The sequence below is a fragment of the Acipenser ruthenus genome, chromosome 13, assembly GCF_902713425.1.
Source record: "Acipenser ruthenus chromosome 13, fAciRut3.2 maternal haplotype, whole genome shotgun sequence".
Lineage (NCBI taxonomy): Eukaryota > Metazoa > Chordata > Actinopteri > Acipenseriformes > Acipenseridae > Acipenser > Acipenser ruthenus.
In genome coordinates this window covers 24,750,335-25,037,612 of record NC_081201.1, presented here as the reverse complement: position 1 = coordinate 25,037,612, position 287,278 = coordinate 24,750,335, and the positions used below count along the sequence as shown (strand labels likewise).

The window sequence follows — 287,278 nt, the reverse complement described above, 5'->3', positions numbered from 1 at the left end:
AGACCACCTTAAATGGCAATCACCCAGCACTACTGCATGTTATTGATTCCTTGAATATAATGAACATGCTAATAAAATCAGGATTTTGTATGTGTCCACAAGCAGCTGCCATTGCCTGGGTAATACAAAGACACAATAAAGATATAATCCAGAAAAAACTAAATGAAATACAAAACAACCAACATAAAACATGAACAAAACATCAAGATTTATAAATGACCCTGCTGTTTAGGAACAGTAACCTAACCAAAGCAACATTTTTTTTTTTTCAGAAATGTACATGAAAACCTAAATTCTTCATCATTACAGAAGCATATAGTCTACTACAGTATGCCTCTAAAAAGGACAAATCCCGAATCTGTAAAGGTCTTACAATAATACCACTTTATTCAAAAGCCAGAGCAAAAAGGTTTGCCAGCTACAGTAACCACCATTCCAGCTATCATTACTGGAATTAAACTAATTTGGTTTTGAGAGTGCTGATCAGGGTTTCCTTCTACCCATGATGACTATCTTGGCTCAAAGATCATCAGCCTAAATATAAATTGGAACTGCCTCTAGGCTACAACCCCATCTGTTAATACCAGCTGAAGAATTTGACCTGGGCTTCACCCCTATTTTCTAAAACAATGGAGTCAACAGGGTACTGTTTACTAATCTTTCACGTTCAACTACTCCCTGACTTATCTTCAGTCATTGTTCAGAGTCGGACAGCACAATTTTAAAACAGAAAGAACCTCACTTTTATTGCAATACAGTGGCAGCAGCAAACCAGGCAAGAGCAATTTACAGCATGTTACTGTTTTGTTTTTGTTTCCCCCCACCCCCCCCCAAATCTAGCATAAAAAAAGCAAGATTTAAATTAAGCAGCTTCCATTTTTTTCAGAAACGTCCACCAATTTATATGAAACAAGCAGGCTTACATATAGACTTTAAAACAAAACAAAATACAAAGCATGGTAACCAGAGGATTAGCAACAGAACCGACTATATTTACTGTAATACAAGTCATAGTGCTCTGGTAAATCTCCTGGAACAGCCATAATTTGCTCATGCATGGTTAATATTCACACATACCAGATCATGTACTGCAGATGTGTTCTATATAGGGCTTCTGATTCGGTTTTAACCGATAAAACACCCACGATACATAAAAAAAAAAAGAAAGAAATCGGTCGATAGCCAATAAACACCGGAAAAACTGTGGAAATGGTTTATCAATTCACATTGACTTTACCCTTTTCCCATTATAAAATAATAATAAATACATTTCCCAGTGCTGTTAGGCAATGTCCCGCCTTCCTGACTTGTATCTACCATTGATTTGTTCTGAATATTTTAAACCCGCCCCAACTACTGTGTGTGACAGCACATTCCTATTGGAAACTCCGCTTGCAAGATTTAAAACGAGACTACAAATCGGGAATGGTGGCTTGTTAGCGGGATTTAAAGCTGTATTACGGTTAAGATACGGAGGATTTAAAACAGAATTGTGGTGAAATGTAAAAAAAATGCCTACACACAAAAACCTCAGAAGAATGTGCCCGTGACCATAGGGATTTCATTGTGGAGTTACTACTATACATATTTTGACAGAAAAAAATGCTCAAGCATTTTGGAAAGTAACCAAAAACACTAATTTCATACAGTATATAAAAAAAGAAAGCCCTGAAAAAAAAAATTACATAAAAACTAGAAAATAGCTACAAATAAGCACCGAAAAATACAATTAATAAATACCAAAAAACAGAAGCCCTAGTTATATAACTTCGTTCAGGAGACAGGTCATGGCAGAGCACGAACATGACCATGATAAAATTAGATACAGGAGTGTTACTCACTGTGATCACAAAGTGAAATATTTATGGAAAAATGTTGAGTGAAAACAGAAGTTAATAACTATTAATCTACATTTAGTGCTTATATTCCTGTAGGCAGCAATACAAAGGTTAATATCTTAGTGGATTAAAAACCAAATATAAACCTATAAAACTGTATTCAGTATTTTCTACAGGGGAAAAAAAAAAAAAAAAACAGTAGTCAGCAAAATCAATCTAAATGTAAAAATATGCATTATACCTGTACATTGTTAAACTCTCAGAACTGTAGAATACAGTACATTGCTCAAATAGAAAATATTTAAGTTAGCTAAAAGAACATAATCTAACCCAATCACAGTCTCTTTTCTGTGATACCTTGACATCAATGTCCACTTCAATGATTTCAAAGAAAATATACAAATGGCTTAAGTTTAGGCATTAATGTCCTTAAAACAAAAAAACCTGACTAAATGCAAGTAAATAAACATTTACTGTTAAGCCTTGTTGTGAACCTCAGGTGATTACACCCACTGTGTGTGCAATGCTCTTCTGCCCTGTTATAGTAAAAATGCACTCAACTACCTACTATCTCTAGTATTGCCTCATTGTAAAAGTGTTATTTTATGAGACCCCATCAATCCTCAGACAGGGGTATATCACACTAAAGTTTTACATAAATCTAATGAACCGCTTAATCCAATTCCAGTATTCTCAAATCTAAATCTTGGTATAAATGGATAAACCTGAATGCCACACTTACATTTTTACTGTACATGATACATACAAATGAACAGTACATACACATAATTTCTTATTTTACACCCTTGGCAGTTTGTTACTAACATCATTATGTAGTTATATTAACCCACTGGTCCCCATTAGTCTGCCTAATAGTTATCCATTTAAACATGTGTTCTTGTTTTTAAGTTTGGCTTGGTAAGGGTTAAAGAATCCCTTGCACAAAATCAAGAGCACATGTGGAATGAATGCATTAATGGATTTAGATCAGGAAAAAAAAAAACATGCTGCAACTCGGTTGCTATGTTACCAGCAGTATTGTCAGTTTTCAAAACTGTACTGTATGTCTCCACAACAGATGTCTGCAAGAAAACATCTTGATTTTGAAAATACGTTGGAAACAGCAGTCACACCAAGAGAAGTTGTCAGGAGTGCCATTTGCATGGTGAAAATCATGAATTGCAGATGCAGCTGCTGTTGTCAATTACAGTTAAACAGACTCCCAAGTGTTTGAAGAAATAACTTCTCCTCGTCATGTTGTTATTGCATCTTCTTTACGTGGAAACTGATGCATTGTCCTTAATGAAACCCAAATCATTTTAACAAAATTACATGCTGAACACCTACCCAACAGTACCTCAGATTTGTATTTTCATTTGCACTGAACATTCTGAATCCTTTGACACAAAGATCAAATAATGCTTTTCCCCCCAGCTCGATTGGCGAGTAGGATTTTGTCAGATTGTAGTCCAGGGGGCTTTAAAATGAGAGACGAAATTGCTAATTGCTTATCTGGTTGAACGCTGATCAATCTCCCATATTTTTAACACATCCTCTGATTTAATAATGTGCAGCCACAAATGAGGCTCTTTGTAGATATTAATGATGTTGTAAAATGATCAACTTTCTCTGTGGTTTTCATGATACTGCATCCAATTTTCTTTTATACAGCATTTCACAAATCTAAGTTTCACTTTCTGTGTCCCTTTGTAAAAAGGGGGAGAAACAGAAAATGCTTTTAAAAGCAGACTGTTTCACTTTCTGTGTCCCTTTGTAAAAAGGGGGAGAAACAGAAAATGCTTTTAAAAGCAGACTATTTGTACACTGGACAACGGGCTAACATGACACAGACTGCTGTCACTAAATTCTTTCTACAGCACTGTGAGGGATGTGGCAGATTAGTCGATATAGGTCGAACCAGTCAGCCAGGATTAATCCCCTTAAGTTAATTTGCACAGTAGCCCTGTTACTCAGGTCTGACAAACAGTCGGATGCATTTCCAGATATATACATTTTGGAATTCAACCTTTCCCCAACTTGATTTTAACACTATTTGTCCCCTGGTTGTACCAGATCTACTCCTGTCAATGACCAATTTATAGCCTCAGGGGATACAGGCCAAGTCTCCAGCAAATCGGGTTTGTATTTAAAAGTAACTGCAAAATCTGCCCATCACTAAGGAAAGCAGAGCTTATTTCACTGGCTACCCAGAGTGAAGTGCTGTCCAATCACAGAGAATTCCTGACAGGCAGCTTCTCAAAATCTGCCTTTTAAATCCCTCAGCAGTTAGAGAGTGATGTTGTTTTGTTTTTGTTCAGATTAACTGGTATTAGTTTATTTTGATAAAAGTAAAATGTATATAAAATGTTTAACATTGTCTATTAATATAGCACCAAACCTCAAGATTTGGAGCCTGATCTACATTTTCTGTTGGACCAATATTGAGAGATTTAGATACCCTTCTACAACATACACAAAAACTACTGTGTCCCTATTTTCCCTCTCGATGCTGACGACATCAACAATTCTGGCTTTTGAAGCCGACAGTTTCTGTATGATTTGTACTAGGTTCCCCCCGATAACTGCAATGAAGTCTGGATTAGCATGTGTCGCACTATAAAAACTGCATTTTGCATAATAACCCAGCCTTACAGTAACATTTTCTTACCTCAAGTTAGCATTCCATAAATCACAAGTGTCCTATTGTTTTTCTATACTGGTTTTTCAGGCACATTTCTGTATTACGGACCTCACCTGAGCCTTAAGCACAGGTGTTTTATGATGCATATAGGAAACTACTTCTCCATCACATAACTAAAACAAATTCAGGCAAAACTCTTTCAAAAATGGGCAAAAGCAGAATAAGATTGCTACTGTACCAAAGAATAGAACAGATGTCTGTGCTGCAGAGAATTGCGGTAAACTGGCATTTATGATTTTATAACCATAGCAATCCAACATGAGGGAACTATACAGGTACCCATCTTGTCCATTACCCCACATACTTCAAAAGTAGTTTAATGTATTTTGTGGCTGTTCTCACAAAACATTTAATTACCAAGGTCATGTGAAGCTTTTATACAGATTCTAAAAGATATCACTTCATGCAGTTTAACACAGCATAACAAAATATGTACCCCCATTATCACAGGTGGCTTACTCTAAACAAGTGTTAAAGTAACTGAAAATTAGACTTCAATGGTTAATTTTTTTTTTTTTTTTTTTTTTAGAAATAGGATTTGAGAAAACAAGACGGCAAACTGCCATGACCAGTGGAAACATCTGTTTCTGCATTTAATTACTTAATCTGCCACAAGATTAGAACAACCTCTTTGTTTACCAGGGCTCAAATGGAGTCCCGCCTATTATTACAATCTCTGACCAGTCAGCTTGCTACCAGAGTACAGCACTCAACTTGGATAAGGACACAGAGTAACATGAGGTTATACTTTAAAAAAAGAGACACCATTTTGTGTCCAAAGTGTAAATCCAGCTGGGGGAGGGGGGCATAATTTAATAGATTTTCATTAAACCTGTAATGCTACTGTAGGAATTGCTCTGCAACCTTCTCTCAAATAATGCAGTCTAATTGAATCAATGCCTCTTGCCATCCTTAGAAAACCAGTCAATGTCAATGAGAAACCACAGGTTTAAAACCTTGTATAGATATAAAATGGAAATGAACACCAGCACCTCATACTGTAACAGCAGTCTGTTTTTAAATATCTATGCATTAATACTGGTAAATAATACCAAAGACTATTGTAAACAAATATGAATTATGAAACAAATTATAATCTCACCATCAAAGGTTAAAGAAAAGAACAGACATTCCCTAACTTTAAGCATTGACCAAAGGCAGAAATGGTTCAGGAAGTTTCTCTTTGCATGCTTTGAACATCTTGTATAAACACAGCTGCATCTTAGAAAATTGAACAAGGTTTGTTATTACTTGACATAAGCAGCATAACATTTTGCCAATTTTAATTCTAGATTTAAAACTTTAGAAAAAAAAAAAAAAAATCGGTCACACAGCTAATAATCAGAAAGCAGGTGTGATGACTCAAGCCGTGCGAAGCAGTCTCCTACAATGCGTTTCCTGTGAGCCTCGTATAAAACCTCCTTCCTAATCAAACTCACATGTCTGCAGGCAGAAGTGGCAATCTCAGAAGCAAGATTCATGAGACCCATTAAAATAAAAGGAGGATAGTTTCCAAGATGAAAGAACCCTAATAAAGCTATCAATATGCTGGTTGCAAAGATTGAATAAATGGATTGAAGCTCTAGCATTGGATTAAATAAAAAAAATGTGGCACACTCTGAGAAGGCTGTCTTGCCATTCAACGGCAATACAAAGGCTGGACAAAGTGCTTTGTCTTCCGGTAATACTACAGTACAGCTGAACCCAATGTGAAGTCTTTGAAGGACACACACGCACACTGATGGCCAAGAATGCTGCTTGCCAATTAAACACTTCAGAGCTAGACAACACAAATGTTAATTTTGATTAAATGCAACACCTGGGTGGGAAACGTCAAGATTCTAAGTTCAGGAGCCCCAGTTCTGAGTCCCACTGAGCATTGCTAGCTCAAGTTCAGAGTGGGTTGGTAAAAAGTAGTAATGAGAAAAACACATCCCCTGATAAAAATAATTTAAATGCAGACTAGTACAGAAAATAAGTAGTGCATATACTAGAATATAGAGAAAATATTACAACAAATTCAGATCTGCTAGTCACAGCACAGCAGATTGAGGTGCACTATACAGAACTGCACTGTACTGCACCTGACCTTGAAAGCCCTGTAGGATATATAAATCCAATGAACTAAAAATGAACCAGCTCCCTGCTGACAAATGATTCCTGTCCTCAACAATGTATCAACTACTGTACAGTATTTCATAACCGAATCTGACACATAAATTGACTTTTATTATTATTTTTATTCTTTTATAGCAACAATAATTTTGATATGCAGTTTCAAGAGTGACAGACATTTTTGTTTTCTCTCAACAAACTGCCATTCACCTTGGTCTTAAAATGAAATAATACATTTTGTCCAGTAAAATCAAGAACTATTTTTTATTCTTTACAATATAGATTTACTTAAGTATGGCTAACATGTTATTAGTGTTACTGTAGTAGGTTTACCGAGCCACTTTGCAAGTTAATTAAATTTGCAATGTTAGTCCCCACAGAATAATATCCCTAAAATGGCTAAACCATTGCAGCAGCTTACATTTTTAAACTTCTTGGAGCGGCCGTGTGGTTCTCTGTACACCTGTGTTGCTCAGATAAGCTTACTCGCACTGCAGAAGGAATTAACTCACTAAGCCAAGTCAGCAAGTTAAGAAAACATCAAACGCAATCAATCAGTTAGTCCTCTCCGTTCCCCTTCTAATGAGGAGAGGGGGGTGGAACTGGCAATGGAAATGAAATGCTGCTCTTCTGCTAAAGGGTTACTGGGAGACTGCTTCTTTTCTATTTTTCAGAGTTCAGTCACTGTGCTTTCACTTCATTCATGAGATAAGTGCAGTTATTAAACTACTGTACATCACCTAAATACACAGGAATGCTGACAAACATCTTTTAAGTATTAGCATTGACTCACATGAGAAATGGAAAAAGAAACTCATCAGAAAAAGAAAAAAAATGCTCTAGCTGGAAAAAAGTAACTGGCACAATCCAGCCTCTGTCTAACTTGCCATGAAGACATTTTTCAGAGTTCAAAAATACCTGTGCCCCAGATTGCAATTCATAATTGCTTCAGATGTTGTCTTGACTGGTGTGGAAATGTGTATCTTCCACTGTAGAATATTTTAAAAAAATTATGTTATAATTATTATATATATATAGTAGGGGTGAGACGATTAATCGTGTATCGATGCATCGCAATACTTTACAACACGATACACTATTTGTGTATCGCGATACAAGCTTGAAATGAGTAGCTAATATGCCACATTTATTAAACTGTAAATCATGAAAGAAAAGGTCTTAGTTGTTTGAACGTAAACTCCACTTGATCCTAGACATATTCCATTGTGCAATGAGAGGGCCAGACGCTTCTAGAATTTAAGTGGGAGTAGAGGAAAGAATGTTTTTTTCTGTATTCCACTGCTAGCAAACAGGGAATACTGACACTGTACTAAAAGCTTCAGAACAGGCTGCTGAAACGCTGCCTGACCAATGGGAGTTGAAACAGCTGTGATTCTGGCCAATGGGAGTGTAGAGGAGGCGGAGACAACCTGCCTTGTTTGTGGTGGACAGAGAGGAACAAGGAAGCGAGCAGTGTTTAAAAACTCACCGCTATGGCTCATTTTACTAAAGTTACTAGTTTTTGTATTCAGATGCTATATATTTGTCTCCTTTTGTGAGAGAGCATTTTATTTCATCTAAATATATAGTTGTATGTTTTTTCTTTTTTGTTTTACCAGCTTTAATGTATTGATCTCATTTTAATGTTTCCTTTACATTTCTTACTAGTTTTATTTTATATTTGTTCACCTTTCAGTGCGCCCTAATGTTTTTATTTGGTTGAATGATCCTTAAACTTTGATTTGGTTGAATATGTTCCTTTCTTTAAAGAAATGTGTTAATGCTGATGAAAATTATTATTTAATACTATTTTTATCATTGACTTAAATCTAATCAACTTAAACTATTTCTAACCACATTTTAAAACAGCACAGTATAGAATTGTATATAAAATAAAATTATATACCTCAACCTAAGTTGAAAAATACAAATACTTGGTGATAAAATGTATGGTACAATAATAATAATAATAATAATAATAATAATAATAATAATAATAATAATGTTTATTAAATAATAAAATCTATTGAGTTAGTTAAGTATGATGCAATCAAAAACACTGACATACACTTAAAAAAAAAAAAAAAAAAAACCACCATCACAACTTAATGCTGAAAGACTCGATATTTAGATTCTTTCTAAAGAAACATATGAACAAACTTTGTACTTTAATAGTTATCAAACACCTTGCTGAGTATTTTTTTCCCCTCACTCAGAAATGTGGTAAGGAGATTTGGTTAATTAAGTTAAATCTGATATCCCAGAAACTCTAGCTGACATACTGCTTTGTCTTTAAACTCAAAAAAGTGCTATACTACTATCGTGATACAAATCTTATCATGGCTTGTGTAATCGTGATATGTATCGTATCGTGACCTTGGTGTATCGTCTCATCCCTAATTTTATTTATATACACACATACATATATACATACACACATATATACATATATATATACATATATATATATATATATATACACACACACACACACACATTATATATATATATATATATATATATATATATATATATATATATATATATATATATATATAGACACAGAGTGATTAGAAAGTAAGTTTATAACATCAACGCACAATATCTCATGTGGTAAACTTTCTAATCACATTGTATATATTAATTAAACAAATTAAGTTAGCACAATTGAAAATACTTTAAAATAACTGTCTCCAGATTCTCAGAATGTTCTGGAAATATTAAGATAATATGAACCACTACTTATACAAAGGACTGTCATTTATTTTTTAAAAGCATATTTGTGTATCTTGATACACTAGATGCATGCATGTATGCTTAGAAAGCTGATCACAGAGACTCAACACCAAATGCTAATTAGATAGTGAATTCTGATACTGTAAGGTTAGATGAATACAGCACATCACAGATAACTAAAAATCACAGTGTCTAGTACTTAACTTTCTAAATATAGCAGTGAAAGTGGATACTGTTCATGAATTTCTGCCACACCACTCGAAAGGATGAATATTAAACAGCTGTTACAGTGTTTAAATCATCAGTTCCTGTGTTTATTTTCCAGCTGGAACAGGCTTGGCTATACTTTTTCTAATGTTTACTCTATATTTTGTTTTGTTCCATTAAAGCTAGCAATAAATGCTGATTGTTTTCAATATAATATTTCAGATTCAAAATCACCCCTGAATAGGGGATTTCCCTTGTTAATTCCTTTTTCAAAAAGTCAACAGACCTTGCATTAGTGTAGTTCCAGGTGACTACTAACATCATTGATTTCTGCTTTGCCCAAGGATTTAGCCGCGGGGACAAATACATGGATATTTTTTCTAAAATCTCGCAACAACTTTCATGATGATTTACAAATAGCCTATAATGTGTCACTTTCAAACCATAGATTCCTCTGCTATATCTGCCAGTCAGATTCCCTGTTTCTTACATTTATTTTCAATTTGAAAGAGAATAAAAAAACACAGATGTGTACCAAATAACAACCCAATATCTCAGTCAAAGTGAAGGGCGCCAGTATATCTGATCTCACATAGTGTACAGTATTTCAATAGAAGCGAAGAAAAAAACATTTTGCCAATCATCATTCATGACAGAAATATGTTCAAAACTTTCTTAATTGATTTCATGTAAATACATTAAACAAAATAAAAACTTGAGTGTTTTGGTTATTTAAATATATAACTAAATTCCTGTACAAAGGATATTTGTAACCCCTTTCAACAAACTGACTAATGACACATTAAAATGGAGATAGCCCGTCTAAAATATTTAAAAAGTAAGATACGGTTCCTATTGTTTATGCAATGCATAAGTAACATTTGTTTACATATAATATTAACTCAGTTTTCCCATGGGGCTATCCACACAAACCAAATGGTCAAAAGGTAATCTAAAAATCACCTGTCATGATTTTGACAGATAGGTCGAACACATGTGTTACATTTCCTGATGGACCCAAAAGGTTGCATGATGACTAAAAACAGCTGGTTCAGTAAAACCTGTTTTACATTGTTTGACAGATTGATATGATCACAATAAAAAAATTCAGATTCCACTATGCAATAAAAATAGTCAGCAGTTGCTCATAAAAACATCAGAACCATTATTGCTCTGTGTGTGTATATATATATATATATATATATATATATATATATATATATATATATATATATTATATATATATATACAGTACTGTGCAAAAGTTTTAGGCAAGTGTGAAAAAATGCTGTAAAGTAAGAATGCTTTCAAAAATAGACATGTTAATAGTTCATATTTATCAATTAACAAAATGCAAAGTGAGTGAACAGAAGAAAAATCTACATCAAATCAATATTTGGTGTGACCACCCTTTGCCTTGAAAACAGCATCAATTCTTCTAGGTACACTTGCACACAGTCTTTGAAGGAACTCGGCAGGTAGGTTGGCCCAAACATCTTGGAGAACTAACCACAGTTCTTCTGTGGATTTAGGCAGCCTCAGTTGCTTCTCTCTCTTCATGTAATCCCAGACAGACTCGATGATGTTGAGATCAGGGCTCTGTGGGGGCCATACCATCACTTCCAGGACTCCTTGTTCTCCTTTAAGCTGAAGATAGTTCTTAATGTCTTTCGCTGTATGTTTGGGGTCGTCGTCATGCTGCAGAATACATTTGGGGCCAATCAGATGCCTCCCTGATGGTATTGCATGATGGATAAGTATCTGCCTGTACTTCTCAGCATTGAGGAGACCATTAATTCTGACCAAATCCCCAACTCCATTTGCAGAAATGTAGCCCCAAACATGCAAGGAACCTCCACCATGCTTCACTGTTGCCTGCAGACACTCATTCGTGTACCGCTCTCCAGCCCTTCGGCGAACAAACTGCCTTCTGCTACAGCCAAATATTTCACATTTTGACTCATCAGTCCAGAGCACCTGCTGCCATTTTTCCGCACCCCAGTTCCTGTGTTTTCGTGCATAGTTGAGTCGCTTGGCCTTGTTTCCACGTCGGAGGTATGGCTTTTTGGCCGCAAGTCTTCCATGAAGGCCACTTCTGACCAGACTTCTCCGGACAGTAGATGGGTGTACCAGGGTCCCACTGTTTTCTGCCAATTCTGAGCTGATGGCACTGCTTGACATCTTCCGATTGCGAAGGGAAGTAAGCATGATGCGTCTTTCATCTGCTGCAGTAAGTTTCCTTAGCCGACCACTGCGTCTACGGTCCTCAACGTTGCCCGTTTCTTTGTGCTTCTTCAAAAGAGCTTGGACAGCACATCTGGAAACCCCTGTCTGCCTTGAAATTTCTGCCTGGGAGAGATCTTGCTGATGCAGTATAACTACCTTGTGTCTTGTTGCTGTGCTCAGTCTTGCCATGGTGTATGACTTTTGACAGTAAACTGTCTTCAGCAACCTCACCTTGTTAGCTGAGTTTGGCTGTTCCTCACCCAGTTTTATTCCTCCTACACAGCTGTTTCTGTTTCAGTTAATGATTGTGTTTCAACCTACATATTGAATTGATGATCATTAGCACCTGTTTGGTGTAATTGTTTAATCATACACCTGACTTTATGCCTACAAAATCCCTGACTTTGTGCAAGTGTACCTAGAAGAATTGATGCTGTTTTGAAGGCAAAGGGTGGTCACCAAATATGGATTTGATTTAGATTTTTCTTCTGTTCACTCACTTTGCATTTAGTTAATTGATAAATATAATCTATTAACATGTCTATTTTTGAAAGCATTCTTACTTTACAGCATTTTTTCACACCTGTCTCTCTCTCTCTCGGCTTTGCGGTGAACATTATATTCTGATTTTTGTTTTTTCTGTCTTTGCAGTGGCAGTGCAGAGCTAAAAACACTGCAATTAGTGCGAAAAGCCATTTAATGTTGTCATAAAAAACAATTTAGAAGAAGTTAAAGTCACAGCACAACAACAGTTGCTATACCAAAAAGCTAACCATTTTTTCAGAGATCAATCAAACAATAACATGTGCTGAAAAGAATGCAGGCAAGCTTAAATAATGTTAACTGACGGCTTCAAGAAGCCTCTATTTCCCCATCAAGGACAGGCTCATCCACCCATCTTGAAGCGTTATTTAAGAAGCAGAGCACTGGTAAACAGCCATCAGCTTCCCCGATGTGTTACAGCTTCAAAAGTTCAAAACCCAACGTGAGACAGAGAGGTTGCAAGCCCTAGGGGAAATGTATCCAAAAATAACAGTGTTTTTTTAAAGCTTTCCACTCAAGCAGGAGATCAAATCAAAGCTTCAGTTGTAATGACATCTCTGTGGAGTTCCTGTATGAATTTAATTATTTACAAAGCTTTAGATTAATTGTAATTTTATAAATACTTTTCTAGTTGCATCTGTAAGTAAAAAAGAAAGTTAAAAGTACTGTTTATATTTGTTTTACCAAATTAAAAAAAAAAGTTTGTGTCAATGTTTTCTATTGATGCATTGTAAATGTGAAACCTTACTATCAGTCTCTATATCTAGGTGAGAAACATGTCTAAAACCAAAAGGACAAAATACAGTGCAAATACAAAAGGACAAAACAGTTCTTCAAAAAAACAAGGGCAAAGATTGTATTGGTTTTTTTTTTAATGATGTGATCTTGACCGGAGGGTTGTGGGTTCAATCCCTGGTGGGGGACACTGTTGCTGTACCCTTGAGCAAGGTAGTTTACCTAGACTGCTCCAGTAAAACCCCAACTGTATAAATGGGTAATTGTATGTAAAATAATAATGTGATATCTGTATAATGTGAAATAATGTATAATGTGTATAATGTGAAATAATGTGATATCTTTTAAGAATTGTAAGTCGCCCTGGATAAGGGCGTCTGCTAAGAAATAAATAATAAGAATAACAATGTATAACAGAAGAGCAGTGCAGCATCAGAAATGTTTATTGGAAGTATGAACTGTACCTGCATTTGGTTGGTTAATTCAGCAAGATAATAAACTTTTTTTCCAAATGTAAATGGATGCTGGGATTTTCAATTATAATTAAATTGACCCTTGGACCTATAATGCATGCTTCCACAGAATAAACATCCCAGGTCCCATCCCCCAAAACCTATGCAAATTGAATTATAATACCATAAACATCAATGTAAAAAAATAAAACTCAACAAGCACATCTACTACATACAGTATTAACCAAAGAAACACATCATCTATTAATTGTTTTTTTTCTTATTTCCCTTTTTTTCTTATAGCCAAATTAGTAAATACAAAATGAGGTTTTTCTTTTTTCTAAGCACCATAAATAATTTAAATGTAAAAACACTAAAGCTATACCTCGTTACACATGTGAAGTAAAGCCTTGGTCTCTTACGGTCTTGGCTATTGTATTATTCATAATCTCCATACATCTGGCTGTCCATATGGGTATTCAAGGCTTTATTATTGTGCACACTAATGGAATTTACAACAAGCATTACAATGTGAATTGCTGGAATTATTAACAAGGAAAGATACACTATTATCTTCTGAATTACTATATATATATATATATATATATATATATATATATATATATATATATATATATATATATATATATATATATATATATAAAAAATTATATATATATATATATATATAAATAATTATATATATATATATATATATATATATTTTACACACAACTGTCTATTACAGACAGTATCGATGTGTCAATTGAACCAAGGATTTTAGCTGATCTTTTAAGAATTATAATAGACTTTATCCCAATATGAAATCAACTATGACAAAATGGGGCTTCTTGGGGAGGCTGGAAATCACCATTTTTAGGGCTCCTGATTTTCCATCCTGAGAATGGCAATTCCGTTTTGCAAAATGACCAATTCCGTTTTGTTCCAGTTTTTCAAAATTACCAGTTCTGTTTTTACCTATTTATTAAGAATTATAACAACGTAATTTGAATATAAATAACATTTTTATATTGAAAATCTACTGAATTCATTATTTTTAATATTTAAGTCCCTGAGACATCGTAGTTTTCCGGACCAATCTTTCTTAAAGCAGTCCACTAGTAACAATCTACTGTAGGTCAGTCAACAAATAAAGGTGTTTTGAAAAAATTACAAATTAAATACAATGTTCAGGACACTTATCTCTCCCATTTGTAGATTCATCGGCAACAACACAGACTGGTTTATGCTGTACTTGCTGTAAAACTGCTTGCATGTGTTTCTCGTATAACCTGGACAGATAGAGTTGCCTTTTCATATTCTATTCCTTAACTACTGACACACATTCATTGCACAATAAACACACTGGCGTTGCGTTCGGTACCGTTGGTAAAATAAATAAGTATTTATTGGTCCACTCGTTGAAGCTACAATTTTCACAATGTTCTGTTCTTACTAGCTAGAGCAGAGAGAGCCATGTTATAGCAACAGAAGTAAAAAAAAACTAAAAATCACTCTGATTACGTATTATTAAGGAGTTAATGATAAATTAGAAATAATAAGTTATAAAACTAAAGGTTTCACCTCAACCATCGTGTCGTTTCCTTGTGTGAGTGGGTGACAGAGTAACAGATTTGCGATAATAACTAGGGCCTAAATAAATTAATACATAAATTCAAGTGGTTCTTTTTGTTTTTGTTTTTTTTAATTGGGGGGGTTGACTTTTCACTCACAAAACAGCTAGTTGCTTTTTTAAACAACTCGCTCACACAGCACTGCAAAAGAGACAGACAATCCATCAGCGCAATGCCCACAAAACCACCTGTTTTCTTGTTGTCTAATGATCCAAATAAACATACAAAAACGTTTTATACAAGCGTCATCGCTAGGCTTCTGGGTAGTGTTGTTTTCAAGGCAATCTATTGTTTTTTATAGGAGAATAACGGGTAAAAGATGATTTGTGTAGGCTTTTTTTTTTTTTTTTTTTTTTTTTTTATATATATATAAAAAAGGTGTAGTTGCAAAGCAGAATTCCATTCCCAAAATGCCAATTCCGTTCCCAATGCCTAATTCCACAATTCCATCCGTGATTCCGCGATCGTGGAAAATCAGTATCCCTAAATTTTATAATACTTGGACTGAATTGTAATAAAAAATAAAAAAATCGACTGATAGGAACATAAACAATGCTTTAACTTAATGTACATGTGTAAGGCTGTATTTTTTGTTCATGGATTTTCACGATTTCCGTGAAATGTACCCACTGTCGTGTAATATATAGTTCCATGTGAAAATTCCCATTTCTGAAAGAATAGTGTAAATATACATATTTTTTAGCAGTTACAAATAAATACAGCAAACGATTGCCGTATTGGACACACTACATTTAGGAACCAAAATCCATAGAAATGCTTAGAATGACAAAAAAAGAAAGAAAAGAAGAAGTTGCTCAACCTCCACACACAATTGATTGTATTTGTATTTCAGAAATTGACATTGAGATATCAAAAGACATTTTGGAGCAGTATTGTTTTCCTATTCTGAGATTTAGTTTTTTGTAAGCTGCCGAAAAAAAAACCTACAAAATGCATTTTGCACAATTCAGCTACATTAAGTAAAGAAAAAAGAAAATAAATTTAATTATTTAAGACAAATGTACTGCAATATCTAGAATCCTAATTAACTAACCTTACACACTGAACTTGGCTTAAGTAAAGTGGGTGCCCGAGGGCAGTATAGATACGATGTCCTATTGTTGCAGCGCCACCTCTGGTGAAAAATGATATGCCCGTCATTCTTAGCCCACTGCATACAAATCCATTAAAACATTTAATGTCTCCATAACTTAATGCCAGTCCTCCTTGACTGTAATACTTTTTTACATACTGCAAATTGAAGGGCTGTAATCTTTGTTTTTCACCAAATAATCATTATTTTTAGCAGTATTTTAACACCAACACAAGAACAGATGTACTATTTCCAGCTTGCCAAATGTTTAAATAAGTGTCAAAATCTGCATTTCCATTTTTGGCACACATTTGTAATTGGAAACCTCCACAAGAACGGCTTTATCGGCATCCTTCTTGAATCAATCATGACTTGAACCAGTGACAGATGTAAACCAAGTATAGGATTACCATACCATGAACAGAAGTATTCAGTAGCTCAGCTCCTACTTTGCCCCATTTTCTACAAGAAACTACTTGCTAAGAGACACAGAAGAAACAGATTCATCTTAAAAATGTCTTTAAAATAACATTCACTACTCAGTAATCAGCATTGAGTAATTTTATAAAATGTATAGCATAGTGACACATTTCCTAAAAATGTTATTAAGCAAGCTAGTTGCCTATTACTACTTCCCTCGCCACTACTGTAAGGAAGATTTCGCAACATCCACATCTGAGAATACAGATTAAAAAGGAGCGAAGTTGTAGCTCTACAAATGAACACTACAGACACATTTCTTAGTCAGCCTTAGTTCCTGTAAACCACCACAACAAATAAATAAGACATTTAACAGCCACGATATCTTGTAATATTTGGAAACAAAAAAAATAAAAACATGCTGTAGTTTTGTATTGCTAGGGAATTTGTTTGGATCAACATGGAATAATATCCTAAGAATGAGGACATGTGCCATTGTTAAAACAACAGATGTGTATTAATACTCCCAGAGTCACATGGTTGTTTTTAAACAGCATTTAAAAGGTTAATGTTCCAGTAAACATCAACTGAACTGAAGTATTAAAGGACATTTTAAATAACATCCTCCACTTAAAACAAGATCAAAACAGTGTTTTTTTTTTTACTGTAATTTAACTATTCAGACTAGAACTAAAATCACCTTAATTAAAAGGTAAAAAGACCTTTGTGAAATCTAGTTTTCAATAAACTACCTGAAGCTCAAAGATTAAACCCAAGATGATGTGTCCTCAGGGGATACACAACTGATATCATTTGAGTTTTCATTGCAGTGGAGTATGTCTCTGATGTACCATGTGATTTAGGGAGCAGCTATTAATCAAGTGCTGGCAGCCTGAATTGGATTCTGTTTACAACATCCACTCACTGTTAACTTGACTGCATCAGCCGTTGCCTAACTGCACGACCTTGACCCAGCAATGGTTACCCAGGGAACTTACTACAGTGCAGGTTATCATGCAGAGCACTGCACAACAATGTTTCCAGAGCCATTTCTAAAACAGAATTAACCTGATCATGCATGAAAACAGTGTGAACTGAGGACTGCTGCGTGGCTGGCATGGATTATTTGTTTTAATTTTACCCAGAATTCTAAACCATGTAACTATACAAAGCAGGAAAAACAAATGATGGAAGCATATACACCACAGCTGGCTGTGCTGTAATGCAATTGACCAATTTGTAGATCTGGTCAACCTAAAATGAAGTAATGTCAGCAACAGCAAAACTGTCAGGAACACATTTATTCTATAATAGCAGTGCTCAAAGTAAGCTTTTTATTTGTGGAGCCTGCAGCTCCAGTTCTTTTCTATATGGTTGCCTATTATTGCACTTAATTAAAACAGCTACATACAAATGTATTTATTGTTCAAATTAACCATATAAATGTATACCTAATAAACCTTGATACTTAAATAACAAACAGAAATGTGCAACTCCAAGCATGTTGTTTTCTTAGTACACACAATACTTGGCATCTAAAAGCAGAATTTTTCCAGACATGAAAAAAACTATTATTTTTAAAGGAAGGCAGTACCAAAACAAACACTTATTTTTATGGACCCACTCTGTGGCATAGAAGTAACACTTCAGTATATTATAGTTTGGCAAACTTTTGCATTGCTTTATTGGGCCTTAAAAAAAGAAAACTATGTTTAACAGTCTAAAGTATTACAAGTATATGTCAGTGTCAGTAACACCAATGCCCCCCCAGCATATTTTGTTACACTAACTGCCACTACAGCAGTAATAAATAACATATCAGAAAGTTAAACAGAATTTATTACTAAATAAAATGAAAACAGAAAGTGTGAAATGTATCATTTGCATGAGCATGTTGAACAGCTTGGAGTCCAACAAGATGGTTTCTTGGCTTTCCCTCCTGGATAAGTCGCACGCAGACCACCTCATATTTTGAACCAGAGACTTCGGTGGATCCATCCACCAAAAATGAAAAATAATTACTCTTTAAAAGTTGTGTTTTGAGTACATTTTGCATTTGTGTTTTTCATTTTTATGCACATATCATTTCTGTGCTATGTTTCGGTGGATTCCTTTTGACGAAAACACATGGAGATTCTACACTCTGTAGGTTGCATTTGATTTCCTAAAATATACTACTGAGCCTTTGCATGCCTTGCATTGCAGTTGTTTAATGAGTGATTCTTTCTTAAAAGGAGGAACAGCCTGCTATAAAATCAATAGTCCCAGCAATTTGTGACCCTGCTTGCCTACAATAACAACAGTGCATTAGCCCGGATTGCTGAACTAACCAGCTGAACTGTTGGTACCATGATGGCTGAAATTTATTTTTCAGAGCTTTTCGTTTCACAGGCTGAGAAAACAAAGACTCCGATGTTGACAGCGCTTCCCATTTAAAAGTTGACTCGTTCTTTATTTGTGCTGCTGCTAGTTTCAACTTCCGATGGGATGTTAGTTGGCTTTGTAATGCATTTGAGTATTTTCTTCTGTCCGCTCGCTACCACTGGTCTGCATGTTCATTATTATTGTTATTATTATTAGTAGTAGTAGTATTGTTGTTGGTTTTTTAGTTAAAGTAAATGTATGCCAAGTGCAGTACACCCCTTTGATGCCTTCAATAAAGCATAGTTCTACTGCAAAATTAGTAAAAAAAAAAAAACAAAAACAAAAAAAAGTGGTCTTCTTGAAAAACAAATCTCGAACTATAGCCACCTATACAGCGTGGGTCTGGATAGATGGATAGATAGATAGACAGATAGACAGATTAGATAGATAGATATAAAAAACACTCCTACAGCATGTCCCCCAATTCCCTATACTACTGATTCATGCAATATTTCTACAGTAAAACACAGTACCGGTTTTCAAACTGTAAACAACTTCTCAGTCTAACTTCTGTTTGTCTCTCCCTTTTAATACAGTATCTGAACTGAGGATCTTACTCAGCATTCACGTCATAACTAAATAAATATTAGGCCTATTACGTGGTTATCTTTCCTAATGCATTTACTTTTTTGCTACGAGAGGAGCTGCAGCTTTCTCTGACAGCCAAACCTGGGACGAGCCCATTCCCTCTTCCCCCTCGCCCGACCCACTCTCCTTCTCGCACTTGGTTTGCTGTCTGTCGCTTCGAACTGAACTCCTGACCTCCGTTTAGCCAGGCTACTTATAATTTAAAAACTGCTCATTAAAATGATCCACTAGTGGGAATGTTACCTTTTTTATTTTATTGTTTATAAAAAATATAGCGTTGATTACATGGTGCTTTATGCATGGTTAACTCATGGAAAGTTACATTTTTGCTTCACTATACACGCATTATAGAGAGGGAGTTATTTTATTTTGTATTTTAGTCAGATGTGTGTTGTGTTGTGTAATATAAAAAATAAATAAATAAAAATGTCCAGCTGAAAGGTAGTCGTCTGAAGGCACCTAAATTAATATTTATGGTCGTCTACAGAGAAAAATGGTCGCTACTTTGAGCATTGAATAGTCACAGTTTGCAGAAAATCCAAAACAAACATGTACTGTATACTCCACTACAGGCACTCAAATGCCAAAGTTAACAGTAGTTAAATCAATATTCTTCCTCAGTAAATAACTTGAAATGATAAGGGCTCTTTTTGCCATATTACAGTAGCACACAATACATGACGAATTTTAAATGCACCATGTTGATTTTCAATGTAATATATTGTTTACAAAAAAACTAAGCATGAGTAATAATAATAATAATAATAGTAATTAGTGACAAGCATGTATGTATGTACGTACGTACGTATGTATGTATATTAGGCTTGTAACGATAATAAATTGAATTATCTATCGATTGGGACTCCACGATAACAAATCAATAATATTTTAATGACACTGAATATTCCATTAAATTAAAAACGTCTTGTATTAACTTACTGTCAAGAACGTAATCTGTGTTGTTGCTTCTAAAAGTCAACTGAGAATATGCAGCTATGAACAAACACAGGATGATGATGCAGAGATCAAGAGTAACCTGCTTTGTTAATGTATTTTATACATATTGTTTTAAATCAGTCCAAACTGTAGCCGCCTGTCTTGAGCAAAACTAATATTTAACATTACTACATTGTCACTGTTTCATATTTTGTTGTTGTTTTGTTTTTTTACCTTTTCATTTTGAAGCACTATCCGCAACCTTTTTCGTTTTTGATTGTCTAAATGCCACTGGATCGTAGCTCGATGTATGTGATCTAATGAAATATTGCAGACTGTACAAAATAGTTTGCCACCAGTAGAATGCAAAATGATTGTACACGATCTGCTGCAGTAATTATTGTAGATTTTTTTAAAATTAATTTTGGACTTGCTTAACAATACAAGTTGAGATCTCCTAAGATACTAAACCTGCCCCGGATGCCCATATCTACCAATCAGTGAGGAGAGCCCAGAGTGGTTATTGGCTGCTGTTAAGTGTCAATCAATAAATCCTGTCCAGTTTTCTTTTTGAAATTGAAACAAGCTTAGAAATCACATCAGGAACCTGGACCAGTACACATAACTTCATTGGATTCATTTTTTTCAGTTTTTAAGCATTAACTCGATAATGATCGACAATTGTCATTAGAATTTGCACGATAATCAATGTCAATGTCAGGGTTCGATTTACAACACTAATGTGTATCATACATGTTAGGCAATTTCAAAAAACATTACCTGGGATAATTTAGACCGGAACATGAAATGAAAACCCCTTTGTTAACTATACTCAATATGTCAAATAATAAATAAAATGCTTAAGTTTCTGCCTAAGAGGTATTGTTGTGTTCCTTTAATTCAATATAAAATACCAATGGTTCTGTGTAGACATGATAGCCTGACAACTGATCTGTATATGATAGAACAAGCTGGTACAGGTACTAGGAGTGGTTCTCTTCCACACCCTGTCCTCCGAGTGGGTTAGCCACTCCACGTTTATAAAAACCACATACTGTACACACTCACTTCTCAACCCTAGAATCATGTCAGCAGAGCTTCACTTCAAAGCAGTTTCAAAGACTTAATGACTTACCATACTTTATTTGTTTAAGCATAAATATCCTGTTTTGCTTGCAAGGCTCTAGTTAACGTGGCATTAATTGTTTAAAAAAAAAAAAAAAAAAAAATGAGGAGCGCCAAGCCTCCTTACATGCAGACTTCAACCTTTAACTGCAAACCTTCCTCTGCAGGAAAGAAATAAACAAGCCTAAACTCACAGAACTAAGCACAACTTGTTCACCAACTGTGCAAGTTCCTGGCATAAGAACCAACAGTCCTGCCGACATTTAAAAACGTCTGTCATAATGACATTTGTATTGTGCATTACCTGAAACCAGCAACAATGTAATTTTTAAAAGGGACAGGTCAGGGTGGGAGGGAGCCAAAAAAAATACATGTGTACAACAAAAGTGTGTTGCCAAACATTAAACAAAAGTACACATTCAACATTCATTGCTTTTCTAATAAAAAAAGAGAGACAAAAAAGACCTTGCAGTCAAGAATAATTTCAAAGCCAGCTGTCCCTCAGGCTCAGTGTTCTCCTCCAGTACTGTTCATTTAGAGATGTCTGTGTATGCTTGTCCAGTCTTGCCTTTACCTCACTTGACCTGCTTCTGAAACTCGGCTCTCAAAACTGTGAGCTAAGAGCACAACAAATAACTAGTAACCCCAAGACATGCTGACGATCACACTACTGAGAATAGAATAAAACCACAAAAAATATTGGGCTTGCCACCAAGGCCAGTATACACTCGGACTGGCTACTTTTGTTGAGCAACATTCTGCAACAAAAGTTGCCAGTTTATACTAGAAAGTTGCTTAACAAGATGCTGAAAATCGAAAACTACTCTATTTCTGACTGCCCACTAGACAAAGAGCCTTTAATTGTCATGTTGCTGAAAACATAAAAGTGTGTTTTAATGTAAGTTTGCATATTATTATCATCATGTTTACTACAATGCACAGTATCCTTACAATGTAAAATGCCTTGGAAGTGCACTATGATTACTGAGATACAACTTATAAAAACCAGATTTTAAATGAATACATTTTAACAGATGTATTGACTGATTTCAAAATATCAGAGCAATAAAAAGACAGGTAAATAATACACAGCCGATGTTATACTTTAACAAGATTGAGCCAAAAAAATAAAAACAAATGAAAGCCTACACTACAGTATGCCTGTAATCAGAATGTTTAATTACGTTTTTTATGAACCCACCCAGCTATGCTCAAGGGAAATCATAATTGAGTTGTTAATGTTACCAGTATCAGAAAAAAGGGATCATACACTATTCATTTATCTTCAAAATATGTTAAGGTTTGTGGCCTCCCTTAACCTACTCCTGACAGAATAGCTTCTTGCCTGGGGCCAATGAGTAAGTGTTTATTTAGACAAGTGATGACCTTTCATAGTCTCTGGGGCTTAGTGTTATCATCCATTGAACTTTTAACAGTCAAGCAATTCAGTGTTGGAACGATTTAGTAGTTAAAATATATAGCTAATCTCTCACTGGATGTGTACCGAAAAAGACACAAAACAAGGCTAACAATAAATATATAATTTTTAATTCAACAGAATAACTTTTTTTTATTTCAATATGGCCTAATCGTTTTCAGACAAGAGACATGTTTTAAGAAAGAAATCCTGAAAAAGCAGTCTAGGGACTAGACAGATAAGCAGGAAAATAATGAACTCACTGCACTCTTTGCACAGGATGAGTCTGGTTTAGCAGGTTTATCACAATCTAAGCTCCAATGTGTCATATTGTGTGTATATTATATGTATTGTCTGCACTATTCCGAGTAATGCAATGACAGAATAATGCAGACTTGAGAGTGTAAACAATCCCTCTTCAGTGCCATTGATAATGATGAGCTACACGCCTTCAATTACATACAGAATATCCTGAAACATTCAATTTGCTGCTTATACTATTCCAAAGCCAGGGGATAGATATTTAAGTGTGTCTTTCATGTGGTGTGATGGATATAACCATTTTAAGTGATGCTCCATACATGTCAAATGAGACTGCAATGCATAAACTAAATGGACAATATTCTGACCATGATATCTGAAATAAAATTTTTTAAAAATTTAAAGAAATAGGACAGCAATCTGACTACTTTCCTAACGTCTCTATTGCATCTAAGTCTCTCTGCATGAAGCACAGGATTGACATTTGGCCTACTGTATCAAATTATATAAGTGCATTTTTAAACAAACAAAAAAAAAGAGAGACCCTTGATACAAGTGTGTTTTTATACTGTCTGTATCCAAGGCTACATTATATAAACCAAATTAATTTTCAGTGTTGGAGTCCTTGGAGAATCTATCTGGGGAGGAAATAAGCTAGCTGTACAGTAAAATGTACAACATGTACCACGGGCAGCAGTGTGGAGTAGTGGTTAGGGCTCTGGACTCTTGACCGGAGGGTTGTGGGTTCAATCCCCAGTGGGGAACACTGCTGTTGTACCCTTGAGCAAGGTACTTTACCTAGATTGCTCCAGTAAAAACCCAACTGTATAAATGGGTAATTGTATGTAAAAATAATGTGATATCTGTATAATGTGAAATAATGTATAATGTGATATCTTGTAACAATTGTAAGTCGCCCTGGATAAGGGCGTCTGCTAAGAAATAAATAATAATAATAATAATAACAATAACAGTCTACCTCAAATGTACACTGCTTTGAATCCACCCCCAATTTAAAATGTTATCATTACAACAAAATTAAGCCACTTGCCAAACTGGAAGTTTATCTTTCACACGGCTGTGTTTATGAAGTCTCCCTATTTTTGGCTCAGAAGCAAAACATGAGACAGCCTGAGTTAAACATCCATCCAACCACGGGTCTGGCGTAAGCCTTTGGGAGAGCTACAGTATAGTTTGATATAGATAAAAAGCTACAGTAGCTTGGTTTAAAGAACGTCACAACTGCTCCCTTTCACAGTACAGCACAACCCAACCTGCACCTGGATCTCTCATTCCATTCTGAGTTTCACTCATAGCAGAAGCAGCACACAATTGACTTTTTATTAATCCTGGAAATTACTTGCACTGTATAACTAGAGGACGCAAAGCTTTTTTATCCACTCGGAACTTCTCCTTGTACACTATGTGCCATCTATAGTAATCACTTACTGTACAGGTATCAGTAAAATAAAAACTGTACAGGATGTAGAACAGTATGCCATAATCTCATTTTAAAAAGTACTGTATTAAACATTTAGAATTAAACCACTAATTTAAATAGGCAACAGCATCTTACATTTGTTATATTAAAAAAGGACAGAAACCCTCGAAAAGGTTACTCAATTCTGTACTGCCAGCGAACAACAATATATAAACCTCTTCTAAATGAATGAAGGAAGCATGTTATTTTAATGAAAAATATCAATAGTTTTAGATTAGAAAGACAAGAGAGTTGTGCTGCCACTGAAACACAGCAACCAGATCAATGAGGCTACAGTTACTGTACTACAGGATGGATTTACTTATACTGCATGCAAAAATGGTATGGTATTTTACAGCAGCATGTAATACTCTGTAATCCACATTTCTTTCTCTTTTACACAGATTGTACCTGAAATCAAATATGCAAATGTGTTGTACAAGTACAGTACCTGGCTGGCACTGTTTTCATTTCCATACAATGATACTGTAGCCCTCAAACTATTTGACAACTAACAGGTTGGTGTCTGTATGATTATTGCATAACAAGTCTCAGTTATTTCAACATATCCTATTAGTTTATGACACAATGCCAAGTATAAAATCCAGCAAGATTTTTAAAGCTGTTAATAAGATACAGATCTCTCCCAAGTGTCCACCAACCTACAACAAAAACAAACAACTGCCCTAGGAATGGAAAGTTCTACTTTTGAAATAAACAAAAGTTGATGAGCGGGTTTGAGTTACCCCAAATTTATCATAATTAAAATAAATAAATAAATAACAATAAAAGGGTAAATCATCCAAACTAGCTTTGCCATGCTACAAAGGATTTAACTGTGGGTCTCTATTTAAGAATATGTCAGGACTTTTTTACTTTCAGATAATAATAATAATACTAATAATAATAATAATAATAATAAAGCAAAAAATATCAGTACATTGTAACTACGCAACCACACTCCACTGCAATCAGTTTGTTAGCCGACCGAACAAATCGCGAGACTACAGCAATATCATAGAATCCTAGCGCCCAACACCTATAAAACATGCACTTGCAAAATTAAAACAATTGTAGACTGACTTGTGTATTAATTATGATGTTTTGTTTTAACGCTATGTTAAAAAAAAAAAAAAAAGTGCAGGACCAGTTTACTTTTCTGCTGTGCCCAGTGGAGATTTTTTTTCTCTAGCCGGCAGCAGCAGTCTGCCGTTTGAGTGGATTTATTTTTCTAGAGTAGAAAGAGCTTAACAGAACAAATAATCTAAAACTCCCACTACAAAATGTAATTCTGGGCCCCATTGTTTACGGAGTCAGTTTAAAAGGCTGCTGCTTTGGAATAGGGTTAAAAGAAGACTAGTTACAGCAGAATGCTTTACGACTACCTTCCATTAGGTAAAAATTGTTTAAAAAGTATAAAACTCTAAATCTGCAAGTTAAAAAAAAATTTGCAAAGTAGGATTACCTTTATTACATATTTAAAGGAGTAACAGTACAAACAATTATTAATTTTATTAATTCAAGGTACACGAGGGAATACAATTTTTGTTTTAACTATGCATGCAGCAAGGGGGGTAAAGAGTTTTATTCACTGATTTTCTCAATTATTGACCATCTGAAAGTGCCAAGGACCCATTAAAAGATTCCAAAACTACCGCAAGCGTTTAGCTTTGCAAGCTGGCTTTAAAATGACAACTCTGCCAATCATGAGCCTTTGGCAGAACCTAAATGTAGACCAAACACACAAACACATTTCAGGGGAAAAAATTTAACATGAAAAACCCATGTTTGTTCCAGGGCTAATTAGAATCAACAACATAATTCTAAACAGAAAAAAAATATTTAAAAAAAAAAAACGTCTTCATCAGCATATCATCATCATAAAAATGAATCCTTGTGGACCACCACAGCGTGGTCACAATTCTACGGTAGATGCCCCCTGAGGCCTCTTTATAATCTTGACACTCAACTCTTGCAACTGGCACTACAGTTTAATGCATCAAAATACAATACAGTACAAATGCCTCAAAGAAATGCCTTCAGCTCAGGACACTTAAATGTTCCCATGGTCCATTTTCTCAGACAGTCTGCTACTATACATCGTATAACAATGATTTAAATAAGGATAATTATATGCGACAATGAGCTGTATTGCTAAATATTACTATACATTTTACAAATACAATGGAATATGCTTTCCTTTACCAGGAATTTTGGAGTTTTACCCCTTCCTGTGACCAATCATACTTGATACTTGTTTTATTTTTCACTTTCCTAATACTTTTAAAACCTACAAGCATCCCTTGAACCAACCAACACAGAAACATCTTCATGTGCAGCAAAGCAACTGCTTGTATTGTCAATTAAACAGAGAACTCTATGCTCTGTCCCTTCCTGCAGTCTCACGAGCAAGCTCTGAGAAAACAGTGCTTGCAGTGTTCATTCCAAAATCCTACAACTGGGCAACCAAGCTAGATCCATCCCTTTAAGCTGGTCTTCTGGGACCAGAAATGAACAACATCCTGCACTAAAGCTTAAAACGCCAGCTGTGATGGTTTCAAAATTAACGTTTTGTTTTTAAAATGTTTAAATGTAACTCTTTCAGTACAAAGTAACTTTTCAATAAAGAAATAACTAATTTAACTGTAACGTTATCTTTCCTATACCGCAGTAGCACTCGTCTGCAAGGAGTTATCTTCTACTACAGTAGGCCTATACGTGTACTGTTGGTCTGCAGTGCTGAAAGTGTTAATGCCATGAAGTAAAGGATAAAGATATTTTTATTTTGTTATGGAAGAAGCTGAACATACAGATTAAGCAATTTCTCACTATACTTCTGGATAAGACATTAAATACAGCATAATAGAAGCTTCAGTCTAGAAGGCATGAAACAAAAATAAACTTTCCAGTTCGCATTTCTAAGCGTGGAATTGAGTTTTGTAAAACTGTGTAAAATATCTAGTTAACCTTGTTACTTCATTGCTATATTTCATTATAGGATTTAATTGGTCCATCAAACACCTGACTTTCTTTTAAACAGCCCAGAAATTGCTTAATTATAATCACCAATGGTTCACAGAGAATAAATATAAAGAAATAAATGTAAACAAGCTTTTTTCAATCAATACAGTGCGTGCATTGTGTTCTCAAATGAGACCAGAAGCATTTTCTTCCCCAGAGAAACCCAGACGGGCATTTTAACCTTCCGACATTTCCTAGAACCATAAATTAAAGCACATTGTCATACAAACCCTGCTGTGATGCTTTAAGATCATTTAAGCGTTAGATAAGTGATATTTGCATGTTCTCTAACAACGATGTTTATCTCTTGATTACTGCCTCCAAGAAGAAAATGAATAAGCATTTGTCATTTAAATACGTCAAGGTTTAAATTTTTGGCATCTTGTTTCAGATATTCAGCTCTTCAAATCGACATTACAAGGAAAAAGCTGTCTCGTCTGCTGATCACGCTGTGTGTTGGCAGCGCCTCAAACATCTGCTAAAGGTCAAGTTTCCACTGTATGGAACCAATCAATGGAGCCATACAACACTCCCAGTGCCACAAGAAGTTCTAAACAAAGAATACTGTTTCACATAAGAAAGGAATCTTGCCCTAAATTTGAACGAAAACTCATGTTACAGATCGCCTTACCCTCAGGCAGATAACCTTCAGCACATTGCATGTTAAGCCTACAGAAATGCTTGTGAAAAATCAATTTACATAAATTTCAACATGAATGCAATTCCGTATTAAAGTCTGTTCCACTATGAATACATTTTTGTGCTTCTGAATGGCTTACAATATCTGTGACATTCGTGGGTTAGACACTCTTTACATTTTATTTTTGAACGGATTTGAGAAATTTCTATTTAAGAAAAGTATACTGAAAACCTCAATACATATAATGGAAAAATCTAGAAAAAATGAATTACATTACCTTCTTTAAACACATGTAGCCTAATTATTTTAAATAACTTGTCTTAGCCTGGGACCATCAACAAAAATTAAAACAAAGCAATCTAAGGTTTTTATTTATTAACATGAATGTTAAATGTATTGATAAAAAGCACCACTGATGTCCTAGAATACTTCACAGTAGTGTCAAATGTAACTAAGTGATTATCAAGTCCAAGACTGTAAACTAGTTACATTTTAGGTTCTTTTAAGAATTACATTTGTTGAAAGCAAATTAGATCACTAAGCCAAATACAGTAGGCATGCTCCTGCTGTTATTTGCAGGAGTAGGAGGTTATTATGGCATCATCAAGCTCTGTTTAGTCCAGAAAAAATTAACAAAAAAGGGGGATTTTGAATTGTTTTGTTCCTTAAATTAAATGTTTTGTTTATTGATAGGACTTTACTGTTAACTCCCATGCAATATATTTTCAACAAGCCTATAAATCTGTTTTAAAACATTTCTTATGTTCATGGTTGTGAAATTAAATGTACTAAGAAAATAACATTGCAAAGCAACAGTTTCTTTCTATTCTACTGTTTATGTTTCACACTCCTATATACACTTTCTGCTAAGCAGGTCTAAAATGTCGTTTATTTATAAAGTTACAGTATCTTTTCTGAAATCACTCTTAAGAACTAGTTTGGCCTCCCAAGCATGTACACATCCCCCCTGGAGTCCAGGCTTTTGAGGTGTGGTGTAGCGACAACACGTTTTCCCACTCAGCGGTGTTGCTATCTTCGCCTCAGGCATAACAACACAGATCTTTAAGATCCTGCCAAATTACTTGCAAGCCATGACAACCAATACAAAAGACAAAACAAACCTCACATTCATTTGCTTTCCAGATGTGTACAAACTAATTTTACCAAAAGCTTTGAAAATAAGAACATTCATACAACAAAAATATCTGAAACAGTTATATGGTCAAATTCCTTAAATGAAATCTTTTATTTTTTCTTTTAAAGAAAAACATGATTGAAGTCATGATTTAAGTTACAATTCTGTATTGTAGGCTGTTGTTTTAAATTAAAGGCAGTATTAACATTTACTAAAATGCAAATCCTACAAAACAGTATTTGTGTTTCTACGGGTTACTACAACAATTCAGTATATATTTTTAATCAATGGAACTATTTAGTAGTAGTTGATTGGATTTGCAAAACTATGCACTGAAATTAAGATACAGTGAAGTCTAAATAAAATCCATCTGGTATTATTTGAAGCCATATGTATCAAAAGCAATGTATAATGAGTACAAAGACTTGGAGGTCTGGATTATTTTAAATGTCGGTTCCACCTCCAGCACAGTTAATAATGCAATGTATCTTCTGTCTAACCAATTGCTAAATTTAGTTTAAGAACAGAAAGCATGTCATTGATTTACAAAAGATTAGGCTTTAAGAATAAAAAAAAAACTAAATCACAGAAAAACGCTACTAACTGTAAACTATTTGAAACCAGATACGTACAATTTATTTATTTATTCATTTATTTTAAATAAGAGGACATGACATTTACAGAAAAAGGCAATTAAAACAGCAATTTATAAATGTAACCTTCAAAAGGTATGAACTTGTCAAAATGTACTTTTCAAATATATTGAACCGTTTCAAAATATAAATTCTGCAAATACTGACTGGGAATTATAATAGAAATCTGTACTGCACATCTTCTAAAACATTTGCATTGATATTGCATACAAGACTGGAGAATACAGTAGGCCTACTCCCTCGTTATTTTACAAACTTGGTTAGTTCCCTGTTAGACCATGTTAACAGAAAATTGGATAGACTTACTCAGTTTTCAAAGTCTTTTTTTTTTTTTTTTTTTTTTAAGCGCAAGTCACAGTAAAATTACAAGAAACCACTGTACACTTTACGGTACACTTTACTGTACCTGAGATATAACACAAAAAAAAATTATGTAAAAGAAGCAACCTTAAAACGAGTGACCCATGTTGACCCTTATCAGGGTCCAATGTTAGTTTTACTTGACTTTACAGGACAACATTGAGCTACTGATGTCAGTGAGTGTAAAAAAAATACTAAACATAATAGGAAGTGTTGATTCAGCAAAAAGTCACAGAAACATGCCATGCAATAACCTTTCACAAAAGAGTAACTAAGGTATTCTCTTAAATGCAACATACTGCACAAGCTCTCATTTAGATCGTAAAACTGCTTTTAATATATATTCATGTCCAAAGATGTACAATCAAACCCAAATGCAGCAGTAAAGGAAGTGATTTTAGTTTTTATTTGAAATGTTAAAAAACATGTTATAATAATGTATCAGTTGAAGGCATTAGGTTTGGGAATTATGAAAAATAATTTGTCCAGATAGTACAACCCAATTCACTATGCCACCATTTCCATCAGTAGGGTAGACTTGTAGCAGTCTGATCAGTTTATCATGGTCCACATTCAGGATTACTTTCAACAAATAAACACTTTTAAACCGGTCCCACTGGAAGATGAAAATGAAACATTAGTATAAAGTACCAACCTAATACTTTGAGTTTGATATATAGTTGAAGTGCATTTTAGGAAAAATCCTAAAGGTCAACATAATGAATTAACTGCCTCTTTAGTAATGTTAATTCTTTACTGATGGTCCATGATTAAAATTGTGAATCCCCGAGAGTCAAAGACAACTGATTAACCTCTTTCCGAAATATAATACAGTATATTAATTTATAATTTGTGCATTAATTGAAAGAAATCTGCAACTTAAATATGTATACCCTAATTGATATGTCATATTAGATCTCTTTTTCTACACTATCCACAACATAAAGCATGAAGTAAAAGCAAAAATGTTTCTTTACTGCAGGTTTGTTCGCTAGCCAGGAATTCGAAGATTGTTTTAAACCTTAGAAGGTTCGTCAGACGCCATTCACGCACTGTATGTTTTTATTTTTTTATCTGTTAACAGAAATCGTTTGACAATGTGTGAATACTATAAATCACACATTAAATGTCACTCCCATGGAAAATTCGACCTTTTGATTTGTACAATGCATATTACTTAAACAAAAGTTGTTGTATTAAAATCCACTACCAAATCGTTATACATAGCAACTCCATATGGCGCCGCTGTCATGTATGAAGCAGGGTATATGGGGGGGTGGGGGTGGTATCTATAGCAGTTGTAGTGCTTCAGTAGAATATATACTGAATACCTAGTGTACAGGACAGTGTAAGAGAAGTGCTATGGTAGAATTTTTTTTTTTTTTTAAATCATACAAAATATACGCTAACACTAATCATTTTAGAAAAAACTGAGCACCTTCCATCCCTCCCCCCTCCAGCTTGTGTTAACTGGAGGCAAATTTCCCCAGACGACCAAAAAAAAAAAAAAAACTTGAATGCAAACTGTGCAAGCATTTGATGATGTACAGGTGATGTAAAGGAATCATTTCAATTTTCAAACCAGAAAATTACTCAAGGATACCCTGGCCCGCAAGCAAAAAAAAATGGTGAATGGGACTGCAATTTTTTTATTCGTTGCAATAAAAGGTTAACTACTAAGCTGATTAGAAAATCAAAACGAATTTACCCAATCTGATTGTTGTTCATTGTAGCATTAGCTAAATGAGCTATAATGTTTTTTGTTTTTGTTTTTCTATTCTACTGTATGGTGTACTTTAATACTTAAGAACTGATTTAACAATATATGGTTTGGGGGAGAGCCTTACAAACAATTTGGCAAACATATAGCTTTGTTTTTGTAATGAGGTCAAGGATTTCTGCCCTGTGGTAAGAGAAACCAAGAACCTCAAGTATGCATTATTTACCCAGGACCTTGTTTACTCTTTTTCTTAAGACTCGTAAACAAGTTAATGTATGTGCTATATAAACTGGTGTTTGAATCTGCAAATATTTTACCAGTGTATTTTACTGGTCTTAAAAGCATGTCTCAAGATTTCTTATACTCCTTAGTTTTAGAATTGCCAACAACTGTTAATAGCTTAAATTCAGTATCTAGTCTTATGATATGGCTAATACATTACATAACACTGACATCATTCAGTCAGCAGGCAATACAACATTCTGTTTATTCCACATACAGTAATAAGTGTAACACTAGCTAGACTATGTTACAGAGCAGGAGGGGGAAGGGAAGGGAAACTGGAATGAACATCTGAGTTTCATGTTACATGCTGTTTTGCTAAGCCACAAATCAGTTCTTTTTACTGCAGTTTTTTTTTTTGTTTTTTTTTCTTATTTTATTACACTGCACTTAAAGCCCTTGTTACCCTGAAAATGTACAAATTATTCAAAAATGATATGTTCTTTTAAAAATACTTGTATGAACAAAACCAGTTAAAACACCATTTTCTGACCACAACACTCTTTATAAGACCAAACAGACACTCTGAAAACCTAGACAGACTATTTTCACCACTGTTAGAATCCAATAACTGAAATACTGAAAATGAACTGCAATGGGATCCATTTATTAAACTGAGGCACACATGTAGACTACTTATTTTGTATTATTCTTCTTGGGCAAAAAACCAAATAGTAAACCCTACCAGCACAGCCCACAAACACTGTGATGAGAATAAATTAGGCTATGTCTTGCTACATTATATGAAAAGGCAGCTATAAAACAGTAATCCCAAAAGTGAGAATACAAATAAATGTGTGGCAATAACAAGCCAGATGTCATGTCATTTCCCCCTCAGTCTGTCAAAGTCAAACAACCCATCAAACATTTTATCTTGAAAATATTCAGCGCTCAGAATTTTTACAATTCCTTTTTCCAATACAGACAAGCCAATGACACAGTCCAAGTACATGATGCACATACTGCATGTTTCTGAGGCAAAAATCAATATTTTCTCAGCATTTCTACAAAGCATACTTTGCAAAGGGTACAGAGGAATGTCAAAACGATATTGCGATTAAATTAATGTATTTCAAATGGGTTACAAAGCTTTCCTTATGTGTCTTAAGCATAATAGGAGAAAGTGTTTTATTATAACATTTGACTAGGAAAATGTACTATGTGCTAAATGTCTTGAAAGGGATTTGAGTGCTGAAAACAATTTAAATAATACAACAAAGTAAATAAATAACTCTCTTTGTTCTAGACCCCAAACAGCTTCTTACAGTACAGAGCATATATGGGTTATATGTCAAACAGCAAGTATGCAATTTCTGCATGTACAATTAGTCCATTCATCTTTTTAGCATTACTACTGATGCCCTGAAGCCACCTCCCTAAAAACAAACGAACACACACCTAAACTGTAAACTAAATACAACTCCATCTATTCAATAGGAACGAAGGGGCTGGAGTGCCAGCTACCAGCAAATATTCTATAATGAGTAACTTATCTACGTTTTTATTGACTTTTTTAATGAACAGCTAAACAATGTTACAACTGAAGAAAACGTGTCATTAAAGTATTTATTCTGAAAAAGTGAGTATTATTTAATTAAATATATATTTTTTCATAATATTGTTCAGTCTTTTTGTTTTGTTTTTTCCAGTAGCAATTTAAAACAAACACATAGCAGGATTCGCGTTCTTATCAACAGCAAATAATGATCTAAGCAAACATTCTACCCATACAAGACAATGTGAAAACAGGCTGGATTCTTTAAATGTATTTTAAAGGCCAAATTATTATTACCAATTTAAAAACAGTATATGTAATACGTAATTGCTATATATTTTCATTTGTCTTTCAAGTCACATGACAAGAAAAAAATACATGTACTACAGTAATGAATGCATACATAACAAAATGCATACATAAAAAAAACATTGCCTCCAATTGCATTTGAGGGGGTACATTTAGAACAATTAACAACAGCTATTACGTATGCTCGTGTTTATTAATAATAAGTATACCCAGCCTCTATAGTCCCAGTGACATTGTTTACAGCTGGAATGCCCTCCGTCGATCGCCAGTTCATATCACACTATCTCCAGGTAGTGATTCACAGAGATCTGCATAATTGGAATGAATTATTACAACCTGGTTATAAAGAATCAATGAACGTGATTTCCCCTTCAACAAGCAGGTCGCGTTTAGGAATTCATGTTTCGATGTCTTGTGTAAAAAAAAAAAGATTCAGTAAAAAGTAATTTAATGCTCTATTCATCTACTGTTTAAAAAAAATAAAAATAAAAGAAAAAAAACGCTCCAGCCAAAACTTGCCTGCCTGATTGACACCCACGTACGATCAACGTTTTTTTACCCCCCAACACATGCCAATGAAGCATTACACTACAACAGTTAAATTGATACTATGTTGTTTTTTTATTTGCTTACTTGTACAGATAAACTAATTGAAATGTAAATAAACGTATGAGTTCGTACAAGCACCAGGCGTGCTGTAACGTACAGCTTATAACTGAAATATGTATTTGAATTAACATATTTTACATGGTGAAGAGCATTGCTTCAGCAGCACGATTTGATATGTTTTAGAATTTAATAATGTCAGGTTTGGCTGCGGTGAATATGAAGCTTGTGTACGAATCACAAATAAAACAAATTAGCAACCGAGAACTGTCAAAAGCGAGGAAAATACCATCTACTCTTTACTATATCGGCAACTAACCAGGAAAAAAAGCAACGACCATGCATACACATGACGAGAGTAACCCTTGAAATGTGCAGCATATAACAACACAGCCTTGAGACAGTATCTTGCGATGTTTTCCAAGCTTTTCCATAAAGTCTGAAAATAAAGCAGTGTGTGAGATACAACCCAGCGCTTACCGTCAACTCTGGGTTGTCGTTGTCCCGGTGGGTCACAGCCCGGATAACCCCGGCTCTCCATCCCCAGCGCCCGATCTCCCCGAGCTCCGGCAGCTCCTCTCCGCTTACACACAGGAACCGCTTCCCGACCACCTCCGGTCGTGCTTCCACAGCCATAGCCCACAAGAGAGAAAAAGACCCTTGGAAAACTTCAGCAGCAACGCCCTACCGGTCGGACATTTTCTAACTGAAACGGGTTTGAAATAAGAAACACAAAGATAACTGTTATTTAATCTTTTTTTGCGTGTCGAGCACAACCCGGGGGATTTAAATTTCTTTCAGTCTCGTCCCACAGACAGTCAACTCTTAGCTCCGTGAAACTGAACACAGGAGCCGATCACTGCTAGCGTACAACTGGTATCCCTCCGCCCCTGCTGAGGCACACGACCGCACAACACCGCAGCGAGCAGACTTGTCCATCCGCCAGACACGCATTCATTCTCACGGAGAGAAAAGCTCCTACTACTATTTCTTTTACAATTGACTGTTAAAAATAGTGCCCTGTCATTAATGGCTTGTAGAAAAAAAAAAAAAAAAGAAAAGAAAAAAGAGCCCTAAAGACATGTGAAGAAAAACCTGCCCGTCTTGTTGCACGGAGACATTCAACTAATAATAGTGTCTTTGTTATTTCTAAACAACCTTTCCCTTTGTTACATAATAGAATCTTATTTTTTTAAAAAATGTGTAATTTTTTTTTAAATACCTGAATATACATTTTTTACCAAACATATTTTTTTAAGATGCCGCAATTTTAAATATATAGCCTTTTTCATATTATTATTATTATTATTATTATTATTATTATTATTATTATTATTATTATTATTATTATAACAACCCAAATCCATCCCTACTGTTTTATTTCAGAAAGGGTTTATGGGTGAATAAAGAGCTGCCTGGTTCACGGCTTGTACTGTACCGCGTCTCCTGACCTGACTGTGCTGCTGAAATTTTTTTGGATGAATTCCATGTATGTCATCGAAGACAGATTTTTTTTTTCTTTAGGCATGGACATTTATTTCTTATTTCTTAGCAGACATCATATAGGAAGTGTGTAACAATATGCAGTTTCACCTGGGTCTATTGCAATTATAAATACAACGGTTGTTCTTAATACCGCTATCGTAAAACCTGTAAATGTACGGTAACGTGGGTCTTGTATTTATCCTGTTAATAACAGTCAACAAACCGCACATTGTGGAAAACAGCTGCAGAGTTAAGTGCCACGATTTGGGTTCTTAAAATAGGCCACAATAGGCATAACATAATAAAAGCATCAACCGGCATGACCAGCTTAGCGATAGTCATGTCCAAGATCAGTGCTGACTGGAGTCTGTGCAACCAGCCACATGTGTTGTAATTAATGAATAAACAAATAAACTAATGACCACATTCTATTTACACAGTAGTACCAGTTTCTCGTTTTAAATGGCAACTTCACTGAGCTACAGTATGTTATCGCTAAAGGTAATGAAAGAAATATATCATGCCACGTACTAGACATTTGTAAAAGGCAGCGTTTTTGTTGTCACGACAACCAAGCAACAGTAGGAATCAGAAGTTAATTCCTTTTTCAACCTGAAAGAAGGGAATATAAATTAAATTCAGTGCGAAATCCTTAGAACGTTTGGATATATCTTTTTCTTCTTTTGTTCTTTTTTTTTGTTCAAATTGGAAGCTAGTGTGTTCTGTTTGTACTGCTGATCTGATCCCAGGTTTTCAGAAATTCTCTGCAGGCGGCTCCCAGTCTCTGACAATGCACCAAATTTAGAATGTGATATTGAAAGAGCAATGGGCAGTTCTTATACATAACTAAGTACCAAAGAAAATAGGAGCTTGTGTTACAAAACATTTGAACCATTCGTGGCAGCGAGCAATTCCTGCCTCACATCAATATCGCAATGAACCGTGAGAAACTGTAAGATTCTGTAATGAACTGTATTATAAATGCTCAGAGAATGATGGGGAATATTAATGGTATGGAATTATATACATTTCACAATGAATCTGTTTAAATAAATAGTGCCTTGTTAATTAGATGTAGCATTAACATATGTGATTAGATTTCAACACAACAGCTTAATAAATGTATTTAAAAATACATGATCATATAATGTTGATTATTTGCCAAGTTGCAATTAAAGAACTGTAAATATCTTTAAATTGAATCATAAAATCATAGATCTAATCACAATCATAGATTAACGATTGCAATACCAATTCATGAATGTTCATTTACAATTATAGATCATTATGTTTAATAATAAACTCTTATGGACATGTCTTAGTTTTTCGTTTTTTGCTGGAAGGTCATGAAAGTGTTTGATTGCTCCTTGTTACAATGTAATATTGAACCGGTTATCAGAAGACAGTGGCTCCCATATTCAATATAATTTCACTTGAACTTCTCATTATAAGGCAGAACACATACTGTATAGTGTGGTTTCTTTACTCTCAACTACAGGGCTATAATGAGAGAGCACTGTATATAGCTTGCCTCTGGAGGTGAAAGATATGCATAGAATATATCATACATAAGGAGCAAGGTTATAGGCTTCTTTCACACTGAAAATCTGGAACAAATATATATGTTAGAGGACCAAATCAGAAGATTGAGCATGATCAGGTGTAGACAATCACACATAGAAGTGTTTTTATATTGGTCCTTTTTGCAGTGAGTCTATGGGGGCATAATAATAATAATAATAATAATAATAATAATAATAATAATAATAATAATAATAATAGTAGTAGTAGTAGTAGGCTGAGTCATTAAAAAAAATATTAAGCACCCTCTTCAAGAACCTGCAATAATAATGTGCATGGTTAGCACTAGCTAATATAATCTATACACCCAGGTGAGTGTTTTTAACTTGTTATATATGTATTCTTTCTGCAGTGGTTCGTTGAATCGATATATTCTGGTTCTCTGCTGTTGCTCCTGCTGCTGCTGTATTGTGCTCTCTGCAAGTGTGGCCAGGGAACTTGAAGGGAATTTCCCTTAGCTGCAGACATGCTCATGAATAACAACAAGATTAGAGAGGGGGAGAGAGACAGAGAGAGAGAGAGAGAGAGACAGAGAGAGAGACAGAGAGAGAGACCTCAATTCACCAACGTCATCTGTTGCCAAGCACATTCCACCACATGTGGGAAATGTGTCTACACACCTTTACTCAACACCAAAATCACCACGTTGTTTTATTTTAGGTCTATGGATGAATCTAAATACTGAATCATTAAAAGAAAGAACCTTTGTGAAATTCCAGAATTGGTCTATTTTTATTCTGCAAACCGTGCCTGTGTTTATGTCCACCACTATTTAGATCAATTAAATTTACCTTGCTGTTTTTATGGAGGTTGTTACCCTGCAGGCCCATGTTGAATATTTCAGTTATTTTTATAGAGATTCTGCAATATGTTATCAGTGTAACAAAAACCCCATTTGAAAAGGTGAACCCCCCAACCCCTCCCATTGTAATTCTTTTCTTGCTTACTGAGCTGTAACAGAGCTTGAATATGTCATTTAAAACTCGTTACTGCTGCAGAAAAAAAGGGTAGCCAAATGTGTCCTTCAGGTACTGTCAAAACCACTTGCTGTCTTATAAAGCAGTGGGCACAGATAGCTACACTCTGAAATGATCTAGTGAACAGATACCAAGGATTTCTATGAGTGTAAAACTGATCATGAGACTACAGCTTCATAAATAAGAAATATTGAAATAAATCAGCATGCATTTCCATCAAAAACTAGTAAGAAGGTCAATACATCATCTTTGAGGGAAAACACCATGCAGGTGGCAGCATTTTGATTTGCTGCAGTTTGAATGTTAAATTGACCTCCGTGTCCTAGTACTACTCATGCGGTATTCTATATATTAAAGACATTAAGACAGAGGCTCCTGGTCAAATGGGTTAAAGGTGTAATTGTAGCTATAAAAATAATCAAAGAAAAATAAATGAACAGTACAGCATATCATTACTTTGTTTTCATATTACAAGAGATCGTAAAGTGTTTGGACGATTTCAAACAGTCACTTTAGAAGTTTCTATTTAATAATTCAAAAGACATTTTTTGGTCGCCAAGTGATTTAATTAAGTTGGAAAGTAACTACTGGTATGCTAAAAATGTATAAATGAAAAACTGTTGTGCGTCAACCAAACAACAAATCTTCTGATATTTGAAATTGCCCTTTTAATTTAATTAGAAGTTAGTTGTAAATACTGTACACATAACAGGAATCTTTTTGTAGTCATGTCCTTTTCTACACAGAATACTATGTTTTAAATATTAATCATTGAGCAAAATACATCTGAAAAATGCAGCTTGCCGTGGTTGTACAATCTTATCCTCATGTATGGTTTCCATGGCTACCTCAGTAAGTTGACCAATCACAGCAGTTGTTACCCCTGTATTAATTTCAATGTAAATGTCTCAGAGCCAATGAAAGATGGGCAAGGCACAGACATAAAAACTGACTGATTAACCAGCTGGAGAACTCTACTGGGGTTAATTATTGTGTTCAAGATACTTCTTTTTCATCACAAAATACGACTTACTTTTACAGTCTGTGGTGGTATTGGATACATCATTTTGCTATAGTAACCTGTCCAAAGTCTAAAAAATATATAGTTTAAGGTAGCTTGTTTCAGTTTATGATTTCCATGGAAATGTCTTGCATTATTGTCTATGGAAAAAACAAGAACATGCCCATTCTTGGTAAACACAGAAAATGCCCACATGCTACATAGAAAACAATAGGGAAAATGGTATCCATTATAATTTTGCAGATTAATGTCATTTTAGGTATGCACTTTAGGATGATGGGTTAAACAGATGCACAGAAACAACTGTAGCAAACCCCCTTGAATGCCATTTATTTATTTGTTGTCTGGACTTTCAATAATGGCCCCACCTGCTATGGTTAAGAATATAAAAGCAGGCTGTTCTCCAAGCAAGCTCAAAGCCAGGTAGAGAAATCTGTAGAGAACAATGTGCTTTTTCATAATCTTAGCACACAAGTGGTTGTCTTTAAAAAATGTAAGCAGCAATGGTATTTACACCCACCACTGTTTAGACTATCATTATTATAGACACAGTATGATAATATTAAATCAAATTGCAATATTATATATTAGGATTTACTATAATAATAATAATAATAATAATAATAATAATAATAATAATAATAATAATAATAATAATAATAATAATGTATATTTTAGATGACAAACAATAAATGTAAGTACTGCAGTAGCTAAACATAAGGTTTATGTTTCTAAAGTAAGTCATCCATTATGGAAAATGAAACAATAAAAGTTGAATAGTCTCCTAGTGATTGTGAACAGGTCTGTTCTGGTTGTAATGAATTTCCTGAACTGTACAGCTTGATGCAGCTAGCAGTCTCTCAGTGGGAGCTCAAAGTGCTATCATATGATCTCATCTCATGACAATAGACCTCCCACTGCAAATTTTTATGTGTGCGTTAGATTAACCACTTGAAACTTGTACCAAGACTAGCCACACAACATTGTTACAAAAGCACAAAATATTGATTCTCCAACAGGAGAAATACATATTGAAGATGAATAGTAAAAGATAAGTCAGTAATTTAATGATCAGCAGTTACAGCACTATGTTTACTGAAGCATATATTCATTTGACATTTGTTCCTAAACTCCTTTAAATAAAGCTATTTCCGTTCAAGAGAATGTCATCAAAAACTACTGGTCTTATCAGGAAGTGGCTTAAACAGTATTCACAGAACTTTTGTTTCATGGTTTAAATGATCAAACTCACTCTGAGTAGTATTGTGGAACCTTGTCTGAGCAAGAACCTACTATTATAATCCTTATAATCGTGAAAATAATTTGGATATATCTTGGTATGGGGATACCTTAGCACAAGTCTTTTATTTTATCATATACTTAATAAGCCTTTGCATTAGTACTTGGTTGTGTTATTGAACGGTATTCAGAATTGTTTGATTATTTGATTATACTTTGAATGGACATTTATTACATACAGTAGGTGATATGTGAGGGTTTATGTTTGTCATAAAAAATAATCAGAGAGTGATGTAGTCATCAAGGGAACTTACTCACAAATTGATTGGTTTTGCGTCCTCATAGAACTGTCATGATTCCTGTTTAATCCTACTTTAAAATGGTTACTTTTTAACTATTTTTTAAATTGAACTTTATTGCTTAAACGTCAGCTGAAGATACTAGCTGACCATCTGTAACACAACTCAGCTTGCTAGCATTTGTCATGTGTCTTTTACTTCCCACGAGCTAGACAAGGATTTATAATATGATTTTGTTTTGGAACACCCACATGCATAGAATAAAAGAATGAAGGTGACATACTTTTTGTTATCCAGTTTTAAATAAACTATGCTTGGCATTTGTTATGATATGCTATTCTAGTGATATGCTATTGTGAAGTACGTTTTCATGTTGTCATGTACAGCACCGATATCTGTATTATATACACACACACACACACACACACACACACACACACACACACACACACACATATATATATATATATATATATATATATATATATATATATATATATATATATATATATATATGGCTCACATCAAATAAATAGTTTAAGTCCTTTCCAAATTCCTCAAGAGCAATTAGTAAAGAACAAAACAGATCTTTGGTGAAATCACTGCACTGAATCGTTTACTTTTAGCCTTCATTGATGTGGAAAACAATTAACTAAGCTGGGTGAAAACCCTGCTGAAAGTGTAGATTTGCTGCCAAATAATATCTAATTGTTTTCAGCTGGGAGAAAAGAAATAAAAAGGAACTTGACCTTAAAATCTTTAATGTAGATCTAAAAAAAAATATGAACATATGGAATTTGTTTGGGCTTAGTAAAAACATTTTAAGGAGGTCAAGCAACATCGGGCCCTTTTCACTTAACTTAAAGGAAAGTACCAGGATGCTGCATTGTGATTGAAATTAATGCCAAAAAAATACAGATTACAAGCACAACCAAGAAGCATAAAGCTAACAGAGGCATGCAAATGGAGTCAAAAGCATTGGTTAGCATTCCTTTAAAGTGGTTGTAGATAACACAATATTTCCATAAACCTTATTTCATATAAACTTCAGTTCGCAATATAGGTGTTAAATGTGCAGTTTTTAAACTTAAGGAACAAATATTATAGCACATATGTATTTCCATTATAAAACATGATGTCTCAAACTACATAAGATTAAATAAAGTTCTCAGGTTGCCATTTTGAGGATATTGTTTGTCTTCCCATTTAATTTCACCTCAGCCACGTCTTCGGGGTGAGGATTGCTAAGCATGTCAGTCGATAAGCAAATTATTGGTATTAGTAATTAGGAAAGAGAGTGTGGAGACAATTGTACTCCCCTGGATCACAGTTAGACAGCTGTAGTATTTATATCGGCCACTGTTTAGAATCAGATCAATGAAACAGACCCCCCCCCCAAAAAAAAAAATAAAAATAAAAATAAAAAAATATATATATATATATATATATATATATATTGTGTTAAATGAAAATACGTTTACTGGCAAAACCTTCACTTGAGACTTACATAGCAAATGGAAGTGTGCAAACAGTGAATAAGTATTATTATTTTGCTAGTGACAACCACTTTAAGTAAATATATAGAATAAATTAAAGATGGAAAAAAAAAACAGTACTGTATTTGGAAAATAAAGGAGACGTTGTCAATTATTTGTTTACATTTTTTATTTGCTTCCCTGAGCTACAGCAGACCTTCCCAGTGACATTCAAATCAATACCCCATACGGGTCGTTCAGCAGTAACTTAGCTCGTTATTATAATTTACACAGAAAAGAAACTGATTATATTTATTATTATTTATTTCTTAGCAGACGCCCTTATCCAGGGCGACTTACAATTGTTACAAGATATCACATTATTTTTACATACAATTACCCATTTATACAGTTGGGTTTTTACTGGAGCAATCTAGGTAAAGTACCTTGCTCAAGGGTACAGCAGCAGTGTCCCCCACTGGGGATTGAACCCACAACCCTCCAGTCAAGAGTCCAGAGCCCTAACCACTACTCCACACTGCTGCCTATTTTAACCATTTCACATGGTATTCCTTGTATCACCATTGTACTTTCTGGGCGTCTTTATATGGACTGTAGTCATACAGCTTATTTCATTTGTCACGTGATGTGACCATAAACAATGGAACAAATGATCCTCTGCCTGTTGCTGAGCCTCTCATGTTGTTGATCGGGTGAAGTAAACGCTCGCAGCAAATGCAAACAAACTGTGACAGACGTCCTGAGGAACCAATACTGTCACCCAGCTAATGAATCTCTCCGAAAACATTGTGTAAATGGTCCAATCACGATGAAGTTCTGGGGCGGTACTTCCAGATCTCAAAACGTTTGAATTGCCTCTGACGTCACCAGCACCAGAAAAAACCAAAGGGACTGAGAGGAGGTAGAACAGGGGAGAGAGAAAGAGTGATTGGGAGAAAAAAAAAAAATCTGGAGGAGTTGAGTACTTTAAAGGACAAATGTAAGTCGTGGACGGCTGTAGAGTTATACGTTTTTTTTTCTTTTTTAACCTTTTAGTTTATTTAGAAGTTTGTAGCAGCAACCGCCTCGTTGGCCTCCTAACCACCCCGAAGCACTCACTCCAGCACCCGAGAGAGATAAAAGAACAGAAGAAAAGATGGTGTCGTGGATGATCTCCAGAGCAATAGTGTAAGTTATTGAACAGTTTCTGATAGTTTTTAATGCCTCATTTCGGGAACGTAATAACGGCGCTTCTGATTCAGTATGAATGGCGGTTTGTTGAGGGTGAAAATAAGTTACGTAACCCAGCCCATGTGAGGTAGTCTTGAATGATGCCATGGCTTCACCTAACCAGAGGTATTTATTAACTTCGCAAAGCTTCATCTTAGACTAGTTTCTGACAATATGAACGAACCCTCCTCTATTTAAAACACATTTAGAACAAATCACCGTTTTTATTAACAACAAATTAATTAATTGTTGACTTGCGGCTTTGAAACTAAATCCTACATATTTTTACCTGTACTTTGTGATTTCCACATGTATATGCATTTTATGTTTTTATTTGATCTTGAAGAATTAAATAAGTAATTCTTATTTCTTTTTTTTCTTTTACTTCCGATTGCATTTTTTTTATTCCGTGGTAGTCCGCAAATTTGAATGAAACCATAACAGGCCTCAGATGTGTATATCATATGGTTTTTAAATCGTCCCACATGACACATGAATGTAGTTCTGAAGATGTGGGCCTAGTAGGTACGTAAAATCAAATGCCTGTACACATAAATTGGGTTGCGCAGATGGAAATGACGCGCTTACGTTTTTTTTTTGTTTTGTTTTTTTAAAGTAGTAGATTTAATCAAGTTAAATTAAGCAAGTGTCCCTGTTTTTTGGTTGAGGACAAGCGTTTTTAAAACCATGAGACTTAAAATTAAACTGTGGTCTCCTTATAGACAGTAAACCTCCTTAAGTAACATCTTCAGATTTTCTCCAGATTGGAAATTACTGACACAGCAGGAATGTACAGTATGTATTTAATTTAATGGTGGAAGGCGCCAGCTCTTTGGTTAAATACTGTACAACTCAGAATGATGGGAGGAATTGTTATTTGGGAGACGTGTTACTTGCCTCAAATGAGATGTTTTCAGAATTATATCTCTTTACCATTTGTGGCTATATGTTTAAGTGGAGTCACATTTTATTCTGTCAACCCAACCTCAACACTACTACATTTTCCAATAGGGAAACATCAACATGAATATTTGCATTCAAATTTGAATCCTAAAGGAGATCAGGGGCCCAATGGCTAGAGCTCATCTGCAATACATGACTGGGATAGAATTTGGCACATCTATTGCAAGTTCTCTGAAAGGTTCCTGAGCATGACACTGAACATAATTAATTGCCCAATTGGACAGCTGAGCTTTGGTGTTGAATTTAGGGTTTCATCGGCTTTCACAATTGCCTAAATCAATAGATGTTTGTTCTTGTTATGATAGTCAGAAAAAACCCAGTGCGAAAGCATATTGATGTTTGAGAGTTCGAATTGCTACTATAGTCCGTGCAAATGCACACAATTTGCTTGTCTGCTGGTTTTTGGATTGGCGATTTACATTTTTGTGGGTCTTAACTATACAAATATAAATGTTCGTAATCGTTCATCTAACAGAGTAAATGACTATCAAATATATAATGCAGAGACCAAAGCATAAATGATATGTGAAATAAAAAACATGTGCTCCACATACAAGTGTCCTCCTTTATGTTCTGATGAGTACCCAAGTTGTCTAACCCTTCATATATAACATCTAGAACCTATGTTCCTCCCAGTACTAAATAAATACTAAATTTGTCATGAGATGGACCCAGCCTGACAAATAAAATGTATAGGATTTGAAGGTTATATTTTTATACTGCTTCTGACTTGTGCTTGAATTATAGGTCCTCTTCAAGAAAGGAATAATGTATCCTTCATTAAACATGCCTATGCCTGTGTAACAGGGCGGGTGCTAGATGTAATTGGCACAGTAGTGCCATTCCTGTTTCTTTAAGTAGAGATTAGACTGAAGTCTGTATGGTTTTCAAGTGCTTATTAAGGGAACTAAATGTTCACCTGCCTTTAAAGGTGTGTTGAATTACTCTGGAGGGGTAAACCTTTTGTTGTGTACCACATCATACCCAGTGTTTTCCCTGTCGCTCATCACTCTCGTCAATTACAAATGTTTTTTGAAAGGTTACAAAGAAGAAATCAGTCCAGTCACTAGTGACGACTGCATCTGTTTGTATGTTAGTTGGTTATATATAATTTGAAATTAATTTTATCAATGGAAATCTCATTTCTTGATTTTATTTTACAAGTATTTTGTCAATAAGTACATGTGTGGCTACATTAGAAATGAATGGAATGTTGTTCTATACCACACACATTTTAAATAAGATTTTAGTTAATGCCTTTTAACAACTGTAATATATTGCACTATAACGTTTATTTAGAGAAGGAAAACCTGAAATGAATAGGATTTATTTTTTTATGGGAAAAGCACTTGGTAGGATTTAAATTATACTGGAATCTGTCTGTTTTAGTGCAATGTTATGTGTTTATTGGCATGTTATATTGCAAAATAAACAAGGAAACAAAATAATTTATTACACAAGTGTATATACAATATATCTATCTATATTATAGTAATTTAAGGTACAGGTGGAATAAAAATGGGATTTGTAACACCCCTTGAGGACTGTGGAGTTTTGTACCAGTAGTGACTACTGAATTTCTTCAGTGACTAAATGATTAGTCACTAGTGACTACAAAAATATAAAAGCCAGGGAAAACCCTGATCATACCCAGATATGATGAAATACGTTATTCATAACTGCAGTATAGCTGCACAATAGTCTGGTCGATGGCCATTATTTTGGTAGAACAAATATGCATCTAAGTGGTAGTAGGTTTTCTGTTTGTGAAAAAATTGGAAAGCCATTTAAAAAACAGATGTATTTGTTTATTACTTTTACAAGAATCTCGAATGTGAACACAACTATCTAAATGAAGATATTTTTGTGTTGCACGCAAGTCCTGTATAGATTAACTTGTTTTGGCAAGTGTGTGCTGCACTATGGCTTTGTGCCTATTTTTTTTTTCTGTAGCTGACATAGACCGGGGTAGTGATGGAAACCTTGCCTTTTAAAAACAATCCCTGTTTATTGGGTGTGTACGCATGAAATTCCATGGGCACAAACACAGTAAGTTCATAGCTGCCAAATATCTTAAAGCTTACTGTAGTCCTGCTGGTTTCTCCTGAGCATTGCTGCTAAAGAACATTCTTGTTTAAGATGACACTTAAACAGAGCAGGATGTTTAGCTGTAAATATATAGTTTGTAGTGTTGTTCTATAGCTGTTGGATTAAAATAATTCCCACTCATTTTTTTTTTTTTTAAATAAACCAAGTTAAATTAATCTGGGGCTGTATGTCTACTGTACACACTGACAGCAGATCCCATTATTTTCTGCAGCCACAGTTTTCTTTTGACTTTACTGGCGTTTAATGTAACCTTGTCTGGAAATCTGTTCTGGTGTCTGGGGAATTTTAAGTGAGTGTGGAAAATAGCTTATTTTTCTGGCTGATCTGCCAGAAAGGGATTGAGAAACTTCAGACAAATAGTCTGAGAACAATTTAAATGTCTGTTTTATTCTAGTTATAAATGATAGTCAATTTGCACTGTCTGCAGATAGTAAAAACAGTTATTGTTATGTAAATACAACATGTTAATATTGATTTAATGCTTGATCATGTCATGTGTTGTAGTTAAAACTCACTCAATGGTCATGCTGCAATCAGACCATTTATCCTAAAGCAAAGGTACCAGGAGGCAGCAGTTCATTAAATGTTTTTTGAATTAGTTACATATTCTGATTCAATGTTAATAGCTTAAATAAAAAATATTCAATGAAAGGACAGACCAGTAATAATGTTAAAGCTTTAAATGAATAAGTATAATTAATTATTTTAAATACAGGTAATTGGTAAGCACTGTGAACATTCAAATGTGTCCATTGGTTCATGTCCTACTTACTGTAGTTAATTACTAAATTCTAAAGTTTTAGTTTCAAATTTTAAGTTGTTTAAGTCTCCTCACATTTTGGCTTTCCTGGGGCCAAACAAATGCCTCTTCTTAGAGTGTCACTGTATCTTAACAGGAAACCCTAAGCTGACCTAAAACAAAGTCAAGGCCTGCCTGAAACGTTTATTGTTTCAGCTGCTCAGACAGAAAGTGAGCCCCAGTTAACCAAAATGTTTAAAGAGAACTCACTAGGCACTGTATAGTCCCATGTTTTTGACAGAATATTCTTACCTGTTGCTAACTGTTGGCAGAGTCAGTTGTGCAGTATATGTTTTGTTTTTTGCTGACTGACTGGTTTTGTGTTTTTTTTTAGTATTCCTTTGGATTTAGATACTGTATGACAAGGTTTTGTAACTAATATCACACAGACGAGTTAATGACGGCTCAGAACCGGCACTGATGCAGCATTTTGTTCTGTGAATCACAAGGTGGTTCAGGGTCGGCATTGACCGTCATAACTCCTGTGTGAAATGCTATGCCGATACTGAAGCGCTAAAGTTGTGTCGATTTGAAAGTCAACATCCCACGTGACTTGTACATGGACGTGTTTTTGTCGTTGGTGTTACGCGCTTTCACTTTTTTCAAATACAATGGCTGATCAAGAACGAGGTAGTAATTGGAGTCTGGAATAAGTTAAGGAATTGTTAACTTTACGGGCTGACTAGGAGGTGAATTCACAAATAGAAGGGATGGTGCGTGATGCTGTAATTTTATGGGTGAATCGCCGTTGCCATGAAAACAATCTGTTGACTGACAGGTTTGAAAGTTGTACTTGCATGATCCCTTTGGCTGTGTGAGGGTTATGACGGTATTGTACTGCTATGGTGTAATTTGGGTAGCTGTGTGAATGAGTATTTTAAAGAATTTTTTAAATGTCTGAGACGTCTTAGTAGCCTTTGTGTGTGAAAGGGGCTTTAGACGGTTTACTTTTCTCTTTTCTTGCTTCTCGGCCTGCTTGATCTAAATGTAGCAGTACAAATATAATAAGACCAGATTATTATTATTTTTTTTAAATGTCACATGCCTGAGAAGTCTATTATTATTATTATTATTATTATTATTATTATTATTATTATTATTATTATTATTATTATTATTATTTAGCAGACACCTTTATCCAAAGCGACTTACAGAGACTAGGGTGTGTGAACTTTGCATCAGCTGCAGAGTCATTTACAACTACGTCTCACCCGAAAGACGGAGCACAAGGAGGTTAAGTGACTTGCTCAGGGTCACACAATGAGTCAGTGGCTGAGGTGGGATTTGAACCGGGGACCTCCTGGTTCCAAGCCATTTTCTTTAACCACTGGACCACACAGCCTAGATGAACTTCAGTTTTAACATACAGTACCAATAGTGTCTTTAGATGACTACATATTTAGTTTTTTTAGGTGGGAAACATGCTGTTTAATATTGATGTTTGGTGTAGGTATTCCCTTGTAGTACGGGTTATTGCCTTCTCAGGTACTGGAAAGCAGTTTTACCTTTGAGTGTGGGACAGCTGTTTAAGCATTTGGTTTTTCCCTTAAGGGGAAAGAACAACTGGAGAGAGAGAGTAATTGTTTCTGGATCTGTTAACATGTTCAGGGTGAAAACCCGTCCCATTCTTTTTTCAAAAAGATCAAAAGCAAATAGCGAATGCCTAATGACTGGCTCTGAGAGACCTATTTTTCCAGCTTCCTTCTAAAACCATGTTCATTTCTGCCACTTGCTGTACCTGAAACATTTTTCTCCTGAAGAAAAAAAAACAAAACCTTGTATGAGTATATTGTTCCTTGAAAGTCATCAGCTGTTGATTGGTAAACAGCCCTTTGTCTTAGGAATAAAGTAGCACTTACTGTACTGCCCAGAACAGATTCGTGACTACTTGTAAAACCCGAGGAAAGAATTTTTTTTTTACATCTTCTGCAATATGTGTATTTATTTGAGTTTAGTTTTGAGTTTAGTTTGGATTAAAACAATTACCCTGTTACATATATGGCATCATTACTAGGATATTCAGCTTGGTTTATGCAGCATGTCTATATTTTGGTAATCAATAAAAGTTTAATTGAATGATGGTACTGCACATTACATCTGGATTACTACTTCTCATTTTCCTTTCCTTTTACATACATCCACTTGGTATGCAACCACTTACATTAAATAGTCTCTCAAGTATGACTAAGGTGTACAGTAAAGCCCAGAGTTCCCAGTGCTGATACCAACTCAAAGCTTTCTCCTGACTGCTATACAGTTTCTTCATGTGCATGCTCAGTCAGCTGCCATTCCACAGGACTGGGTTGTAAACAATACTTGATATTCAAATGCCTATAAAAATAACATGATCAGATAAATATTGTTTGACACCTAGGAAAATGGCTTCAATATTAATATACCCTGACTCAAAAAAAACTATATTTGTATTTAATACCGCTGATGTCTAAAGTCTGCCAATGCATGGACTTTCAGCATATTGCAAAATAAAGAAAAAAATGCCAGATGTTATCATAATGCAATTTAAAGTAGAATTTCACTAAATATTCCTGTGTTTTGTATAAGATGTATTCTGTACTTTACAATGAGTATAATGTTATCTGAAGGTGCAGTAGCTGTAGGGACAAAAGCTTCTTTGCCCCTTAAAACCTGCTTCATTATAGAAGCCAGGAAGACATTTTCTACTGCAGCACTACTGTGCTATAACATTTTTTACAAATATATTGAAGGCAATACCTAAAGCTTTTCTTATATTTTCACCATTGGCTTACAGCATGATGGAATACTGGGAAACAATTTAAGAACAGTTTGGGGTGCTGAACTTAAGTGCTATAGCAATGTCCTTTTTTATTTATGAGTCTGAAAGGGGCATAAAATGATGTGCTCATAAAAGTAATCTTTCCCATCTGTATCTTGAGTAATTGTGATATTTATCACCTTTTGCAGCATGAAACTAAGGTTAAACTAGGAACAGCAGTCAGACATTTATCTATTTCTCTTTTTTTTTTGTTTGTTTTTGTTTGTGTTCTTAAACTGAACTGCAGAACATTCAGGAGGCACTCCAGATCTGCTATGTGACTGATTGTCACTATATGGAAGCCATTTGATTTTTGTGACTTGGTGTTACCATTGTAAAAATTCATTCAAAATTGATACTTTAAAGAATAAAACATGTGATTCATGTGGTGCTGGAGTTTTAGTTTATGTACCCCTAATTTGTTGTTCTTAGAAGTAGAATAGTGGACTGCTCATGCAAGTCTTGCAGTATTTACTAATTCAGGCGGCAATTACATTTTACTTGTGCTAATTTTAAATAAGTGTAAAATTAAATTGCAATCGTTTAAAAACAAATTGGCAATAAATAATTCTCCTTTTTATCAGTTTTATTTGTTGTAATATTTTAAAGTCCTTTCCTTTGACATCCTGACATTTTCTGGTGCTGGCACAAGATTAGATATTGAGTAGCAGCCATTGGAGTTGGCTGTTCCTGATCTCTTCGGATACTGACATTGCACCTTTCTTTTACTAAGTTACAATGCATTCAGTAATCATTTAATTAAGGTACATTGGGTACAAATAATGTATTGCTGATTTTAAAGGGTCTTTTGACTACCAATGTTCCAAGTTTATTTTTTCTTTGCAAGTGAATTTCAGTTAACCAGCAGCATCATTCATCTACTAAAAAGACCTGGAGCTAGAATAAAGTGTGTTTCCAAAATCCCTTGAACGAAGTGAGCGGATAAATAAGAACATAATAAAGTTTACAAACGAGAGGAGGACATTCAGCCCATCTTGCTCGTTTGGTTGTTAGTAGCTTATTGATCCCAGAATCTCATCAAGCAGCTTCTTGAAGGATCCCAGGGTGTCAGGTTCAACAGCATTACTGGGGAGTTGGTTCCAGACCCTCACAATTCTCTGTGTAAAAAAGTGCCTCCTATTTTCTGTTCTGAATGCCCCTTTATCTAATCTCCATTTGTGACCCCTGGTCCTTGTTTCTTTTTTCAGGTCAAAGAAGTCCCCTGGGTCGACATTGTCTATACCTTTTAGGATTTTGAATGTTTGAATCAGATCGCCGCGTAGTCTTCTTTGTTCAAGACTGAATAGATTCAATTCTTTTAGCCTGTCTGCATACGACATGCCTTTTAACCCCGGGATAATTCTGGTTGCTCTTTGCACTCTTTCTAGAGCAGCAATATCCTTTTTGTAACAAGGTGACCAGAACTGAACACAATATTCTAGGCGAGGTCTTACTAATGCATTGTAAAGTTTTAACATTACTTCCCTTGATTTAAATTCAACACTTCTCACAATATATCTGACCATCTTGTTGGCCTTTTTTATAGCTTCCCCACATTGTCTAGATGAAGACATTTCTGAGTCAACATAAACTCCTAGGTCTTTTTCATAGTTCCCTTCTTCAATTTCAGTATCTCCCATATGATATTTATAATGCACATTTTTATTTCCTGCATGCAATACTTTACACTTTTCTCTATTAAATTTCATTTGCCATGTGTCTGCCCAGTTCTGAATGCTGTCTAGATAATTTTGAATGATCTTTGCTGCTGCAAGTGTTTGCCATTCCTTCTATTTTTGTGTTGTCTGCAAATTTAACGAGTTTGCTTACTATACCAGAATCTAAATCATTAATGTAGATTAGGAATAGCAGAAGACCTAATACTGATCCCTGTGGTACACCACTGATTACCTCGCTCCATTTTGAGGTTTCTCCTCTAATCAGTACTTTCTGTTTTCTACCTGTTAACCACTGCCTAATCCATGTGCATGCATTTCCTTGAATCCCTACTGCAGATCCAATAAGATCCAATTGGTTATCCTTACAGAAAACACATTTCTCTTCTGTGATGACCCCATACTATGCACATGGAGAATTAGATTTGCATGCCAGATCAATAATGGCCTTTATTGCCCAAGGTTCATTCTGGGGTGTTGATTCACAGCAAACTGGTCTCAATACTTGTTGGATTTGTCTAGGGAGAGACCTTTATTTATTTTTCACAGACGCTACCTTTCTGTAATACTTCCTTTAGACTAACTCCTGAACAAAATAATTAGAATGTATTGCACTGCACTGCACTGTTCCATGTGGGTAGAGCGTTTGGTGTTCTAGAGCCCTATAGGTTCGGAGGAAAGGTCAGGAGCACAGTACATGACCGCATGACTGAAACAGGGCAGAAAATCGGAAGTTCAATTTGAGGGGTGGAAATTGTGTTGTGCACAGCTTGGTATTTTTGCTTGGCTATATCTATATCTATATATATATATATATATATATATATATATATATATATATATATATATATATATATATATATATATATATATATATATATATATATATATAAAATAAAAAAATTACACACCCTTGGCACGAAAATAATTCCATCTAGGGTTTCTGTGACATCATAAATTACTCGCCCTTCAGTCTCGTTATTTATGAACTGTCACAGAAACCCGAAATGGAATTGTTTTCCTGTAACTGACTGAAGAGGCCCATCTGTTATTTTTTATAATACATGGACACCCTTGTGATGCTAATAAAGAAGATGAGGTTCAGCAGTACAGTTTTTTTTTTTAAACATTAGTATTTCAGTGCTGTACAGAGCTTTACATCATTTTTTTTTTTTTTTTAACGTGTTCTCATTTTGTTGATCAGTAATTAACATTTCTGTACTGTGGGTGTTGTCGAGTGATTGAAAATGAGACATTTTGTGTTTGAATTGAAAGTGATGGTCTCGTGGAGTCGAATGGGTCAAAGTTCAAGTATATTTTCCTCTAGAAGAGTTCATTTTTTGACATTACTACTGTGGCATTATGCCTTTTTTTCGAATGGCTCAGGATGCAAATATCTCTATGTATTCTGTTTGATGCCAAAGAAATGCTCTATTGTAATGGAAGCTGTCGCCAACAAGCACACCAGGTCAGACCCAGGACTGTGAAGTCACTGACTACAACAGCTATGCAGCTGAATGTCTGTCTAATCCTGCAAGCACATAAATGAAAAGCAGCATAACTCCTTCTGTGAGCTACTCGCTTAGATCCTTCCAAAGAAACGTGTGTGTGTTGCTTAAATAATTGCAATGGCTTTAAAAAGCCTGCTGACAGATAACAAAACACAATGGCTGATTTTGAAATATCAAAGAACAGCTCTTAAAAGGCACTGAAGACCCCAAGTAAAACCCCCTATCAACACTGTTTACATTTTGCATTTGTGTGTGAAACGTTTTAATGGATTCTTCCTGAACATTATGATTTATATTTAGCTTTTACAGTGTGGTAGTTAATATGGGTTTTCAGATTCATGTAACCACTATTGTGTTGATTTGATTGCAGACCTATTTTTTGCTAGCTTGGGGGATACACGAGTAACTGTTGTCGCAAGCGTTTTGAAACGGTAGTATGCTGTCTGTGTTTCTGCAACGTAGGATTTGAGTGAGGTTAGTATACAGCCAAGGCTGATAGCGCGCTTTGAAAGGAGTTGTCTTACTAATTAATTAGTGCAGACTTCCAATAATGAGTTCTTATTAAGACATGAATTTTTTTTTTAAATGCATTTTTAAAATGTGGCGATTTTATTTATTTTTTGTTTCTTGGGCTAGGAAATGAAGACTATAGTTGGAACAGTTGCTATGGCAACTAGAAAAGAAACCATAGCAAAGGTGGATCCTTGTATATAATCCAGTTAAAAATTATACTGAATGAAGGTTGCATTTTATAATAATAATAAACTAGCCATAGTTTGTTTTGAATACAAATATGGAACTTGATTGTGAAAACTTTAAAAGTGCAAAACTGGTGGCTCTCACAGAGCTTCTGAAAAAATAAATCTGTTTGGCTTTGAAACCCATAAATCCAGTAATTCACCTCTGCACTGCCAGTGTATCTTGAGACACAGACCCTTGTAGCTTAGTGGTAGGGGGTAAGGGGCCTTGTGGGGCAACACTGGATTGCAGGAACCAGGAGAGCTTCTGTACAGATGTTGTTCATACAGCAATTTAAACCTTAACAAGCCCTTTTCAATGGGCATCAAACTATTTGCCATGATTACACACAACTCCAGTGCTGATATGTACATGACATGTGCAACATGAGCTAGGCTGCAAATGCAAGTCTCTCGAATGTTCGGTTCAGGACATTTTATTACTGTATGTAAGTTGAAACAGATCTGAATGAAAAGGCTTAATGCTGGGGATCCGAGTGGTGGCTGCAGCTTTTCAATATTCGACTCTGGTGCAGTAGATGTACAGTGTTTATTTTTTTTGATTGGTTGCAAGTAATAATACTTAATATGCAAGTGGATTTCTCTGGTTGCATTCTGTAGTGCAGTGATCAAAATGCAAAAAAAAAAAAGAAATGATGGTCATTTGTATATCTACTCAACAATACAGGTGAAGCAGTAGTTTTGTTTTGTTTTTTTCTCATAGGATTGTAATCCATACAGAACAGCTGCAGTTTATACTCCAGGGTGTTTAACGGTACAGCAATTACTGACAGACTTCATTGATCCTAATTCGGGAAGTAAACCTGCCAAGGGCAATGGAGAGATGACCCGGGGATGTATATTAGGGTTATTTTCCAATATATGCAGAATTTAAATTTAGCTCTGCAGCAAAATGTTCTTTGTCACTGCTGCAGGGGTGGTCAGAGATGATTTTATTTGTTGTTGGCTCAGGGCAAACTGAGGTGATCACTTAGGTTTTCTGTAACATCAAACCATCACTATGGGCTCATTATTGGTGAAATATTTTCCTTGGTCATTCAAGCTTGTAGGATGGAGTTTTGTATCTTTTGGGTTATGTAGGCCTATTCGTACACTTGTTCCATGAGTGTTGAATGTAGTCTTTTCTTTTCCACTTCTAAATAAATATCTCGCAGCTGAATATTTGATGTGTTATTACTGTACAGTTCAGAGACAACCAAAGCTGTCCATCAAAAATCTTTTGTCTCCTGACGTTTATATATAAACATGTTTCTCATTGTTAAAGGTGTGTGCAAGCACAGTGCAATCTTTTGATCGGCTACTTTACCACCTGCACATGGTTGGTTGAAGCTGCAGTGATTTCCTGTCTGTTTCCAGTCCCAGAGGGAGCAGTTACAAACCCTGTAGCTGTGAAAATCACATCCACTGGCAACTTCCGGTTGATCTGAAAGGGCCCTGGCTGCAGTGAGGCACCATGAGTGCTGAGTTGGTTCACCTTAATCCTAACTCGAACATCTGCTTACCCATGGGTTTAAAAAAAAAAAAGCTTCCTCCATGGGACAATCCAAGAACACTTGAAATACCTTATGAAAGTCTGGCTCGTTATTAGCAAGCTGTCATTTTTATGAGCTGGAAATGGATTTTGATGCAGAAAAGCACCGATTACCACCCAACAAACACAAAGGCCAATCCTTTAGAACTGTTTATTGAATTTCCAGCTAAACCAGTTTTTAAAAAAAAAAAAAAACAGGTTTAATGTTAAGATTGTTTAGCAGGGGATCAAATAGGAATAACTGCATTATTCCAGTGATTATATATAAATAAAAATAAAATTAGGCAATTCCGCAGCGTTATTATTTTAATATCACTGCAGTTAAGTAAAAGCTTGTGCACAACAATTGAATGTGAGGGGTGATTACGCCTTGATAGTGTCAGGAGAAAAAAAAAAAACACAACATTTGCAGCAAGCTTAAAGCAAGTTTAACATGCTACAGGGTTGTTACTAAAATATTTATTCCAAACAGATTACAATACTTTGGAATGTAATCTATGTAAACTAGACATTTATGAAAACTGTATAATTCAGTGACAGCTGCAGCATCACGCATTGCATCTTGTTAATACTGTACCACCTAACCTTCACTATCTGTGAACCACACAATGCGGAAATCCATGCTTAAAACATTATTATTATTATTATTATTATTATTATTATTATTATTATTATTAATACATTGATTTACTTGCCACATGCATACCCGCTAGCTGATCATTACTCCAAAATTGCATTTAACATCACTGTTGTTTGTTTGATAATGTTATTAACTGTGCTCGTTACAAAAATTATTGAATCGATTATCCAGTATTTATATCGAGAGAGATTATATATATATATATATATATCTATATATATATATCTATATATATATATCTATATATATATATCTATATATATATATCTATATATATATATCTATATATATATATATATATCTATATCTATATATATATATATATATATATATATAATATATCAAAAATAAATACATAAAATGAGTAATGGAATTGTTCGATTTAATTGTAGCAGCCCTAATAGATAGCTAGATAGATAGATTTATTTTATTTATTTATTTATTTATTTATTTATTGCTACTTTTATCAGTCTCTCAACATACTGTAGACAGTAACATGAAGTAGCCTACTGTAGCATTATAGATGTGTTATGTGGTAGCTTTGATGTATTTGGGAGTTTACTTACAATGAACAATACTGCATTCTGGAGACCCTCTTGCTGTGGTGCTATTTTAAAATTATTATTTATCATTTCTTTTACTTCACTGTTTGACCATGTATGCTTAACTGCAGGTTGTAAGGCGAGCACAATTCTAAAATGATATTAGACATCCTGCCAAGTTTGTCCAATTCGCGAGGTGCTACAGAATAAGAACTATGTACTAATTGCTGAATGCAGCTGGAAAGCTGAAACAGTGGGGCCCCTCCGCTACCAGTTCCTGCATGGTTAAACGGGATTACCCATAAATCTAGCAGAGTGGAACATAATAAATTAGATTCAGCTGAAACCAGCTTCCACATGAAAGGCTGGCTTTGTTCCCATCTGGTATATTATGGCAGGTCATCTACACACAGGATGTGCTGCGTTTTCTTCTCTCAGCAGGCTTAGACATTCGTTTCCAAAAAGGCAGCTTAAAAAAAAAAAAAAAAAAAAGGAAAAAAAAAAACAACAACTTAAAACATGTTTAAATGTGTTCTACAATAACTGTACATTATAATCCTTTCATTTTTGGTTTTTATTTCATATACAATTTCCAAGGTAAACTTTTGGTGTAAATTTTCTGGGTAAATATTATGGGATGGTTGTGAAATCAGAATACCTGGTTATATTTGCTGTGAATGCCACCACCTGCCTGAATCACCATGTAATGTTAGTGAAGTTAAGTTGTATAGGTGCTGCAATGCAGTAAACAGCCTTGTAAGCACTAACACTACTGTAGCTATTGTAAAACCCAGGAGTTTCTTAATATAAATCGGGAGAAAAACAGAGTGAGAACCTTCTTATAGAGTTCTGTGCAAAGTGAGTGTGTGTGTGTGTTTTTGTTCTAATTGTCTGTTGTAAAGAGCAGTCTTTTTCCCACCCACACAGTAAAGCTGGACTGTTTACAAGGTCTTTTTATAAGATAATGTCCTGAAGCTCTCCAAGGCGGATGCTGTCAGCATTGATTTCCAGATTTCTTTCCTGCCATGTCAGGACACGAATGTAGAAAGTATTCACTCAAGTTTCCAGATGTTGGAGTTTTACCAACTGGAACCTAAAGTCATGCATTTTGGTCACGCAACAGAGCTGTATTTTTGTGATTTTGTTTTTATTAATTTTGGAAAACTAAATGTATGTGTTTTACACAGCTATTGGACATGCCGATGCCTCCAATAAACCCTACTGGTCAACACCCTGACTGTACCAGTAAACATTTGTTTTGTTTTTCTCAACAGGCTACTTTTTGGAACCTTATACCCTGCATACTCTTCCTACAAAGCTGTGAAAACAAAGAATGTTAAAGAATATGTAAGTGTTGAGTTAATCCTCTTTTAGTAGTTTATATATGCTTGTAAAACAGTGATATTACACAAAATAAATACAAAATGAATTCAGTACGTGTGTGTTGGTCATGTTTTAGTTGAACTATTAAAGGTTTGGTTTGTTAATAAGATAGTAAGAATTGTATTTCTCTGCTTTACAATCGAAGAACCTTGTTTTGCACAGAACAGACTGTCTGCCACGTGATAAAAATGCAGTATGTGCAGAGATTAGATTTGTAAGTCAATGATTTAACTGGAATGTAGTCCTGAGTTTAATAGAGACCTTTGAACTTGACATGGGGGAAATGTGCTTCAGGCACATTTGAGGCACAGTGAAATTTTAATGTATGCAGCCTTTTTTTTCTCTGTTAAGAATTTGTTACCATAGATGGCTGGGTTTATTTTCTTTTGGAGATTAACTGTTTACCAGTCATATACAGCAGCATACTGTAAAGAGCAGTGCAGTTTCCTGATGAACAAGAATCCAATGAACATGCATCAAATATTGCTTTTGTTAATTGTCATTTTAGGCTTCTAAAACAGTCATTTTGTTTACTTTTAACCATCTAAATAGTAAGCTGCTAACTTGTCGGTGTTAAAGATGTATTTTATATTGTACAGTACTATATATTCTGTGTTGCCAATATCAGGATCAGTAGTTTTGTATATTAAACGGCAATCTTGTTAACAGGGCAATCATTGGCTTGGAATTCTAACCGTATCTGCTGTAGGTTTTGAATGTTTGTACAGTAGTATGACGGTGGATATGTTCTGTCCATTTTATTGTTAGTGAGCGCTGAAAGAAGCGAAATAAAACCCCAAATCTATAGTATTCTTGATGCATCAAAGACTGAAAAAAAATGTTGCACAGCTCTTGCTAGCACAACATTTTCCCTTTGAAGGAATCCAATTTCATTCTCAATTTTTTGTAATGTTCCTTGTGTTTTTTTTAGGTTTTTTCAGCACTTCTCCCCTGATGTACTGTAGTACATGCATTTAAACTGCATAAGAGATCCCCATATTTTACTTGGTTTCTTCTCCATAGTGACAAACCAGTATTAGGAGAGGTTAACATAAGCTGTACTGTATAACCGGGTTAGTTTTTAAAGCTAAAAATAGAATAAACGCAGATTGCTTTCTGCACATGTTGGGGCAGGTTTACATGGCTAAACTGAGTTGCTGGCCCCGTTTCAAATGAATGTTTTGTGTAGCAGCTTTCAATTGAAGCATCTGTGGCAGTGGGAGAGTGATAAAAACAGCTGATTGTTTAGAGGGTTGACTATCAAGGAACACATCTATTAATTTCCCATCCAAGTACTTATTGTTGAACCAGAATTTTTAGTGCTGTACAGTAAGCCTCTAAATGTGACAACACTGACATTTTGACAGTAATTAAAACACCAGTTTTTCCCCAAAAATTTGTAAACAACTTGCTTTTGAAAAATCTGGTAACATTAACTGCATCAAAGGGTGAAGGCCACGTGTTTTTTTCTATTGCCTGTTTGTTCCCATGTTTCCTGTCTGAACAAAGCCGAGATCATGCACGAGATTATCTCCAAGTACTGTAATGGGGGAACACTTCAAAACTAGGACATTATTTTTGTATAATTTACGGTTTGCTTTGGAGAAACTCAATGCTGCTGTAACTCCCATACGTATTGTCCAGGACCTGTGCATTTTATAACTTGTATGCTTAAAACAGTACATGAGCTACATTGCTAGAAAGTAATGTCCAGTATACAGTAGTATTTTACCTGAAAATATATATCTTCATGTTTTGCACACGAAAGTACCCAATACTGTGGCTCCTCAGATGGTATCCATTTACCAGTACAACAGCCCTTGTGATAGCTGTCATTTCTTTGCATATAAACTCTTTTACAGTATAAATGGCAGCACATTGAATACACATGCTACAGGGTGTGATACAGAGCTAAAGTCATTAAAGCTTGTGTCTGAGGCAAGGCTGAATTTAATACATCACTGTACCCTTAAGGCCCAGTTTATTCACAAAGAGGGTGGTATAGTAGGCGACACACTGTTGTCTCCTTGGCTTGATTTGCATGTCAGCAACTCTGCCCCACTCTGAAATTAACCCTGCATGGAGTCTACAGTACAGTGTTTCTAGTACTGTTGAATGGTATCATTCATTGCAGCCTCTGAGATCAAGTCTGGAGGTTATTACACAGTGATACAGTCCTCGATTGAGCATTGCCTCTTCACAATTGTGCACAACCAAGCTGATTTATTTTGCCTGTCATTGAGTTAACTCTTTCAACAGGGCAGCAGTGTGGAGTGGTGGTTAGGGCTCTGGACTCTTGACCAGAGGGTCGTGGGTTCAATCCCTGGTCGGGGACCCTGCTGTTGTACCCTTGGGCAAGGTACTTTACCTAGATTGCTCCAGTAAAAACCCAACTGTATAAATGGGTAATTGTATGTAAAAATAATGTGATATCTTGTAACAATTGTAAGTCACCCTGGATAAGGGCGTCTGCTAAGAAATAAATAATAATAATTATTATTATTTTCTGTTCAACAACATCTACTGTATATGGACATTAATTTAATTTGACTGAAAATATTAAAATCTAATCAAATTGCAAACATACGTCACACTGCCTACTTTGTAAATACAAATACTCATCTACTGTAATAGTATAGCGTTCAGTAAGCTGTGCAAAAAATACAGCTAGATGTGTGCAGAACACAGTTGGCTTGGAGCCACTCCAGCGGGACTTGCTTTGATCTTTGTCTATTAAACCTTTAGGACTACAGTTACAGTATTTATATAATCTACTTTAGCCCAAAAAAATAGTACATGCTATATTGCTAAATTGCTTTGCTTTTGTACACATGCAGGTAGTAAATTACATTTTATGTCCTTTACAAGAGCTGTCGGGTTTCTTTCTTTTTTTTTTGTTTTTTTTGTTTCCTTGCCTAAAAATATAATGTGAGACCTTTGGGAAGTGTGCTCAGAAGTGTTCTGCCTTTTTGTGTGTGTTTGAAGAACTATACTCCTGGGGGTGGGGGACATGTATTATTTTCTTTAAAATTCTGCTGAGAATATTGCTGTCCTGAAGAAGAGGTAGAGTAAGCAATCTGTTTTCACATCTGTTTTTCTTCACTGTGTAGAGAAACTATTGCACTCTGAAATTATAAACCCATAATTTCTGCTAAATTACAAACAAGTCACTTTGAATATCTGGTTTGTTTTTCCTAATCTTTTTTTCGTACCCTTTTTTGTGTGTATGCAGGCAAACATGGGGATATTTATATATTCAGCATTTTATTGAACAATACCATTTATTTTTGTCTACAGCTTTGTTAAGATACAGTAGTTGACTTGGAATAGATGCATTGGGTTCGGGGAGACCATTTATAAAATGACCGTACTTTTGAATCTCCAGAGCTGAATAACCTCCAACCACAACTTGAAAGAATTATTTAACAGTTCAAAAATATGTTTTCTAATACAGGGAAAGATCTTCTGTCAGTGCATTCATATTGAAGTGAGAGGTTCCCTTAGTGGGAATTCTGATTCAGTTGCGTTGAAAATTAATTTAGTTTGTGGGTTTAAAGAAAAGAAAAAAAATAATAAATTGGTTTTTAAACTGGTATTTTTTATTTTTATTGTTTTCTAATTTTAACTGACCTATCATAACTGGTCAAGGGAGATTCATAGTACAGCTTGATCGAGTAATCCACAGTAGTTGACAAGCCTTAGACATTTTTGCACTCTGCCTTGATTAATGGAAATTCTTATTTTAAATTGTCAGGCGTTTAGAAACCCCACACCCCCACCCTTCTGGCAATGATCTGTATCCTCTGTCTCACAATACTGCAAAGCCTCCAGTCATTACTAAAAACAGACACTCATTATTTTCTTTTAGTGACTCAAGCACACTCTAAATGTAGTGTTAGCTTTTTGCTGCCAGTGCATATAAAATAAAATTGCACCTTTTTACTTGTGCTGCATTACTGTAGTGGCATTTACAATACAAATCTTGCCACTTCCCATAATTGTAAATGCTTTCTGCTCAAACAGACCAAGCTGCATTGTGCTGACCAAATCACTTTCATCTTCTGATTATCAAATGTACAGTTCTCCTAGAATACTGAACATACAGTATTGCATCATTTTGCTGAATAAAGTTTTGCAATTGATGCTTGCATGTTTGGCTCAACCTATCCACCAGCTTGTTTAAATGCTGGTCTCCTTGTAAGAAATAAATAAATACTCAAGCTTGTCAATAAACTAAATAAAAATCAGATTCTACTGGATGTTCTGTTGATTTTAAGCATTTTATAGCCTGTGGAAGGAATACCATTCCTTTAAAGAAATGCAGTTCTTTTTACTGTACACAGTTTATTTAGTGAGGAATTCCCAACTGTATTTAGTAAATGAACCCTCATTTAGCAATTTGCTTTCTGTAGAAGTCATTATGTAATTGCAGTAGAAGCACTTTTCTTTCCTTTCCATGTCTTAAACATTTAGCATGTTACAGCATCTCATTGAGGAGAAATGTTATTATTCTGCCTGCAGCAATTTCATTTATTCTGTGAACTGTTGGTAGATGAAAATCCACTCAAAACTGTTTTGAATGGGAGACCTTTATCTCCTTTACCTCCACTGTGGTTTGTTGGGTAAGGTGCAGGATTCTAGTTATTACTGATGGATCATTTGTGATGAGAGGGAGAGAAGAGGTTTAATTTGCAAGTCGCGAGTAACGTGTTTACTGTACTGCGTAATGATTTGATTTCCTTCTTTGTAAGCCAAAGGTCACGGTTTCTTTGTTGCCGATTTCTGCAAAATGTGTCAACAACCAGCAAAATACTAGGATTAGTGTTTTTGCAAGGTGGGTCATTGCTGATCAATTTTAACTAATTAGTTTACACTACAAAGATTACATAATAGCAGTGTTGTCTAATCAATCTCGTGTAGCTACTTGTGCAGTGTTGCTTAGTCTCTGTAATCTGTCTATTAAAGGTTTATCCCCTTCCAGTAATATAGCTACAGTATCTTGTATAAAATTGTTTTAATTCATTTGGAGGGTAGGTTTATCTAAATTTAGTGTTTTATGCGGTTTAAAGATTAGAACAGGTTTACATACTTAAATAGACCTGGTTTGTAATCTAAAGTGCGCTTCACACTGATATAATGCATTGATCACTTGCGGACAAAACCAGGCTGTGGAAGTTCACAGGGAGGTCGCCAATTAAATCTGAAGTTGCCTGTCAGTGTATTAATTCCAGGGCTGTGTACATTCATTTTACTTTGTTCAGTGAGGCTTAAAATATCCTCTAATACCTCAGAGCCTGAACAGAGGAGTGTTATCACATGACTGTCTGGGTTGCCTTTTGAAATTGAAATGCTAAGAAGTCTCTCTGAAAGCCTGATGGATTTCAGCTAATATTACAGCAAGTGCAAGCATACTAAACAGCTAGGCCGGGCTGGAACCTTACAAATTTAAAGTCATAGTTCCATTACATAATCTTTTAAATGTGCACATCTGATCCTGGGTGAAAACTAGGTTTGATTTTAATGTTACTGCAAGTATTGCAATTGTTACATGTAGTAGGGCAGTGTATCTTCTGGGTTCACAACAGGATACATACCTTAATACATTGGTTATGATACATATCATTATACAATTAATAAAACGTGAATTGTCTGTTCTGAACTTGCAAAATTGTTTTATTTGCTTTTTTATGTAGTAATGGAAACATGTACACAAACATTTAATACAAAATTAGCCTTTATCAACTGCTCAAATATTTCAGCTTGCTTCAATATGTCCATATGAAACAATTCCATTGTAAAGTCCAGTAATGAGATCAGCATTGTTTTGTTATGCAAAAGTTGCTAACATGTGAATTGTTACACCCCTAAAATGTAGGCTACTAATCCATTGGGTATGGTACTGGTATATTGTCATCTTAGTGGCTATAGTACCTTCACAGTTGATCAGTCATGAACAACATTCCTGCTGCACTAAAAAGAGCACCTGCAGTGTTCTTGATACTATGAACATTGAAAAATCTGAGTTGGTGAGAATAGCTTTGAAATGAATTAATAAAATGGGAAGGGCTGACAATTTGGCAATCAAGGATAGAAATACAGTAACTGTCAAACTTTTATCCTAGTCAGTTGTCCAGAACTAATTGCATCTGATAGGATGGTAGTGGATATCTGTTAGTTTGTAAGATAAATAGCTGTAGATTATGAATGTGTATTAAACATTTTTTTAAAAGCATAAAGACATGGTCTGCAGTGGCTGAAACACCTCTCTACTGTATTGGTAGTATGTAGCAGTAAAAAGCTGTGGTTTGTTTCTGCACCTTCATTACAGAATTTTCCCTCAAGCACTGCTTTGAATCCTTTTTTTATATCCCCCCAGGTTCGCTGGATGATGTATTGGATTGTCTTCGCTCTCTACACCGTACTTGAAACAATCACAGACCTCACAGTATCTTGGTAAGATCACAAGTATAATAGAAATGCATATTGTAATCATTTTTTATGTAAGAATCTCATTAACTGGTTGCTATTGATTTTGATTAAAGCTGCATCGCATTCTGATTTCAGACTATGTAGGCAGGATGACCGATCAGACTGTATTCCAGTAAATCATTTGAGCCTCACTGAGGTTAGAAACTCTTTAGTTAATGGAGGGGGAGTGGGGGATTAAATGCTGCTACTTACTGTTAACATCTGGTTTTCAATGTCAGTGACCATCAAATAAAAACGTACTATATACAAAATACTGTAGCAGAGACTTATTTTACATATTTTTCAGTACATCTACTGGGTTGGCAGAAGAAAATTTGAAACTTGCTGTAACTGTCGAGTTTTTAGAGGCTTTTTTTTTTTTTTTTTTTTAAATAGGGTGGCGTGATGGTGCTCTTCAGAATTGCAGTAATTGTATCTTTTGATTTGTAACACTTAGTGATATGCGAGATCTCTCTCTTCCTCCCCAACCCCCTTAGGTTTCCACTCTACTACGAGCTGAAGATTGCATTTGTAATTTGGCTGTTGTCTCCGTACACCAGAGGAGCCAGCCTTCTCTATAGGAAATTCCTGCATCCTCTTCTTTCTTCCAGAGAAAGGGTAAGAGAATACACATTCACTTCAGCCTTGTATGAACTACCTAATATCCATCTTCCTTGCCTGAAACTCCATTTTAAGCATCATGATAACCTATTTATTTCTAGAATAAATATTTATAGTGGCAGTGTCCATTCATTTACATTATCCACAATACTAATGGGAATATTATTTGCAGCAGTTCTTCTGTACATGAGATTCATGTAAAATAAAAAGGCTTAACCATTACAACGGCAAATATGTGTCCAAACCCAGCTAAGGGATTTTGAAGGACATTTTCATCTGTTAATTTGGAATGCCAAGAACACTGGACAACAAAACAATTTAATACAGAAAGAAATGCCTACAGTATGAGGAGGATCTCTGTGAGTTTATATATATTTAAAAATGTTATCGGCTTTACCCAATTAAATGACGTAAAGCGACGCAGGGTTAATCGCTTTAAAATATCATTTTCCAAGAAGCTGAATGCTGCTGTGTTCTTCTTCTGTGTTTTGAAAGAATCCTTCAATTCAAGTTTAGTAATTACTTTGAGCTGAACACTGGGTGGCTCCAGAAAAAAAGGAAACTGGCCCTCGTCCATATGACTGAAAAAATAATGTTCAACAATGAATAGGCGTTGGTGCGCAGTGATGAACTAGGGCATGGCGGAACCATGTCTACCTGAAAAGGAAAATAAATTAATCTGGAACATACTTTGACAAATACATTGAAGTTTCCTTTTTCCAAGGCCACCCATTACATAATGAATACAGTGAAAACATCTTTCCATTATGTTTGAAGCATTAATCCTTCAACCTGTTACCTTTTTTTTTTTTTTTTTCCTTTAGGAGATTGATGACTACATTGTTCAGGCCAGAGAACGTAGTTATGAGACCATGGTAAAGTTCGGCAAGCAGGGATTAAATATAGCAGCAACAGCAGCTGTTACTGCAGCTGTTAAGGCAAGTTGAATTCTACTTTCCTTTTGGTTGTGTAAAAGGGAGTTGATTTTAAAGCTGTCTAAAGAGTTTATTTATAGTGTATCCTTTTAAAATGAAGATATCTCTTGTATTCACATAAATTGGCATGCCTTAAGGCCAGACTGACATCATTTTGTGCTATAACAATATAGATTTTAGTTTTATGGAGTGTTTGTCATTCTTACCAGGAACATAAGTGTTATTTTTAATGTAGTTGTAAAGCAATTCCTATATATTTCAATATTTTTATTGCATTTGCATTAACACATGCTCTTATATTTAATATCGTAATACTACTTTTCATTTAGGTGACTCAAGTAGTGTTCCATGTTTGCGGTTTATTCTGAATTTTACTGAAAAATGACAGGATTTTTTTTTTTTTAACTGGACGTCGGTTTTTACTGATTTATACCCGATTTTTTTTCTCCAATATATTCCCGGTACTATTTTCTAGGAAATACACAATATTTTGATTAAAATGCTGTTTTATTTTGACTCTGTAATAAGCAGGCTTACACTGTATCCTAGGATACAGCAGACGTTTAGACGTCGGAGGATCAAATAAGGTTCAAACGTGCTTCTCTGTCACTTAAACACATTAGCACCTGATTATGTTGGCCAGTCAAAGTCTGATTTATTGTGGCAATTGCTGGAAGTAGTAACTACTAGCTTGATCAAAAGCTAAATTGAAATACTTGCTCAAATATAATTTTAGTGGATGAGGAATGATGAGAACGTAAATCAGTTTATGAATATTCAAAAGAAAACAAATGTTTCAAAGTATACAAAAGGCAAAAATAGCAGAAGTGGGTCAGATGAGGCAGAGGATGCATAGCGCTGAAAATACTGCTGCATTGAGGTACATGTTCACACTGACAATAAAAGAACATACTGAAAAATAAGCGACACATTAAACTAAAACAATAAAGTGAACTGAACGCAATCTATTTATTAGTCTTTTACACACACTAATAAAACAGAGCGCAGAATGACTGTTAATGAGTTTGTCAGAGTGGTGTGCATTGCTGGAGAGCCACTGTTTATTGCAGAGAGGTATGTATTGGTGACTTCGTGCGACAGTACTGTCTGTCCATCAGCTAAAACACTAACGCCAACAATCTTAATTGTAAATATTTGACAGAAAATGGTGATGCTTTAGTTGGTAAACCTATATGGAATGCATTGATATAAATGTCCAATGTGATTTGACGCATCTCCTGATGATGGCTTGCACCACCCAGTTCTGTCATTTCTTTTCTTTTTATGATTTCAAGGCATATAACCCTGACTTGTTTTGCGCTGATGTCATGTTCATACCTTCTGTACTATTTCCGTCAGCACAGCGATTGCCCAAACGTTTGTAAAGTACCAGCTAACTTGGGGGGGAAGTGGCTTCGACTTGCACAGATTCTGCTTCATCATACATGTCGGCGACATTATTAATCAGAAACAAGACCTTGCTACGCATTATATTCCACATGTAAAGTGTGTGTACCGATGTTTCAATTATTATTATTTTTTTTTTAGTCCCTGTTTTAATAGATGTACAATAAATGCCAAAAAATTCCTGGCTTTAAGATAAAAACCGAAAATGCGGAACACTACTCATAAGACTGGCAGTTTAGAAATTTGTATCCATTTTAAATTCTGGTGCTGTACATTGTTCCTATTATTACTTGTCAATGTGCAATGAATTCATCCCGTTCTCTCAAGATACAACCGTGGAGGAATTCTGGCTGTATTGCCTAAAAAAGCTCCTTCAATGCTTGTAAATGGGCTGCCTAACAAAACCTGTTTTAAAAGTATCAACTTTTTTATTTTACTATCTCCACAATCTTTTGCTGCTGTGTTATTTCATGTCTCCCTTCTCTTTCTAACTCTGCTGTCGCTCTCTTCTTTTTACCCTTACTGATGCACACCATCTTGTAGGAATACTGCACTTTCGTCTGCTCTCATCCACTTGTGTTGAGGTAATTGCAAAAAGGAAAATAAAGCATGGGACCCCCCCCCCCCCCCAAATTGATTTAGTTGGTTACATTAAAGGTAGTGTAAGGAATTCCCCACTAGCATTAAATACGTTTGAGAAATATTGATTACTAACTGTCTGTTCTAAAGTTTTGAATAAGGGAGATCGCTGGCATTCTTTGGTCTTCTAATTCTTTTTTTTTTTTTAAATGTGGCTTTTAGTTCATAAATGAATGTACAGTAAATTGATCAATCTATTGCATGCAAAATGAAACAAATGTACATTTTATTTTTTTACCCCCATCCTCTCCTAGATCAAAATCCTTGTTCTCACCATTATAAAAATCATGCAAGCTCTTCTGTGTTTTCTTGGCTTGCTTTCTCAAAATAAAGAGAGATTGCTTAACCAGATTATAAAGTCCTTTTTATTTCAGTGTGATGACTGAAAAAGCAAACCCTTGAGCTTGGTGTTTTTCAGTCCCTGATGCATGTTATTGTGGTGGATAACACTCTGTTTTCCACAGGGCCAGGGTGCTCTTACAGATCGCCTGCGAAGCTTCAGTATGCATGATTTGACAGCCATACAGGGGGATGAACCAATGCAGCGGCCTTTCCCAGGCTTACCTGAACCCAGAAAGAAAACCAAAATCTCAAACTTCGAGGCTTCTGGTATGGATCTCTTTCTATTTTCAAAACCATTCAGGTTTGTTTATGGTATCCAATGGTTGTGTTGAAAACATTAAGCAGATTGTTCACAATTTATATAGACCACAAATAGACTGTTAGACCTCTCTTTTTTTTTTTTTTTTTTATTAAACTGCTTTTAATTGTATCCTGCGTATTTAGCAGACTATAAACATGAAATGGTTTCTGGGAAGGAATGTTAGGAACCATCCCTTGCAGTTTAAACCCTGACCAGAATACATAATGCCTTCAAACAGGGTATGCTAATGTGCTATATTTGACATTCCACTGGCATGTAGCTCATTTTAATCTTCACTGCAGTAAAACTGTCATTTTTATAAGCACTAGAGATACAAACATTTTTGACACATAAAAATGTTATCAACTACCAAGATTAATACAGTGTAGTAGTTTTGTTCTGTACCAAAGATTACAATTGCTCCTGGTATGCCTGTGTAAACTCAAGTGATTTGGGTTTACACAGGCAGTTCAATCAGCAGTGCAAAACATTTCTATTCTGCTCTCTGCTTACTAGCTTTACCTTGGACTTTCTTCATATTCATTTGGCCTTTTATTGACTCTGTGCTTGAAGAGACAATGTTGGTATTTGGAGACATGCAGTTATTTACGGCCTTCAAATTGAACTGAAGAGAAGACCTCCTATCTGCTGGAGCAAAATGATTTATTTTTCATTAATATTCAGCACCGTGCCTGTTCCTGACAAATGTTAGTTGAGGTCACTGTAGCTGTTCAAGTACGCTAGGGACTAGACAGAGATGAATAAACTAAAAGGTGCCAGATTAAATTGTTTTCTATTTCTCTGTTGTCGTCCCCCCTACTGTTTGTGTAAGCCATCTTTTTATTACTATTTGGGAGCAGAGAATAGATTGTTTTGTAGCATGCGAAGTGGCTGATTATGATTGTGTCAAAACCGTCTGTACTTCCTTTTTTTTTTTTTTTTTAAATCTCCATCAAATTCCTATATAAATGAATTGTCAGTGAGAAATGGAGTAATGTTCAAATTTTTGCTTAGTTTACAGAATACTTACAAAAGGAAAATAAGCAAAACATATCCTCCTAGAATTCATTGTATGTTTCTTGATCCCAGGAAGGTTGTTCTAATCAAAACCACATTTTGCTTGCATGGTTTGACCTCTTGCGCCCTCCTGAGGAATTCTGGAATAGAACAAGATGTACTGTGTGTTCAGTTGACACACAGCTCCTGGCAGCTTGAGTAATTAGTTTAGTGGCTCAACACAAGTATTTTTTAACTAGCATGTTGAACTCTGTCCCACTGGTTCAAACATCAGTTATTTGTTAACTTGAATGTGGCAAGGTTTGTAATGCATCCTTGGAATCAGACTTCTACATAGATGTCAGGAAACCTAAATGCTCTGGAGATCTTAAACTGCTGAGCCTTTGAACGCTGCTGTACAAGGAGCTTGCAGGCAGCGGGAATTTTCAGTTTCTAAAGTAAAAATAGTCGACATTATGCAGTCATGTTTTATAAATTAATACAAAAAGAACAAGCTGGTTTAGCCATAATACCAAATGCATTACAACATGTTTGAAATGCACATCTTTTGTTTATTTGAGTACATTTAAAATGCATCATCAGAATGATCTACCTTTTACTTGGTTTCTTTTGGTATAATGGAAACTTCTCCACAGCTTTCACATCAAACACTAGATGGATACCACAGTCAAATGTGTACCTTGTTCAGTGCTCCAGATCTTCCTGTATTAAAAAAAATAAGGTATGGATGTAATGTGTACAGGTTATGCACACACATTGTCATACATTTTTCCTATGTGCTCTTATGCACCAATCTGATCACGGTTTGACAGGTGAGGGAATTCCTTGCCAGTTCTGAAATGTCTGTAGCTTGTATGCTGTTTTTTTAAGGGTTTGTTTGATCCAGCAGGACATGAAAGTACATGTACTGCTGTTTTAAAGTAAAAACATTGTGTGATTTAAATTTTATATCTATTCTTGCAGACTATGACTACAGGTTCAACCAGGACACTGGAGAGGAAATAAGTGATGAAGAGATTGAAGGGGCTTGCTCGGAGGATGAAGCATTGGCACAGAGAGGTGTCCGGAGATCCCAGAGTGTAAAAATGACAAGATTAAGAGCTCGCAAAGATGTATGTTCCTTTTTAATTTGAGAAACCCCTGTAACATGTAAAAGAAACACATTACTATACGTTTTGCTGTATTGTGTTTTCTACAGCATATATCAAAGTGGCATTTTGTCACAATCCCTTATGTTGAGGTTTCTAATCGCACATCAGGATCCTAAATCAGCTGGGGAATAAAAACAAACTTATCAACTTTTCATTCAGGAGTGTATGACATGAAAGAGGAGATGTCTGGTCATTCAGCCATTTAATGTTTCACAAGTTCTTTTGTGACTTTATTCACAAATGTATAAATAACCAATAAGCCTCTAGTCTTGCCAGCTGTCATCTATTAGAAATAGCTCAAAGCTGAAGGCAGATATGTGGTGGTTTGCAGTTTTAATTCCTGCATTATTTATAGCACTGCAGGTACAATTTAATCTTATTATGATGTTTTGTGATGTTTTCTTTTTTGTAGATACGGTATGGATCTCTGAAGATAAAAAAAGGAAAAAGACCCGTCTTGAATTCAGTGAATTATGAACAATAAAATTTGCTCTACCTTTTCCTGGACCTCACTACTGATTTAAGCACACATTTGTTTGGAGAAGTCCTTTTTTAAATTTTTTTTTTTTTTTGGTGGAGGGTCAGTTGCTGCACTAATTGCTTTTTAGTTTAAAGAATTAAATGTTTCAAAGTGTATCATGACATTTTCTCAGAGTATGCAAGTGAAATGCTGAATCATGATATCATGTAGGTACTGTGTTTTTATTTTATTTTTATTTTGTAAGCTACACTGTTAATCTGTGTGTGTTTGTACTTGGTATGAATTTTGTTTACAGATAATTTGTTTAACTTTATGGCCTTTGTTTTATATATTTGTACAGGACTGCCTTGTTTTCCAGTATTTGCATTTTAAACAATACATTCTTTTGTATATACACAGTCTCCTTCATTGCTGCCTACAGAGAGCCTTCTTGGAACTTTGTAGTGTCTTGCAGTATTGTCAGGGGAATGTTTTTATGCATATTTAACAATTATTTTGGGATCTTACAAAGCCATTCAGATTGTGTGACGCAAGGCAGGTCATTGGCTTGGCTCCGCACAGCAAGCACCCTCAATATTGACCCTCGGCTTGCTAGTGAATCTGTTCATTTCAAAGCTTCTGCATACCAAATCCAAGCCTGGTTTTCCACTATGAATATGTATGTATGTTTGCCCTAGGAGGGAGACTGGATTGTGAAGTTACTGTTCAGTTCAGTTGCATGATTCATTCTAGGTTGAGGCAAGGCCTTGCTTTTCTCCCCACTCTTATACCTAATCATGTTGCAAGTGTCATCTCAATGTGGAATGTATAAAGGATGTGTAAAACTATACATGCTCCTTGCAGTACTGTGCCCACCCCAAGATGTTTTGAGGTAACTTAATTGTAATTGTAATACAGCTAATTGTAAAACAAAATTGTAATACAGCTAATTGTAAAACAAAATCTGCTGGCTTTCCTACAAAATGTGTATTTGAGTACCAGTGTGATATTTTTTTTTTAAATAATAAAGTTAGTAAATTGTATTGCACAAATTATAACTTTAATATAAGGCAATAGGCTTTAAGTTATGATTTTATTTTAAAAAGCTTAATTAGAACTGCATACTGATGGTTGTATTTTATAATCTTAACCATTAGACAGAGCAAATCTTGGCACCTTGCAGTATGGAACAGGCAGTGAATACTAATATACCATTAACAGGTTTATTCTGGTTTCAATCTAGAATTAAAACTTGCACCTAGAAAGTCTAAATAACTAGCCAATCCCTGTAATGTACTCTTCTCCTCTGAGAACAATTTTAAAAAAAACTGCTTGGGTGACCAAAGTTTACTTTATTTGTGCACCAAAGCTTTTACTTTTATGGGGGAATTAAAAGGATGAATCTCATTTCATTGTTGCAATACATTTAAATGTTCAACTAGAATTTCAATTCATGGAGTGTGTATTTTGCAAGATATCTGTAAAAATGATGGGTAAAATGTATAGGTATTAATGTAGTTGAAGTTGTTTGTCTTTTTGTTTGTGTGTTTTTAATTATTGGATGGTTTTAAATAAAATAATAAATAAATCTATTGGTGCTTAAATCAGATATTCTTAAATGTAAACCTGACCTTTTAATTTTACCAAATACATAGTGTACTTTTTAGTTTGCTTTTTTTTTTTTTTTTTTTTTTACTTATTTATTAAAACTAAAACAGGCCTCTACACAATTTGGTAAAGAGGTGGATTCAAACAAACTTTCACTGAGGCGCCCTATACCACATGATTTGTCAGACACTCAGTTTACGTACAATAAGTAAGAAATGCAAGTATCTTATGTTTTAAGGTTCTCATTAAAACTGTGGACCCTTATGTACAGATACAGTGACACTGTGCTCCGCTGCCTTAAATTCTTTACATTTATTCATCATACATTCATAGCATCTAATAGATTTTGGGAACAAACTAGTAAACGTATTGCACATTTAAACACTTATTACACTACTTCTGCTAAATTGAAAGATTCGTTGCTTTGCGAGTATGATCCCCTGTGCTGTATATCTACTAATCAAGTGCAAAGAAAAGAAGACCAGCTAATATGGCTGCCCTCAAAGTTAATAGTCGGGTCTGCATGGTGTAAAAGAACATGGACTGGTCACTGCAGCAGGAGCGGTGGTCTGTGTTGGTGGTTTACTCTCATGTTATGGATGGATCAATTTATGGAGTCAGCAGTTAGAATTTCAGAGTGCAGGTGTGTTCCATGGCGAGAGTGGATGATTTCTCCATGATGATTGGAGGCTGTTTTACATGGGAAGGACATTGTCCATCGATTGCACTTAAAGGTCAATATACATCAATAGATCTACACATCTGTCTTGGATTATTAGGTTCCCCCCCACAATGCAGTGACCGAGTATTTTTTAGATGATAATTGGTGTATTAAGCTAATAGTGGTGGTTCTCAATATCCATGCACTTTTAAATGTCCAGCAGGCATTATGGAGTTATTGACACCCACCTCCACCAAATACAATAAAAAATAGTGGTCCGCAATAGAGCAGGATCATAGTTTTGGTTGGTGGTATTCAATTTAAAATGCTGAGTTATCATTTTAAATGCTGAGTTTTATCATTTTAAATGCATCAATATCAAAGACATATACTCAATTATTTTAAGCATTTATAAAATGGTGATTATTGAATATGTACATTAAGTTACTTTGCCAAAAAAAGGAAGAAAACATTTATGGCCTTTTGCAGCTTGTATTAAAAATAAAGCAATCTAGCCCGTAACCATGCAATTCATAATTGGCATTATTGAACAACCCTCTGGTGGCCAAGTGGTGTGTCGGTCGTATACATTTTTCCTTTGCATATCACCCTTCGGTTAACCTGCAGGTTTTTATGATGTTCCGACAGCATTGTGAGAATTGTGATGAATCAAAATCTAAAATGCCCCATATATACTTTGCAGTGCAGCATAACTAAATAAGCCCACCAATATCAAACAGAAATGACTCCCAAACCATTCTCTCCCCACCTCATGAAAAAATCTAACATGAATTTAATAATCAACTCAAAATAGCTTTGCACATACTGAAAGATAAAAATGTAATTGTTTATTTTCATTTGGGACTGATTGAATGGTTTACCAGCCTAAGCCTTTAAATGAAAGCTACTGTTGATGCTTTCAAACAAGAACAAAGGAGATCTATCCAAAGGCAACCATGATTTTGATAAAGGATGTGTGGAGTTGTACCTTCAGAGCTCCTGAATCCTGCGGAGGATTAACATCTACGCTGACAGAGACAGAACAGTGGATACATTCCAGTCTGAAAAATGAAAAGCACTCTTGGGAAGGTGCTCTTTGTGTGGCATTAATCTGTGTATCCAACTAGCACTTACACGGTTCTGCAGAAAACAAAATTACTATGGCAGAGTCATATCCCCCCATGTGTACTGAATCCTACGTCGACCTCCTTGTGTAGTTGAGCGCCGTGTTTAAACACTGATCTTTTAAGCCCATTTTGTAATGCTAACATACTGTTAACACTAAAAAATGGATGCACAGTAGCAACATTTCACAAGTGGGCCTACATAGAATTTGACATATGGAACAAATAGGAATGTATCACTAGACAAGTTCATTTCTGCAAATATACCCTATGGTAGTTCTATTAAAGTTGTAAGTATTTCATTTTTGCCTGTCACTTGTAGGCAAATTTCCTTACCCTCTAGAAATACAAAAAAAAAAGACATTGAACAGCAAGAGTCCAGTAAAAGAAACTTCCGAAAAGCAACGATAAACATGTCAACTATGTTTTTCAATTAGTTCGCTTTATTTATTTATTTTAATTGGACTCATGCTATGTCTATTTTTTAAATCCCATCCAGTTTTCCAGAACAGCAACAACCACTTTATCCAGCCTACAAATCTACAGTACTGCATTGTAGCGCCCAATGATTTTTATAGTCATTGATGTGGCCACTGGGCTAGATTAATAGGAGGAACTGCAACCGCCTGTGTTGGTGTATTGAAATCCCCTGTGAAGAGCATATAATAGACACAGTCGTATGTACATGTAATCGGCCAGTGTTTTGTGGTATACTGCCGTTACAGATTCTGTGCAGACCCGTGTCAGCGGGATGAGATGAGGTTAAATGCTCTAAAACCACGGATGCGCAGGGTCGCCGAGCCTCCGCCCTGTTACATACATACTCACCGGATATAGCTGATGTCACATCTGGAGAACCTCTTATCCAATTGTCATGAAACTTGGCAGGAACACTATTTAGCAATAGTTATTCAGTTCAAATGGATTATCATACGGGCTGCAATTTTCATGTTGTCGGTGCTGTTTGATTCTGTTTGAATTGAACGTAACAAAAATATATGTAATCCTCTGGTCTGCCTGTCAAATTAATTAAAAAAAAGATACATCTTTCCAAAATCTGTTTCTGTAGCCTTTTCACAAGTCTAGTGAATGCAGTGCTTATGGAACTGGGTTTATTGCAGTAGCAACCATTGCCCACTGTGTATTATATACAGAAGATCTTTCAAACATTAAGAGTAAGGCCACTTAAACTGATCCAGTCTAAGACTTCAATAGAGTCTCATTTACTTTGAAGTGAGCGGTTATATAAAACTAGACTGAAGGAACTACCTGGAAAGACATTCGCAGAGAATCCAAGATGTTAAACGCAGGTTATGAAATACTAGGCTATATTCATAAAGCATTAGTGTCCCAGTAAATGTATTGATGCCCTGTGCAATTACTGGCATGTTAATTTATAAACATTACCCATTATACTGTGAAACTAACGATTTAGAAATTATAAAAGAAGCTTGACACTGACAAACATTTCAACTAGGAGTGAAAAATAAACAAACAAATGAGTATATGTCTTCAGAAAACAGCCAATAATGTGGTTGTACAACACTAACAGATTGTCAAATAGTTTTCATTTGCATTATTATTATTTCTTAGCAGATGCCCTTATCCAGGGCGACTTGCAATTGTTACAAGATATCACATTATACAGGTATCACTATTTTTAACATACAATTACCCATTTATACAGTTGGGTTATTACTGGAGCAATCTAGGTAAATTACCTTGCTCAAGGGTACAGCAGCATTTTTTACCATTACTGCTGGAATTGTATCTCGCAGTCGCTGTGATGAGACATGCATTTCAGAAGCATGTTAGCACATTAATACCAAGGGAGTTAAATTGATTTTTGGAATCGTTTTCTTACCCCAGCAAAAACACCAGGGATTTAGAAGGTGTACATTTCCTGCAAAACCTATTCTTGTGTGGGTAGGAGATGTACCCGCGGCGTATATACATATAGATGATTCACAGCATACTGGGGTCTATTTTAATGGTCTATAGTACACCCACTGAGCCCCATGACATCAATGCTTTCCTTTGTGCATTTGAGAATGAAAGTAACAACTCTGGAATATTACTCTTCTGAAGCATCACAATGCTTTTTCTCCAGAATGGTTCCTTCCCTTGTAGATGCTTTCACAACCATGACCTTTCAAATGCTGTGACATCAGAGAATTTCATTCCACTGTGCCATGGCCTGAGGAAGAAGACCTACCTACTGTGACATGGAGAGTCCAGCCTATTATCTGTTGACATACAACACATGGTTAATTCCCATCTTCAAATGCATGCAAAATATTTTAATGAGTAATTAGTCCCACAAGTACCAGTGCAGAAAGACTAGGTTTACCCCAAAATAGGTTTCTACAATGATACTGTGTTGTAAAGCAGTTTCCACAGCTGATCACTAGGCGGCACCAGTGTCTTTCTGGGTAGAAAAATAAGCGCTGCAAACACCAGCTCCTACGTCATAGAAATAGCAACATCCACGTACACCACTCAATCAAGTCGCAACTGTACTGAGCGCTTCAATGCTGCAGTTATATCCCACGGTGGTGCAAAATTAACTGGGAATGGATATAGAAGAAGCGTTTCAGGCTGTAGGAGAATTCGGAAGATATCAGAAACGACTTACCGCTCCGATAATTTTGCTACAGGTTTCGTATTTCTTTTGATGTTCTTCATACAAGTTAAAACGCAGCATGCAATTCGAAGTTTAATATTTTAAACAGCGAAACTAAAGGCCCGATTCAGAAGTATTTTTATTATGCATATAATAGTTATGAGCGATTTGCTTCTGCAAGTGGCATTTGAATAAACACCGTATTGTTTGTTTTTAATATTTAAAACATGGTGCAACATATGGTATAGAAACTTTGAAGACAGGCATGAGTTTTTAGTTGACGTGTCGAGCTGTAAATATTGAAGACTTTGTTTTTACGTAGTTACTGTACGTGTGCTTGGATTAAGTAAGATTTGCTGTACTTGAGAACGTATTATGATTTGTTTGAGTAAGCTAGTCGGTACTAGTATTGGTCATTAAAGTTAATGCGTTTAGGTAACAGATTGTAAACTCTAAGGGGTGGGTTCGAAAAACAAATCGAAGCGTCGTGAAGTTCACGATAAACTCTTTTTAAAATTAAAGTTTCAAATAAATGTTTTGGGTGTTTCGATAATTGCCATTACACTTTGCATGTCAAATGTATACACGCCTTGCACACTTATTTATGAACTAATGCCAATGGGCAATGTTTACGTCTCCGTTAATGAGCTCTCGCGTGTATGGGCACTGTATGCGACTTGCATTCTGCTAACTTAGAGGACTTTATTGTTGTTATGTGCATGCTTTGTATGTAGCAGTACACAGACAATTCTCCAATATATTGCGACATATTAATTGATTGAAACCCACACATGTAAAAGTTAGTACTCTACATACCTTTGTACTTCATGGTAAGACGGTTCATGGTTTATATAAGATGGTGAGAACCACCTGTATTGTAGGGTAGCATGGCGGTATACCACATGCATGAACCACGGATTTGGGAGATGCAATTAAGCGTTGGTGAAAGGAGGGCAAAAATAACAAAAGATACTGGCCCTTTAAGGCAGTCAAGATTTGCCGGAGCAGCTTGCTTGAACCCTGACCAGATCACACAAGTTCCAGGTAGAACTGATTTTAGCAGCCAGTTCTGTGTTTAAGTAGCCTACATGGGGGTTAAATTGGCAGTCAATATAACAATTTACCTCGCCACATTCTGTGCATGTTTTTTCTTTCCTCTCTAATTAAATTAGGGTTCCCATTCAAACACCCACATTTTCACATGTTTGCTTGACCAGCCCAGTTGAAATAGGCCTGGAGCTGTTAAGATTAATTATTTGTTCTGAGTGCTTTTGAAGTACCATCTCAAACATGCTGCAGATACTATTATTATTTTAAATGTGGTTTCTACAGCTGCTCTTCATTATGATGCTTGTTTGGATTATTGGCCAATTCAGACTACCAGGGTGCAGATTAGCAATAGAACACTGCTTTCAAAGGACCATTTGGATCCCTGCAGTATTTGTGTTCATCACTTGTTTCAGGTGCCCTTAGATAATATTAGTATTATTTATTTCTTAGCAGATGCCCTTATCCAGGGTGACTTACAATTGTTACAAGATATCACATTATTTTTGCATACAATTACATTATTTTTTTTACATACAATTACCCATTTATACAGTTGGGTTTTTACTGGAGCAATCTAGGTAAAGTACCTTGCTTAAGGGTGCAGTAGCAGTGTCCCCCACCTGGGATTGAACCCAACACCCTCCGGTCAAGAGTCCAGAGCCCTAACCACTACTCCACACTGCTGTTTAGAAGAACAAGGATGAAAATATGAAAATTTGCAGCAATAAAAGTAACTCCCTGTGTTTTGCGTGACACATGGCCTATTCTGTATGGTATTTCTGCTCTGCATTTCACACTTTTTGGACAAATAACTAGTCCATGAATTCTTTTGTATCAGATACCGCTATCTTCCAGTGTAAATTTCACGCATCTGTTGTATTGTTACAGTACTTGTTTGAGTGTAGTGTATTAGAAGATGCACTGTATTTCTGTACAATGGTTATTCATTTTCTGATATTTTAGATTTACATGGCCTCCCAGTCCATGCTGATTGTCCTCGTGGGAGCAGAGCCAGAGTATCGCATAGACAAGGAAGAAACTTGGAGCTCCCCTGAAGACCTCATTAAACATGTGACTTTTACAGAGGACCTCCATTCCATTGTAACTGAGGCAAGTAGTAGCCAAGGCCTGTTATTCTTAGGTTTTTACTGTTTATTTATTTATTTTTACAAAAAATTCATTACTAAAAAGTGATTTGTTGCAGGGTCTGTATATTATTCAGTAGTTTTGCTTTCTGTGTGCTAAAAGAGTAAGTAGCGGGGTTCTGAAAAGTATAGCGTTATGCATCAAAATGTCCACTCTAGTGCACTGGGGTTTGAGATCTGTCCTCTAAATCACTGCAGGAAAAGCGATAGAAAAAGAGGCATAACAACAAATGCTCTGGCTTTTCTGTTCCGTACCACATATTGGATCATTATTGCTGTGTTACCTGTTTGACAATGTGGGCAATAGTCTTTACACTATCAGTGCACTAGAGCAGACATTTTGAAAAGATCTTTGAAACAGACTTTAAAGTTATAAGTGTAAAAAGCTGTCAGGATGTTAACAATGAAAAGAAAAATTACAGGTATATTATTTAAACAGTTGTAGCAACACGTGGGGACGTGTAACGCCATATTTTTCAGAACCCCGCTACTTTAATCGGCAAGCAAAACTTGTTTACACTCTAGTTTGTTTACATTACCTGCAGTGAAACAAGCATCCTCCTCTTGGATGCATTTTGCTTATTCAAGAAGCCAAAGCGTTAGTCAAGAGGATCAGTAATTTAGATTGGGGGACACGCACCCGTTGCTAAGTATTGTTGGGATCGGTTGATCAATGGGCAAACTGCATTCTTTCTGGATTGCTTTGCGAATGTGAATGAGAGTTCATAGTGTGAATAGCGTTTCTTAGGTACCTCAAGATCATGTGTATATACAGTATTGACTACTGTCATTCTAAATTATAATTACACATGTTAAACATGTTTGTGTTTCTGTGGAAAGTCCACTGACAATGCTTTTTGTTCTGTTTATCACAGTGGTTTCTCATCAAGCACCAAGCCTATAAAGTGAGCCTTGTTGGATCTCTGTTTTTCGCTGGAGTTCTCATTGGTAATGTTGTGTTTGGACCTCTTTCTGACAAGATTGGAAGGAAACCAGTTTTTCTTACATGTAAGCAATTGCATGCAACATGATTTCAACACATAAGAAAATGGCACTGAAATATTGACACAGAGCACAAAGAGAAAAGAAAAAAATTTAACTACTTTTAGCCAGCAGAAAAGCATGTAAAAAAATTATTGCAATAATACCCTCACATCAGGGAACTGTCAGAATCCTGGGCTTTAAAAAACTGCCGAACCGTGCCTTTATTGCTGTTTAAGCATTTCAATATTTTATGTTAAATATTTAATTACTATTTAAATGTTAATGTGCTTTTCTTCTGTATAATTTTTTTTTGTGTTCATGCCCTTATAACATACACGCTAGGGGGGTAGAACAACTACTTTTGCCAGAGTCGAATAGCTGCCACTATTGATCATGTATTTTATAATGTCTGAGTCTCTTAGTGTATGCACAGTTTTGTAACACTTTGTGCTCTTTGTGCACTATACTTTGAAAATGCTTGGATTTTTTAAAAAGCAATTCATGTTCTAAAATGTAATATTTAAAATATAATGGATTGTAGCCGCAACTGCGCTTCCCTCCATCTGAAACGGCACGCTTCACTGTTACTTTCCAGTTCAAACGACTGAATACAATTAAAATATCGACATTGCTAGTTTGCTGCTATTATGCCCTATAAACACACAACACAGTATGTTGCTGCTTTGAAATTGAAGTGTGCGATTAGCCGACTGTCACTTTTCTCATCGACTGTTTGGTGCCGCCCCTAATACACACACACATTTACACTACAAGCTACACTTAAAATGAACAACGTCACGTTTCTTTAGTCCTACAGTGCTGAATATCTATTGATTGTGTGTTTAAAGTGAAGGATGACATTCTAATTGTAGTATGTGGTTACATTTCCATAGTGATAACCTCTGTTCTGTGGTTTGCACCTCAGGTTTGTCAGCTGGATTTGTACCATCATAAATGATCATAACACAACCTTGACCACCAGCCCAGTATAAATGGGGATCTTGTTTTATTGCTGTTTAACCTCTGTGTTACCTCTATCAGTACATTATTAGTTATTTATGTGTATTCTTTCATTGGCAGGTTTGCTGCTTGAGGTCATTTTCGGATATGCAACAGCATTTGCCACGAACTATGAAGTTTTTGCTGCTTCCCGTCTCTTCGCGGGTATTATGAATGGTGGAATGGCGTTGGTTTCTTTTGTACTTACCCAGGAGTACGTAGGCAAATCATACTGGGCATTAACTGGTAAGCTGCATCTTACTGACCTCACAGCTTTTAAAAAAATATATGTTTTTTGTCTGGTAGTAAGACTTGTTCAGTCCCTGGCATGTCACCTATTGCTTAGTCCACTAGAGGCTTAAAGCTTCCTTCTAGTGAGCCATCATTTAAAGAGAATTAAGAAAACATAGTTGTGCCCAACAGACACTAAATGATTAATATACTGCAGATTGTACTGGACCTAAAACAACAAACTGTGTTTATTAGGTATTTATTATGAGGTTGCTTGATCTAATTGTAAAATTGTTAGAGTAGTAAAGAATCATGGTTTAATGCTCTATGTGAGCAAAAAACATTATTTAGAATAATTGAAACAAGCTGTTTTATTGAGCAATAACCAGTTTGCTCACATTGGAACCACAGCCTTTAGAGGGAAGTATTTCCACAACTATTGGTTACTTTATATACACAATAATACCAGCTTGTATCTTATGACACACTATTCTGTATTTTTATAATACAGTAGAGTCAATTATCCAAACTAATTGGGACCGATACTAATTCGCATAATCGATTTGTATGGATAATCAAACAGATATTAATAACAATTACTGTACCTTTAATAATGTATAGAATAAAGTTAACATACACAATAACCTAGTGCACAAGTACCTACTGATGTTATATAGCTAGTAACCTATTCTGTCACATTAAGCATACCAAATTACAAAGTTTTACAAATCATTAAATGAATGCAATTCAGTAAAACTTTTAACACCTACAGTTAAGGTAACGAAATACTGTAAATAAATATACCGTATACCAAAGTTTGAAAATCAAAGAATACAATTCAGTACAACTTTGACACATTACAGAACTTTAGGAATCATTAAACTTTTTCAAAGTATATAAACATTAATGTTTATATACTTTGATACTTGCTGTTAAGGCATTGTAATAACGTGCAATTGAAATGAATAAAATAAAAGTTCTTAGCTGCTCAATAACATAGACATGATCCCTAGCTTTTACTGACATAGAATAAAAATCAAGAATGAGGTGACTGTTTTAATTTGCTTAACTGCAACAATTGAAAGCACACAATGATCCATCTAAGGTTTTGGTGGTCTGAATAATTCTGTAATTTTCATTTTGGCAGCTAAATTTTATAACCGTTTTGGCAGCAGAAGTTGTGTGCGTAATACACCACTCGTAATTCATCACGTGATTACAGGTGCGTTCGGTTTATTAGACAGTACGGCTGATCAAAGATCGGATAATTGACGCTCTACTGTGTATGATTAAACAGTATAGCTAGTAAATCGTGATGTCTGATACAAAGAACTTTCAGAAAGCTGTATCGAGTCAGTATCACTGTGTATTATGAATATAGAAAATAATTTAATAAGGCTACATCATTTTCAGGGCTTTTATTTGTTGTTACCAGGCACCTTGACCAATATGATGTTTGCAGTTGGAATCGCTGTGTACGCAGCCATGGGTTACCACATCCGGCAATGGCGCACCCTGGCAATGGCTGCCAATACCCCTGGGGTCCTGTTGTTTTTTCTCTGTTTGTAAGTTATTTGGACATTTTATAGTATATAATAATTATCTTATGTAAAAACTGAACAGCAAATGAATAATATACTGAATTAGCGGATTTTGTTTAAACGTTTGGTGTAGTAGTGGAGAACCAAACCAAAGCATACACACGTTTACTTGACGTGCCTACCCAATGTGATCAATCAGTTGACCAAGTTAATCCCAATTGCGTATGCAAAAATAAAAGTATAAAAAACAAGCAAATAACCCAAAGATCTTTTCACAGGGATAATGTTGCTAGTGCCAATAAGAGCCTTGAACAGAACTCCTTTTAAAGTCACAGTTCAGCTTTACTCTGTATAGTACAAATTGGTACCAAAATATCCATACTAAATCACAAAAGGTTTACTATGGTTTGCCATTTGTACAACCAAGAAAATAAATTGTGTTACTGTTTAAAAAGTAAACGGCCCGTACATTTTGGATTGTGTCGGCAGTTGCTAAGCACGTTTTTCAACATGGAATACATTTTGTGTGTAATATCTGATTGCACTTCAATTCGTCAAGCATAGATCGCTGCCAGAGTCTCCTAGGTGGCTCTACTCACATGGACTCACGGATAAAGCTGAGGAAGTGATGCAGGAGATGGCGATTAGAAATGGAAACAGAGTGACAATCAAACTGAAAATGTGTGCAGGGACGGCAAAGACAGGGGGATCGAGCCCCAGCCTCCTGGACCTGGTGAAGCACCCCATCCTGCGCTGGCGCACTGTCATCTTGATGTATGTGTGGTAAGTGGTAGCAAAGAAGGGAAGTGCTGATATCACACAAACAGCTCAGGCATGAAAAGTGATTAAGAGCTTGGCTCCAGCCTTACTGCGTCAAGATTCAACATGGAGTGCTATCAGTTTTTCATGCAATTTGTTCTGAATGAACATGCATGCCTGCTCTGCGCTGTCAATGGTTTTATATGCTAGGCTATTTTTTTTCTTTGCAATAACATATTAACTTTATAGATAGTGTAGTATGTAGTATTTACATAGTAATCTCTTTTAAATTAAATTTCCCTGACAGGTGTGTTTTAAATTCCATTAATAAGTGCATAATGTTAACTAGAATTAGGAATGGTTTATGGATAGTCATACACACACACACGCACACACATACAGCTTATTGTAAATTACTTCTTACAATACAAATTCTCTTTACACGAATTTCCTGTTTGTGCAAATTATTTTAAAGGCCCCCCCAGGGAAGAAAAATGTGAATAAGCAAATCACCTTAGTTTTAACAGCTTAGTGCAAAGACTATTGGGAACTGCATCAGCTTGCATTAGATTAGCACCTCTGTTCTGTATTTTCGTGCTGTGTGGGACTACTGATCCTGTGATGCCTTTCGAGTTGCCATAGTGTTCACGCATCAATGCCATTTCCATGAAGCAGTGCAAAAACTTGCACTATCTTCGCAGATAAAAGTGGAGGTGTTGAAAGCAGTGGATAATGCACCCCCATGCAAGAAAAAGAAAGATGTTGCTGCATTCTGAAAAATCGGGGTACAATAATACAGGCCTATGAACAGCATGTGGATGGAGGCATCTGTGTTTCCGATTTGCTCAATACCCTGATGTTGAGGACGTCTTGCTTTTGTGGTTTAAAAATCCCTGTGATCAGAAAGGGACATGTATGTTTCAAATGCAGTTCATTTGCAATGTATACTGTTTAAAAGTACATTTACAACTGGATTTTACAATAAAATGCACAGTACTTTTAAATGTATAATAGTTTTAATTGTTCTGTCATTTTAAATTTGATTTAAAAAACAGACTGCATTTGGCTTAGACTTCTGATAATACGAGTTGCTGATACACATTTAATGGGAATTGACTGTGTGTGTGCATATGCATATGTATGTTTGCATAGACATACATACATACATACATACATACATACATACATACAGGCTAACTTCACTATATCGAACCCCCATGGGACCTGGAGAAATGTTTGTTATATCAGGGTGTTCACTATAATAAGGTTTGGCATTTTTCTGTATCAGAATAATGACAAAACGGCAAATTGAACATCAATATATAGTACTTTTATGAAGATTCCTTCACATTGATCAATATTTAAACGGTATTGTGACAAGGTACTCGTGTCACACGTGTGGGTAACCGCATTGCAAGACAGAGACATGGGAGTTGGAGTTGAAATGCCGGCACAGGCCAGCAGGATTTATTAAACACGAAACAGAAAGTAAAGAAACGGGTCATGTGACGCTACCAACGATGGTAACGCACAGTGGACACATACAGAAGACTGTACAAAAGGCAAAATAAAACACAGTACAAAAACTACAAATAAAATATGACACACAGGGCGAGCGCTAGCCTTACTGAACGAGGCGTCCTGCTCCAGGAACCTGCTACACTACGTAACCCTCGCTGTATATTACTTGGATATCGGTATCCCCTAAACTAACCTACTTATGAGCCGGTATTCTTACAACAACTCCTGCTTCTTCATACGGCCTTGGCTGGGATTGCCTTCACAAGTACCGTGTTGCAGTTTCTGGGTTGCGTAGCTGTCGTTCCTGCAGAGTGTACGCAGCGCCCCTCTGTGTAGCATGGCGTTGCAGTCTCCCAGAACGATCCCCATCTGATGTTTTTATGCTGACGGACACTCAGTCGAGACCCGCCCACCTGATGATTGAGGACCGGCACAGCCAATCACTTGCTGCCCTTCCTCTTAACCAAACCTAGCAGGCAGCAAGTCTCAATCGAGCGCCCGTCTGTAAACAATCATTTGATCAAACATAACAACTCCTAAAAGCACACAAAACAAACCCGTTTCCACATTTAAATTGCACCAACTCTAATTTCCTCCTGTGCAGGGCAATCACCCTGCTACAGGTATGTTTAAAAGAAATGACAAAGGAAAGAATGTACACTTACATGCCGAATACAGTAATTACATGTACTTTCTCTTGAAAAAACTATGCAGCCTACAAAAGGTCATCTTTGAATTAGCATTATCTTTGAATTAGTCAACCATGGTCTTTGTTTTCGCTGAGAGAATAACACACTTGACACTGGAGAAAGTTAATTGAAAGAAATACCTCTTATTCACATTTTTGTGTACCTACATTACCTTTTTTTCTGGTACACAGCAGTTTTCCTTTTTAAAATTGTATATGTGTGTGTGTGTGTGTGTATGTATATGTATATGTATATATATATATATATATATATATATATATATATATATAATTTTGTATGTATTTAAAGGATAATGTAATTTTACCCGTTGTTTTTGTGCTTTTCAAGGTATGTCTGCAGTCTGGTCTATTATGGATTAACAATGAGCGCAAGTGAACTGAAAGGAAACCGTTACTTGAGTGTTGCAATGTATGGGCTTGTGGAGCTGCCAGCTTACCCACTCTGCATGTACTTCATTAACAAGCCCTGGTAGGTTTTTGACAGCTGACTATGTGACTATGTGAAGTGCAAGTGGCTTTGGCTTTAGTAGGCATAATACAGCATATTGGGCTGACAAAAGAGAATGACCTTTCCTAAAGAACTATTGTGAGGAGTCGTTGGACCCATAGGGACACATGGTACAAGAGACAAGTTCTGCGTGGATGATAATGAGGTCAGATTTTCTAAACAGACACTGTGTTAAAGTGTTACAGAACACACTGCAAAGTTTACAAGAAATGCATTACGTTACCTTTGCTGTGTCCCGTGTTGTTCGTATCACAGCATTATATTTTTAAACATGTTGCTGACTATTTTGAAATTCATTAATTACACATCGTGAGTCATAAATGGGCAATACATTTCTCAGCATTTACTCGGGAGCAGTGGCCAGGAGAAATACCTCTTCTAAGGATGGCAGTGTATCCAGATCACGATCACACCAGCCACCACTCATTTCAATCAGAGCACCAGCATTGTTGCAGAAGGGAGCATGAACACTGCGATATAGAAAACTTTTTTTCCTAGTGGACATTCCCAGGTAAAAGATGAAAAAGGTCATTCCCTAGTTTACCTATGATATATGAATAAAAAATAAATTAAAAAAAGGTAAAAACTGCTGTGATACGGACAACATGGGAAACAGCAAAGGTAAAGTATTGTGTTTCTTGTAAGGGTTCTGGAACGTTTAAAATAATCTTCATTGACGTGGTTGTCTTGGAACCCTACAGGTTTTTGCCTGGAATACTACTTAACAGCATTAACTGAGGTTGTATTTTATTTTACAGAAGAACAGTTGCCTATTTAGAAACATTTGACACTTTGTATGTAGTGTGCTGACGTGTAGCCCATTACATGAGTCAAAGTTAAGGCTATTTATGTATTCACCTGCCCTGGTCATGCGTTCTGTGTATAACACTAGCACTAATCAGCATTAGTCATCCACTGACCTTGAGGCTTATGGCATCAATACAGATTAGATACAAAGAAACGCCTGCGGCACACATCTGTAGCACACATTACACTCTCTTGACTAATTAAATTGTTATGCTGCGTCCCTGATGCAGATTCTGCAATAAATATATGGGCTGTGCAACAATTCTTTAGTGATTTACCGCATCTCAACATTGAAGTATGTTCTCCAGAGTCATATCTTTTGCGACAGTTCTTCAAAGTAAAGATGCCCCTGATTATATATGAATCTGCTTGCCTCTATTACTGTAGATCTTAACGGGGTGATAAAATGGAGGCAGGCAGGTATCAGAATCTGAGGGTATATGGAAGCTTGAATGTCAGTATGTAAAGTTTACATGTGCCTACAGTGCATTGAGGTCTGTACTGTCTTACATATGGAGCTCCCTTCCAACTGCCTACAACCAGCCCTCTGTGCAGCGGTGTAAGATCATTGTCCATTGTAAGGGGAATGGAGAGATGCAGCTTTTATATATTACTGAATATATGGGAGACATTTGCAGAGGATCAGTAATGTTAGAGATAATTTGGTTATTGTGCTCTACACTTGGCTATGAGTGACTTTTGTTTTTGTTTTATTTTTACAGGGCAGGGAGACGAAAAACTACATCTGGATTTTTGGTGTTTGCAGGATTTTCCTGTATGATTACAATATTTTTACCAGAACATTCTGGTAAGGGATTCAGTGCTATTTGAGAAATGATTGTTGGCAATACATTTAGTAATCTGAGCTCCAGAGTTTCTTGGGGTTTTCATAGAAACATTAAGATTTATTGTAGACTGGCATTAAGAAGCACTTGCAGTCCATGTTAGTGCTGTCAAGTATCATGTCTGATGCTGTTTGTTCTGTTTCTTTCTTAGGTTCATGGTTAAATACAACTACCTTGGCATTGCTAGGCAAACTAACTGTCAGTGCAGCCTTCAACATTGTGTATATCTACACGTCAGAACTTTACCCAACAGTAGTGAGGTAATCAACATCATTCAGTACGTTTACATGAGATCAAGTTTTCAGAAAACCAATGTATTCGGAAAACTGAATCAGAAAATTGTATTCAACAGATTATTGTCCTGTACATCTCTCTTGTTCTAATTCCCCAGCATGTGCAAACTGTCCACTCCTTGCAACAGCTCATCCATTTCTTCATATAAGCTATTGTGCTTTACATAAGATACTGTAAATTCTTAATGCATTTTACCAAGCTAGAATTCATTTGCTGCACCAACAGTATAGGCAATTTCTGTGTGAACAACTATAGTTGTAATAATGGAGTTTTCTTTTGATCAAATACTATTACTTTATTTAAATGAATAATATAACTTTATCCGTAACTAAACAAATGGACCAGTGTAAAGTGATCGGTGACTGAAATCTAACATCCATTTATAATTATTGTATTTTTGTTTCAGACAAATAAGCATCTCTTGGACTACATATTATATAATCCAAAATTATTAAGCGGTTATGTGCCACTGGCCTGCTTTTTATTTCCACCCTTACACAAGACGTCGTTCTATAACTTGCCAAGCAAAACTGATAAAAAATAGTTCTCATACTTTCCTTTCTCTTCGTCTTCATCTTGTTTTGTTGATTTTTTTTTTTACGATCAAAATATGTCGTTGTTGGGCTGTAATATTTAGAAAAAGTACCACTGTCCCCAACATTTTGATCTATGGACATTGAAATAGGAATGCAACAAAACTTGTTCTCTCAACTCCCGCTGTTCAAGTACTAAGTCTCGTCTCTGTGTGTCCAAAAAGCTATTGCCGCTGTGTTTTTTCTTTTCTTTTTTCTGCTAGAAATATAGATAGAATTGCTTTAATACTCACGTGCATGGAAATTATGTAAAAGTTTGCACAGAATAAGTTTTCTGAAGACTGTGTTTACATGACATAAATGATCTTAGTTTTCGGAATACTATTGAAATATATAATAGGTCATGTTTTCGGAAAACTCACTTTCGGAATTTTCCGATACGTTTTCGGAAAACTGTGTTTACATGACTTTTGATATAGGAATTACTTTTCGGAAAACGATACCTTCTGAAAAATATAGGCGTTCTTATGTTCATGTAAACGCACCGAGTGAAACACACATCTTGTAAAATATTATTACTGTACACATGACCTATGTAACACTTTAAACAGTGTTTAATTATACTTGGGAAGTATTTAATGAATGAATGCAGGTCACCTTGCGGCATTTAATTGCTCATTTGTTTTGATGATTTCCTTACGCAATACTGCTTGGTACAGTTCTATACAGTACACGGTTTAAAGTTTGTGCACCCTCTAGTGGAAAGGTGATTTAGCGGTCAGGACAGGCAAGTGGCAGGAATAGCAAACACAGGAACCACAAACTCAGACACATGAGATTAAGCATGAGGGAACACTTTTATTTACACAAATACACCAAATACAAAGCAAAATATAATTTTCCTTAAAGCGGGGTCAGCAGACCACTATCACAGTGACCAGGCCAGAGAGCCCCGTCACCCACTCCTGAACCGAGAACCTGTCTCCCAGACCCTCCTTTTTACATGTGGCCAGGCTAAAATGGCAATCAATTGTCCACTTTAGCCTGACCACATTCTCACTTTCCACATTCAGGTTTTTTACCCAAGGAATGTTAACTGTATTCTTGCTAAATAAAACAAAAACTAAAATATGTACATGTACAGGGCATCTGCCCTGCTACAGATGGCTTTTTGTTTAGCACTGGATTTTCAAGCATTGTATATTTGAATATTCAAATGTTTGACTACTAATTTAGTTCCTTATTCAGAATCTTAATCACTGTTCATCTTGTGTTTTCTTTCTGTAGGAATGCTGGGCTTGGGGTTTGCTCTATGTCTTGCCGTATCGGAGGAATTTTAGCTCCTTTTGTGCCTTCAATGGTTTGTTTAAAGTTTTATAGTTTTAAGTATGTATTCAGAGCTAAAAAGTATGTTGTATTGCCTACATTTCCACATATGAGAGAAGAAAATGTGTGTTTTTTATGAAAAGAGGAAAGTGCAACTTTGTATGCCACATTTACATTAATGTGTACATCTAGAGAAGCAAAAATGTAATTGTGGTACAACTTGGTTTGGGCATTCTTTAACACAAGTTATCCAAATCTGGTATTATATCTGTATGTAAAAACATTTTTACATGTGCATACTGTCATTATTCTGACAGTTCTAACTTTAAATTTTAAACATGTGGCTGTTTTTAAACCTGTGTAACATTTTAATTGTGTTTTATATTTTACACATAGAAAACTCTCAACCAGTCTATGCCTTACATGGTGTTTGGTCTAAGTGGAATATCTGCTGGTTGCCTTGAACTTCTCCTGCCAGAAACACTCAACAAACCCATCCCTGAGACCATAGATGAGCTTCAGACTGCAACATACCAACGGCTAGAAGAGAAAATGGTAAATTTAAACCTACAAATCCTAAAGCTACTGATTTAAAAAAAAAAAAAAAAAAAAAAAGTTAGTCCTTAACATTAACGTAATATAAACATAAGCATACATTTCCATGAATCCTCTGTCAGTATTTCCCTGGCCAATTTTTGTCCCTAGCTGGGGCTTTATATCAAAGCCTGTCAGATCTGTGACTGAAGCTGATTTACAGGGAGATCCAGCTTTTATATATTTAATACAGAATGCCTGGCATTTCATTTGGATTTCAGTTATTCAGTCATTAGAGGGGCAGCCTGTTTACACAGTGGTGTGTGCTGCAGGGATTCCCCAGTGTCATTCAGTACAGTACAGTGCTGGAGTACAGGGTGAGCTGGAGCTTGCTGGTTTGAATTCCTGGTTGTGCCAAGTTGCTGATCTGGGCTGGGGGTCCACTGGAAGTGCTGCACTGGCCTTACACTCCCAGGGACAACGCCCTTCAATCACCCCTAATAGTTTATCAGTGATTTCCCAGACTGGGCCCTTTGCCTCCACAGTTTAAAAGTTGGTAACATCCATTGTTTCAGTTTGCTGGGTGAAAAGAGGCGATTGACTTGACAGTAGGAACCATGGTTGCCCATTGATCTGTGTTTTAAATTTACCTGCAGCGGATTCATATCCCCTTACATATGTCACCTAACAATTTCTAAAGAACTGCTTTGTTAGCACATGTTGTTGTTATTATTATTATTATTATTATTATTATTATTATTATTATTATTATTATTTATTTCTTAGCAGACGCCCTTATCCAGGGCGACTTACAGTCGTAAACAAATATATTTCAAGAGTCACAGTGCAAGTAATAATACAATTAAGAGCAAGATAAATACAATGACTTAGGTTCAAGCAAGTACAAGTGTGACAAAATACGATTCAATAATACAGCAGATAACAGTGTCAGTGATAGTTACATCAGGATATAATTAAATACCAAATACTACAGATTAAACACTTGGCAGATTACAGTACTCTGAAGTACAGGATTAAATGCAGTAAAATAGGGGGCAGATAAGAGCAAGTAAAGCGCATTTAAGGAAGGGTGATAAGTGTCCCAGGGGAAAAACAGAGGAGTTCTACAGGTGCTTTCTGCAGAGGTGAGTCTTGAGGAGGCACTGGAATGTGTTCAGAGACTGGGCAGTCCTGACATCTGTAGGAAGGTCATTCCACCACTGCGGGGCGAGGGTGGAGAAGGAGCGGGCTCTGGAGGCAGGGGAGCGTAGAGGAGGTAGAGCCAGTCTTCTAGTGCAGGCGGAGCGGAGAGGTCGAGTGGGGGTGTAGGGAGAGATGAGGGAGAGATGTTATAGAGTATCTAGACTTGTTTATCTGATTGTGATAAAAATTCCTATGAACATTCTTTAGGTTTTGAGAGTATCTTAATCAAGGCATCTGTGTGTACTTGATTAAATATCTGAAACCTTTTTTTACTTGTAGGTACTGTGGAGGTCACAGTAATCTGTTTTTTACTTTTATGTTACTGGCATGCTTTGTATTTTTCTGACAGGTTTACCCTCGAGATGAAAACTGTTCACCTACCAAAAAGTGAACTGCAGTGGAGTCAATGGTGGCTTTCCCATTGGACCGTGGAGCTGTGAGGAGAGGATGGGGGGACGGGGGGTGGGGAACGATGACATTCCAAGAGAGCTGATTCCAGCCAGGGGTGTCCAATCACAGTGCAGGAGGGCCATTCCACTCCAGGTTTAATAGGTAAAATGACATCATTAACTGCTTCAGTGTCTGGATGGTTTAATTTAGTTTAATTTAAAACAATTTAGAACAGGTTTGGACCAAAGACCAGGAGTGGAAGGGCCAACTTCGGCCACCCCTGCTTTACTTTATTTGCCAGATTTTTAACTTGCTGAAGAGAAATGTACAACAGTTTTCTATTTTTTTAAACTCTGAAAATAATTTGATAATGTTTTTGTATTTAAAAACTTTGATTGGATTTACTAATATATATTTACAAGGGGCATTGTGTATAATTGTATCTTATTTTTATTCAGACATTGTGTGTGGTGGTGGGGGGGGGGGGGGTCTATTAAGTTGATCAGAACAGCTAAATCTGAATACCACCCGTTTTAATTTATCGACCTTTGCGTATCAAGTTTAAAATTCAAACTTGCATGCATGTAAGTCTCTGTTTTTAGTTTTTAGTTTTCGATCTATTGTAAAATATTTAAAATGCCAGGGAAAATTTGTATGATTATAACTATGTAGTATTTAGACCTTTTGGCATTAAGATCAATTGAATTGACCCCCATGGGATACAAATCAGGACCTCTATTTAACTTGTTATATTGTATACAGGGGGTAAAGTAAGTGGTTTCCATCAGGACTTTCAAAAGTGACAATTTCGCTACTGGAGTACTGTACCTGCATTGCTTTGAACAGAACCATTTCAACAGAAAAGGGTAGTTTTTTTTTTTTGGTCTACTTAATTTATTCAGCCTATTCATTTTTTTCATAGTACCTTTTTTCTTGTTTAAGATGTAATGTCTTATAATATGTTTGTGTTAAGTGGCTTCCTCTAATGGTATTGTAGTGGTTTATTTTGCACCGTTAGTATGACAGACCCAGGACAACACTATAAGCCACTATATATTAGAGTAAGCCACAGAACACTTAGAAGCTTAAAAGAGGACAATAGGTATTAAAAAATGAGTGCTGATCGGGTTGATGTAGACCAGTGTTAAATGATATTGGCATATTGGTCCAGTGAGTGTTATCAAAATCTATATTTGCCCTGTATTTACAGCTTGAGTTTTATTGTCCTTAACAATATATATATATATGATTTTTACTTCCGGTTTTTCAAATATTCCTATATAATCAATGGGCTCTTTCTTAACACTTCATGTAATTATGCATTTTCTGCAATACACTCATCTTAAAAATGTAATTTTGTTTTTTGTTGTATGAATACAGAATAGCCCTTCGGTAATGTACCTGAATAAGCCCAATTATCCTGCCTGTCAAAACACTACATTCCCCTCCTGTATAAAAGGCATTGGTCTGACCCACAGTGCTGAATGTTGCTGCAGTATTTGAGCCCATACTAATGTGAGATACAGCTGTGGTTTACTTCTGTGGTAATTCTGTGCACAGCTGTTTTTATAAGTTTTCTTGTTTGCTTGTTTCTGTGAAAGCTTGTGAGGCTTATGAACACCTTGATAGATAGATCTGAAAAGCTGTATACGGCTTCATAATGGTGGGGGAACAAAAGGCACAGTTACAGATTGTTTAAATAAAACGTTTCACCTCAGAAACCTACATGTATGATTTTTGAGCACGCAGACACACTTCTAGTTATCATTTTAATGCTCTAATTCAGGTATTCGTTTCTTATTGACCTTGAAATATGATAATCTGTTGGGCACTCGTGACAAGCTATGATAAAAAAAATTATTAAAAAAAAAAAAGACTTCTGACATTCCGTTATGTACCAGTATCTGTTGATTTTAAGTGTTAAAAATGTGTGTTTGCTGTTTTTATTGTTCATTTGGGAGGCAAATAGGACATATTTAATAAGGCATGTGCAAAGATTTAACATTATTTTTGAGTAAAAGGTAAGTACTGTACAGTATATTTACATATTTCACTGGGTGACTGGAACAACCCCCTCAGCTACTCACTGGACATTTATTTTGTATGCAGTATTTTCCTTATTTTAAAGATGTATTTATTATAATATGTATGTGTACATACAATTACGTCTTAAATGAATTATGTTTCTGAATGCATAGCAGTAAATGTATATCAGTGTATCAAACAACAGCAAAGTATTCAGAGAGGAATACAATCCTTGTTGAGGCCTATACCAGTAAGAAATGACTCACCACTCCCCTTCCAGACACACTTTCTGTTGTCTCCTGCTATTCCTTGATGAACGTCACCATGGATGAAGTACAAGATCCCTGCATCCAATCACCACTGATTCAACTGAGGTGGTCCAGCCCCTGCTCCTGCACTCCGCATATGGGAATTTCCTCTGCTCACATGACCACATCATTGCATATCTAAATGGACTGAGAAGGTTACTGCAGCCTCTTGTCCACTCTGTCCTTGTTTCTGCCCTGTTGTCACTCAAAATGCTCCAACAAACCCTTTATCTCAGTACTGTACTACTATGTACATATAAATATTGAGGTAAAGGGTTTGCATTGTAATTATTTTGGTGGTTTCTTCATTTCAATGTAATATTAACAGGTTTACAGATTAATTTAATTACCTCAGCAATCGATTGTACCATAACTGGCTTTTTTTGGAATTGTATGCAGCGTTATCAATTTATAGTTGAACACAATTATCATAGTTTTGTCAATTTCGACTAGGTGCTGTACCTTTAGAAGCTGTTATCGGATAGAGTCCCAATAATCAAAAATAAATCCTAAAGACAGACAAATGTTACTGCAATAGGGTGCTGAATGCAAGCTGATATTCGCTTTGTTCGCTGGCCTGACAGCACAGAATGTCTGAGAAATGGACTTTCATCTTGATTAGAGGTAGCCACCGAACGCTTATAAATATACATTACAATGTCTCACGTTCGGTTTATCCCCTCGGGTTTTCCTCAGTAATATTTATTTCAATGCAATATGTCGATACCACCACACGGTGGCATCACAACACAAAAGTTCTCACTGCAACTAGTTCTGAGTGGAGAAGCGGAGGTCTATTTCCTTTAAAACAGGTACGTGTGTCTGTCCTTAAGTGAATTTAAATTATTATTAAAAAGCTATGTTCATGTGTATCCTTTGGGAAGATTGCATAAAACACTATATGCGTAGGTTTGGTCAAATACTTGTCTCTGGTGTCGCCGGTAGTTGCATTTCTTTGACTACTTCATTACGTTTGTAAGTTTGTCCATTGTTTTAAAAACAAACAAACAAACTGAATCATAACAGGTTGTTCCACGTGATAGATTTCAATTAGGTAATTTAGTTTCGGCTTTCTGTTGTAAAATGTCATATTTAATGACATTTGGTACGCTTTGTTTTTTTTTAACAACAAAAAATACAGGGCTTTGCTGTTGTGATAGTTCGAGAAATTAAATATAATGTTAAACATAATGGGTGTTCCGCGGTGAATAGTTTCCACGGACACTAACTTTACCATGTGTGTATGTATGATAAATAATAAAAACAATAACTATTTATCTTATTTAAAGAGATAAAATAATAAATAAACACTTTAATGTGGGGACAATATTGATACCTACCTATTCAGCCAATAGAAGGTTGCCTAGATCCAGCGAATCTTAGTATTGAACTCAAACCTCAAATACATTTTTTATTGTCTTAATATCAGTTTATCCCCACCGTTATCCAGATTGTTATTTCCCTAATCTATACATTGTTGGTTGTCTGTTTTTACTTCTAATAACCATTTCAATTTTTTTTTTTTTTTCTATTTTATGATTGCCACGAGTTGGTAGTACTGCCCTATTTTGTATATACTGTTAATATATAGAGTATATACAACTGAATTGGAGCATCCTAATCTCTGTGTGTAAATGTCATGTCAGTTACATGAAAACGCCTTCAGCAAGACACCGTAAAGCAAGCCATCGTATAGTTATACATTCATTTAAAAGTTAGGGATTTGCAAGAAAACAATCCAGGGTCACTTTAAAAAGCAGGTAACAGATACCTGGTAGAATTGACTGCACAGAAAATAAGGTGTATAAGGCATCTAGGATTAGTGTTAATATTCAAACAGTTTGGAAGGAGTTTGCACGCTGCAGGGTTAAGATTGTCACTGTTAGCTAGGCTCAGGACAGCTAGACTGTCCATATACTCTGTGTGTGTGGGCAGAGATGTGTTGTATGGAAGACAAGTGCTCTGTTGAAGTTATTTGCATTATGATTGTCACAGGTATATGTAGGAATAACCTATAGTTCGGTTGGAAATAAGATTTGCACTCAATAGCAGTTTCAGGCACTAATAGTCTAAAACTCAGGAGTCACTTAGTTGGCTCATCTTGTAAAACCTGCAATGGCTCATGCTGGTATGCAATGGGAGTCTTATTCCCATCCTTGTACCTGTCCAGTTCAAAGATGTGTGAATGACAGCTTGCATCTTTACCAAATTATACATCCCAACTTTAGATAAGGCATTAACAACTAAAAGTTTAAAAATGAAGCAATACTATTCCTTAAGTGGAGGATTTATTTAGGTTATACATCCATGAATATTATAAAACATGGTATGTGCTTTTCATTTTACCTTTATTAAAATTATTTTGCTGGAGGAAATACCATAGTTTCTTTATATATCTATAGATACCTATCTTTAAAGACACAGCTCCATACCCCCTGCCAATCAGTCCTTGGTGTCTCAAACAGAGACAGACATTTGTTCTGAATTCCAAAGTGCAAGATATGGTATATTACCAGATGTGTTTAATAATAGTGTCAGCTACCATGGTGAAAGTTGTGAAATACCATCCATATTGATGATTTGGATTTGCAAAGCAGTATAGGATATCAATTGAAAATAATTCACAGCCAGACCACAGTAATTGCCTGCAAGTATGTATGGTTGACAATTCAATGAAAGGCACATTCCCAGATTGATGTTGCCAAAATACTTCTGAAATCCAGCTCTTGACATAGCTCCGTTGACATCCAGTGTACTTCCTTTAAGCTCCGAGGCAGAAAAGGACATTTTGAACAAGATTCTAGCTGGGAAACCAAATATCTTCATGTCTTCTTTGCAATGTCATTTGTTCTCTGTGTCAGTCTGATATTTCCATAACTAAACCTTGCACTTTACTCTTGCAGGTGTATGACTCTGAGCGAAAATGTGATCTCAAGTTCATAGAGGCCCAGTGTTTATGGGAACATCGGGGGAGCAGCTGAACAGAATCTATCACTGAGAGGTACGCAAGTAAAAAGATAAGGGTCTTGTGTTGTGATGAATTTTTATCTCCTGTATCGGGCCATATTTTTCACTTATCTTTCACTTAGTTATTAAATCTAACCTTGTACACTCTTGCCTTAAGAAATCTTTTTTGTAGCCTATGTTTAGCATTTATTTGTGATGCATTGTTGTATGTATAAGTTTATTTTGATCCAGGGGGCATCTTCTGCCAACATATGTAACATGAATAGATCATTTTCCTGAGCAATGACTGCCAAGACTGGTACAATATTCAATGTAGTGTTGTCCTTAAACACAAACCAGTTTTTGAGGGTTAATTGAAGAGTACATATCATATCCACTCATTCTGCATTGGTTGTAAGAGACTGTTATCTATTCAGGAATACCAAAGTATTTAGTATGTAAGGGGTCTGAGCGAGGGTTCCAGTTCTGAAGTCTTTCTCATATCTGCATTGAAACCTCAATTAAACAATCACCAAAGGGACATTTGCAGCAGAAAAAAAAGATACTCTCTTCTGGGCTCTACTGGTTAGCAAGAGCAGATGACCACTGTGTACAGGTGGCTGTAAATATGCATTTTACTTTACTACCTGAGTCATATACTGCATAATTCAATATTAATTTAGTACTTAAAAATGCTATATAGCTACAAAGTCTTTGTTTTCCTTTCTGGAGCAAGAACGTAAAAAAATGACCTGTTCGTTATTCTCCGAGAATAACGTTCCAGCTTTCACGGACATGAACAGGTGAGAAACATTCCTTGGAAACATGGGATTTTCCATCTGAATAACCATTCATTGAGCACAGTGCTCCAATGTATCCTTTCAGTTAACCCAATGGCACATTCTGAGCAATGAGTGAATAAGCAGAAGCACCCAGGGTAACACAGTGATCTAAAACCCCATTTGTTAATGCCTACTGTAGACTCATCCTGGTCTCACGTGAACTGAGTAAGGGTTCATACACGTACGTACCCACACACTTACTGTTACCCGTATAGCAAAACACAACCCTTGCTGTAACCCATCCCGTTTGGCAAAACTGGCTGTAAAAAGACATTTAGTTGAATGACCTGATGAGTGAACTTCCTTACTTTCAGCTAGCCATGTCATTTCAGGGTTGAGGTATATTCGCCAAAGGGGTGTTGAAATTCCATACAGTGTTCCTGAGTTATACTTAGTAAATAAGGCAAGCTTTATTCTCCAGTGCTATAAATCTCTTATCTTTTATAAGCATTCTGAATTAGTGTCTTAAAACAAACAGGTCTGAAACAATATACCAGAGAAAGAAGACCAGGCAGGATAAATGCTTTTCCCTTCAATTCAATTCTAAGTCATTTTTTTGAAAAATCAAATCTCAATAAACGTATAAGAAAAATGGTGTAGGGTTTTAAGAGCTAGCAGAATCTAGTGTAGAAGCCACTGTATTTTTACCAGCAAGGAAAAAATGTATTGAAGAATACTGGATGCACAGAAGCCATGTAATGCAATGCAAGTGACCCATTTTTATCTGCAGAAACGGATGTGCCTCTATGCACTTACACAGATATTAAATGAGTTTGTGTTGGTTTGCAACATTCTTCCCTGGTTCAGCCCAGGGGTGCACATAACCGGTCCGGCGAGGTTCTGAGTCCTCCAGGTTTTATAGGTACCATTAATTAAGTCCTGGAAGTTGGTTTAATTGGTTCAGTAGGATCATTGGGTACAGGTGGAACAAAGACCAGGCCTCCGGATCCCGAGGACCGGGTTACTTAAGGGCACCTTTAATTAAAGCTGATTACAGGTTTCCATGCAATTGACTAGGGTAGTATTCGAGTGAATATGGTGCATTGCATTACACTAGGCACAAGAAAATGCTTGGTAGAATTGCATGTTACTTATTTCACCAGTTGGCCAGCAGAGGGTGCCATATCAACAGTGTTTGATTCCACAAACAGCTTCCGAAAGTTGTATGCTGTATTACTGTTAATGAAAAAAACAAGATGTCATTTGACTCATCAGGGCTTGTTATTTTTTAAAGTGCTTAAAGTTGTAACTTAAGTTGTCATTGGAATACAATTAACACACAAAGCCTAAAGACTCGCTTGACAGTCATACAATCATCTAATATGATAATTCTATAAAATACATAATTATTCAATAAATATTTGTAAACTTCTCTGCCCTTCTTGAGTTCAGCAGTTGCTGTATAATAGTATATGAATATTTTTTCTAAAGTTGTGATTGGAACTCGATCACAATATTTTAAGATGATGTCTTACCAGAGAGTTGTATGCTGTCATGACATATTTACTTCATTTGAACAGTTATGTGGATGGTAAATTTAAATGTTCTTTCTTGACACATGTTTTCCTTCTGTGAAGGGGATTAAAGCAATATGTTTGTCACAGTCACCTATGATGCTGAGAATTGTATCATGTGAACAGCTGGGCTTGTGTATAGGATTTAAAAAATTGCAGACACCTGCTAAACCGAGCTGCAGACCCCGTTCAGAATCGTGTGCTAGTCTTAGTGTAATCTGTACCATGATAAAAACACCTTGTCTCATGTGCTTGACATTTAGATTTAATAAAATAAGTAATAAATCTATATATATATATATATATATATATATATATATATATATATATACATACACATAAATAATATTCAGAGGTAATTGTAAGTGCTTTGTACACTTCTCATAGAATCATGATTTTGCAATTTGATGTCTACAGCAGCTGTCGGCCTGTATAGCATTATAAAGGTCCGGATTATAAATCAGTTTGGATTATCGAGATTTTACTGTAATTAATGGCCGTTTAAACTAAAGAATCTTGAAATTACATTTCTTGGATAATGCATGCATTATATTAATAGGGTCAAGGTTTTTAGTTATTAAATACAAAATGTGTTCACTAATGTGCACGTATAATAATAAGAAGAACTTTAGAAGCGAGTCATCAGGGCACTGGAAATATGAGCAGATTTTTGCCCTTTGCGGCACACAGACTACGAATTTAACCTTTTCTCAGCAGCATGTTTACATGAAGCATTATAGCGTCATAGAGCCCACACAAGATTATTGGCATTTCATTGTTTATTGTGTAAAGCAGATAGAATTGTACCAGTGTCTCCTCGGTTCACACAATTTATTTGCAACTTTCACATTCATAGTTTATCAATTGCAGGCAAAGAATGGTAGGCTCCCCATTAAACTGAATGTAAAGTATAATTCAAATCTCAACAGATGTAAAGGAAAGGTCAGATCATCAAAAGGGTCTGTAGAGCTGAGAGAACCAGCAGAGTGTATCTAAATTGAACTTTGAGATTTTTGGACTTAACATAACTGTAAAGTATGAAGTTTAAAATAATTTGATTTGCGTTTTAATGGAAATATAGTAATTTGTGAATCTCTAATGTTTAAGTTTAGTGATAGAATTGTGCACTTTACCTGAAAAAAGCCATGTTTCATTGTAAAAACTGAATTTCACAACAAGCTCTTTCTACTGTCTGTTTGTTAGGTTCAGTGCACAAATATGCTACTGTTTTCTCGTGGGGATTCCTGTGCTTTCTTCTGATTTACAATTGATATTTGCTTTGTGCTATCTGTTACTATGTATGTTATGCTTCTACAAAGGACCTATTTCACTACTGCTTTTCAAACCACATGGGCTTGATCAGTGTTTGTTTGCCCATCATTTATCAGGCTGTTAATGGATGGGCAAACGTCAATTAAGCATTAATGTTGATAAAAGAGATGAGTAGACAGATAAGTTAAATAGAGCAAATAACATTTGGTTCTAAAATCTAGTTCAGGTAGATTGAAAGGATTGGCTGTTAGTGTGTCACCTCTCTCCTTAGTCTTAAATCTTTAAACCCTGCAAACCTGTATACAGCCTAGGAAAGATCTACTCAAAATGCAGCCCGCTCCCATATAGGAAAGATCATTCCATTCAAAACTATAAATATATGTGCATTTTTAGATGTATAATAATTGCTTGGCATTGTTGTTTTATTGAGTGTGGTCTGTTTAAGTCTCTCTTTGTATTTGTGCTTGCACTATTGAGATGTACCTGTGCTGGCCCTGCAGGCACAAAGTCGTTTTTGTGAGGGTGATCATCTTAGTTCTGTATTCAGATAGCTTACTGCTGTTAATAGATTTGTATATTGGTATTAACATGTGCAAATCACGCCTGGGTGCTAGACTGTGAAAATGTAGCCTCTTCTGCAGATCATACCTGTGTGGGAAACACTGTGCAACAAATCTCAATGGCCTAGCATGCCAGGTGTGTAGAGCATGCAGTTTGATAATCTCCATTAACATAGTCAAACAAAGGGTAACTTTCACATCCTAACAAGTTTTAATTTTGTATTGTAGTAAAGCCCCTCTGTATTTTTTCCATCAGACCTCAAGGCATGCAGCTCTATTGTTTTTTTTTTTTCTTTTTTAAGTTTAGTGTGGCCAATTATTTGACCCCAGATCTTCTTCCCGATTTGGAATGTTCAGTCATCACCGCAGCAATTCCCCACACAGCTCAGGAGAACTTCAGTGGCCGTCTTCCGATCTCACGACCAAGCCAGCTTCCTCTTTTACACTCAGGAACTTGAATGGATGTCCGCGACCTACCAGCCTCTGGAGGACAAATGCCAGCCCTGCAGGTGTCCGCTTTTAAGCTCACTGGGCGCTTGGCCAGCAGGGTTCACTGTAGCTCGATGAGGAGAAACAGTCCCTGCTGGTTTTGTCTCCCGAACCCATGGGAGTGCCAGAGCCAATCCCCAGCGAGCACTGAAGTATTATTGTGATGACAATCTAATAAAACCATACATCTTTTAATTTGGACAGTGGGCGAAGCTGACTTTATTTTAAGTTTAGAGAGCATGTTGAAGTTATTTTGAGCAGAAAGCAATTACTATAAATTATGTTTTCTTTGGTACACTGTATGTAACAGTGGTGAGAGATGTTAGTTTGCCATATTCTGTGGGACAAAATCCCATATTTCAGGCTTAGCCGGTGCCAGATTCTTCTGTAATAAGTGATGTGTGGTCTTTTTTTTAATTTGCTCAGCAAGAGAAATGACTGGGAAATAATGTATCCATTTGTAAGGATTGCATTTACATGTTGGCTGTTCGTTTGCAAAGTGTGCTGCTGAACACCGTCATGAAAGGTTTAAACTGATCATTTCATAGATGTAGCATCTACTGATATTTTTTGGTAAAATACTTTGATAATCAATTATTTAACATTTTTAGAATGCATATATCTCACTGTGATTGACCTTGTCTAATTTAAGGGATTTGTGCTTGTTTTTAATGACAGGCTGAAATCGTGATAAATGAACTTTGATCCCCCGATAGCCTGCTAGTAAAGTAACCACAAGTGAGTAGTTTTAATAGGAGTTTACAATCCTGGGTATAAAAGGTCTTGGGTCTAGCTTGCAAGATTTTCCCACTGCATGAGCGCTGGTATGGTTCAGTTTTGCTCTCTACAGCATAGATAGGGACTAAGCAAACAGTGTTCCCTTTTTTAAGTGAGACAGCATGTCATAATTCAACTTTTCGACAGCAGGCAGTACTTTGAGTTGAGGCTCCTTGCAGTTGCTGCTCCTCCTTGTGTTTTCTAATTTGGATTACCTCAGGGGGTTAGCAAACAAACAACGCAGATAGCACATCACAAGGGGAGGGATGAAATATGCATTTTATTGCAAACCATTCATAGAAAATGGAAATAAAAGAAAGGGTAGTAAAAAGCAACGACACTCTGTGTCCTTCTTTTAAAAAAGGAACTTGATGATGGAGACGAGAGGGTTTATGGGAGGGTGACCTGGGGAATGCATTGTTTGTTACACTTTATACTTAAAAATAGAAAGCTATAATATAAAATTGAATTGTTTCCTAAAGTAAATTTTAAGCCGACATTTAAATCTACATGTGCATATTTAGATATTTAACCTTTTTTAAAGAAAGTGATGTGAAACAAGAAAAAAGCAGAAATTACTTTACTTGTTAATTTTATTAATATGTATTGTAAGCCAGTAATAGATCGTACACTTAAACCATATCAACTCTAATCAATTTCCTGTGATATTTATGCATCTGTTTTTTTCTGTTCATCTATATTTTGAACAATTTATTTTAAAAACTTTACATTTTTTAAATAGGGATTCCCACAAAGGATTTAAAAGTATGCATGTATATTTTTACTAAAAAACATTGGATCTAACTTAAGATACAAGAAAGGTGTAACCTGTTGAGCACTACAAATGTAAATCAAAGTCTGACTGACTTCTGTTTAAGTAGGAACGGGTCCAAAACCTTTCAAATCCCATGTCAAGGCAGCTGTTATTCACCACTCACAGCACGATGACCGCCAATAAAAAAAAAAAAAAAAAAAAGTTCACATTCCCAAAGGCAAAGGGTCACGACCTATAGATAAAACAGTAAAATCTAATTGTAGAATCTTCGTTTATCAAGGAGCTGGTCTCAAGTGAATAGTGAAGGCTGCTTATGTTTCTAAAAAACATCCGGTGTCCTCCTTTATTGCCCCTTCGCTCTTGAGCTGATGGGTAAGCAACGGCTTGTTTTGAGCAACAGGCTGAATCACCTGTGTTTGTTTGCTCAGAGGGCTGAGTATCATTATCACAGGTGGTTCATGCCACCAATACCAACAGGACCAAGCAAATTAGCTTTCAGGTTTCAGTAGCAGGCACGCACCAGTGACCGGGGTGTGTGAAAACACATGAAAAGGATGTAGGGCGAAGGCAATAAAAACATGTCAGAGAACTCTAATTTACCCTGCTGCTCTCGGTGAACTCCTGTACGCTGTGTGACCTGATGTTATCTGTTGCTTTCACACTCGCTGCGGCTTCTGGTTGTAATTACACCATGTAAGGAGTATCCTGTTAATGCATGTTAAACGTCAAGCTTCTTTTCTTTGTGTGGCTGAATGGCAGCCAAGCCCGAGCTATCTCCCAGTGAGGAATATTAAGAGTGACAGCAACGTAAAACTGATCAACTGGAAAAAGAGTCTCAGACGCGATGCTGTGTCTGTGTCTTTTTTTTGTCTTCTTTTCTTCGTGCAGGTGTAGTAACAAAGAATGTAATAGATCAAATAAGCAGCATACGATAGCAGTAGTGGAGTGTGTAAATGGTTTTGGATTGGATCCAGATTAGCTGGCTGATGAAATGCTGCTCTGTCTGTACATGCGCTTTAACACACTCGGTCGAGGGGTTTGCTTGACTCTCTCATTCAATATCTATAGTGTCTTTGTATTCTTTTTACGTGTGTGTGTGGGTTTTTTTTTTTTTTTTTAACCGTTTTACAAATATGAAACTAGTAGATTTTAGAAAACTGGGTTCTTTACTTTTATTAGCGGGGGAAAAAAAAAAAGACATAGCAACTTCATTACACAGTCAGTCTTATTTGGAATGGAATTTACCAACCAAACCAAGTGATACACACTCCAAAACATATTGGGACAGATGGGGAATTGCATAACCCTGCACAGACCTCTTTCTCACTAAATGTCTTGGTATACTTTAATAGATACTCTTAAAATACATTTAAAATATTATTCATTTACTAACACAGAAAATCAATAGTGAAATTCTGCTTTGTTGACTGCCAGCAATGACCTATCAGAGTATATACAGTGGAAAACACTTTATCCACACATTAGGTGCTTTTTTAGACATTGGCAGTGATGAACCTGGGTTGTCTGAAATACAGATTCATGCTCTGAATCTGGGAGCTTAAAATGCACAAACCACATTGTACAGCTGCATCAGATAATGTTGTTTGATGTACGGATATTATTATTATTATTACTATTAATTAGTTATTTAGCAGATACTTTTATCTAAAGCGACTTAGAGACAAGGGGGTGAACTATGCATCAACAACTGCTGCAGAGTCCCTTACAATCGGACCTGGGTTTTACGTCTCATCCGAAGGACAGAGTACAAGGAGGTTAAGTGACTTGCTCAGGGTCACACAGTGAGTCAGTGGCTGAGCTGGGATCAAGCCCTTTTCTTTAACCACTGGACCACCAAGCCTCCTGTTAAGCAGCTTTGCATGTGTACTCAGGTCTGTTAATCTAGTGTTGATGCTAACACAGTTGGAATGTAAAGCTCTGAATCTCAATTCCTCTGATTTTTCACAGTCATTTACTGAAAAAATAAAATTAGACTGTACAAGCATGATTGACAGGAGTACACAAAGCATAAATATTTGAGCAGCGTGCAAGAATGTTGTTTCTTTAGCACAAATTAGTTCATTTGGGTTCTGCATATAGCATTTGGGCATTCAAGAGTGGAAGAGAACTGTGAATTACTGGAAGAGAATTCAAATGACACTGTAAGGTGAACTTAAGAAAAGTTCATAAATAATTTTGTAGGTAGTAGGTACTATATTATTCTATACCTTTTTTTTAATAATTCAGTTCTTTGTGAGACACCAGCCCATATGAATTTATTTAGTGCCCCCAAAGGTCCAGCAAAATACCTGGCGAGCATAGTGGACCACATGAGACAAAACAGGGAGCATGCTTTCCTGCATTGTGCTCCTCTGGTTCAGTTACGTCACTGCATTTGTTTCTCATAGAATGTATTGTTTACCCTTGGACCTTTCGTGACTCTTACAACCTGTTCTGGTTCCTTCACACTTTCACATGAGGAGCGGGCAAGTCTTTATGGAAACTCCCTGTGGTCCTTTTACAAGGAGGTCCTGGGAAGACGATAGCAGCGTTCACACCAAAGTCTAACCAAACTAAAGCAGGTATCTGGCATTACAAGTCGTGGGATGGTAGGAAGCCACACAGTGATACAGACTAGTTTATTGGATACCTTGCATCTATTATGCTGTCATTTAGTTTGTTGTTACAGCACTGGTACAGAAGGCCGTCTACCCTATGACCTGGGAAGAAACCTCCAATATGTCAAATGGTGTGGGAGTGGGCTGAAATACCTAACACCTGTACTATCAGAATTGTTTCATTTGTATATTTTATATAAACAAAAAAAAAATGGACACTGCACTAGATGGCAGTTTAGTCAGAAGAACACTTATGCGATCAGCACCGACTATATATGAGTAAGCCTGTCCTGAGAAACTTCCACAGAAATAAGTATCTCTCAGTGCAGGTAGATTGTTGGGCAATGGGAAGCTGGCTGGAATCTGCTCAATGTGTCCAAATAAATGGGAGTTCCCCTCTCAATGGTCAATCATGAAGGCTACCCATTATAAAGAAGTGGAAAAACAAGTATGACCACACGTCCAGGGATATCAGATCCCATAAGTCAACGTCTCAAAAAGCTTGGATAACAGGGGAAGGAAACCCAAGACTAGCTGCTGTAGCTCAGGCAGAAACTGCTATGTTAATGTCTTCAGCCAGAAGGCATCTCTGTCATTTAAGCTGTCATAGAGCAGCGAAATCTCAAGAATGAAGAGCTACTAAAGTCCAGGATGAGCCACAAGTTAACGAGTAGCAGGACTTTGCTTTATGTTCTGTTTACCAAAAAATATGCTGTCCCTGACAGGACTAGTGCTGATCTGTTCTTTCTGTTTTATAATCTTGAGAACCGCTGATCCAATTGTAATGAAACCCGGTATGGACAATCAAAGTGATCTTCAGTTAATATGTGGGCGCCTGTCCCCCGTGACAGGGGTAAGTACAGTATGTTAGTTTAGAGTGTAACATATATAGAGAGAACCACATAGCCAATTGTTCAGATTGAACTCATTATTTTAGGGTATCTCAATGGGGAGATATATCCATCCTTCTGTACACATGTCACCTTTGCACTATTACAGGTACATTGTGTGGCTAGCAGTCATGGCGATAATCTACTGATACTGATGGATCTTGTTTCTGGGGATGTGTGTTACTAACATATTTGTTTGTTTAGATCATGATGAACTACTTGTGGATAAGTTCTGGTTTTGGAAAGGGGAGTTCTTAGAATGCAATAGTCTATATATTTCCCAATCACAGGCAAATTGCCCCCATCTTTGTAAATGTATCACAGGGGCAGTTTCCCCATAATGATATATCAGGCCCTATGTCTCCAGAACCACCAGCTACAATTGCATAAAACTTGTTCCAGGAAGCTATTCACTATACTGTGGTACTGACACCAGGCTGAGCTATTGAGGGCTATAATAATGTGTTTATTTTACCGACTTTGGTTTTCAATTAATACTTACCACAGATAATCTATTCGATTTGGCGAGTAACAAATCATATCCCTAATTGTTTTTAAGCAGTTTGTCTGAAGTATATTAACAGAATGTTTAACGTACTCACTAACATAGCTGGAGGCTCATTTGCACTTGTGATTTATTAGATTTGCATTAGTCAGCAGGGCTTCTATCTAATTTGTCCACAAGTTCATCCATAAATAAATCAGTCTACACCCTGCACGGACACACACACACACACATACACCCTGCAAACTAAAAGTAGATGTCACTGCTGTTTTATGTTTTAGTTTTTAGTTACCAAAAAAAAAAAAAAAAAAAAAAAAGCTTATACTTTTATTCAGTTATAACCGTAATTGAACAGACCTGCTTACTGAATCCTGAATATACCTTTCAGCAGCTGTCATGCTAGTTTAAAGATCTGACACTCCTAAATTTGTTGATTTTAAGTCACTGAACCTAGTGGACTGAACCAGCAATAGATTCTGAGGGAAGACTCTTCTAGAAGGGAAACCTCTTATACTCCCTGGGAGTGACAGTTCAAGTGAAGCTGTTCTCTTGTAAACCGCATTGGCAGATCAGTGCGTCAAACACAGAAAAAAATAAAAAACACTTCAGTCAAGCCGTTTTGTGTGAAGTGAAGCTAGTCCAAATGTTATATAATCACTGAAAAGGTCCAGAGTTGAGAGTCGTAAATAATACTGTATTTTATTACAGCGTATATAATTTAATGTGAAGAAAGTTGTATTGAATTTGAACTGGTACACTGCATCTGACCTAGGTATTGCGCTTTGAACATGCAAAATTTATGATAGTTAATGCTTTTATAGTGAAATGCTTAAGAAGTCATTACAATCAGCCTTTTGTTTGCTACAAAGTTGGCAACACTGGCTTACTGCTTATTGTACAAGGGAACATTTTAGGGTCAGTTCACATTGTATCACTCTCGGCGATACAAACACTGCAATAATTCTGCCAAAGTGGTTCACTAGGTTTTTGCTCTGCCTCTTGGTCCTGATTTCGATTATTGTTTAACTTCAGTGCATTTCTGAATAGTTGTACTACAAGAGAGGAAGTTTTGCTCCTTAATTCGAGGTCAACTTGTAATGAACCATAGTTTCAATTGCATGAACAGCTGCTTCTTTTATAAGCAAGCCGGGTTCATTTGCAGTTCAGGGTAACGCAATGATAATTTTGGGAACAGGGAAGCCTCTATTCATTTCTTTATTTTGATATGCTTTCGAATAGCTTTGACATTTAGGCACATGTTGGCTGACTTCCCTGACTTCAGTTTAACTCAGTTCAGCTTGTTGCAGAGCTGCTGAGATAAGTGAAGTGTAATGAAGCAAAAAAGAAAAATGCATTAAGGGGAATAAAAATGGTTTGCATTGGTACAGAAATGCAATTCCCTAATAGGGCATGCATTGAAAACATTAATTAGAGGCATAGTAAAAGTAGTAATTAATACAAACATTTTAAAATAGCTTCTCAAAATTGCTAGTGGAACAACTTATTTTAGGCCTGTCATTTTTGGGACGATAGATGTCTGAGGCAAATGTGGTTTAATGTGAGTTGTCTAGAGATATTTATCTGGACGTCTATAATTCTGTAAATGAAATAATACAATTTAAAGTAATTTTCTTAAATTTACATTACCTCAAATGGGTGTTATTTTTTGTACAAGTTCAAGATCTTATTGTTAGTAAATGGTGGTGATTTCTTTTTTTTAATTGGGGCCCCCCATAGTTCAATCTGTTTTGGTAGTTATGTAAAAATGGAAAGGTAATTTTCTGTGTAAAATAAGTTACTAATTTTAATAATATACAATTTTGTGTTTTGTTTGGTAAATTGATGATGCAAAATCTGCTAAACCGCACAAGTGAATGAATGACTTACTGCCCTGCAAAATAAGAAAGGGTGACTTTTGCAATAGTTGGCTATTTGTTTCAAATTGGGACTAAGGATCCACATGCCAAGAGAGCTCCATAATAGACAGATTTCATTGTTGGATTAAACATACCTTATTTATATAAATGTAATTAAACCAGAATCGTGAAACATGAAGTCTATGATCAAGAATCAATAATGTCTCCTTCCCAGCAACTCGTATATTAAAAACACTCCTGTGTGCAAGGTGAGCATGCAAATCAAACCTCCTTTGCACTGAGTGCCGGGCTTGACTTGGGGCTCACAAGGAGATTTGTATCATCCTTAGCTCTCCTGAGGATTTGGAAGGAGAATTATCTGGGGATACTTGGCCTGACTGAGCCACAGTGACCCCTACTGGTGAGGTGTCCCAAGCTTCCCAAGCTTTAGCAGCTTACATGTAGTAACATTTGCAGTTTGGTGTAGAGATCATTGGCTTGACAGCAGAGATAAAGGTTGATCTTTAGTCAGTGAGTTGATTTCAAACTGGGGCGTAAAACGGGTACAATTAGTCTAAATGTATAATACAGAAAGAAGAAAAAAATGGATGGTGTCATTTTGTAAACCATTGCACCAATCAACTTTATTAATATTTGAATATGGGTATCTTTTATTCATTCTTCTTTTTTTTAAACATTGAAAATCTAGATTCGTTTGATAAGGCATTCTCATGTGTGAACATAACTGCTGCCTATTTATAATGGGGGTTAATGTCTTATTGAAAAGCTGTTTAGACTGCTTTTCACAGATGAGCAGTGTAATAAAGTAGGGCAAACATGTCGTACAGTGTTAATGCTGAAGACCTGTCACAGGCTTGCCACTACATGACCCTACATGAGGTTAAACACTCATGTTTTTTTTTTTTTTTTTTTTAAGCAGGATTCATATCCACCTAACAGACATGCAAAATTTGACTTGGATGCATCTGACAAATGGAGAATGAGGACAGTTTTAAGTTCAAGTGAAGGTCAGATGATTGATAATGTAGCTTTGAAAAAAAATGGCCAATTTAGGCAAGTTGTGTATCTTGCTGTTGCGTAGCCTGCTAGCAGTGCTGCTTTTTCTCTTTTACAAGAAGACAAGATATTCCTTTGATGGTGACAATGAAAGATGGGCAATGCTAGGACTAACACTTTTGCTATGATTGATCATTTAAAATGTGAAAATGAAGGATGAATGCAGTTACAAATTATGTTTGTGGGAGGTCTCTCAAAACAAGAGAATGGAGATAGCCATAACTTGCTGAACCTTGTCTGAATCTCGCCTGTACTTTGGCATTGTATATTTAGGATTCAAATTGTTTAGAAATCCAGTAAATAAACCAAAGCTTTCAATGTATACAGGACAGTGCTAGTCTAGTCATAATCATGATAATGGAATGTTATGAATACCTCCAGGGACAGGGATCTTGTGGAGATGCCACAATATACATGTGCAGGTAGGTCTTTGTCTCATTGGTATAATCTCAAAGACACAAAGCACCAGCAATAACATTCCAATTTGCTTTACTTACATACATACTCTTTTTAAAATAAAGTAAATGTGACAGTACCAAGGTAATTATGCCTAGATAAGCTTCATCTAATAAATTGCGAAGCCCCCCCCCCCCATTTTTAAATGGCATCATATATTAAAAGAGCAATCAAACAAACAAAAAACATAACTTTATCCTTGTTAATGTTTGTCAACATTTGTGAAAGTTTCATTTAAATGTAACTTATTTGTATTGCATTTTTATTCAGTTACATTGATAATATATACCTATCATGACTGTATATGTTTACTCACAGTATTTGTTTTTTGGCAAACCCCCATGCACAAAAATAATATTGTGTACATTAATCAAGTATCACAAAGGAAGCAGTAAATGTGCTCTCTATTGTACAACATTTTGATTAATATTATTAAATAAACATACATTTGCACATGTGAGTCAAATCACTGATAAGCCTGAGTCAGCGGAAAAACCCTTCACTGCCCTGAGGTGTTTTATGGATTGATTCGTCCCAGCTGAGCAGGCAGAATCAATCCATACGAATGTATTTGACGCCTTAAATAGCTAGTTGAGGCACCTTTAGCAATAATAACCTCTTTTAAATGATTAGGATAGTTGTCAAGCTTTTGGCATGATTCTTTAGTGACTTTTGACCATTCTTCAATGCAAAATTGTTCCAGTTCATTCAAATTCTGAGGACTTGTCACAGCCTTCTTCAACTCATACCAAAGATTCTCAGATCGGGACTTTGACTAGGCGATTCCAGAACCTTGATTTTATTCTTCTTTAACCATTCTGAAGTAGATTTTGATTTGTGCTTTGGATTGTTGTTGTGTTGGAATGTCCAGTTGTGCTTTAAACCAAGTTTTATAGAGGAGGGTTTCAGATGATTGGCCAATATCTATTTGTATGCTGTGGAATCCATTTTACTATGCATTGGAACTAAATTCCCTGTGCCATTAGAGGAAAAACAGCACCATGGAAGGATATTACCACCTCTATGCTTGACAGTAGGTATGGTGTTTTTTTCTTTATACACCTCAACAGACTTTCTCCAAATGTAATGACTATCAGTTTGACCAAATAGCCTCGATTTTTGTTTCATCACTCCACAAAACCTTTGACCAGAACTCCTATCCATCATTCAAATGCAGTTTTGCAAACTTGAAACGATTGTCCTTGTGACATTTTCCTAAGAATGGCTTTTTCCTTGGACTGCAACCATTGAGACCTTCACCATGCAATACTCAACCTATGGTTGAAATGGAAACCCCAGTCCCACTTGCAGCCAATTCACTTTGAATATCTTTGGCAGTCAATCTCAGATTGTTATTAACCTTCCTCACAATTCTTCTACTTGTTCTTGGTGAAAGAACCTTCTTTCTTCCAGACCGAGGGAGCATTGAGAAAGTACCATGAGTCTTGTACTTCTTATATAATAGAAAAAATTGTTGAAATTGGGATACTCAAATGCTTGGAAATCTTCTTGTATCCTTCTACATCTTTGCCAATAAATAATTTTCTGCCTGTCTTCAGATAGCTCTTTACTTTTTCCCATATTGACTTGCTGGTAATGACAGCAATCATCCTATGCCTAACCCTTTTATACTCTCTAAGAATATTCATCTACAAGCCAGCATTTTCTAGACTTTCCTAGAATTTGGTTCTGCATTATCCAATTTCTAGCACCTTGTAGACAATACTATCATAGCATCAGACGGTATGAATACTTTTCAATTAGCATTTTTAGAAATTAAATTTTGCTCAAAAAAATTGCTTAAATAAATAATTGTAGACATCTATTTCTTGTAACTTTTTTCTTTTTTTTCCTCATCCACAAAAGCAAAACTTGCTACAAAAGATTTTTCCTAAAATTCTTTGTTTTTGAGAAATGTGTAGAAATTATAAATTTCCATTGGGGTATGTAAACTTTGGACTACAACTATATATATAATTTATTTCAGTAGGACAGCCCTGTGCTACAGAATTAAATAGTTTCATAAAATGTTAGTTGATGTGATTCATATCTGTCACCAGAAACTTTTCAACACAAAATAGTTGGCACCTCATTTGATTGCCTCTTTGGTCCCCCTGCACACACCTCCTTAGTTGGCCAGGGGTGGCTGGACAATTTGCATCTCAACAACCCACAGGAAGCGACAGCCTGAGTTCACAAAGCTTTTACCTAGACACTTTGACTCCCAGTTAATAATGGTTGTTAACAGTTGCACCAGAAGCTATCCTCCTCTAGGCGACCAGAGCAGATGTCAGAAGTTTAAAGTGTCTAATGTCTAGGAACAGGCTGTATACCAAGGAACCTAAGGCAGTCAGCCAGCTCCTGTTTTTAAGACATTTTAAAACCTAGCATAGTATTATTTACTTATTATTTACAGTTCTTAGGAAAGGTGAGATTATGGCATCTAGTTTTCGATGGGTGTCATGGAGACAAGAGATACACAACCAATATACTGTTATGACAAGCATCTCCATCGGACTGTCCAGTCATTTTGTTCTATTAAATTCCTGTGGCTTCAAATAGTATTTCCCCTTTGTTTCTATCAGGTTACCAACTATTTATCAGAGTTATTGTGCTGATTTTATTTTTATATTGGCTGTTGTTTGCAGATTGTGTTATGTGCGCATTTTAGATGAATCTCCAACCTTTTTATGCATATTATTATTATTATTATTATTATTATTATTATTATTATTATTATTATTATTATTCCACCACATGTTTGTTTTTAATCATTTGAGGTTTACCTTTTCTGAACTCATGCCCCCCCACCCCCCAACTCCTCCTCACTTTTTAAATTAGTGCACATTTTTCATGTTTTGTTGCAACTTACTGCCATTTGCTTCAGACGACGTGCTGTATGTAGCTGCATCTAATATTTCATATCACAAAACATGGAGAAAAGGCCAAGAAATTATTGATTGCTTTTAAATGTAATGTTCCGTCTTCACAACAGACCGCGTACTGCACGTAATGGGAGTACAGTGCTCATGTCACAGCATTTTAAAGCTTCAGGGCTGTACTTGTGAGGTAGCTAGCAGGGCATGCTCATCTCATCTCCTCTCCTCTCCTCTCCTCTCCTGAAAGGCTGTCTGCAGGAGATCTTTACATCTCTCCACTGTGGTTGCCTCAAGCTTCTGAAGCGCGGAGAGACAGGTCTGGAACAGAGAGTCTCCTCTTTGATCAGCAGACCAGTGTCCACTCCTGATTAGCAACCAGCCAAGTGATTGACAGCCAAGCTTCTGTTCATTTCTCAATGTTCCTTCTCACTGGAGGGTAACCAATAACCCGCCCAGAGATGATAAGGAATCCCCCCTGTTGTGTTCAATCACAATGCAGAAACACGGCCCTATCTGTATCCCAGGCTGATTCACAGAGTGGGTATTCAGACTCGCAAGGATGGTGGTGACTTTTTAGTCCCAGAAAAACACCCTTCAGGTAAAGAATAAGCCTGCATTTTACTATTTGTAAAAATCAGAAATGTTTAAAGTTTCTTCTTGATATCTGAAGCTGAGAATTGAAAGTGGAAAATGGTCAAATCCTCACCTGGTGAATCTGAAACAGAGTTCATGTGTCTTTGTTTGCTTGTGGCTGCATGTGGAAGAGTCCAGTCTGCTTTTGTAATCAGAGCTTTGGCTGTTTCAACAACATAACGCTGAATTTAGATAGTATAAACAGAATCAGGCTTTGCAGGCTAATCAAAATAGCCAGTGAACTATGAAATCAATTAGTGTTTAAAGTTTCAGTTATTGTTGCCCAAGCTTACACCACTGTTACCAGTCCAAAAAGACAATTAGAAACTAGAGTGGAGGATAACCATCACTCTCTGATAATTGTATTTTAGAGCGAAACGGTTGAAGAGTCTAAATAACGTAACTAGTCACCCTTGGTGTGGGGTGTTGGTGCAGAAGCAGTTGTGCATTCCTGCAGTCGGTGCTGGACAGTCTTAATAGCTTCACAGACAGCCCTTGCATCTGTGTTGCAAAAGTTACAGTTGATAACAATCTTTTTTATTTTTTTCCCCCCAAATTTCCTACTACTATGATCCTAGGTGCTAGACATGCACGCAGTAAACACAGTACAGTACTGTACAGCTGATTCGTGGTTCCTATTTGCTTATGTAGCTTACAGTTGTTGTTTTTTTTGATTGTCAGTGTGCTTATTATAGGTACTCATACAATCCTAATTCCTATTTATATTTCTCAGTGTAGTTCAGATTCCTGTTTTCTCGGCCACCCAGTATGGTGTTCAGTAATGTCCTCTAAGAGGAAATGGAAATATGCATAAAAATTAGTTATGGTTGTTGACTTTATGAAAACGGGTGCTTTTTGATCTTGTGACCTCTTTAACATGACTCGAAAACAGTTTTTATTTTATATTTCCTGTTTTTATTTCATTTTTTTTTCAGTGTCAAACAATCACGGCAGTTTGTACTGCGTGTTTAGGTGCTTTTGGGAATGCAGTAAGTGAAGGAAGGAGTAGTTAAGGGGGCCAACAAGGGGAAAGTGCCATTAAAGTGCTAGGCTTCTGAAGTCAAAGTACCAAAGGTCAAAACCTACCTTTATTGCACATCTATAATTTAACTTCTTTACCTTTTGGTACTCTGCACCTGGATATTATTATCTCAGTGGCATTTTACAAACTATGTTCTTATTATGATTTTTTAATTACCTGTCACAATTTCGCAGGCATGTTTTTCCATGGGTCACATTTTTTTTCTTTTTCTTATGGGTCACAGTTTTCTTTTTTTGACCCTGTAACTTAAGAAATTCCAAAGACTGTTAAAAAGCCTAAAGAGCATGCATTAGTTTAATCTTTCCAACAGAGCGAAACAGTGTTTTCTATTAGTAATGATAGACTGACCCGATAAATGAACCTGCCTAGTAGTTTGCTTGACTTGGGAATGAACCCAGGGAGTATGAAAGGTACAGATAATGGGTGCTAAAATAAGAGTGAAATGTTGCTGAGTGTTTCTTCTCATTGAGGTAATGGGAGATTTGTGGCAGGCCAGCCAGGGGTAACTCTTTCAGCATATGTGTGTGCAGGACTTGCTACACTATATCGCTACTGCCCTCTCTGTGAACTGGGCAGTTTCCTTTCACCACTTTATTTTAACTCGGACCACGGCAGCTGTCTGAAGGCTGTAGACGTTATGCTTAACTAAATTTGTACATGCTGTACATCTGCCAGCAAAAAGCAAATTAACCCTTGTTCCATCATTCATACATTATTTCACATATTGCAATTCTTATTTTCTCAACTTGTTGTCCACCATTGTACATTGTTACATGGTTGATGGCATATTTATGGGAATTGAAGCAAAACAGTTCTGCAGCTGTAGTAATGGGTTATCTGTATGAAACGGTCATGACTCCAGCTGTACAATAGGAGTTACCTTGCTGATATAGTACCGATATCAGAGACAATGAAGATAAATCTTCTTTTTGTTGGTGTATAAATAATGTTTTCCTTTTTGCAGGCTCCATAGCTTCCATGACAGTTATTGCTAAGTTGTCATTTACACAAAAGGTTATGTTTATTTAGGAGACACTGAGCTCTCAGACATTTTAAAACAATATGGGTGCATATGGCATGTCTTGCTAAGTGTTTACAGGCTTTTAAAGCAAGTACAATGTTGTGAACCATGTTTCCCAGCTGATACGTCTTTGCTTTGTGATAAAAAAAAGAAGAGAAAGTAGAGTGGAGTTCATGTGCAGGCAATTTGAGACTCCAGAGAAGGGTCTGTATTCTAAAGACTAGTTTGACAAATGGCTGCATGAAATACCTATAGATACTAGATTCAGAAATCCTTAAGATTCTGTCTACAAAATGACTAGCTGCCAGTGCAGGTAAACGTATGCACATAACAGGTAATGGCATTGCATACTGCAAACATTTGGATTCACATTCCCTGAAAATATAACAAGCTGCAAATCTGTCACCACGTAAGCTGTATAGACGCCTTGAGTGATTAGCTGTATGTTCCAAATGAAATTCCTTTCAATTTAGTCAGGATCAAACTGCTTAACATTTCATAATTTGCATGTATCTCTTGCTTGTAGAAACCATTCCTCACAATGACAACCGATCAGATAGGCTGATGATTAATCTTCTTTATCATGTGAAATTATGTAAATCTGTTTCGCTCAATTTCGACTTGACACGACTGATTGGCACAAGAACAAAATATTTGATTGCTCAGGAAATAATTCTTCTGCCCTCCTTTCATCCATAGGATCTTAATGCAGGCCTTTCTAAAATTCTCTTAATAGTCTCTGAATGTACAACCCTATAGAATATCTCTCGTCCCTATTAAACACCCTCCAAAGCTTCCACAGCTGAACAGAGAGAATCCCTTTCCGTGTTGTTTTAAGTAACACTACTTAACACATCCTTTGCCATCCTGCTTTTATAGAGTTAAATAAACCCTCTGAAAGGGCACTAGGGAGGACTCTGATACCTGCTGATCAGCTGGGACTAGAGGAATGCTCTTGGTGTCCAGAGAAAACTCTTTGTTCTTTGTTACTGTACCTTCAAGTTCATTTTATCTTACTTGCCATGTATCTTGGCAATAGTGCTTAGCAAGTTTTGATTGGGTTCATAGCACAGTAAATACAACTAATTCTAATACTTTTCTGGAGACCAGAATTTGAACATATGAGTGGAATATGGAAAGTAAATGCAAAATAACCCATATTCCCTCAGCCAAGGGAGGTACCCATTCACTTGTGTTATTAGGCAAGAAGCTTTAAAGCTTGGTGTGCGATTAAGGACAGCTCTCACATGGAGGAGTTATTCAACGTAAAGGCCCAAGCTGGTGATGAGATGGAAACATTGGTGATATACAGTTTTAATGTGCAGTCTAATCAATAATGAGAAGAGACCAGTGGACTGAGAATCGTCTAATGGAGCAACTTTTTTAGTCTGTTTGACATGTTCTGAAGTTGTGTACTTTTAAGGAACAGCTCAGTAGATTATTTGTCAAAACTGGATGTTTGGAAGGAAAAGGATGTTGCTACATTTCCTAATTGAAGGGGGGGGGGGGGGGGCAGCAGCGTCCTGTCAGGGCAATTAATTTGTTGTTGCAAAGGAAGGACAATGGTCTTCAAAGGGCAGGTCTCACTTTTATGTGTGAAGGATGTGTCACGTTGTGTCCAGAAGTTGTTCCCTACTGGGTTGAATAAGGTGGAGTATCTTCCTTTCCTCCATTTACGATAGAGGTGATTTTGCTTGACAAGGGAGCCCCTCAAAAGACGCGTTACCAGCATTATTTATTCAAATTCTGTTGTAGTGTATATGCTGTGAATTTAGGTTGAAAGTATACACTTTGCTAGAATTAACGCGTATCACCTAGGTTAGGGTTCAACTCAAGTTCATATGCATTTAAGGTGGAGAAACTCGAGGTGTAATATTTTTGAGCAGTGCGACAGTGTTTGAAATCCTCTCAATCGCATCTGATTAAGTTGACCAAATTCTAGTAGCTCAAACTTGGCGCAGTCAAAAGCATAAAAAATGTAACTTTAAAAACATATAATAGATTTAGTACATTATTGAGGAATTCATGGCATATAGAGTTAAAAATTATTTTGTTTTTATAAATGATTCTTTCAAAACATTTTCAAATTAGGCTGTAATAACAACACATCCTTGTTTTCATTCCTAAACTATTTATGCTTAGTGCTGGTTTGTATAGCCCAGTCATGGCTTCATCGGGAGAGAACACGCATCCCAGCTTTAAACAAATACAGAAAAGTCATGACCCCTTTGTTTTGATATTTCCCCTCTGTTCCAGACAGGGAGGAAAGCCACTACTATTACCAAGAGACACAAGTATGAACACAAAACCTCCACCACAATTTATTAAATAGCGTAGATAAATTTATCTTTCACACAGTAGTGATCTGTCCTGGAACACGTCTTAGTCAGACTGCCTAAAGAACATACAGCCAGTCAATATCACAGATCAAACAATTTGATTTTCATTTGCTGTGACTTTCTTTTTGCTCCTAATGAGAAGAGGGTTATCAACTTAATGGAGAAAGAATGCTTTACCTGTCACAGTGTAAATCTATAGGTTCACCTTTGGGGTTTTTATGTATGTCCCTTTTTTGGTTGTATTTGTGGAACTGCCTGCTGTGTGTGACAAAGTTCATGGTTCAACTGAAATGTTGAACTTGTTACGGTATGTGACAGCGCAGTAGTACAGTCTAAATCAACCTCGTACAAAGTTTTCATAATCTAAATCTTGCTTTAAGATGCTGTCTGGGTCATTTTGGATGGGAAGATACTTTATACATTTTTTTAAAGGTTTTTTTGTAATGCTATTGACTACTGCGGACTGAGAAATGAAAAACAGCACCTTTTTAAACACTGATTTAGTGTTGTTAGTTTAACAGTTCAATGAACTCTACCTGACCTCCATATTGAAGGCTTCCCTGGGACAAGTCATAGCAGCATTGGTGATAGGACTGAAGCTTCCTATCTTATTTCACATGCTTCGGGGCTGTGAGTTCACAGAAACAGTCTGCATCAGATTGAACAGCTTACCAAGGAGTTTATATGTTTTATTTTTTCCTAAAAATATGTTTTTGGAGAAGGAAAAGAAATAGAACAGCTTCTTCCCCTCATTAAAAAAATATTGAGAAATACTATATGCTGATAAAAAAAAATACAAATCCCTATACTGTATGTAGATTATCTTTAACAAACAAACAAAACCACAAAAACCAATGAACCCTTAACTTCAGTGTGGACAGTGTGCAAAACTGGTAAACCAAAGCATTTGAATAAAATACTGTACGTATTGTAATAGTGTGGTTTATATATAATGTATAGTGTTCAGTTATTTAACACTGGCTTTTTAAAAAGAAAATATTTTACACATTAAAGACTGCCAAAACATCACTAATAATTTAAACCACTGGAGTGAATGTTGTGTGGGCAAGTGTATTGGAATTCAGTGCCATCAGCCAATCAGCTTCCAACTAGTGGTCTTCTGTCTGAAGGTAGATGCCTGTTGTGATATCAGCGGATCAGGTGTGATTTTTCTGTTTTCATTTTCCTGCTTCGTATGCTTATCAGTGCCCACTATAGGTAAAAACCTTATTTTCTGCGCTATTATAGGCTCAGAATTTGCTTCAAAAATAAGAAGCAGCTCGCACTCCACGGACAGCTTGCTGTGTGTGTGTGTGTGTGTGTGTGTGTGTGTGTATGTATGTATGTATGTATGTACAGACGTGCTCAAATTTGTTGGTACCCTTACAGCTCATTGAAATAATGCTTTATTCCTCCTGAAAAGTGATGAAATTAAAAGCTATTTTATCATGTATACTTGCATGCCTTTGGTATGTCATAGAATAAAGCAAAGAAGCTGTGAAAACAGATGAATTATTGCTTATTCTACAAAGATATTCTAAAATGGCCTGGACACATTTGTTGGTACCCCTTAGAAAAGATAATAAATAATTGGATTATAGTGATATTTCAAACTAATTAGTTTCTTTAATTAGTATCACACATGTCTCCAATATTGTAATCAGTCATTCAGCCTATTTAAATGGAGAAAAGTAGTCACTGTGCTGTTTGGTATCATTGTGTGCACCACACTGAACATGGACCAGAGAAAGCAAAGGAGAGAGTTGTCTGAGGAGATCAGAAAGAAAATAATAGACAAGCATGATAAAGGTAAAGGCTACAAGACCATCTCCAAGCAGCTTGATGTTCCTGTGACAACAGTTGCAAATATTATTAAGAAGTTTAAGGTCCATGGAACTGTAGCCAACCTCCCTGGGCGTGGCCGCAAGAGGAAAATCAACCCCAGATTGAACAGAAGGATAGTGTGAATGGTAGAAAAAGAACCAAGGATAACTGCCAAAGAGATACAAGCTGAACTCCGGGGTGAAGGTACGTCAGTTTCTGATCGCACCATCCGTCGCTTTTTGAGCGAAAGTGGGCTCCATGGAAGAAGACCCAGGAGGACTCCACTTTTGAAAGAAAAACATAAAAAAGCCAGACTGGAATTTGCTAAAATGCATATTGACAAGCCACAATCCTTCTGGGAGAATGTCCTTTGGACAGATGAGTCAAAACTGGAGCTTTTTGGCAAGTCACATCAGCTCTATGTTCACAGACGAAAAAATGAAGCTTTCAAAGAAAAGAACACCATACCTACAGTGAAACATGGAGGAGGCTCGGTTATGTTTTGGGGCTGCTTTGCTGCGCCTGGCACAGGGTGCCTTGAATCTGTGCAGGGCACAATGAAATCTCAAGACTATCAAGGCATTCTGGCGCGAAACGTACTGCCCAGTGTCAGAAAGCTCTGTCTCAGTCGCAGGTCATGGGTCCTCCAACAGGATAATGACCCAAAACACACAGCTAAAAGCACCCAAGAATGGATAAGAATAAAACATTGGACTATTCTGAAGTGGCCTTCTATGAGTCCTGATCTGAATCCTATCGAACATCTATGGAAAGAGCTGAAACTTGCAGTCTGGAGAAGGCACCCATCAAACCTGAGACAGCTGGAGCAGTTTGCTCAGGAAGAGTGGGTCAAACTACCTGTTAACAGGTGCAGAAGTCTCACTGAGAGCTACAGAAAACGTTTGATTGCCTCTAAAGGTTGTGCAACAAAATATTAGGTTAGCGGTCCCATCATTTTTGTCCATGCCATTTTCATTTGTTTTATTATTTACAATATTATGTTGAATAAAAAATCAAAAGCAAAGTCTGATTTCTATTAAATATGGAATAAACAATGGTGGATGCCAATTACTTTTGTCAGTTTCAAGTTATTTCAGAGAAAATTGTGCATTCTTCGTTTTTTGTGGAGGGGTACCAACAAATTTGAGCACGTCTGTATGTATATGTGTATATAGATAGATAGATAATACATTTTTTAAACGTTTTTGTAGGGACCATTAAAATATTTGTTGGATTTTGTACGGTACAAAAGGGGATCTAACTCATATAAGGTTAGGTCTGCCACAGGCCATTGCCACACATGAACTTCAAGTTGATGCATGTCTCCAGGTGAACTGACTCAAGGAATGCTAACAACAGGTGTTGTCCGAGACAGCTAATTATCCAGCACCTTGATGGACTGCTTGAATCTGTTTCTTTCTTGGACATCAGCAAACCTTTTCTGTGAAAGTGTCAGATGAGCACATGGGATCTGTGGTATGTTGTATGTGCCATGCAGAATTCATGTCATAGTTTCTGGTGGATAACTTTCTTTTTTTTTAATCACACATGCATTATTGATGGACTCCTCAGTGAGAATCTCCATTTTAGTCTCCTATTGTTGACTGCGCTTATACAGTGCTGTACGGGTGTCTGCAGGGACGGTATGAAGACTTTCTCTATTAAGGTGGGAATGTAGGATATCCCTTGCTGTCAAGCCCCTGTTAGCTGTTATTAATGAGTCCCTTTTGTTCTGAGACACTCATGAGAATCCAGGATAGAGGAGCATTTGTAGGTAAAGGAAAAGCGTTTTGCTTGAGCTGAAGAGAAAATGATTTAGTATCGACTTTTGAGATCCCATTCTTTACAGGGCCATCTCAAATTGAACCTTGCACATAAACACAACTCTTTGCATAAGCACAAATGTAATAATCGGGTTCAGTGTCTTGATAACGAATTCTGATGCAACTGGGTCATTCCATGCCAACTCAGCCAGTGCCGTTGCCTGTCCGTCTCAGATTTTCCTAGAAAAATTCACCTGGGTTTTTCAGACACACTGAGTTCAGAAATGATAGCCATTTTTTTTTTTTTTATTTCCCCTTCCACCTGTGACCTTGCAAAGGTAAACCTAAAATGAGACCAGAAAAATCACCCTAGGTGCAATTTAGATGCTACCAACATGTGTAGCACCTTGTTCTTCTCATATTGAATAGGGCTTTTCAGAAAGAAATACAATGAGCAACCTTCTCACTGCTGGCAAATTGCCAGATGATGGGTAACTGACGAGTTTTACTCGAATTTCAGCCTAACCCTTTACCCTGTAGGAGATATGGGTCCTACAATATAATGTTCTAGAAAGGCACATTTTGGCATTCCTGCCCTTTACAGTAAAAGCATATTCTACACAATGCATTTCACCACAGTAATGTTGAGTGCCAACTGTATATATAGACAATGTGTACAAAGACTTTTCATGAATGAATAGAGTGTGTATACAAAAAAACAAAACAATATTGTGCTGGTAAAAAGAAAGGTGAGGCAGTAACACAGCATGGCTCCAGCTGTTTACTTGTGTAAAGCAGTCATGCTTGCTGTGGATTATAGTAGGTCTGTGTTCTTGAAGGGTGGTGTTCCACTCCTCCATGACGGCAGTCTCAAGTTCAACAGCATCCAGGCTTTGGGGATTGTCTTCTCAAGTTCATGTCTATAATGTTCCCGTCTTTTTTTTATTTTATGATTTGGAGGTGCTCGCACAAAGCCAGGGATTCTGCACATCTGTTTCCATTGAGGGTGTTTGAGTGAAGGAATCCTGTGTGGCACACTGTATGGTGAAGGAATCCTGTGTGGCACGCTGTGTGGTGAAGGAATCCTGTGTGGCACGCTGTGGCTGTATGTGTGTGTGTGCTCTACTGTTCTCTGGGTGTGTACATATCCTGCCAAAACAAATATACCCCCCCAGGGATGCATAGCCTGTCAGTGATATATATTGGAGCCGTACCCAAGGTGTCACGTACTAGAGTTTACATATATCCAGAGAACCACCTGTGCAATTGAGATGAACAAATTATTGAGTGTATCAGACTCTGAGAATTTGTTTGTCCTATTGTGTGTCTATGTAATACTTATGTATACGTGGAGAACTGCTATTCCAACTGTGATGAAACTTGGCATTCTTTAGCACATAATCTGTAGCTATATTGAGGCATCTGTCATCCCTCTGTTTATCAGCCATTTTTTCCGGTTCATATTGGCATAAATATTCTCTGCAGCGGGCATTAGTATTAAAAAAAGATCTTATCTGACTCGGGACATTTAACTGCTGCCACAGTTATTTATCTAGCAGGATTGCTTGCTGTTTTAGAAAATAATAAATAATTCATGGTTCTAGTCAGGTTGGACCACCTCCAGCAGCTTGAATAGCTTGGGCCTGTGTGGACATGGAATCTACAAGATATTTGAAGGTCATTTGTGGGGCTTCTACTTTATCCTTGCAATTAAGTCAACTTTAGAAACAAAATGCTCCAAAATGCACCAGAGACGCTATAGGTGGATTGTGGTGTGCTTTCTTATGGAGTGCGCAATTACACACTGCCGACTGCATCATATTTTTTTTTTAACACTGTCAGTTAAGCTGGGGGCTGACAGTAAAGTGTAACCACAGTATTAATAACAATGCTGCTTAGTACTTGGAAATTCCTGTAGTGGTGTCTTTGTGTTTTACGAAGTCGTTGTCATTTTGCCGCCTCATAACTGCATAACAAGTTGGTACAACTTTTCTACTTTGAGCATGCTGATTTGTCATTTTTATAAAGTTTCCGTCTTCAATATTTTTACGTCCAGTTTTGTAACCAAGTTAACCGTCGTCCTTTCTGAAATGCTGCTGTGAGAAATCTTGCCACATTGAACTTTCTCATGATACATTAATCTAGTGGGTCACGGACTTCTGCAATATTGAAACAGAATATAACGGAAGACTCTGAACATGTTCTATATGTTAACAGATAAAAGTACTCACATGAGTAAGAAACATCATAAAGAAAGTATGGAATCTTATATTTCCTTCTTGAAGTCAAATTCCTTAACAGCTATTTTTCTATTGTATGATGTAAGCTTTATATATGAGATTGTATTGCTGATTACATCTCAATAGCCTTATCCTTTATTTAAAATTGTAAAATAAATAAATAATGCATAAACAATACCTAGGACAGTGCCTTCTAGCCATGCAATATATCAATTGTGAAGGGTATAGCTTCTGTTAGTTAGCATCAACATGTTTTTTTAGACAGTGCTTGTCCAGGCTGGTTAATTTTTTTCTAAGGACCGCTTCTTTACCTCTTTATATCATTCATTGACCTGAAACAGCTATTTAAAGAAGTAGTTATTGATGTGAATCTTTTGTGCCGTGCTATAATACAACTGACATGATTTCAATGTGAGGTTAACAAAAGGTCATATCATTTACATTTCCTTTTCACTGAAAAGGTGCATCGCCTTACCTAAAGCTTTTGTTTCTTTATTTTGAACATATTTCAGCTTCCATGATATTGAACGATGAGCAAGTGGGTGCATGTTTTTTTGTTATGGGATATGTTTCAGTAAAAGTGTTTTATTTTTATAACCCAACATTCATTGTATTTTGTTATACTCTTTCTTATATTTCAGAAAACATATCTGTAGTTATCAACTGGCAAAAAAAATCAACTCTCTTAAAACCTATGCATTTGCTAGATGTTACACTATAACTTTAACAGGGCTTGTGGTCATGGAAAGGGTACTAGGTGACTTTCATATTGCTGTTATGAAACATTTTTGAAGCTATATCCCTTTTATTTTTTCAGAAATGCTAAAACAATCATAAGAAGTGGCTTAAATAAACCAGAAAGCATGGTATTCTGAGTGAGTGAAAAATGGTCGGGAAGATTAGTATTTTTTGTTCTTTATAGCATGTGAAAGTGCACTGTTAGCTTTGCAGGTAAAACAAGAACTCAATTTAATCAGAAGTAGATAAAACGATGTGACTATGATGACTTGCTGCTTTTATCACTGAACTTTGTCTGACCTGGTGAACCTCCGAAAAGCCTGCGTTGATTAAAATAGCAAATGGGTTGTATAATAGGTAATCTGATTGTGAGTTTTAAGACTTGATATGGTTCAGTAAGAGGGCAAGAGTGCAGCAGACATGCAAATGATGTAAGGAGTATTTTCATTGGCTTTTTCATTTTCACTAACATTTCTGTATTCGTGTTTCCACAATCATTCGCTACTCTTGAGCTGTATTTTCTTTGTCTGCTATGTGTCTCAACAATAGCTCTGCCAAAGCTGCATACGTTCTTATGAAAAGAGAAAGCCTTGCTGCTTTTAATATGGGGTTTAAAAATAGTCTGGTGTCATTTTGAACTTTGAAGCAAACAATCACATTCCGGTACATTATGCTTTTGAAAAAAAAAAAAAAACTTGTTTGTAGGGTTCTTCTGAGGTCAACGTTGTTCATTTTATTTCATTCATACCTTCAATACTCTGAATCAAATTCAGTAGCAGGAAGACAAATGTTTTAGGGAATGGCTTTGTCTGTGTACTATGCACTGAAGAAGGCACGAGCCAAAGCGTTTGTCTGCAAGACTTAGTTTTACCTGACTTAAATGCATCATACGTGAAACCGTGAGAATCAATATCACCTGTTTGAAAGGCCAGTTGTTCTTTCCCTAGATGGATTGGGGTTTGAACTGATGTCTTTAAAATGGACGGATGGCTGAGGGCACCACAGGCCCCCACATACAGTCTCTGGCTCGGAGGAAATCTCCCGATGTTACTTTGTAACTGTCACTGTGTGTTACCATCTCGATGTGTTTACATTGCACATGGCTGCAACTTTCTTTAAGGTGATTTAATGAGCCATTCAGCGACAATAAAGATCCATACTGTCTGCAGCCGTACATCAAAAGATAGTTTTACCATCGTTAAAAGGACATTTCTGTCGCTAAACTAACTTTATACTGATGTTTTTTGTTTTGCCCCAGATTTGTGTGGAATCACTGTTTTATACACAAAGCTTGGCCTCCATTTCTGTAGGGAATACTGCAGCATATAGTCTCACATTGGTAAGTTTATAAATAGTTAAGCAGATACTTTTTCACCCCAAAAATATATACAAAACGTAGAGGTGGAATTGGCAACCAATTTCTTAATTGAATATCAGACAAGTAATAATCTGCAACAATCAATGAATTAGTATTTTTTTTTTAAACTGACTTTCCACACCTGTGAACATGCATGTGGATATAATATACATGTGCTATATATGCATTCCTGTATTAGTAAAAAGGAAGAAGGCACCCAATTTCGATTCTGCCATTTCTCAAGTCTAGTCTAGAAAGGCACAAAGAAAGTTTGTGTTTCTGCATAGCTAGTTATGTAAGGCTCCAAAGAGAGCACTAGGGGGATTTAATCGACGGTTAAAGTTACAGTAATGTGCAAAATATAAACAGTAGCACCCCCAGGGTTCCAGGAGACTCCAGTAATAAAATGAACCAAACACTTGTTTTCTGCTTAATTCAAATTAAGCAGAAGGCATTCACAAAGCCTTATTGGCTAAAATGTTCCTAGAACCACTCTAAAAGAGCTGTGCCTTTTAAAACAAAGTGATAAAATAGAGTACAGTGAAATATTCAACTGCCGCCATTGACGTAGATATATTAATTTCTATAATAGGATTGATAGATGAAATGGTAGCCATATTAGTCCAGAGCTGATAGACAAAGAGAAGGAGATGTGATACCTTTTATTAGACTAACTAAATAATAATTAATCACAAGCTTTCAAGACCTCAAAGGTCTCTTCTTCAGGTAGGTAAGAGAGATTGATGTTTACATTCAAAGGTGGCATCAGAACTTTAACAAAAATAACCCATTTTGAATCGGTACAGTTTTAATGTGAACATCAATCTGTCTTTCCTACTTTCTCCTGAATAAGAGACCTTTGAGGTCTTGAAAGCTTATAATAATAGGACAAAGTTTTAGTTGATATGCATTTTTTAAAACGATGTTAAGAATGTTTATTTAAAGTGCTAACTTGTGAGTAATCAAAGAAGGTCTTAACCTTATTTGCTACAATGGGCATGTGGATTACATTTCTACTACTGTTTTCAACATGTAATTTACTGGTGTGCAAACTGGAATGTAATCAAAGCCTGCCTTCTGGTGAGTGAACAGAATTATAAACTATGAAGGCATTCATATTCAAGGTGTCAAACAGGACTGAACGATTGTGGGATAATGTAGCTTCAATGCACTCCATATTTCCAAATGTCTGTTTTGGAACCTTTTCGCTATTTTGAAAGAGTCCTGTGTTTTCTATTACATATGCATACAGCACCAAAAGTTTAGAGGTTAACTGTAGCTCTAATCCCTTTAGCTTGGGATTTTCAGTTAAATGTGCTAAATAACTGATGGCACAGTGTGTAAAGCAGTCCTTCAACAATGTAAGTCCAGCAGCAATTACATTGATTTACTCTGGACCATGTTCAGTTCAGTGGGTAGAATAAAGGGAACCGAGTGTAAAACTGCTTTCACACTGGTGCAATAAATTCTGTATATCCCAACAAAGTTCGAGCAAAATGGCTGGTAATTGAAAGTAAAAAAAAAAAAAAAAAAAAGAGAACGTTCTTTAAAAGGTGATAGGAGGAAAAGTTCAGCAGCATCTATCATGGTCTCTGGACCTGCTGCGATAGGAGGGAGGGACATAAAGGTGTCAACGCGGGAGCTGGGAGAGTAGTAAATCAGGGTTAGTGGAGCTAGCGTAGGAATGGTAAAGCAATGCATCTGCCAACAACGCAATGCCAATTAATTTTTTTCTCTCAGTGTCGAACAAGGACCTGTCCCTTTTCATGACCCTACTCTCTGGATGAACCCGAATCTGATGAAGCAATCCTAACCAGTACATACATACACCTGATTGGCTGAGCCACTGGGAGCTGTGCAGTATATTGTGAACCTCTGGTGCGGTTTTGATAGAAACTGTGTGGAAGTGTTTGCTACGGGCTGTTTAATATGTTGTGCATGTAGGTCACTGTGGCACATGTTTGCCTGAGGTAATGAAGGCTATATCTTGGGAACCACTTGTCTGCTTTTGAACCTGTGCATGGGCATTGTTAAGAGATACTATTCCGTGTTCTGTGTATGTGGGTCACAGTCCTTGTATGGTCCTGACACCTGTAATCGTGTTTATGTGTGTTCTTTATATACAGTACCTTGCCATGATTAGACTTTAGAGCCTCTATTATATGCTTAAAATGCATTGACCTAAGGGCTCATCCAGTTTATCAGCGTAAATTGTTATCCTTGTAACTGTATGGGTGGCGTCTTATTATTATTATTATTATTATTATTATTATTATTATTATTATTATTTCCCTGTCAGGAAGTTTCATATTGGGTGTAAGCATTACTTTACCCTAAAACAGATAAAACCCTGTTTGCTCTCCATGAGACTTCCTAATGAAGTGATCTAAGAAGATGACTTATGAAGAGGCGCTGTCATTTGAATAGAAAATGATGTGACTACTTACAATTGGCGTGTAATTCAATGTGTTCCTTCCAGCTGTCTCAAAATGAACAGGCTGCAGATGGAACCAATATTGTAATCTTGAACATTTGTTTTAATAATTCCTTAAGATTTGCTTCAGAGACTTTAACCTTTCAATACTGTTCATCTGTGCTCTGCTCGTCGCCAGCATCAGCGCTGTGCAGATACTGTTATTACAGTACTGACACCAGTTGATATGTAGAGAGATAGAAACCTAGATATACGACCAAGCTGCTGCTTTGGTTCCAGTTATAATGTAAAAAAAAGACATGCACTAAAAAACAAGACCAGAATAGGTGCACTTTATCATCTGTTTATTCTATTTCTGTGTGTGTGTGTATCTATATATATATATAGGGCTATTATAAATGGAGTCCTGGCTCCAGCTGACTTCAGACAGAACCTATCGTGACTAAGCAGACCAGCATCCTGAAATCTCGAGAGTACAGTACCAGCAGGGACGCAGGGAGTGAGCAGCTCCGTGAGCTCTGAATGTCTGAGGTCAGACAGTGGCTTGTGCTGTAGTTTCATGTTGATGTGCACTGCAAGTAGATGCAACCACAACTTCCACTTGTGCATTCCTGCTGTTTTTTAAACATTTGCCAGTTATTCAGTTATTTTAAAATGAACCCCAATGAGCTTGACAATTTACATAAAGGGATATTTGTACATGAATATATTTTTTAAAAGGGGTTATATTTTGTGTGAGTGAAGTAAGAGTGTTATTTTTGTTTGTATATTATTACAGGTCATATTCCAATATCTGCAGAAGCCACCTAGTGTCCAGATGACCACAGGATAAGCGATTGAAGAATACGCATTGGAGTTTAGTTTTGTGGCAATTGTCTTCCAATCTTTTACACACCATGTCAAAATCACTAATAGAATGCTTTAAATGTTAAAATAAAAACAATTCTGTGGGTAATTAACGTTTTTATTTTCCACTGCTGAACTGAAGGATATACTTTAGAGGGTATATGCTTACTTAATAACATAAAAATCATTAAGCTATTAGTGATTGCAAACTGTGGCGAGACTAATACTTGCACACATTGTTCAATGTTAAACATCCTTTTGTTAAAGATTTTTTCTGAAGTTGTGCTAGCACAGTAACAATGCTGAGCTTTCTCCAGTACTTTAGATCATGTGCTACAATTCACAATGTAACTAGAGGTGGCAAATAAAAAACGATTTTTGTCTGGCACGTAATTAAACGATAATGAATGTGTGATGGGTCAGAATTGTAATAAACATCAAGGAATGCTGAAGCTTTGATATCGTAGTTCACTTGGAGTACACTAGCAATAAAAGATAATTACTATTCCAAACTATGACCTTATCCTCCTCTGACCTGGTAATGATTTAAATAGAGGTCTGAAGTTTTGGAGCAGTGAGCTACATTGCATTTTAGGGTCCTGCACCAAACCACCCTTCACAGGGATTTGAGACATCAACAAATTACCTTAAACTTTACTCATTTCCACATTTTTTTTCCTAATGTTTAGTTTTCAGAGTTGATGTAGTGATGGGATGTTTGTTTGTTTTTTAATTACATAATATACGAACACTATAAATAATGATGTAATGATATATAATTTATTTTAAGTGTAGAATACTGCATGAACATTCTTAAAGACCTGTGTCAGTGTTGCTGGAGAGAATGTTGGTGAATAAACTACAGAGTGCATTGAATTTTACAATATTAAAAGTTAATGTAACGCCCTTTTACGATAAATACAGTACAGTATAGACACAGCAGCCAGCATATACTAAATGAAGGAAACTGAAAAATTGTAGCCATTACATTTAAATTATTATTTTGTTTGTGTTGTTTTTTCAGTTCATGCAAAGTTAGATTTGGCACAAACCTTTAATCCATTGTATGAAAAGGGAAACAAATTGAGGTTAGGAAAGCACAACAACACTTGACATTTCAACAAGGTTAGCGAAGGTTCACAGGGTCATGACTGGGCCAGTTTATCAGTAACACCATGTTAATATGCAGCTGTCTCTGATAACCTCACATTATCAAAACAATATTGTGTCTCCCGTCCGTGCTTTATGTGACTATGCTGTTACAATGCCACTGAGACTTTTATTATGTCTTGTAGGAGGGATTGTCTTTACTGTCTATAGATCACACATCCAGTACATTTCCTGTGCACCAGTTTAGTTGATCATATGTACAGTGTGCTACAATACTAACCACAAGATGTATGGGATGCACACTGTTAAAATGCATATGCAGAGAACTGTTTTGAGGTTCTGTGTTTCATTACAGTCAGTTTCTGGACCTGTAGATGGTCTGTGCATATGTCACTGACTGAGGAGAAGAACTACCAAAATCAATATTTTGTGATATTACAGTGAGACACTTGTAATCATTTACTATTTGGAAAATATTGTAGTTGTGATTTTCTTGTGGCACAATGACATGTGGCATTATAAAACAAGGTATGGTATGTGGTTCTTCTTCATTCTGCCTCCTGTGGGTGTTTGCAAAAGGACTGACATCAATAAATATTATTTTCTAGGGTGAAGGTAATCTGATTCTGGACACGATAGAAATGTTCTATAATTCAATGCATCATTCATGGATCACTATAAATGTAATCTGACTTCACATTCTGGTGTGGTGGTTCCTGAGTTCACGGTAGGATAAAGAAAACATTTTCTAATGTTGTGTTGCAATGCAAATCCAATGCAGTTTACCCAGGTGCCCAAATTTGAATGGCTGTTCATGCAAAAAGTCTTGGGATTCAATAACCATTTATGTTTCTGTGGGGAGTGCTCATGCAGAACAGATGTATCAAATGCACCGCATAATGTGTGATTGCAATATGAACAAGACTTTGTATTTATGTTCAAAAATATTTATTTCAATAATTTCCATACAAACAACTTGTATAGCTTAAATAAGTTGTAGTGAAATACAAAAACGACTAAACAGTAGATTTCTAATGTATATTTGTTGTCTCAGCTTAAATAGAATAGTTAATTTATAAAGAAATGCATTTATGAATCACAAGGATCCACACTTATAGTGCTTAAATGAATAGTACAGAGGTTGTGCACAACATGTAAAACTTTTTTTTACAAAAATAAGAAAAGGGCTTATATATATATATATCTATTGTATTACAAATATACAAGTTAAATATAAAATATTCAAGATAACATATCAATTCTGTCTAAAATTATTTAAGAAGGCACTATTTACAATTTTATTACTACCATAATAGTTAACATTCTTTTCATTAGTTTTTATGCCGATTTAGTTAAAATTGTCAATAAAACTGCTGAATTTGGTGGGGAGATTGTCCACTGGATAAACGGTTGGGCCTGTTTTCATTGTCGGGGGTCCGTTCAGGAGTGTCCAGTTACATTTCTTTGTTAGCTCTACTAAGAATATCTTGAGGAGGATCTTGGCAAACTCCTTGCCCACACAGCTCCTGGAGCCCCCACCGAATGGGATGTAATTAAACCGGGAAGAATCTTCAGGAGAGCTGGTCATGAAGCGCTCTGGGTTAAAATCCTCCTTGTCAGGGAAAATATCGGCTACGTCATGCGTGTCACAAATACTATAAATGACATTCCATCCTTTGGGGATTTGATAGCCCTGTTGACAAAAACAACAGACACACAAGTTAGAGATTTTCAAATATGATTCAGCTCTTTACGGGTGCTGTATGGGCTTATTGTGTAACGTTGCTGCACAAGTCAGTTGGTTGTAGTGTTCACTTAAGGAATTAAGCTTTACAGTATACATTAAATGTAAGAAAACAGAGCAGACAGTTGCTTTACAGAAGTGTGAAGGGATGTTGGCTCCCGGTTTAAGACCAAATGCTAAATTACTAAATGACAAGCATGAAATTGCCTGCAAATTGTCAGAGGTTATTGACTGCTGTTGTGAGTGACCCTGTGGACCTTTTTTTTTTTTTTTTTTAGTGTGCATAAATGTTTCTAGTCGTTCAGACAGGAGCTTACTGCATTGATGGAGTTTAATATGGCCTGGGTTTCATGACAATATTATAACATGTTCTAGGTCTTGTGCCCTAGAACACTGTGTAGTGAGCAAGTACTAAAGCTATGAGTGAAGCTAATTGACAGGAAGCTTATTTTTCCTTAGAGTGTGGCTTGCATTAGCTTCCTCAATGCCAAATAAAGCAAGCACAAAATGACCCTTGAAGGTGTCCAAGCCAAATCAGCCACCTCATGTACCTGTCTGGAAGTCAAACAGTTATGTTAAAAGGTCTGTGCTTCTGTATTCAGTTAGACACTTTTTAAAAAAATTGTGTAAAACTATTTTTCACCATAGACCTCCATCAGTTTGAATACTTGCAAAGCTGTGTTTATTCTGACATGCAATTACATCAAATGCAAGCTATGGGTGTGTTTTTTTTTTTTTTTTTTTGGTAACAATGAACACACAAGCAAAATTACTTTTAAGAAAAGTTTCAACTTACGTTTAACTCAAAAGTCTTAAGAGCCACCCGGAAAGCTCCTGGGACAGGGGGGCTTATCCGTAGAGTCTCTTTGATGACACATCCTATGTACTTAAGCTGTCCCAGCATTTCAATGTCCATTTGTTTATCTTGAGAGTTGCTCCCTAAAATTCCCTGGAAGAAAAAGCATAAAAGATTGTTTTAACCAGAACACATTTATATTACTATTTCAGTATACACTAGAGCAATAACGATACCGTGTACATTAATACCATTTTAATGTTACCTTTGTGTGAAGCTCTTTTCTCACATTTTCAACCACCTCCTGGTGCAGACCAAGGAACATCACCAGGGATGTGGCAGCGCTGGCTGTAGTTTCGTGACCCCCAAAAAGCAATTCAGTTGCAGACTCCTTCAGCTCCTGTTAAAAGAAAACGTTACAATGTTAACAAAGGTCATTGTTGGTAAAGACCAGATCTGCTTGCACAGATAGTTGTGGCTAGGAGAAACTGCTAAATTATATCGAGAAAGTGGTCTCGCGTTTACCTGCATGCTGAGCGGCTCTCCGTTTTTCTGACAGTTCTCAATTAACAGCTGAAGCGCATCTTTGTACTGGCTTTCTTCGTGAGGCTTAGAAATCTTTGCTCGGATGTTTTCTTCGATTTTGGAATGGATAAAATTGCGAGCCTTCAGACCCTGTGGGATAAAATATTGATACAATGTTTTACATCACAGCCTTCCATTTTAATACTCTGGGAACTAATGTAAGCGCACCTTAAACGTGTGGAGACTAGAAGCCGACACCACTATAAATTAATTGTACAGCAGCAACCGATTTATTGATCAAAATGAATTACCCTATATAAACCGCTGAAAGGGACATCAATAGGAAGAGAGAACAGGTTCCTGATCATTTCCTCAAACGCATCCACCAACTCATGCTCGTCTCTCTTGGTCTGTTCTGGCTCAAAGCCGAGGAGGATCCTCATAGCGATGCGGAACATTAGGCGCTTCACCTCGGGGTAGACCAGCACGCAGGAGCCGTTCTCCAGCCACTCCGACACCGCGCTTCTCACTTCTTCCTCGATCACTGGGATGTAATGTTGAAGGGAATCCGTGGAAAAAGCCTTCATTATCACCTACGGAAAAAAGTAGCAAAAACTGTTAATTTATCCGAATTAAACAATGGAGCGATGAGTGGACTGCAAACCTCTCCTCTTTCGATACCCTGTGTATTGAACAGAAGGTTTTCTACTTGGAGAAGATAATGTGAAAAAAAATATATTTTGTCATACACTGCATAGGATTTTATTTATGTTCTTGTAAAAAAAAAAATCACAACTAACTTGTGTTTTACGCACTGGGTTAAGAGAAAATACATTTGTCAGTTTTTCCCCCGTTTACAGTAATGCTCGTTGGAAAGCAGGATGATGCATTACCTAATGTTACAGCATTTACCGCAGGTTTGAATAATTCATATAATAAAGTCGTTGAAAAAGCTTGTTGGTCTTACCTTTTTCCTGTTTTTGTGCTGGGAGTCATGCAGATTGGAGAGAGAGCCTGAGCCCAAAATGGTCCTTACAGAAGCTGGCCACTGAACAGCAACAAGTTTATGTTCACCCATTAAAATCTGCCTGACATTTTCAGCTCCCATAACCCGCACAGTGGGGCTACCGAAGAGATGGGTTTTGTAGATGAAACCGTATTTCTGGCGTTTCATCTGTAAGAATTTTCGTCTCTGAAAAAAAAAAAGTAGTTTATTAGCTTGTATTTTACGCACTGAATGTTTATATATATATATATATATATATATATATATATATATATATATATATTCCCAACTAACTACTGGTTAACAATGTAGCTGTTAAAACAAAACAAAAAACATCCACAACGTTTCTGTTTTCGATACAGAACTGCCTGAAAGCAACACTGTAAACATAATCTGTTCAATTTTGTGGCGCTACTGTACTACTTTAAAAATACACTCAAACATTCTATAGGTAAGCCTTTGCAGATAATTATTTACAGATAGACGTGTACATTTTATTTAAATAAATAAATAAATAAATAAATAAATAAATAGATAGATGCCTTTACCTGTAAGACCATTTGGAGGGTCTCGCCAAGGAATGGTAACCCCATAGTACCTGGCGGAAGGGGTCTCTGGCATTTAGGGTCCCGTCCACTCACGATATACATTTCCCATAGCTTAACAGCTGCTAGAAACAGCAAAATTGGAAGCACAAGTGTGCAAAGAAAAGTTGCAAACAATGTGTACCAAACCATTTTTTTAAATCGGCGTAAGCGACTGCTGCAAGATTGGTAATGCCTTCTCACTCCCCTTGGCAAAAGAAAGATGCTCAAAGTATGTGCTCTCGGCGAGTGTGTTAGACTCCAAGGTTTATACCTCCTTTTATACCCGTTTCCAGGTCTCAGCCCTTCTGTTACCTTGGTCAGATAAATTAGTTCACACAAAGTTCATCTTTAATTGCAGATTGTGCCATTCTACTTGCTCCGCCCACTGGAGCGACGCTGCCCAAAATCCTTACCATTTGTTATAAACGCATTCTAATACCACCTCCCGTTGAACCAGACAATCCTTAGATTTAACTCTGAAAAGGTGTTAATTTCCAAACACAATAGGAAGCATCTAGGGTTCTTTGTAGCAAATATTTCTGCAGTTTGCACTCAGTTCTTAGGCTTAAGTGTTAGTTCTAATGCCTGGGGCGGGCTTAATTTGATCCTCGTTTTAATTATTTTTTAAGTGCTCTAGGGATTTTTACACTTAAACGCAGATTTGTTGGCAATTTTTTAACTTAATTTTAAAGGTTGGTTTAATTAGCCTACTTTAGTGATTGCCGTGGGGATCGATAGGTACATTTTACATGCGTCAATCCAATAATTTAGTTTAATTATTATTTTTTTTTGTCTGTTAGGGGGGTGGGCGGTCATTTTATTATTATTTATTTATTTATTTTTACCTGATTTAACTACAGTACTTATAATTCAGTTTTGGAGACCTGCATCAAACCAACCTCTGATTACGGCGCGCCCTTACATTTTTGCTATACTGTACTGTAAAAAGTATACCTGAAAAAAGTTAAGTCGAGAGCTTTTAAACATGGGACGTGGCACGAGGAAGATTGTCAGTAGCTCTAAAATTAGAGTTTGTCCTGGCGGTAACCCCGGATTACAACGAATCCCAAATCCCGCAGAAACCACCAAAACGTCAGGCAGAAGTGAATTCCTAAAATTATGATATCGTCCTTCCTGCAGGTTCAAACTAGGGTCAGTTTGTAAAGTAAGGGAACATAGCGCAAGGTTATAGCAGAAAAAGTAAGCAATCCTTCACTGCAACTAATGTGGGGAACGCATGCAATGTTGACCAAAAACATTGAGAACAAGATGAGCAGAGGGAACACCGATCCGGTCCCACTTCACAGCAGCTTCACCTTTGTTTTTTTTTCTCTTTGTTAATCCGTCAGGCGATACTTTTCAGCGATGTGCATGACGTTTTGCCCTGCAGTTTACCTTTGATTCTTCTGCGCCCAGTCTGCGACACACAACTATTGTATTGCTATTCAAAACATATGTTGTCTATAGTATTAAGTGACCTTTATACATTTTTACGACTATCGTTAATCATTCTTTTTGTCGTGTTGATCAGCATTGATAGTGATACCGAGCGTAGACCCTCTGTAGGCTTCTGGTTTATTTAAAGCTACTAATTCAGCTCTGAGGAGAGAACCTAGATGGAATCTGCTGTTGTTAATTTGATATTATATGTCGTGTTTTTCTTTTCTCCGTTGCTTATATATATATATATATATATATATATATATATATATATATATATATATATATATATATATATAATTATAACACTCACTGTATAAAAGCATTCTGGCGAAGCTTCGCCAGGATTTAAACAGTTAAAAAACAATAGTCGGCGCTATGTATCTCCACCCTTTTCAAGACTGGTGCTACCTGAAGTTCAAGTCTATTTAACTACACCGTACGTATAAAGAAGGTAATTTTTTAGTAATATATATATTATAAAATTCAACGCTTTACCTATAGACATTTTAGTCTAGCTGTGTGTGTGTTCGTGTTCAATGCAAGGGTATTTAAAGTATTTTAATAGGATCATCCGTGTAAAAAAAACAAAACTGAACTGGTCAGAAGATGTTTGCTTCTATGACCCATAAGCTACTCTGGAGGTTAGGTGTGTAAACACTCAGTCCATAACGTTTTAAATGCAGTGTGTGTGTGTGTGTGTGTGTGTGTGTGTGTGTGTGTGTGTGTGTGTGCGCTCTTCAGAGTGTGATGACGTCTGCCCCTGAGTATTGTCAGCGATTAGCGTTGGAAAGCGCCGCGATGCCCTGAGGGTTGTTCCCATTCCCGAGCGCTGACCTTCTTGTAACCTAACACGGACCGTGACATCTGGGTGAACTCTGGAGGAAACCTCGCCAAGTTCAGTGTCCATCAAATAACGAGATACGGGAGCCTGAGCACCAATAATTACATGGAGACCTTTATTATCTCCACAGCAATCTGTTCTACTCCTGTCAGTCACAGAAATCAAATAAAGAGCATGATTAAACCCACTTACAGTAATCTTGTAATTGGGTCAGGAGATAAACAGCCTTTTCACTGGTTTGCAAATACAACTTAATTGACTGTAGAAGCCATGGAACAGGCTGTTTCACACTTATAGACCAATTTAAAATTATGTTGCACAAAAACGATAGAATAAGAACGTTAATTTTAACTCACCATTGGACTCTTTAGACATTTATAAAATACATGCATACTCTTGTGACTTGTACCTATGCCCTGTACTATACCAGTAGCCATAACTACATTTACGTAGAATCAGGACCCATTTGGAAACAAGATGAATACACCGTGGTGCACCTTTCCTGTGCTGTATTTCAAACACAAATAAAGTATTAATTTAGTTCTACTGTGGAGCCGTCGCTTAGTTGTATACATAAAGGTCTGGATTATTTTGAAGCGGCTTTGGGGATGCACTAATTAAAGTTAGTCATTGACACTTACACCCGCCGCCTACTGATTTACCCAATGTTGACAATAAAGATTCACCTTAAAGGCAAGGTCAGGAGGGCGTAGTCTTATGGTTCACAAAAGGGTCATCCTGCCAACAGAAGTCGGATCACACTATAGGTGTAACCCTTTAATGTTTCCCTTTGGGAGAATCATATTATTACTTTCTTTCTTTTTTTAATGTTTGGCGCACATTTTTATATTTAAGTTTGATAAACAGACTCAGAAATGTAGGTAACAGATAGTCAGGTTACTTGAAACAAGCGCCTTCACTCGTAATTGGATGTTGATACATGCCTATAATTTAAACAATATGCATGAAAACACACACACACAAAGCACTTTTTGTTTGCCCATAAGTAAACGATCAGTTAACGTGTTATACATTTTACCATTAAACTATAGTTGAAGAATTATTGCAGAATCATTTTCATTTTTTGAATACCTGTTCCCTGCAAAAAAAATAAATGAACGACTGCATGATCTGTGTTAAATTTAGCACAAAACGTGCCGCATTTAAGCCCATATTGAACAAACTATTTTACTAATTTACAGTGTGTTGCATTAATAACAATTTTTTTTTATAAATAACAACACTGAGCCATTTTGTTTGTTTTTTTTCGGTTTCTTTTCATTTTTAATACTCACAAATATATCACAAAAACGGTGTTGACAATATAAAGCATTTTGACACAAACACCGTTGAAAAGACAATACAAGACTGAACATTATACATGCGAACATTATACATGCTGCAAGATTAATGCACAGATTATTTTTTATCCATGTAAATACTGTAACTATTTTGCATTAAAGTCATGCAGATTTCACAATAAACTCCACAAGGAGGTATAGTTCAAAGTGCTATATAAGGTTTATGTTTCTCCTTCCCTTTATTTCACTCGCTCAAGATTATGTATATCATACTAATAGTACAAGTCTAGCGACTGGAGACGCTTTATTTTCAAAGGCCTATAGTAACTATAATTTTAGACTATTCTTTGTTTCTGTCATAACAATTGTTCTAATAAAAAGCTTATACGGCAGTATTCTACTTCATATTTCTTGTATACATTACCACAAATGGCATCCCACATTTCTCTTATTTAATACATATTTATATAAAATAATTTAAATGCTAAATAATAACAAGTTAATTCTAATGCCTTGCGTTTAATATTTACAAACGACATATTCTCGTTATAGTTTCTGAGACACATTGCTTTCCTCGTGCGAGTTCAAGTAATTGAAACAAACATGGAGACCATTCACCGGGTGCACAATGGGGACCGTTTGCATTTTGGGGTAAGTAGGTGTGGCGAGCTCCCATCTCGCTGTATTGAGTAATTCGACAACTATAATTTTCAATATGATCTGTGCCAGTTTTCTGCCTATACAGCTTCTGATTCCCCCACCGAATGGGATGAAATTGAATCGACCGGCCTTGCCCTCTTCCCTCTCGGTTCCAAAGCGATCCGGGTCAAACAGTTCTGGGCTCTGGTAAACGGCAGCTGTTTCGTGGGTATCTCGGATGCTGTACATGACACTCCAACCTTTTGGAATCTGATATCCCTGTAAATCACACACACACACACACACAAAATCGTTAGCTTCTCATTTTCAGTAATTGCATTTTTTTAAATGCAATACATCTTGTAATTTTGCATAGTGGGGTTGGGTATTTATAAGGTGAGATCCCTGTGCTTGTAAAATGCAAATATTTATATTAACTATGCATTTAAGTGTTTTTCCTGTACATTGTCAATAGGGGGCGACATCAGTCACATATCTTTATTGCCATAAAATAGTTTTGATTTTAACTTCATAAAGAACAAGTACAGTGTAAATACCTCCAGACAGAGATGTCTAATACTTGACACTGGCTAAAGTATGTACAGTGTAAAACGGATCACAAATAACAAAGGTATATATTTGAAATATCTAATAATTGTTAAAAAAAAAAAAAAAAAAAGATAAAGCTGCCGCATCAGTAACTGTATCTCCTACATTGGGTATTTTTTCCTTTTTCATAACGTTAATCTAATTGAACCATTTACCAGTTGCTACTATGAGTAACAATCGATAATGCAAACAGTTTTGTTAAAAAGTAGCCTACATCTGAAGTAAGCAAAGTTAATAAACTTTATAAGCTGAATCCAACTTGGATACTTTTGTGGAGTTTTGCATTTTTAAGTTTTAAGAATATTGCAAACACATTGTTAACTTAACCATGTCCAAATTAATCATTATATTGTCACCCAGAATTAAAGAGGCCGCCTCTTTCTAGCCACACAGTGATCGCTTGTTAATTTAGACAATATATCTAACAAGGTATCTTTGTGCACAAGCGAAACGGCTTCTAATGGTTTTAAGTGATATTTAAAGAGTTCTGAAAGCGGTGTCGTGTTTAACCGTGGCGCTGCAAACACATTATGCCACTATACATCAGCAATTGCTTTTGAATATCGCGCCTCTGTCTTCCCCTATTCATTTAATGCATTTCTCCACAAACCTTTATACGCACGTTGTCCTAGAATTCTTTCTTTGAAAAGCAAGATTTGTCAAGGTCCATTGGAAGCACCTGGTGTTTATTGTGTGTTACCTTATGCAGTAAACGCGTTAACAAGGTTGGCAATAACATCCATCAGGTCACGATCAGACAATACTTACGTCTAGCTCAAAGGTTTGCAGGGCCGTCCGGTAACCTCCAGACACCGGCGGGAGAGTCCTAAGCACTTCTTTAACTACGCAGTCCAGGTAATGCAATTGACTCAGTTTCTCCAAACTTAAATACGGTTGATGACATGAATAGTGTCCCTCTTCCACGGTAGCTGGCATGGTACAGGGTGGCCCGCTGGTGGTGTGGTGGGTTAACTCAAACCCTTTCTGAGGTTTAGTTTTCGTTGTTGAATTACTTTCTTCGTGTGTACCCCGTTTTTCTGCTGACGCTTCGGGGAAGATCGGCAGTGAGTTTCCGTCTTTGCAACTCTTAAAGTGGGCACGGTGCCCGTTAAGTCCTTGTGAGACCAGCTCCTGCTTGGCTTTTTCAGCGACAGAGGGGTGCCTAGTGAGCTGCAGGATCAGAGAGGTGCTAGCGCTGGCGGTGGTAGAGTAGGCTGCAAAGATAAGTTCAACAGCAGACTCCTGGGGATAAACAGGCACAGTCAGTCTCTTGCAAAATGTAGAGGTTGCGAACCACAACTTCAATAAGGTATTAATTATGTTCTTTGAGTCATCCATGTCAGTTTAAGCGCCACAGTTTACTGCACATTAAAAACACGGTTAAAGTTTGTTCATAAAACATGATGAAGATGTATGCATTTAATTGACATTATCACCATCATCTAAACCCGCGTCTACACATCTTTAACTGAAAAGCCTTGTAAATTGACCCCTTTTTTTTACCTTCAACTCCTTTATGTTTAATTCGTTGCCATTTTCCTTGGCACTGCTCAGCATGTAATCAAGCGCGTCACTGTATTCCTTTGATTGGCTCTGCTTTAGTTTTTCCGCAATGGTTTTCTCCATACATTCGTGGAGTATATCTCGAGCTTTGATACCCTTCAAAGAAGCACAAACACATGGAATTTAGCAACAAAAAGGGAACTTTGTGGAAAGACATATTGTAATATTTATTTTAAAAATATGTAGCTGGAGGCTAACTAATATTCCCACACATGTACAGCATTTTTACAGATCACTAACTAATGGATGTACTTTTATTTATTAAAACGATTTTGAGACACCTTTTTCATTGAGAGGTCTGCAACAAATTAACTAACATTTTACAGGCGAACTTGGACGCAGTTCAGTTGTATGTGTCATTTTTTATCAATACTGACTGCAGATGGCAGATGGACTCTGTGACATATCATTTTTTAACCCAACGAACACAAGTCGTGTGTTGAATGTGATATTCCTTAAACATGCAATGTTACACACAAGCACCCTTTGTTAAATCAAATGTGGGCAACACAATTGGTGGGGTGGTTTGGGGACAAAACGGTTTAGTGCGTTATTTATTTATTTATTTATAGCGTCAAGTATAATCTAAAACAATAAAATAGATTAAAATACGTTTATAATCTGTTCCGTAAGATGTGTTTTTTTTGTTTTGCTAACAGTTGGCTTTACAGAATTGTATTACATTTAACTGTAAACATGCTTCATATTTTGTAAAGGTACAAACAGTGGATTTTGTACACACAAGAATGCATTTGCTGCGTTATTTTAAAGATACAATGTATTTGTAACAATGCAGTGCAGTAAGATAGCGGAGGAAACAACGTTTGCACTTACTTTGCGAAGCCCACTAAATGGCACGTCAAGAGGAAGAGAGAACAGGTTCTCCATAAGCTGCTCGAAAGTCTTGGAAAGGTAGTCCAGATAATCGTCTTCCACACTGAGCCCCAACAGGACGCGGACTGCGATGCGAAAAGTGAGGGCTTTGGCAGAAGGATATACATTGATGGAGCCCTGATTTACACACCAGCTTTCAACCTCTGTCCTGACAACACTCTGAATGCGGGGGATATACGTCTCCAGAGCCGCGTGGCTAAACACTTTGGCTAAAATCTAGAAACAGACATGATTGATTTGCAGTTTAGTAGATATTTATCAGACAAACAACATCCATCTAACTAATATACAACCGAGGAAAAACAGCTGCTCATACCTGTAGCCTAGTTAATTTGAGCGTTTTTTTTTTTTTAATTATTAATGCTTTCCACCATGTGACTTTACTATAAAAGTTTACCTCACATTTTATATAAATGTTACTGTATTTAGAAATAAGTAGCAGCCTTCAGTTAAAAATGGACATTATATATATATATATATATATATATATATATATATATATATATATATATATATATATAATGTGTAATTACTCTAGGTTTGATCATTAGCATTACGTTAAGATGCAATACATGCCATGTTATTGTAGCTCCAGGGTTACCATCAAATTACTTTTTAATAAGGGGAACTACAGTATCAGGAGCACGTGTGCACAGAATGTTTGTCAGAGCAATTAACTACACTACCCGGTAACCTCCCAGTCGTGTTCTGCAGTTAACTCTTGCGATTTTTCCTTCAGGATCTTTTACGCATTCACTTGAAGTAAGACCATTTCGTTCTGGCGATTCTTGAAAGAAAGTATGTATAAACAACTAAATGCACAACAAAAAAACGAAAATGTAAATGCATCCTCACCTTTCTTTTCTGTTTGTGGAGGTCCCCAATAGAGTTAACCAAAGTGTTAGCGCCAAGGATGATCCGAGTACTTTGGGGCCATTGTGTGCTCACTAAATTGTGTTCTCCCAGTAATATTTTACGGATGTTCTCGGCTCCTGTCACTCGGATAACAGGTTTGCCTAAGACATGGGTCCTAAAGACGTTTCCGTACTTTTCTCTCCTGGAGATGTGAAAACTGGAACCCTGCCATAAAAAATACAATACGGTGAAAGAGGTGTTAAATTCACGCATACGCTGCTAATGACGCTCAGCTACAATCCACTGCATCCTGAAAGAGCCTTGTCTGGAAATAGAACCCAGCCAAGCCGGGCAAGACCGGTCTGGTATTCAATAAACCCCACTTTGTAAGGGTTACCGTAATGCTCGTTCATTATGCATTCTTATTGACACCCAATACTTTAAAAACAAATCTGTAGTCTGCTTACTATTAAAACTGGGAGAACAAAACATTATACACGGGAGAAGTGCATTATATTCATTTGTACATCTGGTGTTCAGTGGTATATATTAGAATATGATCGTAATGTTTTAGTAATACTTAAAATACAACTGTTATAATTTAAATGGCATATATGTGCTAGTAACAGCACCAACACAATAATAGTGAGGTGTCAGAAGTTGACTAGACAGCATTACTCTCGCAAACGTCACATTACCTGCAGCAGCCAGTGAAAGGTTTCTCCGAACAGTGGCCATCCCATGGAACCATTCGGAAGAGGCAGTTTACACGTCCTGTCCTTTGTCATGCGCCAGCGAAAAGACCAGAGTTGACGGGATACGGCAAGGAGCAGCAGCACTGAGATTATAGACGTGAAGGCAGTGCTCAGCACCATGAAATAACTGACCTCAAGCAGGAACATTTTCGGCATCAAATTGGGTTTTCCAAACACAGACTGACTTTAATCATGAATAATACAATTTGAAAGCTTCAGATAAAAAGTTTTAACAAATGTATTCGAGAGTTGGGTTGTGATGGGCGTGTGTCCACTCTTTTTCTTCCTGAATCATTCTAAATCCCATGGAAGTCTAGAAATTAAATATAAAATGGTGTTAAAGAGAACATGCAAATGGCATGTTTTTAATTTCGAAAGGATTGTGCCGCTCTCTGTGTTTATTCTCAATCTCAAAATAATTCAATTGAAATGCATTCCCTGTGTGGGTATATAAGAAACATTTCAGAACCAATACTCAAAAATGTTTAAGGTTCGCTATTGCGATCGTGCTGTTTGTATTGGATATGCACAGTTAATAGCGGTTCAGTATTACATAAAATACAAATAATAAAAAATTATCGGCAAGGTTAACCGCATGGTTTAATTCAGTTCTACAGAAAGGATATACTTTCTATGATATGGGTTTAAGCAGTTCATGGAATTCAAAGTGGAACCGCCTACACATTATCTTGCATGCTGATTTATTATTTAAAGAATGGTAATGCATATTAAAATATAACAAGACTATACGATTAGAATCAGTGATTCGACTTCACATAGCTTAAAACTTGTTAGGAACTGATATTATTATCTTATTTAATAATTATATGCTTGTAAGGTAAATATTATGTACTTATATTTAATCAACGAGTTAAAAATAAACATCAAATTCTTAAAAATGAATGCAAAAAACTTGAGACTTACTCTGCCTTGGGTGTAGAGCCATATCACTTATGACAGCCAGTACTGCAGTGAGTGTCTCGTTCCAAAAATCTCATCTTTTACTGCTTTCTGTCTTCTAGAGTGAGCGTTATATATGATCCACCTTCACAAATGACGTGGTTTTTGAATATGTAAATAGGTTGATGGTTTGTGAGGATTCGAGCCAAGTTTGGTGATCATATATACTGTGATTGGGAGCGCGGGATGGCAGAGGTTTTTGAGAAAGATCACAAGAGCGCGGATCAAATGGCAGCTCATTGAGAATACAGGTAAGTAACCAGCCAATAGCAGGAAATCCACGCATTGCCATTCACTCAGCCTATAATCCGACCGCAGTGATTCTTCTAAACTGATCACTGGTCAAATATGTACACAATATAAACGTCACAAGCATATTTCAGAGTAATGGAAGTCTATCCATGTTTAAGTGTGATTTAAGTGTGATTTTGTCTTGGTTACATTTCTTTCCGAAAAAAAACCCGTAATGTTAACAAAAACATAACATAGGCTATTCAAATTATGTATTTATACTTAAAAACCATTTGGATATTATTATTATTATTATTATTATTATTATTATTATTAGTAGTAGTAGTAGTAGTAGTAGTAGTAGTAGTAGTAGTAGTAGTAGTAGTAGTAGTAGTAGCCTAATAATTCACAAATACTACATACTTATTGTATACAAACGAGGGGGATATTAAACACATTTAATGTGCAGTATGAATGAAAAATCTAATATATACATTTTTTAAAATAATAATAAAAGAACATTTAATGTATACCTTTTTCAAGAATTAGAACATTACTATACACATTCAATATTATTATTATTATTATTATTATTATTAAATATTCAGTTAAGTACTTCGAGTATGTAGACAAAATGTTAAAAAATAATTTCAAATCTGTGTTAACTGTTACAATATACCAGCGTGTGCAATTTATATACAGCTATGGCCAAAAGTTTTCCATCACCTAGAATTTTAGGATTGAGACATCATTTATATAAATAAATAAATACATAAAATATGAACATAATTTCGATATTGTTTTTAAGTAAACTTAATCAAAGAAACTACAATATGATATCGAAAAAGTCTACCGGAAGCCATAATAGTAGTACAGTATTTCTTGTTTGATTTCTAAATGTGAAATGTCGCATTTTTTCAAACTACACCCAGGTATATGTAATGCAATATGTTAACGTAACATTATTCAGCAGGTTTCATTAGATTATGAAGCAAAATGAGTTAATTATTTTGGTTAATTTAAAACTTTTGGCCATAGCTGTATATTGAAAAAAATATATAGGCTAACGTTTTATTTACCTACATTTATACCTTACGAATACCAAATCTTTAAAAACAAAGATCATAATTGCGTATCACATAAGATTAGGCAAAGCCATGCTTCCAATAATTTTTCAGTGTTTCTGTCCACCCCCTGTAATCCAGGTGTTATGTGTCCATTTACATTTAAATCGCAGGGCACACCTGTCAAAGTTGTTTTTTTTTTAATCCCAGTATTTGGATGTGTCACTTCAATAAAACCCGTCGAGACTCCCCAGAGGATTGCCACTCTCGAGTCGGCTCCGTTTTCATTCAAACTTCTGGAAGCTAGGCAATTTAATTATTGTATCTACTTAGCTTAAACGCGCCTTGGGATTCTGTGCTGGGTAGGCAAAGAAAATGCGTTTGGTTTGCTTGATTCACGTTAGTACATGTTTTAAAATGATCTGGAAATGGGTATCTTTAATATAGAACATACAACCGTAACTTCAGACAGTTTGTGATGTTCGTTTTTGCTACATCTCTGTATTGGTAGATAGATGGTCGTTGTTGCTTTCACGAAGGAAGGGCTGCTGTAATGTAGGTCAAAACAAAGAAATAAACTGAGTGACGTTACACCAACAAGGTTCTGGGCATCTGCTTCATTTTCGTTTCTATTTCCTCTGTCCCTTTACCCATCATTTAGATGCTGAGTTTTGTCCTGGGGCGCGGCACCGTGAGGCCTCAGTTTTGGTATTCTGTTATCCAACATACAAAACCTACACTTTGTAAGAAAACATATATATTAAATACAGTTTGAATTCAAAAGTGTAATGCAACTCCCAACACACATTTAAATATAGGGGATGATGCGGTTATGCCAGGCGTTAACTGACAGCGTAAACATTGTATTTTTATTCCCCCCAGAACAATGCGTTTCAGACATGTTTATACTTCGCGCTATACATACAAGGACGATAAGAATTGTGAAATCAATATATTATTAACATTTAATCTGTATTATTTATTTATTTTTTATTTTAAGAAAATAGCCCGATTCTTCAAACTGGTATATATTACATATTCATATCAAATCCAGCCTACTAAGGTGTTGATTTGTGACGTTTATGTAACTATAGAATACAAATATATTCGGAAGTTTCTATTGTTAACTGCTGAAATATTGCTTTTTATCACGTTTAGCATATAAGGGGGCATACATTGTCTTTTTTATTTGTTGATTCATTTTTAAATTGAGACATTGTACATGAAACTCTGATAGAGAGGATCAACAGGGAAACAACTTTCTTAAACGTGACAAACGTAATTTTAATTTAACACTTCTACCTTTGTTCAGACTGTGTAGCAGTGGTGATTGACAGTTGTCCAAAACGAACAGCAGCTCGGTTCAAAATAAATCGAATACCATGCAGTGTGATTGAATATTTAGGTGTTAAGAACGTCAGCGCACTGTATTATCTGGACCCGATTTTATACATGCAAACACAAATTCACTTAGAAAAGAGATTTTATGAGCTGTTGTTTTGGATTTTGTTTGCATTTTACTAAACTCAAACATCCCCGTGGAGACGTCTGTATTGCCTGAAATGAAGGTTCTGTTTAACGTATAACCACTCTTCGTTTTAAATATGCTTATTTCTGAAACGACATTTTCATTTAAAACGACACCCACCTTTTTCACTTTCTCCGTCTTCCCCAGTGAAGGTGCATATGTTGTCGGTTTGCTATTATTAACATTTACACAATTTTAAATATGATTTATTTGAATAAATTAACAAATACACAAACGAACAAATACATACATACAAAAAAAAAAAAAAAAAAGCTTTTAGTTTTGTTAAAGAACAGGAAGTACTCCGACACAGCTGGTCACTCTATACCCATGGAAGAAATGCACCTTGTGGTAATGACAAGGAGTTCTTGGAAAACCAGACTCAGGTTCTTAAGGGACGCGGCATCTTTCAGCTGCTTGCAGATGTGTGTTTACTGCTTATATAAACACCTATGCGTTGGGCATACTGTTCTTTTGTTCACCTGTGGCACCTAGGTTTAAAAGGAATGTTTATTTTTTAAAGTATAGAATACAGGGGTGAAAAATGTGAAAGTTTGTACTGCATTAGCTTAAACCCCAATTCTTTAACATTGCTTATTTATCTTTTGGGGAGTGTGTGGGTTAACTGTCCTCCAAAGTCGCTTATGCGCATCAAACGTTATGTACTCGGTTAGGATTTAACCTCTCCAGACCAGTCGAGTCGAAGTATAAAGTTTACACAGACTGCATGGTGAGTATAAAACTATTATAGCTGAAGCTGCAGCTTAACACTGTGAAATAATAGCCACAGACCCTGTTGAATTAAAGTGCAATTAATGTTGTTCCTATTCTGTTCCATTGGAATTTATTATGAATATTTGATCATTAAAAAAAAGTTTATAACTACACTATTTTAGAACAGAATTAGACTCCTACATTAAACTATTTTGTCAGTACGTGCTGCGTTTTTAAATGCTACCTCACTTCTCATTGACTTGTTTGTCTCATACTGGGGCAGCAGTGTGGAGTAGTGGTTAGGGCCCTGGACTCTTGACCGGAGGGTCGTGGGTTCAATCCGCGGTGGGGGACACTGCTGCTGTACCCTTGAGCAAGATACTTTACCTAGATTGCTCCAGTAAAAACCGAACTGTATAAATGGGTAATTATATGTAAAAATGTAAAAAATCTTGTAAGTCGCCCTGGATAAGGGTGTCTGCTAAGAAATACATAATAATAATACTATTACCAAGTTTATTTTAGTACTGCTTAAATAAACTCATTTTTGAGTGTTTACTGATACTTTTTTGTTTTTATCATAGTTGACACAACTCAACTATGACCCAATTTAAGACCAAATTTAAATCTACATTTTCAGGTACTTAAAAAAAAAAAAAAAAAAACTTTTACATTATACAGGAAACTGATAGAGGGGTTCCATTTAAATAGGGAAACAACCTTCTTATATATATTTAAAAGGGTATGGGATGCAAAACGGTATACATATGTAGATAGCTCATAGTAAAACTATCCTACAGTCAAACTACTCTTCAAACTGAAATAACAATTTCCAATAAGCGCATCTGTCCCTGAAAACTCTCTCAGAAATCAAAAACGTATTGATTATGAAGAAATTGGTCAATACATTTATTTTCATAACTGGATTCATCAATTTTTTTTATAACATTTTATTTATTTTCCAGTATAAAGTACTGGATAACTTATTAACAGTTAAAACAGAAAAATCAACATTTCATGTAAAAGTTGAAACAGCTTTATGGTGCTATAAATTACAACTTTCCATTGCTGATAAGTCTATACAAATGAGCTGAACCATTACTTGAACTGTAATTTGCCTTTTATGTTGAAGTTCTGTGCTGAAAATTCAAACATTTTTACTGTACTATGAAAACATAAGGTCTTATAATACTTTTATCTAACCATGTTCAATGTTACTGTGTGATCATAACAGATGGAATTCAATATGAAACATTTTTCATTTACTGGTATAGTAATACTCTTTTATTACATGGGGGTTTTGAAAGCAATGACAGCGATGTGCAATATGTCTTTCGGGTGCATTTTGGTGCACCATTCGTCGATTTACGTAACCACTACTACAACAACAACAACTCGGTTGAATATTGTAGGTAATAAGCTAACTATCATTATATCCACGATTTTTTAATAAGTACATATACTAGAATTTACCTACTTTTTTTTCTGCCCTGTGTTACCAGACCCAGCCCTGTCAAAACCCTCCCAGGTCCATAAAATTGGGACAAGAAGGGGACTCTGACAAAAGAGAATGTGAAATTCACATAATAATGGGGTACGTCCATGACATCCTCTTTGTAGCTTTGGCACCATAAAGACCAATTTGTAGCTTTACATGAACTTATACCGAATAGATCATTAGAATTGTACATCATTTGTTATGCACGTAACAGATTTATTTTTCACAAACTGTTCTATAACTCTTGTGCAAAATGGCAGTTCGTTTCAGAAACAATAAATAACTTTATATTATACCTTCTGTATTTTCCTTCTAAGGGCTGCGTATACTATTACTAGGCTGCTGGGCTTTTAAACTGTTACTGCTTTTTAAAATCAGAATGAGAAAACCTAAAACACATGCACCCCAAATCTGTTAAATTGAAATGTAAAGGCCATTGCACAGACAATCTGTTTCTTTATATGAATTTAACATACAACAATTATTTTACAAACATTACTTTTTTTTTTTTTTAAATATACCTTGCATACCAAGTCTGTAATTAATGTATGAAAGCGATGCTTTGATTTTGGAACTAAAATCATTTTGATTTGATCTGCATTAAAAATGACATGCAATAGATCAGGAGTGCGATGGCCTTTAGCCCGGAATAAAACTTAGCATACTCAGATTAATATATATATATATATATATATATATATATATATATATATATATATATATATATATATATATATATATATATAAATTTTATAAATAAATCGTAACTTAAATTCCCAAACATAATATCTAATTCTTATTAAAATATATAAACTGACAAAACTATAAAACAGCAGAATTAAAAAGAAATGTCAAACTTTTTTTTTTCAGTAGAGTCTACTCCTGCAAGCAAATCATTTGCCAATGAAATGTTTGCTGAACAAAAGCAATGTTGCCCTCAAACTAGAGCTGCATGTTTATAAGTGTTTATATATACAGAAACAAATCCAGGCGTATTCTGTAGTTAAACCCTGAATGGAGTGTTTTTATAAATATTTATTGAGATATCCGTCTCCTTTGTGACGTCATTATCCACTGCCAGTCTTTCCAAAGTTACATTCCCAGTTTGCTTTAAAAACACCCTTTTCACGGTGATTACAATCATTGCACATTCACAATATACAAAACATATTTCTCATCCATTAAAAATACATAAAAAACATTTTACTGCTGACATGTTTGTCTTCATTAAATGTTCTTTGTTGTAATATTTACAATATATCCAATAGTATTTTAACAAAAAAATGTATTTACTGGTTGAAATGCTGGAATATAATTGGACTATAAATATTAGAGAGCTCGTCAGCCTAGGTGTGTTGGGACATCCCATTCACTAAACTCCTCAGCTGCTTCACCACTGTCTCTATTAACTTCTGCTTGTCACGGTCATTTTTTCTGAACTGGGAAAAAATGTTGTTCTTTTTACTAGTGTCCTTCATTCTGCAAGAAACAAATAATGATGAGTCAGAGTTCAAGTAATGTGATTCTGTTTAAGGCACAGCTTGGTTGAGCTTGACACAAGCTGAACCAAGACACACTGGACAATGCTGCATTAAGGTTTGTCCACTTTGATTGTTAAACCTTTGATTCACAAATTATAAAAAAAAGTTGTGAGGAAAACCAAAAAAGGATATGATGGAGGTTTGTATGTGATATTGCAATTAGAACAGAAATGCACAGAAGATTATCTTATTGTTTTAATTTATTTTACCATTGCTTGTTCAGGAACAACTGAAGACCATTTTTTTTTTTTTTTTTTTTAGAATCCCAAAATAGGAAAACCAATTGGCAATGTGAACAAAGTAATTTTGTTAATTTATCCAAATGCTGCTGTTCAGGAACCACGCTAAGAATCAAAAGGGTTAAAGATGTTTTTTTACCTGCTATACACATTACACAGTTTGGTCTAAGCACAAGGCACAATGCCAACATTATCATGTATAAAGCTCTCTCAATAGGAACCTGAAAAACTGATTTGGTCAAGTCGCATCAAACACAAGTTTCTGTGCAAATCAGTATTTGTGCCGAGGTGTTTTAAAACAGCATGTTGCCATTTAAATGAATTTAGATTCAGTCTGAAATAGTCTATATACTGTGGTATCTTTTTGCAAATATACTATTGAGAGCACAACATCTTTCTTTCTTTTTCAGACTACATGGAATACATGCATGTTTATCATCAGGACACAGGGTGGACTGTCCTGGTTAAAATACCTAAATAAATAAATCTACTAGAGACACATACACAGATTTTAAGGGAGTGGGTCTGTAGATTTCTCGCATATAAACATGTTAAAAAGGGTAATTATGCATCTTTATGTGTGTTTCTTCTGCTATGTTATGACTGAAAGCTGTTTTTTTTTCTACTTACATTTTCATCAAGTAAATTAAGTTAAAAAGAAAAAAAAGTAGTTCACCAACAGCAGTTCTGAATAGGTAGGCAATGCAGTTCTTTAGTGTTTTATATACTGGAGCAGGCATTATATGTCTTATGTAGCATATATGGATGCGTCTTTTGTAATGGTAATTTTGTATTAGTTTTTTTTTATAAATACAGGTCAACACACATGCTGTTTTAGCTAGACACCCTTTGAAGTGATTCAAGCACACATGTTCTGCAGAGTCCTGATGGGTGTTGTATATGGTATTAGTGTTTGCACTGCACTTTTTGACTTGAAAACACTGTATTATGAATACAATTAAACAATGTTACTATGATGAAGCTATATAACTAGTCGTATGAATTCAAGCATTACATTTTGAAGCATGAAGTCTTGAAAGTACATTCTAAATTAAATGGCAACACCCATTAAAAAAAACAAAATATGAAATACATACCCCCTGTGGACTCTGTAGGAGTTTGCATGAGTTTGACAAAGGGCAAGAAAAAAGGAAACTAAGTGATTTGCAAATAGATGTTTTTAAGAGAATTCATCGCAGACGATAAACTCCATAGTGAAGTACGGTTATAAAAATAACATTAAAAGTACTTTATTCAGTGCTCCCCCTTTATTCTGGCGAAAGGGATAATAATGGGGTACGGACATGGCTCCCCTTTGCACCATAAAGCCACTGTACTAGCACTAGTATTCTCGTTATAAGGTGGAACACAAATAATACGGTCTCATAACTATCGCTCCTGATTACAGCGTTATAAAGGGGAAACACTGCAAATGTATATAAATAACACAGAAACCAACATAATCTAGATTCATTACATATTACCTCGCAATTCTCACTTTCACTGTTTGAAAAGTTGACCTATAGATTACTAAATGTATGCATTTAAAACACTCACTTTTCCAGCAGTGCTAGAGCTGTGGAAGGATTCACTCTGAGGTATTTGGAAGTGGGCTGTCCGTAGTCTGCCAGGTATGTTGACCAATCCCAAACCATAAACAGATCAAGAAGCTGTAGGGGAAAATGTTACACATTTTAACACTTAAGCAAACATAAAATTAACAAAAAGGTTATATTCAAAAGGAAAAGCTCAATATGTGCACATTTGTTCCCCCCTTTTCATTAGGACGATGTGATTTCTCTGGAAATGTACTAATCTAGAATGTAAAAAACTGGACACCATCCTCCCATTGTTTGAAATTCAATGCACCCCAAAAAATAAAGTAATGATACTTTATTAACTTGGTATAACCACATTTTCAAAACAGTTCCTTATTATTTTGCTAAAATGACACATTTTTTCAAAAGCAATTAACGTTATCATGGGATGTTTAAAACAAACTTTGCAGATACAATACATTTTCTCTTACAGAGAGAGAGAGAGAGAGAGAGAGAGAGATCAAGTAAAACATTTGTCAGATGGTAAGGAGCTTTTGAATCCTCCCTCCTACCCAATCACTGCTGTGGTTGTCCAACACTCATGAAAAAAATCTCACCACTACAGCACTGGTTGGATGTCCAGGGCCGAGTTGAGAGAGGAGGGGGAGGGGGGTAGTCTTTTCAAGCCCTGTGGCCACAAATATGATCATAAAGTTTGCTAGTATCAGCTTCATTTGTAAACAAACCACCGCACTTATTCCATATACATTAAACAATAAAAAATAAAAATAAAAACCTGAGGAACATAATACATGTTATTCATAAATGAGTAAGAAAAACATGACAAAAAACAGGAAGTTACAGAAACAGGAACCAATCTGTACAATGTGACAGGATCCCAGTTCCCAATTCAAGAACATCAAGGACCTATTTGTATTTAAATCTCAAAAAAAAAAAAAAAAAAAAAAGGATTCCCTTACTACTAATCCTTAAAAAGCAGGGTAAATTCCCAGGGACAATCCACGTCTTTCTCAGCCCATCTTAAGTATTTTGATCTGAAGCAGCAAAAACAAAATTTCTGCAGCAACTACCACTGAGTAAACTCTCTCACACTCCTCCTCTCGCTCAATTTAGGGTTCTTTTTACTAATCTGAAAAGCAATTTCCGTCAAAGGTGAGTATTGTAGTAGAAAGTAATTCTTGAATGTCAGTGTAAACAATTCATAATCCTCAAACTCCACAATTTGTTAGAAGTCTCAAAATGTCACTTCTTTTTGATGCCATCCAGTTACAAAATTGTTTCTCTCACCTGAGTTTTATGAAACATTGCATGAAGTTACCCCAACACTTAATTGGCTAGGCAGTTAAAGCAGTTAAAAGCATTATATTAGGAACCAACTTGTCTGGTTTTCGTTAAGATACTGAGAAAGACTTCCAGTCAAAACCTTTATCAATTAATTTCTTTTAGCATAACTACATGTTCTACCAATGAGTGGTTTATAGTAGACATTTGGAACAGGTTTCCTGTCCATGTGCAATTTATAAAGAACTAAATGCTGTTTGTTGCATTATCAAACCTGGAAATGATAAAAGTATTATTGTATACCCAAAACACTTGTTGCATAATAACTACAACTTCTACACAAACAACAACTTGGATGACAGTAATCTCCTCACGCTTGCATAGTCATCTAAAAGCATATTTATTAGAGGGCACAGCGTGAAATATTGTATGGTTTATTTTTTTTTAGACTAGGTCATAAGTGAGAAACTGGTCTAACTCATGTCTTTATGATGAACAAAAAATATCTGTTGTCCAAAAGAAACAATGCTATGCTTCCCATCACATCTGGGGTAGGGTTGGGCATGGCTAACAAAAAGAATGGGAGAAGACAAGAGAATCAGTCATAAAGTATTATTAATAAGCTGTAACAACAAAAAAAACATGACAGGCGTAACAATGCAGTTTAGTCGTTTGATTGCAGCTGCGATGGGTTAAATCATTGAAAAAATTCTTTTTTTTTTTTTTTTTTTTTAGTTTCCAACATCAACTTGAATGACAGCAAATACATTTTTACATGACTTACATGACTAATCCTTTGTTAGTCTGAGGATTTGGAGACATACAGGTGAATAGGATATCTTCAAGAATCTATGCAGTAAAGCAAGCATTTTTATTTTGTCAAAAAGGTCATAAGTGCAATTCAAATTTCAGCTCTCAAATGCCACAGTTCAAAGTAATTGGCACTTCGCCATATATATCTTTTTGATGTTGTTGTTTAAAGATCATTAAGATAAATAAATAAATAAATAAATAAATAAAAGAACAGAACAGAAGTCCGGTGTCCTTGATATTCTTATGGTGATGGTAAAGTTTCTAAATATCTTGAAAACAAGCTATCCATTCATATAGAAAAGAACATTGTCTGTGTTTTACCTGGCAGGTATGAGGCTGGACCCTTTCACTAAAGTGAGTTTAGGGGAAAAAAATAAATAAAAATACAACAGAACTTGTACAGCCTTTCCTCTATTAGATTCAAGTCCACAACTCCTGCCTTCAGAAATACATTTCAAACAATTAATTAACCCTTAATCTCTCAGTCACTCCTAAACCTAATTGTATGTGTCATTACCTTTCTGTTGGGTTCAATTTGCCTGATAAACGTGTCAAGACACTTGCTTCTTTAGACTGTTTCAACAGTTAAATGCTGTTTTTTCCACTGCCTGCAGGCATAATTAACTGAAAAGGCTTTTATTAAAACTCATAGGATCTGGTCCACTAAGGGGAGGGAAAGAAAAGAAATCCCTAACTGACCTCTGGATAACCCAAGTAGAAGATTAGCCCATTTCCAAGCATGCAGACAATCACACTGCTAAGCCAATTGCTCTCTCCTCTGCTATGCAGAAAGATCTTACAAAGGGTTAAACACACTGTCATTGCCACTTCTCTACCTTTACGGCTAAGCCTGGCATTTCAAATAGATTTTCAATTGGGCAAACAGAAACAAGAGACGACTGAAAGCTTCAACCGGCAAGTGCCAAAAGTTAAAATGTAAACCCCTTGTGCAAATAGACAAGGTAAAAAAATACTTCATTACAAGACAGGTACAATGCCAAATCCAATTATTCAATTTAAACCCTTAAAAGAAGGAAAGTAATACAGAAATAGGAAAATAACTTCATGTTTGTTTTTAAAGAAAACTGTAGTACATTTCTGATCCTTTTCTTTTTTTGGTTTCTGAAAACAACAGTTTACATCATAAAGCAGAAAACAGAATAATGTTCACACTTGGACCTTCCATTTGGGCACATCAGGATAATTCTTTATCAGGAGTGGAGTTGGGTTATTTGCTGGTCCCTGTTAGTCGTGCCCTTCCCCTATTGTCCCCTATTGAGAGCAGCAGTTATCTCTGAAATCAATGTATACAAACTCTTCAAAATGGAATACAACTAACACATCTAACTGAGATGTTACACATTTATAACAGCTAAATAGATGAGCAACAAAAAATAAATGTACTTTCCTGTGTCAAATACTAGAAATCCAACAACATCTTTTTACCCTTTTCCTTTAGCCATGCCTTTGCTTTGATCATAGGTGCAAACATTTACAGGATATGAAAGCCACCTGCTGAGGATGGCAGGCCAGGGACTAATTGGTAAATTCTTAAGACTTTGGATAATACATCTTTGCTTTTGTAAGTGAAAAACAAAATAATGAAAACAAAGCTAGAATCCAATGAATCCATAAAAATAATAAAACCAAAATGAATATCCGAATATAAACTTTTTTTTTTTAATGTATTCTCTGCTTTCAAAACCTTTTAACAGAAGCTACTTAGTCAGTAATGCTGTAAATCCAAAGACTGGCACTTTTTATTATCTTGTTTGTAGTACGTACAATGTAAGTTTCAAAAAGCTTTTTTGACATGAGCAAATAAAGTGGTAATGCTAATTTACAGAAAATAAATGTACTCTTTCACTGCATATCCTTTCTACATGAAAGATATTTTGCAAATTATAGTTGCATAAGAATTGAACAATTTGTTTGCTGAATTACTGCCCTGCAATCAAATACCAGCTGCTAATGCTCAACCAACTAAAAGTTCACCAACTCACACACACATTTGTATATTAAAAAGCACAGAGAAGAACATGTCTGTTTTTCTCACTTGGTTACTACTCTGTATTCAGACACAGACACACATTGTCTGTGTGTGTATATACTATATATGTATGATATACCTGTACGTGCAGATGAGCACCTCCACAATGGGGAAAATAACAAAAGAAAACAGGGTAGATCACATTTTCTGTCATCATGCTGTGTTGGTTAGATTAAATGCAACACAAATCTGATATTCATCCTCCTTTATGGAAACAATACAGCACTCCATGAATGATCAGGGTCAGGTCGTAATTCCCTTTCTAGTTGTGTGTATAATGTAAAAACTATAAGAGGCGGTGAGGAGCCAACTCCCGAAGAATATGCAACGGAACCACAGACTTGCTCTGCCAGAAGTTATTTGGGTTCAGACTAATCCTTTTTAAACCTTAATTCTCCCACAGGGCAGCATACTTCCCTGAAACCAAGTCCTCAAGTTTAAACAGTCTGTCATGCCCTGTACTCAACCCAAACACATCCCCTTAATTCCCTGGCACTCTTGTCACATTTCGACTTTGAAGTGGAGAAAAAGCACTTCTCAGGGACTGTTTACAGGCTTTTTACAGTGATGGTAGAAATATTCTAGTCTGAGATGTTTAGCAAATCCCATTATTAATTTTAACAGCCAAGGACACAGAATACCTAAGGAAACGCTAGAAGCAACAGACACTGGCAAGCACAGGCTTGCAAGATATTTACAGAGCACAAAAACGCAATACACAGAAGAAATGTAGAAGTACAATTGAAAATGTCTGTACAAAGTTAAAACCCAAACAGCTGCATTGCATGTGCCATTTAAAATCACTGAACTGTAACATTAAAAGATACTATATATATATATAGTCTACTTGCTAAAGACACATATACAGATAGAAGTGTTTGTGTTAATTCCAGTTAACCACTGAAAAGATTCTCAGTATAATGCATTTGAGGAAACACATTTGTTTAACTATATTATAATTTTGTTATAGCAGTGTTTTGTGATCCATGCATGGGTGGTTTTTTCAATCAATCCATGCTTACTTGCTGTAACCAATATAACGATAAAGATGAGCTGATCCTTCAATCTGCAAATCTACTGAATGTGTCATGCAGTATCAAATTAAATGTTGCAGATGCTTTGTCATGTGTACAGGAGTTATATTTTAAATGAGGCTTTACTAACAGCCCTATAATTATAGCTGTTAAAAGCTACAGTATTATTGCTAGTATGGCACTGCCAAACTTTTACAAGGGGAAATGTATATATATAAAAAAAAATGTAACCAGGTTACAAGAGATTCCTAGACAATTCAGGAATTTAATTTGATGGTTTTTAGGTTATTCTTAATTTTTTTATTTATTTTTTTATTTCTGGTGTTGTAACATTAAAAGTCAGAGAAATAATGAAAGTTCCCTCTGATCTTCAAAAGGAATTGATTAAATTCTAGAATTCAAACACAACCTTGCCCCAGACTGTCTTATACTACTCAAATGAATCACATCTAATGTTGCCAAGACAAATTGTGTGTTATTGTCTCCGTCTGCTTGCCTGTGTTTTTACAAGCAGGCCGGCCTACGTGATGGATGCTGCCACACATGTGTGTCTGGAAACATAATGTATCCGATTGGTTGTTATTACGAGGCATGAACCTCTGATTGGCTACCTGGCCATTATCTCTCCTTCCAGATTTACGTTATCCATGTGCATGCAAGTCCAGCCGGCTTTCTGACTCCTACGCTGTGATCTCACTGTACGCAGTCAATTTATTAAAGAAATTAAATTAAATTGAGAAGGACTATGCCTGAATCAAGAACCTACGTCAAACAGCACTCTCTTCATGCACAGCACTGGATATTTTTTTTTAAATGCCACAACATTTTTAAGGACTGCCACATTAGCAGATAATGTCAATGTCATTATGACTGCACAAAATTAGTACAAAAGTACATTCTAGAAAAGAGAGGTGTACTGACTGGATGAAAAAAAGTTGTAGAATGGGCTCCCTGGCACATTATTCCAGTGGAACTGTTTGTCCAGAGTTGAAGGTTTCAATGATTTGGGCCACTGTAGAAAGTCTTCCTGCTTGTCACTGTATGCTGCAAATATCTATCGGCTTGATCTCTCGCGGTCCGCTTGCGACCAGAGTTGTGCTTTCTGGCAACGGTTTTCTGCAAGTGTTTCCATTCTAGGAATACCCGGGTCAGTGCAGCCACTGCTTGGAGTGACAAACTGGTTGCACAGATACCCACGATCATGCCCTTTGTGAAGTTGAAAATGTATTCAGGTCTATGAGCTTGCGAGTAGAGTTAGAACAAAAATCAATCGCTGTAAAATTACTGACCGTTGTTAAGGTCTGCCGTTGAAAATAAGCTACTGTCTTAACATCTGGTTGCCCGTTTATATCAATAATTTACTAAAAAACTTTTTTTTAAAATGTTTTTACCCATAGAATCTCATAACCATTTCATATGCATAGTTTAATCAAGAAAGTGGTTCTCCACAATTCAGCCAAATATGACTGTCACTGTGACCTACACTTCCAGCACATGATAACACCAGTGTAAGCGCTTAACCTTAACCACTTTAATTCCAAAACCATAAAGAAATTGTTCAAAGCAATGCCCATACAATGAGCCTCGTTTTATGTGTTATTGCTAATTCATTAAAAACGTAATTTAAACCACAGATCATTATTCATTCTTCTCATACCCAGTAAAAGAATATACTTTAGGTATATTACAAACTTTGTCAGTCTCTTTTTTAAATATAAACTGATCTTTTAAAAATGTTCTGTATTCATCACTGCACATCAATTTATTTTAAACTCTTTGCATGTCATGTCAAAAAAATCCCCTAAACACCACAGATTATATATTTTATATAGATTATTTTTTGTCTGATTACTACATATTAATTCAAAAGGTGTATTTACAGTGCCTTGCAAAAGTATTCAGACCCCTGACCAATTCTCTCATATTACTGAATTACAAATGGTACATTGCAATTTCGTTCTGTTTGATATTTTGTTTTAAAACACTGAAACTCAAAATCAATTATTGTAACGTGACATTGGTTTTATGTTGGGAAATATTTTTAAGAAAAATAAAAAACTGAAATATCTTGCTTGCATAAGTATTCAACCCCTGTGCTGTGGAAGCTCCCAGTTTACACCGATGAAAGAAATTGCCCCAACGAGGACACGATTACCTTACCATTGGCCTCCACCTGTGAACCATAAAAGTTGCTGTCACATTTTCTGGATAAAAACCCCACTGTTGAAGGATCATTGGTCAGGCTGTGAATCTGAAGGAAAATGAAGACCAAAGAGCATTCTACAGAAGTTAGAGATAAAGTAATACAAATGCATAGATTAGGGAAAGGGTACAAAACAATATCCAAGTGTTTGGATATCCAAGAGAGCACAGTTGGATCAATAATCAGGAAGTGGAAGCTGCATCACACCACCCAGGCACTGCCAAGAAAAGGCCGTCCCTCAAAACTCAGCGCTCAAACAAGAAGGAGACTTGTGAGAGAAGCCACAGAGAGGCCAACAATCACTTTGAAGGAGCTACAGAGTTCAGTGGCTGGGAGTGGAGTAATGGTGCACCAGTCAACCATATCAAGAGCTCTGCATAACACTGGCCTATATGGGAGGGTGGCAAGAAAGAAGCCGTTACTCAAAAAGTACCATATGAAAGCACGTCTGGAGTTTGCCAGAAAGCATGAGAGTGACCCAGCTGCGATGTGGGAAAAGGTTTTGTGGTCAGATGAGACCAAGATAGAGCTTTTTGGCCAAAACTCAAAGCACTATGTGTGGCGTAAACCTAACACTGCCCATGCCTCAAGACACACCATCCCTACAGTGAAGTATGGTGGTGGCAGCATCATGTTGTGGGGATGCTTCTCATCAGCACGGACTGGGCATCTTGTTAAAATTGAAGGAAGAATGGATGGAGCAAAATACAGGGAAATACTGCAAGAGAACCTGCTTCAGTCCGCTAAAAAACTGAAGCTTGGGAGGAAATTCACCTTTCAGCAGGACAATGATCCCAAGCACAAGGCCAAAGCAACATTGGAGTGGCTCAAGAACAAAAAGGTGAATGTCTTACAGTGGCCCAGTCAAAGTCCTGAACTGTCAGTCTGATTTGGCTTTATTATGTTGTCAGAATTTGTTCTGCCAAATACGCAATCATAACTTTGTGGTTGATTTCTGATTTTTCAAGGTTTATTAAAATGCCAATTATAACGAAAAAGTTTAACTCTTAACATTAAAAGGCATGAAATACCAAAATACGGATTCTAGTCTAAAAATGACTCCAGAAAATGCCCTGCTTACATGGTAAGATTCAACAATCACACTGACATAGTTTGCATATGGTCATATTTTATTAAAAAAAAAAAAAAAAAAAAAAAAACACACACACACACACAACATAATGGCACTGTGTATTCTTTTACACTGGCAGTAACCAATGTTTTACTAATTTGCCCATGCAGTACAGCCAGATTTGAAACATCTTTGTGGACCCAACCAATGGCACTGGTGGAGCACTGTTACCCCAGCTTGCTCCCCTTGCTGATATATCAAAGTACCTCTGTCAAGATCCTGCTACTTGTTTATATAAAGAATAATGTGACTCACAAAATATCAACAAACTAAAAAATTGCTGCCAGTAAATTCTGTTTCCCCTACGTGCTAATAAAATGTAATGATGTGACTTGAAGATCGATCCAGCAAGCTCTTGAGCAGTTAAAGGACAAGATTTCAGAGAAACAACAAGAGAACAGTACATGTGCTGTGCACATAATAAGCCAGGAGAGCTTTGTTTAACTGATGAAATTCACAGCATCTGCTCTTCACATCTTTTATAGCAGCCAGGAGCCCTAGTTCTGGTGGTATGATCTACTGAGCGGTCAGTTTGTAACTTTTAGGCTTTGCAATCATGGGTTTACCATGCAAGTTTTTTTTTTTTAACTCGAGACATTTACACGAGAAAAATGTCTTGTGTAAAATGCTTTTTTGGGTTTCCATTCGCTCAGTTTATTTTACTCAAGTAAACCGGGCTTTTCACCCGATGTCATGCAAATGAATGGGAAAGGTAGGGGTTGATATGTAAATTAGCTATGCGTAAAGTACTCATGCTGTTTTTGAAGATTACTAGTGACATTTTGTGAAAATGTGGTTTCCATGCGCAGAGAACTGGTACACGAGTGAATCTAGGCTGCTGTAATAAAGCCAAATACCCTGTGCCTGCTTGGTTAATAATGTGCTTTACTGCTCTTGACAAAATTGTTTTTCAATTTGAGGAGGCTTGTGCTGTCAGAGATGCTCTCCTTTCTTTTAAGTTGTGTTGGATTTACTGCTGTGTTAAATATTAATGATGCAAACAAATAAAACACAATCAATACGTTAATTTGCAATTTTATTTGGTCAGTTCTGAAAGGGCATCAACAACTTGGATGTTGTTGTGCAGTTTTGGGCGATCGAGCTGGCTTATGACATCCAGTTCACAAACTATATTTATTAACATGGAAGGCAGACGCGCGTAGTCTTTGGACATAGCTGGGATCAAAAAAAGGACGGGAATTAATTCAGTTAAGCAGCTCATTTGCTCTTTGTGTTTAACTTTAGCGTAGTTTTTACAGCAAGGGTATTCTCAAACAGCTGCTTTAATACTATAACAAATGCATAACGCAGTTCATGGTAAGTGGTTTTATACAGAACTGTAAACCCACAAGATATATACAATATGACAGACCAAACACAGCAAAAAACAGTAATAAAAAAAAGGCTGCCTGCATTAGAATTAAGGTGAACTACTCACTGCTAACCATAAAATCACCCATCAGCCACTACTTTCTGCCGTCTTGGAATCCACAGTAACAACTGACCTGATCCCTTGCAGTACTTATAGTTAAGGATAAAAACCCTCATTAACATTTACACGTGAAATGCAGGTTTCCATGTGAAACTGGGCGTGGTTTTCCTGTGTGTTTCGCCATTTACACGAGTAAATGAGATTTACCCTATCCCTCTCTTTGGCCGTTTTTTTCGGCTAAAAACTTGATTTACCCGAGTAATTCTCCCAAACGTGCACACGCATTGCCATTTCACATGTAAATTGACCTGCATGGAAACCCCATGATTGACAGAGATTGAAGGAGTTTGCAACCTCATATTACAGCAAGTAATAACAGCCTTACACAACAGAAAACAGCTTCCAATGGTGGAGGAAGCTTATGACTGAGCAGCTAAAATTACAAGGAGATCTATTTTAGTCCATAAAATAAAACTGTTCTAGCTGCATGTTGTTGCTAGACTATACCTATCTCGAGTATATTTATGCCCACTCAGTCAACACAGTGAGGCCACAATCAGAAATTTACATGGAACAGCATAAACATAAATTACGTGATGGTGTCTGAGAAAGAGAGAGAGAAAGAGCTCACAAGGGACGACACTCGATACCGTTTAGATAACCAAGTATCAGTACTTTCACTGTATGGAAACAAATCTGCCAAAGATTTCTCCTACTGGCAAAGATTTATCAGCTGTATGTAAAAGGACATAATCTAGAACTGTGCTGAACAAACTGACTATATATGATCCATTATTTAAAAGTACAGTCACATGAACTATGATCAAGAAAAGGCTCATGAGTTTTAAACAGAAACTTTACTAGGGTAATTTAAATTTCTACCAGGTTTTGTAATTTAAATTGGATACTTCATTAGAAAGGGCTAGATAAGTGCAAATTGAATTGTATGTTATTTTAACAAGAACATAAATATGCAGAACCACAAAACATTACAAGGAGGGTGGATAGTACTTATATGCCAAGGGACTGAAACTTAAAAACAATATTTTACAGATTCCAGCTATTTAAAAAAAAAAAAAAAAAAAAAAAAAAAAAAAACAAACACTTTAAAATGACCAAAGTTGCACTTTTCATGAATTTTAATGAATAAATTAATTGATTAATTAAATCAGGACCCTTTTGTTTAGTTATCTTTCCTTATCTCATAGTTTTTTTTGGTGCTTATTAAGCAGACCTGATTCCTTCAATTACAACCAAATCACGTCCTTTAGTGATGCACAGAATTATTCTTTTTTATTAGTTACTGTAAATATAAGATTTAACAGAAAACAAAGTTTTACATAACACTAGATATGTTGATGCTTATTTAAAGCAGTACCAAGGGAAAAGGCACAGATTGTATTTTTAAGTGGAGGTTTAGTGTTGCTATGGCTACTGTGTTTTTTAGTCCATTTCAGCATTTTATGTTTTAATGGATTATATATTACACTGTATATTAGTACAATGTTTAGGAGACTGTGCCTCCTGTGCAATTCCAGGGAGGAAGTGACTCTCCATTAAGGGATTAAAAAGAAAGTTGCTTACATGTATAGCTTGATAAAAAAAAACAAATACACCCCCATAACTTTAAAGGAACACTAGATTGTAACAGGATGTTGTGCAATATATATATATATATATATATATATATATATATATATATATATATATATAACCAATATTGATTTTGGGGGCCTACAAACATGCAACGATACAATGGAGGCTACTGCTTGTTTACCCAAAATACGGGCAGAGAAATTCCTCAAGTAACTGTCTGTTTGCTCAGAGTGGGACATGAACCAGGTCCTTCACCTGTGCAACTCGAAATCTTGTACAAACACTACAAAGCAAGTAATATGCTCTGATTAGCTGAAAGACAAATAGTTTCCTTTTAGAAATACCTATATATTTATTTCTTAACAAAAAGAAGGGAATATGAATTCGTACTGGGAAAAGACTGGGCAATGTTGTTTTTATTTTTTCCCCCACTGTGAGTATCCTCATGTGCGTGAGCTGTAATTTAATTGTGACTATTTTTGCTATATAGAGGTTATTTCTGTTACATATTTTGGCAAAAAACCAGCTTGTTGGCATGGCACATAATACAAGAAGATTTTATACAAAAAAAGCCTTCTTAATGTCAATAGATTCTCTTAATAACACTGTAACACTCAAGTAAAGTCTTATGGAATCTTAATATGCTTGCTGGCATCCTGATGAAACAAAGCAAAAAACTACTGGAGATTAGATCTATAATCTACCTACCTTTAGCCGAAAGTTTTGCATCCATACACTTAACAAAAAACTGACACAAATTGAAAAATGTGACATTTCAAAATTTGAACATGAAATACTGTACTACTATTATGTCTTCCGGTAGACTTTTGCGATATAATTTTGTAGTTTCTTTGATTACATGATATAAAATATCAAAATTATGTTCACATTATATATATATATATATAAAACATGTATTTAATTTTCTCTCTATCCTAAAATTCTAGGTGATGCAAAACTTGCGGCCATAGCTGTATATGTTACACAAAATATTAGAGACTGGCCTGCTCTGTGGGGGGATTGTAAAGGAAGCATCTAAACTTCAGTCAACCCATATAGAAAAAGATTTATGTGATAAGAACAGTGTTAGACAGGAAAAATGTGTAAAAGGGCAGATCTCTCAAATCTACTTTAACCATTACCGAACCTGAAAAGAGAATACATTTAAAATAAATAAATAAATAAATAAATTTCATCTACTAAGAACTAAGCAAATACAGGATTAGTAAAATACTGGGCTAGCAACAGCAAACTGAAAACTAGTAAAACACTTGTTTAGTTATTCTACTCTTTGTATTGAGGAATGGCAGACTTTTCCATCAACGTCTTCATACTTCAAAGTAAAATAAAAAAGGGGGGGGGGGGGGAGAGAAAGTTGTTTTATTTCAGAGCACTATCCTACAAGGACATTGAAAGCAAGGACCAAGCTGAAATGCACACTGCCCACCCCCAACCATCAAAAAGCTTTGCCAAGGGAATTTGGATCTACTCTAGGAATGCTGTAATGATTTAACGAGTTGTTGAAACCTAAAGTAGGATTAATCATATCCCATATACAGAGGCTGGCAACGGTATCAGATATGAGCTCTAATTGCTAATAAAAAAAGTGACTAATGTCCCTGTTAACTGATACTTGATTAAGTATAGATATATTATTAAAAAAACACTAACACACTACTTGGTTAAAACATCAATATGTATAAATAACATGTTTTAAAAAACTAAAAGGCTATATATTTTGTTTCTCTCCATAAAACTAAGGCACACTGGCAACACAGTTAAAGGAAGCAGCACAAGAAAGGGAAAAAACTGAACTATTGTTGAGATAACTGGCTTCCATTAGTGATCAGGTGATTGGCAGAAAGATTGCGATCTTTCAATCTCGGGTCAGCTCCTTTTCAAAAAAGGGCAATCCCACTGATCCATCTTTTAGCTAGTCTCTCATCGAATCCCAAGTCTCCTGCCTTTTAGCTTTGATTTTTCTCAAGCTTTCCCTTGTATCAGCCTCTACCTGTCATCAGCTATTCCGGAAAGCACTGCGAGTATAGAGAGTTTGACCCCAGGGCACAACCACGGTGAGTAGGTAAAACCTGACCACTGGGTCTACTTCCTTATCTTTCATACGCTCCAATGTATAGAGAAGTATCATATTCAAACTAGAAAACAGCACTGTGACCCCCTAAGAGAGATTTCTGAAAAGGCACTGTTTCCTTTCAAGCATGCTTGAAAAGAAATGTCATCCACTCCATTTAAAAAAAAAAAAAAAAAAAAAATGGATCAAATAGTAAGAATGAACCCCCGCTGAAGGCAGATGACTATATTAGCAATACACAGATCCCAGAGTGCTTCCAAAACCCACTACTTTCAGCAAGTTATGTTTTATGTTTTTAAAGCAGTGTTGATTAATGTGAAAAACTGCTTGACCAAAGCCAAGTCATACAAAGAGTATCTCTGGATGCCTGCATATAAAGGAGGATGAGTATGTGTTACATGACATGAATGCAGCTGTAGACATGTGATTATGTACATTGCAAAACTGTGCTCTCTCACCCCAACCCAAAAACTACATTAGGTGGCATTTAATTTACTTAAGTTCCCCTGTCCCTCCCCTCCCCAGTAAGTATGTGTGATTGCTTAATAATAATTGTTGTCCATACAGAAATAAAACAATGAACAGTTATGCCTTTGGTCCAGGTCTAAGGAAGTGTGATTGAATAGTGCTATAAAGCAGCACCCTATTTTATGATTGAATCAACTCCTAATAGTAACATGCCTGTACACTAACTTGCAGACAATTCATAGATGTGATATGCAACATCCTGCAGGCATTTAAAAAGAAAAAGGTTGCAGATTTCACATAGGTCTTGATCTTCACTTACAAACACATGTTAGCATTCTGTCTCTCGTAAGTGTTAACAGCTCAAACGTGTGACTGTATGGAGTTAAAGGAGCAGCTTTCATAAAATGTGATGCAGTATGGTTCCTGTAATGGTACATGCTGCACAGTGTCAGTGGCGGCTTGTTTGTTGTAGACTGACTAAGCAAAGTGGACTTGCAATTAGGTAGGATATACTGTAATTATGATGTGTGAGACAAATCCAAACCTCCCATCAGCAAGTCCAGATCACTGTGAAAATCCATCAGCTCAGATAATGGCTAAACGTTCCGGACTATTTCAGCACAGAAAAAGAGGATAACATGTCTGATAAAGGAGGGGATAATGTGCAGGCTGCAATTTTCGAATTTCCTTGAAAATATTTTTGTTTTGAAATACTGCAGTAGAACTTTTCAACACTGTTCACAAAACTATACTCCATTAAACCTATAAATGAACCAGCTTAAAATAAGGTTTGGTGGTTTTGATGTTTGTTTTTTTCACCACCAGCCTGCATCACTTATGTAAAAAGCTCAATGCCTTACTTGTCTGAGGTCGATGAATGCTAACTGCAGAGTGTCCCCTTGGAATCCTGGCACCGGCTCGGAGCTAGCAAACACTGCAAGAAAAGATCAGAACAATAGGCAAATAAACCACCAGAAACCTCAGTACATGCCACTGCAAATAAAGATTGTTATATTTACACTGAGCCATACCGACTCAAGGAATGAGGCTGGGCTATACACTCACTGAGGTGCAATTCTTGCTCAAGTTTATTCCACAAAAATCTATGTTATTGTGAACTCATACATTTAATTAGAGCAAACCTTCATTAAAATAAATTCATCAAGATTAACCTGTATAAAGTTTACAAGTCGTGATGTGTTACATTCATGTGGGCTACGCATTCTTTCACTACATTTGCCCTGCAGGAGAATGAATTCAAAAGTTTTTGAGAGGACACCAATTCCATGGCTGTCAACATATTTTTAAACATCTGCTTTTGTTACAGCATCTGCTCAATAAAAATCCTACCTCTAGCCAAACAGCAATTAAAGACAGACAGAGGGGTGGGAGTAATCTTAACATGCAGACAACAGGTGGAATGCTGTAAGCACCACAATCTCTGTTTGAATGGAATGTCTGTTCTTGCCTTTTAACACGTTTCTGATGATGGAATTTTGCTGCTTTCAGAAAGTTTAAAACAGGGTCATCAAAGAATGACACATGAGAAGTTCACACTGGAAAATGATTTAAATGATTTCAACTTACCTTACCTGGTTGATAAAATGTACAGGACAAACATAAAAAGTGTGAAATATATTTTAATCTATTTAAAGTTGGGTTATTGGCCTTTGTGTGGGTGCTTTCTTGACACAAAACATACCGTTTGCCTATTCAATTAAATTTACAGTACGACTTATTTATCTCCTTAATCAATCTTTCCCCAAAAGATATAAATTATATTTTTCAACCAATACATTTCTTTCTGCCTCCAACCTCTCGGCTCTGCTTAAAGTGAAGCAGTTTTGAATAACAAACTGAAATGATAGTAATGACAACCTTGCTATAGTCAGAAATGATAGACCTGCTTGAGGTCAAAGATGAGAGTCAGAGAGATTGTAAAGGTATAAATTAGCACTGCAGCATCAGAGGATACAACCTCCAAGACCGTTGGGTTATTATCATAACCCTGGTTCCCTAAAATAGAAATGTAACCATTAGCATATGGGTATTTACCTCTTAAAGACCTGAAACATAAATAAGATATATCAAAGCTGCTCGACGAGCCTGTGACACAGTCATGGCCCACCACTGAGGACATAAAAACACTGCAGTCACAGACCTCAATGTCATTTTTCCTTCAAGCCTGCTGCAAACATGGATGCAGCGACCTTGAAGGTTAATGGTTACATTTTTATTTCAGGGAACTAGGGTTATGATAAAAACCTAACGCTCCCTTTCAAGTACGAAATGTAACCATTACTGTATGGGTAAGTGTGCCAAAACCGTCGCAAGGGCAATACTGCAGACCGACTGGAATGCTACAAGGTTAAGCCAACAGACGGCCCTGTGTGTTACCATACGGAACCCCAGTAACAGGTAGCTAGGGCTAAAAAATTGAGGGAGAAATAAAGCCCACAAAGTTGCCATGCCCCTGGTGGAATTGGCAGTGAGCTTTTCTGGAGGGGGCAAGTTGACAGCCTCTGCTTAGACCATGGGACTTTGCCCCATAACAGACAAAAAATTGTTCAGACTGCCTCCAACTTTTCGTTCTGTCAACATAGTACACCAGGGCCCGCACTTGGCAGAGGGTATGGAGCTGTCGCTGCCTGTCAGACTGGAAAGGAGGTGAATGTAAAGCATTCAATTCCACAGACTGGTTGACATGGAATGCTGAGATTGTCTTACATCTATAAAGGCTGGATTGGTACAGAGCGTAACCTTAGTCCCGACCTCACTAAGGAGTACGTCTGTATCTCGCTCACTCACTTTGCAGAGGTGATAGCAAGCAAAAAAGCCGCTTTGAGCGATAAATATTTCAGCTCAGCTGAATGCATTGGCTCAAATGGAGGCTTCATGAGTGCATTAAGCACCATGTTTAACCTCCAGCATGGAACAATGTCCTTCATAGGCGTCCGAAACTGCCAAGCCCCTTTCAAAAATTGCCCCGCCTGAAAGTGAGCTCCTGGGGAGACCAAATCAATTTTGACATGACAAGCCGAAACTGCTGCCAGATAGACCTTTAACGTGGAGGGCGATTTCCCCTCGTCAAAAAGGTCCTGCAAAAACTGCAGTATAACTGCTATGGGAGAGGTCAAGGGCTGGAACTCACGAGGCAGACACCACGTCTGAAAAACACCCCACTTGTACCCGTACTGGGAACGCGTGGACAGAGCTCTGGCATTCTGCAGGGTGATAATGACCCTATTAGAAAGCCCTAGATGGTTCAAATGCAGCAGTTCAGGGGCCAGACCCAGAGCTGCAGGCTCGATGGGTCGGGATGCCATAAGGTCCCCGTGCCTGACTGAGTAGGTCGCAATGCTTGGGCAGTCTCCACGGCTGGCTACTTAGGAGCTGCATCAGGGTTGAAAACCACAGCCTCCTGGGCCAATAATGGGCTACTAGGAGCACCTTGGCCTGGTCCTGCCTGATTTTCTCCAGACACAGCGGGATCAGGATGAGCAGTGGGAAGGCATATAACAGTTGCCTCGGCCAGTGGTGTGCCAAGGCATCTATTGTTAGTGGGTCCCCGCCTCCTATTATGGAGAACCAGAGGGGACAATGTGTTGATTCCTGGGAGGAAAAGAGATCTATCTCTGCTCTCCCGAAACTCTCCCAAATGTGTCTCACCATCTCAGGGTGAAGCCTCCACTCTGAGGTGCTGGGGACTCTCCTTGACAGGAGGTCCGCTGCCCAGTTTATCACCCCGGGCAGATGTACTGCCCGTAGTGACAGGCGGTTCTCATGTGTCGAGAGCAAAATCTTGTGGGCCACACGATGGAGACTGGAGACCTGGGGCCGTCCTGGTGGTTGATGTAAGCCACCACTGTTGTGTTGTCTGTACAGACAAGCAGATGTCTCCCTCGAACCTCCTGCCATAAAATTCTGCAAGGCCAAGTAAACTCCCTGCAGCTCCAAAACATTGATATGGAGACCCTGCCAAGGGAGTTCCACACACCTTGCGCCCCCCTACCATTACACTCAATGCCCCAGCCCAGGCTGAGGCGTAGATGGGCAGGCTGTTTCCACCAAGAGAGTGCATTTAGACAGTGACGAGACACTATCAATATGTGGTCGCTGTTGAACCAGGCTTGTATGGGGCGCATGCGCAGGAGACTGAATAGAATAGTCTGGGAAACTGCTGCCATTAAGCCCAGAAGTTTCTGGAATGTTACTACCATGAGCACTCTGTTGAGCTGAAAGAGCTCCAAACAGGCGAATATTCTCTGCACTATGCTTGTTGGGGCTGGTGCGTCCTTGGAAAGGAGCGCTAAATTAGGCGCCTGTACCAAAGCGGCAACTGAAGCCTCCACCGGTGGAAATTGGGCCAGGCCCAGCTTCTTCACATCATGGGAACTGTAGCTAGATGGTCCCATGATGACTGGATCTCTAAAAGAAAATCTGGGTGCACTGTGGGGGGTGGGGTGAGGGTGGGGTGGTAGGCTGATCATCAGACCGACTGTCTTATGTCACCTTGTGTAGATCAGGGCACTTGCAAGACTGCAACGGCCCTCCTGATCAGTGGTAGAAGCTCTGCCGTCAGGGAGAGTTTAACCGCAGGGGATGTGCTGTCTCAGCACGTCCTCAGACCGGAGCGCCAGCTCCTGTTCGTCCACTCCTCAGAGGCGGTAAGGGACAGCATGTCCTCCTGTTGCCAATCTGCAGTTGTAGCCCCCAGGGGCCCTAAGGGGACAGGCGATGCCAAACGTTCACGCAGGAATTCTGCGAGCACTGTTCCTTGGTGGGAAACAGCTGCCCAGAGCTTTTCCATCAGCTCTGTCCGCCGATCACTTAGAACTGCGCTTTACCAGTGCCTCCTTGGCGTGCTCTGGCCCCAGGCAGGAAGAACATCTGCCGTGCTTGTCCTCAACAGGCAGACTGGCCGTGCATGTGTCGCAGGGATAAAACCCAGGCATGAAGCAAGAAGCAAGCAATGCAGTGCATAGTATACAGATGTATAGGTGCTGCCTCAATCTGCTTACAGACCGCAACCAAGTCAAGACCCGAACAAGACCACGTTCGTACTGGACCGGGGGCATAAGCACCAGTCGGTAGCAGGTCAGAACCTGGGCGGTACTGGGCCGGCACCAGGTAGAGTCGGTGACTTTAGCACAGGGTTGGTACGGTTCGGGGTCAGAACCGGGAAGGTACCGGGTTGAAACCAGTTTGGTGACTAACACCGGGTCGGTATGGGCATGGTACCGGGTCGGCACCAGTGTGGTAACCTCGGTTCCGGTATGGTACCATGTCGGGAACGGATTGGGTCGGTTACCTCGTTACTGTACGGTACAGGTCAATTGGTTTGCAGTTACCACAATATACAGCTGGTACAATGTACACCTGTACAAGCCACTGGCAAAACGACTCAGTCAGTACTCACACAAGACTGAGGGAAGCCTGTTTGTTAGAATGAACTAACAGTCCTCGTAATGGTGACGCAAAAGCTGTCACCAAAATGCCATCAAGATGCTGTGGGAGAGACTGCAAGCAATCACAACCGAAGCAAGTATCTCGGTCCTACCCAGCAGCTGTCACAACATGTGTGCTGTAGCACCATGTTGCTGACAGGCCTGCGTTTAGTCTCTGTGGAAACACAAAAACAGAAACAGAAAAAAGTTATTTTTTTCTCAACAAAATATAGTAATAACAATTACTAAAAATATACAACCGTCTTGTAATTTTAACCAAAGCCAAAACGAGAATAAAATAACTCCAGCCGGAGCTATTGCAGCCTGGGAGGAAGAGCACAAAGACAGCTGACTTATGTTGCTTGATCCCTGGGAAGGAGCGACTCAAGTCGCTGGCTTCACACGAGGCACAAGGCCGCAGTTGGACGTAACAAACAACAGGCTGTAGTGCACAAATATGCGTAATATCACATATCATTTGTATAAAACACAAGAAATGTGAAATATATAGCAGAAAAAAGTAACAAGTACTTATCTGAAACAGCTTTCCTGGCTCGTTGAGCAGCTTTGATATATCTTATTCAGGTTTCGGGTCTTTAAGAGGTAAACACCCATACGGTAATGGTTACATTTTGTACTTGAAAGGGAAGTGAAACTGTTATCAGAAGTAGGAGGAGGCGGCACGGTTATCCACCTCCTGATCTAAATCAATTGTTAAACCTGAAACAGCTATAAATCAGTTTAAAAAAAACCCCACTTTTTTTGCCTTTTAAGCAGATCTGTTGAGATCATCACTGAACGCTACTTAACCCCCTATTATTAAACCCGCCTTGAGGCCCTATTGGGTTAGTCAGGTATGAGTATACTTCAAGAAAGGATACTGGGCCAAAAGGGCACTCTCGATCGCTTCTGTGCAATCATGCCGAAAGACTTCAATCAATAGACAAAAACAGAATGGAAACAAGACCCCACACCGCATTTATTGGTTAATATTACTGCACTTTTAAAACAAAACAAAAATAAATATGTAGCATTGGATTTAGATTCATACAAATTTGATTCCTAGATTTACCATTGATCAATTTAACAACAGAAGTAAACTTTTATTTGTATGACTTGGATGCATGTGCTCTTTCTTCTTTTGGGGCTCTTTCCGTGAAACATTCTTTCTTCCCAACACCCGCCCATCAATGAGAACTCTTGGCAGTTGCTAGGTTACAGTAAAATCATAATGATCTTCATCAAAATAAACTAAGTTACATTTACTTACATAAAATACGCCAGGATCCAGGATATCAGGTATGATATTTATCTTCTTAGTTCCGTCACCGCTAGCATACCACTCTTCCATGCTTCACTTGCTTACATCACTTATTAGATAACTATCATACCCAGTAGACCTTCTATTAATGTCAATGGCCATCTGACATCACTTATTCAGGTTTCGGGTCTTTAAGAGGTAAATACCCATACGGTAATGGTTACATTTTGTACTTGAAAGGGAACCACCAGCAGTAAAGTGAACGCACATTTAAACATTTTCAGCTAAATCAAATAAATACATAAATAAATGAAAACATTACCTAACACTTGGGTTAGTAAACAGTACTTTATTTCCCATTTGCTACACATGCTTCCAGTAATACACAAATAAGGTGGAACAAAAATGTGCTTCTGTGGTGGAGTACAGAGCATTCGGAAAGCACATGGCTAATTTGAATACAACACAATATTCAGCTCATACTAGCACTCTGATACTTCCATACTGCAGAATGACACTGAGCATCTGATATTATGGTAATGAACAGGTCATGTAGTGTTATTCTGAGTTTTTATTTTATTTAAAAGCAGTTCTTGAGTACAATCTTTGTTTTTGTGATTTAGAAGTTAATATTTTGCACTGTTTGAGCAGCCAGAACCTCACACAAACTGCATGAGACAACATACCATAGTAAGAGACACTCAATACAATATATCAACTTATATTATAGCTTTCACGTCCCTTTCTTTTATTAGTTACTATATTATCAACATCTAGTATCTATAAAAGTGAACATTTTAATAATATATATAAAAAAAAATGTCAACGTCTGATTCAAAATAATTTCAGCTGTTGACTTTCCAAGTTCTATAAGATCAACTTCATAGGCTCTTAAGTCAAGCTGCATAACTGTAGATGGCAGAGAAGCTATTTTTATTAGTCATAGAATTAGAACCCTGTGAACATCTGGTGAGGTTCTAACACTGCTTCGCCACCTTCCTGTGTCTAAACACACACTTTCTTATGGGTCATTATTTGCATCAAGACCTGTCATAACATGGAAGGCAGACCAATGACAAGAGAGTGTTGAAGTTAATTCCATTAGTTTAGTTCAGCAGCAGCAGCCAGGACTTTTATATATTTAAATATACTGTAGACAAACCAGTATGGATTTCTATTATGTGTTTGATACAAAAAGAGGTGGAACACTTCCTTTTGAAAGGAAAAACCTTTTGTATATCAGATGACAGCTCTTGTATTTAAGAGAAGTTTGAGCACACCATCATTCTAAAGTGAGTAAATCCCACAAATCCATTTATCAATTACAGTAGGAAGCTACCTGCCATTTGTGAGTTATTTGTACACCCTGAGTGCTAATGGAAATGTCACTGTTCTGACCATTAATCCCGAAATGTCATAGACAAAAAGCTGGAGGAGGGCGATGAGATGCATAAATCACAGCTAAAAGAGTGATGTCTGGAATGGATCTCTGACAGACCTTGTGAATGAAATCCTGACAACAAAGCAAGCTCCAGCTTACTGCTGTTTTAATTTATAATGCATGTTTCGGGGACCTCTCCCACAATAAAGAGGGGACAAAGGATTCCACTTCCACCAAAGGACAGTGGAAATGTAATGCTTAGTCACATGTAAGGCTCATAGCAGATTCCAGACCCAATGCTTAATAAAAGGGTGTCTGTGGTGTGCATTGCTATTTACATTACAGCAATGAATTACCTAATCAAATAAAATATGTCAAACCTTAGTGTTCTGATGTGTATCATGTTACAGTAACCAAAAATGTACCCTGAGGCCATAGACTTGCCCTTTGGAGGTACTGTATTTGTAAATCAAACCCTCTATTTGCATAGATGTTGAGCCAAAAACATTTATACTAATAATATTGTCTGTTACTGGATGCAAAGCTAATCTACAATAACAAGACACACCTAAACCATTGTTCAGAGTTCGTCTGCTTATTTTTCATAAAAACAAACAAAAAGAGACTGAGACAATCTCAAAGTTTTAACAAAACAATGCTACACTCTTGAAACCTATACCACACGATTACTCTCGTCTATATATTAAAAGGAATTTAAACAATCGGAAAATGAATGTAATTATTATTCTTTGTTATATGTAAACTACAGAGACGGAGTAATCATGTGGTATAGTTTTCAAGACGGTTTGCATTAGTGCCCTGTCCAGGCAATTTAATTGTAGTGTGAAATTGTAAATTGCTTTAACTAAATCTCTCCAAACTAAATTTCTCTGTGCCACAACACGTAAGGCAAAACTATACTGTACTGGGGCTATTACACGTGGCAATTTATTTGAAGGAAATAAGAAGGTAAGAGTCCCACTATCATGGTAAAAAGGGTGGGATTAACGCAAATGAATTATTATTGAGAGCTGATCAACCGGAACGTTCATGAATTACAGCAGAAGCAAGGAGTAAAGTTTGGAGGATTGACAATAAAACACCTCCAGTCTTAACTGGTGTGGATTTTTTTTTATTACTTTTTTTTTTTTTTTACAGGCCTTTTTTCTTCAGAACAAAACAAAACCTTAAACTGAACACCTTCATGCCTGATAAATGGTGCTTGCCAAGTGTCAAACTTGGGCTTTAAGATTGTAGTTTGCAAGGTTCGGTTTCACTCCATAAGTCTGACTTCTGTAAGAGGCTAAGAGAGTTCAAGGCCATTAGACTTAATATACAGATTAACAAGTCACAACTGCAACTTGAATGGTGTATCCGATTGTGCTTTTTCACTTTAGATGTGTAGCAATTTTATATCTTTGAAAGCTATAATTACATCGTCTGGTGGAAACCCACTAATAGCTAACAAGGTATTTCAAATTATACACCCTGCTATAATAAATCATAGCCTTTTTCAGACTAGCAGGTCAGATCTAATTCTTTGAACTATGCTATGCTGTTAAACCTTAATGTGCAATGTTCTATTAAAATGCTTACATTTATGAGAAGCTTTAATTTGTTGTGTTTAGAAATCAAAGGGTTTTTTTTTTCTTATTATCACAGCATCTTTACATTTCTAATTAGGTGCGAAACCCTCCAGGTACACAACCTGTCTTTTCAGGCATTGCTAATATTTATATAAAGCCACACAATACAATACAGTATAACTGGGGCACAATGTAAGGGGAATGGCATCGTGAACGAATGATTTGTAAACATGAAGAATTAGATAATGGAAGTGTGTGATCTGTATCACTGATACAGCCAGAGGGCAACAAGACTTTAATATGGCCGCCATTTAGGTCAGAGATCAAGGCCAATGTCACCAACACATTTAGCACGCAGTGTTTATATTGCCCTCATTCTGATCCCCTCAAGAAACGTCCATACCAAGTTTCATCAGAAATACATAAGCGGTTCTCTAGCTTGTGTGACATACTCACTTGCATAATATACGCCTCCACTCTATCCCTGTCAACAGGGATAATAAGTCAGAAGTTGCACTGTAAATGTCTCAACTAAATCAAATAAATACATAAACATTGTCTGATCAGTCTAAGCCAAATGCACACTGTCAGTTTTTACTGAAGTTACAGTAACACTGAAATCAAATTTAATTTACAGTACAATGAAAAGTATTTTATGTTTAAAAGTACTGTTGTAAATACAGTTATAAGTGAACTTTTAAAAAGTATACATTACAAATGCACTGGACTTGAAATTTGCATGTCCCATTCTGATCACAGGGATTTTTAAACCATAAAAGCAAGGCGTCCTTAACATCAGGGTATTGGAATCGTTGACGACTTGCACTCACAAGTTGTTGTTCAATAGCCTATATTATTGTATCCTGGTTTTCCAGAATGGTTGACAAAGTGTGTGTGGGAATGTTAAAATCTGCAGCAACATCTTTCTTTTTCTTGTACGGTGGTGCATTACCACGGTTTCAACACATCCACTTTTGTCTGCAATGATAATGCAAGTTTTTTTGCACTGCTTCATGGAAATGGCATTAATGGGTGAGCACTATGGCAACTCAGACTGTATCTATGGCAACTTGAAATGCATCACAGGATCAATTGTCCCAAACCAGCACTATAATACAGTACAGAGGCACTAATCAGGACACAAGTTAAAACATTTCCCAATATCCTTTACCCTCAGCTGTTGGAACTAGGGTAATTCGTTTAATTAAAATTTTTCTTCGCACAAACAGGACATTCGTGTTAACTGAATTTGTTTTATAAGTAGTAATTTACAATAAGCAACTGCTAAATTTGTCTGGGACCATGTAGAAAATTCATAGTATCAGGACATTTGTTTAATCCGAGTTTGTTTTAATGAGAATTGACTGTATTAATATATGACTCAACAACTAATTATGCAACATTTGTGTATATGCTGTCTCTTGACTGATTAATCCCCAGTTTAGTACCTTGACATTGGACTGCAATACTAATGTCTAAGGAACTGAGCAGTACTTTTTGTGCAACCCTGTTGATAATGTTTAAATACTGGTTGTCATACAGTTTCACAGGTGACCCTCTTTTTGATTCATACATTACTAGTACTGTACATCCAGCTGATAAAAATCACATTTCTTTATGTTTAAGTGCTTTTAGTAAGGTGTGCACCCAACACAAAAGCCAAAATAGACTTAACACTATGAATGTGATGTCACAATGTAAAGCTTTTCCACCACCGATAACAGATTCAACAGCATATGGCATGAAAGTGAACTGTCAGCCCAAATTAATGAGGTTGAAATCCATGGCTGAATTCCCTTAGGCTTAGCAAATCCTACTTACATTCACACTGCATGACATCCAGGTTGAACTGCTGGATAGCCCCCATGCTTATCTGTTTCAACTCGCTGTCAAGCAGCATCTGCGTCAAGGATGTAGACAGGTGCTTACAGGCCGACATGCACGCTGTTTGAGCTACTTTCCCCTAAAGGAAGATAAGAATATATATATAAATATATATATATCAGCTGATGTTCATTTTGTGTAACAAGCAGGGTTAACAGAGAACAGTGGATAGCTTAGGTAAAATCTACCTATTGGGCTCCTTGAATGGGTATCAGCTTTCCACATTACTGCATATCTTCTAACAATCTTCTATATCCAAGTCACATCCACAACATGACCACACAAGCAGATTTACACAAAGCTGACAGTTCTTAGTTAACTTTAAAGAAGAAAAAACAAACAAGGCTTCCTGCTATACAACAACATAAAAAGAGCATGCACAAATATTTTCCCAAAAGGGAATACAGTTGGATATCTGGCTATAATAAATGTATATATTTGTGTGACTGTTTTTCCTATTTCCAAAAGAAAAGTGATTTAATGGCAGATAAGTAGCAGTCTGTGCTAGATTAGCTTATCATACACTATTTTTATGTATGTACAGGCCCCTCCATATATCAAAACATCAAATTCTGAGACTCTCAGTAGCTAATGCTAAATCATTTTCTTTAGTTTCAGTTTCATCACAGTTGGATAAGCAGTTCTGTAAGTATGATGTATGTATGGTCCCCCCCCACTCCATATTGCTGGGCTTACAAGTCCCCTGCAATGGAGAACAGCCAAGAAAATTGTTTTTTGAGCAACTAAATCATTTTTAAAAACTTGGATAATGTGGTTTTATTTACAGTAATTCTAGCACATCACCACTTAAGAAACTTGATTAGCTTAACAGCATCACTTACTGTGATCTAGACTGAGTATATGCTGTTTTAAGACAATATAGAGTAGATAAAATTGTAAACATAATGATTTATTTAAAAGTTAAGTTTTATTGATGAAAAAAAATAATAATAAAATGTACCAATACATGACATACCAGACATTCTGCATACTGGTTCTCGCTATTAAACATTTTTTATGAATGACAAATTTCTGTGACTGGGGGGTTGGTTTAATTTACACACATGAAAATGGCTTTCTAGTCCTTAAATAAAGGTATTGTGCCATCTTAATCAAGGCATTGTTTATTCGATTACCTAATATTTACAAATACAAAAAAGATGTTTGTACAATTGATCAAGTTAACAGCATAATTTATATGCAATATATGATTATACTTTGTAAAAATGTTATGGTCATGATTACCAGAACTTAATACCAAGTCCAAAAATATGTACATTTTACATATTTAAATGTAATTGGTTGAAGTTAAAAAGCTGCTACTGTTCTCATATTTGATTGTAATATCACAGTCCAAACACAGCTCTGGGAACTCAGCAGAGTCTTATACCTAGATGAGATTTCAGTATCTATACTGAAGACCCAGGAAAGAAAAGTGGTGGCAAAACCAAAATTGACAGGAATAGATGAACTGCTGAATAGGAATGCAAGAAACAATGGAAAACCAGCATGCCTAAGAGTCACCCAATCTCAATGGTAATTACATTGGGAGACATGCAGCTCTACTCCCCAAGCAGGACAATATCAATATGAAAGGGGAAAGGAAGTAAGAAAGAAAGAAACAGGCCACAGTTCATTTAATTACAGTGTAATAGGTCTGAGATACTTAATGGAAATGTCATTTTAATTTAATGGAACAAGATTTGCATTTTTAGTGTAATGTACTGCTCCATCAAATCAGCTCCATGCCCTATGCATTCTGCCACTGTAATGTAATAACAGTATAAAGCTGATTAATAGGTTGTCAAGCAAAATTCTAACCTTCAATTTGTTTAAATGCAGACGTATACAGATTCTGATCAAAATACAAGTTGGATTTTCGTTTCACCTCTTGAAATAATGTCTGGGTTGGGGCTAATTCTGGCATGCAGGTATAGTACGGAAGCAAAACAAGATGACAGATCATGTACTAGGCAATAAATGACACTCGAAATGTGAAGTCTAGAGGTTGTTTGGCTTAAAAGTGCACAGTAATTGCTCAGTTATGTTTCACCATATACTGATCTACAGGCTTATTGTGTTAATAAACAGATACAGACTGAAGAGTAGGTGCAGCAGTAGAATAATAACCTGAAACATGATGATTTCACAAAACAAATGTAGACTTCATGGCATTGTAACTTAGCGTAGCCAGCTGGATGCGTTAAATGCTTTTCCTTATCTGAGAACACACTTTTTTAAAATTTTTATTACAGATCTAAATTAGTGTAATTTATTATGCAACCTAAACAAAAATACCAATCTTTTACACCCAACACAATAAACACACATATCCAACATAAAGCAGTTTCTGAAATGCACTTCATACAACTCTAACATAAAAAACATGGCTACACAATACCAGATATTAGGTTGCACAGATCATTCAGTTTTGTGTTGTGTAGTTCAGGAATGAACTTGATGCTTGGAGAAGCTAATATAATCTGCAGAGACCCTTTTGGTTGCATGGTTTATATAGTCAAAAGATCTATGCTATCAAAGTTACCAATGGAAATCCATGGATTAAAACTGACATATATATGACAACTAAACGTTTGTCAAATGCACAGAAAAAAAAAAAAAAAAAAAACTATTCCCGAGTAAAGACATGTCCACATAATTCTTAATGGCTCTTCTACAAAACAACTGTTTATCTAGCTGTGGAACCCTGTGTGTGTAACAATAACACGCCAATTTCAATAGCGCTGACAAATGTAGTATGGTACGTTTGACTTGTACAACAGACATGGGAAAAGAAAAAAAAATGCACACTATTTATTGAACCAAGTAAAATTTTACCAATTATAACAAATCAATGGGAGAAATAAACGTGAATGCTTTTAGAGATTTATTTATTTGAATTGTATATACTTAAGTAAGAGTAAGGCGGAAAGGTTTTATAATAATTGTAAATACACAGTTGTTCTAAATTAGAAAACCATTGGCTCTCTATTGTCGTTTTAACAATCACAGGTCTCTTGAGGACACAACAAAAGACTAACTTACTAATGGAAATACAAAACACCTTTACAGTACATTTCTTTGGATTGTCTTGGCTTTCATTTGATACACTACTTGGGGCTAACGTTCAGTTATACACAGAGTCCAAGTAAAGAAATAGGACAGAAGTGACCTCTCCATACACAAAACCACCTGCTAACAGGCTTCTGCTCTTTATCCTTGATACCAGAGTAAGTGAAAAGAAGAAACCCCTTAGTAAACAACTTATATTTCAAAAGAGGATGTGCTGACATACAAAATCCTTTCTAGGAGTGCCCAAAAGCTTTTTCAGTTTAAGAACAATTGCAACAAAGATACATTTAGCTCCCAGGAAATTCCTAAAGGGTCAACCATATGCATCCTTTCAGTTCAGTTTTTTTTTAAGCTGCTTTCTTAATCCACACTAGTTGCTTGAAAAGGAGCTTTCATCATTCAGGGGAATGTCAGTCAATATGATTTATGGACTGCATTCAACAAAGTCAAAGCTTACAGAATGAGAAATATGACTACAATCTGCTAATTTGTTTTGCATTGATCCACTTAAAAGAGTCAAAGACCTGCTGTCAGGCTGAGACCGGCAACACAATTAACCTGCCAGTGACAGATCCATCCATCCTCCCTACCAGGCTGTGCCAATCAAAGACAGCATGATGTGACATTTGGTGGGATCACTAAGATAAGCCGTTCTCTGACTAACCTATATGGACTTTTGATTGACATACTTTCAATCCAGCTTGTGGAGATGAGTAGCCCTTTACCCACTAGTGCCTTACAGCCAGCTGTGAATTAAGACTTTTCCTGCCAATCACGTGAACAATGAACTACAGTAACACCAACACCCCACCCCCAGCTACAAGCAGGAGGGAAAATCCACTCCAGGTTACAACTAACTACCAATACAAAACCTAGACCTTGTGAAACCTTTTATTTATTGATTTATTTTTGTGCTGAAGTTCTCAACATCACACCAAACCCAAGATTGTCCTAATACATAGAAGGATTTTTATATTGATGATTTATAAAATGTAACATATAAAAACTGAAAAGTTCAAGCCCTACATACGATACATTTTCATGGAATGGCCGGCAAGTTAACAGCAGTAGCTCAGGGCTACAAAGCCATACAAAAACTATTTTTGCCGAAAAAATTGACTTCCCCAGCCATTTATTAATTAAAATTGAAGTGACTAGTGCAAAATAAAAAGTGGGGAGACAAAATAAGTTCTTATGACCCATTCGTTTTGAATAAACTCTTCAGCGTCTAATCAAGGTTTTAATCCTACGGAACATGTCTTAACTTAGGCTATCAGATTCCTTTGACTTCTAAGTTTATGAAAGTTGTAGCCCAATTGTGAGATTTAATGGCTGTAGTTAACAGCTTATCCTTTAAACCATTTCAAAGTAAGTTTTCCAGTATCTGTCTTGTTATAAATAAAACCCCAGTCCACTGCAATTTCAAAGAGAAAAAGGGGTTTCACTGAAATATAAAAGTAGTCTGAAAACAATTCAAAGCTTTGCTAAATCAGAGATTTCTTCAACTAAATCCTCAACAGAAAGACCATGCAAATAGTTTGGGATTTCTAACACTATACACTGAAACAGTTAATTTCACTTAGCATTTCAAAAGCATACAATGCTAATAAAAAAACAAGTCCCATTCTTAGTCAGACACCGTAATGCAAGCCAGAGGCACTTAAATTAAATAATTTCTTCTGACACCACCACCTTCAATACAAGGACAGTAATTATTAAAACTCTAGCTGCATAGAATCCATGAATTAAAATGATTCACACACTCATCTCTTTAACAGTTCTTGGTGCACTGTATCTCGCCTGTATTAAAGATGGCCTGCTGCATGTTGAATATGATTAGCCAAAGTGAACTACTGGTCGAACAAATCTGCTGACCTGTAACTGTGAAAAACCCTGCTGAATCCTTAGTGTGTCACTGCACCACTGACCCACTCTCTGTTTGAGCCTGGAATAGACAATAAGCCTGTAGGCAGTTCATAGTATTGAAAGGTGCATGTTTTGTTTGTGTATGTATTTTTTTTTTTTTTGTAATAGTTACTTACCGACATTGCTGCATGGTCATTGTTGTTATTCTGAGTAGAACCCAAGCAAGGAAATCAAAAATCAAATGTAAACAGGGAAAGAAAGGACGGCAATAATAAATGGAAAGAAAGAAATTTAAGAACCAAAGACAGATTTTAAGTGCAAGTAAGCCTACATACTACTACCATGAACAATAATTTTAAACAGACAGGGGCTCATTTATCAAGGTTCTTTACTCTCTTTTGTGAAAGGAAACCACTGTAAATGTTACAAAACTAGTTGTATTAGACTTTGTATTTTCCCTTCCATTCACAACAAACGGTACAAATTGAACGTTATCAAGACAAAGACCTTGAGAAACCTGTCTCCTTTTAGCCTAACTGTTAAGTATCAGGAAAATCCATTCTGTGGATAAGAACAGGAAGTATTTATTATGATAAGCAACAGCGGTCCAATTTTAAACATAAATATTTTCAAGATTAGGAGGTAGCTAACACTGCTCAATACTTTAAGACTTTCTTTCCTCTGCTTATCTAAGGAGTTAAATCTGATAACAGGATCAGAAGTGTAGTGTAATGTAGCCTAAATAGAATAATTGTCTTTTTCCTCTATTGGGATTCTTTTAACTGGATTAAATGCCACCTATGTAGTTAATTGAAACACTCTGCTGGCTAGATAGCTGTGGATACCTTCCATTAGAATTAGAAATGGCTCACAGGGAAAACTACTACTACTACTACTACTACTATTCTTTTGCTCACTTTTTAATGGCAAACAAACATTTAAAATTAGGAACAAGTAAAACAAAGATCAAGAAATGTTTAAAAGTAAAAGAAGGTCAAGAAAGCAATTAAAACGCAACAAAAGCAAAACAGGTTCATATTTTATAGATGACAGTAAAAACGTTATATACTCACAGGCAAGTGCGTGAAAACTTGAAATGTGCTTCTAAGGAAATTTATGAGATCCATTAGATATCCACTTGCTCTTCCATCAGACTCTGACATGGTCCACTCATAGTCAGCTAGCTGAATAAACTCATCAATCTTTTGGTTCAATTTAGTATATATCTCTCCTTCTGCAGCATGCCTGGCATCCTAAATATAATGGGTATTTATTCACCAGTGCAATGTTCTGCATCATAGCAGGTTAAATGCATATTTCATCAAGAAGAAATCAAGATTAGTTGACCTGCCATCAAGTAACAGGACGATTTATAATATCTTAATGGCAACCACAAACTCCGATCACAGAACTATTACTTATTACTCCAGCCTTTATATATATATATATATATATATATATATATATATATATATATATATATATATATATATATATATATATATATAAAAATAATCATTGTGATATGTATATTCATTGTACACGATTATACTGTACACTGTTTGTAGCTGATCACTATTAAGTCATAATAGGGAAACCATATGAAAAGGTTCTATGTCATTTTTGCAAAATTGGTTAAACTGTCATGCACCTCATAAGTTACTTGATGAGGAGCATTTTTAAACATCCTTCAATTATTTGAGCTTTTCAAAAAGAAAAATACTGTGGTTTTCACCTAAAACCTAAATATAGCTACCTTTGATGCCACACTCCTTATACAGAATGCCATACTTTTTGTGTGTGGCTGTATGGTCTGGGTGAGCAGGGCAATTTGCTACATAACTTTAGGTGAACATAAGAAAGCTTATTTTCTACAAATGTAAGAACATGTCCAAAGGTGGAAACCAAGTCAAGGTAAGTGCTGCAGATCATACTTGAATACCCCAGTACAAGGCTACTGAATATTAATCTTCCTGCTACAAGATTTCACACACAAATTGAGAATATTGTTGCCCTTCAGTTAGGAGTATGGTACTACTATATAAAATATTAATAATAATAACAACAACAGACCAGAGAAATGTTCGCTTGCAATTGTTCATATTACGTGCAATCTGACAAGCAATGCCCACGGTTGCACCCAGGAATGTTTCTTAAAGACTTTGGATGATTGTTCCTTGCATACCTTGAATGTGGAAAGCCCATAAAGTCTTGTAGTGTGGATGGTTTCTGGGGAAACGTTTGTGATGTTTGTTATGAAGTCTTCCAGGTATTTACAGGCTTGCTCCAGGTGTGTCGTGTTTATGATGATCTGTACAAGCTACAAAACATTAAAAAACAACATCCTGTGAATCCCCCCTTCCTCCTTCCAGCCCCAATAGCTGGCTTTAAAGCCAACACCCGCAGAATTAGTTCCAGGGAATAGCTGTATTGCAGGAAATGGCACTTAATGTTAATTGGTATCTGTAATGTGGTAGAAACAAACAACAATGTCAGATCGAAATCAGGAGTTGGAGAGGGGCTGAGATAGATGGGATTGGTGGAACTGCATTTCAGTTTGTCTATATATTATTATTATTATTTATTTATTTATTTCTTAGCAGACGCCCTTATCCAGGGAGACTTACAATCGTAAGCAAATACATTTCAAGTGTTACAATACAAGTAATACAACAAGAGCAAGAAATACAATAACTTTTGTTCAAGTGTGACAAACCACAATTCAATAATACAGCAGATAATAGTGATAGTTACATCAGGATATGATTAAATAGTGATAGTTACATTAGGATATGATTAAATACAAAATACTACAGGTTAAACACTTGGCAGATTACAGTATTCTGAAGTACAGGATTAAATGCAGTAAAATAGGGAGCAGATAAGAGCAAAATAAAGCACATTTAAATGAAGGGTGATAGTGTCCCAGGATACAAACAGAGCAGTTCTACAGGTGCAGTTTGAAGAGGACAGTCTTAAGGAGGCGCCGGAATGTGGTCAGGGACTGGGCAGTCCTGACATCTGTAGGAAGGTCATTCCACCACTGCGGAGCAAGGGTGGAGAAGGAGCGGGCTCTGGAGGCAGGGGAGCGTAGCGGAGGTAGAGCCAGTCTTCTAGTGCAGGCGGAGCGGAGGGGTCGAGTGGGGATGTAGGGAGAGATGAGGGTCTGGAGGTAGCTGGGTGCAGTCTGGTCAAGGCATCTGTAGGCTAGTACAAGAGTCTTGAACTGGATGCGAGCGGTGATCGGGAGCCAGTGGAGCAAGTGGAGTAGTGGAGTAGTGTGGGCGAAGCGAGGCAGAGAGAACACCAGGCGGGCAGCAGAGTTCTGGATGAGCTGGAGCGGACGGGTGGCGGACGCAGGGAGGCCAGCCAGGAGGGAGTTGCAGTAGTCTAGACGGGAGAGTACCAGGGCCTGGACCAGGAGCTGGGTAGCGTAGTTGGTGAGGAAGGGTCGGATTCTTCTGATGTTGCTATATATATATATATATATATATATATATATTGTGAGGAAGCAGGTGGAGTGAGACAGCAGGGAGGGGGTTAAAACCTCCCTGCAAGAGAGAAAACATGTGAGAATGCACTTGTTGTGTAATTGTTTTATTAGTAATGATTATCCGCACCTGAGCGTTATGGGGCAGTTTAAAAGGAGAGCAGTCAGTCTGCTCAGGGCTGCTGAGGAGAAGGAGGCAGACGAGGTGCTCTGCTTCCCAGCAGTCAGAGAGAGCGAGAAAGTTGAAAAGTAAGTGTGGTACTAAACTGTTTTGTGGGGCAGGGAAACGGCTTAGCCGTCCTGCGTTAGTTAGGTTCCTGCGTGTGTAGTTAGTGCTCGATAAGAGCTAGGTGTTTATTTGGTTTTGTGTGTTTTGATTTTGTGTTTATTAAAATTAGCGCAACCGCGCTGTGAAAATCCATTTCTGTGTGCTGGGTCAATTTTTAAAGGGGCAACGAACCTGAGTGGGTCAAGTCTTTTACATATGGTACCAGAAGTGTGGGTGCCCCTACGACCCAGTAAAAGGAAAAATGGATTTTAAGGAACTGGTCGAGGAAATTAAGAGAAACACCGCTGCTCAAGTGGAGCAGACCAAGAAGTGGAGAGTGGAGCTAGGGCTACCGGAGCCGGAGCCTACAGAGCTGGACCTGCTGCTCCAGAAATGGGAGGTAGAGCAGCTGTTCCGGGAGCCCAGAGAGGAGGAGCCGCCGCTTCCGGAGCCCAGAGGGGAGGAGCCGGAGCCCGGGGAGGAGGTGGAAAGCATACCTCCACCACAGCCCCGACCACCACCCCTACAGTCCAGTTCGGCGCCGCTGCGTCCAGTCCCTCACCCCTTGCTCCGGGACCTCCCTGTGCTGGACCTGGAGCCCAGGGGTCTGCAGCACTGGCCACAGCTCTGCCCCTGGTTACCTGCTCCGCTCTTCCCGAGCACCCAGACGTCGCTGGGCTGCTGCCAGACGTCGCTGTCGCTCCCCCTGTTCGCTGCTTCGCTCCCCCTGGGTGGTCGGGCATCACTGCGCCAGTCCCCAGGGGAAGACCTGTGTCCACTGCGGCATCCTCCAGTGCCCCGGCCTACGCTTCGGTCGGCCCTGTTAGCCCGGTGGGGTCCCGTGTCGCCGGTTTGCGGTCCCTTCCTGGCAGCGCCGAAAGGACCGACCCATCCTCAAGCCCGCCCGTGGAAGAGGGCTGCAATGGACATTGCTGGACTTGAGGCTGGGTGGTTGTGTTTTAGGGGAGGAGGTGGCCGTCTCGTGGCCTGTGTCTTGAAAAGACAAGGGGGGGGATGTGTGAGGAAGCAGGTGGAGTGAGACAGCAGGGAGGGGGTTAAAACCTCCCTGCAAGAGAGAAAACATGTGAGAATGCACTTGTTGTGTAATTGTTTTATTAGTAATGATTATCCGCACCTGAGCGTTATGGGGCAGTTTAAAAGGAGAGCAGTCAGTCTGCTCAGGGCTGCTGAGGAGAAGGAGGCAGACGAGGTGCTCTGCTTCCCAGCAGTCAGAGAGAGCGAGAAAGTTGAAAAGTAAGTGTGGTACTAAACTATTTTGTGGGGCAGGGAAACGGCTTAGCCGTCCTGCGTTAGTTAGGTTCCTGCGTGTGTAGTTAGTGCTCGATAAGAGCTAGGTGTTTATTTGGTTTTGTGTGTTTTTTTGTTTGTTTTATTAAAAGTGCGCGCAAGCGCTGAACATTATTTCTGTGTCTGGGTCAATTTTTAAAGGGGCAACGAACCCGAGAAGGTGAAGTCTTTCACAATATATATATATATATACACACACACACACACACATATATATATACACACACACACACACACACACACACACACACACACACATATATATACAGACGTGCTCAAATTTGTTGGTACCCCTCCACAAAAAACGAAGAATGCACAATTCTCTCTGAAATAACTTGAAACTGATAAAAGTAATTGGCATCCACCATTGTTTATTCCATATTTAATATTCCATATTTAACTTTGCTTTTGGTTTTTTATTCAACATAATATTGTAAATAAGAAAACAAATGAAAATGGCATGGACAAAAATGATGGGACCGCTAACCTAATATTTTGTTGCACAACCTTTAGAGGCAATCACTGCAATCAAACGTTTTCTGTAGCTCTCAATGAGACTTCTGCACCTGTTAACAGGTAGTTTGGCCCACTCTTCCTGAGCAAACTGCTCCAGCTGTCTCAGGTTTGATGGGTGCCTTCTCCAGACTGCAAGTTTCAGCTCTTTCCATAGATGTTCAATAGGATTCAGATCAGGACTCATAGAAGGCCACTTCAGAATAGTCCAATGTTTTGTTCTTATCCATTCTTGGGTGCTTTTAGCTGTGTGTTTTGGGTCATTATCCTGTTGGAGGACCCATGACCTGCGACTGAGACAGAGCTTTCTGACACTGGGCAGTACGTTTCGCTCCAGAATGCCTTGATAGTCTTGCGATTTCATTGTGCCCTGCACAGATTCAAGGCACCCTGTGCCAGGCGCAGCAAAGCAGCCCCAAAACATAACCAAGCCTCCTCCATGTTTCACTGTAGGTATGGTGTTCTTTTCTTTTGAAAGCTTCATTTTTTCGTCTGTGAACATAGAGCTGATGTGACTTGCCAAAAAGCTCCAGTTTTGACTCATCTGTCCAAAGGACATTCTCCCAGAAGGATTGTGGCTTGTCAATATGCATTTTAGCAAATTCCAGTCTGGCTTTTTTATGTTTTTCTTTCAAAAGTGGAGTCCTCCTGGGTCTTCTTCCATGGAGCCCACTTTCGCTCAAAAAGCGACGGATGGTGCAATCAGAAACTGACGTACCTTCACCTTGGAGTTCAGCTTGTATCTCTTTGGCAGTTATCCTTGGTTCTTTTTCACCATTCGCACTATCCTTCTGTTCAATCTGGGGTCGATTTTCCTCTTGCGGCCGCGCCCAGGGAAGTTGGCTACAGTTCCATGGACCTTAAACTTCTTAATAATATTTACAACTGTTGTCACAGGAACATCAAGTTGCTTGGAGATGGTCTTGTAGCCTTTACCTTTACCATGCTTGTCTATTATTTTCTTTCTGATCTCCTTAGACAACTCTCTCCTTTGCTTTCTCTGGTCCATGTTCAGTGTGGTGCACACAATGGTACCAAACAGCACAGTGACTACTTTTCTCCATTTAAATAGGCTGAATGACTGATTACAAGATTGGAGACATGTGTGATACTAATTAAAGAAACTAATTAGGTTTGAAATATCACTATAATCCAAATATTTATTATCTTTTCTAAGGGGTACCAACAAATGTGTCCAGGCCATTTTAGAATATCTTTGTAGAATAAGCAATAATTAATCTCTTTTCACAGCTTCTTTGCTTTATTCTATGACATACCAAAGGCATGCAAGTATACAATAGCTTTTAATTTCATCACTTTTCAGGAGGAATGAAGCATTATTTCAATGAGCTGTAAGGGTACCAACAAATTTGAGCACGTCTATATATATATAATATATATATATATATATATATATATATATATATATATATATATATATATATATATATATACACACACACACACACACTACCGGTCAAAAGTTTTAGAACACCTCCATTTTTCCAGTTTTTATTGAAATTTACGCAGTTTAATGTCTCAATGTACTCTGAAATTAAAGCATAGAACAAATAAACAATTGGAGATAAAAAAGAAATCATGGAATCGTTTTGTTTAACAAAATTTAATCTAAATTTTTGACTCATCAAAGTAGCCACCTTTTGCAGATATAACAGCCGAACACACTCGTGGCATTCTTTCTACAATGGAAATCAAATATTGTTCGGAAAGTTCTTCCCAACACTGTTGCAGAAGTTCCCACAAATGTGTTGCACTTGTAGGTTGCTTTGCTTTCACCCTTCTGTCCAGTTCATCCCAAACCAGCTCGACGGGGTTTAAGTCTGGAGACTGTGCTGGCCATTCCATGATTTGAAGCCTACCGTCGTCTTCTTTTCTTCTAAGGTAGTTCTGACATAGCCTGGAGGTATGTTTTGGGTCATTATCTTGCTGTGGGATGAACCCCTCACCAACTAGGCGTATACCAGAGGGTATTGCATGGTGCTGCAAAATGCTGTGGTAGCAGTTTTGGTTCAGCGTGCCACACTCTGTGCAAGTCGCCGACTCTGGATCCAGCAAAAGAGCCCCAGACCATCACGCTTCTTCCTGTTTGACAGTTGGTGTCACACACCGAGGAACCATCCTTTCGCCTACTCGACGGCGTACAAAAACCCTGCGTGATGAACCGAAGATTTCAAATTTTGATTCATCGGTCAATAGACCTTCTCTTCCAGTCTTCAGTAGTCCACTGGCGGTGCTTCATGGCCCAGGCAAGCCTCTTTTTCTTATTTTGCCATCTTAGCAATGGCTTTCTTACTGCCACTCGACCTGTCAAACCTGCAGCTCGAAGTCTTCTCTTCACAGTTGAAACTGAGACTTGCTTACTTCGACCAGTGTTAAGCTGTGCTTGAAGCTGTTGTCCTGTGAGCTGCCTGTCACGCAAGCTGTTGACTCTCAGAAACTTGTCTTCTGATTCTGTTATGGCTTTGGGTCTGCCAGACCTCTTCCTGTCAGAGTTTCCTCCAGTTTCCAAGTGCCTTTTGATGGTGTAGGAAACTGTACTCACTGACACCTTGGCTTTCTTTGCAATTTCTCTAAAGGAAAGACCTACACTTTTAAGGGTTATAATGGTCTGTCTGTCTTCCTTTGTTAATTGCCCTTTTCTCGCCATTATGAGAGCAATATACTACTTCCTGCAGTACAATACTGTCCAAATAATGCTTGAGGGTGTAGTAACACAGTCTGTTCCAACACTGCTTTTATACAGACAGAGGGTTTGTAAGTAATCAACACAAGTTGGGACACCTGTAGGAATTGTTAGCATCAACTTTCAAGGCTTAATTTACTTCCATTGCTGCAGAACAGCTGTAAGTTGTTAACCCATTACTTGTTCCCTGAAAAAGGCCTTTTTGTATAACTCTGAAATGTACATTTTTTTTTAACCTCTGGCAGTTTACCGCTTACCTCTGTACCATATCAGGTTATTCACTGGACTTGAACTGCTTAAATTTCAATAAAAACTGGAAAAATGGGGGTGTTCTAAAACTTTTGACCGGTAGTGTGTATGTGTGTATATATATATATATATATAAAAGTGTATAGTCTGCCAACAAAACCTGGAAAAGTCACTGCTTCCTGACTGAAATTTTAACACAAATCCAACCAGGAGCTTGCTGACCCGTTTATCTCATTCTCTTTGTGTCCCATGCCGACGTCTACAGCCACCAGGGAGCCTCAGATTTCACAGAATCTTGAGTTCAGCCACAGTTTAATGTGGGCACATTCAATTAAACAATCAACCTGGCTCAGCATGACTGACGTACAGTCCTAGCTGAGTCCTGTTTTTCTTTTTCTGTTATAAAATCAAACACCAGGCTTGTTCTGTTCACAATACTGTATTCATGCAGTGGGTTCCTTCTATGTTTCCAACACAGTTATTAGTCCGTAGCTATGGATTAACAATTGTTTAACAGATCCAATTCAGAATACCACTACTGAAGTTGTTTTAACCATCCACGTGTTTATCACTTTATGCAAGATTATCAAATAGACATTATTCATCCGGTATCAAGACATTGTGTTGCTTAAATATATATATATAAAAGCAAAGACCTACCACTGCAAATATAAAAGTAAAACATACCTCTGTCAAACCTATATGTGGCTTTTTAATGAGATTCTGCAAACAGCTACTTAAAGTCCTGGTCAACAGAAGATTTGTGGATTTCCGAAGCATGTCATCTATTTCAGTTGAACTAAAAATGAAAATACAAGTAAAATGCAGGTGAGGTCTTTACTATTGTGTAGAAACTGTGCAGACCAAACACAATATAACAAAGTTTTCAAAAATATAAAGCATAAACAATGAGCCTAGCAATCAAACACGATCAATGAAGAACAGTACAGCATTGGGTAACTTTTTCATATTCAACACTACATAGTAATATTTACTTTTTTATTTTCTCCATCTCATTTTAGAATCTTGCATTCATTCAAATCCAACGATGATGGAATGTAAATTCACCCACTGAACATACATTCTCTGGATTAAAATGAAAAGCAATTAAACTGGCTACAATGCACCATAACCCTCACTACTTTGAACAGTTTGTTGAATTTCAATATTTGTACTTTAATACACTCTGACCACCACATAAAACACATCTTCTCAATACAAAATGACACTTATCTAAAAACAGTCAGAATATAGTCAATCTTAAGTTTTACTGGTAAATGTTAACATTTACCAAATAAGGTGGTAAATATCCCAGATTATGAAGAAATAAATTGTTTTTCAGACATTTACTGGTTAATCTTATGATTTACCAAAGCTTATTGGTAAATGCAGGTATATCACTGAAGAATGTATTTATTCCTGCATATAAATTGCCAATGAACAAAATAATCGTTCATGTTGAAGAATATATGTATTTCTGCATAGAAATGTTCCATTAACAAAAAACATTGTCAAAAATGTATATTTATTTCTGCATACACAATGGTGTTGAAGGCTATTGCACTCCTAATACGTAGTAGTTTGATGAAAAATAACATTGTTAAATGCAAACCAAATTAAATCATGTAGGACCTTTGTTTTTTCAACAGAAAATTACACTTTGGTTATGACATAAAACGCAATAAATACAGGCACTAAATAGATATATGTACTTACTTACTGCAGCATGGTAGACTTTTGTGTCACTTGGAGTTACACAGGACTCCTGAAGCCTTACAATGCGCGAAAGCGAGCCATTCAGTCATTAGCCAAAGGCACTTGTTTATTCTTGAGATTTACCGGTAAATGTCCAAAATAAAGCGTTATGTTTATTACGGACATTTACCGTTTTGCTTGGTAAATGTCGACATTTACCAGTAAATCTTAAGATTTGCCAATTACTGTAACATATATATATATATTATATATTTCAATGATTTGACATATATATATATATATATATATATATATATATATATATATATATATGATTAAAACATTTTTTACCCACATGTGAAATCATTTCTGGATTTTCAACTTTCTTCTTCAACAACCAATGGTTACTTCCTATAATAAAAGTAATCCTGAACAATTTAATTTAACTATTACTCTCAATTAATACACACCAACTAATGCTGCAGCATCTGAAATCTGGATACTGAATATTATGTTTTTAAACCCATGGTTAGAATAATGGAATTAGAAAAAAACACTAAGCATTCATATTCACTTTAACATGTCAGGCAAAAAAACACAAACAGCAACCACTCATAAAAAGTCGCCAGTAAAGCAACAGAATGCTTTCAATATTCTTTAGCATCTCACTGATCAATATGAATAAATTATGCAGTCTACCAGGAAAATGTATACAGGGAACAATTAATGCCCTTTCAAATAACCATTAAAAAAAAAAAAATCTGATCCAATTATTTACCACTGCCCGAAGCCAAAAAAGGAAGTAAGATGTTAACCCAAGACCATGTATATTCACCATAGTTCTTCCTAGTTCTGTTACATGTAATGGTGCAAACTTAGCTTGGTGGTAAATGCTTTGTGAATATGGCCTCATAACTTTAAATGTAATACTCTTTTTCTTTTTATTGTCCTTCCATTCTACGGTTCTTACTGCGTTTACTCAAATGTTGTCTATGCTAAGGTGCTTTCACCTGAGTTCAGGAGCTGCTCTTCAGTTCTTCTTGCATGTTTTAGATATAGGTGTCATAGGCTACATCAACCAAACAGTCTTTACAGAAGTAAGAGCCAGTGCCATCTACTGATCTGCCACTCTGGGTGAAGTTTCATTTAGGTTTTTTTTTTTTTTTTTTTTTCTGGCAATACACTGCTCTGCACTAGATTGCTTAGATTATAGCTATGGCCAAAAGTTTACCATCACCTGGAATTTTAGGATTGAGACAATTAAGAAAATAACAAATAAATAATTAAGTAAATAAATAAATAAAAGCTGTATTAAACATAAATGTTGATCTTTTATTTAAGTAGTACAGTGTTAGATTTTCAAATGTCACATTTTACAAGTTGTCAAGCTTTTCGTTAAGTATATGGAAAACTACAAAGCGGTATGTAATTCAATATGTTAACGTAACATGATTCAGCAGGTTTCATTCGACTTTATGAAGCAAAATGTGTTGATTCTATACGGTGATGCAAAACTTTTGGCCAAAAGCTGTAGGTAGATTATAGATCTAATCTCCAGTAGTTTTGCTTTGTTTCATCAGGATGCCAACAAGCATATTAAGATTCCATAAGACTTTACTTTTTTATTATTTATTTCTTAGCAGACGTCCTTATCAGGGGGGACTTAAAATTGTTACAAGATATCACATTATTTTTACATATAATTACCCATTTATACAGTTGGGTTTTTACTGAAGCAATTTAGGTAAAGTACCTTGCTCAAGGGTACAGCAGCAGTGTCCCCCACCGGGGATTGAACCTATGACCCTCCGGTCAAGAGTCCAGAGCCCTAACCACTACTCCACACTGCTGCTTTTTTTGTACCAAGTCTTCTTGTATTATGTGCCATGCCAATGAGGTGATGTTTTGCCAAATATGTAACACAAATAGCTTCTATATAGGGAAAATAGTCCAAATTCACTTGCAGCTCATGCACATGAGGATACTTTTGGCCATAGCTGTACATTATTAGATCTGTTTATGACAGGCGACTAGGTCTGTAAAGCAGTTCCTGAACTCCTAGTCAAAACACCTTAACACAATAAATAAATAAATACATACAACCACAATATCTGAGTAACTGCAACAAGAACCAGTCAGAATGAAGGCAAATTTCATAAAAACAAAAGGTAAGGATACAGTACAAATACAACGAAGAAAATGTGATTTGAAGCTACTTCCTCGTAAATTAAAACTTGTTTAGTTCCGCTTTTAATCTTTATAACGCTGGTTCTCTACAGGTACAAGTACATTCTTTACGCTGTATACAAAGAGAGCAGAATACACACCTATGATACAAATACACCATTCAGAAGGACATTGTCTTGTCTTGAATTTCCTCTTGGGGGTATTGTGTATTTTTTTTAAATGTATAAGCTGACAGCTCTGTTAGTATTTGCAGTATGATGCTGGTGTGTTTTGGTTTTGCAGATAGGAGTGGTGTGTGTGAAATCGGGTGTTAATTGGCGGAGGGGAGGGGTGGTGCGGGGCGGGGCGGGGCGGGGCGGGTTTGGTAAACATTTTGATATGAGGTCAACAGGATAGTCATTATCAAGTGTAAATTGTACACAGAATCAATTAGGAAAGTGTGAAGTAACAGTCATTTGCATTAATTAAAGGGTGGGCCCAGAACCAGGAGGTGTAAAAACCTTCCAGATTTTTTGCTAACAAGCCCTAACTGCTAATTTATTTACACTGACGACTTCACTTGTAATGTATATCTTTACCTTGCAAGTAATTTAGTTATATGATGTATTTCACAATCCCAATTTAGTGATATAAAAAGCAAAAACTGAAATACAAATTTGAACTCTAAAAAACCTGTTTTAAGAACTAAAAAAAAAAAAGAAATCAGATTGACACATTTATCAGAATGCTCCCCTTGGTTTCAAAGTTTTCAGTATTTGATTACACTGTTTAGACAAGACAAACATCCAACAGAAAACCTTTTTTGCAGTTACTGTAGGTCTATACATCTATTTTTAAATTTGCAAATTTTTTAAGTTTTCTTTCTTGATGACTTTAAGCAAGTGGTAAATTTGGTTATGCTCAGTTTTATACTTTTGGGATCATAATTTATGTCAAAATAACTAAACAATCTTTTTATACCCCCAGGGTATAAAAGTAGAAAATAAATATATTTGGGGAATTTACAAAAACATAAAAAATATATATTATTTTTATTGCACTTTAATAGACACAGTGGTAATAATGGCAAAAAAAAATCTTGGTTGTGAGGTGACAAATATGACAAAATTGCCTGGTTGTAAATGGGTCATACACACAGCAAAACTATACAGGACAGGTCAGGGCTAAAGTCATTCACCAGAGAAAAACATATGTAATATGTATTTTTTTTTCAGATTGAAAAATGAAGCACAGATGACACAGTGACTAATGCATAGACTAGATACATCCTTCATGTCTTGTAGGCACTTGAAGTCTGCTGTGGACATCATCTGTCCAAGGACTCAGCAAACAAGAGCTGAATGTGAACTCCAGCCATCCTGCCAACCAGTGGCCTGGCAACAACAGAACAGTGCTCAATTCAAGTATCTTGTGCATTGGATGGATAAGTGTTATTTCTCTTACGGTGTTTGACTTTTGGCTTGTCCTCCCGCACAAGAATGCAGGAGTCCTGAAAATGACCCCGACGGGTGTACGCAGCTAGCCTGCCTGGAAAAGGGTCTGCAGTGCCAAGAACAACAGGCACAGAATGAGCCTCATAAAAAAGACACTGCAGAAGCCCTGGAGATTAAAAAGAACAAATACTGGCTGAAGAATTTGGAACGCTGAAGGAAACAGAACCAAACCTTCCAAACAACCAACACAATTCTGATAGCACATGATGGCTTGCTCAGCTCCAGAATTCCTGACCAAGTGTTGCAGACTTGACTTTGAAATGTTTTTTTAAATGGTAACACAGTATTGAGTGATTTTTTTGGATTCAGTGTTTTAATGTTTTGGATGAGAAGGTAATCAAGGGAAACCTTCTACATATATTCAAGACTAGCTGTACATCTTAGTAGAATTGCTGCTGTGTTCTCCTTGGTAGACTCCAAGTATTTGAAACACACAGGTTCAGTAAAGACTCCATGTTTCCAACTCAACTTGCTCTACAGTGGCTGATTGTCACTCCACTGATGGCAGGTAAAGGCTGTAAATTTATATATCAATATATGGAAGGCGATAGTTACAGTGGAGCTAGTATTATTTCTCCACATACAGCATGTTTATACTACAAGGTATCAGGTGTAGAAAGTATATTGTTAGAAATGTAATCCTCCGCTACAGCTGTAAGTGTAAAATTAGAGCTACCAGTATCATGAATAAGTTAGAGCAGCTTTTTATGATCATAATTTAAGGGAGGCAAGGTAAGCAGATTTATTGAACTGTAATTAAGAGGGTATATTCGAATGTATAATACATTTTTGTCTGTAATAAAAACTTTAATTGTTTTGGAATACAGAATTGTTTAAATATTTCTTTGTATATATGTTGCTGCGTGTCTGAGTAAGGTGGACTAATAACCTCAACCCTGGTATAAGTTGTGACCTAGTACGAAGGTCATAGATCACGTTTTACTACAGAATGTCAATGAATAAATCACACAGAGAGGAAGTGGTGTGTAATTTAGTGGGTAGGTAAGGTGGAACTGCATTTCTTCAAAGTCTATCAAAAATATGGTACCAGGGTGAAAGGTTGAAAACCAACATATGTTTAAGAACATCCTGAGAAAAAGAATAAATCAGATACAATTAGACACTTAATTTACAGCTCAAATTTCTTCTGCAGGTGCAATCGGCATTGTAACTGGGCTTCCACCTTTATGGGTATGTATAAATGTGGCTACAAACTGCACTGTCCTCATTTAAAATAGGTCCCTGCTTGGACATTTGTCAAGTTTGTTGTTGCTGTAAAAGGAAAGAAAATGAAAATAAATCTTTATTATTTACCTGCGATGAAGCGACTCCGAAAACTTAAGGCTTGCATAAATGAACTCTTTTACTTGAATGTAGACCTGAGGCACTGACTGAGACATTGGAAGTTTCTTTGGGAATTGTTGCTGTAAACAAAGAAATGGAATTAATTACATTACAAAATTAGTTCAAAACTCAATCCCCAACACCAATATGCTAGTAAAAGGCATTACCCATATTGTAAAGCATATAATTTGATGACAGATAAACTAAACTAGGAAGTTTCTTTTAAATCTCTGCAAAATGTAAGTTTATTTCTTTCTTCTTATGATTTTATGAGTGTTTAAAAACAATGAACACATCTTCCATAATTTTAAATTTCCAACCAACTTGCAAGCAATAAATAAAACACCAAAAATCCTACATTTCAATCAAGTATATACTGTAACGTTAAGCACAAGCTTTTCCAAATGCTTTTCTAACCGCGAATTCCATAGTAAACCCATTGCGTGAACTTGGCATGTTCTGAAGGATTTTTTAAACTTGTAGTACAAACCTTTTCAATTTCTGCATCATGGAATGGAAATCTGCTGATGACTGTTTTGTATTCTTCTTCGTTTTCTACAGGAATAGGGCTATAGTTGTCTGACTCAAATATTTCCCTGGGGAAAAAAACAAAAACAAAAAACAGCAAAACAAAGCTGGGCATTACTTCAAAATATGTAATCTGTATAAACATTTGAGAAGTGAGACACTGAGTAATCGCATGTGCAGAAACAAAAGGAGGAGTGCTCAGCTTGTTTTCACACGATAATGCAATACTATAACGCCTCTTTCACGTTAGTATTACACTGAAGCCAGCAAGGTACAATTGAACAAACATACCAATCCATGTTCATCCCAGAGACAAGTATTTATAAGAACAATGGTATTGCAGTAAAGTAAAATTAATTTAATCTTTCAACAAGATGTTCTCAATAAGACTTTCTTTTCTTTGTTATTAAGGTAAAAGGGAGTGCACAGGTAAATTTAAAGTGCTTTTGCTAGGAGATTTTCATCTATGACATTGCCATGGTAAGGTATATACAAGGTCAGTCTACATGCAAAGCCTTATTATGATAAGCATAGCCTCTATGCGTTTCCAGCTGGAAATGGGTGGAAAAACGTTGTCTGTTAATTAGAATCTTTGTGGACTGTTCCGCACCAATAGCTTTTATATTAATAAATAAAGCTGAAGATTTGGGGCCATGTTACCCTGGTAACATGGTTTGTTTGACACTGAAGCTCAGCTGGAGTTCTATGCATGAGGGGCCAATGCAAACCTCCCAAAAGGGTTGGTATCTTGGCGTTCGTGGGCTTAAAGTTACACAGAGGTATTACTGGAATGCCTGGCGGGTGGTGCGACCACAAGTCTGGAAGGTGGTATGACATTTTAAAGAATGGAGAAAATGGCAAAAGGAACCAGAGAAAGCCTTTTCTTTTTAAAGTTTTTTTTTTTAAGTAGGCACAAACCTGAACACACCAGCCCATTTCTTTAGGAGAGTTTCATTATATTGATCCCTTATTTCAAAAAGAAGGTCAAAGAGTCTGTTCACTGGAAACCCGTAGCCCTAGAAAAGATTTCAGAAATATCAGTACATTTTACACAGCACATGCAAAACAGGTTTTCTAAATCCAAGTGCACTCTATGTTTCTTAATATCATATAGACCACAATAAATCATGTATGAGAAAACATGTGCGTACATATGTCATCCCCATGCATAAATATACAGAACAATTGTACAAAAACAGCACTAGGGGCTCCCGAGTGGTGGTAAAGGCGCTCCGCGTGGAGTGCAGGATGTGCTCTATAGCTTGGACGTTGCCGGTTCGACTCCAGGCTATTCCACAGCCGGCCGTGGACGGGAGCTGCCAGGGGGCGGCGCACAATTGGCTGAGCGTCGCCCGGGGGAGGGAGGGTTAGGTCGGCCAGGGTGTCCTCGGCTCACCACGCACCAGCGACCCCTGTAGTCTGGCCGGGCGCCTGCGGGCTTGCCTGTAAGCTGCTCGAGAGCTGCGTGAGTCCGCAGTATGAAAAAAAGAGGTTGGCTGACAGCACACACTTCGGAGGACAGTGTGTGTTCGTCTTTGCCCTCTCGAGTCAGCGCATGGGTGGCAGCAGTGAGCTGGGTTTAAAAAACAATTGGCCATTCCAAATTGGGAGAAAATAATAAAAAATAATTGGCAACGACTAAATTAAAAACCGGCACTTTTAAGTTACGATTTTTGCAGCAACGAGTACAGAGCCATATTGTTAAACTATGATTCACCCATCTCAAACACCTATTTACTATTATTATCATCATCACATTTATTTAGTTTTATTAGGTAGCAACGGTTTTACCTGAAGAGTATCTGCAAATATAACAATGAGATTCTTCAGCTCCAGCACAAGATCAGGATCAGAGCAATAGGACTGAGGAGGGTAAACAACAGACAAGGAGGATACATTTGATTAAATTAACCAACACAACCTAACAAAAAGATCATTCCTTATTTACTGCAAATAAAATCCAAGTTCTAGCAGTTATGAGTGCTCTGAAAATGATAGTGACCTAAATACAGTAGAATTGTATTACTTGTTTTATCCATGATGTGCATCGGTGAATATAACAACAGATCATTACATGTGGTGTGGTTTCCCTTTTCTCCAAAAAGCTGAAATTCCTTAAGACAGGATAAACAGCGGGAGACTTTTAAGAGTTTCTGCAGCCCTTGGTCTTATCCTGAAGTGCATTCCCCAACCTGATGGAAGCATGTTGTAAGCAAGCCCTAGCACAGAACCCACACGGTTAAAGCCTATTATATCCAACAGAATTACGCTGGCATTAGCCAGATTAAAACTATAACACCTGTGTCTTAATGCTGCAGTAAAAAAAGAGAAGAAAGCAAGAAAACAACCAATAAATTAAAACTGCATTTTGTAGGGTTTTAATACATGTATATCACCAATAAAAGAAACAGAGTAACATTTATACAGTGACCCAAAGCTGCCTTGTTACCCCCTACCTTTCTTGTCAACTTGGCAGAGTCCATAAATCACCACTGTGAGCTACACTGAGACATGCAGCAGCAGTCTAATCCTTAGACCACACATGTTACAACAATAACTCTGGGTAAGTGTGTTTTGTGCTCTATGCAGAAGCCCTGTTACCACCACGCCTAAACAAGATGGAAATTGTGCTGGGGCCTGACCCCCAACGCCTCTGCGTGGTCTGTGTGGTTAAAAGGTCGCTTGAAGAGATGTTTGTAATCTCCTTAGGCTAAAACTCTCTACACAGCTTTGACAAACTGCTATAGAAAGAACTCAAATAAAGAAGCCCTCAGCAGGCTTTTTAAAGCAGTCTGAGAAGCAAGCTACCTAGCAAGTTACCCGTATTGCATGACCTTAAGGATTCTACTGCAAGCTTAAACTGAAAGTTGCACCTACTAGACCACTTCAGTCAACATCCTAACACAGGAAGTTTTAAATCCTACTGAAAATTAGCCAGTTCAAAGTTCAGACCGCAAACAGCGAGTGAGATTTTAATCTTTTGCATTTATTCCTCAAATGGTCATCAGGGATTTTTAGAAAAGTCTCAGGTCAGTGAAATATACACCTAAATATGTCAAATGTAAAACAATAAGGCAATATGATCTTATTTATTTAAATTACGGAATTTAAGAGATCAAGTCCCCATGGTTTCCAATGGGGCCAAGCACCTCCCAGAAGAGGAACAGCGGAAACGTCTTAACACTTACAAACTTATAAGCTCTGCAGTACAATTTCTGCTAATTCATGCAACTATGTTTTTACAAGCAATCCTTTTGAATGAAATGATGATGCTACTGTGTTGCAAATACCTTAATTTGGTCTTTTCTCGTGGAATATAGTTTGGAAACAGGGCATTTGGATTGATAATTAGGAACTATTTACTGGTGGTGCTTTCAATGCTGAACTATTCAATCTGATCTAATGAAGAGGTCAGTTGAGACTAATGAGGACAGATTGCAACAATAACAGCAGATTAACTCTGCATATTCTAAACTGCTGGACTAAGAGCAAGTTTGGAGGGCCCAGTCAGTTGTAAATCACTGAAGGATTATGCAAATAGCCCATGGCTGTGTCTCACAGTCTCATTCCACTGGGAAAAACAAAAGCTTGGCAGGCCTGCTCCCTAATCTAAGTAATTTTTAATTACAAAGAGCCAAAGTGGTGGAGGTGTAATTTTGCAGTTTGACACAAACCCACTGTAAAAAAAACCAAAAAAACACCACACACATCCTTTCTTCGAATAAGATTAAAAATGTACCCTCACTTACCGAGTGGGTTCGCAGCACAGCAATTATTTTGGAAAGTGCCATGTTCCAAAGTTCATCAGTGTATGCTCTGGTTACCAACCCCTGGGTTGCATGCAAAATGTGATCCTCCACCACAAAAAACCTAAAATAAACAATTCACAAAGAGGTAAAGATTTCCACCTTTCTAACCAAACACAGATGGACGTTTATTGAGAGCTTTGTACGATGTCTGTAGAACTTGATTTTCTTGGTGTGAAAACTTACCCGACAATCTGGTTAAAATATTTTCTATATCCTTCAACAGTTTCATGCTGTAATGAAAAGAAAATAGCAATCAGTTTCTCATGAACGACCAACATTTTTAAATAATAAAAATCAGCTTGCAAACAGCTTACCATGCTTGACTGCGGTTGCAAGACTAATCTTGCTTGTTTTCTTCTTTGTTTTCTGTAATAGTTTTCAAATGTTTCTCTGTCACCCTGAAATATGATAAAGCAAAAGAGTTACACATTTTTCACCAAATGAATTACATTCCAGTGTATAACTGGATTCTGAGGCATTGCAGCTTTAATAGGCCAAACAATAATATTACAGAGGGACCAGCAGACTGAGGCAAATGAAAGTTACAGAATTATTCAGACCACCAAAACCTTAGCTGGAGCATTGTGTGCTTTCAATTGTTGCAGTTAAGCAAATTAAAACAGTCACCTCATTCTTGATTTTTCTTCTATGTCAGTAAAGGCTGGGGATCATGTCTATGTTATTGAGCAGCTAAGAACTTTTATTTTATTCATTTCAATTGCACGTTATTACAATGCCTTAAAAGCAAGTATCAAAGTAAAGAAACATTTTACTGAATTGTTGAAGTTTAATGATTCCTAAAGTTCTGTAATGTGTCAAAGTTGTACAGAATTGTATTCTTTGATGATTATCAAAGTTTGGTATATGGCATGTTTAATTACAGTATTTCATTACCTTAACTGTAGGTGTAATTTTGTATGCTTAATGTGATAGAATAGGTTACTAGCTATAAATCACCAGTAGGTACTTGTGTAAGTTAACTTTATTCTATACATTATTAAAGGTACAGTAATTGTTATTAATGCCTGTTCAATTATCCATACAAATCGATTAAGCGAACTAGTATCGGTCCCAATTAGTTTGGATAATTGAATCTCTATGTCACATTTTTTAATTTTTGACAGTTTTTGTTAAAATATGGAAAACTACAAAGCAGTATGTAATTCAATATGTTAACGTAACATTCATTATTCAGCAGGTTTCATTCGACTTAAACAAAATTAGTTAATTCTATAGGGTGATGCAACACTTCTGGCCACAGCTGTATATGCCACATCTAACTTTAATCTCACAGCTAAAATACTTGTTGACTGTTACTGACACTTGCAAGGTCAAAATGATTAGTAATATTATACTAGTGTTGCAGATTTTCAGATTCTTTGTGTAAAGTTTTACAATGTCTGGGTCCTGTGTACAGGGTGGTTACCCCTCTTGGGTTTTCTACAGTGGAAAACATCCACTCCACAGAACTTGGCAGCTGGAGGCAGCCACAAGATTACAGTTCCATCAACTGATATTGTCCTTCAGTTTGGTCAGAATTGTTCTTCCCCCAGCAGCAGCTCAAAGTGGCCAAATCAATGTATTATTCACCCTGTATTTACAAGTTGGTAATCAATGAACACTTGATTTCTAACAGTACAGTATATCCATTGCTAATTTGTGATATTCTGCAGCACTGAAATGCACGGAATACATCTTTTTCGTTTCATATTCCCATTCAAATTTACACATTCATTACTTATACCAAATAATGATGTAATGCATAAAAAACTTTTGAAAAGTTGTTTTCAAAGTGCTAAGTTTGTATACCCCTCTCCTCCCCTCCCTGCCAACTGAGATGATCCCCTGCAAAGGAGGGGCAGGTGAAGCCACAGGAAGCAGAGTTCCAAAAGTCCCCATGTGGTTCGACTGCTCATGCCACCCCCTGATCCACAGTCAGCCCCATGTGGTGGCAGGCAATGGTCAGTTAAGTACAGAAATCTGAATGACTGCTTGATGCAGGTTTTTAAAATACTCACTCACTTCTGGACCCCAAGGGTCAAACCACTGCCATTGCACTGTGTTAAACAACAAATTCTCTCTCTCACACACAAATATTTCCTATCATTGTACAACATTTGGATTTTATGTTTTTCTAACTGCCGCCGGTACCCAGTAACTTGAACGGAATCACCATTTACAGTGTTGATGGTTTCATTAATGAAACACCATGCCTGTTCTTTATACTCTGAACAGCTCACGTGACATCCCAGTGTTCTCATTAGGAGAGCCATTGAGAGGAAACCATCTGCCTGCTTGCATTTACTAGAACACTATTGACTCATCTTCCGACTAGTGAATGCAACACAATTTGTACGCAAGATGAATACAGCAGCTTAGCTTTTTTATGTTTTGTTTTTACTGCAAGAGGTTATTTATGGGTCAGACCTATTAGACATTCCACTGCTCGGTTCTTTAAGAAGACAAGATTAATGTGTATGAAAACAGGCTTTTCAGCTACCAATCTACTCAGGTCGCCTAACTTCTGAATGAAATAAAATATAAAAAATTGAATTGCACATGTTTAACTGTGCAAAGTTAATGCTTTCAGGATAATACAATTACAATCCAATAACGAAGCAATAAGCATAATTATTACAGTAATCAGCAGCTGCATTTTAATGGGTCACTCATCAGCAGTTCACTCTCCACTTAAATAAATGTCTCTTCAGCACTCATCAAATTACTCTGACATTGTTGCAAATGCATACAATCCAAACCATCATTAAATGTTTAGTGATAGTCACAACTTCTACTTGTAATTTTAAGTCATACAGCACAACACCAAAGAGGTTTGAACCTGTAGAGAATAAAGTTATGTCCAGTATTGTGCTCCCTCATATTTTGCTGTCTTGACACAAGAAAGTGACTGATATTGAAGGTAGTGAATTAGAAAGGGTCCTTTAAAACAGGATAGTATGTACAATTTACTTTCAGCATGGCTTACTGTGAAATATTGCATTGTGAAATAGTAAGTGATCATTATACAATACAAAGCTACTATTAAATAGTTGTGCATTTTCAGAATTAAGGAGAATTAGCTTATATTGACGATATGTGATACATGTTTGCAGTGATATTTTCTAACATGCCTGTTATGTTACCATTGTTGTGCAATTTGTAACACTTATACAGCAATCTTAACTGCTTAGCCTACAATCAATACAATATTAAGCAACTGAAATTCATATTTAGCAGCACAATATACAGTACAAATAATACACTTACCAAAACTGTATAAATATGAAGACATCTAAATACAGGTGAGAAATCAACGAGATCTTGGGCAGTCAACACCTGCAAAATAATGATGGAATACTCCTTTCATTTAGTTGTGCAGTATATAGTTCGCCAATTGACAGCAGTCATTGTTTACCTAGGTTTTTGGTTTTCATTAAAATAATAGCTCTTAAAACAAGAAAAAATAGTTTGTATATATTTAGAATAATTATTAATAAACATCACCCGATTAGATGTGACACATAAAAAAATTGGCTTTATGACAAGCAGGTTTCAAGGTGGAGGAAGCTTGTGTCAGCTGAAACTAACGCTATACACCAAAGAATATGCAAGTGTAAAAGTGTTGCAGCTTTAGGTTTCTATGCTTTAAATTAATTGCACATAGGGTAATATTCCTGGTGAATGGATTCAAATAAAATCTCAAAAATCTTGATGCTTTATATAAAAAAAAGAGAGACTGCAAGGATGTAAAGCACTAGAGACCTCAAATGTAATTAATGAAATTGATTTAAAATCAACCAAAAAATAAAAAAAAAGTTAACCTCATCATCGTGTTCTTCCTCTTCATCTACTCCCACTTCCAATGCTACTCCGCTCTCTGGACTGGGTGCTTTGCCATTCAGCATGTAGAGAGGCTTCCCATAGCCCATGCTGGCCTGCTTCTGTACAGCACTGTTAAATGTTCTATGTTGCTGTGCCTAATACAATTGTGGTTCAATGTAAAAAGATAAGCTTTTATTCAATAATTAATTCATAAATAAATAAACAAACAAATAAATAAATAAATACAAATACACATTCATGAAAGTTCTAATAAGAAGTATCCCTGAGAAACAGAACAGAATTTTGTCATATCCACAAAGAAAATATTTCTCAAAACCTGAAAAAAATTGCTCTGAATTTCTGTTTATACTGAAATAAAAACCTGAAGTTATCTTGAGCCATTCAATTGGAAAATGCTATCTTTGAATACTGTGTGACAATCAAAGTAACGATTATTGAAAATATACATGATAGTTTAAACGATAAATAACCCTTTACACAAAAGGTTTCAATGTTTACAGCATTATTTATTACAAATAACACACACCAAAACATAACAGTTGTTATTTCATCCTGGACCTGATTCAAAAATCAACACTGTAATGGGATTATTTTGTTTGCTCTTTGGAACTGTGGAACTGATTAAAACTATCATGCATACCAATAGTGCCATTGTCATTCATGATTTATTTTAATCAGATCCAAACAACAAACAGAAAGGAATCAATTAATGCGAGTGACAGACACCTATTTTAGAAAAGGCCCTCGTGGGGTTGTAGTGACTCAAGTTTTGCTCTTGTGGTCTACCAAGTCACTGGAACGCTTCAAAGGATTTGTGGGCAAATGATATCCTAATTGTTATTAAGCTGCTAGCGTACCAGCACATTAGTCACAGGAAACAACAGAAGATTTAAGATTTTACCCTGGAGTGCGATCTCACCTGCCTCATTGCCGTTTCACCTATCTTATCAGAGTGCTTCCGGATACTTTCCAGGAAATCTTTCAGGTCAGACATGGATTTTTCTTTGATTTCCTCGCGCAGTTTGGGAAGAGTTTCTGCCATAATCTGACAGAACCGGTATTTGCTAACTCGAGGAATGTAGATATTTTCAAGCTGTTCCATCGTTTTCAAGGCAGCGTAGTATCTGAAACATAAATGCAATTTTTTCATTTTTAAACTATAATAAACAATGTCTGTTATGTACAGTGTGTAAATCTATTATATACATTTAGAACAATAATTAATGTTATACGTTAATATGTACAGTTGACCTTTCTTATGGTGTCTTTTCACATAATGCAGTGTTTACAAGAATAACTATCTTTGCTGTATTGTCTATGTTGCAGCAATATATTTTTCATTCATCACGGGTCATTACCCACCTGTGGGATACATTTCTCAATTTATAATCGGGAGTATTCGCCGAGAGGAAGAGATGTTATAAACATTGCGGTGAATCGAGATCAGGCTGCCTCCTGCAACAATATTTGTTTTTCTGTTCCTACAAAAACACAGCTCATTTCAATCCGAGCACCAGCACTGTATTATTATTTATTTCTTAGCAGACGCCCTTATCCAGGCGACTTACAATCGTAAGCAAATACACTAGATATCAGAAGAGAAGTATGATCTGGGTACAACTGAAATTTTGCTGAACATTTAGAAGTGTATTCCCCAGTTGACTTATGCTTAAATAATTTCCTACCACTTACTAATCTTTTTCCAGTCTCTAAAAAAGCTGAATATCTGAAGCAATATGGATTCAGAAATTACCACGGTTGTGCAACTGCAACTGTAATTTCTGCTCCCCTCTATAACCGAGTTACGAAAGGTCATTTTTCAAGTCACTTCAGAAATTCAGATTTGTGTTCTTTTCAACCACTGATTCAGATCAGTACTAGAAAGGGACATTAGCTTACCAAGTCTGGTATATAATGATCTAAACAACAATAGACAAGAACAATAAGGTAGATAATAATAGGTTACCGTAAAACTTCAAATAATTGCCTGTCTCCAATACACGCCGGGTCTGCTGACAAACATTGTAAATAAACAGCAGGTCTCTATTAAATGCTGGGTCTCTGTCATTGCCATTGAAGCTGAGGAAGATGAGGAGGAGCCTGAGCGTAATGAACTGCTGATAAGTGACAGCGATGAAAGTGACTCTCAGGATTATTATTATTATTATTATTATTATTATTATTATTATTATTATTATTATTATTATTATTATTATTAAATAATAATAATAATAATAATAATAATAATAGAAAATGTAATTTAAGCTAGGCCTACATGTAATGCATATTTGTTTAATGCAGTTATGTTATTAAAAGTTTTGATAATTTTAAGCGTGCTGAAAGTAGGCCAGATGTATTTTAACGTGTTTTGATGTATCAGCAATGTACAAGTTTGAGATTTTTAAAAACATTTTACACATCTGTATTATTATTATTATTATTATTATTATTATTATTATTATTATTACTATTAACAACGGTAGCTATAATTCCATTTTTAAATACAAATTCATACTTCTGCTTGTTCATTTTTCATTGTTTAGCATAAACGTGTATTTGTTAAACAGTGCATGTAAAAACAATGTAATAATACTTTCGCTTTATACTTGATTAATTTTGTTATAACACAAAACTGTTACTTAGTTCCCAGTAACACACAACCTTTTAACATTCGTTACGATGTTACTACAAGGTTGTGTGTTAGCGGCTTCTCAATGACCGCATGAAGCATGTGAAGTTAGTGATCTAATATAAACGGCGGTCTCTGCTGGCAAATATTGTAAATAAACACCGGAGGCGTTTAATTGAAGGTTTACAGTATACAGTTAGAAGAGCAGGTAATACTTATTAAAAACATTTTAGGAATTAATAAACAAAATGGCTCAGATCATTTTTATTATGTGCCTGTTTTTAGATCATTACAATAGCACACAAAGTATTCGCAATTTTTTTTTTTTTTTTGCATAGAAATACAAGCACACGCAAGTCACTGGTATATTTTGTGTGCAGTATGGAATAGTCTTTTAATTATGCATTTCAGAAAATGTGTGGGGCTACAGGGGGCTGTTTGGAGCTACTAAACATTTTACTGTGTCACTTTTTTTCCCTACAAATTCCTAGAATACATTTTAATTTTTTCATAAACCTGGAGGACATCATTACATGGCTTCCCGGACAACAAGATTAAGGTTGCGTGGCTACTCGGTTTTTTAAAGGAATGCACAAATCTCTGCAACTGTGTAGCCCAAAGAACTCAAATGCATGAGCATAAGCAGATTCAAAAGCAAATTAAAAGACATTTCATCCCTGTTGGCATTAAATGTAATTCACTCAATAGTTGTTTTTAAATATAATGCCAGTGCAGCATGTTTCTACAGATAGGTTATGCCCTTATCACACTGCACAAAAGAGCAATGCCCAAAGTGATGAAGCTTCATGGGGGATAAACCCATAATAGCATCAAAATCATATGAAAGAGTTTTATTCAAATTATATGGATCAGCTTATCAGAGCAGTTTGTTCATCTGGAGGGTTCTGACTGGTGTTTCCGAGATCAGCATTAATTTAATCCATCTCAAATCCATTCTGAAGCCCTGTACTAATTATATATATCTGCAGCTCAAGACCTTGCTCTTTTAACATCTGTTCTGATAAACACTTTTGAATTTGAAGGTCAGCCGCAGGTCACGATTTAAACTGCATAATTTTTGCATACAATTTTCCATAATCAATATGCTTTCTTTCACTTTTTAATTCCATGTAAATTGGATTACTCCAATAAAAAGGCTGCTTGTAATAGAGATTGTTAACAAATACAAATGCATAAACTTAATTAAGAGCATGAAGTGTTTGAAGTCAAAACACAAATTACAAAAAAATCACCAGAAGTTCAAATATTTTATTCAGATGAGTATTATGCATAAAAAATTCAGGAGAGAAAAAAACCCAAAAACATTTAGACATGACTGGTGACCTAATTAGCACTATAAAAGATGAGCACTGTCCAGAATAAAAACATCAGATTTGTCAGGAGTTCTGCCAATAGTGTGCCTTTTTTATTTTCATTGTTTATATTTTTGCACAGGGCAGCCTATTTCTCCTGTTTATTTGTTTCAAGTACACCAAGCCAACCTGCCAGTTAATGTAGAATTTACAGTGGTAACAATGACCCGGCAGGAGCTTTGCAATAGTAATTCTAACTATAGTTGTAGAAGAACATGTATCCCTCGCCACGGCTGTAAACACAAAACTGTATGGAACTTCGGTATATATTTAAAAGATACAAGCATTTCCAGGAGATCTTTATATCAATTCCACTCAGTGAATCAACAGGTGTGTCTCTGCTGCGACTTGCAGACATGGGTTTACAAAAAGCTGTGAACATTTGACTTACAACACTGTATATATGTAAAACTATAATCAATGAACGTTATTGATGGACATTTAGAAACTCCAGTATAGGTTAATACAACTCTCAGGCTAGATCTTAATGTTGTTGAAGCTGACACCCTGGGATCCTTCAAGAAGCTGCTTGATGAGATTCTGGGATCAATAAGCTACTAACAACCAAACAAGCAAGATGGGCCGAATGGCCTCCTCTCATTTGTAAACTTTCTTATGTTCTTAAAGCACACAATCTATACTGTAGCTACTGGAGTATTTTTTAGGGCAATAGAACAGCTAGGATGTTAAAAAAATACTCAAAAACTTTTCTGTGAAATGCACACAAAACAAGTAAAAGACTGAAGGCTCTCAACTATGGTAAATATATTGAAATTAATAAATATCAAGGGCTAACAACCACAAGCCAAACAGCCTAAGCTGTAGCATGTGGGAACAGGTGCTTACGTTCCTTGGGTAGTTGTTATTAGTTAAGTGGGGTAACAGGAAATGATCTCAGATCCTGTTCAACTAACTAGCTTCTGATAAAGGTGCCGACGTTCAGATGCCTGCAAGCCCACAATTCCCACATGCAAGCACTGTGAAGCAGAAGGGATAAAGTACTTGAAAACCAAGATAAAAGATCTGAAGAAGCACATGCAGCTACCCAAGTATATTTACAGCATATGTGTACTATACATGTATACTTGTGTAAGACCATTGATAAGAAGAAACACTACGTTCCTTATTTTACAGGGGGATGTTGTCTCGTATTTCTGAATTCCAGATCAAAGTGTTCTATATTTTTATCATGCATTACTGAATATTTTCAGGTTTTGAAGTTATGCTTCCTCCTGAGAATACTGTAAAACAAGGTTTCCTGAATTACAGCTACAACTAAAATAAATTACTTTTGACCACAAAGTGCATAAATACAAAAACACCTGGGCTTATGGAAAGAAAAAAGAAGAAAAAAATTGACAGTTATCTACCCCCCCCCCCCCCCCCCCGTTTTGTTTTTTCTCTAATATGATTAAAGTCTTGAATTACATATATCATTTTGTATTTAATGTGCTCTTGGTTAAATGGAAATGTAACACTGCAAAAGTACCTAATTTTAGTAAAGTTCTCTTATTCCAACGTCCCCTTTCCACGAAAAAAAAAAGGTTTAAAGTTTTCGGTGTAGCCTATACTGCTGTGCTTTTTCAGCCGAGATACGCTGTGAAGCCTAATATTCTCACGCTATTTGTCCATTCTTTTTCTTTTTTAATGCTGTTAAGAAAATATTCCTTCATGTAAGTCCGACCAAACAAGCACTAACAAGCAGAGCGTTTCGAATGTTGCATAAGGTGCTGCAGATTCACTTTGTTTAAAAGGAAAAGAGTCAAATAATTACGCTGTTAATTTAAATAAACTATCAGATATTTTTTTAATGTTGAATTTTGTTTTTTTTATATGATAGTCCAATATGTGGGAAATTACACCACAGCAGCCGCACTAGTATTGTACCTCCGCCATTTTGAAAGGCCGAGCGAGTCAGCTCCTCAGAGTGTTAGCTAACGTTATGAAGAGCTCTCGGCGTGCAGGTCTTTCAATAGAAAGCACCGCGTAACGCTCTGGAGCAATCTGCCTATTGAACACACCCCTGGTCAACATACTGAAATGTACAGAATTTAATTTTACTTAAAATGTGCTGGGGCAAAAATTCAAATAGTCAAACAAACATATATTGAAATAAAATCATGGGCAAAAATGACTGTGTCCATGTTTGTTCTTATAATTATAAATTACTGTATCAAAAAATACTAATATCTTTTTTTTTTTTTTTTTTTTTTTTTTAAATCATTTTGTTTTAAGCTTCAGTCCAATCAATGTTATAATATACACAAAGGCGGTGTGGTACTTTAAACACATATATAATAACATATTTTTATGTTTTTAAAAACGCATCCACAACTTTACTCAGCCATCTGCCTTCATCAACGTCAGCCGCCTGCCTTCATCAGTGTCGTACTCCACTGATGAAAGCAGACTCTCTAAATGCTGTCTACTGGACTAAGAATTTTCTTTAGGCTTTATTCAGTTTTCTTTTAAATGCATTACACTTGTCAAACACATCAGAAAATATTAAATGGCAAAACGTCCAACAAGCAGGTCTTAACTAGACAATGTCCAGGCACAGTCATTAGTGCACAGCAGCAACACAGAATAATGGAGAAATGCATTACACTAATTGCCTCAATTTGGTTGAAGCCTGTGACAGTCCTCAGGTGTACCGCAGTACTGTGAAAAAGGACATGCAAAGGTCATTTGTCTTGCTGTTTGAATGGTAAATCAGTTTATAATGTGCAATGATTGATTAAGCAGATATTAATGAACTAGGAAGGGACAATTATTTCCTCATTCTAGTCTCTTTATTTGTATTATTTCAGAAAGCTAGCTAAAAGATTATTTTCTTTGTTTTTGTCATTTCACTTTCATTAAATCTTGTACAAATTTTATATTAAAAAAAAGAAAACAAATAACTGTATTACTTGTACATACGTTGTTTAAATTGTCTTAAATATCTGCTCACTTTATTATATAACTAAGAGGTTACTTAATAATACAACAATTCTGAAGTGGAAAAAGTATCTCACCTTTTGGAATCCAACTGTTCTTTCAGCTTGCTGTACATTTCTAGAACTGCACAGAAGAAAGAATTAAACACACGTTTGCTCTTAATATGGCTAAAAGACTACAGCATTTCCAATTAGATACTCATCAGCCTTAAACCATTCATTTTTAGTATAGATGTAGCATGTTAGGTAACACATTGAACATACAAGACATATAGCAACGGATGTAATAGATTTAAAGTCATTCAGCCGTGTATTTTTCAACAGAAGTGAACTACATTAACACAAACTATTATATCCCACATTTACGTCAAAATATCTATACTTACGCAAACACACGGATTACTGCCTCATTAATATTTTTATATATATATATAATGTGTTAGGTAACGCTATTGGGTTTATGGTGTGTGGCAAAATATATCAAGGAGGAAATGTACATGTATGAGAAGGGGAGACGGGGCTGATATGGATACTGAAATGTGTAGTCATCATAGGTCACATACATGCAGTTCTGAATGGGTACACTTTGCAAATATTTGGGAACTTGAAACTGCATCCTAAATATTTCAAGACTATCTTTAAAGTAGCATCTAGAAGTTTAAATGAACAAATGCACTTGTATTGTACTAATAATAATGTAATCATTTATGTCAATAGGAAAACACAAAGTACCGGTATTTTTCTAAACTCTTCTTCTTTACAAGGTGTAATGCATGTTTTCTTATTAAACTATGTTTGTCTCCATCAGATTCAAAACTTTACATATTTTCTTAAGTTAAACATTGCAAGTTTATATTTAACTAAAGTGTAAAGTGAGTTTTTTTTTTTTTTTTTTAATGTCTTGCTCACCAGGAATACATAACTGAAGTTTTTCAACAGTGGTTGCAATATTGCTCTGCTGGACCCTACATCGGATCATCTCTTCAGTTTGGGCTGTCACCTTACATAACAAAAGGTCAAACATTGTTAATCCACAACTTTAATGAGCAATCTTGCATTTCCTATATATTTATTTAAAACTAAACAAAAACTTGTATTATTATTATTATTATTATTATTATTATTATTATTATTATTATTATTATTATTATAAAATAGAAATCTCTACCTCTTTTCCAGCATCCTGGAGTCTTCGATTGGTACCGGTCACTTGAACCTTAAAAAATAATATCACTTTTGTTAGACAAATATACACAGAAGTCCCCGTTGTAACTGCTCACCCCTGTAATCAGATCATACTTCATGAGGAGTCAAGAACAAAGAGATGCAAATTCAAATTAAATCTGCAGAGGGAACTTGAACTGTTGATCATATAGAGCTTTTATACACTTGAATCATATCTGACAGCTCTTTCTAACAGATTTTGTGACAAACTTCTCAATATTACTTGGGATTTTTGAACTATACTTGTTCCTCCAGGACTGTCAAACAATTCAAATCACTGACCCAATTGACCACTGATCCCTTCTTGATAACATCAATGAGCTCTATATGCCATTCTTTGTCCAACACAAAATGCCGATTACATTTTCTGGTAATTAAACATTCATTTCTGCTGAATACAAACGCAGGCACAGGTGCAGGCACAGCTCAACCTCAGACTTTCCCACATATTAAGTGACTCATTAGGTCATCATAATAAGGAAGCACATTTTGTTTTATTAAAAATCTCATTAATTTTCAAACAAAGATGCTCACTGACCTTGTTGATGCTGTAGCTGGTCCCTTGTTATCTGAATATCCTTTATATAATGCTTGTCTAATTACAACCTTGGGTGAACTACTCTTGTACCAGTTGGTGCACATATTTTACTCTCAGAAGTGTAAAGGGAGCTAAAAAGAATAGGCATATGTCTGAATTTTAAACTCTCCGATTGTTCTTTAAAACACTCAAAATGAATCGAAGAGCATATATGATCCTTGTTTTCTGCAAATTCCCCAAGTATTTACATAGAATGACGGACTGCGTTCTATACTTCCAGAACTGTGGCAAATCGGTATCTTAAAGTTATTCCTTAGGTTCAAAATTCCAAAAATGATTTTTTTTATATAAGCCACACAAATGTAAAAAAAAAAAAAAAAAAAAGACACGACAGACATACTAATGCTTAAATAGTTTTTGGTTTTTTTTTTTTGTGAGTGGACATATGCATTCCATCTGCACCTTTTGTGTGTATTTCAGTCTCACCAATATAAATGCTAATACAGGCAGTTTCTCACCGGGATCATTACGCCTTAAAACAGGGGTCGCTCAAAGCTGAAGGGTAGATTGGACACTCACTCAGAGGGGGGGGAGAAAACCTGTATAACATGATACTACTTCTACTCAGGGTATTCTTTGCTTAGAGTATTAAGCAATGGGATTAAGAGGCGAGGCTGAAGAAAGACAAGGGCACAATGCGGTCCCACCCCAGCATGAAAGGTATGCTTAGCTCTGAAGTCTGCAGATTTGTAATTTGGGGGGGGGGGGAGCCTCAAAAAGAGCTATACTGACCTCTGAATGGAAGAGTACACATCATCTGCCTTCCGTTTTTAAACCATTTAAAGCATTCCAACAATGACCAGCAAAGGCAATCACACACTAACCAACAACCCGCTTGATAAAAGCACTGATTTCCAATATCAAAAAAAAAAGAAAAGAAACAGACAAAAGACTAAATCAGTGGTACTAGCTTTCCCTCTGTTTTACATCCACTGGAAGTTCTGAAACCTCCATTCAATCACCTACATTTCAATTTACAGAAAAAATATACCATTCATTCTTTTTTTTTTTTTTAAAGCCCCCAGATACAGTACTACTACAGCAAAGACATTAAAACTTCAGACTTGTAGTATATTTATTTCAGCACTAAGTAAACTTTACATAAAGACTACACTAGGATAACTAATTAAATACCCCCAGTATCTATACTGAATAATAAACAGAAATGTACATAGACTAACATATTAGAATAGTTTACGTTTTAGTGGAGTTACCTATTATATTCCTTTCTATGATGAGTGTTAAATGGGACAGGAGTACAATGTTGTGAACAGGCAGATATCAGGGAATGACCCATGAGCAAACCCATATACAATAGGATACATTTATGTGTTCAACAAAGTACAGTATTAAGTTGAAAAATACTGTGTGTCATCCATCCTATTTAAGATGTTCTATTTATTGCATGAATTTCTTACCATTAGCTTTTCTGCGTCTGCTCTCACTTTCAAGAGTTCTGTAATGGCATCCACGAAACCCTGATGGTGAAAATTGCACATTTTCTCAATCTCCCGGTCATGGTTACGGATGCGAGCATCAAGTTTCTCCATAAACCTCTTGTGTGCGTTGGGTTGGTCATCATATACAGATCTGAAATACAAAGAATCAATTAAAAATAATGATCAATTAGACAATTGTGCTGCAGATGTCAGAGAAACCGGTAATGCAAATATTGTATAGCTTTGTGTCTGAAATATATGTATTGCTTTGTGTCTGAAATATATGTATTTTCAAAACTGAAGTATAAAATACAAGCAAATGGGGGCTCCCAAGTGGCGCATCCAGTAAAGGCGCTCCGTGTGGAGTGCAGGATGTGCAGAAAACCCGGGGTAAAAAAACCACTGGCGATGACTAAATTAAAGAAAAAAAAAATTCCAAGCAAATAACCAAAAGTGCATCGTTATGATTTAAAACATGTGAATATTAATTCAATATGTTTCCCAACATATATGAATAAGGAATGGAGTGCAAAAAATATGAGCTAATGCATTAGGCAAAACTTAAAAAAACTAAGTCAAGTAAACAAACGTTTCAGCTTTTGCCTTCTTCATTATACACTGATGATAGCACAAGACAAAACATTTATCTGCTCAACTTTTTTATTTTTAATTGATTGTTGTAAAGTTATGGATGAAAAATACAAAAGAGCTGAAACATGTATCTACTTGTCCTAGTTTCATTTAGTTTTACAGCAATATTCAACACTGACACACTTAAAATATTGAAATATATATTCTGTTTTTAAAAAAAAGATATATTGCTCTTTCATGTGGGATAGAGAGAGTGCTTGTAACATCCACTGTTCTAAGGCAAGCCCCAGTGGCCTAATGATCAACATTCCACATTTCCTCTCCGGGGACAGTCTAGTGGGTTCTGCAAGGGATCACTCATCACGAAGGGCAAGAAAGCACTGGCCTTTCCCAATTTGTCTCAGGATCTTCACACAGCTCATAGTCCATAACTGCCATTTCAGTAACCTTGTGATCCCCACAAAAAACAATTAGAACGAATGACCAAGAACTGCAGCAATGAAAGTGTCATACAAATTCTTCATTTTACATAAAGCACATGTCACAACTATTCCCACTGCTTGTCTTTTACAAACGTGCACAGCTTGATTTGTTTGGCATTGTGCACCAATTACTAAATAAAAGAGACACATTTTTATATATTTAAGAAGATGACTCCCACGTTGAAAATACAAGCTCATTCAAAGTTCCCAGTAGGAATCATAATAACAAAATCACAATTTGGAAGGAACAAAGAAAACAAAATAAGGAGGCTTTTTTGTAAATGTTTACATTTTTGTTTATCTTCCCTGAGCTACAAAACATCTGAGCATGCAAGTCACAGTTGTAACTTGCTGAAGATGAACAGCAGGAACATGTGTGTATTTCACAGGGTGATGGAATAGCTTCAAAGAGGAAGGGGATGTAAAAAAACTGGTAAGGTTTTTTTATTTTTTTTTTATTTAGTAGTTGCCAATTATTTTTTTTGTAGTTTTCTCTCCAATTTTAATAGTGTCCAATAATTTTTTTGTTTAGCTCAGCTCACCGCTACCATCCCCGCGCTGACTCCGGAGCGGTGAAGATGAGCACACACTGTCCTCCGAAAAAAAAAAAAAAAGAAGACCAACCTACCTGGACAACTTTAAAAGTTGGGTTATAGTAAATTAATAAATTTTAAGGTGGTCTAAGTGAAAGGCATAAAATGCAGAACTGTTACAACACACATAGTGTGGGTTGCATTAAAAGGAAATCTGACAAGTAGGTAAGGACTGGGTTATCTTGCATCTACTCCAGCACTTTGAACTCTTTACTGAAATGTCTATCAATCCCCATGGGTAATTATTTGGTTCAAAGTTTTATCGAAAATGAGCTGGTGTTACTTGTCTGATTTCCGCATTGACTCATAGGATTACTCTGGTGGTATAAATATCCAAATTCTCCAATGTTAGTGGAACTTTTAAAAATCAGCTAGGATGATAACACAGTCTACTGTTGTCATTCTTTGAGAAAAACTGGGAATCGGGAACAGCAAAGCCTTTAAAAAGCTGTAAGACTTAAAAAAAATATAGTCAGCATAATATATTGCAACATAATTAGAAGATTAAAATGGGTGGGGTTGGGGGTGATCAAAAGTATGCCTGTAGACAACAGTTCTTGGCTGCATAAAGTCTATTTTTACAGGAGGATTAGCAGAATATCTTTCTTTACTTCAGGTTGCAAATAAAGGGAGATAAAACTGGTTTGCCTATTTGCAAAAGCTCTTTCAAACCTGGATGTTTCAGTTTGATTAAACACCAGATTTGGAGACAGACTTGGTTCAACGTTTGCCTGCTGCGCAGTAATTCTCCAGGTTACAATAAAAACACATTTAACAAAGGAGGTGGTGACACTGAGCCAAATATGTGCAAAAATAAAACTGTTGCATTGTTTGGCTTTTAAGGTGCTATTGTATACTATGGAATCAACAGTAGTCTTGTTGTTAAGTAGCCTAAATAGTTTTCCAAGTTCAAATTTCATGTTGTGGTTTCACCCATCTTTTTATTTGTACACAGCGATCTGCCTAACTATGCATCTGGTATATGTATGCTTTGTTCTCGTTTTTCTGAACTTCATTTGAAATATAGCCTGTAGTAAAAGGTATCTCAAAGTTAGTATATTGTACCAGCCATGGTCATGTTGCAGCTGATTTGAATCTAAAATCTTGTATTTAAACCACGGTACGTCATTTTGACCCCCTGCATATCTTTGAACCGGTCAAGTGACTTAGAAATCTTTCATTTTTTTGCGTGGGAATCGTTGCTTGTTTCACATAAAAACAAAACAATCCTATTTAAAAGAACTGCAGCTGGGTTGAAGCCATGATAATAAATGGTAAGTTTCGCTTCTCACCCAAACTGCACAAGTGACATCTCTCAAACAATAAAAAACCCTTCGCACAGCAGTATTAATGTTTGGAGCTCCTGACAGTATGTAGACTACAGTACCACCAGGTATTTTTTACATGGGGTTACATTTATGTATGGAGCGATTAAAAAAATTAATAAATAGCTTGAAGAAGATATCTTTCTTCTTGTGGTCTCCAGTACAAGATGAACAGCAATATTACCGAGGTCTTTCTTTTAAGGATAAAGATCGCCACCTAGTGTTAACATTGACGTTTATACTTCATTTGTTACCAGGGTATACCTTTTAGTGTGAGCTTATTTAGACACAACTGAGCTTAATCATATACCTTTTTGTACAGGTAACCTACAATGAAGACTCACTGGAAAAACTTGGACTGGATCAAACTGCTGTGCAATGGAAGTCCTCAAACATTTCCTGATACAACCCAAATAGGGACATAAAGACAGTGTTATGTTAGGAAAAAAAAAAATATATATATATATATAATCTTTCCAGTACATGTAACTGGAAGGGCGTTCTTCAGGATTTAGAGTCTGTCAACATCTGTAGACTACAAATGCCTGTGTACCAGTCTCAAATATGTATATGTTCTATACCCTTTATGTTGACTTTTTAAAATGATTATTATAATATTATAAGTAGTAGTAATAGTATTTGCAGTAGTGTTATATAATTAAAATTATTTCTGTGTTGTGATTTTATGCATTTTGTTGCAGTTTCAAATTTTTTAACAGATGCAATATTTGCCATGGGTTTTAATTAACAGTATTAGCATGCAAAACTGTTGAGACTAAAAAACCTTCTGAAGTGACTAAGAATATCCACTTCATCTCCTTATATTTAGTTTAATACTTCCATTGCCCCTTCCTATTTTCTCATTGCATGAAACTGTTTTCTACAGACCCTTCTGATGCCTGACACCATGAAAAGTCCTTGTACTATACTGCATTACAGTACCCTTTCCAATCCCTGACCGAGATCACTCTCCCAATCTGTACCCATCCCAAAATCCTGAACACCCTTCTAATCCTATTCACTTTCTGTACATTTCACTGGGCCAGTGGGTAACACTGTGGGACATTATTTTATAAAACTGAATAAAAACTTTGTAAATTGAAGTTTTACTTTACAGGTTACCAAGAACTTGTTCTGTGGGGTTCCACAGCGTCTGGTAAAAACAAATAAAAATACTGCTGTTAAAAACCACCTACTGCCACAAGAGGGCACCATACACTATATAATAACAAAGCACAGCTATGGCCAAACGTTTAGCATCACCCTACAGAATTAACACATTTTGCTTCATAAAGTCGAATGAAACCGGCTGTATAATGTTACGTTAACATAATGAATTGCTACCACTTTGTAGCTTTCCATATACTTAATGAAAAACTGAAAAATTTCACATTTCGAAATCTAACATGAAATACTACTATTATAGCTTCGAGTAGACTTTTGCAATATCATTTTGTATTTTCTTTGATTACTGATGTTAAATAAATGAATAATAAATTATGTTCATAATGGTTTTTTTTTGTCTATTGTAGACTTAAAAAAAGAAAAAATATAGATGTGCAACATAAATGTTGGTACGGTTATATAATTATGTGCTTTGTCTTTTCTTCAATGTGCATCTACATTTTTTAACTTGGGCGCACATGTGCAGCTAAGAAAAGAAAGTGGCATAGAGCCCTATGATTTGTCCAGATATGAAATGAAATAATTAAAATGAATTAGAACAAGTTCTTAATATTTAAAATGTGACAATGTACACACCACACACTACGCAATGGCGTATTGACAACAACTAGGGATATACAAATCAGTGTTACTAATGTTACACAGAGATTTGTTACTGTAGGTCTATCTCCAATATCTGAAACTCAAAGGTTATTCTTTATTATTTTAAATTTCAGAATTCATAAATAATTCAGTACTGGCATGCACCAAAGTCAAAATGTACTACAGGCCTATATGTTCCATAAACTATATATTTTATATTACTACAGTAAATATGTTTATTATACAGTATCAGAAAATACAGAGGCCAATTTTGCAACCCCTTTCCAGTAAGTATATAGGATAGCATTTTGTTGTTTCATAAATGCATGCACACTAAACTCCAGAGCTTTTTTGGGGGCGTCTAACAGACACTTGGCATAAAACAAAGTGTTGCAATTATTATTTGAATTGGGGCCATTCTCTTTAACAAGCCTCCAACACCACAGATACAGAAACGTGTTAGTACCAATGGGATTAGCATATAATAAAATGTATTGTAATTATCATGCCATCCATATACATAACTCAGACAACCCCTGTGTTGTTCTGATACAATCATTATACTGTACAAACATGTAGTTATAGTGACTGACATCATGAGCAGCCTTTAATAGACTTCCTTATTTTGCAGTCGTTAATGAAGGAAAAGTTAATTACAGTATATTTTAAAAGCAAACACTGCTATAGAAATGAAAAAAGAACCACTGTAAAACAGTAGCTTAATTATCAATGATTTCTGTTTCATTTTTTTTTTTTTGTTTTTAATTTGTCAAAGCGCTCCTTAACAGTAAAGGTACATTATTAGTGTGCACTAGATATGCAATAGCCTAACAAAACAGCCACATTAGAATCAGAATCAGCCAACAAAGATTTGATGAAAAAAGCCAAACTAAACACAACACAACTAGGGCTAACCTTTTGAAAACGTATACAGCACTCCAGACAATAAACATAAGGGCCAAAAAGGCACGTTATAGTATATCACATCTTTATAAAGGTTAGAATCAAAATCAGTCCTGTAATAACTGGACAAAAGACCACTCAAAACAGCAAAGTGTTAGAGCACTCTAGGACAAATAACTCCACTCAAATGTCAACACAGCAGTCCAGTTAACCTTGCGTATGCCCTCATTTGCTTTTACTTATCTTGTAATATGACTTCTACACAGTCTTGATTCTCTAACCGTTTTGGGAAAAAACAAAGATTACAAATGTTGTAAAAAGTATTGTATCCGCCCACCGCCCGCCCGCCCCTAACCTATAAAAGTGACCCTTATAAGGCCGTACATCATAAGCATTTTGCTTTTTGCTGTAATGCAGATGTTTTCAACAACTGCCAGCACACCTGACCCATTTGTTTTATGTTTATATTTTACGATATAAAAAGACAGTACAACATTAAACACATTTTACTTTATCAACATGACTGTAGTGCCATAGTAATACAGTAAGAGCACTGTAGTGTATTTTAATAATACCGTTTCATGGACTTGAATAAACTGGGGCATGCAAATGGAAAATAACATCAGTTGCAGTTAACATATACAGTAAATCAAACTAGAATGTCTCAAAAGCATCACTTGCAATCATCTTTACTTTATCTGAAGTACACTAAAGAGCAACTGCCTCTATGTTGTTTTTACTTTACTGTAGTTTGCATTATGACAATTAAATGCTTTACTAATAAACCATGAAATTAAATTTTGCCCGATTCATTTTGTGATGCCCTCTGGGGGTCCCCCTGGCTCCCAGATTTCTGTTAAATTAATCTCAAAGCCGCTGATTTCCCATTTTATCGTGGGGTGGTTTGACATACAGTACAATAAGCCATTCATTTAGTGGTGTCCACAGCACACACAGGAAAATGAATGATCTGTGGAGGACCCATCATGGGGGGCATTCCTAAATATCAGGGACTGACTATTCATTGCTGTCTGCTCACAGGCTTCAGATCTAAAGTCCAAAAGCCACAGCCTTGTACAGGCTGAAGCACTGCCCAGTTGATTAGTGTAATAAAGACTCCCTCAAAAGCTATAACACCATTAAACACATATAATAAAAGGAACACAACAAGGTGGATTCTAAGCTCTTACAAAACAAGCTTTCAAAGCTACTGTAGATAACATTCTCCTAAAAAGTCTTTGTAAGCCAATTTAAAACAGAGGATTAGATACACAAGCACATCTAAAAGCAATTAACATGCAAACCACCATAAGACTGAAGTTTATTATAGAGATTATGGCTTTGTTTCTACAATGGACACATAAAATGAGGCAAGACATTTAAATAAGGTTTAAATTATTAACTTTTCACTCCAAAACAAGAATAATGCTTGAATTGTGTGATCAATTCCAGCAAAGCTGATATTTCCACCTTGCTGCACACAGACAGAGGTCTATTGCCCTGGATATCGCTTCAGCATATTACAGATTATCAGAATTGGTAAGCACACAATAACCTAAGTGTGACAAGAACGAACTGGATGGGCTGAATGGCCTCCTCTCGTTTGTAAACTTTCTTATGAACTATTCAGTTTACAGCTCACATTCTTTGAACACATACTTTAAATGGGATTAAATGTATAACCCAATACCCAGGGTTATGTATATATATATATATATATATATATATATATATATATATATATATATATATATATATATATATATATATAACTGCAATAAAACAAATAAACTATAAAAAGTACTGTGTGCAGTCACATTATGGTATGACTTCATAGCTACTGATAATTACTGGATAATGCAAGGCTATTCTTAAGGCCCCTATTACGCTTTTCAAATGTCAGTTCCAGAAGAAACACACAGCTTCATTGCATAACACCAACGATGGAAATCCATCTCCGCAAATCATCTTACTTAGGAACAGGAGATGGGATTTTTGTTTTTTGCAAATTCATTTTGAATTACTGAATTGGTTAAGAAAGTATTCTTGGTTAATAAAGCACATTTTTGACATGCTAATTAAAAAGGTGTTGACCAGCAGGGCCTGCAAGGTGTTTAAATAGTTCTGGAGAGATGCATCTAGTCCTATTTGTCCAATACCTATAACATACTCCATTGTAGATCAGGCGCGTAGCGTCCATTGAGGCAGCCGCCTCGGTAAAAATCGGCTTAATTCTTAATTGTGAAGACGAAAAAAAAAAAGATAAAAAAAAAAAAAAAACATTGAGATATATAAACTATTATCTTTAATTTCTTCACATTACTTGATCTCGGGCTGTACAGACACTGGGGTATGTCAAATTCGCGCCACAAAGACGTTTCTCATTAGTCAATTTCCCAAGTTACTCTGTACTCTGGTTTACAGTGCAGCACTAACATGAAACGGAGAAAAAAACAACCAATTACACATTTCTTTCTAAAGAAGCCAACTCTTGTTAAGAATCAATGTTAAGTGAATTTATCATTTATATTTGTTGTTTTTCCCCTGCGCAATGTGATGTTTAGCTGCAATACGTTTTGATAAATCTTTTTTTTTTTTTTTCCCCCCCATGTAGAATGTTTTAACGCCAGCACAGCAAAAATCCAAGAACCTGTTTTTATGATGACATTAAATGTGTAGCTAAACCAGGACAGCTGCCTGTATGTTTTTTTTGTTTTTTTTCTCGTCACTTTAACTGGACAGTCAGCTCGTCCAAGTATCACCCTACCTGCTATAGCATAGCGTCTTATTATAGCATAGTGGCTGTGTATTTGCATCTATAGTGAACCGGCCTGTGCACTAGGCAGCACCGGGACCTCAGCGACCGGTTTCCCCCGCCTGAAGTACTGTACTACTTCCGATCGTCGATTTATACTGACAAAAGAATATTAGAATTGATTGAGAAACTGTGTAAACGTTCAAAGGAGATCTAGCGTTCAGAGGTGGGAACATCACATTATTATTATTATTATTATTATTATTATTATTGGTGAATACCTTGTCAAAGTACTATAGAGTCATACAAATATTGTACACAAACAGCACCAGTCCCAGCAGTGTCAGCACAAGTCACAGTGTCAGCACCAGTCTTACCGGTCAGCAGCAGTTACCAGTCCCAGCAGTTTAAGGCAACTTAAGTAGCGGTTATTATTATTATTATTATTATTTATTTCTTAGTAGACGCCCTTATCCAGGACGACTTACAATTGTTACAAGGTATCACATTATACATTATTTCACATTATACAGATATCACATTATTTTTACATACATTTACCCATTTATACAGTTGGGTTTTTACTGGAGCAATCTAGGTAAAGTACCTTGCTCAAGGGTACAACAGCAGTGTCCCCCACTGGGGAGTCCAGAGCCCTAACCATTACTCCACACTGCTGCCCAAATGGTTAACCAAATGCAAGTCAATAAAGGCATGAACCCGTCTACTTATTAATATTGATGTTATATTCTTGTCCTTTTAAAATCACATATTTCTGACAGTATAAATATGGTCATTTTAGGTTGCTGTGGTTTTTCTGGGAGACAATTAATTTTAATCTTTGAAATAATATGGGTCATCAAATTTTAACATTAACATCATCACTTAATATTGCTTTGCAGTTTGCAAAAAGTCTCCAGGCTTTACAAGATGATAACTTTTACCTTTGTAACATGAACAGGATCTACAAGAGGTTTGTTCAACTTTTTTTTTTTTTTGCCTCAGTAAAAATCTAATCCTAGCTACGCCCCTGTAGACTATTCAGTAGTTAAAAAAATAAAATAAAAAAAGTTTAATTTTACTAAATATTGGAGGTCGTAATATTCAATATTCCTATTCATAAACAGAGTTCTACATAAGACTAAAATGAGTGCATTAATATAACAACAAACAACTGAACCAGCTTGGATTGTGATGTTTCAAATGTCAGAAGCGACAATAAGAAAAGCATGGTAAATACTAAAGCATTGTAACATACAGAGAGGTAAGGTAAAGCATTAAAAAAAACCATGGTCAGCAATTGTAAATGCATAGTATAACCATGGGAAAAGCACCAATTTGTGATGCAATTTTTTACTAATTACAGTAATATATTCAAAATGTTTGAAGCATCTATACACAGTAATATCCATTAGTTTCCCTGAATTTCAAATAGCAACTGCCAAAACGTCCACTAGGGGGCTCCCTAATATTATTTGTTGATAGCAACAGCTCAATTGAAAGGCACAATGATATTTTAAATCTACTGTGCAGTGTGGTTCCATAACCTTGCATCTCCTACCCTCTTATTTAGATCTTTGATAGAAGACAAAACGGTCACTGACGTACTCCCCATATTTTAGCTAAGGCCTCTTGACAATTCAAAAGTTATTATACAGTACTGGCTGCTTGGTTCCCTTGAAATAGCTTTATCATTCAAAGCTATTTTTATTTCCTTGTGCCTGCTTCACACCTTGTCTGTACACCGAACATTAACTTTTATTGTATTCATTTACAAACTACATGTCTGGCTCTTCAGACAGTATATTGTATGCTCTGATATAGAAACTAGACAAGTCTGATAAAAAAAAGTGCATAATAATTTGTAACGTTGATAGACAAAACCTTTATTGCTAATCTTGTCAAAACAAAAAGGCTTCATAAGTACAGTGTAAACCCCCTAACTGTGACCACATTAGTACACTTTCATTTTGATCACATAAAGAGGTTGATTAAATAGTGTTTTTTATTGGTAGGCTTTCTATATATACACACACACACACACACGTGTTCAATTGAATGACATTGGCATATTAAACACAAAGGCCCCTAATTAATCCTACAATGCTTGGAACAGCAAAATTCTACAGTAAACGTATTCTGGTTTGAATTTTTGTTGCCTTGTTTTAAGCTAATGTTAACAGATCCCCTTCTTCAGTTCCCCTGTAATGACTGCACACAGCCACTGATCTATGGGTGCGTTTGTAAACTCAATCTCAGGGTGTCAGAGCGCACTCTGACCGTTCGTAAACTCGGAGGAGAAGAATTTTGGAGTGCTCGGAGCACACTCTGGCCGCTCCAGCTTCAGAACTGTATTCTCAGAGCGTTCACTTTCAAAACTGGATTTTCCAGATTTTCTACCTGTGCCGACCTCCAATATATATATATTATATATATATATATATATATATATATATATATATATATATATATATATATATATATATATATATAAACGGAGAAAGCTGAAGCTCCTCTTGCAGCAAAAAAGTAAATACATTAGACAAGATAACATTTTTTTAGTTATAATGTGTTATAAAGTGCCAGCACAGCTTTTCTTCAGTTCAGATACTGTATCAAAAGGGAGAGACAAAAACAGACATTAGACTGAGAAGTTGTTTACAGTTTGAACAACACCGGTACTGTCGCCCAGCGCCCCCCACCCCCTCCCCCGTTTATAACGCTCTTTGGTTATAACGCTCATATTGTGTGTCCCCCGAGACACGTGTTATAGCGAGGGAGCACTGTGAGTGTGTGTATATGTATGTATATATATCTATTAGGGTTGGAACAATAATCGATTATCGTGATATTATCGATAATGTTTTTGCATCGATAATTGTATTGCGTTGAAAAATAATTATCGATAATCATTTTAACGTCCGTTACCCACTATGATATGCTTGTGTGTAACAGTAACTCTGCATTGAAGCAGTAAGACAGGACTTAACTGTCTGCGTGAGACGCAACACGTGATCTGTGCGCGCTGCGTAGTGGGAAATTGTAACACGTGACGTAAGATTCACCGAGTAAAGGCAAACGTTTGAGCTAATGGCGATGGCAACTACAGAAACTAACAAATCTTCCAAAAAGATTTTAGAAAAAAGAATCAGCATCAGTCCTGTGTGGCAGTTTTTTGGAGTGACAGAAAGTGATCTGCAAGGTAATAAGCCCGTCTGTAGGCAGTGTGGAAAAGTTGATATTTTTGAATCGCAATTTATAATTTGTTAGGTTTTTTTAAAACACTTTTTTTTTTAATAAGTAGCCTATATTTCAAAAGTTGAAAAGCTACCAAACAAACATTTGGTTATATTATTTGTGCTTTTTTATAACCAGCCATTGTTTCATAACTTTTATTAAAGATGCTGGTCTTTTTGAAAATTGACTAGTTTTATTTCTTCTAAACTCGTAGAGGCAGTTGTCATATTGCTCAAGTATATATATAGCTTTAAATTTGATAAATTCCAAGACATTTTACATATGATATTTTTTCAGCCGATAATCATGATTATCGTGATAATTTACAGCCGATAATCGATAACTGAAAATGTCATTATCGTCCAACCCTAATATCTATATATATCTATATCTATATATATATATATATATATATATATATATATATATATATATATATATATATATTGGTGGTTGGATTAGGTATAAAGTTGCTAGAAGTTTTATAGGTTAAATTGGGAGGGATCTACTTTACGGATATAAACAGTATTTTAGCACAGACACCTTAACACATTTAAACTTCCCCTATAGAAGCCTCATTGCCTTATATTTTTATTGAGCTTTGTAACACTATTAAAGGGGGGAAATAAACTTTAATTCCATTGTCTACAAAGTACTTCTGTTAGAGATAGGACATTTAATATTGGTATCCGTTAGAATCTGTGGAATTAGCCACAATATACTGTACCAACATATATGCGCATTGCATGCACCGTTAAATAAGCCTGTTACCCATGATCATGGCAGTTTTCCTCTACTTGTGATACTGGAAAACAACCTGTCTTCAGGGAATTTTGAAAGCTCTTGCTGCCTGACCTGAATTGATTTCACCAGTCAAATGCATGTGCACAGAATCATTACCCTAAAGTCATGTGGTGCAAACACAGACAGACACGCACACACAATTTTAGCAGCAGTCCATAAGGCTGTACTTTCTTCCTATTTTGATACGATACCACTGAAAATTATCAAAGCATATTATGGTTATTGGCTTGTAGTGCTGTTTGAATATGTTTTGATTTAGCTGAAAGTGGAGGAGAAAACCTCAACTGTCCAAAAGAATTTGTGTCATTTATTTCAGATATCATTTCTGTTCTTTTTTATTACCATGGTAAATTTTAAAATACATTTCACACAGTGTTTGTTTGAATATTCAAATATTTGTCCCATCGCTGTTTTCAAGCACTTGTGAAATTAGGCAAATCTATGGAAATGTTCTTCTTAAAAAAAAAATAAAAAATAAATAAATAAAGATATATATACAGTGCCTTGCGAAAGTATTCGGCCCCCTTGAACTTTGCGACCTTTTGCCACATTTCAGGCTTCAAACATAAAGATATGAAACTGTAATTTTTTGTGAAGAATCAACAACAAGTGGGACACAATCATGAAGTGGAACGAAATTTATTGGATATTTCAAACTTTTTTAACAAATAAAAAACTGAAAAATTGGGCGTGCAAAATTATTCAGCCCCCTTAAGTTAATACTTTGTAGCGCCACCTTTTGCTGTGATTACAGCTGTAAGTCACTTGGGGTATGTCTCTATCAGTTTTGCACATCGAGAGACTGAAATTTTTGCCCATTCCTCCTTGCAAAACAGCTCGAGCTCAGTGAGGTTGGATGGAGAGCATTTGTGAACAGCAGTTTTCAGTTCTTTCCACAGATTCTCGATTGGATTCAGGTCTGGACTTTGACTTGGCCATTCTAACACCTGGATATGTTTATTTGTGAACCATTCCATTGTAGATTTTGCTTTATGTTTTGGATCATTGTCTTGTTGGAAGACAAATCTCCGTCCCAGTCTCAGGTCTTTTGCAGACTCCATAAGGTTTTCTTCCAGAATGGTCCTGTATTTGGCTCCATCCATCTTCCCATCAATTTTAACCATCTTCCCTGTCCCTGCTGAAGAAAAGCAGGCCCAAACCATGATGCTGCCACCACCATGTTTGACAGTGGGGATGGTGTGTTCAGGGTGATGAGCTGTGTTGCTTTTACGCCAAACATAACGTTTTGCATTGTTGCCAAAAAGTTCGATTTTGGTTTCATCTGACCAGAGCACCTTCTTCCACATGTTTGGTGTGTCTCCCAGGTGGCTTGTGGCAAACTGTAAACGACACTTTTTATGGATATCTTTAAGAAATGGCTTTCTTCTTGCCACTCTTCCATAAAGGCCAGATTTGTGCAGTATACGACTGATTGTTGTCCTATGGACAGAGTCTCCCACCTCAGCTGTAGATCTCTGCAGTTCATCCAGAGTGATCATGGGCCTCTTGGCTGCATCTCTGATCAGTCTTCTCCTTGTATGAGCTGAAAGTTTAGAGGGACGGCCAGGTCTTGGTAGATTTGCAGTGGTCTGATACTCCTTCCATTTCAATATTATCGCTTGCACAGTGCTCCTTGGGATGTTTAAAGCTTGGGAAATCTTTTTGTATCCAAATCCGTCTTTAAACTTCTCCACAACAGTATCTCGGACCTGCCTGGTGTGTTCCTTGTTCTTCATGATGCTCTCTGCGCTTTAAACGGACCTCTGAGACTATCACAGTGCAGGTGCATTTATACGGAGACTTGATTACACACAGGTGGATTCTATTTATCATCATTAGCCATTTAGGTCAACAATGGATCATTCAGAGATCCTCACTGAACTTCTGGAGAGAGTTTGCTGCACTGAAAGTAAAGGGGCTGAATAATTTTGCACGCCCAATTTTTCAGTTTTTTATTTGTTAAAAAAGTTTGAAATATCCAATAAATTTCGTTCCACTTCATGATTGTGTCCCACTTGTTGTTGATTCTTCACAAAAAATTACAGTTTCATATCTTTATGTTTGAAGCCTGAAATGTGGCAAAAGGTCGCAAAGTTCAAGGGGGCCGAATACTTTCGCAAGGCACTGTATATATTTTTTTTACATTAATCTTTGCCCTTTGTTTAATTGTACTGGCTTTGTTTTCCTGTATGTGCTAATCCTGTGAATTATTCTCACTAATAGTATTCTGTTTCAATGAGCAGGAAAGGGCTGAGTGCAATTTTTCAGTTAACATTGCTTCCTATAGCCGGGGTCAATACTCCCACGTAGTGACACTGCCGCTGTCACTGAGCACGAGGTAAAGCTGGGTACAACACGGCCCGTGGTTAATACACATGCTCTGCACAGGAACGCAAGCTGTTAATCAGCGGACCCACATTTGCTATATGTTTCCTCCTTCCTGTTTTTAGTCTGCAGCCCAAAAGGATGTACCTTCCTGCTAACCCCCTGCTGCTGTGGAATGAGATAAACCAGGAACCAAAGGGACCTGAAACAATACCATGTCTCATCAGCACATCTCACAAACTCCAGGCCAGATAAACTGGTTCAAAGTCTGTACAGTGACTCTTTTATAACGTCTGCTTGAAGTGTAAAAGTCCTTATACAGTAAACCACACCTCAACAGGTCTATATTAGATTTAATTCTTGGACACATCAAATGTATGCATTTAATTGGGTCTGTTGCCTAATGTGTCAGCTGTACTCAAATTACAGGTATTATTTTCACTATGACAAAAGCTTACTGCAGTACAGTACACTGACTGGCTAAACAACATAACAAGTTATTTTTTTTCCAATGGCATTTCTAAAATTAAAAGTAAAATCCAGCACATTCTTTTTTTTTTTTTTTGATGATCAGCTGAATATGAAAATACAGTAGCTTTCAAGAATGCAAAAGGTGGAAACGGAAGCTAAGGCAGTTCAACTTTAAGATCCAGGAGAGGTTTATTTAATTGATCTAAACAGTGGCAGACCTAATAACACCACACTATAGATCCTGCAAAAAAAAAAAAGACTTTCAAGTACCAAGGTTACTCAAATGAAACATTTGACAGTGCATGCAAGTCTCTTTAGTATATTTCTGTCAAAAAAAAAACACACACATAATGGGGGAGTTTTCATGTGTGGTTATTTACACGTGAAGTGGCGATGCGCAAGCACTTTTGGGAGAACAAATCGACAGGACGTCCACTGCTCCCAATACAGACAGCCTGAAGAATATACGTGGAAGGTGTCTTGCACAGATCTTTATAATTCTACATCTCTGCCGGTTACAGCCATGGTGATCTGCAACAGCTGGGTTGGACAGTTTCATTATATAACTTGGTGTTAAATATTTTCTTTAATTAATAAGTCGTGTGATAAATTAGTCAACATATTATTCACTACTAACGATATGCCACCCCACCAATGGACATTTGAAAAACCTGAGTGCAAGTGCTTGTTCATATTGAGAAATTACACTTAAGTGAGCATTCGTAAAATTACTGTCACAAAAACCTCAATTTACCTTGTTTGATACCCATGATCGAACTTGACCTATAGCAGAGAAAGAGAAAAAGGTTGTGTACCACTGTATGAAGCCAGTATCTAATCTGGAATGCAAGAAGTCACATGGCCCCAACCATCTCAAAATCAAAGTGAAGGTTGCCATTTGCTTTTGCCAGAGGAGTTTCCATAACCCTGAAAATACAAAAGTAGCAAGCTACAGCAATATGGCATCATTTATTAGCCAAAACCAGCAGCAGATATAGAAGCAACCCTTTAACAAAAGTAAAATTGAACCCATTAAAATGGTTTATAGCTAATCTAAAAACAAATATTACCTCTTGTACACTTCCATTCACTTTGTAGAGCAGATGTGCCGTTTTGAAAGATGTACACGTTTAAGCAAATATTATCATATATATCCTACATAAATGATATCTGGTTCTATATTAGGTTACATAAGGCACTCTGTTTGCATGCTAACTTTAAGGTCAAAGACTGTAACTGGCTGAAAAGAATATCAATCATTAAGGGAAGTGGCTGGTTTTCCTGGTGACATGACCAAAATTAAATAACTGTAAAAACTTTGTGATTTTTTAAGATAACAAGCAATGACCTAACAGGATATTAAGTTTATTCAGTGTCTATAAAATGCTAATTTAATCTGTCATGGTGAATGTAGGCTCCGGTTTTTTATAATGAACACAAATAGCTATAGCGTTACCATGATCCAAGTAACGTCTTCCTTGTTTTATCAGTACGAATAATAGAGAAATACAATCTTGAGGTGCATTAATTTATCTGTTTTCTTTTTATAATAGATTATCACTACCTTGCGTACTTCTCCTGTTTAACTACTGAAATATGCTTTAACATTATATATATATATATATATATATATATATATATATATATATATATATATATATACACATACATACAGTGCCTTGCATAAATATTCATCCCCCTTGGACTTTTCCACATTTTGTAGTGTTACAACCTGGTAATTAAAATGGATTTAATTAGGATTTTTTGTCACTGATCTACACAAAATAGTCCATAATGTCGAAGTGGGGAAAAAATCTACATATTTTTCAAAATTATTTACAAATAAAAAACTGAAAAGTCTTGATTGCTGTGACACCCCTAAATAAGCTCTGGTGCAACCAATTGCCTTCAGAAGTCACATAATTAGTTGAATGGAGTCCACCTGTGTGCAATTAAAGTGTCACATGATCTCAGATTAAATACACCTGTTTCTGGAAGGCCCCAGAGTTTGTTAGAGAGCATATCTAAACAAACAGCATCATGAAGACCAAGGAGCTATCAAAACAAGTCCGGGATAAAGTTCTGGAGAAGCACCAATCAGGGTTGGGTTATAAAAAAATATCCCAAACTTTGAACATCCCCCGGAACCCCGTTAAATCCACTATTAAAAAATGGAAAGAATATGGCACAACCGTGACTCTGTCTAGAGAAGGCTGTCCACCAAAACTCAATGACCAGGTAAGGAGGGCATTAGTCAGAGAAGCAACCAAGAGGCCAAAGGTAACTGAAGGGGCTGGACAGATCCACAGCTGAGATGGGAGAAACCGTCCATGGGACAACTATAACCCGGACGCTCCACAAAGCTGGGCTTTATGGAAGAGTGGCGTGAAGAAAGCCATTGCTGAAAAAAACCCATATCAAAACCCGTTTGGATTTTGTCAAAAGGCATGTGGGAGACACAGCAAACATGTGGAAAAAGGTCCTCTGGTCTGATGAGACCAAAATTGAACTTTTTGGCCTTAGCGCAAAACACTATGTGTGGCGCAAAGCCAACACCATCCCTACGATGAAGCATGGTGGTGGCAGCATCATGTTATGGGGATGCTTTTCATTGGCAGGGACTGGGAAACTGGTCAGGACTGAGGGCAAGATGGATGAAGCCAAATACAGGGAAATTCTATTGGAAAGCCTGTTTCAGTCTGCAAGAGACCTGGGACTGGGGCGGAGGTTCACCTTCCAGCAGGACAATGACCCTAAACACACAGCCAAAGCTACACTGGAGTGGTTTAAAAACAAGAACCCTGAATGTTTTAGAATGGCCCAGTCCTCAATCCGATTGAGAATCTGTGGCAAGACTTGAAAATTGCTGTTCACCAGCAGTCCCCATCCAACTTGACAGAGCTTGAGCAATTTTGCCAAGAAGAATGGGCAAAAATTGCAGGATCCAGATGTGCAAAGCTGGTACAGACTTACCCAGAAAGACTCACAGCTCTAATTGCTGCCAAAGGTGCTTCTACCAAGTATTGACTCAGGGGGGTGAATACTTATGCAACCAACAAATGTCTTTTTTTTTTTTTTGTTTAATTAACCTGTGTCACAATAAAAAATATTTTGCACCTTCAAAGTGTTAAGTATGTTGTGTAAATCAAATGGTAAAAATCCCAATTAAATCCATTTTAATTTCAAGTTGTAACACTACAAAATGTGGAAAAGTCAAAGGGGGTGAATACTTATGCAAGGCACTGTATATATATATATATATATATATATATATATATATATATATATATATATACACAGTACTGTGCAAAAGTTTTAGGCAGGTGTGAAAAAATGCTGTAAAGTAAGAATGCTTTCAAAAATAGACATGTTAATAGATTATATTTATCAATTAACTAAATGCAAAGTGAGTGAACAGAAGAAAAATCTACATCAAATCAATATTTGGTGTGACCACCCTTTGCCTTCAAAACAGCATCAATTCTTCTAGGTACACTTGCACACAGTTTTTGAAGGAACTCAGCAGGTAGGTTGGCCCAAACATCTTGGAGAACTAACCACAGTTCTTCTGTGGATTTAGGCAGCCTCAGTTGCTTCTCTCTCTTCATGTAATCCCAGACAGACTCGATGATGTTGAGATCAGGGCTCTGTGGGGGCCATACCATCACTTCCAGGACTCCTTGTTCTTATTTACGCTGAAGATAGTTCTTAATGACTTTCGCTGTATGTTTGGGGTCGTTGTCATGCTGCAGAATAAATTTGGGGCCAATCAGATGCCTCCATGATGGTATTGCATGATGGATAAGTATCTGCCTGTACTTCTCAGCATTGAGGAGACCATTAATTCTGACCAAATCCCCAACTCCATTTGCAGAAATGCAGCCCCAAACTTGCAAGGAACCTCCACCATGCTTCACTGTTGCCTGCAGACACTCATTCGTATACCGCTCTCCAGCCCTTCGGCGAACAAACTGCCTTCTGCTACAGCCAAATATTTCAAATTTTGACATTTGTAGAAATCATCAGTCCAGAGCACCTGCTGCCATTTTTCTGCACCCCAGTTCCTGTGTTTTCGTGCATAGTTGAGTCGCTTGGCCTTGTTTCCACGTCGGAGGTATGGCTTTTTGGCCGCAAGTCTTCCATGAAGGCCATTTCTGACCAGACTTCTCCGGACAGTAGATGGGTGTACCAGGGTCCCACTGTTTTCTGCCAATTCTGAGCTGATGGCACTGCTGGACATCTTCCGATTGCGAAGGGAAGTAAGCATGATGTGTCTTTCATCTGCTGCAGTAAGTTTCCTTGGCTGACCACTGCGTCTACGGTCCTCAACGTTGCCCGTTTCTTTCTGCTTCTTCAAAAGAGCTTGGACAGCACATCTGGAAACCCCTGTCTGCCTTGAAATTTCTGCCTGGGAGAGACCTTGCTGATGCAGTATAACTACCTTGTGTCTTGTTGCTGTGCTCAGTCTTGTCATGGTGTATGACTTTTGACAGTAAACTGTCTTCAGCAACCTCACCTTGGTGTTCCTCACCCAGTTTTATTCCTCCTACACAGCTGTTTCTGTTTCAGTTAATGATTGTGTTTCAACCTACATATTGCATTGATGAGCATTAGCACCTGTTTGGTATAATTGTTTAATCATACACCTGACTATATGCCTACAAAATCCCTGACTTTGTGCAAGTGTACCTAGAAGAATTGATGCTGTTTTGAAGGCAAAGGGTGGTCACACCAAATATGGATTTGATTTAGATTTTTCTTCTGTTCACTCACTTTGCATTTAGTCAATTGATAAATATAATCTATTAACATGTCTATTTTTGAAAGCATTCTTACTTTACAGCATTTTTTCACATCTGCCTAAAACTTTTGCACAGTACTGTGTATATACATATATATATATATATATATATATATATATATATATATATATATATATATATATATATATATATATATGCATACACACTGCTGTGCAAAAGTCTTAGACATGTTGCATTTTTCTACTCTGATGCATTAGGAGCATCAATAATTTAATCAAAGCCTCCACTAGTGTTTTCTACTATTATAACAACCTTCACTTGCATAAAGAAGGAAAAACATTGAGTGAAATAGCTCGCATCACTTGATTTTCAAGGTGTGGTATCCGAAGCATAATCAACAAGTACAGAGAAACATCATCTGTAATTGACAAACCCAGGACTGCAAGACCCAAAAAGCTGTCTAACAAGGATGAGCAATACTTGAAGATAATATCCTTAAGGAATAGAAAGAAAACAAGCATTGAATTGACAACAGAACTGACAGAAGGCACAGGTGTCATTGTCCATCAAATCAACAGTACGTAGGTCACTCTTGAAATTAGGACTTGTTGCACCTCTGTTAAAGGGGAACAAGACTAAAAGGCTAAAATATGCAAAGAACACAGAAATTGGACTATGGAACAATGGTCAAAGGTGCTTTGGACTGTTGATGGATGGACAACAACACTTGGGCCTTCTGTCAGTTCTGTTGTCAATTCAATGCCTATCTTCGATCTTAACCTACTGGCAACCTAAGCCTGTTCCCAGTGCATACAAAGGGGTTCAAATAACCGATAAAGCAGGTTACAGCAAACCAATCTATTAAAATCTGTACCCGTATGCACGGATCAGTTCTGTTGTCTGTGTGCCTGTCCATCTGCCACACATGCTGAACCCAATAACAGCCTTGACATTTTTATGAATTTTCTCCAAACTTTTATCCTAGCGCCTTAGTGCCAAGTACGTTTTGGGTTGCATTTGTGTAGAACTACTGTAGTAACTGTTGATTTTATACACATTTTTAATTATTTACCAGATAATAAGGAACTGGTTTATCATGGCCACCAGCAATAAGGAAGAAATTGTCCTTTTTATTCCCTCGGTGGCACACTACCACCATAATGATATTTAAAGCAACTTCCTCAATCTCCTTGTATAGGTGTGGTACAATTGTCTGCAAGTGCAAGAAAATGGTAAGTGGTCTCATGTCTACCACCACATTTCAAAAAAAGAGAATAGGAAGCTACAACTACAACCTACTTCAAGTTTCTTAAATCCAGTGCTCCCAGACTTCTATTTTCTTTAAGTGAACACGAAATTGTTTATTGCAGAGCTATTTAACCCTTACGGATAAAGGAGCCATACAAATGACCAAAGAGAAAAAAAAAACAAAAAAAACACAATAAACGGTAACTTATTTAAAAAACGATTTAACCCGACTGCATAGCAGCTCATTATGACCCCATTCACACTTGCGATTTAAGGTGGCCCAGGGCCGCCTTTTCTCATATGTGAACGCTCCAATAAAGAAAAGGCAGCCCAGTTCCGACCTAGATTTAGGATGCCGTTTCGATGTGGCCCAGGGCCTGCAATCCAGGACCAGGGCCAGCCTTTATATATATATATGAACACAAAGCAGACATAGGGCTGCCTTTTCATATCACATTAACAATTTGATTTTCTATGAGAACACAGAAAAACACAGATTTTCTATGATGTCAGAGATTTTTTTTTTACATTTGGGAAGGGGCAAAAAGCATGCAAGGCTTTTTTTGGTTTGTTTGATAATAACCAAATCAATACACGTACCATAAACATTAACACAGGCAACTTTGCATTAAATTTACGTAAACATACCTATCTAATAAAACTGCTTCTGGTATTCAAGTTCAGTGTTGAATGAGGCTTCAGTCAGTATCCAGAGCTGTTCAAAGATGCCGAAAACAATAACAATCACCCCTAATGATCGGATTAACAAGTTTGGCAAGGACGAATTTCATGTGCGGTTTTTTACTTCATACAGCAAGGCTGTAGATTACACTCGCAGCCAGACCATTTGTAGAAAACATGGGAAGCGCTACACATAAATTGAATGAAAGGAAACGTAAAACAGCAAATTTGGGATTATTTTCTGTGCTCAACACCAAAATCTCATGACAATCTATCCAATCACCAGGGTGAAGAGAGGAGTAGAAAAAAACAGCACGACTTTCAAATCGGGGCTCCCGACACACAGAACAAGGCTCTGAACTCTGAGCTGAAGACCCGATGCCTGCGACAGGCTTGAACAGAGATAGTTTTCGGAAACTCTGATACGGGATAACAACCCCGGTTAGGATGACCAGACGTCCCGATAAAATCGGGATCGTCCCGATATTAGGGGCTTTGTCCCACGCCCCGATCGAGGTACTGTACCGATTTTTTTTTATGGATTTAATCATATGCCCACAGTCAAGTCATCCAATTAGGATTAGGGTTATAATTAGTTCACTGACATTTCACAGATCTGTTTAAACATTAAATACATCTAATATTTCAGAGCACTATAAAAGCCTAGAAATAGTGGTACTTGCTTCCTTACTAAAAAAAGAGTGCTGTCATTTGTTAAAAGGCAAGCATGCAACATCTCCCAACAGTTGCTGCCTCTCTGTCTGGTTTGGATTTGCCCATACATGAGACGCAATGCATCCACTGAATTTGTTGGAAGTGTAAGGCAAAGCTTTGCCAAGTTATACAGATGTGGAAATCAATTAGAAACAGTCCCAAAACTCGGTTACCCAAAGGTATCTGGCATTCTTTAATAAAGTCCATATATGCAGCACGTTCGTTGTCATGTTGTCCCATCCAGGTATTTATTTGATCAGTATCGAGTCAAAACAAAGAAAACGTGTCTATTCGGGTCTAAAATTCTAACTACTTTTAAAAAGTAAACAGCAGGTTGTTTGAACCGAGGTAGCTGTGCTTGATTGTACCTATAGTGCTGATTTAACTTGGGTATAACCAACATAGGAATACTTTTTTTTTTTTCTAAAAGCTGTTGTTTGTTTTACATTCTGTTCAGCAGCCTCTGTAGTAGCTTTTTGTTTAATGTATGAATCTGAAGTTATAGCAATCCATCATATTTTCTTTGTCACATTACAAGATGTGCAAAACAATTACTTCCATCTGCATGTACAGTTTCTTTGGGAAATGTCTTGACATAATCCTCAGCCGAAATATACTTTTGCTTGTTTTGCTTTGTAGTGCATTTTTAGTATTTTACATCTGATGTTGAAAACTAGATTTTAGCAATCTAAATCAAAACAATGCAGCACTGACTTTGTCCCACCCCCTACTGTACAGTACAGGTCACAGAAAAGCCAGTACAGACGCACCGATAGGCTGATTAAAACATCGTTGTCATCTGAACAGTAAACAAGAAAGTTAACCGCTTTGGAGTATTTTTAAAAAAAATTATATTTCTGCAAGTTTATTTTTTTGCAATGCACACAGGAAGACGAAGGAATAAAAAAAAGCCTACAGAAGAAAGATACATAGTTTGCGTCGCTTGCGTTGTGCAGTAGTTCACAAGGTTTCTTTCCTCCCCGCACCAACTGAAAGTGCACAGATTTTTCACTCTTGCTATCTGGTCACCCTAACCCCAGTCTTTGCCTTAGTGTGGGAGTCTGCCGCATAAGACGTCTAGAAGCCTAAAAGTACTTGGAATCAAATATCTAACTTCGCCCCGATTGATCACCGGAGGAATAGTTGGACATTTATCATTTGAAGTCGACAGAGATTGAAATATATTCAGTCTTTTATTGAGCTAGCAGTGCTGGAGTTTGCAGTGGAATATCCCAGACATAACCGGACGAAGAATGCGCATATTGGTGGAGGAACTGCTGTTTCAGTGGAATACCTAAATCGTTAATGACTCTTGTTTTTGCAAAAACATTTCTTTCGTCCCCTGGTGTGGAGACACAACGCGAGGAAGGCAGACCCCGGAACCTGGACCTTTCCTTGCCAGCAGGAGAGTCTTTGAGTGCCTGTTTTGGATGACATACGGACCAGCTGAAAAGGAACAAAAGTCTGTTAAGTATTCAACAAGTAGTGTTTTTATCCTCTTATAAACTCGAGAATAAGCCGACCTTTAAAGTAAAATTAACGTTTTGTTTGAGGTAGAATGTAAGAAAAGTACTATTGCTTTCAATTCATGCTTTGAGTTAATGAACACTATAGTAATTGTTTTGTTGTATATGATTCATACAAATTGATGTGGGTTTTACAAGGCAATTATCATTCTGCGTGTAAAGCTAGAATCCAAATTAGCAGTCTTCATATCGGATAATTCTCATAAGGTTGTCTGGACGCAAAGAGTGTCTTTATCTCGCAAGAGTGAATTGCCTTCTGACCCAAAACATCTATCTAAATGAGACTGATTTAACGATGCTTTGATTATCAAATATTAACGAAAGTAAATATTTGTGTTACTAACGATACCCCTGTTAAGACTAACCTTCGTCTTAAGTAACTGTCAGGAATGTGGTTGTAACCTTTAAAGAAATCTGCCATAGATTGCTCTGGATTGCTAAATCAGGAGTGGGGTATCGTTGTTTATATTTTCCTTTCTGTACTGTTTAGTTTAGATAATTCTTCTTTTCTGTATTACTTTAGTTTAGTTGTTGCACCTTTAAATTATTCCTTCATTTCATTTTATTTCTAATAAAACTGTTCCTTTGTATTCACTAGAAGCGGTGTCCAGTCTGATTATTTCAATAGAGGTGGGTCTTACATGATTTTGAATTCAAATAAGGTATTATATGATTATAACTTAAACTAGTCCAAATACAAACATACCTTGCACACTACACTTTCCTTAGGAGGGAGCAGTAGTATTAGGTGGTCAGTTGTGAGCTTGTCTTGTGAATGTCATTGTATGTACAACCTGTTAGTCATTTGCAATCTGAGTGAAGTATCTATTACGAAACTAAATATTTATACCTATGCTGTTTCCGGCATTCTAAATACCTCTGTGCTCTTGTGAGAATAAAGTGATTGTGGGTGGGAGTAAGCTCAGACTGTCACCCCATTACACACCATAACATTATATATATATATATATATATATATACATATACACACACACATATATATATATATATATATATATATATATATATATATATATATATATATATATATACACACACACACACACACATATATATATATATATATATATATATATATATCTATCATAAAATTGCTACTGTACTGCATTGAAAAAATATATTAATAAGAAACATCTGCTACAAATCATGGATTACTGTATATTCCATTCTGTCCATTCTGAGTGCAAGCTATCGTTCCATAAAAATAAAATAAAAGCAATTTGCCACATTTTAGGGCTGCTTTTCAGTCAATATGCAGCGGCCCTGAGCCAGCACAGTAGTGTGAACGGGGTCTATGTTTGCTTATTTACCAACATGCTACTGCAACCTACAGCAGCAGTTATCCATCCTTCACCTCTAGTTTTAGTGATATCTAAATCTTTTATCATTCCGTTGATGCCGTGTCATAAGGATACAACAATTACAGGATGTTAAACAATGAACCAGGTGCTACAATCCAACTGGGACCTATGAATGGATTTCCGTAAGCCCAGTTAGTGTTTCATCACATTGTCACACCAGCTTCCCAGAATTACTGACAAATATTAAATAAATGCGTCTGACATGACAGAAATGGCATGTAGACTATTTGATATTATTGTTTTAAGTTGAGGAATTTACAAAGAATATTAAGGGCCAATGTTCTCACATGCTCAATGGGTGGTTATAAAAAATGTAATTGTCAGTAAATGCAGAGGTTTCATGGAGCATTCATTCAAAACACTCAAACAACTGCCAGGATAAGTCACAGCTGGATTTTATTAGAGTATTTTACAGCACTACGGAATCAACCACCTACTGTATGCATGCTTAGCCCAGGGAAAACAAAAATAGGTTACTGACGCAATCCCGGGAGATTCCTCAGAGCTGTAAAAGGCTCCAAAATAGCCCAGCTGTGGTTTATGTCGGCTGGGTACACTGTAGCCATGTCCACTTGCTGATTTCTAACTGCTCCATACCAGGGGTGGAAAACACACTAATTAGACACACTATAGGCTCATGCAATCAACAACAGTGCACTTCAAAAATTCAAAGGGAATAAACAAGTACACCTTCACTTAATTCTATCAGCTACACCTGCAATGAGAAGTGTCTCCAATAATGGTCCAAGTCTAGGGGTCATTCTCCTACATTAGATGAAGGAACTAAGTCGACAGTAAAAACATATCAGTCAATAGATTGGTACGCTCCTGAAGAGTCATTGTCAAAAAAAGAATTTTTTTTTCTACAATGACTCAAACTGACAGATACGACTAACCTATATGTCAGCTGCATTCCTTCAACGGTAAGTACAGCATAGAAAACAGTGCAAAAGGCATCCAGTAGTTTTTTGTTTGTTTGTTTGTTTGTTTACATGTTCAATAAGAACAGACTTCCATCAAAAATGAAATACAGTATCCGTTAACTTATGTGTGGATGTTTCATATGTGGAAATCTGATATCTATGAAGTGCTGGCAATACATATTATTAAATAATATTAACTGGAATATTTGTAAGCTCTATTCTTTACTACCCTCTTCAGGGGCACTGCCACCTGGTAGATAGCTGACCTCTTTTAAGAGCTCAGTATCGCCACGGCCAATTCCTGTATTTATTAATCAAGCATGTAACAAATTAAGCTCATAGTGTAACCAGGAATGGGCTAAACAGCTCTGTTATAGTATAACAACCACTCTCCTCAGAACATGATTATTATAGGATATACATGATCCTTTGATTTTCCTTTTTATTACAACAAGAACTTGTGTGAATGTCCATACCAAGTGTGTATGACATATGTGCATCCACTACAGTGTCTGAGTCACAAGATAGACAGAAAACTGCTTCAAAACCACTGCATACAAAAAGCAAACTGACACTTAACAGCATGTCTGTGGCGCTTGTCTATATAAATCATGACCTACTTCACAGATAGACGGATACCAGTAACTTACTTTTCAGTTGACGGAATACAAAATCCTGACTGCTTTAGATATGGATTTTATGAAATTTAGGTTATAGCTTTGTTCACCATCTTTGAAATAACTTTTGCTTTAATGTTTGAGGTACAAAACAATTAGAGAAAAATGCTTTTCTAAGAAGGAGCTGATCTCCAGTTGTCATTATTACTGTATGTAGGTCATCAAAGGTAGTCAGAAATCCAGACTCCTAGTTCGTCTGGTTAACACACGACTAAAGCCAACTGATCCATACTGTATACAGTAGCACTTAGGCCTGTAAACAACCCATTGTCACTTTTGTATAATGACAATAATAATAATAATAATAATAATAATAATAATAATAATAATAATAATTTGTATTTATAATACCACATTTGCACTCAGTTTCAGTAGTGAAATATGGTACGTTTTTAAAGCACTGTATTTTTTTCTGACACAGCAGTCACTAAGGTAGTACCAGCAATGAGACTGCATCAATGTACCACCACAGCTAAAGCCACTGGCCTACATTTAGCAGGCAATGGGTTACAAGGTCTGCTTCAAGTAACACACTTCTGTTCTTTGTGTTAATGTTTTGAATTTCTATATTGTACATCTTAATCTGTACTCGCGTTCATGACAACATTACCTTATTTACAATGTAACAACCATGACATGGTAAAACACCCAGCCACACCCACTGATAATATCAGAATGACAGTTTCACCTTACGTGAACAGCGGAGGCTGTGCACTTTCATACGGTTAATGCCTATAACAGTTCAACTGCACATAAGAGATGTTCTTTTGGTTTCAGAAAATAACCAACGGTCTCCTGGCCCCTACATTGAATGTGTAAAAAAAAAACAATCAATACGTGCTTATAGGATTTAAGGCAGAAATAATATATCGCGCTTTGCGGTGAATATATTCTTATTCAAAATGCGTTTTAACTGTGTTATATATATATATATATATATATATATATATATATATATATATATATATATATATATATATACACACACATATACATAGTTATAAAAAAAACATGTTTATATGCGGTGTGTTTACCTTTGTATTATCAATATATTTCAAACTAGGAAGTAGCATTCGGACTGCAGCAATACATCTACTGCCTGCAACACCGTACACACCATCACCTAACAAAGGCCTGCTGTAAGAGCATTTTTTCAAAGAGACAAATCAAAACTACAAAACAAATTTAACAAACATGGGTCCCAGAACATGTTTCTCTCCCTACCGAAGCGTGGGACCGACGCAGGCAGTGTCTGTGCTTTCAATTTCCTGCAGGATGCGTTCATGTTCGGTGATAGACTCGAGGATTTCGCTCTCCGCCATGTTTGTTGTGTTCTCAGTGGCAAAATGACAATGCGGGGAATCAGGCTACTGCCTTTCGCCGATAGGGGGGGTACGCGAGCAAAAGCTGCACAGAACATGCAGGTGCCTTCAGGAAAGTGGAGGGATTTTGAAACATTCTTGTGAGCCTTGCTTTATATCATCATCACATTAAATGTATTAATATTAAATTATTTGGGACTTCCTTTGGAACATTACTGTTTTGTATATGCAAAACAAAATCACATATTTTAGTCCATAACGTTTAAAGCTGCAGTGTCCTGCAACAATGCCTATTCACATCATGTGCTTTCACATCCAATATTTCCTGAGGAACGCACTCTCCAACCTCTAGGGGGCAGTCTGGACAACAGACTTCATCCAACTTCCCTGAAGGAATTAGTGGCGACTTGTGAATGAATGGTTATTTTTCTTTGCAGGTCAGTTGTCACATTGAATCTGTGCATTCCTGGCATCCCACGATAGACCTACACCCTACTGACAGTGTTGTGGCAGGTGTTTCTAATATTTTGCCCAGTCCCGTTAGATACTAGATCTGTAGTCACTCTATCTGGCATCTCTATCTGGCATATATATATATAGCCTAATATCCATTGTGTCTGGAAAAATGTAGAAACCATGAATTCCCCGCAAATAAAGGGAAACCCGGCAGGGCTTTTGCTCCGATCTCCGAGGAACGCCTACGTTCTGGTTATCAATGTTTAATGATTACTTCAGTCACGCAAGTTCACAGTCCGTGCGGCTGAGGTGTGTGTCGTCATTAATCTGGAAACTACCATAAAAAATGTATTGAATTCTAACAGATTTGAAAAATGATAATGATAATCATAAAATGCCCTAATATTGTGTGGTTTCCAACAAACTCCATTTCCAATCTCCAATCTTAAAAGGTGTTTACCGTAAAGTTGTTCCCAATGGAGGCTCCAGAGACTCAAGTTCAGCAAAAATATTTCCATACATCGAATCTTCTCGATTTTCTTTATCCAAAGCATTCGGTGGCGACAAACCCACTAGATTTGCGCTGTCCATTGCTGAGTTTCAGATTAATACGTGCGCTTCAATGAAATCTGCACAGCATGCTAGTCTGCACCGTGAGCAAAACATCAGCTGTAGCAAAACAATGACCTTGTGATCACATACAGGACTTTGAGTCCAAGAAAGCTTAATTTACTGCGCGTTTTTGTTAAATATTGTCAGGATTAAAACTTAGAGAATTTCAGTTTTGCATGAGAAGATCCCTTTAATTAGAGTGCAACTTTAAAATCTCACTAGAATTCAGAAGACAAAACGTTAATGGTACCATTGGAAACGTCAGGTAAAGTGTCGAATATGGAAAACAAGGCTCTTTAGATATTGTTTGCACAAACAATAGTTATTTGCATTTAATTTTATATTCAAAACAATATACACGTTTTACATATGACTACTGAACAAAGAAGTCTATACCTTTCTACTTATTTATAAACGTTTACAACAGCGAATGTACACACGTTTGCAGTTGTCCATGCTGTTTTTCACATGGGTACATTTTTACCATTATTTATTTATATGGATTTACCATTGACCATGTTTTTTTTTTTTAGTAGGATACGCTTGACCGTAGCTCTCTGCAGGTCTTTACAATGCTTTCCCTATGGTTTATTACAATTTACTATGCATAAGGTATTCTTTTATAAAGACTAGGCCTACTGTAATATTTAATGAACTTCGTCATTATTAATCCCTTAATTTACTTATTGGATTTTGAAAATCCGCATATCACACGGCTATTAATTCAAATGATAAAAACTAAAAGTCACTTGATAGATTATACAAGGAAACAATTCTGGAGCACAGGAACACGCAGAAAGTTGATGGATTGTGAAAGACAAAGTATTTTGCTGACATTCTCTCGTTAAGGGTCGCTTATCTGGCGGATACAGCGCCTGAGCTGACGACGAATCTGTTAAATCATCAACGAGAAACAAGAACACAGCGGGATCATCCACCATCTCTGTTCCAAAGCAGGCTGTCCAGTTTTGCTTTTCAAATCTTACACGTGTAACCGTTACGGATAGGGCTTCTGCTAACATAAATCAAGTGTTTAAGGCAACTAACTTAATTCTTATGCAACATATTTTAATATGTATTCATTGTAATGTTTATTTGTGTAAAACAGGTGCATTTGTGCATTTAAAGTATATTATCAGCTATACTAACAACTATAATAAAAAATACAATGTGTTTAAAAGCAGTTGCATAAGCTTTAACATTTGATTTTACAGTATAGGGAGTTGGGACTATACACCTGTCTTTAGTAATTTTGTGTGGATCACAGTAAATAAGGTGTCAAGCGAATACAGCATGACAAACATTTCCATACAATTGCAAAATAAAAATAGAAAATACCATTGAAATTACTTTTTTATACAAGTATTTGGTTTGATGGCAGATCGCAGGTACTGAATATGTTTGAGCTGGGATATTTGGACCGCATTTATAAAGGGTATTTTCTACAGCTGGCAGCAGCTTTACAGACGCACCAAGGCCAAACACTAATTATTTCCGTGTTATCGATGGTGTTTGTTCACTGCTGATTCATCAGCAAGGAAGTGACCACTGCATGGGCGGAACGTTCTTCAGCACAGTTCTGGATAAAATAACCACCAATTGTTTTATTGTTTTGAAATACACAGCCGGCAATCACTTCGTTTCCTGTTTTGTGGAAAATGCAGAGTTTAAGACTATCCCAAACTTTCTATATTGGTGAGATACAGGGTGGTTATTAAAAAAAAAAAAAAAAAAAAAACACGGCAGACGAACCAAAGAAAACTGACTGGTAGCAAGACTTTATATACGCCTATGCCATTAATAATGTCCACCAGTTGTTTCAAGAGGCCCTCCATTGTCAAGATAACATGGAAAACAAATGCATCAGTTTAATCAGGACACACAACCCCCTCTTAACAGATGGCGTCCTTCAGTTAAAGTGCATTCACCCGTAGAAGCGTAAAGTAGCCAGGTGACCTTACACAATAAAAATAATTATAAGTATTTTATTATGTCATTAACCATTTGCGGAAATGTAGTTGCATGTTAATAAACTGTAAATAGATATGCCCTGCATGTGTTTAGCTATCATTAGACTGCCATTTGAGTTCATATTTCATAGGTATGCCGAGTGTGGTTTACTGCTCCAGTAAACAAAAACAAAAAAAAAGTCGGTGTGTATTTGTGACACTCAAAATAAAGCGTTACTGAGAACTAGTATGATGCTGTATTTAAAACAGTGTTTTAGGAAATGGTTCTAAATAGAATCATGGAACTTACTTTGCTGCTGCGCTATATTTGTTCCACAGGTATCCCACAGTAAACGTTTACAGTACTGGTAAAGGGAACGCAATGGTATATCGCTGATGAGTTGCTATCCAGCAAGAGTTGGAAACCAACACATATTTACCACACTGTAAATCAAGTGTTTAAGAATTAAACATTATGCAACAGATTGTAAACCCACTTTAGAGAGGTGTGCTTATTTTGGCAAAACTTTGTGTCTATATAATCTAATGAAAAAAATAAAAAATAAAATCCTGGCTATACCCAACAGGTGTGTAAAAGAAGTGCACAGGTTTACAGCACTCAGATCAATTTAGCAGTGTAGTCGGTTGACTTTTGAATTGGATTTTAAAATCGACTTTTTGTTTAACTAGTCTAACCTGAAGACAGTCAGAGGAATTTTATCCGATTAGAATTAAATACTAATCGTTTATTGTGACGATGCCCCAAATCACCGTTTAATTACCTTCCATTAATGGTAAATGCTATGTCGCTCTGAAAACACACGCAGACGCGCACTTGTTGTGGTTTATGGTGATAAAAGGTGTAAAAAGGATTACACTGGAGACATTTGGGATTACATTATGTTGATTATAAACCAATAGAAAGATTTTCCTTCTATATCCTTTTAAACGTGCATCTGCTTCGTGATAAGCTATTGCTGACCTTACTGGACTGACATGGATAGGCTACGTGTTGGTCTTATTAAAATACGTGCAATTGATTTGCTGGTAAGAAAGTACTTTAAAATGACATGCAAACACCGTTTTATTTTAAATGTGCTTTCCATTAGTACAGAACTTGGATGAAGAATGCAAGGTTTTCTTTAGAACAAGTTTGCCAGAGTCCGTCTTTGTGGGTGCATTATTTACGTTGACATGGCGACAGTCTAGGTTTATCAGTTACACACGTGCCAATAAAGCAAGGGCAATAGAAACTAAAACCTGGGAGAAGTTATAACCCAGGCAAAAAAAAAAACCTTTCAACGAATGCCCAAGACACAGTTCTTATAAGAATACAGGTAAACTTTGTTTTTACTTCACACAGCTGAACCAGGATGGGTGGGTGGTTGGAGACGAAGAAACCAAATCAAAACATGCAGAATAGTTAATAAAACCAAAATCTAGTTTTAATTCAATACAAAAATAACAAAAAACAATAAAAACAAATTAAAACTAAATAAAATCACACCAATAATGGAAAACATCATATAAATAGTGTGCTGTGAATTTGGCAGGGGTGCAGTACCAACCCAGACCACCAGGAGGTACAGCCTTCAAGAAGAGCTGTAGTCAAATAAAAGTAGATTTAAACGGTACAGAAAAGGCTGTAATAGATATACATACACGAGTTTACAATGTTTACTATAAACAAGAAATAACCAAGTAAGCAAGAACAAGTTAAAAGCACAATTTCAATAAAGTACAACAACAATCATACAATTCAATAGATTAAACTGAAAGGAATTAATCGCAAGGACAGCGCAGCGGACTTCACTCAAACAGCAATTACACAGTGAATGGGTTAACCTAAATAGCAATACAGAAACACAAAAGTGTTAAGAAAACCTTTTAGTTTGCAAAGCATTTTTCTATCAACAAAACAAAACAATGCAAATGGATTGTCTCACTTCAACCAATCCCGTTTCCATACGACCAGAAAACAAACAGAATCAATATTCTCATTTTCTTTCAATAGACGTCCATACACGCCGCAGTCCCGCTGTTCGTTCGTTCGTTCGTTCGTTCGTTCATTCGTTCGTTCGTTCGTTCGTTTGTTCGTTCGTTCGTTCTCGTTCTCGTTCTCTCTCTCTCTCTGTCAGCACATATATAGCACAAAAAACAAACAAGGGCTGTCAATTACAGATAGTTAAAGCTGAAAGAATTAACAACCTGCAGTGTCTAAAAAAGTACCAGGTGCGTCAATTACAACCAATGACATAACCGCAGCAGATGAAAGGTAAGCTGCCACTAGTTAAAGCACCATCAATATATTCTAAATGACAACAGCATTCATCTGTTACATAATTAAATAAACAATGCATTCTCGACATCTTTAAAGTGCCGTGTGCAATCATGGATTTATTAAGCAGTCCCAATACTAGTTAAATATACAAAAAATAAGGAATATATGACTAAAATACACGTGTTACACAAGCAAATTAATAGTAACAGAGAAATACTGTCATTAAAGTACAAAGCTGAAAGATATTTAAAGGAAACCCCCTTCCCAAACTAACACAATCAGACCAATAGGAGAGGCATAGATTGGCTGACAGTTATACAAAACGCATGGCTGTATCCAACTCAGGTATTAGCTATTTTATTTATTGCTATAGTAATTCTAGAATACGGTTAAAAGTTGAATTTGAAAGGATTTAATTTGACTGAAGAATATAATGAATATTCTATAACATGTTGTGTTCTCAACACAACAGCTACCGTTAAGTATAAAGCAACTAAATGTGATTTTAATGATGATGTTATAATTACCTATACTTATTATCACTTTACGCATTGTGTTTATTGTGTTTATTGTCAGGCAACTGTAATCCAAAGTGCGCACCAGTTCATAAATGTACAGATATTTAACTATAACAATATAGAATTGAGGTTAATAAAGGTAAATAACGTATTACACAAGTTTTTTTTTTTTATGAGAGGAATACAACCAAGTATAAAACTTGCTTTTTTGATTGCTACAATTATTTTATTGCTTTCAGAAAATGTGTCTTTGCATTTGCTTTCAAATAGGGGCCTAATTCTCTTTGTTTAAGAAGTCCTATATGTGTGTTATTTAGGCTACTAATTCTGTAGCAATACCACTTTTCCTTTCTTTAAAATATATACCATACCTGTTGAAATAAAAGCACATTTTCAAAGAGCCAACAGACCTTTTCTTATGATCAAAATCAAAACGCTAGACAGTTTTGATAGCGTAAGTTGGTTTAACGGGACAAGGCTGCGTCGTTTGCTGGTGTTTGCAGTGAATTGAGTTCAGAGTTGATTGTGTCCCTGTCACTCAGGAGATTAGATAGTTTGGTTAGCCTCTTACTAGCAATGTGTAAGAGACTCTGTATTTATTGACCGTCTGGAATAAATATCAAAGCTTTCAAACATACCTGACCTGTAAATAAAGATCTTATTATTTTTTGCTATCTCGGTATCTTGACTAGCACGCTGTTTGTACAATAACATTTTATTTTGATAGACTGCAGCTTCACTTTGGGGTAGCTTTACTATGTTTGCTCAGCAGGGGGCGCTTAGGGAGACGTTGTCTTCATCAGTCTGTAAAAGTTGATACCTGAAAAATACTTTATTAACAATACTTTGACTACAACTACTAATAATAATAGGTAGGTGTCTTTAATTTGCTTAAAGTGAGCTGTGAAGTTATCTAAACGGAAAGTAATATGGTAAGAAACTATTCCCAATGGTTATTTAACCAAAAAAAAAACCAAACATGTATTGCATACAATTAAAAAAGTTTCCCAGTTGTTGAGTAACAATATTACATTTCTACGTGAAAATAAATAAAAAATAGTATAGTTATGTAAACTGAGTAAAGTCAAGCATAAGGGTACAGCTCGGAGAATCATGGTAAAGCATATTAAAATTAAAGTTCTATAATTAAAGTCCTGGATATGAAAAGCCAACTACGTATGTACAGTTGTGACTGAAACTGACCTTGTATATATTACAGATATATTACCTTTGCATAACAAACAATAGTGTGTTTCACATGGCAGGTGTCATTATTATTATTATTATTATTAGTAGTAGTAGTAGCAGTAATAGTAGTAATGAGAATACAAATAAGCAATGTATTTTGGTTCCGTAAAAAAAAAAAAAAACACTCAATGGTAATATGTATGTGTATAGTAATCCCTTATAAAAGTATAGCACCGTGTAATAAAGCACAGTGAAAGCATGGTGAAGCATATTTTAAAAAGCATGGTAAGCTATGGTAAATGCAGTATAACTATGAGAAAGGCATAGTAAAAGTGCTAAAATACTATGCACAAATACTGGTAACGTTTTCAAAGGGACACTAAGAAGACAATAAGATAGGTTTCAAACATTGATCAACATTTGAAGCATCTGTTAGTATTGCTATATCATAATTATAGGCCAATGGCTTCTTTAGGCCTGCCAGTTCAGGCAAGATTTCAGATAACAAACTAGGACACAATGTGCATTTGTTATTTCAAATCCCCTTCTCCACTAACAAAAGACACCAACGAATTACAAGCCCTGAAAGGGTTTTGTATGGTTTTTTGTCATGCGTGTCAAACTGCAGGGTAATAAAAAGGTACTTCAAGAACATTTTCTCTGATTAATTGTGACACAGTAAAAGGGCTCTCTGCAGAGCAAACCATTTTATCCACTATAAAGTGGCGTTTAAAAGAGGAGGGGAAGAAAACCTAAAAAACAGTCGAACATAAAAAAAAAACAGATTTCAATCATTTAATTAGTCTGGTAATAGCGAAGGGAGTCTAATCCAAATATTGAACTCAGAAATAATCCTGGCATTTAGGACGATCACAAGGAAATTTATAGAGCTCTCTAGAACTTCTTGCTTTGCTGACTTTTCAAACAGCTCTTTATTGGCAATAGGACTACATTTTCAACATAAATAAGTTTTGCTCTGTTAGGACAGACAGAAATGTTTGACTTGGGTGAGTAATGGTAATTGGTTACTGTTGTGCCAAGATCACGGATTACCTCACAAAGGAAAAGAGTAATGGGTTACAAATTAAAGTCATTTACACTAGGAAAGAAGAACTATGTCTTGTCAAATAAATGTATATATTTAAAAAGAGATAATTAATTTAAAGCACTAATTGAATAAGAAGCTGCTTAAGAAACATAAGCATATACAGGGATTGGACAACAATAAAAAATGGCCTGCTATATGTAGCATATCTTGTTGTGTAAAACAGATTGTCCCTCACATGACGGAATACATTGTAATGCAAGTTGCATGCCACACATGTAATCTGTAATATAAGCAGTGTGGCGTAGTGGTTAGGGCTCTGGACTCTTGACCGGAGGGTTGTGGGTTCAATCCCCAGTGGGGGACACTGCTGTTGTACCCTTGAGCAAGGTACTTTACCTAGTTTGCTCCAGTAAAAACCCAACTGTATAAATGGGTAATTGTATGTAAAAATAATGTGATATCTGTATAATGTGAAATAATGTGATATCTTGTAACAATTGTAAGTCGCTCTGGATAAGGGCGTCTGCTAAGAAATAAATAATAATAATAATAAGAATAGAAGCTGCATTTCCCTGCTGCAATTAGAGGGCTGATTGCAGGTGCTCAGAGGGCAGGTGCTTCTGTATCCAAATTCTGTTTCACAAGGAACCTCATCAAAACCGGAGAACAGACTTTGCTTAACATTTCCAATGCCAACTTCCCTGAAGGAATTAGAGGCAGTAATAATTGAGGAATAGTCACGTACCATTGTGAAAAACTAAAACACCATGCAGATTAAAGAATACATTACTTAATCTTTAATAGATTATTTAGCAGAAAATGGTTCAAAATATTTGGAAAGCAATTGGCAGAAAGCAATAGCTACAACCAGGAAACACTTAAGGGGTGAGTATTTCTTGGGGGGGCAGTTCCGCAAGTTTTTCCTGTCATAGTATTAAAAAACTGGAGTCCTTGAAATCTGTAATGCTTGAGCTCTTGAATCCTTCCTTCCTGGATGTCACTGGTGGCTCTACAGCCTTTTGACAGAGCTATGGCTGGTGTTTTCTTTTAGACCACCTTATGGACATTGATTGTATACTTATGACTATTTGTACCTCAAATGAACATACAAATAAATAATTCAAATGTACACATCAGAAAATAGAAAATAATATTCTCTGACCAATTCAATTGTATTATAATGTTCAATATTAAACACTTCCCCTCATTATAGCATTGGGGAACCTGTCTACAAAGAAAATACGAGTTCAAAAGGAGCCTAGTTTGATTATACATTTCAAGAAATAAAGTTTTGTTTCCTCTTTTCTGGACAACCCAGTATATTTAACCTGCCGTTGATATTTTTTATTTAAGTTTTTAGTGGTTTTATAAAAAGCCATATTTAATCTGCTGAATCTGTTCTTTGCCGGTAACAAGACCTAAGAGCTTCTACTTGCTCAACAGAAACAGGAATGCATCATTTTTTTCTTCAGACTAAATACAAATGATGATTCACAGCCCACTGGCAAACTTTATTTTTTATTACCGTCTGACAGCTGAATTGTTGAAAAATGTTGTGAAATGGCTCAAACTGTTCCAACTGATGATTTACTAGTTAATCGCGAAAGGAGAAGTGAAACTCAAACTGCTGAAATTGTACAAAGTGTTCGAAACCAATGCTCCAGTAAAGCCAACTGACAGATCTGCCATCTTCAGATAGGTCTTGTTTTTGTACAAGAGAACACATGCAATAAAATGATAACAAATCCTGAGGGCCCACTCTTTTGATGAGGTGGGTGCACAAAGGGCTCTGTTTTAATCCAATCTGATCAGATGATGAAGCCCTAAACAAACTAACACTGTGAGAAAGTGATAAACAGAACTTCCTCTATCAAGCTGCCTCAGATAACACTTTCCATCGGCTGCAAAAAAGAGTCAAGGTTCTTAAAGAAATAAAGAAATCTAAAGGGCACTTTGCAAATACAACACCTGCAAAACAGAGAAGTTTAAAGAAATACTGTATATTGCAACATGCTGTGATAAAGAATTCACAGCACCCTAACGGTTTAATACATATTAAAACAATTTTAAAGACTATTGGAGTGTCAGTCTCACTCCAATAGTATACTAGATGAGCAGTAGACTATGGGACAGACCACATAGGAAGTTATTACTGTGAATACCAGGAATAATCTATAACGTTGTAGTTTAAAAATGTTCATATCAAGAACTGAAGTAAAGAATATATATGGAAAGCAGCATACTGTACTGTATCTGGATCCAAACGGAAGCAAATCATTCACAATAAATAACGATTTCAGGTTTGAAGTACATTAAATGATAAACACACACATAATGTTAAATCATCAGGTTGCATAGGTGGAATTAAGTTTACAGTTGGTATGCAGACAGACAATGCTGTTTGTAATGTTTCTGATTGCATAAGAACATACAGTAAGAAAGTAAGAACATTTACAAATGAAAGGAGGCTATTTAGCCCATCTATGCTCATCCAGTTCCTAGTAAGTGATTGAGCTCAAATCTTTGCTAAGTCGGGTTTTGAAGGATCTAAGCGATTTTATCTCAACAACATGACCAGGTAACCCATTCCATATCCTCACCACTCTCTGTGTGAAGAAGTGTCTTCTCTACCTCTGTCCTAATCTCGACTTAATTTCCAACTGTCCGCTGGCCCTGGTTTATGTGCTGTGCTTAAAGTTTGGTTAGATTTAACTATGTCAACTCCTTTTATGATTTTAAAGACTTATCCCCCCTAATTCTTCTTTGTTCCAGGCTAAATAGATTCAGTTTGTTCAGCCTATCTTCATAGCTCATTCCTTTAAGCCCTGGGATTAGTCTGGTTGCTCTTTGTTGGACTCTCTCCAGGGCCTCAATATCCCTTTGATGCTGTGGTGACCAGAATTGGACATAGTATTCTAAGTGCTGTCGCAACAGTGCATTTTACAACCTTGTCATAACCTAATTGTTTTATGTATAAACATTGACTGAAAGTTCACTGCTGAAATATGTAAAGTTATTCTGCATATATATATATATATATATATATATATATATATATATATATATATATATATATATATATATTTATTTATTAACGTATTACCTTGGCTCAAAATGGCCCTTTATCCATAGTGCTGTCCTTAGATATGGTTAACCACAAAATGACCATACACAATTTTAAATTTTAGAAGGAAATACCTATGAAAAGGTCTTTTTGCACACAACCCAATCTTTGCTTGTAGGGACAAAACCTTGAGTCAACATGGTGAAAAGTTTACTGTGAGTCACTCACTTAAGGTGTTATTTGAAAACAGCTAAAATATTTGTGAAGCACTTGACAGTAGAAATGCATGAAGTGGATCCTTGACCGACAAGCCCACTGGTCTTAAAAGCTAGGAAGGCTTGTTTTGAATATAGATCCCTCAGTTGATGCAACAGAGACTGGGATTAGACCTGGTTATTTTAAAGAAGCAACACCGACTTTGTTCACTCAACGTTCTGACAGAAGAAAGCATCACTTAGACTTCAAGCTATTAATTTTTCACTTGACTTTCTTTTTCTTTAACATTTCATCTTTCAAAGAATCGACAGACGTGGCTTTGAAGTGGGCAGCCAATAATATAAATCAGGCATTGGTGAACTGCATAGCGGTTTGATCCATCCCTGGTTTTACTATGAGTTTAATAAGACACACTTGAATGTGTTACCTATACACTGTGGTTAATCAAGCTCGTAGTAAAACCTGCAAAGGGTGAAACTGCTATGCAGGAGCTATTGTGAGGCCTGTGATTACTGTAGTAAATTCATATTTCTTTACTAAGTAGCAATGGTACCAAGTCTGCTACAATGGTACAAGGCCGCCAGTAGTAGAATGATTCTTTGGTGATAACATTTCCATATTTTGACATTTTGCTTGAAATAATGTTTTTTTTTTTAGGGATTTTATTAGGTCCGTGGGCCACTTTGCTTTCAAATTACCTCGAAGCCTATCTCTTCTTATAAGTAAGTATTCTTGTGAGACAGTAAGCTATTCTTGTGAGGCTGCTGCTGCCTGGCCCCTATCTTTCACCGTGTATGCTAATCACCCTGCTGCAGCAGATGAAGGACAGAAGGGTGCAGAACAGTATAAATCCCTGTTTGTTAGATTTCAGAGAAGAAGCACATGCATTCCTTTAATTAACAGAGAAACAGTGTGACCTACATAGTGGAGGTGTGGGCGTTTTCAGTTGTAAAGCTGAAATAGCTTCCGGTCAACGTATCCATTTCAATGTATTTTCACTACAAACTTCTGTGAACAACTGATACCAGCTGTAGTCAGAGCAATCGAAACAGGTCACAGCAGATGACTGAAATGAACTGTTTCCTCTGAACTGTTATAGTGATAACAAATTGCTTAACTGTATTACCCCGCCTTTATCTTTCAATTGGGGCTACCACTCCCAAAATGAACCAAAGAGAAGCACCCTCTACCCAAATGCAATAGCCCGTGCCTGTTCCATCCGCTCATTTAGGAGATAACAAATACTGCACACTAGAGTCCGGATACTGTTTCACATACCGATATCATACCATGGTGCATTACAGTAGTGGATTACCATTGCATATTGGTTCTTACTATTGTTATACCAAAAATAGGAAAATGTGACCATTGTGGTACCATTCTACCAATGACATCTCCATCCCATTGCAGCTGCTCTATGCTAGTGATACAGTTAACCTTCAGTAAGTACAGGACCATTGTAGTGCCATTGGTGCATTTTTACTCTATCATTTGGTAAGTGAAGGCATATTATGTATTGTAAGTGTCAATTTAACATAAAACGGATGGATTCCCAACGATTGCCTGAAGTGGATCCTGTCTGGCACATAGTCCAATATCATAATGTTTCATTTAATTTGTGACTAGACAATTGATTTAACTGTATACATGGGAGCTTACTAGTAGTGTCAGGGTGCAACACTCAAAATAGGTCCTTTCCTTTCATTTATTGTTCTCCTATACAACTTTCTCATGCAAGAGGTTAAAATCAAAGGAAGGGACACTTTTAGGTACTGCACCATGACACACGCTAGTAAGCTGTTTGTAATGTGAAATGAATTGCTTTATCAATCAGGCACCTTTGCATGAAATAAATCTTATATTTGGACAGAACAGATTGTGAGGTGTTTACTGGGGGAAAAAAAGTATTTGCAAATCTTATTTCAATTGAGTAGGTGGGGCTTTGAAAAGTCACATTGCCACATTATTTGACTGGAATAAGAAAGGCAGTTCCATCCCAGGAAAAAAGGTCAAAACAACTCAAAGTCAGGTTACAGCAGATTGTGAGAAAAATTATAATAGCTCAATATTGGAGCAACAGAAAACAGATATATCTGTAATATTTCCCCATGTGAGAGATGTAAAAGTTATCGAGTATGAGATAGATAGATCAGTGTTTCAAATTAACAGTCAGCAGTACTGCAGTATCTTCATTGCGATTGTGATCTCTCCTGAGATGCTCATATTGCTAAGGTACAGAAGGCGCAAAGATAGAGCAGAATGAAGGAAACAGGGCGATGTGACTGAGTGGATAAAAAAGCATTTTGGTTTCAGGGTGAATCAGCAGTTTGGTTCCTCACAACCGAAGAAAGAACTCAGGGATTACACCATGCAGACCTTGCAGCAACTGAAGCACTGGTTTAGTCCTCAGCAACTGAAGCATTGGTTTAGTCCTCAGTTAAGAATACTAAGTTTCGATGCCCACTAGAAACCACAGGGGAGTTTTTAGGTGTTGTTTTCTGAAGGGGTAAAAATAGTCACGGTTTTCAAAACATTTAGTAACACTTGACATTAAGTGTCTCTTATTATTGTGTGTTTAGAGTTTTTTTTACACATAATTGCAATGTTATAATGTATTTATAAACCCTGTTTTGGATTTATTAACTTGAAGCCGTAAAAATAATTGCAATGAGGTTCAATTTGTTTTAAAGACACTTTTAAAGATGTTACTATAGTAATGATTAGGAAATGAGATTAGGTTTTATTTTGTTTTATTATTTTTTTTTTGTTTATAAATAGGTTATATATTTGGTTACAATTAACACAAAATGAATGTGTCTTCATGACTCCTGTTTTCCCCATAGTGCCATTACACTAGCACTTGAATTCTTGTTCTAAGGCTGAACACAAATTGCCTCTTAGCTATGACTGAATGACTTAGAAAGGGGAACATTGCAGTTTTTTCTGTTTTGTATAGTTCTCTATTGTTGTTTCAGCATAGATCTTTATTTAACAAGCTGCTAATGCACTGTCACAATCATACTGAACTACTTCTGAAAAGACTCCTGAACCGTGGATTTCTGAAGTGAGGTGGTTTTAGAAATGACCACTAAAAAATGCCTCCTCTGAAACTTATTTATTTATTTATTTATTTTTTTTACTTTTTTTAAAACTTTAACTTATATACAAAAACACCAACAACTATTTTTTTTTTTTTTAACGCACGAAGGATACTGTATATTCTCAACATGCCACAAAATTCAACTCAACTCCTGGTACAAGTTTTCCTTTCTGTTTCATGGCACTTCAAAGAAAAAATCTTGGAATCTGTGTAGAATATGTTTGCAGGAAATAAGTTTTCACAAGTATTGTAGTCCTAACTGTTTTTTTTAGAAAAAAAATACCTTTGGGGAGCTGGAATAAGGATTAATGTGAGCTAACATGGCTAAAATATATAGAAGAATGTCACTGCCATTCACACAGGAACCACATTGTAGTTCAAGAACTGAATATAATTGTAGGAAATATGACAGCAGATTATTGGCCCATTGCATAGTATCTCTTTCTTTTTCCCCCCCAAAACTTCAGTGAATGCAAGTAACATATTCCTGAAATCCTCTGAAGAGAGTTTCCTTGCATTTACATCTTTGTTATTTCAGTCTTCAAAGGAAGCAAAACAAATTAGCAGGCATTGTTCAGACCCTCTAGCTCTCCCAATAATATTATTTGTGGAAACATACATGTAAGAATAACTTCCTGAGTGAAAAACATTAAGTGGCTTTTGGAAGCACATATTCTTGTGAACAGAAAAGTATGCATTCTCTACTGTATATTTTCACAATCTGGACATCTGAATGTCGACTTCGCACACTGCTGGTAAATTCTCTTCTTGGCTACCGGAAACAGAAAAAAATAAAATGATTCACATACATGGAATGTTCTTGTTTCAACATTATCTTGCAATAAAAATGTATTAAAAACAGGATATGTTAATCCTGCTAAATTGTTCCTTGTTTGACCTTCTCTAAGGGCTATACTGATCAGGATTTTGCACCCTATATTCTATTTGCATGCATTCTTTGAAAACACTGCACATGACAGTTACATTTAACATCCCATGTATAATACGCACCCCTTGAGAAATACAATGCTTCTAAAAATACAGTAAGGCATGTTGCTACCAAAGAACACTGCACATGAAAAAAGGGTTTAAAAAGAGCTTGCTGTTTGCATTTTCCTTTTGGGATTTATGTTCCAGGCAAGATGTATTCTGAATTTTGTATTTAAAAAATGTACAAATCCTTAGAAAAACAAGCACAGAACCAAAGAGCAAAAAATAAAATAAAATAAAATAAATGGGGTCAAGGATAATGTTGCTATTATTAATAAGACATAAAAAATAGATTTTTAAACCTATATTGGTCTTGTAAAGAGTGAAAATCTATATGGTTTACAAAGCTCAAGCTCCTGCTGAAATATCTTCCCAATTAATTCAAATGAAATCTCACAATAAAAGAAAACACCATTTTTGACATTTATGCATTTGCTTAAAATTTATTTTGACTTGTATTGTATTGTACACATACTATATAACCAGCCCTTACTCAGATATTTACTTCCAGAAGTGAAAAATAAAGAACATTACTCATTTGAAGAAATATTTACTTTACCAATTTTTAGAGTGTACACTTTTTAGCTTTATGGTTTGAATCAACACTCAACATTTGCCTCTCTTACAGTCATTAGAGCACAGCCTCTTAAAGCCATTATTGTGCACCAAACTAGCAGGTGGCATTTTGTTTGTTTAACCTTTGGGTCAGTGCTTTTAGACTCCTGACTTAAAGGGACACTGTCAACCTCCACTTGGCCTTAACTTGGCTAAAATAAAAGGGGAAGTTTCATGAATGGCTTACAATGATGCCCCCCCATTTATTAGCAAATGTCCCATCAGTATCTTTTATAGCCTTTACATCCAATGGTTTTCACTGACCTCCATGTTTTCATTCCATCTTGCTTCCGTGCAGTAACAAGTGACTGCTTTGTCCGCACAGCAAGCTTGATGCACTTGCTATTTGTAGCGAGACCCAGCACTTCCCTCCCATAGACCGCAGTGCAAAACAGTATTGGACACATCATCATTATAGATGTAGTAAGCATCAATAGTCTTGTGAAGTCTGAAGCATTGTTTCTGCAGAAGAGGCTTGTTGACAACATTTTGAGCCCACTGTCACAAATAATAGTTACGAAGATAGTATTATTACTATTTGACTTTGGGGTGTATTGAATTGATCTGGATAGTGTCAGATCATCATACCATCTCTATTAAAATCATTCAGTCGTCTATGACAACTAACACAGTGTGAGTCTGTTTCTTCAGTGTGTTTCTTTCAATACTCTTTTCAATGGTTTTTCATTTGATTTGAAATCTGTAAATATCTACCACGGTGAAGTAAATAGAACCCAGTGTCTTTTTAAATTCATGAATGTGAATGTTATTCTCAATTTAAATTAGTTTTAACTAAGACTTTTAAATCAAAAATCTTTTTTGTATCACTTTAAAATACAAGTATATTAACAAATATATATGATAAGGAAAATAGCTTTGGAGTAGGGAGCTCCATCCTCTAAGTGTGGTACGTGCATGTAGTAAATATTAGTTTACACAGGCATGTACCTGTATTGTAAAGTGCCTTTTAAATGAACAAAAAGCTATATATTGAAAGCATATTGCAATGTATAATTTATACCATTGTACTTGAACCATCTGAAAATCCGGAATTAAAGTATATAAAAAAACAAAAGAAAGAAAGAAAAGATCTTCACCACAAGAAAGGGTGTCCAGAGCTAATGTTGTGAGTGCTAATAAAAGGTTGAATCTGTAAATGATCATTCCAATACTTAAAACAGAAACACATTGTTTAAATACTATCATGATAAAAATGCCATTTTTAATTATACTGTGGTAGGACTTTAACATAGTAAAGAAAAATTCCCAGTGTAATTGAAACCCAAATAAACTTTTTTGCTTGAATCATCATACGAGATTTAGGCTTATAACTTTCCTTATTATTAAGTAAACTTCACAAGAAAGAGAATATTTACACTAGCAGCAGAAATCAATAGACACCCTAACAACACTGCCATCAATAATAAAAGACTAGCTGATGGCTAGCAATCAATAAGCTTTTAACTAGCAAATTGGAACACTTTGCCTGAGTAACCTAAGGATGTCTGTATATTATTACCATGTACAGTTAACTAAGCTTATGAAGAATAAGGTAATTGGGAGGCTGTGTTGTCCAGTGGTTAAAGAAACAGGCTTGTAACCAGGAGGTCCCCGGTTCAAATCCCAACTCAACCACTGACTCATTGTGTGACCCTGACCAAGTCACTTAACCTCTTTGTGTTCCATCTTTATGGTGAGATATTGTTGTAAGTGACTCTACAACTGATGCATAGTTCACACACCCTAGTCTTGTATCTTGTAAAGCACTTTGTGATGGTGGTGCTATATAAAGATTACTATTTTATTTTAATACTTTAAGTTTGAAATGGTTAGCAGGGGTTTTCTAAAAAAAATCCATTGGTATATTAATCAGCTTTCAAAAGACAAAAGGGAATATTAAAATTGAATGAGGAAAGGCCGGTTAGCAATGTCTTATGCTCTTCTTATGTTCTTCTATCTAGGTGGACTCTGCCTTGCGCGACTGTTTTATTTGGTTTGCTTTACGTCCATTATGTGATATGTTACAGCAGCATGCTAGCATAGAGTTTATGGTACAGCTATGGGGGCTCCATTGACTCCTGACGGTAGGCAATGGTATTGCCTTTTGTCTTTCATGTAGTATTCACAAGAGACTGTGATAGGGGTCCTAGTCAATACATTTACTAAGTGTTTATGTAATGAACAGAAAGATATTAAAAATGCTCATCGTTTTTTTAAAAGGCACTTTTTAAAGATGTTACTGTAGTCATTTTTTAAGAATTAGATTAGGTTCTATATTATTATACTTTTGTATTGCTTTAAAAATTGGTACAGCATTTAAACTAATTATTAGCACAAACAGCAACATTTGTTAACATGTTAATAAACTAATTGCGTATAGTTAATAAACGGAAAAATGCACCTTAGAACAAAGCCTGGTCATAATGTTAATACATTCAAAATAACAATTGGTCTGGTCATTTTAAAAAAGTAGATACTGTGAGATTAACAACCAAGGACAATATTTTTGTTTTTATTTTATTTATTTATTTATTTTTTTAATCCCATAAAGGTCTTATCTGAAGAATCTATCCCTCAACACTTATATGAAGATAAATTCTTGACGTCTTTATTACTTTCTGGAATTGGCTGCAAAAATGAGGCCACAAAACACAACCCGCTTTTCGTCCCGGGCTGTATATCCCCTGGAAACTCGAATAATAAAACTGAGGAACATGGGTCCATGGCGTCCAGTGGAACAAATAATATAAACATAGTAGTTTCGTTGCGATTAATCAAAACGATCGTGATGGACGTTAGTTAACATGTTGTTATAATCGAACAACTGAGGAATGTACCTGCAGTGGTTGTTGACTTTGAATAAACCCGCACCATTATCTTTTGTTAGGCTGATAAATTAGTAGGAGAGGAGTGTTTGTCTTGATACTGTATGTGTACCTGTTTTTGAAACTTCTGTCATGTGTCAAACTCCTAAACGACTGACGTGTGGCACATGGACAAGTCCATTATCCAGTAGAACGAGTCGCTATAAACCTACAGCTCTCGGTAATGCACTACCTATTAGCTTTGTTTATCGATTTAAAAGAACACCATGTCTATTATCCGCTGAACAATTACTTTTGAAAAGATGACAAACACTGGCTAATTCGGTAAACTGATACCCAGATTGAGTAAACTGTTTAGTTTTGCATTAAAACCTATATCCAGCATTAGAGAGAGAATGTCCCGTGATTAAACAGATTATAGCACGAGGTTGTTTCATGCTCGGCCGCTCATCACGAGCTAGTGCCCACTGTGCAGATTTTTCATTGACATCACAAATGTATCAACAAACACTTAAGGGTGAAATTGACCAAATCACATTTTGTGTGCCTTTTCTTTTGTCTGCATTAGTAATGGGTGATAATAATGTTAGGGACCTGAAATAGATATAGTCAGGTTCTGAATGAAAAGTGGTTTCCTGCAGCTGGCGCTAAATATAATAAAAGTATTAACTAATGATTGATAAAATCAGTTTTTATTTATTTATTTATTTTGCTAGATATACTTGGAACTGGTACCATTTTATGACATCAGAATCAAACTTCTTTATTTAAACATGGTCGATGAAAATTAAAAAAATATATTTTTTGCAAAGCTGACGATATTTATTCTGCACTGTTAGAAAATAGAACATTGAATGTTAATCGGGTTCCAATTATATTAGCATTGGAGTGAAGAAGTTTGTGACAAAGCGTTAACCCTCAACTTTGTCATTTTCAGATATTAAGTTTCATACAGCTGTAGGATCTTATGAACACTGTGACACTTATCAACACTGTGACCGTGTCACTGTCGCCCCATTGAATTACATTGATATACTGGCTAATTCAATGACTAGCACAGAGGCTTTGAAATAATGTTCCTGAATGTAGGGTTATAGCATTTTAATTCACTGGTCCCTTGCATTACAGAACTCCTAGTGATTTTGTTATGAACCCTTGGATTTAATATTGAAAATAAACCAAAGTTTGAAGCAAGGTGAAAGTCATCATTATTAACCATCCTCAACAGGGCTGTCACAGCTGTCACTGTAGTAGATCACCTATATAACCATGTCAAAAACAGACAGACAGGCAGGCAGGCAGGCAGGCAGGCAGGCAGGCAGACAGACAGACAGACAGGCAAGCAGACAGACAGGCCTTCTGATACTCTCAATAGCTTGTTCTTAAGTAGACTGGGTTTCATCACAATCAGACAAGCAGTTCTCTATGTAAAAATTTTAGTTTGATATTCATAGAGGTGAATGGACACTCACATCTTATACCATCAGATTATAGTATGTTCAATAACTTGACGTGTCGACACAATCGGACAAGTGACTCTTTAGATACAGGTATGCAATAATAAAGTGTTGCATTTCAGTTTAATTTCTTTTGATCAACAGTGTTGTGCTTAAATCTGTATACCACAGCAATTTAGTGCAAGAGAGACACCAGTTGTGTTAATTATGGTTCGAACCCTTGTATCATCATTGCTTAGATTAATGTTTAGATACATGCAAATACAATACATAAAATAAGCAAGTAATGCTCATAGCTAAATGCTGTTTTAGTGGTTTTAAGGAACTTAAATGAGACCCGGTAATTGACTAGTGGAGCAAAAAAAAAACCCTTTAGCTTCAATTAAACAATCAACAGCCTCCTCACATTAGCACTTTGATCTCACACTGAGCTCCTCCATGCAATCAGGTCAATATTTGATTAGGAGTTGTCACAGAAACCATTTTCTCCGTGCACCTAGGCAAGCTTCAGGGGATCATTTCTAAATGATTAATTCAATTAGCCCTGTGTGATTTTCAAGCAGTGGAAATTCTACAGTAATGCAGATTCCATAGGCAGCTAAGGAAAAAGTAAGCCCCTGTTTTATTGTGCATTCTGTTTTAGTATTTGCTTTGCAATTAGACACAATGCACAATGAGATATGGTATTTTAAAAGTATTCAGTCACCACTTTAAATGATTATAGGATTTTCTACTTGAGTTGCCAATTTAGATAATTCTATAAAAAAAAAAAAAGAAAAACCTACCTGGGCAAACAGAGACCAAATGAACAGCACATGTTGTCATAAATAGTTCTGAGGAAATGCCCTCCCCACATCCATTGTATCAATTAATCAGTAATCTGCTCAACAGTTTCTCTAACAATTAAAATATGACATTTATGATATTTCTGGTGGCATGAAGGATGATTTCATTAAAAACTATAAGAGAAAAAACCCAATCGAGTACCATCAATGCATTGCTTCCTAACCTGGCTGTATGGTGGCAAATAAAATAGTTCTTGGTCAGTATTACTATAAGAATATGATTGTCTATTGTTCTTTCTGCATAGATGGCTATTTGCCATGTTTACTTATTAGCAAATATTTGTGGGTATTTCCGGGAGGTTGGGAAGCATATCAGCGTTGCACACTTCAGAGCACAATTTTTCACCTATCGTCTTCAGTGTACAACACTAATATGCTTCCCCAGCTCACTTCCTCACAATCTACCCTAAAGAGTCTTTTCAGAATTATTTTTTTTTGCTGGAATAGTAAACATGCCTAATAATAAGAGATGCATACAATTAAATTAACAATATTAGTGACAAATGGGTGTAAACAAATATCAAACTATGTGATGAAATGGAAATTTCAGCAAACCATCTTTATCTGTGAAAATACAGTCATTTAACATCACTCTTGATAATGTAACCACCTGCTTATTATCATTGAAATATCCTGGGAGTCAATAATGGGAGTGAATCGGAACAAGCTCCTGATAATGTATAAGGTATTATCACGCTTCAGTTACACGTTTATCACATCAGCAATTTCCACCCCACTTAATAGCACTTTGGGAAATAAAATAGTAAGATTAAAAGTTTTACATGTAGGTCTGTTGAGACATATAAAGTACTACAATGCAGCATAAACAACACTGCAAGGTATATGGTACCAGGCTTGTGTGTTTATTTATTACAATGTAGTGTAAATTGTAGTAAACTGTGCTGAATGCAGATTAATGAACACTATTATAATGCAATTTCGGTACACTATATTTCAAGTTCCACAACAAAATAGACATATATTGTATAAACACGTTGGATTTGTAATCTTTCCCCAGGTTCTTATTAAACATGTTTTGCTCAGTGCCTTTGAATCAGCGTCTGCAATAAAAATGACTGAATACAAAATAATGCATATTAATCTAAAACACTGTTCTGCAACATGTTCAAAAGCAAAGGCTTTTTTAATTAAAGGAATACAAAAACATTTTTAAATAGTTTACAATTTAGTTGCAGGTAGGAGCAGATAATTTATTCCTAAAAATTGTTATATTCCTATAAAAAAAATATGCCTTGGCCTTTAATTTTAAGGAATGTTTTGTTACCGAATGTTTCTTTACAGCCTTATTTGATTCAGTCGTGTTTGAAAATCAGAAAACCTTTTTTCAACTGTGTGAGAAAGGGTTAGAAATGTATTGGCATTTTCCAAGATCTGTAGAATCTAAAAGAACATTTAAAAAAATCATTGCTTTAAACAGTTGAGTTGATAAATGACAGTTAGATTGCATCAAATTATGATTGATGCAATCCAGATGGATTCCCTGGTTTTGTCAAAACTGTCTGTTTTATTTGGTACAGAAATTGAAGAATATTATGTTCTTGTTTATTTATGCATACATACTATATATATATATATATATATATATATATATATATATATATATATATATATACACATATATATATATATATACATATTTTAGATACACTTCAAAATACAGATTACATTAACTTTAACACTGCAGCTTACACTTCTATTACATTTAATACACATACCAGCAACTCAAATATATGATCAGAAAAATAACTTAGCAGTTCCATTCTCACGATCACAGAATTGTGTAATAAGTGCATGAGTAAGAATAAATTCTACCTACACTTTAATGCATGTATTTTTGTATCCAATATTTTTTTTCTGGGATACAAGTGCAAATATGCCATATGTTCGTAACTCTTGATATGCCAAATGCATTTAACAAAGTATTTAGCGATCTTTTGGTGGAAATGACAACAATGCTTTCTGTATCAGTACTATTTGTATGTACAGTAGTCATTTTTGAACACCAAAAGTTATACTGGTAGGTCCTTCTTGCTTAATACTTTGTGAGTCATTACACAATAGAAAAATCAATACCCCCACTATTAGTTTTAGAAGTGTTCTGGATATCTGAGGCCATTGAACTGAATGACTGAAAATACAAGTGCATAAAATAAAAGATTAATCACACACTGTCATGACTAAATCATTACAGGACTTCCAATCATTAACATTTTTTTTTTGCTCACAAAAACTCTTCAGTGTTTGCCTTTCTGCTAAATGATAACCTTTTTCAAGTTGAATCTCCTGATAATAGAGTCAAAGACAAGCGCAGAGTTGTGTGGTAAAGGTCATATATATGCTGATCTGACATGAAACAGCCTGCTTGCAAGCAATCAAAGATGCTGGGCTTCCAAGTTTTTTTTTTTTTTTGTAGGAAGCTGTTAGTCTGTAATGCACTTTTCCCTGTAGTTTGGGAATGAGACACGTATGTCTGTCTGTAAATTAGCTCTTTGAGATATAAATAGAAGACATCATTTTGATCTAAAACCTGGTATCAATTCTCTGCTGATTGACTATCATCCATTTTTAAGGACAGTATGTTTTCAATGGTCAGATTTCACTTACCCCTCTTACAATCCCCAACTGAAGTTCTCAATTCTAGGCTATTATAAGTTGGTCAGTGCCTATCTGTTAGTCTAAAAACTATGGGCTACATTAACAAAGCTATTTACTCCAAATCAGTACAGTTAGAAAGTTGCTTTTTAATTATTAAATATTACACAACACAGGAAGATAACAGGCAATAGTCGACACTTTGTGCAAGCATACGAACACAGAGTTTAATTAGGAATCATTTTTTATATATAAAAAACATATGTTTCTAAGATTTTTTTTTGTTTCAGTCTCAGTATTGATAATACTGTTCTTGTGTACGTTACAATATTGTGCGCTTTTTTTTTCAGCCATCGGCAAATTCATTTTGATAGCACTGCTGTTTAACTATCAACTGGAGACTGGCCAGGGAGTCCCCAGAAACTGCTGGAAACACAGATATGTGTGTGTGTGTGTGTGTGTGTGTGTCTGTGTCTGTGTGTCTGTGTCTGTGTCTGTGTGTCTCAGTGTGTCTCAGTGTGTGTGTGTGTGTGTGTGTGTGTGTGTGTGTGTGTGTGTGTGTGTGTGTATGTGTGTGTAATAATATAAATATTAATATATTGAAATTAAGTATATTGAAAAATAAATAGGTTCATATATTATCCCATGAATGAAAAAATGGAAAGAAACTTTGTACAAAGAAATCTTTTTTTTCAACACACTACACACTACACAAATGTATTTTAAAAATTATTAATTAAAAAAAAAAAAAGAAAAAAAACCCTGTGACAGAACGTACAAAAAATATATTTCTGTTAAAACTATTTGAGGATTCCAAATGAAAAGCTCGGGCCAAGAAACACAAATCGGATGGGAATATGTTTTGGAAGTGCAAAGTGCATCTTTACTTCTATCCACTGTAATAAAGAAACCAATGTTTTTTGTGGAATTTTCTCCGAATTGAGCCAATTATTAATGGCAATCCTTGAGTAATTTGGGTCACTGACAGGCAGGACTGTAAAGATCAATATGTTGCCTGATACAGTGACAATATATACGACACTGTATACACCTGTCTTTGCTATAACTTTGTTTCTGTGTGGTCACCTTTTTGCATCTTAAAAATAAAGACCGACACATTATTGTTTTAATGTGTGTCAAAACGTTCTGCTTTCTGGTCCAGAGCACAGAAAGCTTGAATTTGGTTAGATGAGTCTATTTCTTTTTATATTTTAGAGAATTAAACTTTAAACAATTGTTGCGGAGGACACTAGATTTTTTTTTTTTTTTTTTAAATCAAATTAATGGTGTCTGTTTAGGCCTATATAATTACCATGTGTTTTATATAATTTCCCTATTAAAATTACACAAACTACCGAAACTAAAAGTTTTAAAAAAAGCATGTTTATTGTGTTTCGACTTCAGCCTATAAAAAACAATTGTAATTATTAATATCAAAAACGCGGTGCTATATTCAGTATTTACTGGAAAAATGTATTCATTATATATATATATATATATATATATATATATATATATATATATATATATATATATATATATATATATGTGTGTGTGTGTGTGTGTGTGTGTGTGTGTGTGTGCGTGTATACAGTATATATATATATATTATTAATAATAATAATAATAATAATAATAATAATAATAATAATAATAATAATAATAATAATAATAATAATAATAATACTTTTTAAGTTAAAAAAAATAATAATATTAACACTTTAAACCTAGTGTAATATTGACAAAGAAGTAATGGCTGTTTAAGGAGTGTTTAAAAAAACGGTCCTTGACTAAACAATGCCTATAAATATAGCGCTGCAAGTCTTCTTATGGATCTTTGTAAATGATTACACTGCTTAGCAATGATCTGCACTGGATTATTGACGCTTCACATTCAAAACGTTATTATCGATTTATAATAGCCATATTTCCCCATTTTGTATATTTATCATAATGCTATGTTATTCACTTAAATGACCTTCCAATAAAAACTAAAAACTAAAAACAAATGTTTTCATGAAATCTGACATCAGGAGCATATTTAGTCAAGGACTATGGCAGAAAAAATAGCAAGTAGCCTCAGAGCTTCGTGGTGCCGAATAAATGCTCCAAGCGGCTGGGCCGCTGATTGTTTGTGCTTGAACAGGCGTGTGCTAGATTAACAGAAAGCTGTTTGTTAAACTTGTATTTAAATAATAAATTACAGGGGGTCACTTCTTGTCTGTTTAATCCACTGAGAAATATTTTGATAACTTAGTTCTCCCCCATTATCACTGTACAAGATAACTCTTGATAAACTGATGCCAATACATAACGTACGCATTCAGTCATGTCCTTGAAAAATAAAAATAGCCTCGATTAGCTGTCCACTGTGCCAACTGCAACTACGATTAAGTATTTACTGGCAGGTTATTTTATAATGAAAATGTTATTGCTTTTGTACGCGTTGTATGATAATATGGACTGAAACATAAACCATTTTAAACACACCTCATTTACTTCGCACTGTCATGTTTATTTTACTTACATTTTCAAAATGTCCAATTCATTTTCAAAATGTAACCAGTATATTCTCAAGCTATTAAAATAAACCTAGTTGTGGTTAACATCTGTTGCATAAGATGTATGTTTAAATCTTAAACATTTGGTTTCATGGTGGAAAACACTTTAACCCGATTATGAAATAAACTGTGATTTACTCGCTGTTGTTTTTTGTTCATGTCTAGCAACAAATACTGTATGTACCCCTTAAAAAAATCTATTTTAGAAAATACTAGCACACAATTTCCATGTATTTTTTCAGTAGTTATTTCTAATACTTGCAGTTTCAGATTTATATAACAGCAAAACAGTAATTATAACATTAGGTCTATATTTGGGTGAAAATTGTAAATACATAGCCCTACGGGACACCATATGAATGTTAATTTTAACTTTTTATGTAGGGCAATTTATTAATCAATATATATACATTCTGAAACGTTCTCGCTAGAGGCTGTGTGGCCCAGAAGTTAAAGAAAAGGGCTTGTAACCAGGAGGTCTCTGGTTCAAATCCCACCTCAGCCACTGACTCATTGTGTGATCCTGAGCAAGTCACTTAACCTCCTTGTGCTCCGTCTTTCGGGTGAGACGTAGTTGTAAGTGACTCTGCAGCTGATGCATAGTTCACACACCCTAGTCTCTGTAAGTCGCCTTGGATAAAGGCGTCTGCTAAATAAACAAATAATAATATCTACAAAAATGCGTCCTTATAGTATTATTTTTTTGATACGTGGGCCACCAAGTATGCACTATTTTTTGGTAACAGGAACAACAAATTGCTTTTGTTACAGAACCCTAAAGAAACAAATAAACCTCCTGGGTTCTTTGATTGAAGCTTTTAAACATCGAATTTGTATTTATTTTGCAATATATTTGATAGTGAACCCCACATTGCATTGTTAAATATATTGTAATGTATTATTTGTATACAAAGGACATCAATTAGAACATTAAAACTATGCAGAATTTATTAGAAACTCCAAAAGTATTTTCCATTGTTGTGTTGTGAATCATTTAACAAACAGTTATTTACAAGACTTGTGAGAAACTCCGACCTTAAAAAAAAAAATACATACAATAAAATACGTTTGCTTACATTAAATCAGATTCAATGAAGGCATCCCCCGTAAAGCAAGTTATAATGCATATCGTACAATATTTTGTGAACAATGCTATTAAAGACACTGTACAAAACATATATTCTTCAATTAAATAGATCTCGTTGAACTTCTTGTTGGCCATATGATATACTAATGTTACTTTGAGATCCCTCAAATATAAATACATATATACATCAACTACTTAGCTACGCACCTATTTATCGTTGTATTGACTTTTCATATAGGGCCCTGATTTCGCTATTTAAACGCTGGAAAAAGGGCTACAGGCCTGCTTCCAGCGCGTAAATAGCTTGTAAATCAAAGTGAGAATTGGGCCCATAGTGCGATAGCTAAGTGGTTTTTAATTGCATGCAGTCTTTCATTGTACATTTAATGAAAAATGCCTGTCGTCCTCAATGTCCACGTCTTGCTCCGAATCTTCTGAGATGTCGGATTCGATTTCTTCTTGAGATGCCGGCGATGATGAACAGTGGGATCTGTTAAGAGTTATTTCTTTGTTTTTCTGCTTGGGATTCAATGAGATGTCCTGCCTCTCATCGCAACGGCTTTCAGAATTTTCGCATTCTTCTTTTTTGGTTCCTTGAGGGTTTTCCTAATAATGAAAAAAAAAAAAATCAGCTCAATGTGTATATTCATTTTTATTTACATATTTTTTTGTCATAATAACATTACCATTAATATATATGCACGTCGCTATATGTGTTATATTACTGAAATTATATATATATATATATATATATATATATATATATATATATATATATATATATATATATATATATAAACAATATATGTCTATTCTGTAACATGTATATTATTTCAGATGTAGCTTGGTCAAAAATACATGAAATCTGAAATATATTACAGTAGCCTATATTACTATGTATTTTCATATCAAACAGTGAACCAACAAGACGTGTTCATTTAACGATTTTCTTATCTGGCAGACATTAATTTGATTAAAAACATATCGGTTTCCAACACAATTAGCGTTCAGGTTAATGTGCTGCAAGTTGAAGCCCCAGAAATAATGCGACCCAGCCGCTGCATTAGTAGCTTTTAGCATCAGTGCCGCCTCGATAGTTCATCCTGGATTCCAGCATGACTATTTGTCTTTTCAATCAAGGTGAAGAGGCTTAACAGCCTTTCAAATTACTTTTGCACACAAACTGGAATACACGATGATGACATTAAATGATGTTAAACGACTTTCATTTCCATAGGAACAGAACTATCTCTGCATACCATATTATTTGTTTACGACTGTAAGTCGCCCTGGATAAGGGCGTCTGCTAAGAAATAAAAAAAAAAAAATAATAATAATAATACCTGTTTCAGGCGTCGCCATTTTGCTCTGCGATTCTGAAACCAAGTCTTTACCTAAAAAGGGCAAAACAAAACAAACAATGCGTATATTATTCTGTTTTATAATGTAAAATACGCAAGAGCCTACTTTTTCAGACATATTTTACACCTGTCTATTATTAGGGTTATGTCATATTATATCTATAAATTTAAGTGGTTAAGCGTATATATTTTAGAGAGATAGAAAATAATATATAACATTTCAGTTCATGCCAATACAATTGTTTAAATATGGCGCTAGAGAAATTAAAGTTGCTTATACCTGTCTTTCGCTTAGCTGTAACATTTTTGCAAGTCTTTTTCGTTCAGGTGGTGAGAGATACTTCTGTGTCTCAAATTTCTTTTCTAGCTCAATAGTTTGATCGTTCGAAAATCGAACCTGCCCGCCCTTTCTTTTGTGCAGAGGCCTTTGAATAAAGGGAGTCCACAGAAGAGGCTTTCCTGTAGGACATAAGAAAAAGACTAGGTCAGAACACAGATAACAAAAAACGCATTGAATTCCACAACCATTACTTAATAGGTAATACGTTTTAGGCTGTGCACTGTATCATTTCCCTGACGCATAAGTTATTAAAACATTGAGGTGTATGCATTTATATTCGTTTCAGCGCATCGTTCTTTGTGCAAATATGCTGTATAGTTTTTTTTTTACTTCTACAAGATAAACGCAAAAACCAAGAAGTGAAACACTAACCATATATAGGCCTAGTGGAAACTTGTACAGTAAAGTTTACCACCGATAGTCATTTATTTTAGGTACGTACACCATAGACCAAGTTTATGAAATAGTAAATCATTATATATATTTTTTCACTCAAAACACATTCATTTCGCTTGAGGTTTGCAAACAAAACCACTGAGAGACCCACTAAAGCTATGGCAACATTTCCGCCAATGTGTTTCCTGTTGGTCTGTCTCGTGTGGCTTTTGTTTCCTTCTGTTCCTTTATTGCAGTCATTCAAGGAAGCCGAGAGACAGCAAATAAAAAAAAAGTAATATGAGTAAAACTGAGATTTTCACTCATGCAAACTGTGCGTTATTTAAATTGTGCTCTGTAACATAAATGAAGCCTAAATGTATTATTATTATTATTATTATTATTATTATTATTATTATTATTATTATTATTATTATTATTAATAATAATTAGTGTTTATCTCTTTAAAGAACCCCTCTGAGGTGCTGGAACTTTTGCAACCATAATGTTTTGCGTGTCATTCGGGCTCCATAGTAGGTTCTATATTTGGTTATGGCTAATAATATTAAAAACGATAAGTGGTTTATCTTGTGGTATCATATAGGGGCTAAGCCACTTCCCCCACATAAGATGCGAAGTATGCACCGCCACAGAAAAATAAGAATTACCGCAAACTAAATCCTGTAATCTACAATTAACCATACAATAGAAAATACAGACAGAATCCCCTTGAGACGAAAAGCAGAACAGGCGTGTATGCCAATTTGAAGGCTAAGAAACAACTTTACTATCTGGCCTTTCATTTCAGTGTATTAAGATATATCTTTGCTTGCGTCAATCTGTGGTTCGTTTGCAGCTGAACGCCTTGAAAAATAGGAAGCAACTGGTTATTTTAGCTGCTGTAAAGTCACATCCCACACAGAGGAAATGAACAATATCAGAAGAACAGATCCCGGCTATCTGAAGTCGAGTGTTTCCTGAATATGTCTGTATTGAGGATGTCGATAAAATAATCAGCAGTGTGCACGACTCCCGGGGAAGAGCCTGCTTGAAGCAGCCAGGAAAACATTTAACAGCTTCTGAAACCAGATTTACTCCTATCGAGAACTCAAGGTTTCCTGTATGAACGGAAAGGGGTCAGCCTTTGTGAGCACTGTCTGTTAACCCCCGAGCAGCAAGCAGGCACTAATAACAAGTGGTTGACTATCACTGCTCAAAATCACACTGTTTGAACAGACCTTTTCTGCTGTTCTTTTTTTTAAATTTAATTTATTTAAAATTTAATTTTTTACCAATTATCATACCAGAAAGTGAAATCAGGGTGTTCTTAATAACGTCAAACAACAACAACAACAACAACAACAACAACAACAACAACAACAACAACAACAACAACAACAACAACAACAACAATACATTCATTATGAATAGGCCTAATAATATCCATATACGATATTGCTATTTCCCAGATGTGGGCTAGACATAGGCCCTACATATAACTAAAATAACATTATGTGTGTTTATTGGACTTTATTGTAAGCTATTAAAAGCTTGATTTGCACTTAAAATGGTTTTGTAGCTATGCACTGTGACCGTTTTTATTTATAGAAATGAGGGTTAAGTGATGCATGAAATACACCGTTCCAACCATTGAAGTCATTATTATGTGACATAAACTGTGAGTCAACAACTGAGCTATTGTGGTATAGGCCTATTAAAGAATTATACAAATTCTGATGAAATCCAAAATTAATTGTACAGTTGCGTTACTTTGTGTGCGTCTATTTGTGTCCTTTTTTAAACATGCTGTGCACATTGTGCAATAATGTATATAACCTATAGGCTACTGTTGGTCAATTTAACAAGCAACTAGTACAGTAACCGTTTGTTGATCTTTACAGTATTCACCAAATGTCTCATATTTTAAAGCTGTAATAAATGTTATTCGCAGATATTACAATAAGTGTATGTTTTGTACGGACAGAGGAACGTGATTTAAGACAGTGCTGTACTGTTTTATTCTATGGGCAATTACATACTAGTTCAAGCTGTTACATTCCGGTGCATGAAATCAGAAGTTACACTTACCAAGGAGATCATGTCTGATTAATGTATGTGCGTAATCGCCCATTGTCCGGTGAAAAGGGTAGAATGAGCCAGCAAGCGCGCCCGTGTTATAGGTAGCTGTCAGTGCTGCCGGGTGCGAAAACGCCGGATGGATCGGGGTTGGTTCGTAAATTGGAGTCCTGTACGGTGGGACCAAACTGGTAAAAGAGGAATTTGCAGACGGCAGAGTTGGAGTCGGCATCAATGGAGTGGAGGTGGAAGTCACATTTCTGCCCAGAATATCGTCAATATAAAACGGAGTTGGGTGCACCGGCTGAAGTGGAGTCGGTGCGTAAAGAGGAACATTGACACTCATCGCCGAAGACGCAGGGTGTTGGTATTGCATGGTTATTATTTCCAAAGTCCGCTATGCTTTAAGAAACAAATAAAAACAAATCCTAGATTCCTACTCTTCTCGGTGTAGTCATTCAGCTCCAGCTGTTCATGAAATATAGTTCTTCACTGCTGGGTGATCGAATCTTAAACGTAATCTTCCTTCTCTCTCCTCTAGGTACCATATGTGTCTCGGCAGTTCTACCTCCAGTCTAGTAGATACTGACAGTGGGAGGAGTTTGAAAGGTCTGTCAACTTCCTGCAGGTATAATTGCTCTGTGATTGGCTCCAACCTTGTGCACTTTAGAACAACTGGACAAACCCACTGAACAAACCCCCGCCGCTCTAATCAACATCGCCACTGATCACTTCAGAGAAAGGTGGGGCAGGTGGATGCAATCAAAAAGCGGGTCTTTAATGAGATAACGTTCAGCAATAATGTTGTTACAGACTGCTTTATGTAGGCTGGCTATACATACGGACATTTTAAACTATGGTCTTTTACTATAAGTTTTAGCTCATTCTACAAGAAACAGATATGACAATGATGGATGGCTTAGCACATTTCACGTTTTGACAGTAATTTAGAAAAAAAAAAAATACGCTGACTAGCCTATAAGATCGCATAACATGATTTTGTTAATGTGTACTGTAAACTATACTGTATTTAAATATTAATCTCGCACTGTAACCCTTTACAGCCCTGTAACACCTGTAAGTCGCCTTGGATAAAGGCGTCTGCCAAATAAATAAATAAATGCAAAATGATAATAATAATAATAATAATAATAATAATAATAATAATAATACATTTGGGTGTCCTACAATATGCCACATCTTCAGAGGTAATTGGTTTGGTATTTGCATCCAGGGTATTGAGACTACACCTATAGACTTGAAAAATCAACAGGGGCTGTTCTTACCTCGTGATTGAATCGGGTGCTAATGCTTCAATGTGTATTAGCATTATGTTTCAGAACCCAATCTGTACTGTGCAAATGCAGCATGTACTTTTCCATTAGGCTATACTTACATTTATTTTGGGGGGTTCTAGTTTAAACATTGAAATACATTTTTCCATTTGAGGGGCTGCTTTCATGTAGCAAATAACCTATAGCCATCAAAAGATAATGATATATATATATATATATATATATATATATATATATATATATATATATATATATATATATATATATAGCCTTGACTGTTTACCCAGTCGAATCAAGTTGGGTTAATCAGAGATTATCAATAAACACAATAGAACTCTGTAACGCTGGACGAAACTGACTTCCCAAGGGACGATAGACATTTGAATCTACTTACTCCTTCAGGAAACATATTCAAACGCCTGTAAAAAAAAGAATATATTTTTTAAAATATGTATTGGCCTAAACGGACCCGAATTATCAAATAGTTCATGTCAGAGAATCAACAGATTGTATTTAGAGTGCTTTCCTGCCTCTCAACTTGGCATAGCCCTAACAGATGTAATGTTAGGTGACGTCCATGAGATTTTAATTAAGTAATATTAGGCCTACCATAAAAACGGTTTTATTTCCAAGGTATAATATAAGCATATATATAAGCACGTAAAAATGATTTCCATTACACGAGAGTAGATGTTAAAACTTCATGCTGATTTGAACTCGGCTCTCGCCAAGATAAGCACCAACTAAGACGTAGCTTTACAGTAAACTAATGTGATCCATATGCGTCTCCATCCATTTACGTTTCCTTCCATATGATGATGTAGATATCCTTCTGTCTGGTGTTAATGGCTGAAGTGTAATGCTGGCTCCAGGGATCAGCTTATTTTGCCTCCCTGGCGCATCAGCACACACAACGGCTGCGATGCTGGCTCCGGGGATCAACCAAAGTGCGGCCTCCCCAGCGCATCAGCATGACAACCGTCTGGATTGAGCTAAGTAGGGTACATCTCTGGAGTTTTCAAGTGGGCACCTTCCATCCTCAGTGTTTCGTCGACTAGCCCACGACACCTCAAGAGGGCTCGACGGTGATTCTGGCGTCCCAGCATCACCCCCCTCCGTCCCCCACTCAACTCAGCCCAGCTTACTTACCTGTCCCCAGCCAGAATCTTTCCGTCTCAACCACAGCCAGTTGCTGCTCCACTCTGCTGCTTCAGATAAGTTCTTCACTGTGCGACGCAACTCTTGGCCACTGAATCCGACGTCTCTGAGAAACCGGGTTGTAGAGTGTGCCACAAATCCTCGACAACCCACTTCCACTGGGTAAACCCGAACTCTCCATCCTCGCTGTTCCGCTTCAGTGGCTAGTTGAGCATACCGCAGTTTCTTCCTCTCATACGCCTCATCTACAGCGTCCTCCCATGGCACTGTTAACTCTACCAGGTGAACAAGGCGTGCTGATCCAGACCACAAGACAATATCTGGTCGAAGGTTAGTGGTGGCAATCTCAGGTGGAAAAATAAGCCGTTGACCAACATCTGCCAGCATATTCCAGTCTCTAGCAGCTTCCAGTTGTCCTGGGCGAGGATTGGTTTTAACACCTTTTCTTGGTGGTTGCTCTCCTGGGCGGAGGAATGTTGTCTTTTGTGTGTAATGTTTTGATGGAACAGGTGGCAACTTATTGGTCATGTTACGCTTGTCTTCCAATGCTAAGGCCAAACATCGCAGCACCTGGTCATGGCGCCAAGTAAACCGTCCTTGGCTAAGAGCCACCTTACATCCTGTCAAAATGTGCCTTAATGTTGCAGGTGATGAACACAAAGGACATGAGGGATCCTCTCCTACCCAGAGGTTTAGGTTCTGTGGTGATGGGAGAACATCATATGTTGACCTGATGAGGAAACTGATCCTGCTCTGTTCCATTGACCATAGGTCTTGCCAGCCAATCTTGCGTTGTTCCACACTCTCCCATCTCATCCATTCTCCCTGTTTGGCCTGGGAAATGGCCTTTATACACCTCATCCTCTCCTCCTGCTTTTGCACCTCGTTGACTACCAGCTTCCTTCTTTGAGCTGGGGCCGCCTTGTGCCATGTAGGAGGAGTTGAACTGAAACCAAGACCCCCTCTTCCATGCTGAACTTGCCCCATGATATCACCAATTCGAAGGGCAGCCTTTGCATCTTCCACAGCTTTCTTTGCCGCCCACTTTCTTCCAGTTTTCAACACAGGTGCTGCCTCCCTTACGCATTTATCGCGTGACTCTACTAATGTCATTTCCAGTCTGACCTTGGCGCACTTAAACTCCTCGGTTAGAGCAGAGACTGGTAGCTGCAGTATTCCTTTACCATAAAGTCCCACTCTGCTGAGGCAGCGTGGAACTCCCAACCATTTCCTGATGTATGAACTGATTAAAGCTTCCAGCTTCTCTACTGTTGTCAAAGAAACCTCGTACACAGTCAGTGGCCACAGCAACCTCGGCAGTAGACCAAACTGAAAGCACCAGAGTTTTAGTTTACCTGGTAGAGCGCAGCTGTCTATGCTCTTCAACCCTTCCACTGCTTGTTGTCTAACTTCTCCCACACGAACTGTGTCCTTTAGATCCCCGTCGTACCATCTCCCAAGACTCTTCACTGGCTTCTCAGACACTGTTGGTATTGCCTCACCATTAATGAAGAATGTTTTATCTACTACTTTGCCTTTAATTATAGAGATGCTCCTTGATTTAGTGGGCTTGAATTGCATTCGTGCCCATTCAATGTTATTGGTTAATTTGCTCAATAATCGATTAGTGCAGGCTACTGTTGTAGTCATGGTTGTCATGTCATCCATGTATGCTCGAATTGGTGGTAGTCGCATTCCAGAAGCCAAGCGCTCTCCTCCTACTACCCATATATACCCATATATGAACACTTCAACACAAATAAACTGATTAATTTGCATCAAAGACATCTCTGTTTACATTTAGATTTGCATTTTATCAGTAATATATTACAGTATTATTACAGCACTCCAGGAAAAAATGAAATAGGATGCACTCAGTTTAAGTGTTAGCTATGGAGTATATTGTCTTCAGCACAGTGTTATTCATTGTTGGTTTTAGATAGGAGTGAAATATTCAATTTTCTAAGCTCTATTCTGTTTTTTTATCAGTAACATTGATTAATTAAGCCTTGGCGAAATAGAAATATCAGTTTATAGACTTTTACAGTATATGGACTTATTTAAACACATTATTAATGTTCAATACTGCAATTCTGTATGCGTTACCAAAGGAGACTGGGGTGTATGCGGTGTGTGGAATACAATCCAAAATCAGGAGTTCAAGTAATTTGACAAAATAAATAAATAAATAAATAAATAAAATATCTGAATATCTAAAACAGCCGCTGTGATATGCTCATACGTTCCTATTGAAATAGCTCACGTGCATATTTAAATAAGGCTGCCACACAGGGTTCAATTTTTTATTTAATTGAATGTCTGGAATTCCTATTGATTGAAAAAATAGATTTCAATCCTATGGTCATAATGTTTTTCAAATCAATACAATATTGTATAGGTGGGCATTATAAGTTGTTGTATGGTATTCACAAAACACGTTTCTGAGGGGAAAAGCAGGTATATGGAACGCAATATTATTTGATGTGAAAGTTATTATCCAGTAATAATTATAGTATTATATCTATTTACAACAGATAGTTGTTATAACTTATTATGCATACGTATAAGGATTGTTATGTATAAGTAAACATTGTGCTAAATATGGTATTGTCGTATTAGGTGATGTAGTCCTCATGATGCCTTGAATGATATACATGTGTTTTATAGTTCATTGCCCTTGGTGCAAATGTAATCTTCATTAAACATGTAATAAATTTTAAATTGGTACTTTCAATAGAGCACTGTTACTCGTTTTAGAATGGATTGGTGTTTTTTTCTGATGTAAGTCTCGAAAAATCACTTCTGTAATATTCGGTACAGCACACCACTTAACCCTTTGATGATCCCAATAACACATTGTGTCAATTGTCAGCGTGGCGCCGATTCTTCAACAGTGTTGACATTGCTTTTAAAAGAGGTTCTGTACGTCTATACAAGATAGCAGCAATCTTGAGACTAGCAGAACAACTTTCCACATATATTATACAAGTGGTCGTGGGCAAGTGCTGAAAACAGGTCTACTTTATCACACATCGTGATCATTGCACAGCCTGCTGTCTGCCTATGGACCAGAAGTCACGTTGCACGAGATGGTGGTGGTAAGCTATCTTTAAGTCAACAATGTACCTTTTAGAGAAGTGTACCTGAATATATTGACAAGCAATCGATTTCTTATCAGCATGTTCGACTACATGTCCAGTACTTTGTTTTCTGTAATTGTAATGGCAATTGTCTTCTCGCCCATTCTAGAATGCTTGAAAGAAAGCAACTATAACCAAAATAATATAAAGCATAGTTGTGTAAAAATGTTCTGTGACAACAAAGGTTTAAAATGTAACTTGATTTCTGCAAGTAACAGGACAAGTTGTTTTAATATTTTAAGTTTTAAAAGAATGGTTTGAGTTGTTCCAACATACGTCATACAAGGAATCTCACTCTAAGCCTTAATAGCTTTCTAGTATCCGTCTATCAACATACTAGGACTCGTGACCAAAAAAAAAAAAAAAAAAAAAGTCTTTTGTTCCTGAAAAAAACGGAAACTGTTTTGCAGGGGAACTAAATCATTATTCAGAAGATATTTACAAGACTTGTTTCAATTCTGACCCGTGTCAACAGTTAATATTAAGCTGGAGTCCACTCTCAGTCGTTGAGCATTTGCGTTCTCTCTGTAGATCTTTCTATTGTCATTATGATAAACGTCCACTTTCATATTCTTTTGATCCAGATACTCCGGTTTATATCTTACAGGAAACGAGCAGGGAAATGAGTGTAGGCAAAATAAAGACTGCATAGCTTTACAAGAAAGATAATCATCGGATAACTAATGTGTGCAATTCGCAAATCATTGTAATGAATCGATTGCACAGCGCTCTGGCGTCTGGGTTTGTCACTAGAAGACCCAGTTAAATATGAAGAACATGCTGCTTATCGGAGTCTGCTACTGTTATCGTGGGCCCAGTGATAGGGGACTTGAACCCCAACGTTTCGACAATATGAATTTCAAACACCTCATCAGATTTGAAACTTGTTAGCGTTAAATTAAAGTCATGAAAATAAAATACCGGTTAGCACCTCGTTATCATCACATTAGTGTATTACCGGTTAGTGTCCAGCACATTAGTAAATGTTACTTCGAGTCAAAGGGCCGTGCTGCTCTGACGATCAATCAACATTATAACATTTTCAATGCAATTTCTTTAACCCAATTAACAATGTATGTTTATTTGACAAACAACAAGCGAGATGCAAGTCATGTTTCGTGATTGACAAATAAGCAGTTTGCTATGCCGAAAGCAGGTTGCTGTTATCAAGGCTGCATTCGAATGAATGTACAGGTCCGCTAGGTAAGACAAGCTGCTATATAGTAAAACTGGCGCTGAGGTACAAACTTTGGTTTTTGTCTTTCATTTCTATAACCTTATTCCATATACCGACATGCGTAATGTACTATAAAATAGGATGTAGCATCCTACATTGTAATCTGTAAATTACACGTTTCCTCCCTACACCGTCTGAAGATAACCTCAGATTAAACTCAGTCTGACAGTCCGATTGCACGTTACTTTCCATTGTAACTAATTAACACCTGTATAGAAGGTC

The 287,278-nt window shown here is 36.3% G+C and overlaps 7 protein-coding genes across 13 annotated transcripts in view; 2 read left to right on the top strand and 5 right to left on the bottom strand.

Moving 5' to 3' along the window:
• The window catches only part of LOC117418185 (probable JmjC domain-containing histone demethylation protein 2C), a 101,725-nt gene extending 65,610 nt beyond the window's left edge, over positions 1–36,115 (bottom strand). For both annotated transcript variants that reach the window (XM_059035806.1, XM_034030871.3), the window contains exon 1: positions 35,633–36,115. In XM_059035806.1, the coding sequence (XP_058891789.1) occupies positions 35,633–35,788 (156 nt within the window). In that variant the 5' untranslated portion in view covers positions 35,789–36,115. The remainder of the gene's footprint in view (positions 1–35,632) is intronic.
• A 7,989-nt stretch (positions 36,116–44,104) lies between these two features.
• LOC117418535 (receptor expression-enhancing protein 3-like) lies at positions 44,105–74,098 on the top strand. Of its 2 annotated transcripts, XM_034031694.3 has the most exons (8): positions 44,105–44,417; positions 59,057–59,129; positions 65,542–65,618; positions 66,131–66,251; positions 67,079–67,192; positions 69,700–69,844; positions 71,859–72,007; positions 72,459–74,098. In XM_034031694.3, exons 1-8 carry the CDS (start codon positions 44,386–44,388, stop codon positions 72,528–72,530), a joined length of 783 nt encoding a protein of 260 aa, XP_033887585.1. In that variant the 5' UTR covers positions 44,105–44,385; the 3' UTR covers positions 72,531–74,098. The 2 variants fall into 2 exon arrangements, with proteins under 2 accessions (XP_033887585.1, XP_058891788.1); XM_059035805.1 differs by lacking the exon at positions 59,057–59,129.
• Positions 74,099–78,377: 4,279 nt separating this feature from the next.
• Positions 78,378–132,379, top strand: slc22a15 (solute carrier family 22 member 15). Of its 3 annotated transcripts, none has more exons than XM_059035803.1 (14): positions 78,378–78,556; positions 80,536–80,682; positions 81,593–81,725; positions 82,782–82,946; positions 84,367–84,496; positions 85,037–85,255; positions 87,790–87,930; positions 89,499–89,584; positions 89,773–89,881; positions 91,736–91,808; positions 92,171–92,329; positions 93,861–94,063; positions 99,138–99,235; positions 131,860–132,379. In XM_059035803.1, exons 1-12 carry the CDS (start codon positions 78,473–78,475, stop codon positions 93,900–93,902), a joined length of 1,488 nt encoding a protein of 495 aa, XP_058891786.1. In that variant the 5' UTR covers positions 78,378–78,472; the 3' UTR covers positions 93,903–94,063; positions 99,138–99,235; positions 131,860–132,379. The 3 variants fall into 3 exon arrangements, with proteins under 3 accessions (XP_058891786.1, XP_033886025.2, XP_058891787.1); XM_034030134.3 differs by having other exon boundaries at positions 93,861–97,046; XM_059035804.1 differs by lacking the exon at positions 78,378–78,556 and adding an exon at positions 78,563–79,566 and having other exon boundaries at positions 93,861–97,046.
• Positions 132,380–133,984: 1,605 nt separating this feature from the next.
• LOC117418537 (cytochrome P450 26A1-like) lies at positions 133,985–138,219 on the bottom strand. The gene is made up of 7 exons (XM_034031696.3): positions 137,657–138,219; positions 137,070–137,294; positions 136,414–136,695; positions 136,103–136,252; positions 135,843–135,977; positions 135,578–135,730; positions 133,985–134,730 (listed from the first exon to the last, which is right to left on the bottom strand). Exons 1-7 carry the CDS (start codon positions 137,843–137,845, stop codon positions 134,386–134,388), a joined length of 1,479 nt encoding a protein of 492 aa, XP_033887587.1. The 5' UTR covers positions 137,846–138,219; the 3' UTR covers positions 133,985–134,385.
• Positions 138,220–141,236: 3,017 nt separating this feature from the next.
• On the bottom strand, positions 141,237–147,765 carry LOC117418030 (cytochrome P450 26B1-like). Its single transcript, XM_034030548.3, has 7 exons — positions 147,520–147,765; positions 146,539–146,908; positions 145,841–146,065; positions 144,926–145,201; positions 144,032–144,187; positions 143,297–143,770; positions 141,237–142,198 (listed from the first exon to the last, which is right to left on the bottom strand). Exons 2-7 carry the CDS (start codon positions 146,749–146,751, stop codon positions 141,827–141,829), a joined length of 1,716 nt encoding a protein of 571 aa, XP_033886439.1. The 5' UTR covers positions 146,752–146,908; positions 147,520–147,765; the 3' UTR covers positions 141,237–141,826.
• Positions 147,766–152,039: 4,274 nt separating this feature from the next.
• LOC117418195 (exocyst complex component 6) lies at positions 152,040–248,756 on the bottom strand. 3 transcript variants are annotated; one of them, XM_059035800.1, is made up of 23 exons: positions 248,552–248,756; positions 220,140–220,311; positions 218,068–218,115; positions 217,809–217,899; positions 216,978–217,023; positions 210,878–211,082; positions 209,937–210,092; positions 209,383–209,451; positions 206,430–206,513; positions 206,299–206,345; positions 206,056–206,176; positions 204,098–204,169; positions 203,225–203,322; positions 202,269–202,374; positions 201,749–201,858; positions 195,747–195,858; positions 188,713–188,847; positions 187,601–187,780; positions 186,704–186,733; positions 181,527–181,668; positions 170,891–170,964; positions 155,928–156,040; positions 152,040–154,069 (listed from the first exon to the last, which is right to left on the bottom strand). In XM_059035800.1, the coding sequence occupies exons 1-23, from the start codon at positions 248,647–248,649 to the stop codon at positions 153,937–153,939; spliced, it is 2,442 nt and encodes an 813-aa protein (XP_058891783.1). In that variant the 5' UTR covers positions 248,650–248,756; the 3' UTR covers positions 152,040–153,936. The 3 variants fall into 3 exon arrangements, with proteins under 3 accessions (XP_058891783.1, XP_033886820.3, XP_058891784.1); XM_059035801.1 differs by having other exon boundaries at positions 153,930–155,479; XM_034030929.3 differs by lacking the exon at positions 186,704–186,733.
• Positions 248,757–275,913: 27,157 nt separating this feature from the next.
• LOC117418075 (hematopoietically-expressed homeobox protein hhex-like) lies at positions 275,914–280,821 on the bottom strand. Its single transcript, XM_034030646.3, has 4 exons — positions 280,239–280,821; positions 277,716–277,894; positions 277,418–277,468; positions 275,914–276,680 (listed from the first exon to the last, which is right to left on the bottom strand). Exons 1-4 carry the CDS (start codon positions 280,600–280,602, stop codon positions 276,447–276,449), a joined length of 828 nt encoding a protein of 275 aa, XP_033886537.1. The 5' UTR covers positions 280,603–280,821; the 3' UTR covers positions 275,914–276,446.
• Positions 280,822–287,278: the final 6,457 nt, after the last annotated feature.

Excerpts from the sequence above, each read along its gene's own strand:
- LOC117418075 (XM_034030646.3), bottom strand. The coding sequence starts at position 280,602 with ATGCAATACCAACACCCTGCGTCTTCGGCGATGAGTGTCAATGTTCCT. Across the intron at positions 277,895-280,238 it reads AATCAGACATGATCTCCTTG|GAAAGCCTCTTCTGTGGACT; the intron begins GTAAGTGTAACT and ends TATGTCCTACAG. Across the intron at positions 276,681-277,417 it reads AATGGCGACGCCTGAAACAG|GAAAACCCTCAAGGAACCAA; the intron begins GTATTATTATTA and ends TTTCATTATTAG.
- LOC117418030 (XM_034030548.3), bottom strand. The coding sequence starts at position 146,751 with ATGCCGAAAATGTTCCTGCTTGAGGTCAGTTATTTCATGGTGCTGAGC. Across the intron at positions 146,066-146,538 it reads CCTTTCACTGGCTGCTGCAG|GGTTCCAGTTTTCACATCTC; the intron begins GTAATGTGACGT and ends TTTTTATGGCAG. Across the intron at positions 143,771-144,031 it reads TAAACATAAAGGAGTTGAAG|GAGTCTGCTGTTGAACTTAT; the intron begins GTAAAAAAAAGG and ends GTTTATCCCCAG.
- LOC117418537 (XM_034031696.3), bottom strand. The coding sequence starts at position 137,845 with ATGGTTTGGTACACATTGTTTGCAACTTTTCTTTGCACACTTGTGCTT. Across the intron at positions 137,295-137,656 it reads CCCTCCAAATGGTCTTACAG|AGACGAAAATTCTTACAGAT; the intron begins GTAAAGGCATCT and ends TTTTTTTTTCAG. Across the intron at positions 135,978-136,102 it reads GAGAGCCGCTCAGCATGCAG|GAGCTGAAGGAGTCTGCAAC; the intron begins GTAAACGCGAGA and ends TTCTTTTAACAG.
- LOC117418535 (XM_034031694.3), top strand. The coding sequence starts at position 44,386 with ATGGTGTCGTGGATGATCTCCAGAGCAATAGT. Across the intron at positions 65,619-66,130 it reads ACAGACCTCACAGTATCTTG|GTTTCCACTCTACTACGAGC; the intron begins GTAAGATCACAA and ends CAACCCCCTTAG. Across the intron at positions 69,845-71,858 it reads CTCAAACTTCGAGGCTTCTG|ACTATGACTACAGGTTCAAC; the intron begins GTATGGATCTCT and ends CTATTCTTGCAG.
- slc22a15 (XM_059035803.1), top strand. The coding sequence starts at position 78,473 with ATGGATATAGAAGAAGCGTTTCAGGCTGTAGGAGAATTCGGAAGATAT. Across the intron at positions 80,683-81,592 it reads TCCATTCCATTGTAACTGAG|TGGTTTCTCATCAAGCACCA; the intron begins GCAAGTAGTAGC and ends TGTTTATCACAG. Across the intron at positions 84,497-85,036 it reads CTGTTGTTTTTTCTCTGTTT|ATCGCTGCCAGAGTCTCCTA; the intron begins GTAAGTTATTTG and ends CGTCAAGCATAG.
- LOC117418195 (XM_059035800.1), bottom strand. The coding sequence starts at position 248,649 with ATGGCGGAGAGCGAAATCCTCGAGTCTATCACCGAACATGAACGCATC. Across the intron at positions 206,514-209,382 it reads TTCATATTTATACAGTTTTG|GGTGACAGAGAAACATTTGA; the intron begins GTAAGTGTATTA and ends ATCATATTTCAG. Across the intron at positions 201,859-202,268 it reads ATGATGCAGAAATTGAAAAG|CAACAATTCCCAAAGAAACT; the intron begins GTTTGTACTACA and ends CTTTGTTTACAG.